General features: G+C 36.5%; 2 protein-coding genes across 5 annotated transcripts; one reads left to right on the forward strand and one right to left on the reverse strand.

Annotated features, from left to right (window-relative positions):
* The first annotated feature begins 54,401 nt into the window (after positions 1 to 54,401).
* Positions 54,402 to 153,555, forward strand: Art7 (arginine methyltransferase 7). Of its 2 annotated transcripts, XM_090383851.1 has the most exons (14): positions 54,403 to 54,694; positions 58,842 to 58,878; positions 91,981 to 92,130; positions 92,743 to 92,851; positions 93,263 to 93,375; positions 99,228 to 99,460; positions 111,417 to 111,600; positions 114,874 to 114,995; positions 129,018 to 129,150; positions 131,345 to 131,428; positions 138,632 to 138,769; positions 148,833 to 149,069; positions 150,628 to 150,785; positions 153,262 to 153,555. In XM_090383851.1, exons 1-14 carry the CDS (start codon positions 54,510 to 54,512, stop codon positions 153,512 to 153,514), a joined length of 2,136 nt encoding a protein of 711 aa, XP_090239977.1. In that variant the 5' UTR covers positions 54,403 to 54,509; the 3' UTR covers positions 153,515 to 153,555. The 2 variants fall into 2 exon arrangements, with proteins under 2 accessions (XP_090239978.1, XP_090239977.1); XM_090383852.1 differs by lacking the exon at positions 150,628 to 150,785 and having other exon boundaries at positions 54,402 to 54,694; positions 153,262 to 153,386.
* A 50-nt stretch (positions 153,556 to 153,605) lies between these two features.
* Mvd (mevalonate diphosphate decarboxylase) lies at positions 153,606 to 227,179 on the reverse strand. Of its 3 annotated transcripts, none has more exons than XM_090383853.1 (12): positions 227,068 to 227,179; positions 208,550 to 208,620; positions 194,182 to 194,249; positions 191,650 to 191,696; positions 189,533 to 189,661; positions 188,101 to 188,155; positions 185,679 to 185,823; positions 174,563 to 174,733; positions 168,131 to 168,253; positions 162,751 to 162,909; positions 159,212 to 159,277; positions 153,606 to 153,774 (listed from the first exon to the last, which is right to left on the reverse strand). In XM_090383853.1, the coding sequence occupies exons 1-12, from the start codon at positions 227,123 to 227,125 to the stop codon at positions 153,703 to 153,705; spliced, it is 1,164 nt and encodes a 387-aa protein (XP_090239979.1). In that variant the 5' UTR covers positions 227,126 to 227,179; the 3' UTR covers positions 153,606 to 153,702. The 3 variants fall into 3 exon arrangements, with proteins under 3 accessions (XP_090239979.1, XP_090239981.1, XP_090239980.1); XM_090383855.1 differs by lacking the exon at positions 227,068 to 227,179 and adding an exon at positions 221,317 to 221,428; XM_090383854.1 differs by lacking the exon at positions 159,212 to 159,277 and having other exon boundaries at positions 153,606 to 153,770; positions 162,747 to 162,909.
* Between the last annotated feature and the right edge of the window lie 61,179 nt (positions 227,180 to 288,358).

A 288,358-nucleotide genomic window follows, 5' to 3' on the forward strand; every position in this document is an offset into this window, starting at 1 on the left:
CATCGTAAAGTGTTTGTTGATGTTTGGACTTCTTTCCAAGTTACACTTGGGCATAGCGGCAGGGAAATTTTTTGACAGAATTGTACGAGGACAGATATATATATTCTCTCTCAGTTCTTTATTATATTTATTGGTATTATTCTACTTTAAGCGAGTCGTTTTCTGTAACCCTCTGTTTATACTTCCATTCCTGGATTAAATCATATATCCCATCGGCATCAAGATAAAGATGGAATGTGGTATTTATTTATTACTATATTTCTTGTGCATACATAGTGACGTTGAACATCTACATAGTGACGTGTCTCATAATATCATAGAAAAATTGGTTAGGCTCCAGTTAGTTCGGATATCTTTGTTTGCATGATGTATTCTGAGCTTCAGCTAGGTTAAATCTGCAACAACAGTCATCACAGAGATCCCGTCACGGCTTATAAGTGAGGAGTTAAACTAGTTAGCCAGTTTATCGAGTTCGTTGGCCATGAGATCGAAGGGGAAAATAAAGTAAAAGTAAGCTATAACTTCCTAATCTGTGATCTCCTTATAGAAAATTATGAAGTTCCTTTTTATTTTCTTAGACAGTTCTGACATTAGAGATGATTGTTTCCTTCTGTTATAATAAACAGCAGTGGGTGTGGCCGCATTCCTGTGCGTAATTCTGAAAAGAAAATGTTCGAGGGGTGGGGGTTACCACAAAATACGATCAAAGTTAAAAAATGATACTTCATTATTATCTCATAGAATAAAGGAAACTCGAATTTGTTGGTAATGTCGAATACGAATGTACAGTATTCGGTAATTGAACGACTGTTGTAGTGCTCCTTATATAGAATGAATTAAGGGAAATTTAGACTAAATCCAAGACAAAAAAAAACACTAGATACTTGATGAAATGCAGACAGTCATCCCACGCTGTGCCCGCCCAGGACTGGAGTTAAGGGCGGGTTAACCGAGAGGTCACTCAGGGCGCCATTACAAGACGACTTTCGGTACCGGCGTTATTAAAAGGAAGCCTTTTGCCCTGGGCGCAGTTCAGATTATTCTCGGCTCTGGAGTTACTGTCTCATCCTTTAAATTCAGTAAATTGTGAAAATGTTCGTCTACTAATTTCAAAATTCTTCTTTACTCAACATTTTTAACTCTTTTTCTTACTAGTTCTACAGCTTAATCTAACCAAATACATATATATATATCTCGCTTCTGCCAATTCTTTTTGATGCACAAAATTTAAAATAGAAAAAAGTTACCAAGTTTAAAATAAAATAATTCAGTAAAAAGTTTTGCCGAACTTGCACTAAACTGTCTGGCTAATCGAAATACAGTACTTTGTGCTTCCATAAACGTTGGTCATGTTGTGGCTTCTTGATAAGATTATTAGTACTTTGGCTTATGATTATTTATTTATTCTTTCTATCTTTTCTATGCTATTAGTTCTAATTCTTTTAACCTCATATTATTACATTAATATTTACTTAAGTCACTGCGCATAATAAAAAAAAGCCATTATTATTTAAAAATTGCTTACTTAACCTGCTATTCTCTAAGTATATTTTATTTTATTAATCCCTCTCGGCTATAGCTACTTAGTGCTAGTCGGAGTGCTGCTCCTAATGTTCTACGTATTCGCCATATTTTCATAACCGTTCTGTGTTAACCATACTTTTGTTTTCTCAGCAAAAAATTTCGTAGAAAGCCCTCCTAGGCCTTTGCCCACCTTACCGCACGGTTCTTTACATTGAGGCAGGTGTTTATTCCCGTTATTTGGCTTGCTCGGTGGGATAGCTACATCTCCAGTACTCAAGATGGCAAGTAATCGTCGTTTAGATGATTCTTTGAGGTGGAGGGCAGTCGGAGACGGAGTGGCACGTTGGCTTAATGTGCCACGCAGTGTAGTCTCGGTACTATGGAAGCAGTTTCAGGAGACGAAAACCATTACAAGAAGAGCTGGCCGAGGTCGCCCGAGGACTACGTCAACCAGAACAAACTGATCTGGCTTTATCTGACCATCGGGCTCTCACAGCAAGATGGAACCCTACAATGTTCTATCATTAACTGTCCACAGTTAATGATAGAACATTGCTGTGGCCACAGGTGAAAACATTTCCAACCGGACTGTGTTAAGAAGGCTCAGTTCAAGTTACATTAACCTCACACTACCGCAGACCTCGTCGAAACTGGTGCCATGAACATGTGACTTTGAGTCCTGACGAATGGAGTACAGTTCTGTTCTCTGATGAGTCCGTTTTAGCCTACAAGAAGATTCTAGACGTTATTTCATGTAAAGACGACGAGGAATGCAGTACTAATTCTCCAACATCAGAGAAAGGGACACTTACGGTGGAGGAGGAGTTCTCGTGTAGGGCGGAATAATGATCAACGAATGCACCTCTCCATGTTTCTGATAGGGTACCACAACTGCGCAGAGGTACCGAGAACAAAGCATTTTATTGTTTTCTGCTGGCTCCAGGGTTCCCCTATCCGCCGCTGAAGAGTAACTGTACATTATTTACAATTTATAGTTTGACAAAATATATTGATCCACCAACTTAACAGCAATGATTACAATCAAATATATTAGAAACCAATTTAGTTTAGACAAGTCATTTATAATCTGAGGAATCCAATGGGTATTAGTGCAATTTTGGTATTTGATACAATGACAAAAATATCAACATTAATACGGTTCATGACAAATATCAACATTAATACGGTTCATGACAAATATCATCAATTAATACAGTACATCCAATAATATGCTCGTTCGGCAATAAATACAAATGAATTTCCAATCCATCAGAAGTCTTATAACAATACGATTAATACCAAGGCAGCTATATACAGTGACAGTATACCAATAAAATAATTATACTCAGTCGTCAAGTCCTTTCCTTCCGCGGAAAGCCATGTCTGCAAAGTTAGCCAGTGCCTGATAATTTTCCTTGCATTCTAAAAACTTGAAGTTATTTACATCATAAACTTCCGTAAATGTCTGAAGTTCAAATTGAATATCTACATAATATTGACATTCAAAGATTACATATTGAACTGTCTCCTCTGAGCCACATTTACATAGAGGAGACGCAGCCAAACCCAAAGTAAATAACTTTTAGGCTGCCATGCCCGGATAGAAGGAAAGACCTGGGTTAAACCAGGGCCAGTGTTTTTTTTCAGATTCAGCAACTTGAGGTATAAAAATGGTAGTAATTCTTACAGTGTTTGCATTAGCCCATTCGTTTTGCCACTCATGGAGGAACTGGTTTCTTAATCTAGTGTTGTCTTCTTTCACTGGCATGTCCAGGTTAGCAGAAAACTGGTTGAACTGTGCTGCAATACCGTTTCTTCTACAATACTGAAAGTAATTGTACAGTACTTCGTATTTAATTGGCAGTTTGCCGTTGATTACCTGTAGTGCCAACGTTGAAATCGTGCGATAAGCTCTTGAAGTTGCAATCAAGAAAAAGTGCTGGGCTTGAGTCAAGATTTTTTCCACCATGGCTCTGCGTATACTGGAGCCCCAAGCGCTCGCAGCATAGCAGATAATAGGAATAAATATTCACTTGTAGTACAGCTTGAGAGTGGAGGGTTTCATACCCCAAGAACCTTTGGTAATTCTAATTATTTTACCTGTCAGAGTCTTGATTTTGCGTAGTACATATTTAGCATAAGTAAAGAATTGGAGTTTGTTATCTAACATAATTCCTAAGTATTTGTATGAGTTAACTAATTTTATTGATTGTTCTTAATCTTAATACCTGGAGGTCTATTTTGGTCTAATTTTCCTTTGAGAAGAATTTTTGTTTTGTTTTGGGAGAACAGGAATCATTAGTTTATGTGTACTAAACCATTCATCTAGGTCTGATAGGACTTCATTAGCACAGGTTTCAAGTTGTAGTCTGGAGTTTCCAGAAACAAGGATAATTAGATCGTCTGCGTAAGCGATCTTAGTAGTGCAATGATGTTCGGTAGCCAGCCACCCATCAAGGACCACGTTCCAACATACTGGTACCGAGAACAGATCGTCGACCCCTATGTGCGACTTTTCAAGGGTGTGGTTAGCGCAGATATTCTTTTCATGTACGACAACGCCACTGCACATAGAGCTGAAGTGGTGGAGGAATATCTTGAAACTGAAGATATCTAACGACTGCCTTGGCCAGCTCGATCACAAACTTAAATCCGATCGAGCATGTGTGGAATGCCCTTGAGAGTCGCATTACCCGCCGACAGCCGACTCCTCAGTCACTTGGTGAGCTAAGGTTTGCGCTGGTAGGAGAATTGCCACAGAATCTTATAGACGCCATTATATCGAGTATGGTTCACTGCTATCAGGCCTGTTTAATTGTTGGAGGGGATCACACGCTGTCCTGATGTCATGTGATCATAATTTCGAGCATCTTGTATCGACTTCTGTAATGTGACCTTTTTGGTAATTCTTATACAACCGCTATAAATGCCCCTTATACTGTGCGAAGTTTCACCCTATCTCCTCATTTCATCTTTATTCTATGGTGCACCACCATACCGAATTCTGTCCCGCTTCATCGTAAGTTGTACGAGTGTTACATCACGTTTTCTACGTGTTATGTTAATTTTGTCAGGCAGTGTACTTATTTTAGCAATAAAGATATTAGTATAAAAGATATGAATCTTTACTCAAGACTGCATTCCAATTCTAAGACAGCTGATGAAGTACATAGGGAAACAAACATAAAATAGCACTAAAATAAAGTACAGTATAGTGAAATGTAGCAGCATTCCTAGGGGCTACATAAAGCTATTATGAAATAGGTGATAAGCTGTCAGTACTGTTTTATTATTAGTGTTTTGTGTGATGTGTTACTGGAGTGATATTTACTGTTCGTAAAGCTATTTTTTTTTATTGTAGAGTGTTATTTTCGGTCATACGCAAATGAAGCGATGACGGAAGAGTTTTTTTTTTAACTGGCCGCAATTTGGTAAACAGGTTGTGTAATCTATTAGCAAAAGCTGACTCTTATGAATGAAGACTGTAGGCCATTAATGAAATAAAGAAATAATCATTTGATCACTGAAAAGATACAGTGAACTTCATCGGGACTAGTGCTAAATTTACCTTAGGTATATATATATATATATACCTTACTGATTCGGGAAAAAAGTATAATTTTATCTCAATCGTGTGAAAACGGTTGGATGAAACGACTTTATGCGTTTTGAAACTAACTTGATGTTTTCGGGCTCCAGTTTATTAGCTGTTCATTACTTTATGTTGTCTTTTATGGATAATGCTTTATTTGATCAGGCACCATAGTATCCATTCTAAAGTGAACTATGAGTTGTATAGTTAAATTAATGAACATTTTGAGCATGGGGTTGGCTCTTAAGAGTAGGTGGTTTCGTGTGTGGTCTTTTGCTCGTATTGAGATGATGATTTTGCTGAAGTCTCATGCGTCGATTGTCTGAAAGACAAACTTGACTACAGAAACGATGATAACCTGTTTGACTAGAGGTTATAGTCGTTGGATTTTGAGATTTTTATTATTTGCTATGGAAAGCTGAGTTTAGATTAGGCCGTCTGAAGATTCAGCGTTCTGTGATGAGGGAGTTTTGTGGTGTGGAAATTAAGTTCATCAAAAGTGGGATTTTAATAACGGTTAAAAATGTTTGCTGAGTCATTAAAAACATGACTGCTAATTTTGTGACGAGGTATTACAAATATGTAATAACATAAAAGTATTATTACTTTATTTTCCAGAAAATGAAACTTTTTTTACTCGTTCTATTTAATCTTTTTGGAAAAATACGTAACCCTCTATTTAATATATCTCAATTTAACGGACTTCGGAACAAAAAAACTTGATTCAGTGAACAGCTGCACTTCTCTCACTTTCTATCAGCTTGCCGAGCTTGTCCGACAAGATGTCATCTGAATCTTCAGCGAGGGAACTCGAGAACCTTTCAGATTCACAATAAGTGTCATTAAGAGTTTCCACCGCCGTATGACACCTCAGAATTCCAAGCTCTTCTGCAGGATGTTCAAGTTGGCTAAATATATGGATAATTCTGGCGGTATCGATTTTATGCCATGATGTTGCAGTCCGGTTGGTACATATGACGGATTTTGAAGTGGTAAAGTTATTCCTAGAAATATGGAATCATCAAAGTGCACAGTAGACCTGTTCCAGGCTGAGAAAGCTGTAGAGTTGTGCGATAGGGGAGCTGAAGACCATATTAACGAGGCTTATACGAGGGATGATCATTTATTTCGCGGACTGGTGCAAGATCTTATCTTAACTGTCATCATCTGAATCTTCTGTGGATTTCTCCTTCTCGAAATACCCTCCCTTGAACTTTACACTTTCGCCACCCACGTACCCATGCATTAAATGCTTCTTGCAAGACATTTTTCGAAAGACTGCGAAGTGCTTCTGTTGTGGCTCTGCGAGCATCGTTGTGTCGGACGCGAAACGCTTGCCTTTCAGAGCTTTCTTCAGACGTGGAAACAGGAAGAAATCACACGGGGCTAAGCTCGGTGAATAAGGGGAATGTGGCAGAACTTGGGCATCTATGGCAGTAATCACTGCCTGCACAATATTAGCCATATGGGGCCTGGTATTGTCCACTTCACACTGGAATATGCCGTCCACCATGACACTCATTACCACACTCTGACAAAATAACGAATCACATATCGCTGTTCAATCTGTATGTCTGACATGATACTTGCTTAAAACGATCGTCAGTGACACGTGGCTAAAAAAAAACTCTCTTCACGCAACACCAGCTCGACAAGTACTTGCATGCGCACACAGAGACTGCTCAGTAGCGATCAGGGAGAGCGCCTCTAGCGGCAGTTATGGAACGTTTGCGCGGTAAACATAAAATCTTGCTCCAGTCCGCGAGTTAAATAATCACCTCTCGTAGATATTATAGATGTAGATATTAATGAGTAATCTATCTGTAAATGTATTCAGTGATATATTTAGACCTATCAAACCCATCCAGCTCTTGCCTGCCACTTCATTTGGATATACTGTATCTCTATTCTTAGTCGTCTTCGAAGTATTTGTGGATCGTTAAATTTTTCACCATGTTAGGCTGAAATCTTATTTAATAATTGATAAAAGTATTGATTTTTCAGCATTAAAACGCTGACTAATACATGGAGTGCTATCAATTCAAACCTCGCAAACATTCTACCAAAAAGAGTAAGATTGAGTTCCTTTATTTGCTTTAATTACTCTCTAAATTTCCTACCTGTCCTAAATTTCCCTCTTCAATGCAGCTTTTTTACCCCTGAAGAAATTGTGAATTTTTTCCTAATTATAGTCTTAATCTCTACCTTTTTAAGTTGTTAGATTTTATAGGAATTCAGGTTTGTTTAGTTGAGAATTTACATTCAGGCTTCATCGTGAAACCAGCTAATGCAGCCTGCATTTCAGTCTTGTTCCGAGATATATAGTTCGATGAAATATTCCAGGATCCACTATGAACATGCACTATAAATTGTACTGCAGAATCCACATGCTTTATAAATTTTGTTTGAAATCTTCATTCCAAATTTAGAACTTTTGAACCTTCAACATTTTGAAAACATAAAAGTTCAAAATAAAAAATTGTAAACATAAAAGTTCTAAATAAAAAATGTAAACATAAAAGTTCAACATCAAAAATAAGCTACAAAGTAGTAATATCAAGATGTATTGTATATTTCCGCTTTTTTATCATAAGAATTTTGAGATGAAGTTCTTTCTTTATAAAGAATGTGCATTTACTCTTTAGATTTATACTTAAGTTTCAGTGGTTCCAAAAGGGTTCAGGTTACGGAATTAAGACATTTTAGCAGATAAACATGCACAATTGCCTCATGGAAATGTATTCAGATCCCAAAATGGGATTTTAAGACAGAACTCTAGGAAGCAATTGTAGTTATTGTTGAATATAAGTTTAATGTATTCTCACTATGCAAAACTGCTCAACCGCTGTACATTCAGACAAAAACGAGAAAATAAGGACAAATAGTGCGAAACTCCCCAGATGACTTCCTGTCTTAGTTTGTCACGTTTGTTTGGGGGCAATTTCAAAGCGCTTCCTGCTTCTTTCCCCTTCCTTGTTCCCAAAAGCTATAAGTACTGTTTAGAATATTAAATTGGAGCTAATTCTATTTTCTTCCGTTTGAATTCACGTGCTGTTCTTTCTTACACGCTGTTAATCATGTCATTCAGTATTTTCGGCAAGTTTTTATGCACGCAAGTTTATTTGCACTTAGTAGAAATACTACATTTCATTGAAAAGAAACAATGATTTAATTCCTCATTAATAGTCGTGAGTGAACACTGGAATAGGGTCATCTGATGTTTAGTATAACCTCGCAAGAGAATATTGACAGCCCCTGTCAACAAAACCGGCCAGCCGAAATATTCCTTCAAATTGACATCACGAGAACCATTGAAGAACATCCGTGTTCTTCGCGGAATTTAAATATCGGTTGGACAACCGCTTGACCCATAATTGGAGGACTGTAATAAATTTATTTGACTAAATTCACTCTTTTGGGCCAGAAACTTTCGTGTACGAAACATCAAATTTGGCCTGTTGAAACAGTGTCCCTCTAGTGTGGTACGCAGCTTCACTTCCTAATTCCGTGTTTATTTAAGACCGCTAAAAGTTTGCGTACTGTGAATGGAACAGACGTTATACTTTTTTAATCATCAGGTAATCTCTAACATGAAAGTAATTTTCTAATAGTACATAGTACTATAAAAATGTATCATTAGTGAAAAGAAATATGTTTCAAAAAATTATTTAAAATTGGTTTTATCATGCTCCCATTGCTGTAACAGAAACAAAAATCTTGGGTTTGGCCATTTGACACTGGCGAAGGTACATAAATTCCAGTTTGGCTTTAAAAAAGAATCATGTTTTCACCTACTTCATTTCGAAACTACTTTTTTTACTTACAAATTACTGCTTGTAGACTGTAGTTAGATCGAGATTTAAAGAACACCTTTTTTGTTTAGGTTTCTCGAATGTTGCTTGCACAAGAGAGTTGTGAAGGTTGGAATAATTAGTAGGTGTTTTATATTTAGGGAAGTTTTGAGGACGCTCGCTACCGCGTGCTGAACGCTTCACCAAATTTAATGATTACAGGCTTGTTTTCATTTGTTTTCAGATATTTGGAGGCCACAAAAATAATAACAATAAATGAAAAATAGAACCTAACAAGTAAACAGTCTTTTTGCTACTCCTCTGTGTTGCATTTGAAATCGAAAGAAATAACGATTGCTTCATGCTGCACTAATTTTTCTTAAAAAAAGGAAAAGAAGAAATAAATATAGTCAGTAGGCCCAAAATGTATAGCACATCGATAGCTATTGAATATAATGATTCATGAGATGGTTTTAACAGAAACAATTTTCCTGATTTTAACTTTACTTTTAGCAGCTAGCGCTGATCTGGTAAAGTTCCTGACCACTGATATGCATGTTGATAATTCAAATTCATACGTATTAAAAAAAAAAAAAAGAAAAAGAAAAAAAAAGCCAGGTCCACTATTAATTGCTTCATTCATTCTGCTGATAACCAGCAGAATCAATGAATCACAGTAAAAATAAAATTATATTTATTTTATTTTAATAATTAAAATAATAATTAATTAGAAATTAATGTCGCTGTTAGAAGGAATCTTATGTCAACTTTCTGTAATATGTAATAAATTGTAAAATCATACACCATTCACATCCCCCCTAGCCTTTGTAACCAGGAGTGTTGTTGTTGTGGGGTTTTAGGAGCATCACCGACTAAGGCCATATTGCTCCGTGTATATTGTCTGTGGTCTGTGGTTGATTTTCTGTCTGCTGGATGAAACCCGATTTTCCGGGAGAAAAAACCATGCTTCCTTCGCCTGAGACCGAGTTTACCACGTTGTGAAAAAGGTCCATAAAAATTCCTCCCGTCATCGATGGGACTCGAACTCGGGCCTTTTCTACCCGATGTGGGGAGGACGACGATCCTATCAACTGTGTTATCCACGAGGGCAACCAGGAGTGAGTTATATAACTAAATTAAATTACTATGATATAGAGTATATATGCGAAAAAAATTCTAAGAATTAATGTAGGCTGTATTAAAGAATTAACATCTACTAATAGATCGAAGTTCGGTACATTTATTAAGTTTAGTAATCGATGAAGGGATTAGCCATCTGTCCTGTTTTATGGTTTGTATTCTAAAAATTCACTTGGAACATGAATGTTAATAAGAGAAAAAACAATCCTCGATCCTTAAGTAATGGTTCATTTCATATAATTTGATTATACGTTTTTAATTGCACTATGAATACAATGTAAGTAACACAACGCGCCAGCTCACACTGCATTATCATTGAGACAGTTTCTGAAAGAAGGACGAATCTTTCAGACGGAACAAACTCCAACTCCTCCAATTTGGCACCATTGAAATTCTTTCTATTCCCAAATATCAAAACTTCGCTCAAGAGTATTTTAAGTTAGGAGAAGGAGGTCCAGTCGAAGCGAAATTATAATTTCTGCACCTCTAAAGTTATATAGCCCAATGGCCCCCCACGTGATCTTTAAAAGCCATATCAAACCAGATCCCCTGACTCCTTGGACTACCGTAGTGAAGGAGCTGGCGATATGGTGATTTCCCTACGGAGTCTAGCAGAATACGAGCGCACTAAAATCGATGACGGCAAACGAGTTTCAGAATGAATACGTGTAGAAGTAGTCAAAGGGTCTATGAAACGGACAAAAACAAATAATTGGTAGACGGTTCAATTTTTGCTTACTTATAAAGTCATTCCTGGAACTTTCTGCACACACCCCTATATTAGCGCTACCTTAGTAGAGCTAATAGGAGGCGTGGTCGATATTTTATGGACGATTACTGAAGTCACTGATTAGTGGTCCACATTTTATGGAAGATTACAGCAATTCTCTAAAGCGCTCTCGGAGAGCACAGTAGATATAATCATCGTTCTCACTCTGGGTGGAAAAGGCATGTGTTCAAATCCTGTCAATGATTTTAATCATTTTAATTGTTTATTTTTTATTTTTTAAAAACTTGGCTGAGTTTGTCGGTCTCAGGCGAGGGTTACATCGTTTTATCTCTTGGATGCTTGGGTTTTTCTCCCAGAAAACAGGCAAACCGACCACAGAACACTTGCTATTTACAGACGGAGTATTAGAAGAAGAAGAAGAACTCTTCATTGCATACAAAAGGCACACGCCATACACAATGCCCTTCACGGCTACAAGCTACAAGTTTCAATGCCCACAAGCTACAAGTTACAATGCCCTACAAGCTACAAGTTACAATGCCCTTCACGGCTACAAGTTTACAGCAAAGGCTAATACAATGTAATAAACAAGGATGAGACAGGAGAAAAAAAACAGTATTATTAATTATACAAGTGTAGAATTAAACATTGGAGAAAAAATGAAAAATTTACATGTGAAAATATATACACAACATGTTATCAAGTTAAATTATTCTCCAGGGAGCAGTCCTTTTACATTGCTGGAGTCATCTGAGCAGGCGCAGAAAGTTGGAACAATAGTGATGGATCCATGGCAGTGATGGACAGTTCCTCGTGAGCAGGTTCTAATGTCCTGTGACGTGGTCCTGAGAAGGAAATCCATGGAGTAAGTTCTGACTATATTTTTTATCGACTGCGAACTTGTAGAGGTCGCCGTACAAGGAGTGTATGAACTGCAGCATTTGCACTGGTAAGAACTGATCGGATAATTTTAACCGGTTTGGGGTGGCCTGGAGGACTGGATTGGCCCTGAAGGCTTGGTAGAGTGTAGAGTGTACAGTGTGTTTAGTGTCAAACGGCACCAGGGGTTTCCCCCATCTCCGCGGGCTATCCATTGTGGGTGTGAAACAGAACACTGTCAATGCCAGAGGTTTAAAAGTGTATGGATTTTGTACATGTGTAGTGTCGTGTACCGTTGTTCCTCTCGTCATTTAGCCGCTGGGCCCCTAATGGGACCCAACGTTGTCCACACTCTGCCTCGTGGAGGCAGACCAGGTACACCAGTATTATAGTTATTTACTCTGGCAGGTCCTGCCACCTAATTTCCTGAGATTTCAGTGGCAAGGACCTTAAAAAAATAAAAATAATAAATAAATAAAAAAATAAAAATAAAATAATAAATAAATATTAAAAAAAATAATAATAAAAAATAAAAAAATAATAAATAAATAATTAAAAAAAACACGTTATACTTATGGGTCAGCCAAAAAGAAGTACTATTTATGCAAATAAATGTTAAGTTTTTGGGTGTAGGGCTCAAGCAATTTAACAATGGTTCAGACACTAGTTATTATAATTAAAAGAGAGAGAGAGAGAGAGAGAGAGAGAGGGGTGGGGAGACTGAAGGCTGGGGGGAAAAGACAGAAATAAGGGGTCCATAGAGAAGATGACCCCCAAATCAGTGGAGCAGGCCCATGCCCCACCAGAGGGAAGAGAGGGGGCGGCGAGGGGAGGAGGAGACCAGAAGTCACCTCCCCTCTCGCCCGGGGAGTGGAGGCAAAGGGCCACGCAAGGGAGCGTGGCTTAAAAAAAAAAAAAAAAAAAAATTCTATAGAGTCCCAAAGGAAGATCTTGTATCTGGGTGAGAGCCAGTTTCGTTGAGTCCAAGGATGGTTAGTTTAGTCGTGGTGCCTGTTCTTGATCCCTGTAGATAGCAATAAGTGTCCTCCTTCGGGTTAACAGTCCCTGGGCGAATTTTGTCAACTCCTTATACTCCTCTTGCGAGTCCAATAGGTTTGATTCCCTGTCGCGAGGGAAGTAAGTCACCTTTGTCATCAGGAGGCAGCGGAGATTCTCATAATTTTCACAGTTGTACATTATGTGAGACCATGTCTCCACTTCCCCACAGACACAGCAGGGATCGTTTACTAATTTAAAACTGTTTAGTTTGGCATTCAGGGCCCCGTGACCTGTTAAAAGATACGTAGTGTACAGTCCAGGGTGAAACCATGATGGTGCTTTTGGGTATAATCTTCCGACATCAGGCAGAAATTTCCTCGTTATTTCCCCTTTTGTGGATTCTGACCACCTATCCTGCCAGACCTGCTGCAGGTGGGTGGCGAGTTTTGTTTTCTCTCTTTTCAGGTTTCCTGTAGGGTCAATGGAGTGGCTCAGGAAGGTGCAGGGAAGCCCTTTTGCGAGATGCTGCACCATGGCACAACGCACCACCTCGAGGTCAAGGGGGAGTGCTCCCGCCAGAACCTGCAGAGCATGTGTACTCACAGTGCAGCAGGCCCGAGTAATAGAGAGTATTGTCCGTTGGATGGAATCGAGTGTCCTTCTGTTAATTGCAGTAGTTGCTTTCTGGAACCAGATGGGTGACGCGTAAGTTATGGCTGGTATAAATGTCGTTTTGTAATACAGTCTCTTGAGTCCCCAATCCCTTTTAGCTATTCTTGAGACGAGGGCAGAATATCTCCTGATTTTCTCTCGATATGTTTCAAGTGTGGGTTGAAAGATTGGTTCTTGTCCAGTATGATTCCTAGATATTTCATCTCACTGAGTAGTTTGATAGTTGTATTTTCTACTTTAATTTGGTTGAAGGCTTTGTACTGGGATTCTCCATCCACAGTTAGCCCAGAAGTCTGGTTTAGAAATGATGCCAACCATCATTTTTACAGCAAAGACGGTGGAAAGCCGAAATTTCCGTATGGCCCACTTCAGTAGACAAAATTCACCCGTGAAATTCCGCCTCAGATGCGTTGTGGCAGTTGAGGTCCAGACTTCTGCGCCATAAAGTATGACCGGATAGACACATGTCTTAATAATATATCTGCACTCAACAGACTGGTCATGGACATACATAAGTTGTTGCTTAAACATCCACCGGAGTCACCAAAACTTTATTTGCAGGTGGTCTATGTGCGGTACAAAGGAGAGCTTCTGGTCAAAAATAACGCCCAGGTCGCTGTGCTGCTGAGCAGCAAAAACAAAACAAACAAAAACAAAATTGATTTAACGAAACAAAATTGATTTAGAAATGAAGATGAAAATGATTAAGAAGTAAGAAGCAGGACAAAGTTTGTCATCTATTGCAAGGGAATTAGATTTCGCTGCTTCAACAGTGAATACTATTTTAAAGGACAGTGCATGTATAAAAGAACATGTCAAAGGATCAACCCTCTTAAGATCAACAGTGATCACAAAACAGCGTTCAGGTGCTATATCGAAGATGGAACAACTATTAATAATGTGGATGGTAAATCAGATTCAGAAGCGAGTGCCCCTGAGTATAATGACCATTCAATCAAAAGCAACAAGTATTTATAAAAATATTAAGGATAAGTACGGCGAACCCCAAGCCAGGTTTGTGGCAAGCAACGGGTGGTTTAATAGGTTCAAGCATCGCGCTGGTTTCCACAACGTAAAGTATGCGGTAAGTCGCCAGTGCCGATTCTGCAGCTGCAGAGAAATTTTGTGATGTGTTGGAAAAAATTATTGATGAAGGCGGATATTCAACGCAGCAAATTTTTACGTTGACGGGACTGCTCTGTATTGGAAAAAAATGCCGGATCGAACATACATTTCCAAAGAGGAAAATACAATGCCAGGTTTAAACGCGTCAAAAGATAGAGCCACGCTCTTGCTTGGAGCTAATGCAGCCGAAGATTACAGATTAAAACCACTGCTTGTGTACCATTCTGGAAATCCTCGGGCATCGGTAAAGCCACCCTACCCGTGCATTTCCGATCGAACCAGAGAGCATGGATAACAATACAGTATCTCTCTTTGAGAATTTGTTTAAATGCTGCTTCATTCCCGAGGTTGAAAAATATTGTAAAGACAACGATTTTCCTTTCAAGATTTTGCTTATAGATAATGCTCTTGGGCATTCTACGCATCTGGGTGATTTCAATTCGAACATGAGAGTTATATTTCTACCACCAAACACGACTTCAATTATCCAACCTATGGATCAGGGTGTTATTTCGAATTTAAAAGCATACTATTTAAGCACAACATTTGCTCAGGCATTGTCGCCATCTTAAACATTAATAAGGCCTGGACAGAAATTACTAAAAGTTGTTTAAATGGCGTATGGAAGAAAATATGCCCACGGCACGTAAAAGGCTTCGATGGATTTGAAAAAGACGAATCATATGAAGAGGTTACAGATAAGATTGTAAAGGTTGCAGAGCTACTTCAGTTTGAGCTTGATGCAAAAGACGTCGAGGAGTTAATAGAGGAAGAAGAGAAGGAATTATCTAACGAAGAACTTATTGACTTGTTGTTGTTGTTGTTGATATGGGGGTTTGATGGCGCATAACCTACTTTGGCTATAATGCGCCTGATTGACTTGTAGGCAGCGATAATGAAAGAAGAAAATGGTGTCGAAGCTCAAGATGAAACAAATGAGAGCCGAGACTCTTCATCACCAGAGAGATGGCAATAGCATTTTGTGAAATTGCATCAGCAATGGCGAGGTTTGAGGAGATGGATCTTAAAAGTTAACAGAGGGTGAATGATATGCTTGCTTGCTACAAAGAAATCTACGATGAAAAGAAAAAAAGCTACCGTACAGTCATTCATGCTCTTTCTTAAGGTTGAGCGGCCGACCCTTTCTTAATCTCCACAGCCCTCAACCTACCCGATGTACTTATCAGCTGAAGACGTTGATTCTGGCAATGATGCTCTAGAGGTAAAACTTACTGACGTTATGCCTGTCTCCTCTCTTTTTTTTGTAATTTTATAATTTTGAAAATTTTTAAATTGCACGCTTTTGTAATTTTTCCTGCGCATGAGATAAAAAATTGAATAAATACAATAAATAATTCTATTTACATGTTCGTCGAACATTTCTTTTTTGATTCAAGAAATTCAGCGAGCACAGTTGCGCGTGCTGCACAAGCATGGGGGGAAATTCCGACTTACGTAGCGTTCCGCGGAACGCAACCGTTACGTAAATCGGGCAGTTACTGTATTTGAAGTATGAGGTTCGCTAACTGTTACTATGACAACAGTCATGAAAATTACTGTTATTGATTTCATGCAAGGAAATAAGCACCTTACAAGAAAGCAAGAGGTCGTGCAACTTTTCGCAGGAACATTTCCTCTTCATAAAAACCTAATGGATATCGCGATGTTCTGCAACTTTTGTTTTAGAGATAAGTTTTGTTCGGTCACTGTCGATACTGGCCTAGAAAGTTTTATCCTAGACGGAATGATTGTTTCCCAGGAAAACGCGTAGCGATCAATGAATTAGGTCACATAAAGGTGATCTGATTCTCACGCCTTGACAAAAGATGCACCAACGTTTGCTTTTACTGCACTTAGACTTAGGTTTTTGTTATATAATGCATGGAACAAAAAAAGATATATAAGAAAGAAAACGAAAGGAAAGGTGTAAACTTTTAACAAACAAATTACTGGAATTTTTCAATATTCGGTGCTTGATTAATCGATTATGTTACTTTTAAGAGAGTACTCCATGAGCACAAAATGTGAATGTGAGCTCCATTCAGTTTCACTTACAAATAATTTGGAAAAGTTGCTGAATGAAATTTAGCCATAACAATCTAACAACTCTACATATTATTATGAATCTTGATAATAATGATGCTTTGGATTGTGTACAGTTTCCACCAAGTGGATTACTTCATCAGTACACCTATAAATTTCGTGTATCCAGTGCTCTGTCTCTTTTTTTCGGGATGAAATTAAAAAATCCCAAGTTTCCGAAAAAAATCAAATGATATTAATAGTGTTCATTAATATTATTCATTAATAGTGTTCATTAATAGTGTTCATTAATATTATTCATTAATAGTGTTCATCAAATGATATTAATAGTGTGATATTAATAAAATCAAATGATACTAATAGCGTTCAACCGGCAGTGTACAGGCAGTTCTCGCTTTACGAGTTCTCGGGATTACTAGTTTTTTTTTCCCCAAGTATCAAGTTTCAACAAAATCGAAAATATGAACATTAATTGCAAAAAAATGAATGTTAAACATTCATAAATACCGCATTTCAAACCACGTGCGTAGCTATACAATACAATGTAACCAGCTTTACGATATTAATTCTTTCCAAAGACACCATCATATCGTTAAAATATCGTAATGTGAATCCAATAACACATTGTTTTTTGGTAATTCGTTTCAAGACCTTGGAAGTTGAAATTTTCGTCGTATAACTAAGCTATTTATCTCTCTAAAATGTCATTTTTAAGGTCACGAGCGTGACCTTAAGGCCATATAAAAGGTCGTGAGCATGGTTTGTAAATTGTATTAGTTACCAATTCAAATCATTAAAATGCATTACACTTTCATCGTTATCATCTGTTCTGTTACAAGAATCAATTTTAAACGCCTTTGTGATATTTTTCTAAAACACATTTCTGGAGGTCACGACCATAAAACAATAAAAACAATTTGCACTTTCCGTTTGTGGGGTTTTTCTGTTAGTGCAAGCAGTTATAAACGGGTAGTAAACTCGATCTTCTCGCATTTGCGAAAATACCGATAGCTGGAATTATGTGGTTTTTTACGTTTTGTGGTTAAATGTATTTCCCCTTTATTGAAATCTTCAATCGTATAAAAAACATAAATAAATTTTCAGAATCTTCTCTTCATTCTTTTTTTTTAAGCTTCGTAAACTTGTTACTCCACGCGAATCGTGTTAGTTGCAATTTGCGTGTGCCGTTAAAAAATGCGTATGCATGCAATCATGAAATTTAAAATTAAAAGAGATTATCTTGGAGACAAATGCCTCTTGAAACATTTCTGAAGAAGACGATTCCTTGTGCAACAAACCCAACGAGGCCGAGCCAATAATGAGTGATATATAGTCGATGATGATGAAGAATAAACATTCTTTAACATTTGTAAATCGTAAATAATTTCTCTATTATTATAATTTGCTTGATTTTACAGGCTACGTCTTTATTTCTTTGGATAAATCAATCATTATTTAAACATAAACTAATTAGCTAACTAATTACATTGTTGAGAACGTAACCCCTATTTTTAACCTTATGTCTATGTGAAATAAATTCCCGCTTTACGAGATTTTACTTTAGGAGCGCGCGCTAGGAACGAATTAACTCGTAAAGTCGAGAACTACCTGTACATACTTATCCCTTCCTGGGAATCGCGAAGCTCTTTCAAGTGGTAAACTGGAATATAAAAGCAGATTTTTTCTTCTGATTGTGTTGCCAAAAGTAGAGTTATCCCTAGAAAAGTATGTTGCCGGGGTGTTTATTGATTTTCAAGGGGCTTTTGATTGTCTCTGATGGGAGAGTGTGCTGAAGCGTCTCAGAGAAATAAATTGTCTAAGAAATTTGTATAGACTTATGAGGGATGTGAAAGGAGAGTCACAGTCAGAACAAGATTTGCAAAAATAGGTAAAGTAACTAAAGGTAACTAAAGGCCCCACAGGGCTCCATTTTGGGGCCGACATTTGGAATTATGTGTTAGATGAGCTTTTAAATAAAGAATATAATGGCTGTGATCTCTTTGCTTACGCAAATGATCTTATGGTGGTTGTGTATGCAGATTCCAAAAAACGTTTGTAACAAAAAGCTCGAGAAGATTTGAATTGTATAAATGACTGGACTGAGACGCATAAGTTAACTGTCTCTCTTACCAAGACTAAGGCACTAATGATGAGAGGTAAGTTTAGTGCAAATAGGTATCCATTGTTTAAAATGAAAGAGGATACTATAGGTTTTGAATCTGTAGTTAGACACCTCGGCACCATGTTGGATTAGCGGCTGGGCTTTGTTCCGCACGCAGAATATGTGAGAAATAAGATAAAAGTTGTATATGGCAAATTAAGAAGGATAATAAGAGTATTATGTTTAATGGGGAGTCAAGGACAGGGCTCTTGACATGTTATACAGATGTATATTTTTGCCTATAGCGACTTATGCGTGTGGATTTTAGGGTTCGGCCGTTTAAACTGTACATGTAAGAAGGAAGTTGTCTGCCCAGAGATTTGCCCTTCTTGGAGTGACGAGGGCATGCAGGACGATATCGAATGATGCGCTGCATGTCATTTCAGGACGTGAGCCTAGAATTGGTAATAGTGGATAGATGCCTGCAATTTGCCACAAAGAGGAACCACTCCAGAGTATTAATGGGGATATGTTCATGCCTAGATATATCTAAAGTATATGATAAAAGGATTTGAAAGTAGAAAAGAAAAGATTTCAAAAAGAAATTATAACGATTTGGCAAGAACGTTGGTGTGGTTCGGAGTTGGGGCGAGTGACTTATAGGTATTTACCCGAAGTTCAGACAATGCAGAGAAATAGGATGTCGCTTGAGATGGGTTATGTGCAGACGGCAATAGTCACCGGTCATGGACTTATAATGAGATTGTATGAGTTAGGTATAGAAGAGAATATGAACTGTCGATGTGGAGAGCCAGAAGATAGTATTCATATTATTTTGCACTGTGAACTGTATGCTGCATTGAGACAGCAGATGATTGATAGAATTGGTAGTGTTTCCTTGGAGTGCCTTTCGAATATCTTCATGGATAAAGAAAGATATAGGGTTTTTATGAAGTTGGCCATCTTTCCTACCACGACTAAGGCACTGATGATGATATATTTATTTAGATGATGTATTTATTTTAGATGATGTATTTAGAGTGAGAAATTAAATGGTTTTATATATACATGTTTTTATACAGGGTGTCCCAAAAATACACGGCATAACTTCAGGAATAAGTTCCTCATATGTAGACAATAAAAATATTTTATATCAACATAGTTCCGGAAATGCTTGGTTCCCGAGTTATTAACCGGAATGTCTTATCTCCCGCAGGTGATTTCCTTCATCACAAGGTACTGACAGAATCTGGTGGTTTACCATTCCGACCCTGTACTCAAATCAGGAGCAAGCGGATATGCACTTTATGTACGGTTTGGCGGACGGCAATGCTCTGGAGGCTCGTCATTTATACCACGAAAGGTTCCCAGAACGAAGATGTCCAGACAGGAAAACGTTTGAAGGTATCTATCGCCGCCTTTGTGAACATGTAACCTTTACACCTCGTGCTACCGACAGAGGACGATCAAGATCTACGACTCCTGAAGTAGAGGAGGAGGAGATTTTGGACGTTGTGCATGCCACTCCTGGAATCAGCACACGGAGAATAGCAATTCAACTGGCTGTTCAACGTTCGACTGTTTAGAGAGTGTTGCGAGAACACTAATTGTATCCTTACCATCTGCAACGGGTACAGGCCTTGTCAACAGCAGATTACCCTGCGCGAGTAATGTTCTGGCAGTGGTTCTTACAGCAGTGTGGTACAACTCCTCACTTTCCTGCCTTAGTGATATTCACAGATGAAGCACAGTTCACACGAAACGGAATCCAAAACTTTTACAATCAGCATGTATGGGCTGAGGAAAACCCACATGCAATTGTGGCAGGTTGTGAGACAATAAGAAACATGCCAGGAATTTGGCATCGTCTTCGCGAGTCCATGAGACGTCGATGTGAGGCCTGTATTCAGGCAGAAGGTGGACATTTTGAACAATTACAATAAGGTAATGTGAACAGTTAAGTGTCATAGACAGACCTTCAAACCTCGGAAACCAAGCATTTTTGGAACTATATTGATATAAAATATTTTTATTGTCTACGTATGAGGAACTCATTCCTGAAGTTATGCCGTGTATTTTTGAGACATCCTGTATGTACAATTTTGTAAATAAGAAGTTTGTATATACAGGGTGTTTCAGTTAAACGTTTCAGAACTTCTAAGAGGGGTAGGGTACATCCTGACAACTCGAAATCATATAGCAATGTGGGGTCGGAAATGCTTTCCTGAAGCGGTGTTGTACACAGAAGCACCATAAAGAAAAGAGACCGTAAGTGAGAAATCGTTTTAATAATACATGAAAAGAAGCAAAAGGTACATGGATTAAAGTAAGTGTTCGAAATTTCTTCCACGGGCTACAATGCACGCCTCACATCTCCGACGCATGGACATCCGAACATTCTGGAATACTCCAGGCGAATTTCGAATTTCTTCGGCAGCTACTGCAATTCTTGCAACCAGCTCCTCAGCATTGTCAACAGGGGTGTCATAAACTAGCGATTTCATATGACCCCAGAAATAAAAATCAAGACATGATAGGTCGGGTGACCGAGCAGGCCAACGCACGGGACCACCACGTCCGATCCACTGTTGACCAAATGTGACATCCAGGTAGTTACGAACATCTCCGCTATAATGGGCAGGGGCTCCATCGTGTTGGAACCACATTGTCTGTTGCGTCGATGCAGAAATCTGTTCAACTCTCAAAAGTTGTGGCAATACTTGCTGCAGAAAGATCAAGTAGATAGGTCCGGTTAGACGACACGGTAACAGGTAAGGTCCGATGAGGTGATCTCCCATAATACCGGCCCATACATTGACCGAAAATCGAATCTGTGCTGCACGACGTCGTATTGCATGCGGGTTCTCGACCGCCCAGATATGGTCGTTATGCGTGTTGAAAATTCCTTCCCTTGTGAAGGATGCCTCATCGGAAAACAACACTTCAGCAGGAAAAAGGGGATTTGTAGCACATTTTCCAAGGTACCACTGTGCGAAAGCAATACGAGGTGCATAATCCTCCGGTTGCTGTGTCTGGACACGCTGCCTGGAGTATTCCAGAATGTTCGGATGTCCATGCGTCGGAGATGTGAGGCGTGCATTGTAGCCCGTGGAAGAAACTTCGAACACTTACTTTAATCCATGTACCTTTTGCTTCTTTTCATGTATTATTAAAACGATTTCTCACTTACGGTCTCTTTTCTTTATGGTGCTTCTGTGTACAACACCGCTTCAGGAAAGCATTTCCGACCCCACATTGCTATATGATTTCGAGTTGTCAGGATGTACCCTACCCCTCTTAGAAGTTCTGAAACGTTTAACTGAAACACCCTGTATATAAATAGAGAGGTGAATGTCGCTAGAAGTGATAAATGTAAAACACTAGACAAACTGGTGCGTAAATAGTTAGTTTAGAAGTTAGACAGTAGCCAATCCGACTCTACGGGCCAGGGATGGTAAACTCTGCTGCAAAGCTTAATTGGATCAGGTGTCAGCGGGGGCTAAGTGGTTGGAAATTGTAGTTTTTTAGCGTTTATGAGCTTAAGCTCATAAACGCTAAAAAACTTAATGATAATATGATGATGATAGTGATGATAGCTTTGAGTTAATATGATGATGTGTTGCCAAAAGTATCCAGGCACCTGCACGATCCAAAGAACTTTTTACTGCTACAATGTTTAATAATGTGTCGGCCTCCCCTTTGGCATTAATTGGACATTGCATCCTCATCGGTAAACTCTGAACCAGTTTCTGATAATTGGAAAGTGGTATTTTGGTCCTTTCCTTAGTCATTACAGCGGTCAATCCAGCTGCGGATTGCAAGTGTAGTGGCCTGGCCCGAGGCCGGCGTTCCAGTTAATCCCAAAGGAGTTCAGTGAGATACAATCTTCCCAGACTGTAACGGCACGCACCTCCGCCAAATATAACACCTGGGACGACACAGTCTGCTAAATAACGTTCTTTGGGAATTACGAATACGTCCATCAAATCGGAAAATCACGTACTGTAATTTATCACAGTTTTACAATATTCGATTGGGCATTTACGATTGGTCACTAGGCAAGTCGTTGTTTAACGTGTGATGTTTTGAATGAGATGATTTCGAATGTAGCTTTTCCTTAAAATTCCAACTGATGCAACTCCCTACGTATCGTCTTTGTAGCTAATATTAGTTCCTATAGCTTTCCTCAACTCTTGGGTGACATTATTGGATGAGGACTAACGGAATCCACATACCTGAGTGGTCAAGCGCAGGGTACAGATGTGCACGTGTAACTTCCAAATACGTCGATGTTCTTGTATTCTCTCTATCCTGTGAATTCCTCTGCCCTTATGTGGGTGGTCGTCCCGTAGTATAAACAGAAAATTTATTTAATTATACCACTCTCTTGAGCCCCTTCTCGTCTCCTTCAGCCAATTTCTGTTGTCTGGCCGTTTCCAGCTGTAGTAACATCATGACGTTTTGCTGATTACGTCACTGGACTGTTACGCTCCCCGTGATCTAGAATGTTACAGTTTGCTACAGTGGCACGAATAGATTAATTGCTAATATGTCTTCCTGTAATGACTCTCCACTGTAAGTCCTTTAGCTCAACGCCTCGACCCATCTCCTGTATTTCTTTGATCTCATTACCTAGCGTGAATGCCTTGCTTATATACCTATTCGTGATACGTCGATGGTGAGCATGATTCATTTTAAGCAAAGCTCAGGGCATTCAGATATATTTCCCAATACAGTGTACTTCATATTTGATATAACTATCATTCCATAGAATAATAAACTGAGATATCTCGACCAGTAAAACAATATGCACTGTGTATTAACTTTTAATGATTTTACTTTAAAGTATTCCAAGTCTATTAGTCTTTTTTTCACAACGTGTTTAACATAGTCAGCCTCAGGGGATGGTTTCCTGGTTTTTCTCCCTGAAACTTGAGCTTTTCGTCTAGCAACCAGCAAACTGGCCGAAGAATACATGTAATTACAGACACATTGTACTAACCCCTTATAGCCTTAGTTGCTTTGTCTAACACACACCTGTACCCAACTGCCTAATGTGTTTGTATATAGCTAGTCCTACTCTAATGAAGAAAATTTGGACAACGGTGTTTCATTGATATTTAAATTATAAAGTAAAAATACATCACTATGTGAAATTTTGCATTCAAATTCCGAATGTTCAATCAGAATTTATCGTATATGCATTAAAATATGAAATTACTGAAATTAAATGAAAAAGCCTCGACTACAAATACTACAAATATTATGAATCATAAGCGTACTATGAATCATAAGCGTACGAATCCCATGATTTTACTTGCAACTTTAACTCCTGCCTTAATACCATTTTATGCAATTTTAACGAACCAGAGTGGTTAAAACGTAGCCTAACGTACCAGAGTGGTTAAAACGTGGCCTAACGTACCAGAGTGGTTAAAATGGCCTAACGTACCAGAGTGGTTAAAAGCCTAACGTACCAGAGTGGTTAAAACGTGGCCTAACGTACCAGAGTGGTTGAAACGTGGCCTAACGTACCAGAGTGGTTAAAAGGTGAGCCAGTACTTCACACGTTTCAGTGAGCTGTTGTTCGAGTCAACATGTGTACTAAATACGTTAGTGTTCTAGTATTCTCTGTCTTATAAACTGTTCCGACCTTATGTATCCGTCCCTGAGTTAAAAATATCTTGGCGTAACATTTCAGATGTTTAATTTTAATTGTCTCTAAATGAAAGCAAGCTGTATTAATAAAAAACAAATAAGGTTCCCCGCTTTTTAAATAGGGTAAGAAATTCAAATGTCTTGTAATGTAATAACGAATTAGAAGAAAAGTTAGAATCAGTCAGAAAAAACAAATGACTTTTAAAAAGTTTTTCTTGAGAAAATTCAAACTCCATGACACGAGATATTTAAATTGTAGTTTATATTTTCATGAAGTAGAAGGTTGAGATCCCACCATCTAGCAACAAGTTTCTAAAATTGGGATGTTGACCACGTTTCTGGATGCGTGCTGAATACTGTCTTCAGGACAAGAAGTGAATAAAATGTCAGCGAAGGAGCAGAACTACTGATTTTTAACCCAATTTCTCATACCGCCCTTTCCCCTTGTGATACATTACCACTTTTAATTATGCTTTCAAACCAAAAACCAGTTTCCATTTTTTTTTTTTTTTTTTTTTTTTTTGTAGGGTTTTTAGGCGCATCGATGATTAAGGCCATATTGCGCAGTATATATTGTCTGTAAATTACACGTGTTCTGTGGTCGATATTCTTTTTGCTGGACGAAAAACCCGAGTTTCCGGGAGGTAAAAAAAATTAAGTTTTATAATATTGCTAATTTCAAGTTAGCATCTACAGCAGCAGACCAGCTAATTTAAGCATACATGACAGTGAAATAAATTATCTTGTGTACTTAAAATAATTCTTTTATCAGAGAAATTAAATTTTGTAAACGGAATGTCTTCGTAGATTTGATTTTGGAAGTATGCGAAGAAGTTTAAATTGATATTTAGAATCGAGGGATGCTCCAAGAAGAGCTGAGACTTTCGTGACAACTGGCTTTGCAACTAAAAAGGAGAACGGAAAAGTGTGATGTTTCTATAAATCTAAAGATGATTTGATTTGGGCAGGTTTAGAAAAGGCACGAAGATAAGTATTGGCAACTGTTTTGATATAGATGTTAATCAGATGGTTACCGGTTGTCTCCTGTAAGGAAAGAAATTGATCAGGATTTCAAATCATCAACATGAGCAATGACTGGCTTGACAAATCGAAATACACGTCTTTTACCATAGTGAATTTGGTCAGATAAGACAATAAAATTTGCGATTAACGCCGAATTCAAAATTTGTGTGTGCTTACTGGCCTACAGAATAAAATGAACTATTGCTGAAGTCGTCTTTTTTAAATCCTCTAATGCAATTTTATACGTACATTCCACTAAAATCACTCCTAAAACTCGTGGTTGTATTAAATCTGTTAAAAGGATGATACTGGAATAGTACTAGTTATTACAATCGACAATACTTGGGGTGCATTTATATGAGAACTGAAATGGAGAGTGATAGGACAAATGGAGACTGACCAGTCTTAGACAGAATTATCTAAATGGCTTCATGCCAACAGAGACGTTCTAGACAGTTTTCGGCAGCATTCTGCAGTACTTAAAACGATTTAGAGTAGCAGGACAAGGACGACCAAGGGTTACAACCCCGGTTAAAGATTGTTATCTGTCGTTTAGATCTGGCTGCAGTAAAAAGAGCGATAGCCCATCATGTGACCATCAATACGGCTACAGGAGTATTCGTATGCTCTGAACACTATGAAAAATGTTTCTGGCTAGAGTTGATATTTTTAATCCCGCTAACTTGTGTGAAGTTTATGGAAAAGTATCCGTTTTGCAGCAGACCTTAACTTTTAGAACAAGCAAGGCTTCCCTCGGAGATTATAGAATGGTATCTTGCTTAACAAGGAGGTGCGCCATGGTAGAGTTCCTTTTGGCAGACACTTTTCGCCGCAGCTCTGGACACACTTCACTGCAGCATCCAAGGAATGTGCAGGGACATTTTTTTTAAATTAAATTATTAAATTAGGGTTACCCGTAATTGATTGCATAAACCCATATTTGTGTGTTCTCTGGTCGATTTGCCTGTTTAGCTGGAAGAAAAAACCCCCAGTTTCTGGTGGAAAAAAAGAGAAATCTTTATTGCAATAATAATAATGATGATAATACAATTCGATACATTGCAATGTTGCCTTTCACGGCCACCAGGCCAGGGGCTAACAGTGATAATACAATATAATAATAAATAGAGAACATTGATATATAAAACATAAGGAAATGTATATGTGGAAGTACAGCTCAAAACTCCAAGTATAATACAGTTATTTACAGTACAATGTATTGGCGGAAACAAATAATTTCATATACATATAGTAATATAAACAGGCACCGTTCTTTGCGCTGAACAGAAGTAGTTAGATCATCATTACTCATTGTCATACTGAAAAGTTAGTATACCATCTTCACATCAGGTGGTATTGTTGGCTTGCGGCATTAAGACAAGCTTCGAGGAGAAGGATCAGGTACAGGGAAGTACAATTCAAGGATGCGACGTCTGTTTTCCCTGTCAGAAGTAAAATTATTAAGGTCAGCATCGAAGGATTGGGCACATGAAAGTAGCTGAAAAGGCAGGAGCCTATCGGATAGATGGAGGCGGCTGAGATGTGGACATAGAGTTGGAGTCGCTCTGAGGGACTCTCCATGAGCACAGATCCCAGAATGATGGTGCCGAAATCTCGCCAACCATCATTTTGATAGTCGTGGTAAGACGTTTCACCCTAATCAGCGTGGGGAGCCTGTGAATTTGAATCAAGCTGGCCATTTCAGTTGTCCTTAGCTGTGGAGGAAATTTGTTTGTTTATGGCACATTTTAAGAGCCAAAACTCAGCAGAAAAAGTGGCGTGATTGTGCTAGTGGCAGCTGATGCCCATAGCTCTGCAGCACATAAAAGCGGAGAGTATACTGTGGTTTTTATATATTTTCTAGTAGTTGTGACTTCATTGATATAATGTAAATGCTGTTTGGCAATCCATCGGAGTCGAGCTGCCTGGATGAGGAGCTTTTCTACGTGGTAACTGAAGCAGTGCTTCGGATCAAACATAACCCCGAGATCAGTATGCTTATTGACGATGGGAATAGGAGAATCACACAGATTTGGCTGAATATAAGAAGGCGTTTTCTTTAAAGAGAATATCATAAATTCAGATTTTTCTGGTTTATTTTAATCCCAACTGGTTGAGGTAGTTTTCAATTTCCGTCAGTGTATTATTAATTGATCCTGTTATCATGAGAAGTTCATCGTATGGAGAAATCGGTGTGAGGAGCTTTATATCATCTGCATAACATAAGGTATCATACCTGGACTCAACAAGTGGAGAGATAATGCTGTAAACAAGAGCGCAGATAAGACACCACCCTGTGGCACGCCTGAAGAGATACTTCGCTCGTATATGTGCCTATAAACGAGCTACAGTAAGCTAGATTATTCTGTTTTGAAGGAGTGACGTGAGGAACTGTAGAGTGTCTCCCTTGATCTGACAGTGGTCTGAAAGTAGCTTCAGCATTGCAGGAACGTTTATAGAGTCGAAAGCTGCTTCAAGGTCTACATAGGTGACTGCAAGCTCTGCTTTGGATTCAAACGCAGAGAGGATAGAGCTGGTAGTGGCTAAGAGGTTAGTAACAGTGGATCTATGCGGAAGGGAGTAATGGATTTGAGGAGGCTGATGTGCAAGAAGTTGTTTAGTTAGAACGGGGAGAAGTACCTTCTCAAGGAGCTTTAGAAGACTTGAGGCATTGGAGATTGGCCGGTAATGCTTAAGATGTGTAGGAGATTGAATTTTGGGAACAAGTTTCACAAGGTAGATGTTCCATTGCTGGGGAAAGAAATCGCTTGACAAAACAGCATTAAAAATAGTTAGAAGGGGATCCAAAACAATCTTGCTATCTACCCTTGAGACCGACAAATTCAGCAACGGAGTGAAAAAATTCCATTAAAGTTCCTCGCGTCATCGACGGGATTCGAACCTGGCCCTTTTCCACCCGGTGTGGGGAGGACGGTGACGATATCAATGTGCAGAGTGTAGAGCAGGCGCACACCCTTCCCCGTCTTTTTTCCTTTTATAGCAGCAGGTAGCTTTATGAGGAAGTTTGAATAATGCTTCGCCGTCACAGTACAGCCCTTTTGAAAGTAATCTGTTAGAATTAACCCACGCCGATCACAAAAAAACTGACAGCATCACCTTTCCATCACTTGGTTGTACCTTTGCCTTTTTTCTTGTAGTGATTGTGCATGCATCCGTTGTTTTGATATTTGTTTAGTTTCGGGATCGAGATTTGACGCTAATACGGCGATCTTCTAGGATAAATGCCTCAATTTTTGTAACACTCTCTTCTGTTAAAGCAGTTGCTTTAACAGAAGGGAATTCTTTATCGTGGAATTTCTTTATCTTGGGAATTCTTTATCGTGCATGGTTCTTCCACATTTGAAGTGTTTATAACAATGTACAATAGCACTGTAACCTGGGCAGTCTTCTCCATAAACAGCGACCATTTCTTCATGGATTTTTTTTGGGCGTTTTCCCTTGCAAAAAGAGGAGCCAGATCACTGATCTGTATTCCGCTTTATCCATTGTGACACTTCACTTAGTACTAGCAATAGTAATAGTAATCGTGGCATGTGATGCAAGAAAGCAAGCGTATGAGCTTATGTAGCATCAGCCAACAAAAAAAAAAAAAAAAAAAAAATTACACAACCATTCCCTCTAAATGTTGTACAGTTCCTCCTTAAATTTATTTAACCTATCAACTTCCACAATGACAGATGGAAGTTTGTTCCGGCAATTAACCACCCGCTGGCTAAAGACAAATTTCCGCACATCTATTCTACATCTGTCTTTCTTCAATTTGAATTTATGCCCCCTTAGGTTCTTAATCTGAACCAGTGGAAGAATTCCATCAGAATTCAGCGTGCTCAACCCATTCAATGCCTTATACACCTTAATCAGATCATCTCGCGTGTACCTAGTCTCCAGCCGCTGCAATTTGCAGAACTTAAGCCTCTCTTGGTAAGAGGACCCCTTCATTCCCCTCACCAATCTTGTTGCCCTTCTTTGTACACGCTCAAGCAAATCTACATCCTTCCTAAAATGAGGCCTCCAGACCTGTACGCAGTACTCAAGGCGTGGCCTGACCATTGCCTTATACAGAGGGAATCACCCCCTTTTCCCTGCCAGCAAAATTCCTGTATATCATTGGCAAAACCCCATGACCTGCTCTGGCAGCCTGTCTGCATTGCTCAGAAAACTTCATATCTGACTGCACAATTACTCCCAGGTCTTTTTCATTTTCTACCACCCTAAGTGTAGTACCACACAGTTGGTACGTTCCTCTTACTACGTTCCTTATGAAGTGTGGTTACTTCTACCCATATGGGTAGAAGTAACCACACTTCATTCAGCTTTTGAAAGAAAAAAAAAGGAATTCTCAGATCGAAACCAAAATTTGTGTGGTTGCTATAGAGATTTCAAGGTATCATACAAAAAAAAAAAAAAAAAATTTCATCTTTCTATCGCAACTACACTGCTCAACAAAATTAACACAACAAAATGATTTACATGAATATTTTATTGTGAACAGTGTCGCCGAAGGCGAATATTTGATATAATAGGCATCCTTGCATGCAAATTCCGAGTATCCAATAGAAATCGATCTACAACTTTACAGAGCCGCACATTATGCAAATTACTCATGCCTATAAGAACTAAAACATCGTTTGTAACCACATCGCTTCATTCCGTTTTTTTTTTTTTTTTTTGGCTTGCTTAGTGAGAGAGCCACATCTCCAGTACTCAGGTTGGCAAGTCATCGTTGTTTAAATGATGCTTTGAGGTGGCGGGCCGTTGGACGACTTGAAGCTAGGCGGTCTCAGACGGAGGTGGCACGTTGGCTTAATGTGTTACGCAGTGTCGTCTCAGCACTATGGAAGCAGTATTAAATCGCATAAACCTCATTTAGCTTTTCTAATTCCAGGGCTCACCCTTACGGAGTTTTTTTTTTTTTTTTAAGGCACTAGTCACTGAAATCTCAGGAAACTAGGTGGCAGGGCTTGCCAGATTAAAAACTTCAAACTATTGTGTACCTGGTCTGCCTCCACGGGGCCAAGTATGGACAACGTTGGGCCTCAGCAGGGGTCCAGCGGCTAAACGGCCAGATGAACAACGATACACAACGCTACACATATACAAAATCCACACACTTTTAAGTCTCTGGCCTTCCCAGTGAACTGGTACACCAACAGTGAAAGCAACGCGGAGATGGGGGAAACCCCCCTGGTGCCGCTAGACATCAATACACTTTACACGTTACACTTATAGAAGTAGTTGTCTGCGCGGTAGCAGAGTGGTATCGTCACCATCCTCTCCACACGGGGTGGAAACGGTTCGAGTTCAAATCCCGTTGATGACGCGAAAAACTTTAATGGGATTTTTCACTCTGTGTTTGAGTTAGTCGGTCTCAGGCGTAGATAGCAAGTTTTTTTTGGTCCAGCGAAACAAGCAAATCGACCAGAGAAACACGCAATTTACGGACACAAAATACGGGTTTATGTAATGAATTACGAGTGACCCTAATATATATATTTTTTATTTTTTTATTATTATTTTTTTTTTTATTGAAGCAGTTTCAGGAACAATTACAAGAATTGCTGGCCAAGGTCACCCGAGGTCTACGTCAACCAGAACAGACCGCTATCTGGCTCTAATAGCAAGACGAAACCCTACGATGTCTTGTCATCTACTGTGTCTTGAGGTTACTGCAGCCAGAGGTGAAAACATTTCCAACCGATCTGTGTTAAGAAGGCTCAATTCGAGTGGACTCTACGCAACGAAGCCAGTGTTTTGTGTCCATTTAAACCCAAACCCCCGCAGAGCTCGTCGAAACTGGTGCCATGAACACATGACTTGGAGCCCCTAACAAATGGGGTACAGTTCTCTTCTCTGATGAGTCCCGCTTTAGCCTACAGACAGATTCTAGACGTTATTTGATCTGGAGACAACGAGGAAATGCAGTACCATCCCTCCAACATCAGATAAAGGGACACTTACGGTGGAGGCGGTGTTTTCGTGTGGAGCGGAGTAAGGATCAACGGCTTCATGTTTTTGATGGGGGTACCGTAACTGCGCAGAGGTACCGAGAACAGATGCTAGAACCCTATGCTACCTTTTAGGGTGCATTTAGTCCAGATTTTCTTTTCATGCACGACAACAGCACTGCACCTCGAGCTGAAGTGTTGGAGAAATATCTTGAAACCGAAGATATCCAACGACTGCTGTGGCCAGCACGATCACAAGACTTAAATCTGATGGAACATGTGTGAGACGCCCTTGAGCATCGCATTGCACGCCGACGGCCAACTCCTCGGTCACTTGGTGAATTAAGGTCTGTGTTAGTGGAAGAATTGGATTTGTTTTCACAGAATCTTATAGACAAACATACCCTTACATCGAGCATGGTTCATTGCTATCAGGCCTGTTTAGCCGTTGGAGGGGGATCACACGCCGTACTGATGTAATGTGACCGTTTTGGTAATTCTTATACAACCCCTATAAATTTTTATACCTGTCCGAAGTTTGTCTCTATCTCCTCATTTCATCGTTATTCTATGGTAGGCCATCATTACAAATTTTGTCCCGCCCCATCACATGCTGCACGAGTTACACCACGTTTTCTACGTCTTCTGTTAATTTTGTCGAGTAGTGTGCTGGGTGACTACAGATCTCTCTTTTTTTTTAACACTGTCGTATGTATTAATGTCCAACATTTACTTTCAGGGTGCGCAGTTCCGTTTTTTCTCTTGACAAATGTAGTAGTAGTAGTAGTAGTAGTAGTTAGTAGTGGCATGTGATGCAAGAAAGCAAATGTATGAGCTTATGCAGCATCAGCCAAAAAAAAAAAAAAAATCACACCATTCCCTCCAAATGCCTGTCCAGTTCCTCCTTAAATTTATTCAACCTATCAACTTCCACAACGACAGATGGAAGTTTGTTCCAGCAATTAACCACCCGCTGGCTAAAGGAAAGTTTCCGCACATCTGTTCTACATCTGTCTTTTCTTAATTTGAATTTATGCCCCCTTAGATTCGTAATCTGAACAAGTGGAAGGATCCCATCAGAATTCAGCTTGCTCAACCCATTCAAGGCCTTATATACCTCAATCAGATCACCGCGCAGGTGCCTAGTCTCCAGCCACTGCAATTTGCAGAACTTAGCCTCTCTTGGTAAGAGGATCCCTTCATTCCCCTCACCAATCTTGTTGCCCTTCTCTGTACACGCTCAAGTAAATCTACATCCTTCCTAAAATGAGGCCTCCAGACCTGTGCGCAGTACTCAAGCCGTGGCCTGACCATTGCCTTATACAGAGGGATAATCACCTCCTTTTCCCTGCTAGCAAAATTCCTATATATCATTGACAAAACCCCATGACCTGCCCTGGCAGCCTGTCTGCATTGCTCAGAAAACTTCATATCTGCCTGCACAATTACTCCCATGTCTTTTTCATTTTCTACCACCTTAAGTGTAGTACCACACAGTTGGTACGTTTCTCTGGGGTTACTTCTACCCATATGTAGTACTTTGCATTTGTCAAGGTTAAACTTCAGTTGCCACTTCTTAGCCCATCTGCCCAAATTATCTAGATCCTGTTGCAGTAGCACACTGCCATTACTGCAATGTGTTTGCGAACGGTTCGAAAAGTATAATAGACTAGTGAAAATCTGATCTGTTCTGATACGTTTCAGATGGTTAAATACATCTGAAATTTTGGCCTACTAGTGTATAATGTCTATTGTGTAAGTCCTCTAATAAAAGTCTATTTCGTTATATTAAATCAATACGTTCAGCTCCATTTTGCTCTGGGTCTCTTGTGATCTGTCCAAAAATCGGATAGCAAAATAATTATTTTTGGCAAATCAGCTACTGTAAGTTGCTGATTTGCTCTAAGATCCATATTCGAATCCAAAAAAAAAAAAAAAGAAAAAAAAAAAAAAGAATATAATATAATTTAAAGAAATTCTATTTTTAAATTATACTCCTATCTCGCTTTATATATCGTAAACCATTCATAGCACGCGAAATAAATTGAGCTACCCGTTCAATATTAGTAATACATGGAAAAATTATTATCTATTAGCGAAAATGTCAATGACATTTTACTGAAAAAAAAAAAAAAAAAAACTAGGAACAACTTGGAAAAAGCAATTAAGCACTCACTAGTTAATTTCTGTTTTACATGCGCCCAACATAGGTATAAAAAATGTATGCCTTCGGGATTTTCCCGACCTGATACTCAGGAAACGTGAAATTAAAAAAAAATATATGTGTATACAAGGAAGGAAGGTAGAAACGAAAGAACACTTCGCAGCTGGGAGTCCAGGTTCGCTTTCTTTGTCTTAGCATAAAATCAGCACGGCTGCAGAAGTGACCTCTTTTGTCTAAGTAGCTCCTGTTATTTCCTTGAGTATAAAGAGACGTGAAGACATTGAGATATGGAGTACTGGTGCGCATGTTTTTTCCTTCGTCCAACTTCATGCTCTGAGTAAGTCTTGTTATGGTAGTTATGGGTGGCACCATACTCAAAAAAGGAGTCTAAAACGAGGAAACTCTTATAAAGTTCCAGTTGGTCACTACGATCGTAGCTGTTCATAAGGAAAATCTAATGGATGTAACTGTATTATAAGCATTTATTGCGAAAAAGTGTTTCAAGAATTCAGCAGAAATAATCAAAATGAAATAAAAATTTTATTAATTAATAAAACTAAGTGTTAGTAATTGAAATAAAAACTTAAAATAAAAATGAAATAAACTTTGTTTATACTCTGAACACATAGAGTCAGAGGAATATACAAGATAGATAAAATACAAGAACGTCAAGGTATTTAACAGTCATGTGGTCTCGAACCACGGTAAACTCAGACCTTGCAAATGTACCCTCGCACTTGATGATCACTTGGCTATTTCTGTCAATGAATAAATAAATGAACGTCAATCTCACTGATGTGATAATTAAAACCTTTGCTTTGCTGTAACTACATAATGTAGAATAATTATGAAGTAAATGTTTTCATGATATAGACTGGAATCGCTGATATGGACGATAAGAATTATTGCACATTATCAGATCACTAACATCTTGCGATGCATCATTTTTTAACTTGAAGAAAGGAAATGAATGAAAATTTCAACTAAAATCACATTGTACTTCTCAAGACTTAAAATTAATCAAAAATTTTCAGATTTAGCTGCTGGTGTGTGGTTCTGATCTTTAAACCTTAAAAAATCAGGTAAATTATAACTGAATTCAAAACATACAAAGTACTGTATATCATAAATGTAGTTTTTCCTTTCAGTACAGTTCAGCTTTAGTGACGAGACTACTGAAGTCACCTAATTCTTGAAAATCTCTTTGCTCCAATAGATTTCAGGTAATCTGAAAGTGCAACTCATTTCCTAGAACAAATGATTCAAATTTCCAAATAGTACACTTCAGTTGTTTCAGATGTCATGGAAGTTTTGATTTTTACTTCAAAATATTAAGCTTGCTTGCTCAGTTTGATGTTTAGACAGATGAAAAGATGGCCTAATTTCACCCTCTGCGATTTTATGTCATAAAACAGGTCGTTTGTCATGCTTAAGAGGGAATCTTCATCTGTACTATTTGTGAACGATTGCATCAGTTCTAACAGTTTGAAAAGCTCCTGTTATTTCTACAGTCACACTCACATACTATGTCAGACCGAAAACAAAATGCAAGAAAATAAAAGTATTTCTTTTTGGATCTACGAATAAGCGTAACGAGGGCCTTAGTAAGGCTTCAGAGGAGGCTGAGACCAGATTTTTCCTAGTGGCGTCTCGGTTCAGTCCGACTCTGCCAAAGACATATAAAAGGTTCCTAGTCTCAGCCTCACTAAATTTTAGGAAATTATAGAAATATTTGTCAATTGAGTGCATTGTCAACTAGGTTACAGTACTTTTTTGCCCAGTTCTTTGATGACATTCTGTGCCAGAGGTAAACCTGCAATTCCAGCTCCTGGTTTAGAACATTTTGTACGTTGAGAAAATAAAATAAATAATAAATAAATAAAATGTTTTCTCTCAATCATTGAAATAATTAAGCACAAAAAACACAGTAAAAGATACTAATTGCCTTCTGTTCTATTTGTCGTGTTTACTTCTTGAATATGTTGCGGCTCTCAAAATTGCCGTTTTTTTTGTTCGTTTTTTTCTGATTTGGCTTTTAGTTCAAAAACAATTCCCAGCCCTTGTTCAATGCCATAGTATAACAACACTAACCCTGATGTGAGCCAAATCAGAAGTTACATTGTAAAGGATGATATGGACTCAATTGCTTATGTTCATCATTCTGCATGATGTGTAAAAACCTAGGTGTTTCTGTGTTGGTGTGAAAACAACATTCCATTGGGCAGTTTATAGAAAGAATTATAAGAAAATAGTCTTTGTTGTTGAATAATACATATTATTAGAAAGCGGAATAGGATAGAATGATGAATGATGAATGACACCATATTTTGATGTGTGATTGAGGAGGGAAAGTTGCTAAGAAAAATCACTTCGTAAGGGCAATAAACCTTACTGTACCTTTTGTAGAGGGAAAACGGTTGATAGGAAACTAAATCCAATGACGAAAGTATAGAAGCTCCGTATAGGTATTCATATCGGTTTTTAATTGCGATAATTATTCGTTGTTTGAAAAAGCTAATGTGCTTTTGTGGTAGCACTCAAGTACGAAGCACCATATCGCAGGTTAAATTCTACACTTTGCCTTAAATTCGCAGTCTACGAACCCACTAAAACATAGTTTGTAAGAAGCTATTCCTGCTACGAAGAGTGCTCAATTTGATGAGACAGGCCACTGATCAACTGTGCTGTTTCTGATAGTTTCAAATTAAAGATGGCAAAATTTGAGCATTTGTAGGTTTATAACGTAGTCCTTTAGCTATTTAAATAGAATAAAATGCTATCAATATTGAAATAATCGCCAAACCAATTAATGTTATCATTACTCATTAATCAACTCCTTGTGTATAAAAATACTGTATTATAATTTTATGGAAGAGTTACAATTTTATGTGGTATTATAAATACTTCTTTTTTAGGAAAATTTTGCATAAAGTTAATGAAGTTTGTCCAATTTTTTATGCAATTTTGCATAATACCATAATTCAACAGAAATACACCTGTTTTAAAAAAAAAGAAGTCAATAATAACATGTCTGTAGGATTGAAGGCTAAAAACCCTCAGACTTCGGGAAGAGTTTACTGTCATATAGTTTAGTGCATTAGCGTCATTTTTATGCACAGTAAACCAACCGAAGTTGTGCAGTGGCATCATTACATAACATGTCATTTTGTGAATTCCTTCACAACGAGTTGTCAGTCTCATTATACTTCAAATAAGTAACGCTTCTCTGGTAGAGAAGACTATTGTTACTTATTCTCTGAGGAAGCCACCCATAGACAGCCGTTTCAGGGCTATTTGGGTCTTCATCGGTGAGTGGGTAGGTACCCCGATGGTGTAACAGCTGACAACTCAGATGTGTTAATTTCACAATATGAGAAATGCCAAGTGGGATGTAGTTTAATACGTGCGAGATTTAGGACTAAAAGCCTCAGACTGGACTTTTTAAGCACGCAGTCTTAAGGTTTTAGGGCTCTAAAGATTTAGCACGCAGGTTTAGGGCTGAAAAGCCTCAGACTGGGCATACTTGTAGGATTTAGAGCTGTTTAATAGCTAAATCCTGCACGTATTAAACTACCCCCACTTGGCATCTCTCATATTGGGAAATTAATTCCTAGCTGTTAGCTGTTATACCGTAGGAGTACCTACCCACTCACTGATGAGAGACCAAATAGCCCTGAAACACGGCCGTCTCTTTACGGTGGTGCCCACAAAGAATAAGTAACAATAGTCTTCTCTATTGGGGAAGCGTTACTTATTCGAGGTATAATGAGATAGGCAGCTCGTTGTGAAGGAATTCACAATATGAGATGTTATGTAATGATGCCACTGCACAAAAGATGTTATGGAACGATGCCACTGCATACCTTCGGTTGGTTTCCTGTGTATAGAAATGATGATAATGCAATAACTTATATAACGTGTCTGTTTAAAAAAATTATCAGTATGATCATGGCAGCCTCGCTGAATGAATAAATGTGGGATTCGTTAAGAAACAGTATCAATTCTTCAATAACAAATAGGTATCTTATAGAAAGGGACAAGCTTGATCTCATGGCAATTCTAAGTAATTCATTTGCCAGGATTTCCATTTTTTTCGCTAATGTATGTTAGCATCTTCTCCATCCCCGTGAGGAATCCATTCTCGGAAGAAATTAACTTCTAATTTGTTTTGTTGCTTGCAGTGCCGAATTCCGCGAGAAATGAATTATGGATCTCGCTATCGGATTGGCCGTTTCCTTCTAGAATGATAAAAAGCTATGAATATGTACTTTGGGACCTCTTTATATGCTTTTGTTTAGAGTTGCATCATGTCTGTATCTGGCCCTGATTGCATGTATAAAAAACTTTAGGGATATCCAGAATTCGGTGGATATCCAGGATTGCATGTCTTGTGGTAACCATTATAACACCACCAACCTTAGAAATACGAGAAAGAACTCTTTCGGACACAGTAAATACAGAAACAGAATAAAGTCTTAACGGTAAGATTAGCAACCCTTATTAATGCAGCTGAATTATGTACGAATAATTAGGTTTAGTTTTTGGTCTAGTTCTAGGAATTTCCTGCCTGCCAGTGGGAACTCCAGTACAAATATCATGAATTTACCCCTAATTTCACACTCTTTCATAGACAGAAAAAAAAAAAAAAAAAACATCGGAGGTGTGCATAAGTGCTGTTTTCGAATTACATTGATCTGCTTTTACTTACATTTTGACCTCTTGAGTTTACCAAGATATTTAAATGGAATTTGAGTTCATCAGACCACGAAAACACATCTATGGTTATTCAGCATCAAGAGGTGCTGCTGCTGCTAAATATCCCAATATAAAAGTGATGCAGGTTCGAATCGGGAAGAACTAGCTGCTTCCAACAGATTCGTACTGCTTCACTGGCTGCACCGTTATTTGTTATCCGTATGCCTGTTATACGCAACAGATACTTTTATTTTAAGTGAAGTGTGTGCGATTTGCAAGATTTCACAGTCATGAAATGTGTCAAATGAGCTAAATCAATCCCTCATCATTATGAAAAGATTAATCTGTATTATTATTTTAGCATAGTGTACCCAGCGTTTTGGCCATATCGTATATTTTAGTTCTTTCCCATTTTCATGAAATGTTATCTAAATCTATCTGCCCAATAAGAATATAAATCAGTAGTGAAACTACCATACCGCCAAATTTGCCACCCTGTGGTGGTGAGGGGAGGAGAAGGGTTAGGAGGCCTAGGCGGTTGGTCTGGATTGCTCGCGGGGGGGGGGGGGGAAGGTATAGAATTTCTAGTTTCGCTATTGATACAAATACTGTTTTTATTTCATTAAAATTTAACCGGATAATATATTTCTATTACATGTTTTATCTTCCTGTACTTTACATAACTTTCATGGTTTACACGCTTTATGATCCCAACATCAAATTTACCTGTTAAAAAAAAAGAAACAAAAAGAAAAAAAAAGTGAGATACCAGAAGTGAAAACAAAAAAATAATAATAATTAAAACAGATAAAAGGAAATGCCCCAGTCACCCACCCATAAAAAAAAAAATGCTTTTATTGAAATAACTATTTCCGCAACCCGTTTCTTTTAAAGCAGTTGAGAATAATAAAGTTGTATATAGACTTTCTGTGAAAGTGGCTAAGGTATGAAAGAAGGTGGTTTTCGACCTACATGAAAGCTATTGAGGAAATACGGTGTTGCTTTAATACATCATAATCTATTCGACTTTGTCACTTCCCTCTTCCTTTAGGCTTACAAAGAAGTTAAATAAAAGCATAAATTTAGACTAATAATCGCTTAGGGCCAAACGTAAAATTCTATCATCCCTTCTGTAAATGTTCAAAACATCACCTACAGAATATCTCTAACTTTGTTCGACTTAATAATCGACTGATAAGAAAAAAGTCCTATCGATAAGGCTCCACTTTCACTGCACCGTTAAACAGTAAAATAGCAATTTCACAGTTCTCTGAAGATGAATTGTGTTCAATTATTGTAATTACATCACAAAGATATAACTTTGTCTATAATGTGTAACGGAGATCTTATTAAGAGAGTGATTATCGTAATGTTAGAAATTTGCTGAAAAACTACCCTTTTTAAAAATTTTCTGCTCCAAATTAAAGAAATAAATGCGAATTGGCTGAGTTAAAAAAAAAATATATATATACACATTTAAGTAGTGTGTCGAAAAAGCATAATTTAATTGCCGGTATATAATATGAATCTGAGAGAATGGATGGCTCGGTTACAATCTTTTAATTGCAAAAAAAAAAAAAAACATAGATTATGGATATAATTTGCTTTAAATCTTTTTTGATACTCTCAATGATGTTCACGCACAAGAAAATCAACAACTTATTACTCGTGTCCATTTTATATGAGAGCTGAGAATGGATTTGCATATTATTTTTCTCGATGTCAGCTCTTCTATTTCTTCATTACACGTTAGCCAATTGGTATTTTAGATTATACTGTATTCTTATTTCGGTATATTTCTAGGAGATAGTTATTTTCCAGGGCACTCAGAGGTCTCACATATTTATAAAGTAAAAACTGGTATTCCTCAAGTGGCTACTTTGGTCTCTATTTTGTTCTCTGCAATTTTAGATTCTTTCTTTTTAATTTAATGAATTTGCGATATATACTGTATATTTTTATTTTTCCTTTAGGACTTCCACAAAAGATTCTAGTGTGATAGCTGATAATCAGTTACTTATTCATCAGAAATTGGAGGCATTTTGTATCTATCTAAGTGCTTTTGCATTACACATAAATTCAAAGGTATAGCAATTTTTTTTAAATTTTTTTATTTTATTAATATTAATAATAAAGAATTTTATTTTATTTATATAATCATTTTAATTATTAAATTACTATATTAATTTTTATCTTGGGAATAATCATGAGCTTTTTATATATTTTTGAATAATAAAGTAACGAAGGCTTTCCCACTTGTAAAATTTCCTGGTGTTGCCGCAGATTTCAGAAAGCACTGTGTAAAAGCCTACGAAATCTATTATGAAGGTAGGCCCGGTTACTCAAGATAGATCTAATTAATGTATGGAGGCCAGATATAATTAGGAAATACTTGTCATATTGTCATATTCAATACTTATTTAAATACAGTATATGCATCGTCAGTGTGAGCTGGTGCCGAATTTTTGCTCTTAAATTGGCTGTCTGAAATCCGCATTTCCCAATCAAGGAAGAATTACTATCCGATTTAGCTATACAAGACTTAAAGTATGGTTAGAGAAGTGAAGAGTGAAATATACCCTTGACATTCCAATTGGAAAAAAAACGATAGCTTAATTTCTTTTAACTTAGTGTCGTGGAGAGTTCCTTACAAGAATTTATGTTCCACTCCACAGATTTGTTCTTCAGTGCACAAATTCAAGAAATTTGATTCCTTCAGTTTTGGATACTGTAGTTCCATAAAGTTAACAAAATTCCAGTGGACATCTGTTTATGAGACAAGGATGCGTTTTCCATGAAAAATATCATCACTGCTCGTTGTAATTGATAACAGTGCAGTTGACACTATTAGCACTGTGTTGCTGTGAACCTTCTGGTAAGGGGTATGCCATTGTTTTATTTTAATTTATATACCATATTTCATTTTTGTATTTTTAATTTGGCAATAACTGATTTCACATATATTTTTACATGGCATAATGGTAGGGTATAGTATACGTGTAGATCATCTTAGGGAAATTTTTTATAATATTTTGATAAAACGTCACAAGTACGAAGTTAACATTAGAAACAAAAATGTTTGAAAACTTCCTCATGAATTTTATTTGGCGATAATCACAAAGACTTGATTACTCATAGTGTTTGGAGTAATGTGAAAAATCTTTTGAAAATTTAAAGAAATTACCAAAAGAAACAAAATGAACAACTAGAGTTGAACCTTCTTGAATTCCTGTGGGATCTGTGGAAAAACTTCTATAAAAGTTAGTAAAAATGCTGACCAAAGTACAATCAACTCTGACTCCTCAAAAGAATGAACTTTTCGTAGCACGAAAAAATCTCCTTATGCATCATCTGCAATAAACAGACTAGTGACAGTTTCCTTACCATGTTCCATGGTTATTTAAAATAATTGTCAACTTAGAACTGCATCATCCGGATTATTACTTAATCCGGATGACCTCCTCCCTCAATTAATTCTGACTAGTGAGGGTTCACTATATGTGGCTAATTTAAGGAACGGGATTTCTTTGCTGCTTTCGCTTCAAATACCAAAAGTCATTAGATTGGTACTGAATATCGAAGAAGTTATAAACGAAGTCTCAATTTCTTATATATATATATATATATTTTTTTTTTTAGGCTTTCCTTTCTGTCAACCCCCAAAAATTTATTTTTCTGTATATGAACTTTAATAAGGCATAATTTACTGCAGAAATCAGAAATAAATACGTACAATTCGCTCACCACTTAGATAATTATCCACCACAAAATCCCGTTTCCCCCCCTCATATTTAATGTCATTATTTAAGATAATTTTCGTTTAACCGTGAAAGAAAAACGCTGGCCTCTTTTTCAAGCATGGCTACTTGGTGCCTTTTGCATTATCTTTATCTTTTTACCTCAAATATCTACAATAATGATATAATCGGTAGGAAAACAGAAAAAAAAAAAAAAAAAAAACAGAGCTGAAAACGATACAACTAAAAGTATCGCGTATTTTTAATATGAATAGGGTTAATGCGAATTTAAGCTTTAAAATGTACAGAAACATCACCTTTATGAGATAAACGTTTTATGCTTGTTAAATAAAACTTCTTAATTTGCTGCTAAATGCGGTGCAAGTACTAGGAACAATAATACTTATCTCTGCTACATGGCCAGGAGTTTTACAAAAGGGCAGAAAATGATACCTGTGATTAAAATTGGGAAAAGGAAAAGTTACACAAAAAAACATATAAAAATAAAATTATAATAAATAGGAAAATATAATGAGAAAAAAATACTTAAATAAAAAATCTTAGAACAAACCAAGAACAATTTAAAAAAATAATTGGCAGGGAAGTTGAAACAAAAGCACGCCATGGGTTTTTATCAAAAGATTCGAAATAATAGTTGTTGCAGCTCAAAAAACACAGCGTGGCAGAGATTGGAGATGTTCAGTAATCTGGCACCGTTTACACTACAAGATTTGGACAGAGTTATTCCAGTTGAATAGCTGCGATTCGTTCTAGGATAATGCGACGGTATTTGTAACAGGTAGTCCTTTTCTGTAGGTCAATTCCAAGACGCTGCAGTGCCTGTATTTTAGGGAGTGCTTGAGCAGGTAGGAAAAACGATTTCAAAAGTTCAGACAGTTATATTTGAGGATTAGTGTGGGGTCTGACCTCAAGGATGGCATAGGGTTGTGCCATTGACAGAAATCCCAGATGTTCAGGTCGTTTATCACTGTGAACGTTTTTACCGTAGTCATTAAACGCCTGATGTCAATTAACCTTGAGAGTCTGAGTACATTTAGCTGCTCAGCTATGTTAGTGGTTCTCAATTGAGGGAATCGACAATGCTTATTTGTGGCCCGTTTCAGGATCCAGTATTCACACGCGAATATTTGTTTTTTGAAGTGAGGGCAAAGCAGATTGCCAAATTTCAATATTCACACGCGAATACTGAAATTCGATAAGCGTATAAGATAACCGGATAAACAGTGGTTAGTAGATATCTGGTAGTGGTTTCTGGATCGTTGGAATGAAGTACGTGTGTTTCGCCCTCCAGCATAAAGCGGTGTGCGCGTGTAGCACAGTGGTATCGTCACCGTCCTCCCCAGACTGAGTGGAAAAGGCCCTGGTTCGAAATCCGTCGATGACGCGAGGAACTTTAACGGGCTTTTTTCACTCCGTGGCTGAGTTAATCGGTATCAGGCGTAGATAGCATGGTTTTCCCCCAGAAACGGTTTTTTGTCGTCCAGCAAAACAGGCAAATCGACCAGAGAACACACGCAGTATACAGACACAAATACGGGTTTATGTAATGAATTACGGGTGACCTTGATATAATAATTTGCTTATATATTTTTTTCTTTCTTAAGCGTAAGGTGATAAATCGCTTCCGTGGGTATTCTGTGTGCATATCAAATCATAGCTTCATTCAAAAAAACCAAATTATGATATTAGGATCACCTGTAAATGTCTACCCACACATTTATTTTGTCTGTAAATTGCGTGTGTTCTCTGGTCGATTTGCCTGTTTTGTTGGATGAAAAAACTCCAGTTTCTGGGGAAAAAACCCTTGCTATCTATGCCTGAGACCAACTAACTCAGCCACAGAGTGAAAAAAAGCCCATTAAAGTTTCTAATGTCATCGACGGGATTCGAACACGGGCCTAATTATGAAATGAGGTATTTTATCTCAGCCTGCTGTACTAGATGGATGCAGGGAGTTAATAGCATTTATCAGTTGCTGTCTGGTGATAAGAACGGTGGAGGGGGCATCAGTAGGAGCAAACTCAGAGTGTTGGAGACGTAGCTCTGCAGAAGGGGAATTGGCTTTGAATCTTGTGATGTGGTCCATCCAGTTATCTGGATCAAGATTTGAATTAATGACTCTGTGTCTGGAAGAGTTTGGTGCTTTTCCTTTAGACAATGTAAATTATTTCATTAAACGCCTGATGTCAATTAACCTTGAGAGTCTGAGTACATTTAGCTGCTCAGCTACGTTAGTGGTTCTCAATTGAGGGAATCAGTGTAACTCTTTATGGCTGATGCCTTGAGTCGGTTGAAAATAGCTCTTCCTTTGGAATAAAGGATCCAATCTTGAGTTGTGCTAGAGATTTTACACTGCCTGCCTGTGACGGTACTGCTTATTCTGAAAACTGCACGCTAAATCTTTGGTCCACCAAGCTCTACTCCATGGCGAAATGCGCACGGTTTTGGTACGCAAAAGTTATTACGACAGGTGAAAAGTTTAGAGATTGGCCACTTCTTGGATGCACCAATACCCTAGTTTCCTCCGGAAAATAGGATTTTTCATCCTGAAAAACAGGCAAATTGACCAGAGAACACAAGCAATTTACGGACATAAATTAGTTTTTGGGTAGCTCTAATATGACATTTTTATACATTAACTTCTCAAAACCCAAATAAACAATACCTCTATTCCTACATACAGCTCACGAGTGGCTGTCAAAATAGTTAACCAGGATGGTTAAACATGGTTTTCTGTTTATAAAGCCCTGATGTGTTTCATTCAGAATTCCATTTTATATTTTCTTTCTATATGAAGTAGCATTATTTCATATTAACCCCAGGGACTCACATCTGGTGAGTATGGGCTTGGCACACCCAGGGGGTCCTGAGCTGGATATCATCATTCTTCTCTTTCTTGGTGATTCCCTTCTACTTCTCTCTCTCTCTCTCTCTCTCTCTCTCTCTCTCTCTCTCTCTCTCTCTCTCTCTCTCTCTCTCTCTCTCTCTCTCTCTCTCTCTCAGGGTAACTCAAAAATTTTTTTTAGCTGGTGCAGCATAAGCCTCAGGCTTCCTTGCACTATAAGGCTAGTAATAATAAATAATAATAATATAGCATTATTTCATTCTATATGAAATGGCATTATTTCATTTTCCATAGCACTGAAATCAGACTGACGGATGGTAGTCTACTTCCCTCTGCGACTCGCCATTTTGTATGGGTGATAAAAACCAAACTATTATATTTAAGCCACCCGAATAATTAAATTCATCTGCCGTGCTGTGTGTCTTATCTGTTAATTGCGTGTGTTCTATGGTCGATTTGTCTGTTTTGCTGGACGAAAATCCCCATGTTTCTGGGGGAAAACCTTGCTATCTACGTCTGAGACCGACTAACTCAGTCACGGAGTGAAAAAAAGCCCATTAATGTATTGGTGATAAAAAAAAAAAAAACAACCAAACTGTTATATTTAGGCCACCCGAATGATTAAATTCATCTGCCGTGCTGTGTCTTATGTCTGTTAATTGTGTGTATTCGATGGTCGATTTGTCAGTTTGCTGGACGAAAAACCCAGTTTCTGGGGGCGGGGGAACCTTGCTATTTACGCTTGAGACCGACTAACTCATCCACGGAGTGAAAAAAGCCCATTGATGTATTGGTGATAAACTAAAACTATTATATTTAGGCCACCCGAATAATTAAATTCATCTGGCGTGCTGCGTCTTATGTCTGTTAACTGCATGTGGTCTATGGTCGATTTGTCTGTTTTGCTGGACGAAAAACTCCAGTTTCTGGGAATAAAAACCTTGCTATCTACGCTTGAGACCGACTAACTCAGCCACGGAGTGAAAAAAGTCCATTAAAATTCCTCGCATCATCGACGGGATTCGAACCCGGGATTCGAACGGGATTCACAGGGTGTAAAAGGCCCGGGATTCGAACCCGGGCCTTTTAATCCCTGTGTGGGAAGGACAGTGACGATATCACTGTGCTACCCGTGCAGACTAATGTATTGGTGTAAAGTAAAGTGTAAAGTGTGTTTCGGGTAAAACGGCACCAGGGGTTTCCCCCATCTCCGCGTAATACACATTGTTGGTGTGAAACAGGACACTGTCAATGCTAGAGGTTTAAAAGTGTATGGATTTTGTACATGTGTAGCTTTGTTCATCTGGTCATTTAGCCGTTGGACCCTTATTGGGGCCCACCTTTGCCCACACTTGGTCCCGTGGAGGCAGACCAGGTACACCAGTATTTTAAATGGTACTCTAGCAGGCTCTGCTACCCAATTTCCTGAGATTTCAGCGGCTAGGGCCTAAAGGAAAAAAAAAAAAAAAAGGGAGAATTACGCTAGAATTTTGCTTGGCCAAAAGGGTCGTGAGCGATTTGAATTTGGATATTTCTAATTTCCACTGTGTGGGACGTACGCTTGTGTGAAGGTAGAGTAGGGGAGAGAGAGAGAGAGAGAGAGAGAGAGAGAGACTGAAGGCTGGGGGAAAAGTCAGAAATATGAGAACAATAGAGAAGGCATTCCCAGAAGTGGCCTGTGGGGCAGCCCATACCCCACGAGGAGGAGAAAGAGGGGCGGCGGCGAGGAGAGGTAGATACTGTCTCTTCCCCCCAACACCACGGATAATGAGTGAAAGTGAGCCAGGCAAAGGCACCCGGTTCAGATCGCCAAGAGGCGTAAAGCAAGCTGCAGAAGTCATCATGGGATGGTGTCCCGTCCAGAATTTGTGCATAGTCATTCATGGGATGATGTCTCCTCCAGGATTTATGTACGTGCATGGGGTTGACTCCTGTCCATGGTGTAAGTCCGTGGGGTTGTTTCTGTTGAGGTGTGAGAGCGGGGACGATTTATTGGTGATAGCACTTCTCCGCTAAGTGGCGTTGTCACTTCTCCAATCCAAAGGAATCTTCTCCAAGTACATGATGTCTCATAATGACTCTCGCTGACCTCAGTATCACTGGGCATATGACATCAATTACAAGCGCCTTACTCACCATTAGGCTCCAAAGGTTTTCTAATAAATAATTTTCTGAAATTTTCAGTATCACTGATTTCATACTTTTCAGCTTTGCTCACACAGTGTCTCACAATGAGTCTTTCATCTGTGAATATTGATGCGAAGTACATTTTCAGTTCATCCGCAACAGCAGATGGGTTACCTATGGTTTTCCTGCCTCCATTTTGCAAAAGTATGATTTGTTTCGTTCTTTTCTTTGAATCCACATACATGTAAAATTCCTTGTTCCGTTCTTTGCTCTTGTCTTCAGCGATTTCGTATAGTCACCCTTTTCCAATTTCATAGGCGTAGCGATGATTGGCAGTGGGGGCATTTTCCACCGGCGCTGATCTACGAAGTAAGAGCGCCAGATAGCATTATTTATTTATTTAGTAGTAGTAGTAGAGGAGGCATGTGGTGCAAGAAAGCAAGCTAATGTAGCATCAGTCAAAAAAAAAAAAAAAAAAAAACCCTAACCATTTCACACAAACAAAAAAAACCCCAACCTCTAAACGTTTGTCCAGTTCATCCTTGAATTTATTTAAGCTACCAATTTCCACAACGACAAATGAAAGTTCGTTCCAGCAATCAACTGGAACAAACTTTGATTTTGATTTTTTACCCGCTGGCTAAAGGTAAATTTCGCACATCTCTTCTATAACTGTCTTTCCTCAATTTGAATTTATACCCCCTCAGGTTCTTAACCTGAACAAGAGGAGGAATCACATCAGAATTGAGCCTGCTCAACCCATTCAAGGCCTTATTTACCTCAGTCAGATCACTTTGCAAGTGCCTAGTCTCCATACGCTGCAATTTGCAGAACTTAAGCCTTACTTGGTAAGACCACCCCTTCGTTGCCCTCACCAATCTTACTGCCCTTCTCTGTACTCGCTCAAGCAGCCCTACATCCTAAAATGAGGCCTCCAGCTCTGTAGGCAGTACTCAAGGCGTGGCCTGGCCATTGGCTTTTACAGGGTGTTTCAACAATGATGGTCAATAATTTAAAGGTGAAAAGTACAAACTAAAATAAGCAAAAAAGTGCCAGTGAACATCGGGCCGCAAATGAACCGTTTTCGAGATAATGCACATTTTCTGTTAAGATCCGTCACTGACTATGGGAGTACTGTAGGAGGGTAGTCTGTATTGTTGAGACCTTGTGCATGCTGGATATGGTAGGGGTACAGTAACTGGCGATGTAAAATTCGCCACACACTGCTATGACTCAGTACACGCTTTGGCAGAGCAACCCTCCTTGTCGAAATTCCTGGATTTTGTTGTCTAACAGTCTGCGGGGGGGGGGGGTAGCACAGCGGTATCGTCACCGTCCTCGCCACACCGGGTGGAAAAGGCCCGGGTTCGAATCCTGTCGATGACGCGAGGAACTTTAGTGGGCTTTTTTCACTCCTTGGCTGAGTTAGTCGGTCTCAGGTGTTTATTTCCAAGGTTTTTTCACCCGGACCTGGGTTTTTTTCGTCCAGCAAACAGGCAGATCGAACAGAGAACACACGCAATTTACAGACAAAAAAATATGGGTAGATGTACTCATCACGGGGGACCCTAATATCATAATTTTGGTAGGTTTTTTTGTAGTACTATTATTGTTGTGCCTGTGATTTCTTGGATCCTTTATTGCATTAGGAAAGAAATATCTCTCATCTTTGATTGGATTCTATAGTTGCAACTGATTAGTATCATTGAGGGCTACACTTTCTGGATTTTATAATAGACTTGTACTTGATTTGAAATTGTTTTCAGCAAAATAGGTATCTACTACATAAGGAATTAAAAAAAAAAATGTTCTTGTTTATACTTCGGCACAACCACCAGGTCAGTGGAGATTACAATAAATCAATCAATACAAATGTTAACCGTATTTAGCAAACACGGGCTTGCTCTATTCATCGAGATACTATTTGATCTAAAGATCAAATAGTATCTCGATGAATTTAGCAAGCCCGTTTTAGAGTTTTTGGAATTAATTTATCTTTGTGAATGAATATCCCTGTAACATTTCATATTAGAGACATTTCCTAGTAACTCTGTTATTAACTATCTTGGATGATAATCTTAGACTTTTTGGACTCTCTTAGAGCTCGAATTTAGGCAAGAACTATTTTAAAACTTCATGGTTTAGAACCTAGCTTAATGTGATCTCATCTAGGATTTGGACCTCTCTTGGACATGTATTCGTCCAAGAGACGAAACATATATCTTTTGCGTTAACCGTGAAACCTTTTATTTATTGGGCCAGGTTATGACCCAATACATTGGACGTATCTGTACATAGTGTATATTCTGCTGTGTTCCTGAAAAAGAGGATATTGTACGTATTGCACATACACTGAGTGATCACTGAATCATGACCGCCCCTATGAAAACTGAATGCGACCCGTTGACCAAATGCAAAGTACTGCATATGGGTAGAAGTAACCCCAGAGAAACGTACCAACTGTGTGGTACTACACTTAAGGTGGTAGAAAATGAAAAAGACCTGGGAGTAATTGTGCAGTCAGATATGAAGTTTTCTGAGCAATGTAGACAGGCTGCTAGGGCAGGTCATGGGGTTTTGTCAATGATATATAGGAATTTTGCTAGCAGGGAAAAGGAGGTGATTGTCCCTCTGTATAAGGCAATGGTCAGGCCACGTCTTGAGTACTGCGTACAGGTCTGGAGGCCTCATTTTAGGAAGGATGTAGATTTGCTTGAGCGTGTACAGAGAAGAGCAACACGATTGGTGAGGGGAATGAAGGGATCCTCTTACCAAGAGAGGCTTAAGTTCTGCAAATTGCAGTGGCTGGAGACTAGGCACCTGCGCGGTGATCTGATTGAGGTCTATAAGGCCTTGAATGGGTTGAGCACGCTGAATTCTGATGGGATCCTCCCACTTGTTCAGAATACGAACCTACGGGGACATAAGTTCAAATTAAGAAAGGATAGATGTAGAATAGATGTGCGGAAATTTGCCTTTAGCCAGCGGGTTGTTAATTGCTGGAACAAACTTCCATCTGTCGTTGTGGAAGTTGATAGGTTAAATAAATTTAAGGAGGAACTGGACAGGCAATTGGAGGGTATGGTGTGATTTTTTTTTTTTTTTTTTTGGCTGATGCTGCATAAGCTCCTACACTGCTTTCTTGCATCAAGTGCCACTACTACTACTACTACTACCACGTGAGGTACGAGAGTGCGCCGTTAGTCGACCTACGTAGCATAGATAAGGTGTCAGTGGTTCAGTAGGTAGTAAAATTCTGAGCGTGATGGGTAAAAGGAAGGATTTATCGGACTTTGATGAAGGACAGATTGTGGGAGCTCAAAGAGCTGGTGCCTTGATTTCCCAAACGGCTGAACTGGTGGGGTGTTCGAGAGCCGCCGTTGTTAAAGTGTACCAGGACTGATGTCAAAATGGTCAAACAACCACCGGACGGCAAAACTGCAAAGGTCAGTGAAATGTTGATGTTAGAGGTGAGCGCCGGGTCCGACGACTCGTACAGGCGAACAGGCGCAGCACTGTTGAAGAGTTTCCTACCCAATACAACATGGGCCAACCCAGAACAATCTGGCATGACCATGCGTCGCACGGTCGCACGTATGGGCTATACCAGCAGACTATGCCTATGGCATACACTCAAAACAAAGGTTAATCGGCGTAAAAGACTCGCCTGGTGCAAAGAGCATGCAAGTTGGACGTTAGAAGACTGGAGGAAGGTGTGCTGGTCGGATGAGTCACGTTATTTACTCCACACCGTGGATGGTTGTGTACGGATGTGGTGTCAACAACATGAGGCTCTTCATCCATTATGCACGATATCAAAAGTGCAGGCCGGTGGAGGCGGTTGTATGGTGTGGGGCATGTTTCACTGGCAGGAACTTAAAACCCGTGGTGCATGTGGAACAACGTATCACTGGTCCCTGCTATTGTCAACTGCATGCTGCCTGTGTACACCCCGCTATGTTACACTTTTTCCCGGATGGCAATGGTGTCTTCCAAGATGACAATGCGCCGCCATCGGGCACTTGATGCACAGGAATGGTTTGAGGAACACAGTTCTGACTTCCAGCATATTGATTGGCCTCCGAACTCCACCGATATCAACCCCATATAGCACTTGTGGGACACTACAGAAAGGCATATCAGGCGTCTGGATACACCAATCACCTCCATACATTGCTAGCCGAATTACACACAGCTTAGTTGGCCATACCTCACCTCCATACATTGCTTACACACAGCTTAGTTGGTCATACCTCCCGAACGTTTCCCACATCTTGTTGAACCAGTGCCACCCTGGATAGCTGCTGTACTGAGGGCAAAAGGAGGACCTACGAAGTATTAGGTAGGTGGTCATAATTCAGTGATCACTCAGTTTAGTGTCTTTCTGTGGTGCTTTTCAGAATTCATGGAACTAGCATTCACTGCGTTTTTGTTAGAAGATCAATTATTTCTTCCACAAGTGAAGAAGTTCTGCCTACAAGGGGTTAAACAAACTGTAAATTAAGAAGCTTTGCTGATTCTGGTTCCTAGGATAGGATTTTCCATGGGATAGGTTCCCATGGTTAGAGAAGTTAGTCCACTTCTTTACTTTATTCTTGCTTTACTTCTCACTTCTAATTATTGGAGGGTCTATCTGTTAATCCTCCTTCATTCTATCCTTTTATCTCCTCTGTTCCCAAACTTCTCCCTCTATATTCCTCCTTTTCCACTTCATTCTTTTTCGGGCACTCTCAGGTCTTATTCCCTGGTCTTTCCCAGCAGGAGATAGTAGATCCTCGCGCGTCCATAGGGATGGGGGTCGGACGTTGTGCCCACGAGTATTTTGCCTTATTTTTCCCCAAGCATTCTTCCTATTAGGATTTGTTATACTATTCACTGTACATATCATATAACAACGCCAATTTTAAGAAATTACCGCACTCGCAGATAGTGAACTTGTTATCACCGTTCTCTCACTTAGGCTGGAAAAGGCTTGAGTTCGAATCCCATTAATCACACAAGGAATTTTTATGGGCTTTTTTTTACACAATGTGGCTCTGTTAGTCGGTCTCGAGCGTGGAGTATATAGTTTTTCTTCTGGAAATTTGGATCTTCTTTCTTCGAGCAAACATCAAGCTGACCGAAGAATACACTCGATTACATCATATAAATCACGGTAATATAAGCAATTATCTTGATTTATGTGTTGTTCATAAGATTTGCTGCCGCTTCTTGTTGCTTCGTTCTGTAAGCAAAGCCTTGCATGCAAATGAACAAAACTCTATCAATCGCTGAACAATGGATGTATCGTATAATTTCAATATATTTTTTTCTGTTTTTGGTTTGCTAGCATTTTGCATAACTTCTTTCAAGATTTTCGTGGGATTTTGAAATTTTATGCACAGGGGTTATATATATTTTATATTCTTTTATGGGATTTTGAAGTTTTATTTTTTTATAAGCTGCCGTAGCCGAGCGGGCAAATGCAAAGGTGCAGTGGTACACGCGTTTGATTTATCATGTCTCAAGTTGTGTGACTGCTAAATATGTTTTTGTTCTTGTATTGTCTCAATCAGTGAGCTCCTCTGATCGTGTAGCCGTCCCACAATATAAATAGAAAGCATATTTATTTAAGTTGACTATAGAAATGCTTTTTGTGAAGAACTTGGACATTGCTACCAGGGCTTTAAAAACTTCTGGATTTGTCAAGAATAACACTTACAGGTTCAAAAAACACAATTTTGCCGTTATTCTGTACAACTCCTTGTTACCTATATACTAAAATTTGATCCTACTTTTTGGAATCCTTTAAAATCACCCTTAATTACAAAATTAAAGACATCCAGAAGAATTTTGTATTACTTAACCTCCAGAATTTCCTCAACTAGCACAGCGTCACTACGAACCCTGTTGCTTCGTTCAAGAAATTAGTGTAGACCTCAAACTCCTAGTGACCACCAGAAATCTCAACTCCTTTCACATCTTGAATGTGGATATTTATGAAATACAGTACTCTCGGCCCACCAAATACGGAGGATGTGGAAAGGTCAGGGAATGACCACCGCATATCCCCGGAGTAATATGGTCTTAGTTGCTAATGCTCCTAAAAACCAAATAACAAAACAAACAGTACTCTCTCCTGAACAGGCCATTCCAACTTGCAAATGAGTGACAGATTGACTTTGCCAACGTCGAATATGTACTGGCCTTCATCAAGAAATACACTTGCCCTCTTTCTCTCTCTCTCTCCGACTGAAAGATATAGGACTTATATCTTTAATAATTTATCGTTTTTGAATTTTATTTATTCTAATTTATTTATATTTTCCAAGTTCTTGCCCCAGCCATTTATTGTAACCCATTTTAATTTTGATTCTCAGTAAAAACACCGTATCTATTTATGATATCATACACTATTATTGGTTTTAGAGAGAGAGAGAGAGAGAGTACTTACGGATATGCACAGAGAAAGAAAGGTGTGATGGCCATCCTTACGTCTCTCAGAGTGTGATACAAGGGGAAGTGCTAAAACTAAAAAAACTAAACTATTATATTAGGGTAACCTAGAAAGTCACTTCAACGGCCCATATGTACTGTGTATTATGTCAACGCCCCATGTGTATTATGTCTCTAAACTGTGTGTGTGTGTGTGTGTGTGTTCTCTCGTCGATTTGCCTGCTTTGCTGGACGAAAACCCCCAGTTTTTTTTCTGGGGAATTCGAACCTTGGACTTTTCCACCCGGTGTGGGGAGAACGGTGACGAAACCACTGTGCTACCCTCTGTAGTCCAAGGAAAAATTCTGGACCACTTACAAATCATGACTTTAGTTGATGGTCCAAATTGGCTATTAGTCCTAGTGGTGATCGCTGCCCCTAACACGAGTTTTTTGAAAAATTATAAAATACATTCTCAGATTTCCAGCTGCTCTTTTCCTCCTTTGGTGACGACACAGTAGATAGTTCAGTGATTGTCATATTTTATCCAAATCCTACAAAAATTATCCTCAATTCAAATCTTCAAGGGACAGAGCTCCAGAGCACACATACAGCAGTTGTAAACTTGAGGGTATACTGTCATTTTGTACAGACTTCACGTTCCTACTTTTAATCCTTAAACCCGTTCCTACTTTTAACTTTTAAAACCAGAGCCTTGACATTTTTAAAGTTGTTGAAGTAAATTTATAACCAGCCTATAGTATAGAAAGAATGGCTTCAGGAATTTTGTGTATTCTATTATGAAGTATATCTTTCCATCCTGTGTCTAATAATTGACTCTACTATTATATAATGATCTTCTACTGTTTAATGATGAACTTAAGACTTCACGAAATATGATTTTAAATTTCCGATTAAATAATGGTACTCCTTAAAATGCTTTAAATGTAAAAGCTTCTGTCATTGGATACCTAACCTATTCTCTCTTGTTAGTTTTTTTTTTCTTCTTTTTTTCTGAAGCTTGCGAAGATACATTAAGTTATCTCTGTGTATGTAATTTCTACATAGTTTTAGGGGAACTTGATTTAGGGAACCAGTTAGAAAACTCAGTAAATTCTCTCCGAACCGGTTTTTGGCATTTCTTTCTAAGCTCTAGAGGACGCAAGTGTACCCTTCAAACAGCGTGTACTCCATATAGCTTAGTAGAGTCCGAGGTAAATAATAGTAAAGGTACTTTGCCGAAGGGTGCATCTTAGTTGTCTTATGACAGCATGCTTTAAAATCACTAAGCATTCATGTTATATTTTACAGAAACGGTATTTACCCGTTTCTTTCCAGTTCCTTGTCATTAAAATGAGTGTGTTTACACAAAAGTTTAATCCAATCACAGGAAAGAATGAATGGACAGTACAGAGTGAGGATTACGATTATCACCAAGAGGTTGCAAGGTGAATAAATACCTATATCCCGATTTTTTTCAAAGTATTTTTAATGTATTTGGTTAATTAAACTTTTAACATTTTTATATTTCTTTAAAATGAATAGGATTCTTTTAAGCCTTCAAAATAATAATTGAGAATTAGTACTGAAATCTCCTCCCCTTCTTTTGATAACTTATAATTGAATACAATCGAAGCCAAATTTAGCAGCGTAGCAATTATAACTGTTACGCTTCTCCGAACAGATTTACTTAGAATACTGCAGATTTCTTTGCAGTATTCGTTCAGAAAGCCTACCTCCACGGAGTTTAACACAAACCAGTTTTAATTTCGGCAATAATCAAGGACTCTGGTTTCAGCATTTCACTGGAATGTTACATACTAAATAGAATGTTCTTTTGTATTTCCTTTGTTGGGAAGGAAATATGTGCTTTAACCTCATTTAATGTCATCAAACTGGAACTTACATACTATGCGATAAGGGCCTTGCAAATGATAGATGCTTATCATTTGTTCTAGTCCTGCACCATTGCTTGAGGTACTGGTTCATTAACAGTCAATAACTGTATGAGAACAAAATTCAAGGTTTTAGATTATTCCACCTCCACCTGCTTCATATTATCTTCCCCCGCCCCTCTGTCATCCTATGTAAGTAGACATTGAATGGTTAAAAAAATAAAAATAAAAGAGGCCATGAAGCTGGTGCAATTAGGGGACTGACTTAGAAACTGGTTTGCAAATATCTTTATCTTCTAAATTTTAGTTATAATGTACATAGTGCTTGGACTCAAAATAAAAATAATTAGTGGAATTTTCAAATTGGAAATAACTTCAGGATAAATATATAATATAATGAGAAATAAGAATTTATAACCAGTCTATAGTATAGAAAGAATGGCTGCTGAAATTTTTTGTATTAGATTGGGCTGAAATGTAGTATCCGGTACCCCTCGTGTTACGCTATGTGATGAACAGAAGGTTGCTTGAAGGATGTGAACTGAGGAAAATAGTTGTAATTAGAAGGAAAAAATACCACTCATAAGAGAGGTCATGTGTTTAATTGACTCATTTTTGTTTAGAGAAATAAAGGTTAGGTTTTCACGTAACTTCTGGGAGGGGTTCAAGCAAAAACCTGTTGTTGGCCATGGCCAGGGGGTACCAGATACTAAAGTTTTACCCAAGATTTCAGCCATAAAGAACAACACATCCATGGAATATATGATTTGTAGACTGACAACAGTAAATAGATTTTAAAACCTTTACTCTGGTGAAAACGCTTTTAGTTCAATTCTTTAGATAACTTCAGAATTACTTATCTAAAACCATGCTGTTTTTAGAATTCAATTAATAGAATGCATAAGTTTTGATGAAAGAATTGTTGAAATGCTATTGTGGTCCAAGCACAGTGTCAAATATATATGTCACAAAACAAATTCAAATGCCAAACCTGGAATTCTAGTTAAAACTAGTACTTCTAGTATTATAAAAATTAATTATAGAAATTATTCTTAATTAATTAGTTTCTAGTACTTAAAAACTAGAACTGTGGTTTTAAGTACCAACAAAAATATCTGGTTTAATTATATTTGATGTAAAGGTTTTCCAGATCAGTATATAATTTCTAATATATAAATAAAGATTGTAATAAAAAATTACGACATTGATTTAATATTAAATGATATTGACATTTATTTCAGTTTTTACCTGGGTTACGCTATGTGATGAATATCATAAGAATCCAAATTGTTCCGTGAAGAATATGTTTCTATTATATTATTAACATCATTTGAATTTCATCACATTTTGATGTTTTTTTTTTTTTTGAAACATATCCTCTCTGTATCGTCATTCAAATTATGAGTTTTCTGTTTATAATGCAAGTAGTAGTCTTGTTTTATTTTATTACTTGATGAATGGTCTCTTTCACAATATAGATGTTATTATATAATGCTTTTTGCATATAAGCAATATTACCGTAGTTAACATTTTGTAAAAAAATGTACCACACAATTTGATGTAAAGTTCATATGGTCAGATGTGAAGGGTAAGAGTATTTGGGATATTTTTATTTCAATCTATCATCTTAAAACAATCTTACTGCCATTCAGAGTGGAAGTATCACCAGTCTTCTAAACAGGTGGTGAGGAATACTTCCAGTCACTGCCTATTTAGAGTTCTTGTGTTTACATTCCTTTGTAAATACAAGAAATACAAAAAGCTACAGTAGGCTTATATATGTGAGGAGGTTCTGGTGGAAATTTTTGTCTGCCACTTTAAAACAAGATCAAAATAGGCTGCATTAGTTTCAAAACTAATTGTAATCCCAAACATGAAAGTTTGTTGCAGCTGGTACTGTACTATGAGTGAATTTGATATTGAATTCAAATTTTTTTGTTTATAATTTTCAGAAAATGCATGTAAACGAAAATTGTTCCAGACATAAGAAGAAATAAATGAAGATGGGATAGGGGGAGACTCCATTTGAAAAGTTTGCAGGAAAATCATAAATAGGTCTGGGAAATATGCTTCAGAGCTAGGCCCGATTACAAAAATATGTACCATGATTGAAGCAAAAATTCAAAGACATGCTAATACGAAAAAAGTATAAATAAAAATAAAACTGTTTTACTGCAGGTAAGCAGACTTTCTCTAATTCAATTTAATTTATTAGAGAACTCTTCTTGGCTTTGGCATAACTTATCAAACATATTTTGATAGGTTAGGCCAAAGTACTAACTCTAATGATTTCTGTTGCATGCATCTTAAGATGAATTGAATTAATTAATCAAAATTCTCAATAATTGACAACGAAAGTGGTTGTTTAGGTTAAAGAACATTACTTTAACCACATTTCAGAAGGATTTGTTAAGATAATTGCAGAAGAATTTAAAAAAAAGAAAATGGATATGCTAAAAGATTAATATTTTTCAGAGATAATGTTATTTGCTATTTAAACTTGTGGAAGTAAGGATGATTTTCTTAAGGCTTTATTACATTAGTAAAATATTAGTAATTGGTGGACCTAGAAACTACCAAAAGGATATTTTCATCTTTGGTTTTTATGTCTATGTAAAGCAATAAAAGTGATGCTGGAAAGTAAGGTTTTAGATGGTAACAGAAAAAAAAAAAAAAAAAAAAACTTAAATTTAACCAGATTGTCAACCTCAACCAAGGGTAGATGAACGATATCATTAAATACATAGGAATAACAACTATGCAATAATCCATATTAATATACAGATATAATTGAACTTATGCAAGTTCCAATAATTATAATTATTAGAACTTTATGTATTAATATTTAATTATAATTGTATATTATTTACTGATATATTTTGTAACTCACTCATCCCTGGCTAAAATTTTCAGATTAATGCAACACAAAAACAGGATAGTTACATTTTCCCAAGTGGAATTAGAGAAGAACGTGGATGTCAGCAGATTACATTAACATTCTTTCTGAAATTTATTTAACATTTTTAGCTACTGATGATGGAGAAAGTTTTTAAATATATGACCTATAACACTGAATATGGTAATTTCTTGTATTCTCTCCCTTGTTAAACTCTGTGACTTTATGTGGTTGTCCTGGAGTATAAAAAATATATTAAATTGATATAAATTAATGCCATGTAGTGTAGTGTATCTTTATTATAAATCTGGGAATTTGTGATCTATGGCTACAGCCCAATTATTGCAAATACAGAATGCTGATCATAACACCAAAATTTTTGATATAGCACACCATTTGGGAAACTATTTGTATGATGGAATATGCTAACAGAATTGGCTGCTGGTTTGTTGGAATAATCAGGTAAAAGAATTAGTATACATTGTTTTAAAATTCTTATATCAGTTAGAATTATAGTGTTTCCAATCATAATGGCTCAGAAATTGTCTGTGTATAGTAGAATGCCTTTCATTATTCTGGTTGATTCTATTGTATATGTCTCTGATTTGCACTGAAGTTGAAAAATGCTTTATTTAAATTATAATTTAAGTTCTGCAGTATTAATATATTGTAGTAGCGTAATGATAACACATTCAATTTATGTGATACCATTGACTTATTCCTAAAATTGTATTAATCCTCAATTAATAATATTGGTTAGTGGTTAGTTTTTTTTTTTGTGACTTTTTTTTGTTGTTATTATAGATCATCCTATGCTGATATGCTGCATGATAAGGAAAGAGTAAGTTTTTTTCAAAAGCAAATAATTTACAGGAAAATCACTTTTGTTTTATTTCATTTTGAAATAAATGTACACCTAGTGTTAGTTAGCACCATAAAGACTTAATCCACATGTAATGAAATTGAACAGTTCAGCTAAACTAACATAATTCCCATAATGTGCATTATTCTAAAGATTATGCTTAATATTATATGTATAACTCTATCACATACATAGGGGGTCACAAAAGTATCTCCATAAGGGAAGTATGGAGCTCACTTTGTAGTACAAAATAAGCCATAATATACAAATACGGGCAGTCTCTGAATTATGTTGTTTCGATCCAGTTATAATTGCAGAAGTGGCAAATGAGGTTAAACGAGAGTAACGTGGAGACACTGGAATTGTGCAAAGCTGAGTTGACCAATAAGGATCTGATTCAGTGTGAATAACATAGGTTACAACTACAGGAGGAAGAAGAAATGCTGCCAGAACCATAAGTGAAACAGCTCATTACAAAAAGAATGTCAGATGCTTTCAGTTTGTTTGAGAAAAAGATTTTTTTTTTGATGAAGATGACCCAAATGTGAAAAAGAGTGACAAATTTAAGTGAGAATCGAGTGATCTTTTATGCTGCTGTAATAAACTGTATCATGAGAAGAAAAAGATGCAAAATTCCGTTCAGTCTTCTATCTTTAAAATGAAATAATTTGATTTGACTAATCCAATATGTAAATAATAGATGTTTTACGTATACAGTACAATACATATGTATGTATTTTTATTACTTTTCTGTTTTATTGATTAATATTAATTTGTTTAAATTTTTTATGTATGTATTAATTAAATTCCAAATACAACTTAGTCTTTCTTTTGCAGATCAGTTACATTTTAAGAAAAGTAATAATTTACATATTACACCTATAATGTATTTCCCCTTCATAGCATGTAAATGTATATACAGTAGACTCCCGATTTTCCGGGATAGATAGTAAAAAACAAATCCCGGATAATCGATTTCCCAGTTAATTCAAAAATACAAAAGTCCCTGATATACATAAGAGATGCATTCCAGGACTTCTTACTTCATCGAGTTTTGCATAACTTGGTAATGACTAATAACATATTGCTACTATATTATTATCGATAAATCTGAATTCTGCGCGATACTTGTTAATGTGTGGCCATTATGATACATCCTTATTATAACGATTCCTTAGGGATTTAACAGATGCACTGTTTTAAAACTTTTGAATAATTTCATGTTTTTGTTTAACTGAAAATGCAACTTTTTTGTGTTTACCCATAATTTCGCGATTTCTAAACAAAAAAAAAATTTTTTTTACCATAAAAAAAATTACGACATTTGTGACATAAATAACGAAACAAAATTTGTCCTTTTGCGCTGCAACAGAACACAACAATCGATGCAACGCACTAAAACGAACTAAACATTTGGGTTTTTTTTTTTTTAGCAGCGGGATTGTAAGATAATAGGTACAGTCTGTCCTCGTATAGCACGATAGTTGCGTTCCTAGAAACCTTCGTGCAATGCAAAATCGTTCAATATAAACAACAGGCCCTATGGGAAAAGTAGGGTTAGGTGCCGACCACCCAAGATTGAACACACATTTGGAACCAAAACATTACCAAACACAATAAATAATCGGGTAATTTTAATCGTTATAAAATACTTACGTATTTTATAATGATTAAAATACGTAATAAAAATAATATTATATTATAATAAAGTATTTTTTAATACTAAAAAAGTATTTTTTACGGATAAAATACGTATTTTATTCGTAAAAAATTTATTATATTAAATAAAATAGTCGTAATAAAATACTTACGTATTTTATAATACGTAAGTATAAATTATGATACGTTAAGTCGTAATAAAATATTGCTAATGCTTTTGCTTCTATCGTAAGCAAACTTGCTTTTTGTTTTGATTTTCTATCCAAACAGATGACAGCCGTTCCATCTCTTCCAATTCTTTGTGTCTTAATCTAATGGATTTTAATTACACTTTGAGTTGTTCCCGCTATGAAAGTTGTTTTTATTTTCTCTGCATTCTTTGTAATTCTCCGCGTTGCCTCATTTAGGTCTGTAAGCACGTGCAATATCACATGGTCTTTCATTTCGCTCAAAGCGTTTCACAATTTCATATTTTTTCTCTATCGACAGAAGCGGACTGGCCATAAGCCTTACGGGGGAAACCACGGTGGGCCGGAGGCCGGTGTGATTTTGGTCATAAACCGTAGTATGAGGCCACTACAAATTTTCCCGGGTAAGAATTTTTGACCCAGTCCGCCTCTGTTTATCGATATTGCTTCTTTTTTTTTCCTCTCTGAATCTGCAGTGTCTTAGCCAGGACGCTTCCTTTTCACACCTTTTAAGTATTTTACTAATTTTTAGGGAATAAAGCACAGTTACAAACGAGGTGGCACGCTTGATACACAGAAACAAAGCTGCGCGCGTGTAGCAACTGAATAAACAACACCGTAAAGGCCGAGATACACTATTAACACCTCACATTTTACTAAAGCACATTTCTGGGGGTTACTACCATAAAACAATAAAAACAATTTGCAGTTGCGTTTCTGCTAGTGGAATCTGTTATAAACTGGTAGTAAACTCCATCTAATTGCATTTGCGATTATATCGATAGCTGGAATTGTTGGTTTTTACGTTATTATGGTGAAATGTGTTTCCCCTTCACTGATATAAAACACATAAATACATTTTCAGAATCTTCTTCGTTCCTATCGTGTTGCGTTCAGTTGGGGTGATTCCGCATTCGACTGCCATTTCTTGTAAACACAAAGGCAAAACGTGTATAAGCGAATTCGGTTCGTGTTATATAAGATAACGTTCCCCTATTTATAAATCGTGTATGATCGAATTCGTGTAATGCAAACACGTGTTATACGAGGACCGACTGTACACTTAATCTCCCAATGACGACTTATAATGCTGCTTGTTGCTTATTTACGACTTGCAAAACATCTGTTTATACCTATTCTGGTTATTACTTGAATTTTTTTGATTTCTGGTTTATTTATTTTTTTTTTTTAATTTAGAGTCGAAGTGGCCCAGTTAATTCGATCTCAGTTAATCAAGAGTCTGCTGTATGTAAAAAACATGTTCCTTGCTATATATTGCCATTCGTAGGAATGGCAATATATAGCATACATCTCCAAAAGTATTTCAGTATAAAATACTGTAAATAATAATAATGCAGTATAAAATAACATTTTTATGCTGTAAACTAGGCTGTGTACTTCTGTAGAAATGACTTTTTTTTTTTACACTTGCTATGTAATATAAACATGACCATAAACATGACAGAGAGTGGTAATCAATGGACACTGCTCATCGTGGACTAATGTTATTAGTGGAGTCCCTCAGGGTTCAGTGTTGGGTCCATTATTGTTTTCTGTATTTATAAATGATATTGGTGATGGTATATCAAGCTTAATGTCCAAGTTTGCAGATGATACAAAGGTTGGCAGGGTTGTTAAGGACACTACTGACGCTATGCTGCTGCAACAGAATCTGGAAAGGTTGAGCAGATGGGCTGAGAGGTGGCAAATGAAGTTTAACATTGACAAATGTAAAGTACTACACATGGGAAACAGCAACCCCAGAGCAACTTATCAACTCTGTGGTACTACACTGACAGTGGTAGAGAATGAAAAGGACCTGGGGGTAATTGTGCAGGCAGATATGAAGTTCTCTGAGCAGTGCAGATGGACTGCAAGAGTAGCTCATGGTGTCTTGTCAATGATATATAGGAATTTTTCTAGCGGGGATAAGGAGGTGATTATTCGCTTGTATAAGGCAATGGTCAGGCCACACCTTGAGTACTGTATACATGTCTGGAGGCCTCATTTCAAGAAGGATGTAGAGCTGCTGGAATGAGTGCAGAGAAGGGCAACAAGATTAGTGAATGGAACAAAGGGTTGCTCTTACGAAGAAAGGCTTAAGTTTTGCAAATTACAGTGTCTGGAGACTAGGCACCGGCGAGGTGATCTGATAGAGGTGTATAAAGCCTTGAATGGTTTGAGCATGGTCAATGCCAATGGGATTCTTCCTCTTGCTCAGAATAATCACCTGAGATGGCATAAATTCAGATTGAAGAAAGACAGATGTAGGATAGATGTGCGGAAATTTGCCTTTAGCCAGCAGATAGTTGGTTGGTGGAACAGACTTCCATCCCTTGTTGTGGAAGTTGATAGCCTAAATAAATTTAAGGCTCAGCTGGACAGGTATTTCGAATGAACAGAGGGGTGAAATGGAAGTGTTTTTTTTTTTTTTTTTTTTTGGCCGATGCAGCATAAGCTTGCTTTCTTGCATCATATGCCTCTACTAATGCTAATAAAGGCAAGAATTCAAAACAAAGTTAATTTTTTAATCATAAATTCATAATTTTGTTTTAATATCTTAGTTTTGCTATAATTATGAGGGCTAAAACTGTGATGCCAGAGGACAAATATATAATTTTGAAGAAATTGCTAATTTAATGTAACGGCTAATTTCAACAGCTGAAACTATAAAGGCTTCAGGTGAAAGCTATAGCTAGTCTTTTTAAAATTAAGTTTTATAAAAAAAAATATTTTTTTAATAATTTATGCTTGTTTTCTTACTTAAATTTCTTATTCTAGCAGTTTCATTTATTGACTTGCTGGTGCCTTAAAATATAAACCATATATTTTCATATTTCCTCTGATTTATTACATAAAAGTTTAAATACTTTCAGATATGCACATTTTAAATTTCATCTGAAAGAGCAGAAATGTAACAAATTACAAATTTGAGAGACAACTCTCCTAGTTATAATATTTCTGTAGATTTGACCTAGAATTTCAGTTGGACAGTCATCCATCTATAATTGCTAACTGAAAAAATAATTAAATTTCCCATAAAATAAAAGGAATCATGATGTGGCATAATTATCAAAACCTATAATGAATTTATAAGCATGGACTGCTTTTTTAAAATTTACTATAGTGTGATTATAATTAGGAAATCAGTAACTGTAATTGGAGCAATAGAGTTCTCCAGGGAACCAGACCAGACCATACTTATCTTTCCATCTGAATGAACACACAATATGTTCCAGATTCAAGACTAAGTTCAATTCTAAATCCCTGTTCAGCATTTTCATAATTCTGCATTAGATTTTCTAAATATAGGACATAATTAATTATCAATTATAGTTAGAACTGTTGCAAGAGGTGGGCAAGACTGATAGCCGAAGGTACCATTTTGAGTATACACATATCTTAAACTGTACCTGTAACTATTTGAACTGTGGTACTATAAAATTTATATAGCTTTATTAGTTAACTAATGAAGTACAGCAAAAAAAAAAAGCCAAGATAAAAGTGTAGCTGCTTACTTAGAAAATAATTGTGTTGAAATGATTGCCATAGAGGAAAATAATTTAAATAAAAATATGCACTAATATTGTGTCTGTGTATTATTGACTGCTGCTGTTGTGAAATGCAGTAGCATTCTGAGGTAGTGCACATCTCTGTCATTGTGTAATTCATTATAATATGCTTGCTGTTGTATACCTGATTCCAGTGCCATTGGTCTTTCATAATGTCACAGTATTTAACAAAATCAAATTAATTGGAATCAAGGGAATTTCCTAGAGGCAATAAAGCTAAGTATATATGTTCTTTCATTTGAGAGATAATAAGTACTGAAAGCCATTCAGCTTTAGTTTATCCTCCATATAAGTCTAACTGCAGAACATCACCAGCCTCAAAAATCAACTGGGTCATCATCATTTAATTGCTTTGACTACACTGGTTCTTAAAGTTATGAGCTCCACAAGAAGTAATATAACTGTTTTGTTGAAAGTCACTATAACTACTGAAAATGGAAGTTTTTAGTTAAGATGAAATTGCTTTGAGCCCACTGTATAGAGAGCAAATTCTTACTTTTATTTTGGAAATTTTAACATGCCACTACCCACAGCTGAATCATATTGGTGCAACTCATATCTTATCTAAAGAATTGTCATGACAATTTTTACTGTAATTTCTCGCTCTACTACTGGATTTGACCGTGTCTTGGATATTTTCATTAATATTAACTATTAGTGTATCGATAGTGGAGGAGTCTTTTTCTTTGGATCATGCTTTATCAGCTTAAATTGAGTGAAATGGAATTTACAGGTGACAAAAATTTGTTAAGAGTAACCTGAAACATATTTCATCACCTTTATTTAAACTTTGAGATACACTCCTGGATTGTTTTAATAATTTGCCAGTGAGTGGTTCTTCTTCTGGCTTGTGCATTAACTCAGGCTATCTACCTAAGAAGCAATATATAAAATGTGTATAATATCAAGTCACTCCAAACTTTGGTAAAGTTCTGAATTTAAGAATGCTTTTTATGTCAAACAACCTACTCAGACATTATAGATTCAAACCTTTTCCCTCTTTTTTCCTCACCATCTGCAAAAATTCAAATTGTAAAAAAAGTTCATATTTTTATGGTCAAATTTCTTCTTCTTTGTCTTTGCCTTTTCCCACGTTATATGGGGTCGGCATTCAATGTTCCCAATTCACACTTTACATCCTCTTCTTCTCCTCTAGTTGGATTAACTTCTTAACCGGAACACATCTATTGGTTTTGGCATAGTTTTTACGACTGGATGCCCTTCCTCCTGACCCTCACCATTTATCCGGGCTTGGGATTTAAGCTGCCGATCTACTAAACCTGCTGCAGCCATATAAATGGAGTAGCTCTTATTCAGTGATGAAGCTTCCTCGTGATGTCACAATTTAATAATTTTACGCAATTTATGCCGAATTTCTAGTCACCACTGAACAAGCAGGTGGCACTACTGTAGTTCTTTTATCTCCTGGAAACATCCAAATGGTTGACTCGGTAGAATTACTGTGACCTTGAAAATACCAATAATGTATAACTCAGCAACACGTGAGTAAATTTAAATACAATTTGGTATCCTGAAAACTTCTACATCAAAGCTATCAGGTAACACAACTATTCTACTAAGAATTCCCAGTGACTAATTATAGTTCCTTAAAAATTTAATGACCTTGAAATTTCCTATGTCTGGACATAATAATGATAGCCATTTTAAAAAAGTTCACAGTCCAAAAAATAAAACCACCTTTAGGTTCCAAATCTTAACCTATCACTCACTAACACTTATTTTATCTAAAATATAACTTCTTTTTGAGCAACACTCCTGAAAACCTTTTATGGTCAAATTTATTGACCATAAAAGATGGTCAATAAATTTATGATTTGTTTCAGACAGCAGTAATAGGTTCAGTGTGACTTCACTGTTATGATGTTATGATAAATTTATAGTTTCATGGTCCAGATGGACTGGTTAATAAAGTAAAAAGTTATGACTGCTATAACAGTATTTTGCTTGATATTTCTACAGTTCAACCAAATCACATACCTTATTAACTATGTGAAAACTGTTTATATATATTATATAATTGAATAATATATTAAATGTATAATTTGTTTAAAACAATATTTGTTTAATTGCCTACTCTCCCGTCACACGTGTACGGTTCACTTTGACCAATTCACACCTTCTTCCTCCTATACTAGAGGTTACTTTAGCTGTTATAAATTTGCTGGGAACTATCATCTTACTTCTTTAGTCTCCATTGCAGCCCTGTTATGTTCGCTTCACTCGGTTCAACAGTAAGTTGTCATATCCTGACTATTTTCTTTCGCCCTGATATTTCGCTTTCTTTGTTAAAATTCAGGTAGGGCTGTTTGCGATTCATTAATTTTTTCTTTAACTGGAATCAATTGGTTTTAATTTTAGCTTAATTTTGCATTTTACTTATTTATTTTAAAAGTAAAATTTTACTTTTATTTTTGGTCTCTGTTGGGTCAGCTATGATGCATATATTTGCTTGCTTTTTCTGTGTGCTACGTATACATCATAACAGAAACAGAGGCCTTGCTTATTGCCTTGTTTCCTTTGGTTTTGGCTGCCAGCCCTTGATGACATAGTTGAAATCTTAGGACCTACAGCATTAAGTACCATTTATATTTTAATTTTATTTGTATAATTTTTTAGGTAATGTCCTTTTATTTTTCTGAAAAATAAAAGCAGATTATTTCCATTGTAGTGTCAGGTCAGCACTCCTACCCATACACTTATCTAATCTATTTACCTATATATGTACCCATAAACAGTTTAAACTTTAACCATTCAAATATAAACCATACAAATTTTAACATTATAATAATCTATTTGGCTTGCAACTTAATTTTGAGAAATCAGAATATCATAACTCTTTTATTATTTAGTAAACTCGGCTTTCTAGAAGTCTCCATATTTGAATATTCAGTGTGTAGTCAATTCCTATGAGTAACTCTAAATGGTAAATTGAGTTTATTAGGAATCTTTATGCTGTTTCTAAAGGATTCTTAAAGAATTGTGCACATATACTACATACTAGCTGTACATATAGTCCTCTCTGTTCTTCATGGTTATGTAGTTAAGCCCTTGCTCTTTGTCATGGTTGTGTTCCTAGAACCACACAATGAACAACAAGGTCAATCATTTCACATGTATTGACTTACGTATGGGATGTATTGCAAGGAAAATAATGTTCCAGAGCCAAAAAAATATTTTATTTACATGAGTAAAAAACACAGATATTCTTTAGGATCACATTTATCATTTTTAATGAACTATAAAAATATTACTAAAGAGATAAACAATTGGCAGCTCAACCCTCTCCTCACCTCATATACATCTTTCCCCCACCCCATAATCCATGATCTTGAGTTGCCAACTGTTTATTTTCATAGTATAAACTGTGTGTAATGCTAGCTGTAAATAAAAAAAAAAAAAAGTTACCAGTTTATTTCTGCTAGTACCTGAATACTGCATGCTCCATTTTTCTTAAAGAAAGAACTGATTTTTGTTTGGTTTTTTTTTTTTTTTTTTACTTGCTTTTCTTTCTCCTTGTTAAGTTATTTGTAACTGAAAATTCCATTTTCAGTTTTCCTTGCCACAGCACTGCTATAATTTCACATTAGGATCATTTTTAGAGGCGATTTTCATAGCTTGATTTATCATATGAAAGCAGTTAGCATGTTGGTGCTTTCTGATGTAGATTCTTTACCTATATTAATTGTATTAATTTCATTAATAAGAATAATTAATAATAGAAATAATGATTAGGAATAATTAATAATAATAAGAATAAGAAGAATAATATTTTATTGATAATAGTAAGAAGCATATTAAAACATCGAAGATATTTTAAAATTATTATTAACAATATTTAAATAATTGAAAGTAACATTAAGACTGCAATGAAATTTATAAGAATTTTGAGAAAGTTTCAATAAATACACAAAGCACAACTGATTTAATGGCAGCATGACTGTAATGTGATCCCTCATGGCCCATCGTGTGCATACAGCGGTGATGAATTAATGAAGCAACAAACAGTGGTAACTTAGTGTGTTTATAATATTCACTTTTATTTATTTCTTTTTGTTTAAATGTTATGTGCTGTAGTCAAAGTCACTTGTGCAGAAATTTTTGCTAACAAGAGGCAAAATTAGGATAGAAATTCCTGCCCTTGGGACCCTAATAGCTCAGAATTTTGAAATATTTAGTAGAAGGAAAGTAAAAAAATATACAATTGAAGACTATGAAGTTTGTACTCAGGTTGGCTGAGAGTGTAATTTCCCATTCACAGTAATGGTAGCCCTAGATCCATATGGCCATCACCAGGGAAATTATGCTCCTGGATAACCCAAGATTAAAATTTATAGCCTTCAGTTCACTTTTTACTTTCCTTCTACTAAATATTTCAATAATCTGAGCTATTAAGATTCTTCCAGTGGTAAGAATCTCTATTTCTTACCTACTCATGCCTTCTGTTAGCAAAAATTGCCATACTTTGACTACAGCACATAACATTTAGACAAAACAGATAAATAAAAAGGGGATATTTACCTACTTCAAGCTCTGTGTAGCACAGTGCAAGATTGGCCAGAAAATATGAAAAAAATAAAATTTTAGTTATATCTATGTAAATAAACTTTAACTAAGTAAGTAATAAAGAAAAGACAGAAAAAAATTAGTATAGCAAACATAAGTGGCTGTAAAACATTGCTTTACCACATGTGGAAACATAATTTGAATATAAATGAAGAATAATTTTTTGTTTATATCTAAATTATATATACACACTCGAACTTGGTTATAATGAGATCATGGCTATAATGAGCAAAAAGCTATAATTATTTTAATTTATTCGTATTCCCATACAATCGCTCACTGTTATAACGAGCATACTACACGTATATACTGTACAAATTTTGGTAGCTATGCAAACGTTCTTAATTGCTAGGGTAGTCGAAAAACCCAATTCTTGGAATAGACAAAAATGAAAAGGGTGACTTAGCTTTTACAACCCCCCCACCCCCGCATCGGATTAGTGGCCAGTTTATGACCTTGTCCTTTTGGGGACAGGAGCTATACAATAGTGGATTGACATTCCGCTTTACACATTACCCTAGTTCCAGATTGTCTTATATTCACTGAACCATAAATTTATTTCGGGACTTCTAAGAATTCTGGAATTGGGACTTCTAAGAACATTTTTTATGCAGATCACTTTCCTGTCATTTTAGAGTAAAATCAGTTAGAAACAAACCCTTACTTCCTTTGCCAACATGTCTATTAACAAAATAAAGTGATTCATGAAAAAGTTGAAATTATTCATGAGTTAGAACAGTGATGGGCAAACTTTTTTAGGAGTGGGCCAAAAAAAAAAAAGAAAAAAATTTTGGCAGGCCAATATAATTTATTATAAAACGCAATAAAGACTCAAAATTCTTTAATACTAATGCGATGAATGAAGTTGTGACTGCATTTCTAAAAGTTCCTCATAATCTGGTTCGAACTGGGATGTACTGATTCTGAGAAGTGAAGTTAAATGCTTATCTGTCAGTCTGTTTCTAATACAACTCTTTCGAAGTTTCATTGTAGAAAACACCTGTTCACATATATAGGATGAAGAAAACATGGCACTAACTTTCTGGGCACGAGATATCAGATTTGGGAAACTTGATTTTGACAAAGACTTGTTGAACTCTAATTTTGGGACATTGAGAAACGACTTTTTGAGGTGATTGTTAGATTGCAATTTAATTAATTCAAGCTGCAAGTCCAGTCTCACTACTTCACAGTCCACATTAAAAGGCATGCTGAAAATATCCAAGTCTTTTTCAATGGCACCAAAGTCTTGAAATCTTCATTCAAATTCAAGATGAAGTTTTCTCAGGCCATCTTTGTAGCTCTTAAGCTTGTCTTTATTTACTGGGGCTATTGAATTTAATCTCGGGAAGTGAGACAGGTTGTTCTTAGCTATCTGATTAGCAAACAGAACAAGTTGTAGTTTAAAACCTCTGAGATGGCCCCAGATATCGTTGATAAATTGATTTTTTCCTTTCATTTTGACATTCAACTTGTTCATGTGACAGAGATAATCTGTGAAAAATGCAAAGTCCGAAAGCCATGCTGTATCTTCCAATATTTCGCACTCCACAGACCACTGTTTCTCATGGAAGAATGACACTATCTTGTCTTTCAGCTGCCAAACTTGCTCGAAGATGTGTCCTGCACTCAGCCACCTAACTTTCGTGTAATACAGCACGTCAGAGTATTCAGATTGCATGGACTCGAGAAAATCTCGAAATTTTCTGTGAGTAAGCCCACGAGATCGAATAGTATTTACAATTACAAGCTTCACGATTACATCAAGCACAGGTTTCATATTTAAGGCAAATTTACACAGGGCATCTTGATGTACAACGCAATGTAGAAAGACAACATTATTCCCGGGGTATTTTTGATTAAAGATCCCAACAAATCCAGATTTTTTACCTGTCATACTTTGTGCTCCATCGGTCGTAATATTACATATGTTTGTTATGGGTACTTTAAATGTTGAAAGCCCTTCCTGAAATTCATGAAAAATATCAGACCCTGTTGTTCCTTTTAATGACTGCATCATGCCAATTCCTCAGTAATAGAAAAGTTTTCATCAACATCTCTTATAAATAATACTAGCTGAGCAGTATCATTTATATCAGTGCTTTCATCCATAGTAATGGAGCAGAATTTAAATTGACCAATCTTTGACTCCAACTGTGATGTCAGATTTTTATTTATGGCTTCGACTCTAGAAGTCAGTTTTTCAGGATAAGCTTACAGTTTCAAAATCTTTTTTCTTGTCAGGACATAAAACATCACAAACTTGGAGCATACAGTGTTTAACAAACTCCTTCCCATCAGAGAGAGCTTTATTACTTTTAGCAATATTGTATGCTACAATATAACCTGTATGTGTAGCTGCTTTCCAAGAACTATTTTTTTTCTTAAAAAAATTTTGGTAACTTGATAATTTTTTGCGAAGATCTTCTACTTTTTGTTTCCTTTCATATTCGGACATTGCTTCGTAATTGGAATTTTTATGCTTAAAAGTGAAGTGGCAGGAAATGTTGTATTCTTTGAAAACTGCTATGGTTTCATTGCAGATGAGACAAAGTGGTTTATCCTTTACAACTGTGAAAAAGTACTTCCAGGTCCATTCATCTTTGAAAACACGGCACTCTGAATCAATTTTATGTTTTTTAGTAGACATTTTTGGGTTGAAATATTTTACTAATATCCACAATAAAACTCACAAGCACCAACAACAATACTATTTTTAATAATTTCACCGTCATGACACTAACATTCAACGTTTATGAAGTTGGAATGCATCGGCCTGTCTGCCATCTTTCCATTCAACGGTAGGTTCCCACTTCGCGCACATTCCCGAGGACAAATATTAACGCCTCTGTTTTCGTTAATATAAACTCGTAAGCTGTATATCTAAATTCTTCTTTCAAAATCTTGTTTATATATTTTTTTAAATTTAAATATAAAAGCAAATAAGTATATTTTAATAATTTTATACATATTTATTAGGACGGGTTCCATTTTTTGCACATGCAAAAGTTTTTAAATCAATTTCTATATAAATTATCACAACTATATTTTGCATATGCAAAAAATATTAAAATTTCTATACTATTGTTTTAAAATCTGTAGCGGGCCGCATCTGGCCTGCGGGCTGTAGTTTACCCATCACTGAGTAGAACGTGGTGCAAAAAATGTTGAAGTGTGTAAAAAGTTTTTTCTGTCCTCTTCAACAGTATTGACATCATGCCCTAGAACAAGTTATCAGCGAACAACCCTACGCTCTGTTAAAATTACAACCGTTGCTCAAGAAACAGCGATCATCTCATTCTCAAATCTGGTCCTAGCCACTGAAATCCCAGGAAAGTAGGTGGCAGGACCCGCCAGAGTACTCTAGCTACAGTGGTACACCCGGTCAGCCTCCCCGTGGCATGGTGTGGTAACGTCGGGTCCCACTAGGGGCTCGGCAGCTAATAGACCGGAGGAACAAAGGGCACAACACAATATACAGCACATGACTCCCACACTCTTCAAATCTCTGGCCCCGATACAATGTACACCCGCGGAGATGGGAGAAATCCCAGGAGCCGTTAGACACTAATATACCTTATACCTTATAGTATTGACATCATGGAAGAATAAACATGTTTACATATCGGCACTGGAAAAGAACATAACCAAAAAAAAATAATAATTTAGAAAGTGCGAGGTTACAAAGGGCAATGAAGCATTGCTTCAATGGTTTACTACACAAAGAAGTTCTGGATTTTCAATAGACGGTCCAGTCTTGAAGGGTCAAATGGAAAAATTTGCTAAACAATTTGGACATGACGATTTTGTATGTAACAACGGTTGGCTGGATCAATTTAAAAACCAAAAACAAGCATATTAATACAAATAATATGTAGGTATATACTAATACTATTTTTTTCACTCTAATATTTCTTTTCTTTTTTGAATCTATCTTTTTATCAAGTTATTGAGAATTAAAAAAGAATAGGAGGTAGATTTAGCTCATCACTGATATAGTGAGTAACGGTCATAATGAGGAAATTGTCAGTCCCTTGATGCTTGTTATAACCAAGTTCGACTGTATTTTATGTATCAATTTTTGAATAATATTTATGTGAATATTTAAGTTAATTTGTACAAAATCAAGCCTGTGGAAAATTCTATTACACAATCATTATAGATGTAGTTACTTGTTTTGCATATGCTACTCCAAAATTGGGAAATGTACCTCCTTTGATTATTGCTTATTAAAATGGGGAGTTAGAAATCCATTCTCCCAAGTATAAGTACCCATTCTGTTCTCAGTGAACAGAATGGGAACTGATACTTGGGAGAATGATATGGAATATATCCAGCCAGTAATTTATTTTCTGTTGTGTTTGTTGCAGAATTCATAATATGGATCTTTAGATCATTAATCCATGACTGTAGTGCGATCTGCCATATTGTTAAATAATCCCTTGGACCTCAGCAGAAATTCACTGCTGAGATATTGGCAGACTAGCCTAGACTCCAGTGGTGAGAGGGGAACTTCATCCTGTTGCAAAGTAATATTGGTTGCATAAAATTTGATCTCAGTATGTCAACAATGAATTTTTGGAAAAATGAATTGGCCGATTTGGGCCAATACCTGGGCCACTCCTCAATGCAAGCAAAGCAGAAATATAACCTCTCTTGACTTCTTCATGTGAAGATATGTTAACACTAGAACTGCCAGCTAACAAAAATACCTGAAACTGCCAGTTGTGTTTTCAATATTTTATTATAAGCATTGATATAAAATAACTGGCAACAGTATGTAGTGCTGTGCTTATGGTAATACACTTAAAAGTATTACCATTAGTATTTCTGATAGCAAAAATTTGAACAAAACTTTTTTGTCTAGGAAATAAACTGAAGTTTAAAAATTAATTTGCACAGTTTTAACAAATAGCAGTTTTTTTCAACAGTTCTTATACACTTTCTACATACATACTTTTTACACACTCACTGCACATTCCTGTAGTTTTGTTTGCCTTGCATTGCCTGATTTGAGAGGTTTGATGGTCAGTATTGTTGCTGGTTTGAGCTGCTACTTTCTCTGAATGTATATTTTCTGAGTTCTTCACCTAGATTCAATATAAAAATCTCTTCTCGTCATAAAATTCCCTGTAACTTATTTATAAATAATCCAAGCATTGATTACAGCAAGGTCTAATATATTATAAAAGATATGAACTGGCCATGTACATGAACCTACTTTTTGTTGAATATTTTTTAGCCATTTGGTTTAAAACATCAACCCCGTACTTTGTTTCGTTGTAATATAATACTGTGTCAAGCTTCTTCTTTTGTACCTTTACTTATTGCAACGCTTGTATGAGGTGTACCCAAGATTGACATTTTTATTTGCTTTGGCCTGATAATTCGTCAGAGTGCAGTCATCAAGTTTGAAAACTGAAGTGGAATATAATTCTGCCTTCTTTTTTATGGATGTTGGAACTTCTTTACAAGCATGATTCACAGATCCCATTGTAGTAGTATTTTTTTTTTTTGGAGTAATTTGTTTGCCAGTTAAAAACTGGTAAAGAAGTAATCAGTCGTTTACATTTCTAACTCGATTGAAAAATAGTTCTGTCAGTTTTAGGATAGCACATTCAGAAAGTGGTTGACTAGTTGGGCACATATTGTCTTTCCGTAATAAGGAAAGCTATTCAGTAGATATCTTGAAGATGTGTCAGCTTCTAACCAAAACTTATACTGAATTTGTCTGGTTTTTTGGCAAGCTTTAGTTGGAAATAGCTGCTCATCTATTAGCATTAGTAGAGGCATATGATGCAAGAAAGCAAACTTATGCAGCATCAGCCAAAAAAAAAAAAAAAAAACCACTCCCATTTCACCCCTCTGTTCATTCAAAATACCTGTACAGCTGAGCCTTAAATTTATTTAGGCTATCAACTTCCACAACAAGGGATGGAAGTCTGTTCCACCAACCAACTACCCGCTGGCTAAAGGTAAATTTCCACACATCTGTCTTTCCTCAATTTGAATTTATGCCCTCTCAGGTGATTATTCTGAGCAAGAGGAAGAATCCCATCAGCATTGAGCATGCTCACACCATTCAAGGCTTTATACACCTCTATCAAATCACCTGCCGGTGCCTAGTCTCCAGACACTGTAATTTGCAAAACTTAAGCCTTTCTTCATAAGAGCAACCCTTTGTTCCATTCACTAATCTTGCCCTTCTCTGTACTCATTCCAGCAGCTCTACATCCTTCTTGAAATGAGGCCTCCAGACCTGTATACAGTACTCAAGGTGTGGCCTGACCATTGCCTTATACAAGCAAATAATCACCTCCTTATCCCTGCTAGAAAAATTCCTGTATATCATTGACAAGACACCATGAGCTACTCTTGCAGTCCGTCTGCACTGCTCAGAGAACTTCATATCTGCCTGCACAACTACCCCCAGGTCCTTTTCATTCTCTACCACTATCAGTGTAGTACCACAGAGTTGATATGTTGCTCTGGGGTTACTGTTTCCCATATGTAGTACTTTACATTTGTCAATGTTAAACTTCATTTGCCACCTCTCAGCCCATCTGCTCAACCTTTGTATTGTCTGCAAACTTGGACATTAAGCTTGATATACCATCATCAATATCATTTATAAATACAGAAAACAATAATGGACCCAACACTGAACCCTGAGGGACTCCACTAATAACATTAGTCCACGATGAGCAGTGTCCATTGATTACCACTCTGTCTTCTCCCCCTCAACCATCCCTTTATCCATAGCAGCAATTTGCCTCCAATGCCACACTGCTCCAATTTGTGCAGTAGTCTTCCATGAGCAACAGTATCAAAAACCTTTCTAAGATCCAAATATATAATATCAAAGTTATTCCCTCCATCCAGTTCTTTTGTGACTGCATCATAGTATCCAGTCAAATTGGTCAGGCAAGTCTTTCCCTTAACAAAACCATGCTGTGTCCGAGCTATAACTGAAGTCTTGCCTAGATGATTCTGCAGTGCTTCTTTAACCAGTGCCTCCATTAATTTTCCTGGAACAGAAGTTAAACTCACAGGTCTATAATTACTTGTGTCAGCCTTTGATCCTTCTTTGTGAATTGGGGTCACATTTGCACATCTCCAGTCTATGGGTACCTCCCCTGAGTCCAAAGAAGCTCTCATAATTATGGCTAAGGGTTTGCTTACTTCCTTTGCTGCCTCCTTTAATATAACTCGATAGATCCCATCCACCCCGGGTGCCTTTGTTATGTTTATTCTCAACAATTTCTCCTCCACTTTCCTCTCAGTTATTACAAAATCATCTAGCTCACTGCCAGAGTTTACTTCAAAATGCAACTCGATGAAAATGAACCAGATCTGATATTACACACAGGTGTGAGGTGGCTGAGTCAGAGTAAGTTTCAACAGAGATTTAGAAATTTGCTGAATGAAATTTAAAAAAAAATTGATTGCTGATCAAAGGGGAGATGATTATCAGCAGCTACAAGATACGGAGTGGTTGTGTAATCTGGCTTTTTTGTCAGATTTTACCAGAAAATTAAAGTGATCATGATTTTGGAAAAAATAAAAATGTGGGTTACATGATTAGTAGTATTTCTGCATATAAATATCAATTTTTGGCAATGGCTAAGGATCTCAAAGAAAAAAAAATTCTATCATTTTGCAAGTATGCAAGATCATTTGCAAAAATATTATTTATTATTAGTAGTATTATTATTATTAGCCGTATGGTGCAAGGAAGCCTGAGGTTTATGCCAAAAACCAGCCAAAAATTTTTTTGAGTTACCCTGAGAGAGAGAGAGAGAGAGAGAGAGAGAGAGAGAGAGAGAGAGAGTGTGAGTGTAGAAGGAAATCGCCAAGAAAGAGAAGAATGATGATATCCAGCTCAGGACCCTGGGTGTGCCAAGAAAATACTTACTAGATTTGAAATCCTGTTTTTGAATTTAATAGTGAGAAATATGTTTCTGAAATTTAGAAAGTTGTGGATGGTTTTGAAACCAGATTCGGTGATTTTAAAACAATTGAAGACATTTTTCAATACATTTTTATCCATTTAATGTTGACTTAGATATGAAACAAATTGCAGAAAAAAATCGCTGAGATTTTTCACGTGGAGAAAATATTGCTTGAAAATGAAATTATTACATTGCAAAAGAATATCTTCCTAAAAGCCAGCTCATCATAAAAAGACATTTGGAAATATGTTTGCTGAGAGAAGTACCCAAATGTAAAAAAATTCAGTGAACTTTTAAATTCCTGTTTTGGTTCCACATATCTATATGAATCGGCTTTTTCGTATTTGAAACAAATAAAGTTGAAGAATCGCTCTAATCTTACGGACTTGCATACAGAAGATTCTTTACTGTCGACCTTCTCACGGTATATCCCCGATTTTGAAAGCTTGGCAGATGACATGAAGACACAAACTTCACATAAATTAAAAATTTAAATATATGTTAATTTAAAATAAGAATTCTGAATTGTATTTAATTTTAAAATTTATAAACAACAATTTTCAATATGTGTTGATTAACTCTTTTAACCATGTGCAATGAAATTCTTGAGATGGTAGATTGCGGCACATTTTGAATAAAAAAAAAGTAGATCGCATCACAAATTAAGTTGGCCACCCTTTATCTACAGTATCACTTGATGTACAAGGTCAGAATTATTATTTTCACTACTATTAGATTCCTCATCTATTTCATTAGGAATCCATTCATCACGTTCTTCTCTAAATTCATCTCCACTCTCCTCTCCAGATTCATTTTCAGATAGCTTTTCTAATTCCTCTAGACATTTTTGAATCTGCTCTTGGATAATACCACAAGATCACCATTTTTTCAGTAACACTGTGGAACAAGCACTCTAAAAATTGTTGAAATACCTTTCCACATATAAAGTTTCACCCTGACTAAACTAAAATAGCATAGCAATATGTAGTAATGACTCCTACGCATGCTCAGACCTGAAATGGCATGCACAAATGTGCAGACTTATGCACCTGGGCATGTATTTGCACAAACCATAAGGTGATTCGAATCACAAAGTAAAAAAATGCAAAAACTTGATTAACAGTATAAAAATTAGCTAATTTTATTGAAATTTTATAAACAATCAAATTGACTTCTTTGGCAGTTTTAGGTATAGAGCTAAAATTTAAAAGAAAAATGTGTGCAAAGTTATTTGCAATTGTTCATGCCGTGAGTTAATGGAAAGTTAGGAAATGTCATGGACTCGTACTTCTGTAGTTAAAAGGGCTGCAAAACTGCAACAAGTTTTAAAGTAGACAAATGGTCAAATCGACTGTTGCAGTAATTCTAGTGTTAAGTGATGGTATATCACGTTACAGTCACCTGGATTGACATAATGAAGACTTGTATCACAATTGCCATTGCAACAGTTGACCTGCTTTGTTACAAGTGTTGTTCACATTGAAGTATACTGAGGTAAGCATGAAATGCTGAATGATTTACTACAAATTATATCAAATTGCATATCTATGATTGCATTTGTTTATCTACAGAATTCAATGAAAACACTGGGAGAACTTTATGAACACTCCATACTATTTCCCGAATTAAATTTTTCATGTGCCTTATATTAATTGGAACTTTCAGCAAAATATTCATTTCACAAATGTGTAGTCTTAGTTCTAATATTTTGATATCACTACACATCTAACACTTGATTTTTTCCTCATCACCAACCTCTTGGAAGTAATACATTGTTAGCTGTACTTCAGTTAATCACTCAGTGATGGTCACTTCTGTCCCATGTCCATTCTCAGCTTCATGCCCTTTGACATTGCAACATTGCCATATGGAATGGATTGCATGATTTCTGTTCCTCGTTTCCTTAAAAGTTCAAGGGTAAGAAATGTGCATCTTGTCCAAATGATAGTTCTCTGGTCTCTTACTGGATCCATTGGCTGAAACTTCTGTCCATCCATTCTGCCACATCTGGAGTTATTATAGATACTAATTCACAACAGTGCTCATAGAAATATCTGTGAAAAAAGGCATGCATCAGAAACTAGGGTCTATATCATTCCACTTCCTGTCAAAGAAAGGTTAATGGAATGAGTTTGTATGAATTATCCAAATAGTTCTCTTTTGGATAGAGCCTAGAACTTTTAGAAAGGACACTACTTTAGATGTGGGAATAATATTCCCTGATAGGACAGATTTATGATTTGTATAAAGTTAGCACTTGCTTAGAAATAAAAGTACAGTAGAATCCGGAGAAGAAATTCCCACATTAGAAGTTTTCCCCTGTACTAGGTTTGGTTTCTTAAGTCCCAATTTCAACTCTGTGTTACAATGTATTATTTTCCCATGTAAGAAGTTTCCTGGATAAAAAAGTTTTCCCGCATAAAGAGTCCATGATAAAGAATACACAGCATATTATTATAATGATGTTTTCCCACTTAATACGTTTTTTTAATATAGAAATCATTTATTTTTAATATTAAACAATATAAACATTTGATAATCGAACAAATGAGTGCCAAGCGTCATTTTAGTTCATAGTAAACCACTGAAGTAAGGTGAAATGGCATAGTTTTTGATATACTCGTATTGTGAATGCCATCACAAGTTGCCCTGATATTAGCATTAGCAAGAAAGTAAGCTTATACAGCATCAAGGAAAAATATTGCACTACAGTAATACCCCGAAGTTACGCGATAGGTGGGTCCGACGAAAATCGCGTAAGTCGGGGTACAACTTTGCATATAAATACATATAAAATTTGCTTAATTGGGACCAAGGACTAACAAAAACACTAGTTTAGAAGAAAAATATTAATAAAATTGCAGTTCTTTATACATATTAATACAAAATATGTATTAAAAAAAAACAAATGACTTACGTAAAAAAGTTATTTCGATGTCGATGGCTTTATAAAATCTAACAAATTCGTCTGACGACACAGCGCGTTCTTTTTTTCACGCAGAATTTCTTCGTAGCAAGCTAATAATTTTTTTATTCCTTGCTTTGTAGCTATAACGCGTTCTTCGTTGGAGTCTATGTTTTCTAAAATTTTTAAGCCCTTTACAAGTGAGATCTTTTCAATTTTCAACCTGTCAAGTTTGCAATTGTCATGTGCTTTTCGCCGTTGCTTCATTTAGGCCTGTAGCACGTGCAATATCACATGGTCTTTCATTTCGCTCAAAGCGTTTCACAATTTCATATTTTTTCTCTATCGACAGAGGTGGACTGGCCATAAGCCTTACCGGGGAAACCCCGGTGGGCCAGTGTGATTTTGGCCATAAACCATAGTATGAGGCCACTATAAATTTTCCCGGGTAAGAATTTTTGACCCAGTCCGCCTCTGTTTATCGATAATTGCTTTTCTTTTTCTCTCTGAATCTGCAGTGTCTTCACCGGGACGCTTCCTTTTCACACCTTTTAATTAAGTATTTTACTATTTTTAGGGAATAAAGCACAATTACAAAATGAGGAGGCACGCTTGATACGCATAAACAAAGCTGCGCGCATGTAGCAACTGAATAAACAACACCATAAAGGCAGAGATACGCTATTAACACCTCACATTTCTAGGGGTTACTACCATAAAATAATAAAAATCCAGTTGCGTTTCTGCTAGTGAAATCTGTTATAAACTGGTAGTAAACTCGATCTAATTGCATTTGCAATTATACTGATAGCTGGAATTGTGTTGGTTTTTACGTTATTATGGTGAAATGTGTTTCCCCTTCACTGATATAAAAAATATAAAAGCAACAAAGTTAAATTTTGTTCATCTTTCGCTCTCATTCTCCGCCGTCGCACCGTATATCGATAACATATGAAAAACGACCTTGAAGATAGTGGGCGGCAGCGTTGCCAAACGAAAAAAAATCAAGACCCGCGTAAGTCGGGGTATTACTGTACCTCCAATAGGCAACTCTTCGCTAATGGCGAAGACTAATGTTACTTATTCTTGGTGGATACCACCACCCAAGGTTGGTGGTATCCGCAGTGAGTTATGATGGTTGTGAACAGTTCTGAATTGCTTAGTAGATTATTGCTCTGTCTTACTGTAATTGTGACCTTTTAAGGTATGAATAAAGATATCTGTTCTTATTTAGAAATCTGAGCATTGCTGAAGAGGAGCACTGTAACAGATGTTTTGTAAAAAAAAAAAAAAAATAAACAAATAAATAAAATAAACAAATACAGGACTGGGTTTGAGGTCAGGAAAGCATCATAAGAAAAAGGACTTCTGAACAAGTGGGCCAGCTTCTAGCTGGCCCACTTGTGAAAGCTTTAAAATTGTCTAAACTTTTCTATGGAATCTTCCACAGATGAGTAATGTAATCCAAGGTATCATCAGTAGCAAAATCCATATTTAATGAAATGGCCAGTTTCAAGATAGTGTAAGAGTTGGAAGTTTATGGATTTATTCATTACCTTGGAAAAAAAAAAATTGAGGTTAAGTTTAGTGGGATAATAATTGAGAGGGAATTATCAACATTTTTTTAAGAATTAAAAATGGTGACAAAAATTGATATAAGCAAATCTCCTAGGATAAAAAAACAACCAGCAGTGGAATGAGAGATTGTAAAATAAAGCCAATACAAAACAAAGGCTTTTTTGCTGATGCTTTATAAGCTTGTTTTCTTGCATCATAATGCCACCACCACTACTACTACCATCACCAGTACTTCTACTATTAATAATAATAAGAGTTAACTGTGGAGCACAGGTTTTAAGAGTAAATAAAGAAATACCATCAGTACCTGGAGACTTCTTGTCATCAAGATCGTTCAGGATGCTTTTAATGTCTTTTGTCAGAAGACCATGGGACGCATTGAATGAAATGTTTGATGTGGTAGGAGGTGATTTACCAAGGTCATCCGTACAAGAGTTAGAGGAAAAGTAGAATGCTAATAAATCAGCTTTATCTCTAGATGAGGATGCAATTGAACCATCAGGGTATAACAGAGGTGGGAGTATGGATTGAAAGAAGTTGCTGCCAATAGTTTTGGTAAGGATCCAAAATGATTGACAACCATTTGGATAAGAAGCAAGTTTCCTACTTGTAATAACAACTGCTATGAACCGTAGTGTAGGCAGGAAATGAAGCTGGAGATTGGATACAAGAAATTACAGTATGCAATATTTTTATTTTGAACATCCATAGCACATGTTTTGGAGAACTAAGGTTTAGATAAAGGATGTGAGTTTGGGGCATAGCGAGGAATGAAAAATTATCTTTGCAAGAATAATTTTTCTGACAATTTGACAAAATATTAGATTTAAAACAGCAATCGAACAATGAAAAGAGGAATAGAAATGGCACAGATCCTCCCATTTCACATAGATTATGAAATGGGAGGATCTGTACAATTTTGGTTCCTGTGTGATTCAAGCCTCCATTAAGACAAACGCAAGACTGCTGAGAATCCACATAAAAGGGGGGGGGCCCACTGGAGAAGAAATCATCAAGTTTTATCTAGCAAATCAGTAACTAATGTTAACTGTGTATTTTGAAGGGTGTTGGTAAGGAAAAAATCAAGGTGTTAGCTGCATGTTACAATTATTTGATATTCTAGGTAATAAATGGACAAGTTGAGTGAATAGTAATATAACCAAAGCTTCAGAATTTCTACCAGCTGGGTCTGCACATCTGAAAGATTGATGGCAGCTGGAGTTGTGAACATTAAAATTTCAAAGAAAAATTTATTTCACTGTTAGGAAAATTAGATTGGAGAAATGTTTCAAAGGAAGAAAAAGAAAGTTCCACATGATTTGCCGAGGTGGGAGGACAATAAAGACAGCAAATGAATTTATATATTTGAGAATGAGGTAAAAAGATTTGAGCCCAAGAAGATCAAAAAGAGGAAAATCCCAGATTAGATAGCCTCTGACAAGAAATATTGGAATGGGCATATGAACAAGTACTTCCCCCAAAGCACAAAAAAAGAATAGTGGTCCAGACAACTAGCATTAGCATTAGTAGAGGCATTTGATGCAAGAAAGCAAGCTTATGCAGCATCAGCCAAAAAAAAAAAACCCCACTTCCACTTCACCCCTCTGTTCGTTCAAAATACCTGTCCAGCTGAGCCTTAAACTTATTTAGGCTATCAACCTCCACCACAAGGGATGGCAGTCTGTTCCACCAACCAACCACCCGCTGGCTAAAGGCAAATTTCCGCACGTCTATCCTACATCTGTCTTTCCTCAATTTGAATTTATACCCTCTCAGGTGATTTTTCTGAGCTAGAGGAAGAATCCCATCAGCATTGAGCATGCTTAAACCATTCAAGGCTTTATACACCTCTATCAGATCACCTCGCTGGTGCCTAGTCTCCAGACACTGTAATTTGCAAAACCTTTCTTCTGTAATTTGCAAAACCTTAAGCCTTTCTTCGTAAGAGCACCCCTTTGTTCCATTCACTAATCTTGTTGCCCTTCTCTGTACTCGTTCCAGCAGCTCTACATCCTTCTTGAAATGAGGCCTCCAGACCTGTATACAGTACTCTAGGTGTGGCCTGACCATTGCCTTATACAATGGAATAATCACCTCCTTATCCCTGCTGGAAAAATTCCTGTATATCATTGACAATACTCCATGAGCTACTCTTGCAGCCCGTCTGCACTGCTCAGAGAACTTCATATCTGCCTGCACAATCACCCCCAAGTCCCTTTCATTCTCTACCACTGTCAGTGTAGTACCACAGAGTTGATACGTTGCTCTGGGGTTGCTTTTTCCCATGTGTAGTACTTTACATTTGTCAATGTTAAACTTCATTTGCCACCTCTCAGCCCATCTGCTCAACCTTTCCAGATCCTGTTGCAGCAGCATAGTGTCAGTAGTGTCCTTGACAACCCTGCCAACCTTTGTATCATCTGCAAACTTGGACATTAAGCTTGATATATCATCATCAATATCATTTATAAATACAGAAAACAATAATGGACCCAACACTGAGCCCTGAGGGACTCCACTAATAACATTAGTCCACGATGAGCAGTGTCCATTGATTACCACTCTCTGTCTTCTCCCCTCAACCACCCCTTTATCCATAGCAGCAATTTGCCTCCAATGTCACACTGCTCCAATTTGTGTAGCAGTCTAACTAACAATTAAGATTTGTCAGAAAACGTAAGTGAGGTCATGTATATATGAAATGAATTAGTTTTTGAGAGGGATAGTTTTTATATATCACATAAGTTTGCTTCATTAGTTTGATTACTCATGATGCTTTGATGTTGATAAGATAAAAGTTGTAGTTGCAATGGGAGGTGCAGCATATATGAATTTACTAAATTTTTAGATATGGCATATACCTCAAGGTATACTCAGCTCCTTAACATAACATAGCCTCTGCATTATGTTAAGCTCCCCACATACACTCTATTTGTGCCGACCAGGCTAGCCGGGTGGGTAAAGTGCCTGCCTGGCAACCTGAAGGTCGTGGGTTCGAATCCCGCCTCGGGCTTGATACTACCAGACAAAAAAAAAAAAAAAACTCTATTTGTGACTTCCTCCAATCACAGCTGGCAGAATAGACAAGATTATCCATTAATTTGGTACTTTTTCAACCATTTCTTTGGCTGCAGAACCCATTTGTCAACCCAATTTTTTACAGAACTCCTGTATATTAAAAAACAGCAATACAGTAAAATCTCATTAATACAAACTCATTTTATACAAAGTACTCATTTATATGAAGCCCTTACCATACTCCTGCAAAAGGATAGGCTTTTATATGTAAATATATTCACTTATTACAAAATTCAGTTAATATGTATTACAAAGTTCTTTTTAAACCCGTGAGAAATAAATATTGTCATTTTGTATGCTTAATACAAATCTTGGTGGAGCTGTCCGATTATTGCCTCTGGCCTCCTGGCTCCATACTTCCCAAAGGATGGCACTGACTTGTTAGAAATTAGTTTTGTGTAAACAAAAGCAGTTTATGGTAGCTATGTCAAGTGCACTCTCAAAAACATCTTTCTGAAGGATGAGTTGTTAAGTTAACAAAAGAATGAAAAGTTTTTCTAAGTTGTTTACATGCACTCCTCTCCCTCCATGGGAATAAGGTCAGTTGCAATTGTTACCCCAGTTCAGAGTCTTTTGCTACCATATACAGCAATCTAATTTTTGTGCCCTATTATCTGAGCTGATGTCTTTTTTTGGAACTTGTCTTTAAATTAATTTAAAATTTGTTTATATTAAATCTTATCTAGCAGTATTATCGTGACAAAAAGTAAACGGACAGAATTAAGCCTGGAAATTAAACTAAAAATTATACAAGAGGCTGATAGGAATGAAAGAAGCAAAACGGACATTGTAAAGGAATACAACATCCCTTTACCTACTTTATCTACAATACAGAAAAACCGAAAAAGACTAAGTGTGTGACACTATAGCAGCGATGAAAACAGGAAACTAATTAGTGGTGCAAAACATGAGGAGCTTGAAATAAAACTTTTTGAGTGGTACCAACAAATGCGTGCATCTAATTTGCCAATAATCAGGTCCGATTTTGCAAGAAAAGGCAAATTATCTAGCTCAGCAACATGGAATTAGCGACTTCAAATCTTATCTAGATTTGAAGCTCCAAAGATTTAAAGACAGGAATAACTTGGTTTTTTGAAATGTTTGTGGTGAGTCTGGATTAGTCGACAAAGAAAAGGCTACAGACTGGTTGTGTTCTGTATAGTCCATTCTTAAAAAAATATGAGGCAAAGGATATTTTTAATCTTGACGAGACAAGTTTATTTTATAATTTGTTGCCAAACAAAACATTTGCTGTTCGAGGAGAGTCTTGTCATGGTGGAAAATTTAGTAAACAATGACTCACTTTTCTGTTATGATGCAATTCAGATTGCAGTACAAAACTACGCCCACTTATGATTGGTAAGTTTTCCAAGCCAAGATGTTTTAAAGCAGTTAACCAACTTCCCTGTGATTATAAGGCCAAAAGAAGTGCTTGGCGTATGGTCAAAATTTTTCAGTCTTAGTTATCAAAAGTGGACAGGAGAATGACTTCAGAAAAAAGGAACATTTTGATGATTCTAGATCGTTGTGCAGCACATTCTGCCAAGACACTTAAATTGACAAATATATGGCTGTCGTTTTTAACCCTTCCCCCCAGTACCACCAGTTTAATGTAACCACTGGATCAAGGCATTATTTATAACCTCAAGAGAGCATACAGAGCCTGCCCGATAAAGTACTTGATCTGCAACATAGAAGGAGGGAACAATTTGCAGCCAAATTGGAATGTCTTGGAAGCAATAACAAGATCCATAATCTTGTTATTGCTTGGGACAGTATTGCATCATATGTAATAATCAACTGCTTTAGAAAGCCACCAAATACGGAGGATGCGGAAAGGTCAGGGAATGACCACCGCATATCCCGGAGCAATATGGCCTTAATTGCTAATGCTCCTAAAAACCAAATAACAAACAAACAAACAAACAAACAAGCTTTAGAAAGAGTGGCTTTGGAGAGAATATCATCGAAAAACATGGTCCAGCAGGTGAATGTGATAGCAACATTGAGGAATGGAGGAATTTGAAGGAGTATATGGATTTCGTTGGCGAATTAGAAGAGTTTTTCGAAGATGGATGATGAAGTTGCTACCACTGCAATGCCAACACCAGAAGAGCTGCTGAGCACCAAACAAAATAATGATCTTTTTGTTACTAGCGAAAGTGAAGAAGCACACACACTGCCATCTAAAAAAGATGCTTAAAATGCATTGAACATAATAAAGAATGTGTTGGCCTGCAGTAACGTTGATAAAGAAACAACTATTGCATTTGATAATGTCTGTGCTGTAGTTAAAAAATGTATATAGGACAAAAACTGTGCAACCAACATTGGATTCTTTCTTTAAATTAAATTAATTTATTAAAAAGTTAATGGTTTGTATGTCTTCTTTTATATTAAGATTGTAATTCTTTTTACCGTGATACTAAAATAATGTATATATCAAAATATACACTGTACAATATTTTCATTTCCGTTAATTGCTTTTTCCTTAGTTCATCTTACAAATAAAATAAAATCTTTAAAATATATGTTATTCCTATACTGTATTGTTAGACAAGGCTTTTATTATTTTATTTTATTAATTTATTTTTGATATTATTATTATTATTTATTATTATTCTTAGATATACAGTATGTACCAAAAAAAAAAAAAAAAAAGGTAAAATTTTGACATTTTTGGGGGACCTCATTATTACAAAACGTGAGAATTTATGCCCCTTGAACTTTGTATTAACAAGATTTGACTGTATATACTTTTACAAATAAAATAAAAATGACGTGGAACCCCTGTGATCCCTTTGGAGAACCCTAGGGTTCTGCAGAACACAGCTTAAATTTCTGCAGTAGATGATCCTGTTGCTTCTTTCAGCATTACCAACAGGCTTATTCCAGTGTTCCATCTAACAGCTGGTTTACAAAAAATAGTTTACATTCCTTTGAAATGTAAGAAACATTGGATCTTGTCATGAAAAGCTCAAAGGTCAATTTGATACAAGAAATGGAGAGAGAGAGAGAGAGAGAGAGAGAGAGAGAGAGAGAGAGAGAGAGAGAGAGAGAGAGAGAGAGAGAGAGAGAGAGAGAGAGAGAGAGAGAGAGAGAGAGAGAGAGAGATGTTAGAGTTTTGTCCTGGAGACCAAAAACAGATTTTACCACTTCAGTCCTCTCCTCCATTATGCAAAGTGGTGATATTGCACCAAGTGCAATATCACCACTTTGCATAATGGAGGTATTGCTATTGCCTAGTATCACAAAGTTTGGCCATTCCTTTGAATATTGTGTATATTATACTCCTTATATTGTTTTGTGCCTGAGTGGTCACCTATAGTACATTTAGACCTTGCATATTAGGGAGATATCTGAGGTTACTAGCAGCCCCACCAGAGTGAAGATGCAGGCAGTGAATTTGGTTTCTGCAGATTGATAAGACTGCAACCTTTGCACAGTCCTGCAGTATACTGCTAACAATGCAGTATATTCTGGTTAATTGCCAACTCTTAGCTAAAACATGGAATGTTATTTTACAGGTTCCAGGAGCACACCTGATCTTTATCCACCAAACTGTGAGGTCGTGAGCAGCTTAGAGGGAAATTTGAAAAATTTTTTAAAATTTTGCCTCAAATTTAAATTTGATTGTTTATTTCCAGTGAAACAGTTTCAAGGTTCTCTATCACTGTTTTATTTGATATACGAGGGTGGTTCAATAAAGAATCGCCCTCACACTTCCACGTATCACAGAGTCATGATATTTTGTGTGTAGCATCATACATATCTCTGTACTAAAGGTGTAAATTTTCAGCCTTGTGTCTTAATTTGTTTTTCTCTTACAGAGCTGAATGTGTGACGAAGTGGCATCATGGACAAAGTTGAAGCCAGAGCTGTAATCCAGTATCTGTTCTTGAAGGGGAAATCTAAAGAAATCCACGAGGAGATGACTGCTGTATATAAGGATGAAGCCCCATCCTATGGCATTGTGAAGCACTGGCATAGACAGTTTAAGTGTGGTCGGACATCGGTAGAATCTGAGCCCATTCCAGGTCATCCCCATTCAGCCATTGATGACAGCACAATCAGAAAAGTGGAGTCGTTAATCATGGAAGATCGCAGGATATCTGTGCGTGAATTATCCCAGGAGGTGAAGATTAGTGTGGGCTCTGTTGAAACAGTCCTTCATGACCAACTCCATTTATGGAAATTGAATGCAAAATGGATTCCCCGATTATTGACTGGTTTCCAGAAGGCTGATCGACAACAGAAATCACAAAAGTTGTTAACCCTGTGCCAAAAAAATGAGGAAGAATATCTAAATCACTTGGGATGAAAGTTGGATACACCATTTCAACCCTGAAAGTAAAAAGCAATCCATGGAATGGCGACATCATGGTTTCCCACCTCCCAAGAAGGCAAGGGTCCAGGCGTCAGCAGGAAAGGTCTTGCTGACGGTGTTTTGGGAGGATGAGAAAGGCGTAATAATGACTGATTACCTGCCAAAAGGTAGAACAATTACAGGTGCCTATTATGCCAACTTACAAAATTACGGGAGAAAATCAAAATATATAGGTGCGGCATGCTGTCCAAAGGTGTGAGAATGCTTCAAGACAGTGCCTCAGTTCACACTTCTGAAATTGCAACAACACAAGCACCCACTTGTGGATATGAAATACTGCCCCATCCGGCCTAGTCACCAGTTCTTGCACCATCGGACTTCTTGTTTCCTTCCCTCAAATCATTTCTTCGGGGGACCCACTTCCCTGACGACGAGACACCCATTTCTGCAACAGAGTCATGGTTCAAAGACCAACCTCACCACTTCTACAAAAATGGTATCCGTAGCCTCATCCATCGATGGGGAAAAATGTGTAAATCTGCACGGTAGCTATGTAGAGGAGGACTAAAACCTGTGCCAAGAATCAACAGACTAGCACTTCTGCAGCTAGGTCAGGGAGATTCTTTATTGAACCACCCTCTTATATTAAGAGTATGTGGTATATTTATTTCTTGCCTAGCTCTAACACAAATGAAGTCATTAGTTTTATTTATGGATGGCCTGCACAAATTCATTTATCATTTTAGGGAGGTCAGGGTATTGCAAAGGTTGAGAACCTCTGTTGTACATTCAACTCTACATCCATCCTTTTAGGAAGGATATAGAATTGCTTGAGCATGTACAGAGAAGGGCAACAAGATTGGTGAGGGGAATGAAGGGGGGTCCTCCTGCCAAGAAAGGCTTAAGTTCTGCAAGTTGCAGCGGCTGGAGACTAGGCACCTGCGAGGTGATCTGATTGAAGTGTATAAGGCCTTGAATGGGTTGAGCACGCTGAATTCCGATGGGATTCTTCTGTTTGCTCAGACTACTAACCTGAGGGGACATAAATTCAAATTGAGGAAAGACAGTTGTAGAATAGATGTGCAGAAATTTGCCTTTAGCCAGCAGGTGGTTAATTACTGGAACAAACTTCCATCTGTCGTTGTGGAAGTCGATAGCATAAATAAATTCAGGGAGGAACTGGACAAACTTTTAGATGGAATGGTTGTGTGAAATTTTTTTTTTTTTTTTTTTAGCTGAGGCTACATAAGCTCATATGCTTGCTTTCTTGCATCACATGCCTCTATTACTACTACAAAGGACCCTTAGCAACAAATGTAGTGTTACCTTTGTTATAAGCATTAAATATTTATAATTCACTTCAGAAAGTTATGCAGTCACTTTACATGTTTGCTGCCATTTATTTGAGAGAATGCTTTGATTTTCAGAATGTTGTAGAGTAATTACTTTAATATCTGCCTAAAAGTATGTTTATGATTGAAAAGTAAAAGTCTGGAATTAATAGCTAAAAGCAAATGCCTACTTTTGGGCTGAGCTGGAAATCAGAACAAACTTCAAGCAGTTAATTTCATGTGCCTTTACTTCTACAGCACTCATTTATTGACCGCTTAAGGTTGACTACATATATGCACCATGGCATGTCACTCAGGTGCATTTGATGCATATATGCATCAACAGACATGTTAACATAAATAACTGCTTGACAAATTCAGTTAACTTTTTCAATCACATGAAACCATGTATATGTATAGAAACGATGATCCCACACATTTCTTTTATTTTTCAGATCATGGTTTGGGGATTTTAATCCCCAAACCATGATCTGAAAAATAATATTCTATTTGAAACTGTTTATGTATTGAAGTATTAGAATACAAAGATGTTTCAAAAAATAAAGTAACCAGCACTCCTGCATGAAGGACTCGATTCTTAAATAGATAAATGTGTGACACACAAGATATGAACATAAACTTTTCTTTTTTTTTGTACTTGTCACCTTTTCCAAATCAGCACCCAATAGCCTTAGATGCTGATGCACCATAAAACTCCTAATAACCAACCTTTTCCAAATCATTGGCATATGGTTAAGTATTTTTTCCTACCATGAAACCCAAATATCTATCCTGGTATTGAAAAATCTTTATCAACACATTTAGCCATAAAGGACAGCATTTCATCATTTTAAAATTGTTTGCCAGCTCATCACAACTTAATGTGAAATTGCAACCATGTAGTGGATGGTCCAGAAATTCTGAATTATAGCACTCTAACAACCTGAAAGTGCAGCTGTTAGTATGGCCTGACATCATTGTGTAGTGTGATAATGCTTTCACATAGTAACCTAAGTAGGGATAAATGCCCATCCGTAACCGATCCAGTGCACAGCAGTAATACCTAAGATTGTTCTGTTACCCTGGTAAAGGAAATCAGTAAGCACACCCTTATGGTAACAAACACTTACCATGACTTTTGATGGCTTGCTTTGAATACCTTTGGAGGAGGGAGATGAGGGGTATTTTCACATCATGAATGCTTTTTATTTTCATTTATGATATTGCGGGATTCTCCCATGTAACATTGCCCCACAGGAATTGTACTCCTTTCCATTAGTAATGCTTTAAATGCTCGGGAGGCAGTCCCATTAAAAACTGCTTCATGATCATCATCATGTTGCTTGATGTGCACAGATTTTTCTGTAGTGCAGAAAGTCATGAATGTTGCTGTGCATGCCACCCAGTGAGATGTTAAACTCTTCAACAGTGTCAATCAGTTGTAACCTCCTGTTTTATTAAGGCATCTGCATGACAAGCATTGTCATGTGTGGTGGGTTCCCAGGTTGCTGATCATTTTAAATATCAGTCCTGCTATTAGCAAAAGCAATGCATTAAACACTATTTCCATAGTGTGACATTTTGTCCCTATAAACAACCACCAGTGGGTAATGATTTAATTGTTGCCAGCATGATCCCTTATCAAGCAGATATGGGATCATGCTTGCAATTCTTAAGTTTGCTATGTTTCCAATAGACCTGCTGTCTTGCAACTTATGATGTGGCAATACTCATGCATTTACTGCAATATTTGTGATGAAACAAATGATGTATGTATTCCCTTTATCTGTTAAAATCTACCCACAATTTCATGTACAACATGCTGCTACCTTACTTTTTGAAACATCTCCATTTGAATTCCATTGAAAAAATGTCAGCTTTTGTAATATACTTTATCCTTTATTTAGAACAGTAAATACCATGCAGCCATAAAGAAAGCCATTAAGAAACAACAGCAACAAGGGAAACCAGCAAAAGTTTTAGATATAGGAACTGGAACAGGATTGCTAGCAATGATGGCTGCACAAGCCGGAGCAGACAAAATAACAGCATGTGAGGTACATTTTCAAAACAAAAAATAAAATAATAAATCATTTGCTAGTTTAGGAATAAATTTTAAAATTTTATTTATCTGTTTACTTGTGTACATTGAACTTAATCATTTTTAAAATAATTTTTATTTTTGGCAGATTTTCTTAAATATCTAAATTGACTGATTTAATAAGTTAGAATAATGACCAATTTTACAGCTGAAAGCTTAAAGCACTGTTTGATTATCTATTAAGATTCTTTTGCAAAGCTCATCTTAGTACTCACCTCTAGATCCGTATTGGTTAGGGTTAAATTTACATAAAAGAAAGTAAAAGTTTTCAATTATATTAATAGATTAATTAACACGGTTTTTAAATTAATTAATCTATTAATATTAATGTTTGAAAACTTTTACTTTCCTTTTATGTAAATTGAATCCTAACCAATACAGATCTAGAGATGAGTACTAAGGTATTAAGATTCTTAGCAAAGCTTATTAAGTTAGAATAATATGGGGCCCACTACTACATATTTTTTTAATAAGCTATAACAATGTAGGACAACTGCTATAATTTTTTAAAGAAAATTAGTGTTATGTACTATTGGGACCAGTTTTTTATTTCATAATTTCTTTTCAGGAGTTTTATCCAGTAGCAAAATGTGCAGAAGCTGTAATAAAAGAAAATGGATTAGAAAACAGAATTCAAGTTATACCAAAAAGATCAACAGACTTTGTTGTCGGTCCAGGTAAAAAAACTATTTATGTAGTGTGTGTTTGTGCCCACCAGTAACTGCAATTTCCTGGTGGAATATTTGTTAAGCAATTGGGCTGATTTTTCAGAATAACAATTAGATAAAGATTAGAAAAATTAGTGTAATATGTTATTGGGACCAGTTTTTTTTTTATTTCATAATTTCTTTTCAGGAGTTTCATCCAGTATCAAAATGTACAGAAGCCATAATAAAAGAAAATGGATTAGAAAACGGGATTCAATTTGATGATATTCAAACTCAGCCCTTTATGGCTCCTTATTAGTTTAATAGAAGTGGTTTATCAATGCCATATTTAATTTTGTTTTTACTTGATTTTAATGTTGTATTGGTAAGTTTGAATCTGTCAGTAACAAACCTTTTTTGTTTTTTTCTGTTCTCTGTAAGAGAAAGATATGGAGGAAAAGGCCAATATCCTTGTGACAGAGGTATTTGATACAGAGTTAATTGGAGAAGGTGCACTGGGAACTTTCTCGCATGCTTTAAAATATTTGCTAGAAGTAAGTGACTTCAAAATATTGAAAATGCTAATTAACTTTTGAAAAAAAAAATTAATGTTTCCAATATGTTGAAATTGAGCTAATGATTTGGTTTTCTTATCTAAGAATGCAAATAATTACACAAAGTTCTTTCATTATGCTTATATAAGGTTGTTATAACTAAATTGCATCTGTACTTGTAAAACCATAAATTGCCACCTGCAGATGACCAAGGAGATAATTTAGAAAATATCCAAACCATCTAGACAAGACTGCAATAATAATTCAGACGTAGCATGGGTTTGTTAAGGGAAAATCTTGTCTGACAAACTTGATTGGATAGTATGATGTGGTTACAAAGAAACTGGATGCAAAAAATAATTTTGATATCATATACTTGGATTTCAGGAAAGCTTTTGATACTGTTGTGCATAGAAGAGTACTGTACAAATTGGAGCAGTATGGTGTTAAGGGCAAGTTGCTACAATGGATAAAAGGGTGGTTGATTGGGAGAAGACAGAGTAGTAATCAATGGACACTGCTCTTCGTGGACTAAGGTTATTAATGGAGTCCCCCAGGGTTTGGTGTTAGGCCCACTGTTGTTTTGTATATTTATCAATGATATTGATGAACGTATATCAGGCTTAATGTCCAAGTTTGCAGATGATACAAAGATTAACAGGGTTATTAATGGCAGTGTGCTACTGCAACAGGATCTAGAAAAGTTGGGCAAATGGGCTGAGAAGCGGCAACTGAAGTTTAACACTGACAAATACAGCAAAGTACTGCATATAGGTTGAAGTAACTCCAGAGAAAAGTACCAACTGTGTGATACTACACCTTGGGTGGTAGAAAATGAAAAAGACCTTGGAGTAATTGTGCAGTCAGATATGAAGTTTTCTGAGCAGTGCAGATGTACTACCAGAGCAGGTTATGTGGTATTGATATGCAGTCAATACCCCATATGCAGGTCAATGATATGCAGGATTTATAGGCTAGTAGGGAAAAGAAAGGTGATTATCCCTTTGTATAAGGCAATGGTGAGGCCATGCCTTCAGTACTGAATACAGGTCTGGAGACCTCATTTTAGGAAGGACATAGTTGCTTGAGCAAGTACAGAGAGGGGCAATAAGATTGGCGAGGGGAATGAAGCGGTCCTCTTACCAAGAAAGGCTTAAGTTCTGCTTATTGCAGCATCTGGAGACTAGGCACCTGCGAGGTAATCTGATTGAGGTGCATAAGGCCTTGAATGGGTTGAGCAGACTAATTCTGATTGGATTCTTCCTCTTGCTCAGATTACGAACCTGAGGGGGCATAAATTCAAATTGAGGAAAGACAGTTGTAGAATGAATGTGTGGAAATTCGTCTTTAGCCAGCAGGTAGTTGATTGCAGGAACAAACTTCCATCTGTTGTTGTGGAAGTTGATAGCTTAAATAAATTCATGGAGAAACTGGACAAACATTTAGAGGGAATGGATGTGTGAAATGTTATTTTATTATTATTTTTTTTGGCTGATACTACGTAAGCTTGCTTTCTTGCATCACATGCCTACTACTACCACATTGAAACAAAAGCTACAAAATATTTAGTTCCAGAAATTGACATCTGGTACATATGGCACTGCATACAGCCACATGACTGACACATAGCACAATTTATTTGATTAAGTTACAATACAGTATGAGGGAGCTAAAAATTGTGAAGGTGAAATTGATTGAACTGTAGCTATTTGTATTGTACTGGAAACAAGTAGTGAAGCAAATGTACTAGTAAAATAATACAAAATGGTTAACTATTCTTCAAACAGGCCTCTGAGGTTGGTTATATTCATATTGTAGTTTTAAATGTTTTTCACCAACCTTATGTAGAAATAAAACAGCGAAAATGAAAACTGGAATCTTGATAACTATGTATTTATAATAACTTATATTTGCCTGTATTTACAATAAATTATATTTAACTTTACAACTAAAATATATGAAATATACGTTAAAATGTAATGGGTTAAGAACAATTAAACACATTAAAATATACTAAATTAAAAGCGATAAAACCATAGCTTTCGAAGGCTCCTGCCTTCTTCTTCAGTGGTATTTTCTTTGTTCTGCGGTGCGTCTTTAAATACCAGCAGGTTCACAGTACTCATCACGTGTTCCGTTCTCTTGTGTTATGGAACCGGAAGTGGCTCGGGAGTGGGTCATATGGAACCGTTCATCCCTTCTGAGGATAGTAGCCTCGAAGAGGGGATGGATCCGCGTTCCTCTATCTCTATTAATGTTCACTGTGGAACAGATCCGCAAACTCTCGAGCCACTTGCGGTCCCAGAACTTATGCGCCCGATCGGTGATGATAGCATCGTCCAGGGAGATCTGGTGCTGCTTCTCCCAAAAATGCTCGGCCACAGCGGACTTACCATACTCCACATTTCTTATTGCCTTAGTGTACTCCCCCAGACGATCTTTGAGACGATGTTTTGTTTCCCCTACATAACGCTCCATGACAATACATAAAGGGAATTATAGGAGTGAAGTTGACACTTGGGCTTTGGTTGTATGGATCACCCTATATTGTGCCCTTTGGCCATTGAGGCAAGGATCAAGAGTGAAATACAGGGTCATCTAGATAGAAATGAAATTCTGAAAGAAACAGCATGATTTTATAAAATGAAAATATTGTTTAACAAATGTGGTAGGTTATTTTGACCAGAGTCACTTATGATGTGGATATGGGAAATAATTTTGACATTGTTTAGTGAATTTTAGCAAAGCATTTGACTTAATTCCATGTGAGAGGTTACTGTAAAACCTGGAATATGTTGAGATAACAGAAATGGATTGCAGGTTCGTTGCAAGAGTTGTGATTAATGGTAACTTTTTAGGCTGGGCTGAGGGTTCTCCAAGGATTAGTACTATCATCACCATTTGGACAACTGTTGTTTCTGATTTTCTTAAATGACATTTACTAATGTCATTTAAGAAAATCAGAAATTAGAAGTATTCTAATGTATTCACCCTCCATGTTATTTAAGAAAATTTATGATACAAACAGAGCATGATGTGAAAATTCGGAACTGTCATGATCAGGGGAGTTAAATGAACAGCACTTTAGGACAACTTAGATAGGCTCCAGGTTTGGTCAGAGAAGTGGTAGCTATGTTTGAATGCAGCAGAATGAAATATCTTACGCAAGGAGATTGGCAATCCCAAAATAACTTATACTCTTGGTGGCAGGATTAAAAATAGACAAAGAAAGGGATTTGGGGGTTTACAGTATTGGCCAAAATTAAGTTCTCCATTCAGATAAGCAGGAGGACCTATGGTGTTGTGTTCATAATTATCAAACATTTGCTTGTAGATGTAGGGAGGTCATAATTCCACTGTGTAAAGCCACACTTGGAATAGTGTCCAAGTATGGAGATCACACCTAAAAAGACATCGAGCTTCTTAAAAGAGTACAGAGATGGGCACCACACTTGCTGGACCTGAAAAGGGTTCCCATATGAGGAAAGACTTTGAATATATTAGGCTACAGATCTTGGTAACTAGGACCTTAAAGGAGACCTAATTGAGGTCTATAAACCTCTGAGAGGAGAAAGTAAAATGAATGAGGGCAAAATTTTTACTGTTATTAATGATTCCAGAACTAGGGGCCATAAATTCAAATTACAGGTGGAGAAGTTTGGATTGAATTATAGGAAGTTTTCTTTTAGCTCACAAGTTGTCAATTACTACAATCAATTGCCTCCATAGGTGGTTGAGACTGACAACTTGAGGAAATTCAAAAATCACCTAGATTGGTACCTATTTAAGGAGGGGAAACCGTGTAAGTAGTTTATTATATATTCTGTTTTGGCTGGTGAAGCAGAAGCTTGGGGATTCCTTATACGGGGGTTCTTGGTATCAGAGTATTCATTATCTGACTCCCCACAGTTGAGGATTTGAAAATTAAAGGAAGCCTTTGAGAAAATTGACCAAGCACTTGAATATTTTTGTGAGAATGACCCTCTTCATGATCGTGCAGCAAAAGTTAAACGTGAAGTTAAAGACAACTGAATTTTTTCCGAAAAAATATGAAAAAAACAAACTCTGGATTCATTTTTTATTTGTAAAACTGAAAAATAGTGAAACTTCAATAAACTTTACTTAACCTTACATTGTTCAACATATTATAATAAAAAATATCTAATAAAATAATTGTTTCATTTTTCAGTTCCTTCAATCCATTTTTACACATTATGAAAATTTGGTCCCCGTTTTAAGTGGAATTTTCTGGAACCAATTATCCTCAGATAACGAGGATCCCCTGTACCATATTGGTTAACACACACACACAGAGTTAGTCAAAATGTTATTGACAACTTTGACAGTTTATATTAAATATAATACAAACGTTTCAGTGACAAAAATGCTATCAAATGAAAGTGCAAATATTAAAGTTGTTTGCCACAACAGAGATGGCACAGACATCTGTGATGTCTGCACCAGATAGCACTGCATTCAAAATGGCATCATCTGTGTAGAAATCATTTTGTGTTCTCTGTTATCATGAAACAGAATCAAGTGTTTCAGTGCAGGGATCATTCCAAACTAAATTTCACAGAAATCCTCCAACTTCAGATTTTGTTGTTAAGTGGTATAGGCAGTTCATGGAGCATGGATGATGTCAGAGCAAAAGCACAGTTCATTCCAGCACAGATGTGACTAGAATGCGTGTGGCAGGCTTATCTCAGTAGTCCCCCCACCCCAAATCAACTAACAAGGGCAGTAGAAAGCTTGGGATTCCATGGAAAAGTGTCTAGCATATTCTCAGAAGGTGACTCTCCATGTGTCCTTATAAAATTCATTTGTTACAAACCCTAAAATCACACGACAAAGTTTCTAGGTATGAATTTTGTTGTAACATCCAAGAACTGAGTGATACTGTTGAAAATGTCATGGACAGATTAGTGTTTACTAATGAAGCCACGTTCCATTTCAGTGGTAAGGTGAATTGAAACAACATTTGTATCTGAGGGAATGAGATTCTACATGAAACTGGAATATGAATGGGACAGTATAAAAGTAAACATTTTTGGTGCAATGACCATAAAAAAAAGATTTATGGGTACTTCGTTTTTGCTGGAGAAATTGTGAATGGCATTTCCTACCTTGACATGCTGATCGAGTGGTTGCTGTTGCAGTTGACACAAAATGGAAAACAATTTCATTTTGCCGCAGGATGAGGCTCCACCACATTTCCATAGGGAAGTGCACAAGTCTTTGAATTACAGTTATCCTTATTGTTGGATTGGTCATGCTTACTCTGATGGCAAACCTTTACTTCGTTGGCCACCAGGCCTCATTCCCCTAGATTTTTATCTGTGGAGTTTGTGAAAGATTTGTTGTGTGTGCACTCCCCTTACCTGTCACTTTGCAAGAGTTGTGAAGATGTATCACTGCAGCTACCTCTCAGATCGACAATAATATGCTGGAGAAAGTGTGGCATGAATTTGATTACTGCATTGACATGTTGAAAGTCACACGTGGGGTCCGCCGACCGGGCTAGCCGGGTAGGTAAAGTGCCTGCCTGGCAACCCAAAGGTCACGGGTTTGAATCCCGCCTCAGGCTTGGATCAAAGTACTGCAAAAACCTTGGGAGGTGCATTATGGCCACAGAAGTCGATGCGCCAACAACTACAAAAAAAAAAAAAACGTGGGGTCCATATTGAAGGAATGTAAGGTACTATCAAAGTTGTTGACAGCATTTTGACTAATCCTGTATATTTAATTTAATATTTGGTATTAATATTATTTAGAATTAATGCTGCTTGGATGTATTTTCATTAAAATATTTTCTAATGGTGGCATGTGCTTTCATTTCCTCCTTAATAAAGCCAGGTAGTACTGTTGTACCATCTTCAGCCACAGTGTATGCTCAAGTTGTTCAATCAGAGCTTGTATTGCAGTGGAACAGATTACAGTCATTGGATGTGGACAAGGGAGTTACAATAGAGCCATCTGTTGATGTTTATCAGTGCCCCGGTGCAGCAGCTGTTCATGATATTCAAATGACTCAGTTGTCAACAAAAGATTTTATTCCAATCACTAAGCCAGTTGCAGTCTTTAGGTAAAAAAAAAAGTTTCTTATGAGATGGTGAATTGCAATAAAATTAATATTATTAATGTTCTTATCTGCTTCTCAGTAGAAAAAAAAATATTGTAATAATTTTAATCATTGTTTGATATTGATATGAATACTTGATCATGTTATTAAGGCCATTTCTGGAATAGTTTAGAGAAGTTTGGGTTTGTTAATGCCTCTTGAATCAGGTTTCTAGTTAAGCTGATTTCATATAGGAGGGAGCAGCATTCCCCCTTTAGTTATTCCAGGCTTTTCAGCCCACAAACACACTTCCACAGACATAATACCTAGTGGTACAATATGGTCCAATTCATGATATGCCTAAAAACCAACAACCAATTTGGAACTGCATCTTAATGTAATGATGTGTTAAGAGACCACATCTTGTAAGCATTACATATTTATTTTGTGTCTACAACAGACCTGAAAATTTACTCACTTCATGTTCTTTCAACTTTGATATACAGAAAAATAAGCAAAATGTGAATGCTCAAAAGTAATAAGTTTTATACTTCAAAACAATGTAGCTTACACATGGGCAAAATTAAACCTATCAAAAACTTTTGTATTCATTTACAGAAGTAATGCAAGGCTTTAGATATCTTAAAATACCGTGTAGATGGACTAATAATAAAATAGCAAATGCTTAAGAAAGCAGTACTCACTTTGAATAAATCTGCATGGTTTAATTAAAAAGGGTTGGTTAATATTTAGGATGAATAGTTGAGTTAAAAAGACTAAGGGAGGGACGAAAAAAATATGTTATTTCGGAAATAAGAATAAGTGCAAGGAAGCAAGTGTGTACACATCTAATCCTTGGTTGTTATTAAAGTAAGGAAAAATAGTTGAAATTAAATAATGTAGTGGGCCAGTAGTCATTACGGGGACTTTCGTTGGATTACAACGTCTTCAGTTGGCAATTGAGTGGGTAGAGAATGCGTGCGATATTTAAGAAATTATTTATACTCTCGTGATGCACTTTTTGACATGCGGTAACCTCAACCGCGAGAGGTTCCAAATCGGTGAAAGGTTGAAGGGAAGTTTAGTGTTTAAGACTTTGAGACTGGAATGGTGTCGATACCACTCAATGGCTAGTGCTTCATATTGAAGAATCCTATAGATGGGTTTGAGTTTAATAATAGAAATGGCAGAATCGGTGAGAGGGGTGTGGTTATGGGTTTGAGCATGAGTTGTGAGTTCTGTTACAGTTTGGTTAGTCTTAAGACTGTAGTGGTGGTAGTATGCACGGGTATTAGAGGTTTTGGATGAGCCATATTTTGTAGTAGTGCTTCCAATGTAGCAGGTGTCGCAGTTTGGCTGGCAATTGATAAGGTATATTATATTATTAAGATCGCTGATAGGATATTTATGTGTGTCTCTGTAAGAGCTGAAGAAAGATCAAAGTTTATTGTAAGCGGAAAAGTCAAGAGGAGGTATCAGTATCATTGAATATACGCCGGAACTGTCCTACTAGTTCACTGTGATAGGAGAGGACTATGCGGATGTTTGTATTATTGTTATGTTATGACTGATGACATCCTTGTAATAGGCAATAGAACTAGCATCGACAATCTCTTTTCAAAACTTAATTCTGTACATGACAGGCTTAAATTTACCCTTGAAATTGGACTAAACAACCAGATCAATTTTCTCAACCTCACCATCTACATAACAGGCACAAAACTAAGTTACAAAAATTTTCAGGAAAAATACACATACTGGCAAATACTTACATTTCGCTTCACATCACCCCCTTAACATTAAAAAAGCCGTCTTATACAACCAAATCTACAACGCTCTAAAATTTAGCTCTTCACAAAATGACCAATACAATGAAATCCAATATCTCATTGATAAATTCATAGCCAGAGGTGTTACCCCCATTAACTTATCTTACAAACAATTGCCATTGCCAAAAATAAAATTAATAACCCGATTACACATAACAATAATACAAACATCCGCATAGTCCTCTCCTATCACAGTGAACTAGTAGGACAGTTCCGGCGTATATATTGAACAATACTGATATCTCTCGTCTTTTCCACTTACAATAAACTCGGATCTTTCTTCAGCTCTTACAAAGACACACATAAATATCATATCAGCGATCTTAATAATATATACCTTATCAATTGCCAGCCAAACTGCGACGCCTGCTACATTGGAAGCACTACTACAAAATATGGCTCATTCAAAACCTCTAATACTCATACTACCACCACTACAGTCTTACGACTAACCAAACCGTTACAGAACTCACAACTCGCACTCAAACCCATAACCACACCCCTCTCATCGATTCTGCCATTTCTATTATTAAACTCAAATCCAGCTATAGGATTCTTCAATATGAAGCACTAGCCATTGAGTGGTATCGACACCATTCCAATCTCAAAGTCTTAAACACTAAACTTCTCTTCAACCTTTCACCGATTTGGAACCTCTCACGGTTGAGGTTACCGCATGTCAAAAAGTGCATCATGAGAGTATATATTTCTTAAATATCGCACGCGTTCTCTACCCACTCAATTGCCAACTGAAGACGTTGTAATCCAACGAAAGTCCCCGTAATGACTATTGGCCCACTACATTATTTATTTAATTTCAACTATTTTTCCCTACTTTAATGACAACCAAGGATTAGATGTGTACACACCTGCTTCCTTGCACTTATTCTTATTTCCGAAATAACACTATTTTTTTCGTCCATCCCTTAATCTTTTTAACTCAACTATTCATCCTAAATATTAACCAACCCTTTTTAATTAAACCATGCAGATTTATTCAAGGTGAGTACCGCTTTCTTAAGCATTTGCTATTTTATTATTTACAGAAGTATAAATGAATTTGGTTTGAACTCCCAAGTAGTTGCATGTAAAAGTTAGACAAATAATCATATGTAGTATTTATAAAATCAATATAATGAAATTTTTTATTTCATTACAAAATAAAGGTATGTGTTTGTCACATTTACAGGTTTTTCTTTCAATTTGCAGATTATCCGGAGTCTGGCTTACCCAGGCAAATTTATATCCAGTTCACCCAGGATAATTGGGTGTCTACTGTATTTCTTATTCCTCCTCAATGTCTTTAAGAACTTGGCATGGCCATTTTTGAACATCTCTCACTAATATTTTATTTATTTATTTTTTTTACTTATCAGCAGCACTATATGGATGCTAAAAAAATAAAATTATTTTTATCCTATAATCAGTTTTTGATAGGGGGTGACTCTGTGGAGTGAATTTCTTCATGAAATTTTGGAGTTTTGTAAACATTTAAAACTTTACATGAATGCTTTTAAATATAAATTTCTTATTTTAATTTGGTTTCATCAACTTCTGGATCTGAATTCCACAGAATTTCTGCTACTTTGGTCTTTTGAAATGCCAAATCGGACATCTTGAGGCCAACAGGCTTGATCTAACATAGATATAAGTATATACTCCTAAAAGGATTCAAGAAATAGATTTATAACTCATTAGGCAAGTAAATGCCATGTATAAGAATAAGTTACCGTACCTCATTAAATAAAAACTAGTTATTTAACGAAGTGGGAATTATCTCTGTAGGCAATGATGTACACTTCCTTTAGGGAATTATTTAGGAAATGAATGAATGATAAAATGGGATCACCATTGAATCAAAAGTGGGATCACTATCATTTAGTTTAAAAGTAGTTCCAATGTTCTGTGTCAGTTAATATTTTAGGAGTTCTTATTTGAATTTTAATCCTCTTAGTTATCTGACTCTGAATGAATAATTGTGCAGAGAAACTGGTCATGCAAGTGTCTTGCACACTAGCCAATAAATACTGAAAGTAATGTATGTGTACACACTCACATTTTTTCTCACTAACAGAGAGGTATGTGCACACACATACCCCTATGTCTTCCAATTGTGAGTTCATCTGTTTGCTGAAAGATTTCTTGCAGTCAACCAAGAACCTGCCTTTGGAAAAATGACAACTGAGGAAATTGTGGAATTAAATACAAAGAAATAACTCTTCATTTGAAAGTGATAATGAAGAAGTTGAGTTGGAAGTTTGTGAAAAAGTGACAGCTAAGGAGTCTAAGTTTGTCTTCGAAAAATTCATTGATTCCTTGAGAACTCGGACGACAGAAAGACCTAATGAAACACATTGTAGCTCTGAACATTTCTATAAGTAAAATTGATGACAAAACAAAAATTCAGACAAAACTGGATAAGTACTTTGAAAAAAATTTGTTTTAATATATTTTTATTTACATTGTAAAATCTTGTAATATATAAATCACATGTTTTCAATATACTAGATAATTATTGTAAATGAAGCAAATTTTATTTCTCATAATTATTATTAACCTTTACTTTGCTAATCCTGTTTAGGGATTACCCAGATATTTCTGTCTAGGTTATATTTCTGTATATCGTTCATATGCACAAATATATTTCAATATTCCCTTTTTCCTCTAGAGAAAATATTATAATTCTTCAATTTCTTAATGCCAAAATAATTAACTATATGTAGTTCTTATTGTTTGAAGTACCTTAATTTAGCACCGCCCCCAATTTAGTGCGTGTCTGGCGAACAAGTTGGTGGTGCTAAATAGAAGTTTAATTGTGTGTGTGTGAGTGTGTTTTTTTTTTTTTTTTTTTTTCTTAAATGGAATAATCTGCTCTCCTTGCAGATTACCAAATATTAAGAATAAAGCAGTGTATAACACTTAATTTTCTTCTTCTTTATTCATCTCTTTTACTCTTCTGGTTTTCAAAGAACTTCAATTCACATGTATTTTTTGAAATTTACAATCTTCAGAAATTCAAACCCATTAGTGGCAGCGAACTTCACAGGTGCCCCTCAAAAATAATATCCCCACATTAACATTTAATCAATCATTAAAATTCTGAAATTTTTTTTACCTCCCTAAATATAGCTAAACTTTTACTGCAATAGATTCTGGAGTGATTTTCTTACAATTTTCTTATAGAAATTGAGTGAGAGTACCTATCAGGTGCCTTGCCACCATTTCTACAACTATTTGAAATTTGCATGAAGAATTGCATGGTATTTGACAAGTACTGATGCTGTTTGTTTTCCGGTTACTTGTTTTTCCTTTCCCACTAGGTCAACAGATATCTACCATTGTATCCTAGTTGAAATATTTATCAATGTTTTCTCAGCATGAAGACAATAATCCAGTATTCTCTGAAAATAGTTGCCACTCAGTGTGAAGCAACATACATGTTGCTGACTTCATGTACTTTTGAGGGTGCCAAATTTGAAATAAATTTTGAAGTAAGCCTGGAAATGGAACTAATAGTGATAAATATACCTAATTTTTTTAAAATAATATTTATATACATAATAAGCAGAAATATATCTGCTTGCACAGTTTGAAATTTCACACACTTAAATGTTTTAAATTAGAAAATGAAAAAAATTGAATAACTGGTGTTTCTATTTTATAGTATGTAATGCATTTTTTATCATTTTCATCCAAATTAATTTTTTTTTTAAAATAAAAGGTGTAAAATAAGCTGCATGTTTTCAAAAATTTGAATAATTTAAAACATTACATACAATAAGTATTGCATTCCATTAAGAAAAGATGAAATATTGGAACTGTTCAAGCAGAATTCAAAAAAATCTCAAATTAATTTTTATTAGTTTTAATCCATTTTCTTTTTAATTTTTTCCAAAATTTTACAAAGAAAATGGACACTTGGCAGAGATGGCCTGCAACCGTTTTTAGATTGTAAAGTGGACCAATCTAATTCATCCCCTTCCTTCTAGAGTTTACTTAAGTAAAGAACTCTTTGCTGTTTTTCTTTGCATCCTTTGCAAATATTTCTCGTAATCTGCCTTTGCCTGCCTGACCTCCTTTGTGACTTGATTACAGACTAGCTTATATCTGCCATAGGCATGCATTTTTCTTCTCTGCCACGAGCCTCATTAATTCATCTGACCACCATTTAGCCCTGAACCTTGAACAGTATTTCTTAGTTGGTATGAAAAGCCTACTAGCATCCAAGATTAAGTACCTGAAGGCTTCCCATTTAGAATTCACCGTTGGTAACATCATCAGTTGATCCCACTGTATAGAATTTAAAAACTGTCTGAGACCACTGTAGTCATCTTTACGAAAACAAAAACCATTCCCTTTATCCTTGATGGTAGTTACATCTTTAAGTTAATCCCACATCAGTACGCTGTGATCACTGTCACCTAGTGGTTCCTTTATCTGCAAATTCTTAATGCAGGAATAATCACTGTTGATAATCAGATCAAGGGTATTACTCCCTCTGGTTGCCCCTCATACATGTTGCTGTAGAAAAAAATCCTCCAATAAATCCACAAAAGTCTTGATGGCTTGCGAGTGACCAATCCACAAGTTCCATTTAACATCTGGAAAGTTACAATCCCTCATTACAAGACATTCTGATTTACTGGCCCATTCTATTTCTCTGTACATTGTACTTATCAGGCCTATAGCATACTCCTCCCGTTTTCCCTTTCCCGGTGTTTGTCACACCAAACAGACTCAACATTGCACCGTTCACCCATGTCAACTGGATGCATTTCCTTAGATTTTGTGTTTCTTAACTGACAGCATAACCCCTCCTTCCTTCCTACCCTGTCTGTACTTTCTGTACACACTGTACTCCCAAAATTCCAATTCTGCACTGCTTATACCTGTGTGACACCATGTCTCTGATATCCCAACAATATCTACCTTTGATGTCTTGATCAGTACTTCAAATTCATCAATTTTATTTACCATACTTCTAGCATTAGTGTACATGCAAGTATGCATGCACTTGTTCTTACTCTTAGTTACTCTAACACAGTCCATGTATTTACTTGTTCCATGATAACTCCCAGCAGCTCTTGAAGTCCCCATCAACTTGCTCTTTAGGCTGCTGTTCATTACAATAGAAGTAGTGCAAGAATCACTTTCGCCTCTGCCTGCTGCTACCGTTAATCTTTTAGTCTGTGAATCCTCCCATTCTAGCAGTTTTGCGCCCCACCTAACAATGCCTCGATAGCATCAGCAAATATTCCTGCATCCTTTATATTTATTAAATTAACAAAAAAGTGAAAATAGTTTTTCTAAGTTGTTTACTCCCTTGTTCTCCACGGGAAAAGGTCAGTTGCAATTGTTATGCCAGTTCAAAGAGTTTTGCTACAGTTTAATCTATTTTGGTGCAATTTTGTCTGAGCTGACGGCTTTTTTTGGAACTTGTCTTTAAATTAATTTAAAGTTTGTTCATATTAAATCTCATCTAGCAGTGTTATGGCAAAAAACATAAAAGGACCTAATCAAGCCTGGAAATTAAACTTAAAATTATACAAGAGGCTGATAGGATGAAATGAAGCAAAACGGATATTGCAGAGGAAAGGTCTATATGCTCTCTTGACAGCATATAGAGCCTGGGACAATTTGAAGGAGCATATGGATTTTATTGGCAAATATGAGTTTGTGAAGGTGGCTGATGAAGTTTCTACCACAGCAACACAACTTGCTGTTGATTACCAAGCAAAACCATGATGTTTTTGTTACCAGTGACAGTGAAAGTGAAGAAACATACACTGCCATCTAAAAAAGATGCCCAAAATGCATTGAGCCTAATCGATGATTGTGTTGGCCTGCAGTAATGTTCATAAAGAAAAAACTATTGCATTTGATAGTCTGTGCTGTAGTTAAAAATGAGTATAGGACAAAAACTGTGCAAAGAACATCGAATTCTTTCTTTAAATTAGATTAATTTATCAAAAAGTTAATGGTTTGTATGTCTCCTTTTATGTTAAGATTGTAATTCTTTTTTACTTTATACTAAAGCATTGTATATATCATAATATATACTATATATTATGATATATACAATTAATGAAATTGTATTAACGAAAATATTTTCATTTTCGTTAATTGCTTTTCTCATAGTTTATCTTAGAAATAAAATAAAATCTTTAAAAAATGTTATTCCTATTACTGTATTGTTAGACAAGGCTTTTGTTTTTATTTTATTTTATTAATCTAAATTAATCTGTTTATTTATTTATTTATTTATTTTTGATATTATTATTGTTTATTATTATTCTTAGATATATAGATATCTAAAATATCCTTAGATGCCAAAAAAAAAAAAAAACCAGTAAAATTTTGACACTTTTGGTGGACCTCGTGACTACAAACCTTGTTATTTTTTTATTTTTTATTTTTTTAGTTGGACAGTAAATGGTTGTTGGCTGGTGGCGGCACGTGTTCAGACTGTTTTGAAAGAGAGAGCGGGAATTATAGAAGCCAATTCAGAAGAACAGTCCCCATGGAAGTATCTGTAGAAGAGGCATGCAGCAGAAACAGTACGTCTATGAGACAGCGAGTGGAGAGACTCTGTTAGAGATGAATCATTAATTAACCTAACTGCCCTCTTCTGAGTGGACTCAAGAAGCCTGAGGATGTGGAAACAGTATTCCATGGCAGGGCGGATTTGCGATTTATACAGAGTGAGCAGCTGTTTGGAAGAAAAGTAATGCAGAGGAAGCAATATTTGTAATATGCTTGTGCCAAGAGAGATTAGAAGTCAGGTTAATCCCCAAAAGAGATATCATTTTGCCTAGAAATCGGAGTGTCACTAAAGATAAGCATAGGAGCAGAAGAATCCTTTTTGTGAGATATAAGACAAGACTGAGTTTTAGAAGGGTTGAAATCAACTAAGTTGTCTTTGCCCCACTGGAGAATTACCTAAAGATCGGCATTTAAGGAATTGGTAGCAGATTTTCGAGAAATTGAAGCTGATTGAACAGGGCAAGGTTTCTCAAAATGGAAAGTGGAATGCAATGTGCTATCATCGGCAAAACTATGGATAGGATTTCAAGTCAATGGAAGAAGGTCATTAATATACAAGAGGAAAAGAGTGGGGGAAAGAACTGAACCTTGGGGGACACCGGCATTAGTGGAGTCGTTAGAAGACAGAGAGCCATCTACCATGACCCTCAGTGAGTGATCCGAGAGAAAACTGGATAACCAATTACTAAAAACAGTTGGCAAACCATAAGATGGAAGCTTGTTTAGAAGGCCTTTATGCCAAACATGATCGAAAGCCTTTGAGATGTTAAGAGCAACTACTTGGGTTTCACCGAACTTTTCCATTGAATTAGTCCATAAATGGGTAACATAAGTCAATATATCACTATTGGATCGACACTGACGGAATCCATACTGGCGATCGTTGATCAGATGGAAGGTTTCTAGGTAGTTTAAGAGTTGGCGGTTAATTGATTTCTCCATTACTTTAGAAAGAGTAGAAGTAATTGCAATGGGAGGATAATTGGATGGTAGGGATTTGTCACCCTTTTTAGGAACTGGCTGGATATGAGCAAATTTCCAAGCAGAAGGAAAAACACCTTTGGAATAAGAAAGTGAAAAAAAGGCGGCAAAGAATAGGAGTAAGTTCAGGAGCACAGGTTTTGAGAACAAGTGGAGAAATACCATCAGGACCTGGAGCTTTCTTAGCATCAAGATTCGTCAAAATCCTTCTGACATCCTTTTGACGGAAGACCACAGGAGGCATTGAATGGAGCGTGTTGGGAATGGTGGGAGGTGTTTTACCAAGATCATTAATACATGAGTTGGAAGAAAAATGGGACGCTAGCAGGTCAGCTTTATTCTTGGCTGAGGTGACAACAGAACCATCTGGTTTGGACAGAGGTGGTAGCAGAGATGGGCAAAAGTTGCGGCCAATAGCTTTGGCAAGGGACCGGAATGCTCGGCTACCATTAGGGCAAGAAGCAAGTTTTCTACTCTTAGCCTGTTCAAACTCTAGTTTGGACTGATTAATAACTGCTTTACAGTTGTTGCGAGCATCAAAATGAAAATGAAAATCAGCAGAAAATGAAACTGAAGAATTAGAAACAAGCCAATTATGATATGCAACATTCTTCTCTTGAACAGCCTTAGCACATTTATTGGAAAACCAGGGTTTAGATAAAGGACGAGATTTTAAAGTGGAGTGTGGGATAAAGGATTCCATTCCTGCAAGAATAATTTCACTGGCATGATCGGAGCAAACGTTGCATCAGAAGTTTTGAAACAGTAATCCGACCAAGGAAAAGAAGAAAAGAAATCTCACAGGTCATCCCATTTTGCATTCTTGTAATGCCAAACAACACAAGTTTGGGAATAGCCATGAGATAAGGGCTCCATTGGAGAAGAAACAATCACCAAGTTGTGATCTGAAGTGCCTAAAGGACCTCTCACTTCGACCGTGTACTTAGAAGGGTTGTTTGTGAGAAAAAGATCAATCGTGTTGGCTGTATGATTAGGATTGTCCGGTATTCTTGTAGGTAAATGAACAATCTGTGCAAGGTCATTAGTAATTGCAAAAACCTCAGCATCTCGACCAGCTGGGTCGGTGTGACTAGAAAACGTAAGCCAGCTGGAGTTGTGAACATTTAAAATCACCAAGGAAAATTACCTCACTGTTAGGAAAGTTGGACTGGAGAAAGTCAAGTTGCAAAGAGAGGAAGTCAAAGAGCTCCAAGTGATTAGTGGAGTTGGGAGAACGGTAGAGACAACAGATGAATTTTATACAATGAGGTAGAGAGATTTTAAGCCAAAGAAGATCAAAGAGAGGAGATTCCAAATTGCCAAGTCTCTGACAGGAAATATCAGAACGGACATATGCACAAGTACCACCTTTGAGGCGAAAGGAATCATACAGTGAATAATTTGGGCATCTGAGATGAGCAGTAGTTGAATCAACTGATAACTGAGATTCTGTCAGAAAAGTACATGGGGTTTGGCAGACTGCAAGTGGAAATGGACATCGTTAAGATTAGAATTGAGATCACATATATTTGTGAAATGAATTAGGAAGTGCTTGGGAGGTTTAGATCTTTTCGCAGATAAGCTTGCTCTATTAATTTGACAATTCATGGTGTATTCAATGGTAAGAAAAAGTGGGTGGGACATGCTGTATGAAGTAATGAAATTTTTGGATATGGCATACATTTGGTAAGAATATACCCAGATCCTTGACATAACATGGCCTCGAAAATGCTCCCCACATACACACTACTCGGACTCCCTCCAGTCACTATCTGGCAGAGTAGAGGTAGCAAGATTATACACTAGTTGATCCGGAAGCCTCCTAGAGAGTTATCAATAGGTTCGGTCTGGTACTAACTAGCGGCCAGCCTGCGAACACCGTTTTAAAGCTGTACCCTCGAAATGTAAGGAATATTGGATCTCACCACGATATTCATCATAACCTTAAAAGTCATCAATCATACTGCATGATGGAAGAGATAGGGAAGGGTTGACCGGAACTTAGCTCTAGAGACTAAACATGGGTTCCACCACTTCAAACCTCCAATAAGCAAAGTGGTGGTATTGTGCCGGTTGATGAGAGTCATCTACCACCTAGTACTGCTTGGTGACATAGAGGGACGGCATTCCTCCATGTGGTGTGGGCGCCACACCTCGACCCCTGCTTACGTTGGTTCACACCTTGGTGGTCACCCACCATGTACTTGTGCATGGAGGTTATACACAGGATTACTAACAGTCCCACCATCATGAAGGTGCAAGCAGAGGATTTGGCTGGCACAGACCGTCCGGACTTCGCCGAAATTGACTTGAGTGTCACCCGAATATCAATTCCATCAGCGTTTTAGACTCCCAGGTAGCAAGTGCAGCTTGTCTGGCATATCTGAGAGAATGTCTGTGACAACCTCAAGGACTACAAAACGTGAAAATTTCGGTCTCCTGAACTTTGTATTAACGAGATTTTGTGTGTGTATGTATATATATATATATATATATATTTTTTTTTTTTTTTTTTCCCTCGATAAATCCATATATGTATTTTGATGAATAGAATTTTTGTAAAATATTACAAATATTTATAACTTCTTGCATATTTGCTACATATAATTGGATACTTTATCTGTTAGCTTTGAATTCGCTGGTAATGAACCTCTTGAAATGGAAGAAGTAAATGTTACTGAGGTGTTAGCACAGAACAGTGGACAATGTCAAGCCATTTTTATGTGGTGGGACCTCAAAATGGATTCTGAAGGAGAAATAATTTTAAGTTGTGCTCCATCTTGGATACATCCTGACCCTCAGAACATGCAGGTAGTAATGAGAATGTTAAGTTTTTATATTAATGTTTGAAAGATTTTTATTTTGTAAAATTATAGATTTATAAATTATTTATTGATGTTTATGTATTTTATGCCATATAACATGAATACTGTTGAAGGTGATATAATTCTAACGATACACCATATATTGTAAAGAAAATGCCTTCATTCTGTGTTGATATTTATCATTCTTGAACACATTTTCTTATCATTCTGTTTAAAATTACTTAGCCATCTACTGAATTTTGAAAGTCTATTTAAATATTTTTAACAAAACATTTTTGTTATAATAATATTACTTTGGTTGTTATTTAAAATTAATTAAGTCCATTATTTTGATTTATAGAGTTATAAATTAGTATCTAGTTTAATCAGTAATAACTACCTTTGTAATAGTTTGAAACATTCCTTGAAATATGGATATTTTTATTGTACTTTTTTGATTTCTGTCACTCAGCAAATTGGAGCACTTAGAACAGTATGTGCACATTGCAGCATTGTAATTATATATGTGTGATTTTTGACATGGTAAAGAATAGAAAAAATAAGAATGAAGGGTATATATGTTGAGATGTTTAATGAATGATAATGAATGTGCTTATTAAATCAGTAGTTCTCTAATATTATTCTTGAAAGTTGATAAAGTATTAAGGTGTGATTCTTTTATTTTTAAATGGCCTAAAATGCATTTGTGATATACTCAGTGTTTATTATTGGAAACTTGAGGCTTATTGTTTTTTGTATAAAATGGGCTGATTAATCTCTTTCTGGAATTTCCAAGTGTTATTTATAAAAATAACATGGAGTGAATACCCTTGCACTATTTTTAAATAGTGCAAGGGTATATTCATGAATTCAAATACCTAAGTGGACAATGAAAATCAATAGCTCTTCAGTTAAACTCTTTGTTACTGATATTAGCATTAGCATTAGCATTAGTAGAGGCATTTGATGCAAGAAAGCAAGCTTATGCAGCATCAGCCAAAAAAAAAAAAAAAAAAAAAAAAAAAAACCCACTTCCACTTCACCCCTCTGTTCGTTCAAAATACCTGTCCAGCTGAGCCTTAAACTTATTTAGGCTATCAACCTCCACCACAAGGGATGGGAGTCTGTTCCACAAACCAACCACCCGCTGGCTAAAGGCAAATTTCCGCACGTCTATCCTACATCTGTCTTTCCTCAATTTGAATTTATGCCCTCTCAGGTGATTTTTCTGAGCTAGAGGACATTTGATCGTAGAAATGTCCAAATGTTTAGCTGAAGAGCTATTGATTTTCACTGCTGTATTTGTTTAACTATTGCAATATATACTTTACATATTGGCATCTCTGATATTGTTTTTATAGTATTTGTAACAGAAAAATTCTTTGCATGCCCAAAAAAAAAAGTTTTTTTTTTGACATATTTTTTTTCTGTCTTTTTTTTTTTTTTTTTTTTTTTGTGTTAATGCTTTTTTGAACAGTAATGCTTTAATTAGTTGTTTTAATGCTTCTTGAGGATATTTTTCCAACCTTGCATGGAATAATCCAAATGTTGCAGCAATAAAATAATGCCTATTGTTTTTGCATAGGCCATGGTAATAAAACCAATATATTTTTTTCATGAAAATCAGGTGTTATTTTGCATATGTGTAGTCTTGCATTAACCACATTTACACCTTTTCCTTTCAGGATTAAAAGAAGGAGAAAAGCAGAGTTTTAAACTTTATTTAAACATTTTAGAAGTTAAATATCAGTTATTTTATGAATTATTTTTAAAAATAGATACATTTTTAAAAAAATCATTTTCAACTAACTGATGACAAACTTGTCCATGTATTTCTGTAATTTGCTGCATAACTAAATAAGTGAATTATCCAGGTTTTTGTAAATGACTCAGTCAGTTTCCTCTTTCATTCACACTGATATGACAGGGGGTATGAAAAGTTTGTGGCCTGAGTATGAGAGTAGTGGTACAGCATTAAAAATTTCTGAACTTAATAACATTATAACATTTCAAACAGTAACCCACCTAATATCATGCAGTCTCAATAATGTCTTCTTTTTTTTTTTTTTTTAATTACAGGTCCTGAAGTCAAGAAAGTTGTGTGGATAAGGAAAGATGGACAAAATCAGTCACCAAATATTTAGGAAAAAGGGATTATGCCAAAAAGCATGATGATATGGTTACAACATTGTGGGAGGATGCTCCTTCCTATTCTATGGTTCAGAAGTGGGCAGCAGAATTTAAACAAAAGAGGATTACCCACACTGTGGAAGACCTGCAACCTCCATCACTCCAGAAGTTGTTGATAGTGTGTGTGATCTGGTGTTGGGTGACAGTTTGGTACATTTCCACCATCTTGGGCATCTTATCTAATTAACAGAGGCTCTTGCTATGAAAAAAGGTGTTAACATGATGGGTCCCAAAGTTATTGACAGCAAATCAAAAATGCACAAGAGTTGTCAAGTAAAGTGAACATTTGCATCATTTTCAAGCAGATCCAGCATATTTCCTTGCAAGGTTTGTGACCATGGATGAGACATGGTTCAATCACTTTCAGTCAGAGACAAAGGTGCAGTCCAAACAGTGGAAACACAACTCTTTTTCCCCCTCCAAAGAAAGCCAAGTTGATTCCTTCTGCTGGAAAGGTGATAGCATTAATTTTTTTTGGGATGCTGATGGAGTAATTACTACTGGATTACCTTCAGAAAGGGCAGACAGGCACATATTATGCAGACCTTGTGAGACATTGCATGAACATCAATGACAAGTGCCATGGGAAAACTCAGCAAAGGAGTCTTGTTCCACCAGGAGAACATACCTGCCAAAAGTGTCATTGCTGTAGCTGCACTACATGAGTACACCTTTTAAATTCTAGACAATCTTCTATATTTACCAGATCTAGCACCATCGGAACTTTCACTTATTTCCTAATTTGAAAAAATACCTGGCTGGCATCCATTTTCCCACTGACAGTGATGTCATTGTTGCAGTATATGCATTTCTGGAGGTCCAAGAGAAAACTCTCCCTTCAGCTGAAATTGATGCATTGCAGCATCAGTAGCAAAAGTGTATTGACTCCAAAGGGAACTATGTTGAAAAAAAAAAAAAACATGTTACCAGATTCCTCAAATAAACCCTTCCTACTCAGGCCACAAACTTTTCAGATGCCCCTTGTATCAGTTATGCCAGTGTCATATTTTATATAGGAATTTGTCTGAATACAGTTTATTGTATAATGAATATTTTTATTATATCATATGAATTTGATGAATTTTCATAGTGGAGGGATCATTGGATGCAAGCAGTCTACTACCCACCTAGAACATTGGAAGTTACTAAAGGAGACACCTTTAAATTGCATTCTTTCCATGATGAATATAGCCTCTGGTTTGCAGTGACAAGGTATGTATTTGAGTTTGTAGTGTTTTAAAATTATTGATATTATGTAGGTGGGTGCAGTTATTAGTCACCATTGTTGCAGCTAAAATGGTGTCAGATTTAGCTGTTTATCATATTGATGGACATTTCCTTTCGATGTAAGGGTCACTATGTCTATTTCCCTAGATGGTGGTATACCAGGTGATTCAGAGTTTGTGCAGCCCCAAATGAAAGAGCTAAATTTCTCTCGTTTTGGTAACCATGTGAAATTTTTATGAAACCACATTATTTGCAACACCATATACCTCCGCATGCAGAACAGTGGTTGGTAAGCTACATTTACACAAATTTGTCCATAATGATTCATAATGAAATCATGGTATATATATCCATTCTTCCCTGTCTAAGCATGATTCTAGTCAAACAATACTCTTGTTCAAAATTGTATATGAACTTGGATGTTCAAGGCTGAATTCTGAAAAAAATATCCTGATTCACCAGTAGAAAATAAATTAAGTTTCACTATTAATAACCCACTTTCATGAAACAGATAATGTTCATGGCAAAAAAATTAACTGGATGATCATCGTTGCTAAACAAAGGAAACCTGCAGATATTAATCAACATCTATTGCTGTAGCCTAAAAAAATCACTGAGAACACTTTCATTTCAAATGAGTTTGTTTTATTCAAGTGTGCACAGGTCTCTTAAAAAGTTAGGCTTTCATCTCCATCTAATTCATGGAATGCATGAACTTAGAAAACTTGATAAAGAAAAAAGATACATTATTGCCACTGGCACATTTGAATAGAATTAGCAATTTGGACTGTGTTTTCTTCAGTGATGAATGGTTGGTTCTACTTGAGTGGTTATGTCAATAGTCAGAACAGTAGAGTATATAGTAATGAAAATTCTTGTGTTTTTTTGTTAACCACTCATACATCCTCAAAAAAATTGGAATGTGGTATGCAGTTTCACTTTTTCAAGTGATTGGACTTTTCTTCAAGACACAGTTAACATAAATGTATTATACTGGGATTTAATACACTAGTTTTATTGTTGGTTTAGCAAGACAGAAATGCTGAGATGCATTTTGGTGGTTGTCTTATTTCTGAAAATTTGTATCCCCAAGATTCCCAGATTTTATGTTGCTGGATTATTATTTTTTTTGGACTTGCTGAAAGCCAAAGCCTATAAAAATAATCCCCACATTGGAGGAACTGAATGAAAATATACAGAAGAAATTGTGAACATTGACATGTACTATCAAATATGGTGGGAAGTGTGTGCCTGTATTCAAGAAGGTGAGCATTTTCAACATTTATTTTAATTTTTTATAATTACTTATCATTATAGTTATTTTACCTGATTATATAATCTGATAGTAAAATAATTGATAAATTTTAATTACTTAAATTTTGGTTGCATAAATTTTGAATTGCCCAGTATAATGAGTGTCATGTAACAAACTTGTAAGGTATAATATTTTGCTTCAGCTATGCATACCTTCCTTCTTACAAAGAAAAAAAAAATAATAATTAAACAGATAGTCTTGTTTAAGTTAATACAAATGAAAGTAATTTTCTTCCTTCCCACATTTCTTGAATTGTATTCCTCACAAAGTTTACAGTTCATACTGATAAACAATGTAATCATAATATTCAAAATGCTGTTTGCCATAAACATTATAAAAAATAAAAAATGCTTCTAGCATATTCTTGCATTGTTAGTAGTTCTATGCTGTTTCAAGTGTTGTGGAGCATGTTTGTTCTGACAGATATTTATATCTTTGCTTCTGATAGATATTATTAATTTTCCATGAATAAATGACTTCTACCTCATTTATCCAAAATAAAAAATAATAAAAAAAAATATATATATATACAGTCTATTCCGGTTATTTGGGACACATCGGGACTTGTGCATTTTGGCCCAATTAAGCAGCTGCCCCAATTATCCGAAGTTTCACGTAAATAGTTAAAAATACAATGTACCCCCCCCCCCCTTTACAATCAGTTCACTGTACAATCAAATCACGTTACGACGAACTCACCATAGTAAAGTACCGTTCATTATACGATGTGTAGTAAGCGCCGGTCATTGTGATCACGTTTGTGAATTGAATTTTAATTCTATTAAACAGCTATCCTAATTAGCGAAAATAGGAGGAATATTATCCACAGGCTATAAAAGTAAAGAGATATTAAGCACAAATTTACCCTTTATTACCTTACCAATTAAAAAATTAAATGATACGTGAAATTCGGAAGAATATACGCGATAATCGGAATAATTAATACGTACTGTAATATGTACATACTAACTAAACTAGTTGACATTTCTGTTCACTGACATTTGTGGGTGGGGGTTAAAATTTAAAACAGTAAAAAGATAAGCAATCAATAACAAAAAACACGGCACACACAAATTGCAAGTAACACAATATGCGCAAGTGAGAACGGAGTAACGAGTTACAAAGCTTTAAAAATAGGAATGAAGAGAAGATCTGAAAATTAATTTTTTTATATGATTGAAGATTCCATGGAAGTGTAAACACATTTTACCATAACAACCCACAGAATTCCAGCTGTCGGTATTATCACAAATTCAATAAGATCGAGTTTACTATTGCGTTTATGATAGATTGCACTAACAGAAAAGCCCAATAAACAGGTGACTGCTAATTGGTTTATGGTTGTGACCTCCAGAAATCCGACCGAACTACGTGGTACGGTCAGAGACAATCGTAGGGTAATCTCCAGTGCTGCGGTCTCCTGCCCCGATTAAACAGCATTTTGTCCCAATTAAGCGAAGTAAACCCTGGCTATTTTCTCAATTGGGTTCTGTTTTTTAAGATTTGTCCCAAATAAACAGCTGCCCTGAATAACCAGTGGCCCAAATAACCGGAATCCACTGTATATATATATATATATAAATATCATAAAGTTCTTTCAAATGAAATTGCTTAAAAAGAAACTAGTCAGAAGGATTATGAGGAATTGTTTCAGAATTGATCTGAGGACAATAATATAATCTTTTATTTTTGTTAGTATGGAGAAGTCTGTTTTTTACAGTGCAGTATCATCTTATATTACTGTGTAAATATTTTTAATTGAGGTTATGTAGTTTTATATATATTAAACATTTTTTATTTAAAAAAATATGTTCTTTTTAAAATTCTAAAATTGAGTTAAATTATAGCATACAGACAAAGGTAGGTAAAATTTAGGAATAAATCTCACTGGGTGTTCTGGTTGCACAGATGAGAGAAAATTCATTGTCCAAAGGGTTAATAATTCATAGTGCACAAATGTATGGGGGGCATCCAGTACTTTCAGAATTATGCTTTAAAAAAAAATTAATTAATTAATCAAATGATTATTATATATACCCATCCATCTGTTTGTATTTTGATTAAGCATAATATCAGTGCTTTCACTTGTGTAGTTACAAAATAGTTAGCAACCATACTAAAATTTTAGTGACTGCTAACCATTCCTTTTTTTTCATTTTATGAATTGTTGCTGAACTTTTGATGTTGTCTTTTGATGTTTTATTCAGCATACCATTTTGGTGTCCTTTTTAAATAAGGTGTGATCAAAAAGTTTGGGGGGCTGACTTTGTTCTCTCAAATTGCAGCATTGTAGCAGGTTGTGACATCACAATTTCAGTGACCCATCTAGATACAGTAACACTTGAATTGCCCATTTGTCTACAGTCACTCTGAATTAGTCACGTTCAATATGTTTTATGTCTTTATTTTATCTTTTTCTTAGCATTTTAAATAAATGCTTTTCACTAACAGCAAATTTACATCAAATTATTTTCAAATTAAGGAAAAGTACATCAAAAATGCATGAAATACAAAAAAAAAAATCGATTTCAGACCTTTTGGTGGTTTACAGAGTTTAAAGGCTGCTCATCTTTCAAAGATAATTTTCACTTTGACTACCCTTCAACATCATAAACAAATAATTCAGTCACTTATGTTCTTAATCCAATCAGAAATGATCAGTGTTTATCATTGTATACAGTTACTAGTGAATTTGGTATTTATTTGAGATGTATCAGTCAATTTTAACACAGAATTTCAGAATGTGACAAGCCAAGTTTGTGCCTTGCATTCTCACTGATGATTACAGAGGGATTCAAGTTCTTGCATGGCAGGATCTTTGTTGGTGTGTTGATGTTGAACCATACTTTTGTCTTCCATCATTACCAGTGATGAATGGTAGGTGTATACTGTGACCTGGAAACAAAGGCTCACTCTTCTCTCAATGGAAGCTCAGTAGAGGGAGGGAAAAAAGACAATCTCGATATGAAGGTCATGCTTATCATGTTTTTTGACTCTTAGAACATTTTTCGTTATGAATTTGTCCCATCTAGTAAAACAGTAAACCAGGAATACTACAAAATGTTTCTATGAAAGGTGTATAGTGCTGTTCACAGAAAACAGCCAGAAAAGTGGACTTCAGGGAATTATTGCTTGCATCATGATGTAAACCTGTCATTACACTGGCAAAAAATTAGAAGCCTTTATTCAGTATGTGGTAGGGCATCTTTTGTCCAAATTACGAGCCTGTATACATTGTGACATGGATTTCACCTTTTTTTGCCTTAAGGGGACTAGCACCAGATTAGTATTAGCCATATAGTGCAACAAAGCCACAGACCTTTGCTCTACTGGCCAAAGAAAATAAAAGAAAAGAAAAAAGTAGATACAAATTAGTGATTCCCTCCTCTTGTAAGTAACTGTCTAGTTAACCTTTGCTTCAAACTGTCAGCTTCAACTATTTGAGAAGGAAACTTGTTCCAGTAATCAACAACTCACTGGCTAAAAGATTTGGCCATTCTTCATCAGGATATTTGTCAGCTATTGTATTGTGGTTTGTAGGGAACTGCAAAGCCAGACTGCCCCTTCCTTCTCAGACATTCTCAATTGGATTCAGATCTAGAGAATTAGGCAGCCAGGGTAGATGTTGGAAATCTTGGAAATATTCCTTGAACCAGTCAGCTACAACTTTTACATGGTAGATAGTTGTGTTATCTTGAAAGAATTCATTGCAATTTGGGTAAAAAAAATTTCACTGCAGGGTGAAGTTGGTCCAGTATGACAGAAAGATGATATTAATTGTGGTAACACAAACTTCTAGTATGAGCAGACCCAGTCCATACGAATAGAACAAATCCCATGCCATGATACTGCTTCCAGCCACTTCAGTGATGGACACAAGACAGTTTGGATGCAGGGCTTCACTGAGGTTCATGCCATGCTTTCATTCTGCCATTGGTGCCAAAATTGTAAATTGAGACTCATCAGACTACAATCTTTTTCCACTATTCCACAATCCAGTCTCAGCATTAGCAGCATTAGTCCAGTCGAATTTTTCAATTTTTTAGAGAAGTGGCATTCATAGGCACAACTAAAAATCCCAGGCTCTTCAACTCCTGCCATGTGATTTATTTGGAAATGGATCTATCTTTGCTCAAGTTAAATTTTTCAGTCATTCACTGCACACTGGACCTTCTATTCTGACAAACAATTCACTTTAAATTCCTGCAATCTTGTTCTTGGAGTATTGACTTTTTGGCATACTTCTGTTCATCCTCCACTCAATATGTACTTTTGAAATGGTTGCTTTCAGTGTATCAGTACCAGTAGTTTCCTTTATTATGTCATTTGTGGCTCCTGTTGAACATGCTCCAACAGTAACACCTTTCTTAAAATTGGAAGGCTCTCCAGTCTTTCCTGTGATGACCAGATCAACAAAGAAGCCCCAGGAAAGTATAGTATTTGTGATCATACCATGTGACAACTTTCATTTGCATATATCATATGTTTAATTGTCTGTTGACATCATTTGAAAAAGTTTTCTAATTTGACCACTGAGTATAGTATTAATAGTGACAAAGTGATACAAGGAAGCATCAGCAAAAAAAAAATTTTTTTTAAATAAATAAATACACAAAATTGTTGGGTACTGGCCCATTCAAGAATTACTTGTAGTGCATCATGGTATGATCTGATTTTAGCACCCTGTGATTTATCACACTTTTATGTTCAAATGGCATTTTATTTTTATATTCCTATTCTCTTTACAACTAAATAATTTTTATTAATCTGTAATGTCACTACTAATATTTTATGGTTTCTGAATGATTTGAATTGAATTTAATAACTATCCAAATTAATCCAAAGTTAATCCAAAAAATTATAGCTAATGAAATTAAGATTGAGAAAATTAAGGTTTTTTTTTTTTTTTGTCTTTATGTATGTTGACATACTATATGCATCACTAAATCATTCAGATAATCTTGAGTTTATGAAAAAGGACTACTGTGCACAAGACAACATATACATACTATCAAAAAAAATTTTAAATCTAACAGAATTGAGTTTAAAGTAATTTCCTTAACTTTTAGCAAAAGTATTTTCACTTTCCAAATAATCCCAAACCTGTCTGGGTGTTCTCATTTTTGTCAGTAAAACAGGAAGAAAATACTGGTCATGATATTTGGTTCTTATTGTTATATTCATTCGGTCATTTATTCTTATTCCTGCAGAGAAGGAATGAGAACAAAACCTTTTTTGGACTGCATTTTCACTGTACAATCCTTTAGCATTAATAGAGGCATATGATGCAAGAAAGCAAGCTTATTCAGCATCAGCCAAAAAAAAAGAAAAAAAAAAAAAAAAAAAAAAAACAACCACTACTCCCATTTCACCCCTCAATTCGTTCGAAATACCTGTCCAGCTGAGCCTTAAATTTGTTTAGGCTATCAACTTCAACAACAAGCGATGGAAGTCTATTCCACAAACCAACTGCCCGCTGGCTAAAGGCGAATTTCCGCACATCTATCCGACATCCGTCCTTCCTCAATTTGAATTTATGCCCTCTCAGGTGATTATTCTGAGCAAGAGGAAGAATTCCATCGGCATTGAGCATGCTCAAGCCATTCAAAGCCTTGTACACCTCTATCAGATCACCTCGGCGATGCCTAGTCTCCAGGCTCTGTAATTTGCAAAACTTAAGCCTTTCTTCGTAAGAGCAACCCTTTGTTCCATTCACTAATCTTGTTGCCCTTCTCTGTACTCGTTCCAGCAGCTCTACATCCTTCTTGAAATGAGGCCTCCAGACCTGTATACAGTACTCAAGGTGTGGCCTGACCAATGCCTTATACAAGGGAATAATCACATCCCTGTCCCTGCTAGAAAAATTCCTGTATATCATTGACAAGACACCATGAGCTACTCTTGCAGCTCGTCTGCACTGCTCAGAGAACTTCATATCTGCCTGCACAATTACCCCCAGGTCCTTTTCATTCTCTACCACTGTCAGCGTAGTACCACAGAGTTGATACGTTGATCTGGGGTTACTGTTTCCCATATGTAGTACTTTACATTTGTCAATGTTAAACTTCATTTGCCACCTCTCAGCCCATCTGCTCAACCTTTCCAGATCCTGTTGCAGCAGCATAGTATCAGTAGTGTCCTTAACAACCCTGCCAACCTTTGTATCGTCTGCAAACTTGGACATTAAGCCTGATACACCATCGTCAATATCATTTATAAATACAGAAAACAACAATGGACCCAACACTGAACCCTGAGGAACTCCACTAATAACATTAGTCCACGTTGAGCAGTGTCCATTGATTACCACTCTCTGTCTTCTGCCACTCAACCATCCCTTTATCCATAGCAGCAATTTGCCTCGAATGCCACACTTCTCCAATTTGTGCAGCAGTCTTCCATGTGCAACAGTATCAAAAGCCTTTCTAAGATCCAAATATATAATATCAAAGTTATTCCCTGCATCCAGTTCTTTTGTGACTACATCATAGTATCCAATCAAATTGGTCAGACAAGACCTGCCCTTAACAAACCCATGCTGTGTCTGAGCTATAACTGAATACCAGATGATCCTGCAGTGCTTCTTTAACCAGTGCCTCCATTAATTTTCCTGGAACCGAAGTTAAACTAACAGGTCTATAATTACTTGTGTCAGCCTTTGATCCTCCTTTGTGAATTGGGGTTACATTTGCACATCTCCAGTCCATGGGTACCTCCCCTGAGTCCAAAGAAGCTCTCATAATTAGGCTAGGGGTTTGCTTACTTCCTTTGCTGCCTCCTTTAATATAACTGGATAGATCCCATCCACCCCGGGTGCCTTTTTTATGTTTATCCTCAACAATTTCTCCTCCACTTTCCTCTCAGTTATTAGAAAATCATCTAGCTCACTGCCAATGTTTACTTCACCTACGACATTCCCCTTCCTGAATAACTCCTCATGTGTGAATGTAGATGCAAAATACTCGTTTAGATTGTTAGCCACCTGAGCTGGATCCTCAACTGTTGAACCATCAACATCCAGTGGACCAATCTGATTCATCCCTTTCCTTCTTGAGTTTAAATAGGTAAAGAACTCTTTTCTGTTTTTCTTTGCATCCTTTGCCAAGGATTTCTCATAATCTGCCTTTGCCTGCCTAATCTCCTTTGTGACTTGGTTACAGACCAACTTATATCTATCATAGGCTTCCACGTCACCCATTAATTTGTATGTATCCCATGCATTTTTCTTCTCTGCCATATGTCTCATTAGTTCATCTGACAACCATTTAGGCCTGAACCTTGAACAATATTTCTTGGTTGGTATGTAAAGCCTGGTAGCTTCCAAGATTAGTTCCTTGAATGCTTCCCATTTTGAATTTGCTGTTGGTAACATCATCAGTTGGTCCCACTGTATAGAATTTAAATACTGTCTCAGACCAGCATAGTCTCCTTTACGAAAGCAAAAACCCTTCCCTTTACCTCTGATGGTAGTTACCTCCTTGAGTAAATCCCACTTCAGCACACTGTGATCACTGCCACCCAGTGGTTCATTTATCTGCAGATTCCTAATGCACGAAGAATCACTACTGATAATCAGATCAAGAGTATTACTCCCTCTAGTTGCCTCCCAAACATGCTGATGTAGAAAACAATCATCCAATAAATCCACAAAAGCCTTGCTAGTGTGTGAGTGACCAACCCACAAATTCCAGTCAATATCTGGGAAATTAAAATCCCCCATTATAAGACTCTCTGATTTACTGGCCCACTCTATTTCCCTGTACAGTATCTTATTATACTCATCAGAGTCATTAGGCCTATAGCACACTCCTACTCTCAATTTTGATTTACCTATGCTTATGTCACACCAAACTGACTCAACACTGCACTGTCCAGCGATGTCAACTGGCTTCACTTCCTTGGATTTTATGTGTTTTTTAACTAATAGCATAACCCCTCCTCCCTTCCTATCCTGTCTATCCTTTCTGTAGACGTTGTACTCCCCAAATTCCAGTTCTGCATTCCTTATATCTGTGTGACACCACGTCTCTGATATCCCAACAATATCTGCCTTTGATGTTTTGAGTAATACCTCAAATTCATCAAATTTATTTACTAAACTCCTAGCATTAGTGTACACGCAAGTATACATGCACCTGTTTCTATTCTTAGCTACCCTAACACAACGCATGTGTTTACTTGTACCGCAATGACTTCCAGCAGTCTCTGAAATATTCTGCATCTTGTTTTTCAGGCTTCTGCTCATTCCAATAGAAGCAGTGCAAGAATCTCTTTCACCTCTGCCCGTGGCTACTGTTAATCCATTAGTCTTTGTCTCCCCCCAAGCTAGCAGTTTTCCGACCCACCTAACACTGCCTCGATAGCATCAGCAAATATTCTTGCACCCTTTCTATTTAAGTGTATCCCATCCCTGTAGAAGCAATCTCTCCTGTTAACAAGTACAGTCCAGGCTGAAAAAAATTCTACCCCTTCAGCCTTGCACAATCTTTCCAGGGCCGAATTGATCGACAAGGCTCTCATCATATACTCCCTCCTATCGTGTCTGGGCAGAATTGCAGACACTTTCAAATTCAACCCTACTTCACGGCTTTTTTTCAACAGTGACCTGTACTTGTTAAGTAATTCCGCTGGTCTCCTACTCTTAATATCATTAGTGCCAACGTGTACAACTATATCACCTTTTGTGCCCTTAAAAGATGATATCTGCTCTACAACGTCATCAACCTTTGCCCCTGGCAGACATACCCTGGTCCTGTTCCACCTATCCTTTTTACAAAGCATGTTCCCCGTTTCCCTGACAATTGAGTCACCAACAACTACTAGTTCCTGTTGGACCAGCGCATTCTGCCTTGGGGGCTGCCTCTGTGTTGCAAGATGACCAAGTCCAAGCTCTGGTGTTGATGTGGGCAGCTGAGAGCTTGATGGGCCCCTCAATTTATTTCCTTCGAGGGCATCCACCCTGTCCTTCAAGGTCTCATATAGGCCCATAACAACGCCGAGTTGTCGCCTAATTTCCTTGCACTCCTTGCATCGTGCACACACAAAGACATCCCCCATGGCAGTATCATGTCCCGTACCCGATTGCTCCGCAAACATCAAGCAAACAGTGCATCTTAAAAGGCCGTGATTCAGGGGGCAACCGCCCCCCTCAGTTCTCCCCTGAGTCACAGCACTCCCATTAGCTTGAGCCTTTTGCTTTGCTGCTCTGGTCAGAGTCATGATTTCGATTTAAATGTCAATAAAATTACAATTTCAGAACAAAATTAAAACCTTAAACTTGTATCTTAACACAGTTATACGCTATATTTATTTTTCGGTATCGAGTGTTATCTACGAGTTCCCTTTATATAACTTCCGTATCAAGTATGTATTAATTATTTGCTACGTTTGTACTCTAAGTCGTTATATATATATAGTTAAAAGTACAATTTAATTGACAATGAAGTTTAACAATATTAATAGATGTACTGATTAATTGACAATATTATATTATGCACTATACTATACAAAGCTAATGCTATCGAATTCCGGATATGCTGTATCGCGCTTCAGTAACGAGTGTTATCTACGAAATCCCTTTATATAACTTCTGTATCAAGTTATGTATTAATTATTTATATTTACTAATTATTTATGTTCCGTAACCTAAGTGGTTATATGTATAGTTAAAATTACAATTTAATTACCAATGAAGTTCGACAAGATTAATAGATTTTACTGATTAATTTTCACGTAGCAATGGCGGCCGTTTATGAACGGTAAACACGTGGATTTGATACCCTTTCCGATACTAAGTAATACCTACAAAATCTCTATCTAAGTTATTTTAACTTTAAGTACCGTAAATAGGAATATAAAGCTACTCTAGAAATAAGTTAATATGTCAATTTAAACTAATAAAGCAGAAAATAAACCAGAAAAAACTTCTCTATTCCAAGAACGGCAGAAAGGCACGTCCGCACAGGAAATCCTCGACCTCAGTCCCTTTAGTGAAAGGTATAGCCCAAATTATATACTGACATCACTGAAGTTTATGAAACTCACCTTTTGAGAATTTGGCCCCAAGATGACAGAGTCCAAGCAGACAGATATAGGAATATTAAATATAACTCCTAGACTCTCTCCAGAAGAGAATAATAAGATTAATTAATGATTCCTCACTTACAGTTCTCCACTCCTATCACATAGAAGTTCATTTCTGCTGCATGCCTGTTGTGTAGATATTTTCATGGGCATAGTTCTTCTGAATTAGCATCTCTAATTTTATCTTTTTCTTTCAGACCAGGCTGAACCAACAACCATTCAACAACATTTCAACTGCTAACTTACTGAACTAACTGTTCTATAGTTCAGTAAGTTTGTTTATCCCTTCTACTTCTGTTCTTTGCAACAACTTTCCTTCATATGTATTTCCTAAAAATTACATTCTGCAGAAATTCAATTCCAGCTCAGTAAGTGTCTTCTATCTTCTCAACCCTACACAGTACTAAAGCACTAGAGGTTCTTATACCGTTCATGTTTGGGTTCATCATTAAAAAAAATAAAAATAAATCAAGTATAGATGGAATGAATACAAGTGGAAGTGCTTGGATATGGACAACAAAAAAAAAAAAAAAAAAAGACTTAATTATACAACTGAATATGATCTGTCATTATATGGAAGAAAACTAGAAGGTGGTAGAGCTGAGATAGGAATATAAAAGTAGGAAAGAACTAAATATCATTAGTGATGTAATACACCGATGAGCCAAAACATTATGACCACCTATCTAATATGATGTTGGTCCTCCACGTGCAGCCAAAACAGCTTGTATCCAGTGAGGTATGGATGCTACAAGATTTCTAAATGTGTCTTGTGGTATTTGGTACCAACACGTAACCAGCAGATCCTTTAACTCCTGTAAGATCTGTGGTTGAGACGCCACAGATTGAAGTTGCAGTTCCAACACAAACCACAAATGCTCGATGAGATTGATGTCTGGGAAATTTGGAGGCCAGGGAAATACCAGGAAGTCTTCCTCACGTTCCGCAAACCAGTCTCAAACAATCCGGGCGGTGTGGCATGGCGCATTATCCTGCTGAAAGACGGCACCACCAGAGGGGAAGACTGTTGCCATGAAAGGGTGTATCTGGTCAGCAATGATGTTTAGAGTGCCCAGCACATGATGACTGGACCCAGGGTATCCCAGCAGAACATCACCCAAAGCATGACACTGCTGCCACTGGCTTGTTTTCGTCCCACGGTGCATCCAGGTGCCAATACTTCCCTAGGTAAATGTCGCACACATACCCAGCCGTCTACATGGTGCAACAGGAAATCTGATTCATCGAACCAGACAACCTTCTTCCAATCACTCAAGGTCCAGTTTCGATGCTTGTGTGCCCATTGTAGGTGCTGTCACCGGCGAACTGTGGTTAGCATGGACACTTGGAACAGCCTGCGGCTATGCAGCCCCATTTTCAGCAGGGTTTGATGTATTGTGTGTTGTGACACATTACTCCCATCACCAGCATTCCAATTACCGGCAAGTTGTGCCACAGTTGCCCTTCTGTTGCCATGTACCATCTGGGAGAGCCTTCGCTCACCTCGAGCATTAATGAGCTGTCCAACACCTTGCCTAGGTACTAACCGCGGCAGACCATGAGCATCTCACCAGCTGTGCCATTTCGGATATGCTCTGACCCAGTCATCTGACCATTACAATTTGGCCTTTGTCAAACTCACTTAAGTCCGCTGCCTTTCCCATCTGAAGAACAAGAGTAACACTGATTAACGGAGCTCAGTATCAGGTGTTTTTTATACCATGTCCTGAACTGCACACGTGCCGTAGTTCACCTGCAGTTGCTTTGATTTGCATACCGACTCGCTGGTCATAATGTTTTGGCTCATCAGTGTATATACAGTTATGTATATATTACATAATGGGATGGGACTACCTGCCTCTGCTATGATAAGGGGATAAGCTTAGCTAAAACTTTTAAAAAACACACACACAATGATCAAAATAAATTTTGATCATTGCTGCATTTTTTTTTTTTTTTTTTTTTTTTTTTTTTGTGACACCTTAGTGTTAATACTTTTAAGTTCAGCTAAACTTTCATTGTTGGTGTATAAACATTTGGCATTTTTTCAATTTATTAGATGCCTATAACGGAAAGGTTTATTAACAGGAATTTTTTTCTCTTGTGGTTGCTGTTTCTTGCATGCAAATGATTGGTGTTTGGTAAAATTTTGCTTGTAGGTATAGAGTGGCTCTCATGATATTCCAAAATAAGCTTGTCTGCATTATCTGGTTATGTTGCTTTTCAATTTCTTTAAATAAATAATTTATATACTGAATATTTAATGAAACAAGAGAATGCTATATTGATAAGCTTAGCTAAATAGCAGCTTACGCATTGTAAAATGTTTGGATGTTTGGGGGTGGGTTGACCTTGTCTGCTATCCATTTAATGCCTAGTTCTGTCATTTCTTTTGGCAGCTAAAAATTTATCAAATAGTGCTCATCATAAAATTATGATAATTATCATGATTTTGTTCCTGCATGTAAAGATGCCCTTTCTAGACCATAAAAAGTTTATTGGATTTCTTCCCTAACTTTTTAATATACATAATAAAAAGTACTTGTAGTATGTAAGGTTACTGTTTTAATGAAAATTTTAAACTAATTGCTTTTTCAATTTCATTGTAGTAAAGATGAGGTTGATGAGATCATACCCCGTCCTATATGTACTTGTGGTGCACATGTTGCTTGTAGTCGTACACGTCTTGGCATGTTAAATGATCCAGTGAGAAATAAAAAGTACCTGGAGGCTTTAAAAAAGGTAATGAAATTTCTGAGTCATGCTGAAACTGCTACATTTAATATATAATTGATTATGCTTATTATTGATTCTCTTTGAGCATGGTTTGAAAAATGTCACATTGTCATGAAGAATAAACTTTGTGCTATCATACTTGCTATTTTTACAGTGTGTACACTGGTTCCAATGCTTCTGCAACTTCTGGAAGCATTCCTGATAGGCTTCTTTAGCAATTGCCAATAGTTCTTGTGTTGCATTCAGAATAATTTCTTCAATCATTGCAAATCTGTGACTTTTCAAGTTAACTTTAAGCTTGGGAGGGAAAAAAAATCAAAAGAGCTAAATCTAGTAGGCATTGCAGATACGGGAGGGGGACCAAAGTGACATAGTTCTTTGCAAGAAATTATAGAATGGACAGCAAGAAGTGTGCAGGAGCATGCTGGAAGCACCAATTCCCTGATGTGGCGATGTGGCCTTACTTTTTGGCCAATTTCTCTGAACAGCATTGCTCAACTACCATAGAACTGTTTCATAATATGGGACGAATTCATCATGAACAAAGCCCTCTGAATTACAAAATACGATAAGCATTTAATAGAAATTGTTGTGCTTTTTTTTTTTTTTTAGGACTTGAGAAGAAACTTTTCCATTGAGAGAACTGGGCCTTTGTTTTTGGATCATAACCATGTACAATTATACATAATAACCCATGATTCATTGCCAATAATGATAGAAGAAACAAAGTATGGGTTATCAGCAACACACTGATGACAATTCTGACATGTGAGAGCTTGCTAGTCTGCAATCAGCAGTGAGGATGCAGGCACAGACTTGGCTGAAACACTTTGCATTCCTAAATCATGTGTTAAAATTGGTTGCATGTCCCATTTGCTAAATTGTTGTTTCTTAAAATACCAATTTCACTAGCAACTTAATGAATAATGAAATGTCAGTCAGCTGTTTAACTATATGTTAAGTTGATCAGATCTATTCACTCCTGATCATATTATGAACACACAAGTGATTGAGTCATTGGTTTTTGAAATTGAACAGTGGCCAGAGCAAGGATCTTCTCTGATGGACAATTCACCCTCTCTAAACTTTGCAAACCACTGAAAAGTTTTTGAACAACTTATCTTTTCCAAAAGCTGTTTTTAACATAATATGAGAACAGATTCTAGCCATATATATCTACTCAAGAAGGATGTCCCACCTCAATGCACTCATTGTGCTTTACCACTTACTGTCAAGCATATACTCTTAGATTGTAAGCAGTATTCCTATTTCCGAAGGAATAGTTTCCCTTCACTCTCACAACTGAAAGAGCCTCTATCACTTGCCCATATTATTGGAAACAATGCAAATTTAAATGAACTATTTACCTTTCTTAAGCAGATACAAATATATGATTTTCTATGATTAAAAACTGGAACGAAATTTTATATAAAAATATGTCATAGGAACAGGCACATCTTGGCCCTAGTTGCCCTTGTACCCAAAAATACCGATACCAATACCAATCCACAATAACTTTTTTATATTGATTAAATGATTGCATTATAGTCTATTCTCAAACATTACCACAACAAAGCTAAAAGATTTTTAACATTTAAATGAGAATTGTGAATATTCTTTACATGTTAACAGTATCAAACTTTACAGATTTCTCTTGATTAAATAAATCAAAATGGACATATTTTGGTCCCTTGAACTTCAAATTAAACAGGTTTACTGTATTAATAACTAATTTAAATAGTGGACACTGCTTGCAAGAAATTGAGCATGTGTTATAATTTCTGTTTATGTACACAGTATTTTTTGCATTGCAAAACCAATCTCAATTGCGTTTTTTAGAGGTACTGTGTTGAAAAGACAGTATGCTTTTCAACACTGATGACAGAATACACAGTGGGTACTACTGACTTTACCACAAGGGATGCATGTATTTGTCAACAAAAGCAGATTCTGCTTTACTTAGCAGAATAATATCTGCTACAAAAAGCACCAGTTCATATCAAGGTTGCATATTAGAAATAAAAAATATAATAATAATAAAATAATATCCCTTGGCTACTATGTGCATATTGTAATAAATAACAACTTTGTAAAAGAATCTTTAATGCATTTCTCTCTCAAACTTTTGACCATCTATAATAGGAATTTAGTATCTTTTACATATCAGCAATTAATTACTGTTATGATTTATTTAAATTAGGTTATCAGTCCTGATTCTGTTTGCCTTTGTTTGGGAGATGGAAACTTTTTATCTTTATTAGCTGCAAAATTGGGAATCAAAGAGGTAATTTTTATTTTTCTATAAACTTTTAACTTGAAAAACAGAGTATTGTATAATCTTGATTATCTGGGTTGTTTTTTTTTTTTTTTTTTTTTCTCTCTGGATTTACTTAATTTTCAAGTGGAAAAACATGAAAATTTGGGTCACAAAAGTGACTAGTCGCCTCTGTTGACTAGTCACTTTTGTGACCACTGCTGCAAGCTGTTAGTATAGCAACTTGTCTCTGTGATAGGTGGCAAAGAAAATCAACGTAATATATGTACCTCCAAGAATCATATAAATCAATACACAGTTTTGAAATTACAGGAAAAAAATTTAATCTAAATATGGAATATTATAGACATGGCAGATCATGAGGATGTCACTACACTGCTTTTGTTGAAATTTTTAAAAGCTTGGAAAGGGCAAAAATGTAGAAAATAAGAATGTAATTAACCATAAATACAAATACAAAAATTAAACTTAAAAATTTTTAGCTGTGCAGTGAAGTGTTATATATACATTGTTTCAGAACAAATGTTCTTCATTTTTTTTTTTTTTTTTCTAAAGACATCTTTCCACATTTGGTATTGTCATCTAATATGGCTGCTTTCATGAATAGGCTATTAATAAATTCTTGGTGCGTGAGTAGACTATTGGAAGTGTCCATAAGTGACTACAGAAGATAAAAGGGAATGTTGCTGTAGACCTATGTTATCCACTGGGCCAAGTGCATTACAAAAGGTTAACGCACTCCAACCAAATACTGGTGAAGCATTGGGTTTATGCAAAGGACAAGATTGTGCCATGCATGCTTACAGCCTTCTCTTATGAGATGGTGCAAGGAATTTGAGCACGATTGTGACTATATAGAAAAGTAAGCATGTTCCTAGACAATATATGTATACAGTATAAAAGTAATAAAACTATAAAATGTAACATTAAAAATATCATGAGACATTACTTTTGTAGTGATTATCATATTTATATTACAAGTTTTCCTGCATGTTTATCCTTTAATAAACATAAGGATATTTAACAGTGGAATAACTATTAAAATGGTGTTGAACTGGTATTGAAATGATAAAGAGATAACATAACTACCTCTAGATCTACAAAACAAACACGCATGCAAGACAACTTCTTATATGTACTAGATATTTAACAGTAGAATAACTATAAAAATGATGTTTAACTAGTATTGAAATGATGAAGAGATAACATAACTACCTCTAGATGTACAAAACACACACACATGCGCATGCGCACTGTGTGCGCACTTTTGTGCATGCAAGGCAACTTCTTATATGTATTAGGTCTTGTCTTGTTACAGTCTCGTGCCATCTGTGCTGACATCTGATAATTTTATAGAGTAAGATTACTACTGTATTCGTAATTTAAAATTAATTACTTTAATTTAAAGTAACAGAAAAATTATACTGATTTCATAACCTTAAAATATTTAAGAAATCATGTAACAAAAAAATATTTTTAATTAAAAAAGTATTTTTTTTTTAAACTGTGTATTGCATTAGATGTAGCATGTACCTTAAATTTATTCAAACTACCCATTTCCAACTTCCACAACACCGAATGAAAATTTGTTCCAACAGTCAACTACCTGCTGGTTGAAAATAAATTTCCTCACATTTAACATCCTTCCTCAGTTTAAATTTATATGCCTCATGTATTGTCTGAGCAAGAGTAAGGATGCCATCAGCTTACTCAATCCATTCAAAGCCTTAAACACCTCAGTCCCTTGCAGGTGGTGCCTTGTTTCCAAATGTCACAGTTTGCGACATTTGGAAATTTTGTTTGTTCTCTTTACTAATGTCATTGCCGTTCTCTACATCCATTCCATCTGATCCACATCCTTCCTAAAATAAGGCTTCCAGACCTCTGTGTAGTACTTAAGGTATGGCCTAAACAACTTCTTATACAATGAGATAATCACCTGCTTATCTCTGCTGGCAAAATAAGTGTTCATTGACAAAACCCATGGGCTGTCCTAGCAACTCATCTGTTTGGAGAACTTCATGTCTGACTGCACAATTATTCCCAGGTCTTCTTCTCTTCTTTTTCTACTACACTGCATATGGTATCACACAGTTGGTAAGATATCCTGGCTGTACTTAGCCAATCTTAGAAGTAAGGTTTCCCTCTGAGTGAGCCAATCACAGGTGGTAGGGTTTTGCTACAGTGTGCAAATTGGTATGTGAGTGCACGCTTTTACAGACATAATATAGTGACACAATATTACATAACACGATATTCCGTGAAACCAAACACATTTTAATGTGAAATTCGTTTAAATTTTTTTATGATCTTTATCTATTTAATATTGCATTAGTACATCAAGTTGGTGATAAATTATTTTCTTTGTGAAGTACCAGGAGAAGAAAACTCCAAATAATAGACCTTATGAAGATTAGAGAAGCAACTACAGATAGGACTTAACTGAAAGTTTGCTAAATGCAGTTTATATCTCCATTTTAATTATGTACAGGTAGACCTTGATTTACGCCTGGGTTAGGTTCATGGGGGGACAGGCACAAATGGAACCCTTCGTATAATGGAGTTAATGGGAAATCAGAGGGTTAGGTTCCGGACACCAAAAATTTTACCTACCCTTGTAATACTGAGGTATTTAAAATTCATAAATAAACTTTTTTAATTAAAAAAAGTGTTTTATTTTTAACCTACATAAATACAGTTACATATATTAAATCAAAAATAAATTACAAAACATTTTGACAGTGAAAAACCAACTAAAAACCATCTTCTGTTGAAGGCGCTGGTTGAGGAGGTTGCCATTTTTGAAGAAAGAAGCAAGTGTTGATTGCCCGGATTTCTTCCTCCTTTCTTGGCGCCTCCGTAGCCAGGTTGGAAGGAGCAGCAGTGCGTAGCACACGCTTCTTGATTAGACTGGGGTTCGAGCCCATCACCACCAAATACGGAGGATGCGGAAAGGTCAGGGAATGACCACTGCATATCCTGGAGCAATATGGCCTTAGTTGCTAATGCTCCTAAAAACCAAATAACAACAACAACTCCTTTCTTTAAGAATTTCAAAATAATGGGTCTGGGTTGATATGACACCCCTTTTAACTGTGGCACTCCTCTCCCAATCGTGATCAATGTCACAGAGCTCATTAATGAGGGACTCTACACTTGCAAGAATCGGTTTTAGATCACTGGTCTTCATAATTTTTAGAGAAGGAACTTCTTTTTCTTCCTCCTGCTGTTAGCTAAGTTCTGCAGCTTCAAGGTGTTCATTTGAAAGAGTCTCTGCATGACTTTTGAAGAGCTCAGTTACATCTTCAACTGTAAATTCTAACTCTGCTTCGTGTGCCAGCCTCCTGATGTTTTCGACAACATTCTGTTGTGGCTCGAATCCTCTGAAGTTATGCATTAAATCTGAGAGAGGTTTACGCCACACTCCATTTAGACAATCGACAGTCACTTCTTGCCAGGCTGTATTAACGTGATTGATGCCCTTTAAGACATCAAACGACCGTCAATATTCTCTGATGCAAATGTTGGACTCGTCTAAAGCTTTTACCATTTCGGTAAATGTTTGCCATAGGTAATAAGCTTTAAAGGTGGCTATTACTCTCTGATCGAAACTTTTTGTTTTTTTATATTTGCGAAACTTTTTTTTTTTTTTTTATATGAAAACCCCAAACACAGAGAGGTATTAGAACAGATAGAACTTAGTACCGTGCTTGGGTTGGAGGTTGAGAAGATGAAAGAAGATATTTATTGACATTAGACTTGAACTTCTGTAGACTGTAATTTTCAGAAAATACATATGGAGGAAAATTGTTCCAGAACACAGCAGTTGAATGAATAAACGAGGAAGATGAAAAGTTGGTTCTGTGAGTTTGAAGTTGGATAGTAAATGGATGTCGGCTGTTGGCGCCACATGTTTGGACTGTTTTGAAAGAGAGAGAGGGGGGGGAATGGAAATTATAGAAACCATTCAGAAGAACAGTGCCCATGGAAGTATCTGTAGAAAAGGCATGCAGCAGAAACAGCACATCTATGAGACAGAGAGTGGAGAGACTCTGTTAGGGATGAGTCATTGATTAACCTAACTGCCCTCTTTGGAATAGAATCTAGAAGCCTGAGAGAGGTTTAGGGGGCACCACACCAGATGTGGGAACAATGTTCCATGGCAGGGCAGATTTGTGATTTGTACAGAATGAACAGCTGTTTGGAAGAAAGGTGAAAGAGAAAACCAAGTTTTTTAGATGCAGAGGATGCAATATTTGTAATGGGCTTGTGCCAAGAGAGATTAGAAGTCAAGGTAATCCCTAAGAGATATATCATTTTGCATAGAAATAGGAGTGTCACGAAAGATAAGTATAGGAGCAGAAGAAGCCTTTTTGCGAGATATGACAGGACTGAGTTTTAAAAGGATTGAAATCAACTAATTTTTCTTTGCCCCATTGGAGAATTACTTGCAGATTGGCATTTAAGGAATTGGTAGTGGACATTCAAGAAGTTGAAGCTGATTGAGCAGGGCAAGGTTTCACAAAGTGGAAAGTGGAATGCAATGTGCTATCATCGGCAAAACTATGTATAGGATTTCCAGTCAGTCGAAGAAGGTCATTAATATACATAAGGAAAAGAGTGGGGGAAAGAACTGAACCTTAGGGGGACACCAGCATTAGTGGGAAGTTAGAAGATAGAGAGCCATCTATCATCACCCTCAGTGAGTGGTCAGAGAGAAAACTGGATAACCAATTACAAAAAACAGTTGGCAAACCATAAGATGGAAGCTTGTTTAGAAGGCCTTTATGCCAAAACACAATCGAAAGCCTTTGCGATGTCAAGAGCAACTGCTTGTGTTTCACCGAACTTTTCCATTGAATTAGTCCATAAATGGGTAACATAAGTCAATATATCACTATTGGATCACGGCGCCTCCGTAGCCAGGTGGGAAGGAGCAGCAGTGCGTAGCACACGATTCTTGATTAGACCGGGGTTCGAGCCCATCACCACCAAATACGGAGGATGTGGAAAGGTCAAGAAATGACCACCGCATATCTCAGAGCAATATGGCCTTAATTGCTAATGCTCCTAAAAACCAAATAACAAACAAACTATTGGATCAACACTGACGGAATCCATATTTGTGATCGTTGATCAGATGGAAGGTTTCTAGGTAGTTTAAGAGTTGACGGTTAATTGATTTCTCCATTACTTTAGAAAGAGTAGAAGTAATTGCAATGGGACGATAATTGGATGGGAGGAATTTGTCACCCTTTTTAGGAACTGGCTGGATATGAGCAAATTTCCAAGCAGAAGGAAAAACACCTTTGGAATAAGAAAGTGAAAAAAAGGCGGCAAAGAATAGGAGTAAGTTCAGGAGCACAGGTTTTGAGAACAAGTGGAGAAATACCATTGGGACCTGGAGCTTTCTTAGCATCAAGATTCGTAAAAATTCCTTCTGACATCCTTTTGACGGAAGACCACAGGAGCATTGAATGGAACGTATTGGGAATGGTGGAAGGTGTTTTACCAAGATCATTAATACATGAGTTGGAAGAAAAATGGGATGCTAGCAGGTCAGCTTTATTCTTGGCTGAAGTGGCAATAGAAATATCTGGTTTTGACAGAGGTGGGAGCAGAGATGGGCAAAAGTTGTGGCCAATAGCTTTGGCAAGAAATCAGAATTCTCGGCTGCCATTAGGGCAAGAAGCAAGTTTTCTACCCTTAGCCTGTTCAAAATCTAATTTGGACTGATTAATAAGTGCTTTACAATTGTTGCGAGCTTTGGTGTAGGCAGAAAATGAAGAATGGAAATAAGCCAATTACAATATGCAACGTTCTTCTCTTGAACAGCCTTAGCACATTTATTGGAAAACCAAGGTTTAGATAAAGAATGAGATTTTAAAGTGAAGTGTGGAATAAAGGATTCCATTCCTGCAAGAATAATTTCACTGACACAATCTGAGCAAACGTTGACATCAGAAGTTTTGAAACAGTAATCCGACCAAGGAAAAGAAATCTTGCAGGTCATCCTATTTTACATTCTTGTAATACCAAACAACACAAGGTTGGGAATAGCCATAAGATAAAGGCTCCACTGGAGAAGAGACGATCACCAAGTTGTGATCTGAGGTGCCTAAAAGACCACCCACTTCGACCGTGTACTTGGAAGGGTTGTTTGTGAGAAAAAGATCAAGCATGTTGGCTGTCTGGTTAGGATTGTCCGGTATTCTGGAAGGTAAATGAACAATCTGTGTGAGGTCATTAGTAATTGCAAAAGCCTCAGGATCTCGATCAGCTGGGTCTGTATAAGTAGAGAATGGAAGCCAGCTGGAGTTGTGAACATTAAAATTACCAAGGAAAATTACCTCACTTTTAGGAAAGTTGGACTGGAGGAAGTCAAAGAGTTCCAAGTGATTAGTGGAGTTGGGAGAGTGGTAGAGACAACAGATGAATTTGACGGAATGAGGTAGAGAGATTTTAAGTCAGAGAAGGTCGAAAAGAGGAGATTCCAAATTACCAAGTCTGACAGGGAATATCGGAATGGACGCCGACCAGGCTAGCCGGGTGGGTAAAGTGCCTGCCTGGCAACCCAAAGGTCGCGGGTTCGAATCCCGCCTCGGGCTTGGATCAAAGTACTGCAAAAACCTTGGGAGGTGCATTATGGCCACAGAAGCCGATGCGCCAACAACTACCAAAAAAAATCGGAATGGACATATTCGCCAATACCACCTTTGAGGCGAAAGGAATCATACAGCAAATAATTTGGGCAACTGAGATGAGCAGTGGTTGAATCCACTGATAACAGATTCTGTCACAAAAAGTACATGGGGTTTGGCAGACTGTAAGTGGAAATGGACATCGTTGAGATTAGAACTGAGACCATGTATATTTGTGAAATGAACTAGGAAAACTGATGCTGTATTATCTGTGATTGGCTCAGATTGTCCTTGATCACATGAACAGTGCATGATACATAGTACAGTACAATGCCGATAAATTTTGTTTGACGATTTAAACTTTCAATTTATAAAAAAATTTCAAAAATAAATATTCATTGCCTTGTGGTTAGTGACCGGTGCTATTGTGAATCAGTGCAAATCAGACCAGTGCAAAACGAGGGCTACCTGTATTTGCCTTAACTTTTATTTTCTGTCATTAAGTATATTTCAGAATTTAATTTGTGTATAATTTGAATAATCTCATTATCATTGCATTAAAATTTAACAGGTATTTACAGTGGAAAACAACCAGTTGAACAAAAGAGTTTTAGATTCCTACATTCATTCAAATTCTCTTGCTGACAGAATAACGGTGATTACGAAAAGGCCAGAAGATCTTATCCTGAGTGACTTAAAAGGACAAAAGGTATTTATTTCTATTTGTTATTCACTTAAAAAAAAAAGAGAAGTATGCAATCTTTCAACCTGTGATTTGTTACATTCATTAAAAAGCATTGTGTATACTGGATCAACTAACAAATCGGCTAACAAAGGAACATTTCATTTCACTGCTGGTTACTGTGAATTATTCATGATGAATAAAAGTGTAGAGGGAAAATAATGGATGATTTTTTTTCCTTTTAGTTTCAGATGCTTGCCGATTTTATCTGAAAAATTCATATAAACAAAATGAGGAACTTTGTGACATATACTTTTTCTTCCCACAGTATTATCATCATTAGGTAAAAAATAAGTATTTTTATTGCTTATTGATATACAAGACATTTTTTTTATATTTGAATTGAACAATTTTTTAATTATCTGGATTCAAATCATTATATTACAAAACTTAATACAAGGGGGGGGGGGGTGTCAAAACAAACATACCAGAGTTGAAAAAGAGCAACTTAACCAGTTGGGTTAAGTTGCTCTTTTAATTTTGTTTGGCATAACCCCAGGTGCTCACATCTGGTGAGTATGGGCTTGGCACACCCAGGGTCCTGAGCCGGATATCACCATGCTTCTCTTTCTTGGTAATTCCCTTCTGTTTCTGACACACTCTCTCTCAGGGGTAACTCGGAAATTTTTTTTTGGCTGGTGGAGCATAAGCCTCAGGCTTCCTTGCACCATATGGGTAATAATAATAATAATAAAGATCTGCATAAGATATCATCTTATGGATTGCCAAGTGCTTTTTGCAATTGGATATCCAGTTTTCTCTCTGAATGCTCACTGTAGGTGATGGTAAGTAGCTCTCTGTCTTCTAAGTAATCCACTAATCAGTGACCTTCTTCCACTCACTGGAAATCCTATCCATAAGTTATGCTGATGACAGCACACTACTAATGGTACTATGATATTAAAAGTAGGCAATCTGAGAATTTACCTAACAGATATGTGGAAATGTTGAGAAAAAACTGTGAGTTAGAATTAAAATGAGCATCTGGAATTATTTTGCCCAGACATGATAGGAGGTATGTGATGAGAGTCTTGTCAATCAGTTCTCAAACTTCTATAAGTAGAAGAGGTGTAAGAATACTTGATAACCAACCTAACACTATCAAGACAGCATTAGGTGGGTTGATAAATTGCTAGTTTGTGGGAGAATGCACAGACTAATAGTTTAACAGCATCCACGAGCAGAGGTGCAATTGATTATTGTGCTGCTTCTATTGGGACAAGTAACAGTCCTGGAAGACAATGTGTTGGAGATTACAAGCCCTGCTAGGGTGTCTTCATGGGACAAGCAAATATATGGGCTGTGTTAGGATTACTAAGAACAAAAACAGCCACATTTATACATGCATTTGTACCCTAATGCTAAAAGTAAAATAAATAAATTTGAGGAATTTAAAGTATATTAACTCATCAAATGTGAATATTGTAGAGATATTGGAAGACAGACATAGTTGATGTGCAATTTTTGAAAAGTTAGGTGCAGTTTGTATGAAAAGGACTATTTTATTTATTCGTGTATTGTGTGAAGTACCATACAGATACACGTCAGTATAGAGTTATGTGTATTGTATCAGATTGTGTTATTCGTGTTAAGTGAATGGCCACTTAGCTCAAAAATTATTCACAGAAATTGCAGCCATTAGGTTACCTTCTTTGGCATGTGGAACTGGATCAGGGTCAAATGTGCTCATTCCGTCTTCCCAAAAAAGACCCCCCCCCCCACTCTTTCCTTCCATTTTGTCCACAGCAGGGTTAAGGGACTTAGGGCTAATCCCATGCACCTAGATAGGGGGTGGATTTATGCTCTTGGTTAAGAAGCACATAGAATCCAAGAGAGTGCACCCAGTTGATATGGGTAGCCGGTGTTATGTTAGTTTGCTGTGACATAACCAGGAAAACAAAAATAAGATAAGTATATGTTATAGGCCAAATGGTGTGATGAGTATGCTATAGAATGAGCCACCAAATCAGAGTGTCTTATAATGGGGAATTTTAACTTTCCAGATATTAACTGGAACATGTGGATTCGTCTCTCACACATCGGCAGAGCTTTTCTATATTTACTGGATGACATGTTTTCTACACCAACATGTTAGAAAGGCAACAAGAGAAAGTAATACTCTTGATATGATTATCAAGCATGACTTTTCATGCATTAAGAATCTCTAAATAAAAGATCCAGTAGTTGGCAGAAATCATAATATATTAATGTGGTATTTAAAGATATAACTACTGTCAAGGGTAAAGGGAGTTACTTTTGTAAAGGTGGCTAAAATGGTCTCTAGACAGCTTTTAAATCCTTTTTTATGATACCATTGTGTTGCTTCTATTGTGAAACCAGTCGAAGATGTTAACAACTGCAGATGGAAATTTAGGGATATAATCATATCCTTAGAAGCCACTAAACTTTTTATACCAACTAAGAAATACCATTCAAGGTTTAGACTTAGATGGGTGTCAGGGGAACTGATGAGACTAGTGGCAGAGAAAAAAGTGCATGGGATAAATATAATTATCAGGGGATGTAAAAACTTACAGTAAGAATAACCTAGACTAATCAAGTTACTAATCGAGCTGGGCAGACTAAGGCACGTTATGGAGAGTTTTTGGCTAGGAATATGAAAAAATGTAACAAAGAATACTTTGCTTATATTAACACCAGAAGGAAAGGAATGAACCACATTGGTTTACTAGATATGAATGACAACTATTTATGATCCTGTTTGGGCTGCCAAGAAGCTGAATAAATATTATGCATCTATATTCATGTGCAAAGAAGTTTTTAGGGATGTAAATACTAGAAGCATGCCAAGTTATAACTGGGAGCTGAATGGTTTTTGATAACTGAAAAGAGGAAGAGAAACTGTTAAAGCTAGAAGTAAATAAGGCACCTGGGACTGATGGAATCTATCCAGTTATATTAGAAGAAGCAGCAAAAGAGATAAGCAAGCCTTTGGCCATAATTATTAGAGCATCCTCGGATTCTGGGGATGTCCCTATAGATTGGAGAGGCACAGATGTCCACCCTATTCACAAAGGGCAAAGTGAGTAATTACAAACCTGTAAGCTTAACTTCTGTTCCAGGGAAAATTATGGAGTTTTGTTAAAGAAGTATTGAGATCACCTTGACAGGAATACAATTATAAAGCAATTACAGCATGGATTTGTTAAGGGAGATCTTATTAGACCAGTGAGATTACTATGATATAATAACTGAGGACATGGTTGCAAAAATTAAATTTGACATCATGTACTTAGATTCCAGTAAAGCTTTTGACATTGTTACACATTAAAGATTGCTGTACAAATTAGAGCAATTAGGGCAATTTATTGCTATGGATATGGTTTAGCGGCAGAAAATAGTGGTTGTTAATGGGTACTGCTCGTGTTGGACCAATATTATTAGTAGAGTCCTAAGGGTTCAGTCCTAGATCCCTTACCATTTTCATTATTTATTAATAATGACGGAGATATATCAAGCTTACTATCTAAGTTTGCAGATGATACAATGGTTGGCAGGGTGGTTAATGGTAGGAATCATGAGTTGCTACTGCAACAAGATATAGGGATATTAGGACGGTCAGTTGACAAGTGGAAATTTAGGTGTAACATTGATAAGCGCAGTGCACTGTATATGAGTAACAGTAATTCCAGAATAATATACTGCTACAATCAAGGTGGTTGAGAGAGACCTAGGGATAGTTTTGCAGTCTGAAGTTCTCCAAGCAATACAGACAGGCTGCTAGGACAGCTCATGGGGGTTCTCTCAACGATATACAGGAATTTTGCTACAATGAGGTGAATTTTGGGACAATGAGGTGATTTTCTTATTGATAAGGCAGTGGTTAGTCTGCTTTTGCTTTATATGATTTTAGAAAGGGTATGGATCTATTGGAACGGTGCAGAGAAGAGCTTAGTTAAGGACACAAATGGGTATTCCTTCTGCGAATTACAGTGCTTGGAAATCAAGCACCTGTGAGTTGGTGACCTGATTGAAGTGTTTAAAGCTATAAATGGACATAAATTTAAATAGGATAGTTGAGGATAAAGGTTTAAAAATTTACTTTAAGGCCAGAGAGTAATTGATTGTTGGACCAAACTTCTTTCTGGTGTTGTGAAAGTGGATAGTTTGAATAAATTTAAGGCAGAATTAGACATTATTAGAGGGATGTACAAATGAGGTTGACTTTTTTTTTTTTTTTTTAAGCAGTGAAACAAACTGCATAAGTTTGATTCCTTGCATAATTTACTAATATTAACACTAATTGATTTGAATAATGCAGATGTATACATATGAATCAGTTTAATGATACTAGTTCAGATTCTAATAATATAAAAATATATTTTGTATTTTAATGAGCAATTAAATATACTTGTACTATTTTTCACTTAACATTAGTAAGAAGTGGGAATGGGGGAGATGTTTCATTCATTTCCAGCAAAATAAATTTATATTGTATTTTTTGCTGGAAATGAATATTTTTATTGCAATGATTTTGCAAAAATCAGAGAACAGCATCGAATTTTTTTTAAGAAAAATGTTATGAGAGACTGTTTTGATTGTGATCAGTATCTAAAGTTCTTCATCTTGAATGTGGAGTATGCCCTTTCAGCCATTGGCAAAAATTTTGAATCCAGTATGTGTGGATTCAAACATTTGCCACATTTGTTTTTTTTATTTTTTGCACTTGGAAATCAGCAAAGGTTTCCCATTGTGGCTTTAAGTGGCCCACGGCTTGAATGACGGGAAGAATTAGTCAATGTAAAAAGCAATCACTGTGGAACATCATGTAGTTTGATGGATATTGAAAGAGTCAATATAAGGTTTTTTTTTTTTTTTTGTGTGTTAAATCCAGTTGAAAATGTAGAAGGTAAATGAGAAAATGTTATGCAAGCAGGCATGTGGTGCACTGAATGAATATTAAAATGCACACTAATTCTCTAACAGAATTTAATTTTTGATGCACATTTACACCTTTTAATTCTACTTCTGTAAATTAGTTTTGATAATTTAGTTTTTTCTTTTCTGTTCTGGTTTTAATTATAGAAATTGGACAACAGTTCCATTCATTAACTAAAGAGTTTAGCTTAAGTTTATATATGTATGTTTTAAAGACAGTTACTGGTTTTGTAATTTTTTCATTTGAAAAAATTTTTACTGCACTGCTAAGTATTACAGAATTTTCTTGAAAAAGGCATCTGTAAAATGTTTATATTTTGTTCCTATTAATAATTTCTCTGTTTTAATAACTTTATTTTACTGATAAATAAATGATTAAACAGTTTACTTCAGTTTTTCAATTATTTAAAAACATCTTTTAATTTATCACATTCTAAAAAAGATTTATTTATTGATCTTGGTGAACAACTACCCTCAAAAAAAGAAATGTGTAGAGAAAAAAGTAACCATGATTTTTTTTTTTCTTGCTGATTGATACACCTTAGAATTTTCTAAAAATCTTGGAGTGGGGAGAATGCATCTCCTGCTTAAGTATTAAAATTCTTACTTTTTAAAAAAAAAAAACTTAACTTCTGAATGGTTTAAAATTATTTTGATTGCCATATTTATTACCAGGACATAATGCTGTGTAATAATAAAACAAGCTGTAGCATTAGATATGAGAAATAATGAACAAATATATGAAAGAAAGGACAAGTCCTTTGATTAGCATTGATCTCATTGTGAGGCATTTCAGCATCTCCCAATTTGAGATAAATAGTCACTGAGTTGTCAGGTCTGCACTGATGAAGCACCTGGCCTCCCACTGAAAAATGCCAATATGCCGAAATGGTTGTTTGGAGGATGATGTCATATTAAATTAGTATTGTGCTTCTTTTTTTGGAAAGTGCTACTTGTAGGGTAGTACTTAGGTAACTGTCTGCAGTAACCTCACAACATGAATGATTAATGTTAGTGAAACAACTTGTTCTGTTTTTCACATTTTGACTGATCTATGAAAAATAGACAACTTTTATTGTAGAAAGATAAACACACTAATTTTTGATATTTTAATGCATGTTATTAATTTGCTGTTAGCATTGATATTTCACACCACTGTATCAATTCCTTAGTTTTGAGTCCTCATGACTGTCTTCTTAAAGTCATGATGGACAGATTTCTTCAAATCCTCATTTGCACTACACTATTTTTCACTATGAAATGTGAAAAATTGTGACTACTATACTTGCTTCTGCCCATGAGATGTATGCCTTCCTCAGACTATTTTCTTTTGCTCTCTTCTGTGCAACTGCATTTGTATGTGGACTTGCTCTTGTGCCACTTCCTTTTGCAAAAGTGGAGCCTTTAATTATCTATATTAATAAACTCTTGTAAACTGGCAGAACAGTCCAGTTCCATTTTCTTCTAGAAAGCTCAGCCTACTTATCTCTTTTTAGGTATCTTATTTCTCATAACATTGAATAGGGTCTCTCTATATTTGTTGGAAATTTCTTGTCCTAATTAGCACAAATTTGTTCTGATATACCTTCTTGACTTGGATACTGACAACTGATTGATAGATGAGATTTGCTGGAAGAAAGATACACATACGGTCAAAAAAAAAAAAAAAGTAGTCTGAAATAGCTTTACTTAGCTGGATATTATAATTACAGTACACTTTACTGTTTATCATAGTCTCTTCAAGGTTTGAGAACATCTTTTAAACAATATCTTCTAGTATGCCATGTAAAAAATCAAACATGTTTTGCCACAGATCTTGCAGAATTCTTAGTATGGAATTATGAAGCACTTTCTCCTTGGAAATTCATTGACTCGAACTGGCATACCATATTGTCACATGTTCACTATGCATGGGCATTGAGTTCATTTGACCGCTGGAATCCTAGGAACATCTCTCGTATTAATATATGATGGTTATATGTGACATTCATTTTGAACAAAGTGCTAATTTTTGTACTGAACTGCTACGATCTGTGAACACTACATTCCTCTGTTTCTTGTCAGGATTGTGTAATTCAAGCCATCTAGATCTGATATGAAAAAAGCACCAGCATTACAACATTTACTGGGATGTTCTTTTCACATTCGTTTCTTCTGCAGTAAGCGTTGCTGAACTTCCTTTGGAGGCTGCAGAATTTTGTGAAACCCAGTCTCGTGGATGTTGTCAGTAATACTTCTTCCCCAATGACCTAGGTGCTATTAGCATACTGACAACTGGACAAAACTTAGTCATTATCATCTGTATTGTATGCTGTGGCTGTTTTCAAAATCCATTTTCATAGCCTAATTACTTTAATGCTTAGTCTACCAAGCCATTCATTTCCTTACAAGAAGAAAAAAATGTACACTAAACACATTTCATAGATATTCATCACTCAATCATGCACTTCAGTATGAATGGTATACACAATGAAATAATGGACTTAGTTTTCCAGCATGGCCCAGCCCTGGTCAAGCACATGATTACCAAGATATGTACTGCCAATTTTCAGACTATTTCATTCTGGACCATATTGTGTTTACACTATCTTCCTAACACATACTGGGACGCCTCACCCCAAGCAAGTAATGGTTACATGAAAAATGGCAGTATCATCTCAAAGTAAGACATAAAAAGCATGCAACTCAGTGACAGGTGCATGGAAAAGAATGGGATTTTTTTACAAGTCCTAGTCCTTTTACAAGTGGCATGATAGTGGGGTGTTGAATAAGAAATGTGCCAGATTACCAAGTAATGGTGCACCTGAAATAAAGCATTGGAAACATCATATGCTAATGGAAGGCAGAAGTTAACTCATCACATCCAAGTAGACCAACATTAATGACTCTCAGAGCATGGCAGCTATTGAAAAGGACAGCAAGAGGATATCACACAGGCATGAGAGACAGATAGTTAACAAAACCATGGTTCTTGAGTATAGAATCATTAGAAAAACACTGCATAGAATGGGATACCATAGTCATACTTGTAAGCTGAAACTGTCTCCCAGCAATGCAGCTGCTGCCTTTGCTGTTGCAGTGGAGGAAGCATTGGGCATTACAACAGTGGTAGAACATGTAGAGTGATGAATCATACTAAACAGTCCTGGGTGTGGCATATACCCAAGGAATTAGGTATATGCCACATCCAGGTGCATATATTACCCAAGGAACAGTTTCACCCAGATTGTACTGCACTAAAAGTTTGTTGGTAGTGATAGTATGAGATCAATCAAACTAGTGACCACATACTCACTGCCATTGACATTTCAGCAGTAATAGAACAGAGTAGTAACTTTTCTTTCTTTGCTCTTCTCATGAAGACACAGTTTGCTATTAATTATCAGTATTGTTTTTGTTGGTATTGGACATGCCTGAAACCAGTAATGGTTTATAATTATTTGTTTATTTTTCCCTATAAACTGTATTTATATTAAGTTATATTTCATGGTACTATAGTCACTGGGGTTACAAATCTCAGCCTTAAAAACTGCATTAACTAATATGCAAAGTGAATGTGTTTTAAATGTTATGATTGTGCAAAAGTTTTAGCTTTGGAAAAATAAACACACATGAATGAATAGTATGTTTTGTATGCAAATTTTCTACTATCTACTGGAAGTTATTTAACTATTTTAAAGAGAATATTCTCCTGAATAGAATCTCTCTTAAAGGCATAGACAAGCATTTCTTAAAGGGGGATGTTCAACAAGTACAATCGTGCAAAACTTTTATTCACTATAAAAATGACACGAAGCCTCCTCCCATCTGTGGCGCCTCCGTAGCCAGGTGGGCAGGAGCCGCAGCACATGCTTCTTGATTAGACTGGGTTTCGAGCCCGTGACCACGAAATATGGAGGATGCGGAAAGGTCAGGGAATGACCACCGCATATCCCCCCAGAGCAATATGGCCTTAGTTGCTAATGCTCCAAAAAACAACATCCTCCCATATGAATTGATCAAAATTTCATGTATATTCTCTTATACCAATTTAACTGCACAGCTTTATATACAGTCCAAACACCTCACTCAAAATATTTCAGTACTACCATATCAGTTTATAAGCATTATTCTAACCTCCACAATATGATGTTTGTTTACATTCAGTTGTTACATCAAGTCACTTTTTGATTTTCATAACATAGTAGAGCATGAAACGAGAACAATGCATATCACAAATAATGATACACTACAGTTACAGAAAAATAAATTTTTCCACAGAAATAATGACTTCTCTTTTAAATATTCACTTATTACAAGAAACAAGATGATGAAACAAAGGCAAACTGTCAGTATTTTATTTAATAATTATTTACATTATTATCATGCTAAACATTAAAATTCTATCATTACATTTTTGAACAAAATACTATTGCAGTGTGATTCTAGTACTAATACATCATTGTTTATCTGTAGCTTACATACAGAGAAGGTTAACAAAAGTATTACTTTATGTTTGTAAACACAAGAAGTATATCAACTATATGGTATATAAAAATGTTAAGCTTATATTTAACTATAAGTTAGAAATATTAAAACTCACTCTCTTTAAATTTGTAATTTATATAAATTAAAATAAATACCCTCTGCCTTTCACATCTTGCAGTACTTCTGTTGTTGAGCTTAATTTCTAGATTACTTCCAGAACTGGAAACTATCATTCTTTGTTATTCTGAATTACAGATTATGTCCAGTCTGAGGCCTGTTTTTTTTTTTTTTTTTTTTAATCTCTAAAACAGTATTTAACTGTTAAATAAATACAAAACCTATATTTTTTGTAGAGCTCTTTAAGTACTGGACCATATTGTGTTCTAAATAAAGCTTTATTTAGAATAATGAGGTAGTTTGTAGTTCAAAATAATGAAGGCTGGTGGTTTTCCAGTCCTAATACTAATCTAGGAGTTAGGCTTAACATTACCAGTGCTGCTTGTGATATTAGAAGACAGAGTATTTGTTTTAATTTATATAAATTATAAATTTAAAGAATCTCTAAAATATCATTAAATTTTTCATAGAATATTATATTAAAATATTTGGCTTGTATGTTTAGGCAAATTTTATTATCCTGTTACATTTAATATCTGCTAACTAGGTTGATGTCTTGTTAGCGGAGCCTTTTTTCAATACTTGTCTCCTACCATGGGATTTGCTACACTTCTGGTATATACGTACTACAATAAGCACTCTGCTTGCATCAAATGCTATTATTCTGCCCCAGAGAGCAGTAGTCAAAGCAGTGGGTGTAGAATTTCGAGATCTTTGGAAGATCAGAGCCCCTGTATGCAGTGCTGAAGGTTTCAATATGTCTTTCTTCGATACAATGGTTCAGGTAAGATAATTTAGTACTTTTGTTGTACTTATTTCAGTTTATTTGTGTATTGTTTCTGTAGAATGACTTCCTGGTTGGGAATCATGGTGAATAGGATTAACATCTTGGATATCACATTAAATATGGAAAAACTATAACTACAAAGGTTTTTATTACTTCTTCAGCATGCATTTAAAGAAATGATAATATTAATTACAGATACTGTAATGAATATAATTTTTCTATGGTTATAGATTGGCACTCTATAACCTTGGTGTGGTAATAACATTTTTTTGTATTTGTTAAGATTGTTAATATGTTTATAGTTTGAGGCTGCAATTGTTGAAAGATAACATTTAAAATACCAAGCATCACATGAAAAGCAATAATAAATAATTAGGCACTTTTCAAGTGAAACTGCATCCCTTCTCATTATAACAAACAAATACTACTCAATAAAATTAACTTGTATTAAAAATAAAATGTCAGCTTTGATACTATTCCACATGAGTGATTGTTGTATAAATTGGAGCGGTATAGCATTAGAAGCAAGTTACTACTATAGATAAAGGGATGGTTAAGTGTTATAAGACAGCATTTATAAATGACCACTGTTCCTCACAGACTAATGTTATGAATTCAGTGTTGAAACTCTTAGTGTTTGCAATATTTGTTAATGATATTTTATTTCAAGGTCTAAGTTTACTGGTGATAAAAAGATAAGAAAGTTAGTAATGACTAATGTGGATGTTCTATTTCAAGCAGATCTAGAAAAACTAGGCAGATAGTTTAAAAATAGCAATTGAAGCTTAACATTGGCAAATGTGGGGTACTGCACTTGAGGAGCATAATCCCAAATAGCATATCATTTGGGTCATACCAAGCTAAAGGTTGTTGATAAAGAAAAAAGGGTGATTGTACAGTTAGACATGAAGTTGCGTGAATAGTGCAGAGAGATTGCTGTAACAACTCCTAGTGTTTTGTCAGTGATATACAGGAACTTTTCTGCCGACCGGGCTAGCCAGGTGGGTCAAGTGCCTGCCTGGCAACCCAAAGGTCGTGGGTTTGAATCCCGCCTCGGGCTTGGATCAAAGTACTGCAAAAAAAAACTTTGGGAGGTGCATTATGGCCACAGAAGCCGATGCGCCAACAACTACCAAAAAAAAAAAAAAAAAAAAACAGGAACTTTTCCAGCAGAAATAGAGGTGATTATCCCACTATATAAAAAAATGGTTAGGCAACATCTTAAATACTGCATACAAGTTTAGAAACCTCATTTTAGGGAGGAGTTAGATCTGTTAGAAAGAGTACACACATGAGCAACAATTAATCAACAATTAATAGGGGCACAAAAGGGTATTCTTATTGAGAAAGCATGGGGTTCTAGAAACTACGCTTCTATGTATTGCTTTCTAAAATAAAATTTATATCATTTCAGCATCTTGGGTTTACCCAGTAACCTTAATATCTTGGAGAAAAAGAAAAAAAGTTAATTTCGTTAATTTTGCAAAAGGATGCTTTAATTAAATCATTTTTACAGAATTCCAACTGTTAATTTGCTATAATTTTTATATTTCAGAGGGCAATTAACATTAGTGATGCAACAGTTGAACCGCAACCACTATGGGAGTACCCATGTAGTGCACTAACCTCACCCTTCAGTATTTTTGATTTTGATCTTACTTCTGTTGTAGAGAATTCTCCCAGTGAGGTTAGAAATACAGTAAAATTTCTCAGGTAAGCAGACAATTTCCTGAAATGGCATATAAAATTAATTTGTTGTTCATAATAGTATGGATGATTTCAGTTCATTTTTTTACCCAAAAAATGAACATAGAATGAATCCTTGCTCACCCCTGGCCTTATGTCACATGGATTTTTCATATAATCAGCTCTTTAGTCCAGACATAATTTTCATAACTTGCCTTGGTTTCAAGCAATCCTTCCCATTTCACATCTAACATGTTTGTTGTTTTTCATGTGGTTCTGAAAATGCTCCTAATGTTGGAGTTTTGTGTGCATGGTTTATAAAGAAATGTTTAACATTTCTGTGCAGACCAGTGGTTTGCAACCTTTTTTTTAATAACAGCACCCCTAAGTAATTTATTTTATTTTGCAGCACCCCTACTCAACTACTCAATTTTCTGCCTGTTAGATCCGATTCTCTCTCTCTCTCTCTCTCTCTCTCTCTCTCTATATATATATATATATATATATATATATATATATATAGAGAGAGAGAGAGAGAGAGTATATAATAATTTTATTCTTTATATAGAGGTACTAGTAAACATCAATTATAGATCACCAGAAAATTAAAAAGATACTGTACACCGTTTTATAATGAAATAAACATATCAACTGATGATATATTAAGGAGTCCTTATGTGCTGTGATGTAATGACTAGATCGTAGATATAGCTTAGCTTAATTAAGAGGTGAGTGCTGAAAATTAAGCTAAGCTATATCTATGATTTAGTCATAAACATATCAATTAAAAAAATAAGTTTAAGTAACTTAAACCCAAATTACGTGTCACCCCATTTGAAAACCACTGGTGTAGACCATAGTTACCATATTAGTCCAAAAATAAGCTGCACCCCTAAAATTGGATAAGCTTTGAAGACATCTTTATTTTTAAATACATTTTAAAATATGATTACTATACTAGCACACAAAGCATATTAATATATGACCATCAACAATAAGAGTTATGTTCTCTGCGTTATGATTCTCTAATTATAAAGGTCAGTAATGTGAGTTGAGGGGTCAAACCATATCAAAGGAATATTTGAAGATTTAAATAAATAAAAATAAAAAAAAAAAATAAGGTGCACTTTAAAACAGTATGCCTGCTCAATCAATATGCAGGTGCATGGAAAATTTAATTTGGCTTAAAAATGTGTTCACTTTTTTCTTTATTTTAACATCATAATGGATAGAAATACATAAGGTGTTTCAATTAAAAGGTACTGAGGTCTATTTTGGTTTAAGCTATTTTTGTTTGGACCTTTTTTTGTCATATTTGGGCTGAAATTTTTTAATTTGATGTTTAAAACTTAGATTAGAAACTAGACATTTAGATTTTACTTAATCAACTTGTTGGCTGTATAAGGGTGCTGCATTGCACATCACAACCATTGCATTATTTTTTTTCTTCAAATACATATGTCCACATTGTCACTGTTGTTTCTTCTCTCAATAGGTGTTGGTGTTTGTTTGTTTATGGGTGGTGCAGAGGTGGATTCGTAGTGTTATTTTTGGTAACAGTTGCATGTTATTCTTTGTGAATCCCATGCCATTGTACTTCTGGGGGATGAGTAGTGGCACTTCCTTATTAATTTGGTTTTCTATTAAACATTTTGTAGTTTCATAGTTTTCTTTTATCCATTTGTTTTAATTGCTTAGCCACAGGTAGCAGTTTGCACCACAAGTATCCTTGCATTTTTCATAAATGGTATAAAAGTGTTCAATTTGAAACGTCAGTAGTTGATTATACCATGTTTTTAATTTATACCTTGACTAGATTAATTCTTTCTTGGACTTTTATTCTATTGGTAACAATGGCTCCTGCCAGCTTAAGCTGTAATCTCACTAATGAGTGGAAGAACTTTTTCTAGTGCATTTAGACAGCTGAGCTAGATGGTCTTTAATTCTTTTTTTTTTAACAGGCAACTTTGAATTTAAGAAATCTTTCTCAGTTGATCACCAGTTGCAAACAGAAGAAAGTGTTATTTTATTTTTACTATTCTTTCCTTGCCTTCAAAACATACATCATAAAGAGAACTCACATGATTCTCATATATGCCTGCTCCACTTAATGTTATTATTGGTGAATTCCAGTTGAAACAGTTAAATTGTGGCATGTGCACTATGTTGAGATAAAATCTCAGATTGTATGAAGTCCAGAGTAGATTCTTTGAATGTGATATGCATGCCAGCTTGCTCTTTAATATGAAATATCTTTTTTTTTTCTTTTTTTTTTTCCTATTCAGGTGTAAGTGTAGATGGAGACAAGCAAACAAATATTAAAAAATTTTTATATATAATATATAAAAATCTGGTGGGATATTTTGCCTCAAAAGGGGGAGGGACAGAAATTCAGGTAATTAAAAAATGTGATAAATTGGAGCATATTAACAAGATTCTACTGTGTATAATTTAATATATATTATTAATGAATAGCCTTAAAATAACTATCCTTTCATTATAGCAAAGGAGTCTGTAATGGAGTGGCAGTGTGGACAGATTTTCATTTGGTTGACAAAATTGTTATAACAACAGGACCAATTTGCCCAGTTGAGCTTGGAAAACAAATCATTTGGGACAGATATAGCAGACAAGGAGTGTATTTCATCAATAAACCATCATCAGTTGAACCAAATATGACACTACAGTTTGCTGCTGGTTTCCAACCACAACATGGAAATTTCAGTTTATCTTTCAGTATAAAGGAAGACAATTAACAAAAGCAGTCTCTTGTAGATAATATTTTTTTAATGCATCAAACTTTGTATACACTCATTTTTATTTGTAAATAAAAAGTACCTTCCCTGTTAATGTAATTATATCACAACACCTGATACGGTTGCATGTTAGGCAGTTGAAATTTTAATCTATCAGTTTCATTTTTTCTTTAATATTGCGATAGCTATCATGATTTGGGCATTCCACTCTCATCCAACAAATGTTGAGATGGATCTTCAATTTCTGGACCTGATCCTACCTGTAATACAAATGCATTACAAGTTGGTAAGGAAAAGAAACTGACTTATTTAATACAACACACATAGGCAACTATGAATTAGTACTTTATATTTAATGTTTTAAAATAAAAAGTTCATAAGGCAAGCTTCAGTGACATCCCTTAAGTTACTCAATTAATGCATTTCTGAAAATCATTTTCTCATATAAAATAATGAAAAAAAGCTGGGTTATTTTCTCCTCCCTGCTTAAGTTTCAACAAGAATGATTAGAACTGTTAGAGCACAAACACAAGAGGGTTAATGTCACAGCTACAAGATCCTGAAAAAGGAATCTGAGGTGTGTATCCAGGTGCTTTTTTTTTTTTTTTTTTTGGAAAATTTCCATAAGAGGATGTCATTATCAATTGACAGATGCCACTAAATAAATCATATTCTTAAATGAAACTGTTTCATTGTGAACCTCTGTTTCATTGCTAGAACATGAGCAAAGCTGGAAACTTCAGCTAGTGCAATAAAAGTTGCAATATAAGGATGAAATTGGCGTATACATGCTACACAATGGCAAAATTCAAGGTGCACAAATAAATTGCAAGAAGCTGCCCTCTCATAGATGGCATCTTTTTAATAATAGTTTTAAAAGCTATTTTGTACAGTTGAAATAATAATGTGTAATAAAATAAAACATTTTTATTTCAATACATACGTCATAGTTTGCACCATTCTAAAAATTTGTTTTAAAAAAAGTGGTGGTAATGTCTACAACAATTGGCAACACTGAAAAAAGCAAAAGTTGGGGCTTCTGCTGGAAAGGATATGGTCATCTCTTTTTTGTTGACATTCAAATAGTTTACTAGCTTGCTGTGCCATGTCATACAACGGTTACAGGACCTTACTACAAAATTGTACTGCCCACTTTGTGGGATTACATTGGAAACGACCACAACTGCACACAGGTGGGTGGATGCTGCATCACGACAATGCAAAACCTCATACTGTCATTGAGTATTCATTCAGCATTAATGTCAGATGTATACCCCATCCATCATCAGCCCCAACCTTGCACCCTGTGATTTCTCCCCCCCCCCCAAAGTTAAAGGAGCTGTGAGGAAAATGTTTCCAGTAGTCAAAATAAGTCGTAAAGACATTACAGGTGATTTTCAAGTGCATGTAAAAAAGGGCTTCCTTTTAATGGCAGAAACAGAGTAAGTGCATTTCATCAAATGGGAATGACTTTGAAAATGGCCATCAGAATACCAATGATTAATAAAAGTATGTTGATTACTTTTTTAAGTAATTGTTATCTACCCAAATCATATCATCAGTCATGATGGAAATGTGTTCATGGGCCTGCAGCATACTCCTTGTGATTTATTGGTTTTGCAATTTATGCTATCAATATATTGCAATTAAAATGCTTCTTCTGCAAAAAATTTATACTTATATAATTTCTATGGCCAGTGATGAATAATGTACTTCTAATTTCTTTGAGCATTATTGATCTTTGCAACTTAAGCTAACTTATTTAGTATGTAGGTTTAGGTAAATGCTACATAAATATATACGGTAGTTCATACACAAAAAATATTGAGGCATTACTTTGTATATACTTTTACAACAGAATTAGTTAGCTTAAGTATCCAAACAAAAAAAAAAAAAAAAATTAGTATACATATTTCATACGATAAAAACCAGTTTTTATGGAATGAGTGAGTACTAGGCTAGTCTGCCATGACCTTCTTAAGCTGTGCATCAATATTATTAGCTGCTGACAGAGCAGGTCATGGGGAATTGTCAATGATATACAGGAATTTTGCTAGTAGGGAAAAGGAAGTGATTATCCCTTTGTATAAGGCAATGGTCAGGCCACACTTTGAGTACTACATACAGGTCTGGAGGCCTCATTTTAGGAAGGATGTAGAGTTGCTAGAATGCATAGAGAGAAGGGGAATGAAGGGGTCCTCTTACCAATAAAGGCTTAAGTTCTCCAAATTGCAGCATCTGGAGACTAGGCACCTGTGAGGTGATCTGATTGAGGTGTATAAGGCCTTCAATGGTTTGAGCAGGCTCAGTGCTGATGGGATTCTTCCTCTTGCACAGATTACAAACCTGAGGAGGGGCATAAATTCAAATTGAGGAAAGATAGTTGTAGAACAGATGTGCAGAAATCTGCCTTTAGTCAGCAGGTAGTTGATTGCTGGAACAAACTTCCATCTGTCATTGTGGAAGTTGATAGCTTAAATAAATTCAAGAAGGAACTGGACAAACTTTTAGAGGGAATAGATTTTTTTTTTTTTTTTTTTTTGGCTAATGCTACATAAGCTTGCTTTCTTGCATCACATGCCTCCACTATTACTAATTCTTCCCCTGTCTGCACCTTGACTAGACCAAGCCTCTGCAAGGATTGCACTTCAAACAGGATCCAGCAAAATCACAAGCTCATGTATCCATGCTATTCCCAAGCTGACTTAATCTGTGTCAATAGACAGCAAAAATCGTAACACCCTGGCTTGCTAATTGCTGCACATCAGAATGAACAGTAGCCTGTAGAACCAAAACTTGGTTTTGGTGGAGATCACTAAGCACAAATCATTGACAGTTCCATGAGCCTTTGGGATGAAAAGTGATTAAAGGTCACCAAGTACAGCCACCAATGTTGTATGTTGGGTGTGGGCAGAAAATGATTAGACCATAGTGGAGATCACAACCTTTTTTGTCATTGAAGCATTTCTCCCTGGTATGCTCTGGCTGGTGTAACACTCAAATCGAGACAGTTGTTGTTGTGTACCGTAGGGAGGAAATACTTGGGTTTTTAAGTGTTCAGCCAGAACTACAACTGAAGCACCTGCAGCTGACTCACAGAATGCCTTCCAAATGGGCAGGCAAGCTTGAACTGTAGACTTGCTATTAGCCTCTGAAGGAAGTATGGTAATTCTTAGCCCATTAAAAAATTCATTCTATAAAAACTGAAATTATATTTACTGTAGCAATTACAGTTAGCAAGAATTTACAAGAAACATACATTATATGAATTAACCCCCTTGTGGGTGAATTTACAGACAAGTATGCATGTCACCTAGATTGAATTTTTTGAGGAATTAGGAAGTTCATAAAAATTGAAAAACTATGGACTAAAAATGTAGATAAAATGCTTTTAAACATATATATGTATAATTTTTTTTTTTCTTTATAAAGAAACTTAAGTGAGAGTAGAAAATTTCATAAAATGAGACTTAAAAATTTATTTTTTTAACGAGTAATATCTCCAATATTTATATTATTTGATTCAATTACATCAACATCTGTACTGATGTTGATGAAACAGATCTTCAGTTTTGTGTTGATTTTTGAAAATTTAAGAGTTGTCTATGGTGTTTTTACTCCATTATTATATAGATAATTATAACTCTTAAAATATATATATGCATACTCACAAAAGAGTAACAAGCAGAATGATTTAATGCAGATCTGAAAAACTTTGAGTGTTAAAATGGAATGAAAATCAAAATTATAAGATCCCCTTTTCCTAAAAGATGACAATAAAAGAGAATAAGTGGCTTTTGGTAGTCTTCAGTTTATTCAAGGGCCAAAAGAAGACTCCCTCTGAATTAGGTAGGAATTTAAAGGAGAAAAATGGAAGGCCTGTAATGCATTAAGAAAACAGAGTGATCAAGGTGGGGTGCTGTCATATCCATTATTTAAACATGACTGGACAACATCAGCTGAAATAGGGTGGTGCTCCTTTAGTTTCTTGATTAATTGCAGCCTAAAACATAAGATAAGGTTACACTTGATTTTTGAGAAAATTTTATGTATCCTTGCTTTCTAACCTTGTGAAAAGTGGGCTGTAGATAAACATTAAGAACATCACAATTATAGATTTACCATCACTGGCCACAACCTCATATACTAATTTATTTGAATTGGAGCTTGGCAACAGACTGTGTGTTGACTCAGCAACAGAACTTTAGTCTATAAATCTGTTCTAAGCAATGTTGCAAAAAAATCCATTAACAAATTTGTGTTAAATGTTATTTTAAATCAGGGCTAATATTTATTTATTTTTATATAAATATATAAAAAAAATACTCTTGTTTATACTCCAACATGACCACCAGGTCAGTGGAGTTTACAATAAATCAGTCAATACAAATGTTAATCGTATTCAGCAGTCACGGGCTTGAACCCCCAATCCACTCAAAGAGCTTGTACTACTGCACTCGTGCTCTTGACTACTCGGCTACGTTGGGCCCAATATATATAAAACATCCTATAGACCACTGATTACTTGCCACTTACAGAGGAGAAGGGGGTAGCAGATATTGCATCCAGTTATACATAATTGTCAAGATATCAGTGAACAAGGAAAGGTGGTAATGGTGTTTGTATAATGCATCAGCATTAAGGCCATGTTGCATATTATGTGGACTGAAAAACCTGGAATAACATATTGTGGGGTACCTGTGCTACGAGGTCAGTTAACTACAATTCTTCCAGTCTCCAAAGGGATTTAACCTTCAAAAAAGGGTAACAAAGTACACTGTTCATCTTCTGTTTGGTGTGTTACTTCTACGCATACCACCTGAGGTCTAAAACTACAATCCTTCTGGTCTCCAAACTTGGACCTCTTCAAAGAAGTACCAAAACCACTATCATGGATTTTACCAATAAGAAAAGGGTCACAAGAAAGTATGCATTTACCTTCTGTCCGGTGTGTGACTTGTATAAATACTGCTGGAGTGATAAAAATGAAAATATAGTAATTAAAAAATATACATAATTTTATGCAGGTATTTTGTTTTATAATAAAATATATAGAAAGGAAAAATATATAGAAATATATATATAGAAATATATAAAATATATAGAAATATATATAAAATATACAATATTATATTTATTTATATAATATTGATATATATTTATTATAGATCCCAATTTCTTTATTATTCTCAGACAAAGGAGCAGTCCTTTCCTAATATTGATATTTGTCTACAAGTCTAGATTAGTGTTTTAGATTTTGCCTAATCTAATCCAAAAACTAACCTTGTTTTTGCTAAAGATAAAGTTGTCCCCTTTGATAAATGAAAATACACAGCACAGGAATGGCATTCTTATCTTCAGCAAGAGGTAAGTTATAGCCATTCAAATATTCTCCTCTTATAGCAACCTCATCAGTAAAGCTTCAAAAGGCTAACATTTTCGTTTTACCTAGATGGGTGCATTAGAAATATTAGGACAATACTGGCTTTCTTCTAGACTGGATTAAATCTCAGGCTCCAAAAGAATAATTATATTTGTTTTTTGTTTTTTTTCTTCCTTTAAATAAGCCCGAACACTTCACATTAATTTTTAAAATTTAACTGCCTGTACTACAAAAATTCAGTTATCACTCTGATATATTTACAAAAAGAATGGGTTTTTTTTACTACCTTTAAAAATATGGAAGGTGCACCATACCTGAGTGTGAATCACATATTGAAGAGATCCTGGTTTAGGAGTAATATAAACCTTCTTCAGGATAGCCTTTAGGAATCAAATAAAACAAAATTAGTTTAAGAGAATTTGTTAAAAATAACAAATAAAAAACATTAAGAAAATGAGAAAGTTAAACCTCACATTTATTGAAGGATATTGTCAGGTAAGAAATAAACATTTCACTGCATAAAGTGGTGTATTAAACTAACATTTTGACCCCTTCCAGCTACAGTGTATAAATAGTACAAACATGGTTATGTGAAAAACATGGCTGAATAAGGATTTTTTTTTTTTAGGTAACAGAAGATGGACAAATGACATGCAGGGAAATATATCTCAAATATAGGAGTGCATAATGTCTCATAATGGTTGATTAAACAAGTTTAGCTGGTGGGAGAGGGATTTTCTATTCTTATGTTTCTGTTGTACTGGTTTAAACTATACAACACACCTTAAATGAAAATCCCTCCTCTTCAGGTTTTTATTTACTGCTAAGATTGGTATGATTGACTGATATGACTTTCATTAGCAGATGAGATCTAAGAAAGAGAGCCCCTATTGTGATGAAGTATCAGGTTTGAGCTCCCTGAAAGATCATGGTGTTATTCCTACTTGAATTTCTCACCAACATCTGGCGAGAAAGGCATTACATGCATGGATGCTGTTGCAAAAGAGAAGGGTTCCTTAGTAACTTCCAAAAGTGAACCTTCCCCTGATGCTAGTCAGGGCTGTAGTAGAGGATATACACTCTTATACCCTATGGATTTTTTTTTTTTTTTAGGTGAATAGCATATACTTTCTGGTTTTTGAAAGATTTGAAAAAACAAATACAGTATTATTAAAATATTTATTAGAATTTGATTCTCAAGGCAATACTTAGTTTTATTATTTTTAATATATATGCCACATATATAAGTAAGTAAATATTCCATCTGTGTATGTATGTATATATATATATACACACACACACGGGTATATGCCATATACCCTCTGGAATTTGATTAATAAGCACAGTATACTCTCTACATACGAAATATTCACAGAGTATACCTTCTGCTAACTTTATGACTATAGCACTTGTGCTAGTAATGATCCTCTTTACAAAGGAGAGGGGGTAGTTGCACCTCTCAAGATTGATCTTCAACTGGGACAGCTTGGCTTACACTTGCTGTGGATCACAGATTTCTGAAGGCCCTTGGGTTGAGACATCTGATGAATCTAGACTGGCACCTCTTATAGTTGGATGGAAGTAATACACAGTGCCAATGGCACCTCCGTAGCCAGCAGTGCATAGCACATGCTTCTTGATTAGACCGGGGTTCGAGCCCGTGACCACCAAATACGGAGGATGCGGAAAGGTCAGGGAATGACCACCGCATATCCCCGGAGCAATATGGCCTTAGTTGATAAAAACCAAATAACAAAAAAACCAGTGCCAATACCATTTGGTTTTTTGTAAATGGTTGTGATGAGTTGGCAATCTTGGGGTTTAATACACAATATCAAAACAAAATGTTTGCTTTTTCCATGCAAAAGTTTTGTTTTGGTGTTGTTTATTGAGGAATGCACAAAAGTTATCCAAATATTCTCTACTGTAGAGCCAGATATCATCAACTACATACTAGACTCACAACTCAGGAATACAAATGAGGCCAAAGAGAGTTGCAGAATCTAAACCAGCCATGAATTCTGCCAAGGGAAGTGGGATGGCATTGCCCATAGTGAATCCTTTCTGGAAGAAAATCTAGCCCTAAACAGAAATAACTTTCCCATATGAAGAGAGTGACCAGCTTCATGCTATCTGTAACAAAGTGACATACCAAGTGGTGTGTATCTGGGGTTGGAATTGGAGAGAGAGGTTGGTTTTAGCAGAGGAATGCTGGTAAACATAGAATCAATATAAAAGAATGGTAGCACACCCCAGTCTAGTAAAAGCAGAGGTCTTAATGCTCACTGCACCACTTTCACTTTTAAATAAATGGCAGATTAACCTTATGGCAAAGATATTTATTTAATATACATATCTATAAAAAAGTCTGACCTCTTGGCTAGGGTATAACTTCTGTTATATCATTGTTTGTATGAGTAAAATCAGTTTTGACTTGGAACTTTTCTGGAATATAACTTACTATATCTATCCAAAAACCACCCATCTATACAATCTGATAAATTTTGTTCATTCAGTTTACTAAATTGAAAAACATACAATCCCCTCTTCATTTAGTGTTTTAATATCTATTCTTTATCCATAACTTGGCCATTATGAATAAAGACAATCCTCAATTTAAATGCCATCAAAAGAAATACCCAATATTAGGAATTTAAAACAAGAAAGTGGAATTATCATATTAATCTAGTCTTTTCTTTTCTTTTTTTTTTTTTTTTTATTTATGAGAATAGCAAGTATCAAAGAAACCAGGAGGATGAATATAGGGGAGATACAGTTGCAAGGAAGGCATAGCCATAGTTTTCCAAACTAGTTTGTTTCTTTAATGTGTTATAAGGAAGAACAGTAATGGTATGAGATTTAAATAGCAGGGTAGGAAATGATGATTTATAACTATGGCAAATATTAAAGAGAATTTGGAGGGAAAGGTAAACCTACAAATAATAGTAAAAAATATATATATTTATCTTAACATATTAAATATATTTATTTTATATATAATGTATAAAATAAAATATGAGTAAAATTCTGTGTAAGCCATGCACTTATAATTAAAAAACTTGCGAAGAGCCAAAAGTTTAGGTGAAGGGTAGTATAACTGTATCATCAACAATCAGTTGAAGATACACAAGTATACAGAAGATTTGAGAATGGAATCTTGTACTGGGCAAATTAAAAATGGCAATTAGTGCCAAAAATAAGAGGCATAAAAAAGTATACAGAAGTCAACTTGTTGAAAGTTAAAATTACATTCCATATGCTAAAATGAGCTTAGGTGATGAATAGTATAAATCAAAGAAAACTTTTGTGGAATTGCAAAAGAGATATGTGAGGAGGTCTGTAAAGATAAAAATCAACACCATAATGTACTCAAGGTATGAGAGATAAAATATGTCAAAGTGGATAAATAAAAATCTTGGGAAGAATAGAAAAGAAATAACAGGAAAGTGAGAAAATGTACTGGCATTTAGTTAAGAATATCATAACTCAAGGGAACTAAGGTAATTAAAACAATATTTTAAAAGTACAGAGTAAATACGCTGAGGAACTGTTACAGAAAGGAACTGAAGGCATCTCTGAAAAAGAGATCAAAGTGGATGAGATACAAATATAATTGTTTAAATTTACAAGTTTTGAAGTTACACTATGTACATATGCTTATCTAATTTTCATGCACATCTAATCAAAGAATGCAATTTACTAAGTTTAGCGTGGAAACTAAAAATTAGAATATAGTTCTTTTAAAATTTAATGAGGTAAACATTTAATAAAGTGCTTTTTGTGTTAATTTAACATGCTATAATTTATTAATTATCACTACCAAAACTTTTTTTGACAAATTTTTCAAACCTACCTCCGAAAGAACAGATAGAGTAACTGGCAATCCAGTGAAGTATTTTTGCCCTTCAGTAATTGGAGAGAAGTAAGTTTTGATGAGTGCTGCAACCTCGGGGATACTGGATTCTTCCAAGTAAAGGCATGCATTAGGTCCAGCATCAAATGTATATGCAACCTGTAAATAAATTGTATAAATTCTGATGTCACAACTAAAGGTAACCCTCATATAATGCGAAACTGTGTTATACGGGACTAAGAACTAGTACAGAACCGAACAAAAATACACCATTTTTTTATAACTATTGGAAACTTAATTTTTATAGTAGTAATAACTGAACAAACGCCTTACCTTACAAACTGTGATACTTATATGTCAGATAATGTATGTTCATTTTTCTTCCTCTTCACAATCTCTTCTGCAGCATCTAGATTTCATGTACTGCACGCTTTGAAGTCACAATTTTTTTATGGTCTCAAACAAGCACAAGTTCAATAGCACAGAACCTAACCCAGGGATCTCCCAACAAAATACGGTGGACCCCCACTTTAAAGATATAAAGCACAAATTTAATTTTATTACCTTACCAATTAACAAAAGTTAAATGATACGTGAAAATTGGAAGAATATTTTCCAGTTATCAAAATACTAATTGATATTTCTGTTCACTGACTTTTTTTTTTTTTTTGCTGTAAAATTTAATACAGTAAAAATTATAATCAATTAATAAATTTATTTGTTTTTTATATGATTGAATATTTCATGGAAAGGGAAACACATTTCACCATAATAACATGTAATAATTAAACTCTATCACAGAATGCAAATGCAAGATAGAGTTTACTACCTGTTTATAATTGATTACACTAAGAGAAAAGCCCAATAAACCGGAAACAGCAAATTGTTTTTATTGTAGTGCCCTCCAGAAATGTGCTTTAGAAAAACATCATAAAGGTGATAACGACTAGCGAGTCAACACTGGGGATTCACAAAAAGGAATGGAAACGTTGAAAACTGCATCTAACCTAATAGCAGGGTTCCCCCCCCGCACAAAAGCTCAAAAATACCATGTTATGTGAGATTTCCTGCAATTCTCAAACCATGTTATATAAGTACCATAGTGTGTGAGGAGTGCTGCAATTTATCAGTTAGAGCAAAACCGTGTTGTAGAAGTACCGTGTTATACGGGGGTTGCCTGTAATTCACTTTTTACTTACTATAAGCAGCGTACTTTTTGGTAAAAAAAAAAAAAAAAACACACACATGTGAACAAAGACATGACTGGGTGCACGTGGGATGAACTTCTGTACTGTTCATAACAGGGGAAGCCATTGAAGACCTGTGCTCGTCCTATAGTTTGAGTAAAATCTTGATATATGTCTAAGCTACTTGGTCTTTATTTCACAATTATACCTACCATGTGCTGTTCAATGCACAGCACATGGAAACTAGATTAATTTTGATTTATCTTGTGTTCTGGTATGTTTGCCTCTTGGCATTTGTGTAAAATATCAAACCTTTTGTAAAGACAAATTGATCAAGGTTAGTATTAGTATTAGTATTAGTAACGGCCGTATGGTGCAAGAAAGCCTATGGCTTATGCTGCACCAGCCAAAAAAAAAAAAAAAAAAAAAAAATCCGAACAAAACAATGATAAAAACAAAAATTAAATAAATAAATAATAATAATTAATAAATAAATAAAAATAATAAAATGAAATTAAAAATTAAATAAAAAGGAAATTAATCCTATCATCCTATTCGCTTCCCTTACCCGAAAGTACTATCCAGATGACCTTTGAATTTCCCCAAACTGTCGGCCTCTACCACCCATGAAGGCAACTTATTCCAGTAATTTATAACTCGCTGGCTAAAATAAAACTTCCTGCAGTCCAATCTAAACATTTCCCCGCGTAACTTGAATTTATGTCCCCTAGTTCTAGCATCATTTATAATCTTGAAAATTTTGTCCTCATTCATTTTACTGATGCCTCTCAGAGCCTTAAACACCTCAATCAAATCTCCTCTAAGGTGTCTAGTTTCCAAACTCTGCAACCCACATATTCGAAGTCTTTCTTCATAAGGACGCCCTTTTGCCGATCTCACCAGGCGAGTTACCCTTCTTTGCACCCTTTCAAGAAGCTCGATGTCTTTCTTTAGGTGCGGTCTCCATACTTGAACACAGTATTCCAAGTGTGGTCTAACATAGGCCTTATATAATGGGATTATCACGTCCCTATCTCTACTTGCAAAAGTTCGATAGATCATCGATAGGACACCATGGGCCTTCCTTGCAACCTGTTTACAATGCTCAGAGAATTTCATGTCTGACCGTATCGTAACACCCAAGTCCCTTTCCTCCAGTACTGGGTTTAGTTGAACTCCACCAAGTGAATAAGTTTTTTTGGGATTACTGTTTCCCAGGTGTAATACCTTACACTTTGTTGGATTAAAGCACAGCTGCCATTTTTCTGACCATTCTTGAAGTCTATCTAGGTCTCTCTGAAGAAGCTCAGCTTGACAGTGATCATTAACTACTCTACCAATTTTAACATCATCTGCAAATTTAGACATCACGCCCTCTATCCCTTCATCAATGTCGTTTATGAAAATTAAAAACAACAGTGGAACTAATACTGATCCTTGGGGAACCCCACTTCTTACATCAACCCAATCTGAGGAATAGCCATTTATCACAACCCTCTGCCTCCTGCCCTGAAGCCATCCTTCTATCCATCTAAGGATTTTCCCAGTGATTCCAACCTGTTCCAGCTTATAAAGCAACCGCTCATGTGGGACTGAGTCAAAAGCTTTGCTGAAATCTAAATAAACAATGTCGAAATTATTCCCTAAATCCAGCTCGTGAGTGACCCTTTCGAAATAGCGAACCAGATTTGTTAAACATGATTTTCCCTTTACAAAACCATGCTGAGTATCCTTGAGAATTTCAATTCGATCCAAATGATCCTGAATTCCACCCTTGATCAATGCCTCCATGATTTTCCCTACTACTGAAGTCAGACTGACAGGTCGATAATTTCCCACTTCACTTTTAGAGCCACCCTTATGTATGGGAGATACATTTGCACTTTTCCAATCCAAGGGAATCTCCCCAGAGTCTAGTGATGCTCGCATAACCAGCCTCAGTGGTTCAATGCACTCGCTTGCCGCCTCTCTCAAGATTATAGGGTATATTCCATCAACTCCAGGAGCCTTACTAGTCTGTAGGCTTGAAAGTTTTTTCATTAAATAATCTTGCGAAATTTCAATATCATTAATTACATATTTTTTAACTTCGCTCCCACAATTTCCCATTGCCACAAAAGGCTTTTCATTTGTAAATATCGATGCAAAATAACTGTTGAGTTCATCTGCAACGGCAGCTGGTGTATTTATTACTATCCCCTTTCCCTTACGTAAAGGTCCGATCTGGTTTGTCCTGCTCTTCTTGGCATTTATATATGTGAAGAATTCTTTATCCCCCCTCTTTGCTCTGTTTGCTAGTGATTTCTCATAAACTGCCTTTGCCTGTCGAACCTTTTCTGTGGCTCTATTACACATCACCTTGTAGCTGTTATAGGCTTCAGTACTTTTTATTGCTCTTTAACGTTTCCATGCCACCTTTTTCTGCTCAAGTAATGTGGCAACTTCACTATTCATCCAACTTGGAACCCTTCTCGTGGAGTATTTTTTTAATGGTATATACGCATTCAAGGCATCGGTGATTAATGTTTTAAAAGCGTACCACAGTTCAAATGTATTCATTCTCTGCGCGATATCTACCCAGTTAATAGAGGCCATGTAGTACCTTAAGGCATCGTAATTTCCTTTTCTGAAATTAAAACCCATTCCTTTGCCTTTTACTTCTGCTACCTCTCTCGTCATCATCCACCGTAGAACTCCGTGATCACTTCCTGCTACTGGTTCCTCTACTGTCAGCCCTGTTATGTCATCTGATTCATGTGTGATGATGAGGTCTAGGATATTCTTTTCTCTAGTACTTTCCCTGACATGTTGATACAAATAACAGTCATCTAGTTGATTTAAAAATTTTGTTCCCCATGTCGAGTTTCCTTCCCATTTACTCCAATCAATTAGAGGCAAATTGAAATCACCCATAATAAGGCATTGACGCTTACTTGCCCATTCCATTTGCATGTAGAGGCTTTTGTCATAGTCTTCACAATCACCTGGTCTGTAGATTACGCCTACTCGCATTGTACCTTTGTTTCCAACTATCTCACACCATACAGACTCTATACTAGCATGTGAAATGTCTGAATCTGGGAAAGCTATAGTCGCACTCAGGCTGCTTCTGATAAGAAGCATTACCCCACCACCCCTTCTATCTACTCTATTCTTCCTAAATACATTATACAAGCCGTACTGAAACTCATCATCCCCAATTTCCGGGTGGCACCACGTCTCCGTAAGCCCTATTATGTCCGCGTTACTTGTTTTAACCAGCAGTTCGAATTCGCTCATTTTATTGACGACACTTCTAACGTTACTGTATAAACAATTAAGATTTACTGTTCTTGTATATTTAACAACCCTAACACAACCCTTGAAGTTTTTTAGGCTCTCTTCTCTGATATTAGCTACCTGCTCACGTGAAACGTCTTTGCCCCCAGAACATCTAGATAATACGTCCAGTTGGGGTAACAGATAAGAACTCTTAAGGTATGTGCAAGAGTTACATTGACCAATATTATCAGATAAACGCGTGTCAGTATTACCCACATCCCCCCTAACTAGCAGTTTCCCTGAGCCTTTAAGGTATCCTCAATAATATTGGCAAAAACTTTTGCACCACTTTCACACGTGACTACGTTCCGTATAGTAATATTCAGCGTGCCCTTGCTTTTAGTGCAAACGGAAATAATTCAGTAATCTTACTTTGTTTTATCCATAATTTGCTACTGATTTAAATAAAACAATTTTTAAGTTTGACCTTCAGAAATGCAAAACGTTTTCTAAACTCACACTGAATTAAAAATTGTGAGATTTAGAAAATTTAATCTTCACAAACTACAGAAAAGAAAAAAAAAAAAAATGCATGTCTGCAACTTTTCCCATTCATAAATCAGTAGCTGCCTCTAGATGACTTAGAAGTGATGACACCTCAAAGTGATGACAGCTCCAACACCTCAAATTCATCAAATTTATTTACCAAACTCCTAGCATTGGTGTACACGCAAGTATACCTGCACCTGTTCCTATTCTTAGCTACCCTAACACAACCCATGTGTTTACTTGTACCACAATGACTCCCAGTAGTCTCTGAAATCACCTGCATCTTGTTTTCAAGAATAACGTCAAGAAGATTTCTGTAATGAAGTAACAAAACTATATATCTAAATTCACTATAATGAAAATACAGATAAAAATATATTTACCTTGTTTTCTCCATAATAGGAGTTGTACTGATGAACAACATCTATAATTGCCCAGGATGTATCATTCATATAGCGTACAGGAGGATACGTATCCAAACACACTGAATGAAACTGATTACTATCCTATTCAAAAATAAAATATCACCAAGTTTATTAGATTATTCAATACTTAATTATACAAAATACTTCTTTTCCAGTCAATTAACTACAGTAGAGTGTTAGTTATCTGGAATAATTAGTGTCAGACCTAGATAGCAAAATTTTCCAGATAATCGAATGTATGTAAAGTAAAATTAAATAAATTCTGTTATAATGTATTAAGGTAAAAGAAAAAGATGAAATAGTATGAAAAAAAAATATTTAATTAAAAAATAACTTATACATACAAATTTACATATGTATGTAAATTTGTATGTATAAGAGAGGGAGTGCAATAGCACACACTCTGAGTTGACTGGGGTTCAAACCCCTGACTGCTAAATATGGTCGATCTGCCAACCCCGCACTGGACCAGTGTGGCAGATTATGGTCCATTTCCCTCAGCATGAATTGTTGAGGAGGCTTCCATCCTGCAGTGGGTTGATAATGGCTGCAGTTTACCTTTTTACCTGGGCAATGGACGAACCCACAGCTTGGCAGGTATACAGGGTGTCTCAAAATTGCACGGCATAACTTCAGGAATGAGTTCCTCATATGTAGACAACAAAAATATTTTATATCAACATAGTTCCTGAAATGCTTGGTTCCCGAGTTATTACCCGGAATGTCTTATCTGCCGCATGTGATTTCCTTCATCACAAGGTACTGACAGAATTTGGTGGTTTTCTATTTCGACCATGTACTCAAATCAGGAGCAAGCGGATATGCATTTTATGTATGGTTTGGTGGATGGCAATGCTTTGGAGGCTCGTCATTTGTACCACGAAAGGTTCCCAGAACGAAGATGTCCAGACAGGAAAATGTTTAAAGGTATCCATTGTCGCCTTGTGAACATGGGACCTTTACACCTCGTGCTGCTCACAGAGGACGACCAAGTTCTACGACTCCTGAAGTAGAGGAGGAGATTTTGGATGTGAATGCCACTCCTGGAATCAGCACACGCATGTTTGTTTTCCTGTCTGGACATCTTCGTTCTGGGAACCTTTCGTGGCACAAACGATGAGCCTCCAAAGCATTGCTGTCTGCCAGACCATACATAAAGTGCATATCCACTTGCTCCTAAAACCACCAGATTCTGTCAGTACCTTGTGAATTAAAGATTTCTTCATAGCAACTTGCTGTTTCAAGTGCCTGCAATATGGTCACACTCTCAAGTATTGTAAGCAATCTACATTTACCTGTGGTCACTGTGGCTTAACTGGGCACCAAACTACAGACTGTCCATCCCTTGAAAGCCCTCCTTCCTGTCCAAATTGCAGGAACAAGAAAAAATATGCCTCTCATTCCTATAAAGATACTAAGTACCCAGAATTTGTCAAAGCACAGTTGACCAACAAACTAAAAACAAATTTCATTCCTTAGAATCTGGTAAGTCTTACTTGATTCTTATTGTTTTGTTTTCTTGTTGGGTTCAATTTTGAATCCTAGATACTGTTAATTGTTAAATTTTCCTGTTATAAAATAACTTAGTGACCTTGTTTAAAATGTAATAATGGGCTTGCTCCTTTGAGTTAACATTGTTATTACTGCAGTTTTAAACTTATTCTTTAGACCGTTTTCAAAATTATATTTTCTGTTTAAAAACAATTTAAAATTATTTAAAAATTTTGATTTATCCAACTAGAATAAATCTTCCTTCTTGGGTCATCAGTCTTTCTGATTTCCCCTTACTTTTCTTTGCTAGTAGTAGTTCCTGGCTGCCTCCTCGTGGCTAGGGATGGGAGCGGGGAGTCGGGCATTGTGGGCACTTTACCTCGGCTCCCTGCTGCTAAATGCCAGCACACACAACAGAAACAACATATCACATACACTAGTAAACACCTTTCTTCTTTCTCTCTCTCCCTTTTTTTTTTTTTTTTTTCCTGCTGGCTTTTGGCGTTTGCCTAATATACGGTGGTGATAGGGGAAACCCTGGGGCCACCAATAACTTTACAAGAATACTTGAAAAAAAAAAAAAAAGTACCTTGTGATGAGGGAAATCATCTGCGGGAGATAAGCCATTCCGGTTAATAACTCGGGAACCAAGCATTTCCAGAACAATGTTGATATAAAATATTTTTGTCTACATATGCGGAACTCGTTCCTGAAGTTATGCCGTATATTTTTGAGACACCCTGTATAGGTACACTGCATTCACATAGAAGGTAATTCGATGTCAGTATCAATAAACGTGAGTTAACAGACTTTGAAAGAGGGATGATATTGGGTACCTGGCACATGGGTCACTCTTGCAGAGGCGGTACAGAAATTGCACTATTTCCATTTGACAGTATCAAGAGTATATTGGGAATATACCATTTGCGGAATAAAATCTCATTGTGGACAGCACTCTGGGCAGAGAAAGGTGGTGGATGAACATGTCCATCGATGTCTGTCTCTCATTGCTTCAGCCAACCGGAGAGCGATAGTGGCACAAACCATTGCTGACTTGAATGACAGAGGTGCCAGAAACATCTCCACCAAGACCATCAGGCGATCATTATCCGCAATAAGTTATGGGAGCCGCCAACCCACCAGAGTCCCATTGCTAACACCTCAACACAGTACTATATGCCTCAACTGGGTGAAAGAACATCAGCACTGGACCTTGGATGATTGTAGATGGGACTCCTGGTCTGATGAGTCCCATTTCCAGTTATTTTGAGTGAACAAGGAGGGTGCATATCCGGCAGGAACTGCACAAAGCTATGCATCTGTCATGTCAACAAGGAACTGTTCAAGCAGGTGAACAGTCAGTAATGGTCTGGGGCATGTTCAACTGGCACACGTTGGGACCTCTGGTATGTCTAAATGCATCTCTGAACGGTCCAGGTTACTTCCCACAGTGTACATCCTTGTAGACCATCTGCATCCCTTCGTGGTCATCGTGCACCCACCATAATGCACCTCCCACAGAGCCGTGAATAGAACGTGGTTCAAAGAGCATTCAGCAAATTTTACCACGATGGAATGGCCTCTCCATTCACTGGACATGAACCCTGTGGAGCATATTTGGGATGCTGTGGAAAGATCCACTCGAGCTTTGGATCCTCTACCCAGGAATGTGATGGAACTATGGACAGCAGTGCAGCAAGAATGGCTGGAAATACCTGTGCAACACTTTCATGAACTAGTGGACTCAATGCCTTGCCGTGCGACTGTCCTTATTCAGGCGAAAGGTGGGCCTACCTGTTACTAAGTAGGTATGCCATGATTTCTGTTCACTCAGTGTATATTCAGATAGGTATTTTACTGCAAATTTTATGTGGAAAAAAATTTAACATAATTTTTTAAAATAATGTTCGATTGTTTTTTTTTTTTAGTTTGTTGTGATCTTTTTTTTTTTTGCTGCTAAATCTCTCAAATTCCTTAATAATACCAATTTTATTATATCGCATTCTTCTGGGTTTTCTGCCCATTTCGGTGCTGTTTATTTTCGTTGACATTTTGCAAAGAAAAATAATAAATTGCACAGTTTTGGGCCGATATTATTCTTACCAAATCTGAAACTAAACTAAACATAATATGAAATGAAGAAAACAAGATATGTCATGGAAAATTGGGTTCACATGGTGAATGACTAAACTATCACTCGTGGTTTCCGAGACAATCCATTAGTCCTAATCCAACATTTCACCAAATATACGATGTAAAAAAAGACAGATGTAGCATAATAAATATTTGTCTCAAATACTGTCATTAATAAAAAGAAGAAAAATCAGCTTTTCAAATTATTCTGGATAACCCACGTTCTACTGTATATAAAATGTGGCAAAAAAAAATCCTTCGTAAATAAAATAATGACAATAATAACTTGTTTGTGATACTATGATATCGAAATGTATACAGAAAACATAAAGTAACTGCTTACTCATAGGAAATTAATCTTCAGAATTACACTCTGGCCTGCATTGTGATGTCCTGGTTATTATACACTGAGTGGCTACATCGTTAGGTACACCTATCCTTTGGCCCTCAGAACAGCTTAGATTCGCTGTGACATAGACAACATGTTAAAAGCATGCCACAGGGATACAGGTCCATGTTGACTCAACTGCTTCCCACAGTTGTAATGGACAGCTGTGGATCTCTTCTCTGAAGAGTTCAAATGGATTGAGATCTGTTCACCAGGGGGATATTCACTGCAGTAAGCTGAATTCACTCTCATATATTCTCATCCAGTTCTGTACAATTCTGGCCTTGTGAAATGGTGCATTATCTTGCTGGAAGAAACCATTTGCTGACAGTTACACTGCAGCAGTGAAGAGATGTATCTAGTCAGAAACAATTTCCAGTTAACCTATAGCATTTAAATGTTGCTCCACTGATATCAAAGGTCCCAATGTGCAATGTGAAAACAATCCCCACACCACCACCACCCTGCATTGTTGACATCTAGCAGGATGGAGGCATGGATTCATGCTGTTTTTGCCATATTCTATTCAGAGAAAACTGCAATTCATAAGAGCAGCCAATGTTTTTCCAATCCACCTCTGACCAGCATTCGTGTTTCTGAACCCACTGTAACCATACCTTCTTGTTTTATGCTAACAGAAATGGAACTCAGTTCAGTTGTCAACTGCTGTACCCTATCCATGACAAGTATGGTGAGTTGTGCAGTCTGAAATGCCTCTTTCATTACCACTGTTGTAATGGGTTGCTATTTGACTGACTGTAGCCTTTCTATGACCCTGAACAAGTCTTGTTGTCCTCTCTCATTGATGAGCACAGCCAACAGTGATCCACAGGACTGCCGTTGGTTGGAAGTTATTTGATTATTGGACCAATCTCAATACACCAGACATTCATATGTGAAATCCTAACAGAGTTGCAGTTTCCAAAAATGTGTGTGTGCGCAATTCATTGCATGAATGAACTGCATACATACATCATCCCATGTATCTGTCCATCTGCTTTATATCACATGGTATAAAACATTCAGTGATGCTGTTACTGAATGAACACACTATTTCATGAAAAGGGTAAGGGTGTTAAGCACCAATAAAGTGTATTAGAGCACAGTATGTACTAAATTTAATATAAGATTGATGCTAAATAAGCCTGTCTTCCTTGCATAATTCTGCCTTTATTAATACTAACACAATACTACTACTAATAATAATAATAAACACATAAGAAACTTAACACATACTAATGCTGTTACATCTAGTAAGGGGGGAATGTAAGAGAAAACAATTCAATAATAAAAATAACGTGGCCAAAAAAAAAATAACAAAATAAATACGATGATAAAAATAAAATAAAGCAAGATGAAGAGGAAGGGGGTAAAGAAACGGGCGGGATTATTATTTGGTTTTTAGGAGCATTAGCAACTAAGGCCATATTGCTCCGGAGATATGCGGTGGTCATTTCCTGACCTTTCTGCATCCTCCGTATTTGGTGGTCACGGGCTCGAACCCCAGTCTAATCAAGAAGTGTGTGCTACACACTGCTGCTCCTGCCCACCTGGCTACGGAGGCACCAAAATGGGTGGGAGCAAGAGGAGCTGAATGTGTGTAAATATATAGCAGTCACGATTGAATAGTCCACAGGAATGAAAAATTCCTGTGCTAGCTTACATTCTGTTTATATTTCTAGAAACAACACAAAAGAAACCTTTAATGATCAACTTTTAGTAACAAGACAAATCTAAGGAATAAACCAAAAAATGACATATATTCTAATTCATTACAAAACAAATTTCCTACTGTACAAACAAAAAACTTCATACAGTAAACTCTTTAAAATCCAACACCATCAGGGATTGAGAGGTACTGGATTTCAGAATTATCCACACCTAGTGGTTAGGCAGTTTTGGAGAAGCAGGTTTCACTGAATGTCATCAACTAACAACTGAACTTATTTATATCTGTATTTTTATATTGACTAAAATATAGTACTACTGGTGAAAATGTAAATAACACTTCACACTTCAATTTGTTAAAATGTTTAAGCACATACATGGAACATTAAGACACAAGGCCATAGTTTAAACTCATTACACACAGGCAAGAAATAAGAGCAATTTATGATTAACAGCAAATATTTAATTCATTATTTTTTTTTCAAATGAAATCAATTTAAAATATATCAAAAATATAGAAACTTGTCAAATACAACCTTCTTGAATTATTTAATATGTGCTTTTCATTAAATTCAGTTTAATGACAGCCAAACTCCTGTGTTTCTTCATAAATGAACCAAACGAGTTAAACAAAGAAATACTATAAGAAAAAAGTAAAATTGCAAATAATTCATGAAATGTAAAGATAAAAATGTAAAGTGAAATCATACCTTCATTGTAATTTCAGCAAAGAGGTGAAAATTTTTATCTTTGATAGCTTTTGTGATGTCTTTTACTCTCTTGGGAACAATCTCTGAAGCTCGATACCTTAAGAATTTACTAGTAAGAACACTCTGTCCCATTCCTAGAGTACTACTAGTATCTTTCTTTTGGTCATTAACCTACAAATATCAAAAAACACAGTGAAGTATGTTACCACTATAATGGTAAAAATAAATAAAATATGCCATAAACAGCAATTCTTTTTTTTTTTTTTATTATACTAATTTTTACACAATTGTAAAAAAAAATTCAGAAAATAGTGTCACAACTCAATGTTCACACATTGAATTGTCACATTAGCATCAAAGCACCTTTCAAATTGCTGGAATGTAGCATTTAATGCAGCTGCACACATTTCTTTGGGAATTTTATTGATAAAGTGTAAATCTGTCAAATTTTGTCAATGGAAAATCAGTGATATCACGAGGTTCTGTTGCATTTAGTCTATCCATGATCATACCCCAAAGCTAAAATCACATGGAATAAGATGAAGGCCAATTCAGACTTTGGACATTGATGGACTGGCACTGCCAGTCCATCAATGTCCAAAGTGGTGTCCAGTATGCACACACAGTGTGGGCAAAATGTGGGAGAACCATCCTCTTGAAAATGTCTCTGCACTAAGATACCAGAGGTAGTTCAGCAGAGTCATATTCTTGCAACATGTTTGGGTAATTATCAGCATTCACTGTTTCTTTTTGGAAGAAGTATGGTCCAATCACTTTCTGGAAAGTAGCAGTACACCAAATGTCCACCTTAGATTAGGCTCTCTCATATTGCCATAAACAATGAGGGTTTTTCTGACTTCCAAATAATACTGTTGTGTCTGTTCACTTTCCCACAGACATGGAACGTTGGCTTATCTGAGAAGAAAATGTTACAGACAATGTTAGTATCAATGTTCTGCAGTTAAATGAAGATTTCATAACATCTTACATTATTCACTTTATCAGCTTCTGATAGTGGATGAAGAATGTATTCATGATGTGGTCACAAGCTGTTTGTTGTTTGTTTGTTATTTGGTTTTTAGGAGCATTAGCAACTAAGGCCATATTGCTCCAGGATATGCGGTGGTCATTCCCTGACCTTTCCGCATCCTCCGTATTTGGTGGTGACGGGCTCGAACCCCGGTCTAATCAAGAAGCGTGTGCTACGCACTGCTGCTCCTTCCCACCTGGCTACGGAGGCGCCCTGGCCACAAGCATAATTCTTGAGTTACAATTCTGCATCTGCTGTTTATACAACAAACCTGTTTCCAGACCAGGCCAGGGCACCACAATAATTTAGAAGGTGACGTTAACATTGCATCTTGGACTTCATAAATGTTTTGATTAATAGCAGCTGTCTTTGGACAACCATTGCACAGAGCATCAACAACAGCACCAATGAACACAAACTTTTTGCTGATTCTCCGAATATTAAGTCAGCTTGGGAGCAGCTTCTCAAAGTAAGTTACAAACACCCTCTGCACTCATGCAGGGAATAAGTAGACTTTCACCCACCAGCCATTTTACAATGTTCCTCTAACATTAGTACATCAGTCATCTTTTCCAACTCAAACAACAATCTGAAACAAAAAAACTCCCATAAGAGTGGTAACATACTAATATCCAATCCATTATAAAAAAATTAATTAAATACTGCCAATTCTTTAAGCATTAACAGCAAGTAATGCAAATTATCCTTCATAATGGTGAGAAAGCAATAATTTATTAGCACTAAAGGTTTCAGAAATAATTATATATTTCAGGCTCATAGTGATTAGAACATATTCAGGGTTGCAAACTGTTAGTTAGTTATTTGGTTTTTAGGAGCATTAGCAACTAAGGCCATATTGCTCCGGGATATGCGGTGGTCATTCCCTGACCTTTCCACATCCTCTGTATTTGGTGGTGACAGGTTCGAACCCCAGTCTAATCAAGAAGCATGTGCTATGCACTGCTGCTCCTTCCCACCTGGCTACGGAGGCGCCTTGGGTTGCAAACTGCATTTATATTGTTACTGAAATGAGGACATCACAGCTCCATCCAAGAAACATGCAACATAGAATGCCCAGAATTCAATTTAAACTAAATCAACAAAATGAGTAAATAAAGTTTTTAGGGTCACAAAAATTACTAAATTAGAAGTTAGAATTACTGCATTAGAGGTGAAAAGTACAAACGTTTAGTTTAATGTTTCATTTGATTTGAGGTTTACTGGTGCAACAGCAACATAGGCTATAATGTGCCAACAATGATAAATGAATAAAGCCATTTATAAAAAGTACAAAACAAAAGTTGTTAAAAGATTACAGTGATTTGCGAAAATTGGTCACTATGTCAGAAAAAGGATTTGTACACAGTATATGTATAAAAGTTGTCAAAAGGTATAAACAATATATAAAAAAGTAATAAAAGTATATGTAACAAAAGAGCATATTTTAAACAGATGTAAATAAGTTTATCAATTTTAAATAGATAAAACAGCTGACATGTGGTAATTGTCAGAGAGCATCTGACTGAGTGTATACGGCTCAGTCGGATGGTTAAAAGGTAAAAGATATACATCGTTCATGTCTAAAACGTGGACATTCAGTTAAAATATGTCTAATGGTTAAAATGGTATCATAGTCCTCACATACAGAAGAGTCATCAGCCCTCAACAGTTTAATATAAGACAGCAGATGGACTTGTAATGTGAAACTCAAAGTGAACAATAGTGCTGGAAAGCATGCATCATTCTGTATGGAGGCATAAATCATTCACAGTTACTACAGAAAATCAACATGTACAAAGAAAAGGCAATTTACATCAAAATATACATAATTCAAAATAATAGTAAAATTACAATAATAATAAAATTAGGTAATAATAAAATAATAAATGGCAAATAAATTGAAATTAAAATTTATAAAGTAAAAAATAAAGATCCCCCCCCCACTTACCACCATCGCCAGAAAAAAATGTCACTAGCCTGAAAACAACGCAATATATATATAAATACCTGTGGGATTTTGGGGGAATTTAACTTTCCAGATGTTGACTGGAATTTGTGGGTTGGTCACACACTAGCAAGACTTTTGTGGATTAATTGGAGGACCGTTTTCTACAGCAGCATGTTAGAGAGGCAACAAGAGGAAGCAATACTCTTGATCTGGTTATCAGCAGTGATTATTCTTGCATTAAGAATTTGCAGGTAAAAGACCCAGTGGGTAGTAGTAGTAGTAGTGGTCATCGTGTACTAATGTGGAATTTAATTAAAGACATAACTACTGTCAAGGGTAAAGTGAAAGGCTTTTGCTTTCATAAGGGTGACAACAGAGGTCTCAGAACATTTTTAAATTGTGTGCAGTGGGACTAGCTGATGATGTTATCAACAGCAAATTCTAAATGATTTTAACTACAAGGCTTTTCATACCAACAAAGAAATACTGTTCACAGCTTAGACCTAAATGGATGCCAGATGAACTATTGAGACAGATGGCAGAGAAGAAATGTGAATGGGATGCATGTAAATTATCAGGTGATACAGAAACCTATGGTAAATATAAATTAGTCTGTAATTAAGTCACAAAGGAGGTTAGGCAAGCTAAGGCAGATTATGAGAAGTCTCTGGCAAAGAATGCAAAGAAAAACAACAGACTTCTATGCTTATATTAACAGTAGAAGGAAGGGATTAAATCACATTGGGCCACTTGTTAATAGGTTAACCATTGATGACTCAGCTCATGTTCCTGACAAATTCAATGGGTATTTTTCATCTCCATTCACACATGAGGAATTCTTTAAGGAAGGGGATGCCAGAAGTTTATCAAACTTGAACAAGGAGCTAAATGACTTTGTGATAACTGAAAGAAAAGTGGAGAAATTGTTGAGGATGGACATAAAATTGGCACCTGGGGCAGATGGATTTTATCCAGTTATATTAAGTGATGCAGCAAAGGAGGTAAGCAAACCCTTAGCCATAATTACGAGAGCATCCTTGGATTCAGGGGAAGTCCTTATTGACTGAAGATGTGCAAATATATCCCCAATTCATAAAGGGGGATCAAAAGGTGACATGAGTAATTACAGACCTATTAACTTAACATCTCTACAAGGGAAAATAATGGAATCACTGGTTAAAGAAGTAATACAGGACCATTTGGACATTCATACAATTATACTGCAATCACAGCATGGATTTGTCAAATGTCAGTCATGTCTAACTAATCTGATAGGTTACTTATAAATAAATAAATAAATTTTCTGTTTATACTCCGGGACAACCAAACGGTCAGAGGAGTTCACATGATGGATTGAATACAAGAAACAGTACCGTATTCAGCAGTCATGGGCTTGAACCCCGGTCACTCAAGGCACGTGTACTTATGCACCCGCGCACCTGACTACTAGGCTACGGCGGCCGTGAGCAAGGAACTGGATTCAAAAAATAATTTTGATATCATATACTTGGATTTCAGGAAGGCTTATGATACTGTTGCACATAAAAGCTGCTGTACAAACTGGAGTAATGTGGCATTAAGGCCAAGTATGGATAAAGGGATGGTTAAGTGAAAGAAGACAGAGAATGGTTATCAATGGGCACTGGTCTTCATGGACTAATGTTATCAGTGGAGTGCCCCAACATTCAGTGCTGAGTCCGTGTTGTTTTCAATATTTATAAATGATACCGATGAAGGTATATCAGGCTTAATGTCTAAGTTTGCAGATGACACAACAGTTGGCAGGATGGTTAACGACAGTCATCAGGGTGAGCTACTGCAACAAGATCTAGAAAAATTGGGCTGAGAAATGGCAGGTGATCTTTAACATTGACAAATGCAAGGTACTACACATGGGTAGCAGTAACCCCAAAGTAACCTATCAACTGTGTGGTACTACATCCAGTGTAGTGGAGAACGAAAAAGACCTGGGATAATTGTGGTCAGATATGAAATTCTCTGAGCAGTGCAGACATCCTGCCAGGACAGATCGTGGGGTTTTGTCAATGATATACAGAAATGTTACTAGCAGGGATAAGGAGGTGATTATCCCTTTGTATCTGGCCATGGTTAGGCCACATCTTGAGTACTGCATACAGGTCTGGAAGCCTGACTTTAGGAAGGATGTAAATCTGCTGGAATGGGTGCAGAGAACAACAACCAGCTTGGTGAAGGGAAGAAAAGGTTGTTCTTATATAGAAAGGCTTCAGTTCTACAAATTGCAGCATCTCAAGACCAGGAACCTGCTGGGAGATCTGACTGCAGTGTTTAAATCCTTGAATGCATTGAGTAAACTGAATTTTAATGGCATTCTTCCACTTGCTGAGACCACACACATGATGGGAAATAAATTCAAGTTGAGGAAGGATGCTTGCAGACTAGATGTGCAGAAGTTTGCCTTCAGCCAGCAGGTGGTTGATTGTTGGAACAGGCTTCCATCTGTTTTTGTGGAAGTGGATAGTTTAATAAATAAATTCGAAGGGAGAACTAGACAAATTCTTGGAAGATAAGAATGAATGAACCGTGTTTTTTTTTTTTGTTGTTGTTGTTGTTTTTTTTGGCTGATGCTATATAAGCTTGCTTTCTTGCATCATTGCCCCATACTACTACTACTACTACCTGCAAATCTAATTCAGTTATTTCTGGGAAAATTCCACATTTTTAAAACAGAGATTTTCACTGAAATTATTTTATAATGACTGATTAAAATGAAATTAATACTGTATATTTTCTCCATTCTGATATATTATGCTACTTCCAAAATGGACTTATAATATTTAAAATAAGATATAGGTTGAAAAGAGACATTATGCTTGCAATAATCATAAAAAAATGATTAACATCGATGTTATTTGTGAGGAATGATTTGAAATGGGAATCAAAAGTACCATCACTACACCATTAAGTCTTGTTAATATAGTACCTGCTGTACTTAATTAAACATACATTGTACTGAACGTTAAAAAAAGTGGAAATTGTATATACCTGATATAAAATTACAGTCCCATATAACATCCTTTTTTATGTAAGCAAAAAGAAATGTTCTTTCCATCAAATAACAGTGTATGATATTTCCATATACCTTAGTAATAATAACATTTGTAAATTTTCAGTTGCAAGTAACTATTTTTTTATCTCACAGCTTTCTGATATGCCACACACACACTGTATATGTGTGAAAATCCAAAGTAGAGTAACATAACCAAGTGATACCACATGCATAATTATTAACCACATGATGTAATAGTGAGAAAAGTTGGTAAAATTATTATACTTTTTTTTTTCTTTTTTTTTTTTTTTTAACAGTAAGGGAGCTGGAATACAAAATTAAAAGAAAAAGATCTATGAGATTATTCATTGAATTTTTTTATTTTGCAGAACAGAAATAACAAAACATAGTTGCTTGCACTTTAAATTAATTTTAGTGAGGCAGCATTATTTTTTGGAAAACAAAAAGACTAGTGTGAAAGTAAAGTTTTACATAGACATAATACACAAACTGAGAGGAAAGAGGATTCATAGTTCTGTTTGATCAGAATTGCTTTTCAAACACAAGGTATGTTGCATTTACTTGAGTTGACTGGAGTGATCAAAAGTGGAGAAAGTTGGATATATATAAAAAAGGAGAAGCTGAATTAATAGGGAAATAAGTCACTGAAATATTTAACTGCTGAATGGAGAACAATCAGCTTTGTTAAAAATAAAGCATTTTAAAAAGAGAAGCATTACACATTGTAAGCCTTTAACAAGGAGTAGAGAGGTTACTCAATAATGAAATAAAAGGATAATTTGAAATTAAAAATTTACTGCATGTGTTACAAGCAGTAAATTGGAATTTCAAAGAGAATAATTTTGGAACTTCAAAGAGAATTTATATACAACTGTTTAAAGTTTTAAAGTGTCTTTTTAAGATTTATGTCAAAATATTACAACAATAATTACAGTAACAAAGAGTGACTGTGACTAAGAATTATCTTGTAGGCAAAGGGAAGAAACTCTAATCTTTGATTATTTAATCCACAACTCAGTTTATAAGTAAAGGAGAAAATACAAGGTAAATTTGATGGAACTGGAATATTTCAACCAGAATGGTAAACTGCTGAGAAGATTCTTGTCTACTGTCTTGTAACAAAATACGGAGGGTTGATTCAGCCTTTTGATAACAATTTTGACATTAATCCTGATTGTGACGTACGGCAACAATGTAAATTTTTTTTTCGCACAGGCGCAGTCCCAAACCTTATGAACAGGTGCATCAGTTGTAAAAGTTGTTTTAATGTCGACATATGCCTCAGAAACTGGACCCGTGGTTGGAAGGTTACATAACTGTGTTTTCCGAAGGGTACAGTTATGCAAAAATTATAGATAGGTGCAAGTCGAAAAATTTTAGTGTATTGAAGTTTGGTATTCATAAGGTTTTGAATGGCAAAGGAAAATTCCGCAAAGCTGCTGAAAGTGGACGAAAAACACCAAAGAAACTGCAACCTGCTCCAACTCAAATGAGGGAGGTAGTACAAAAAGTGCAGTTGCTTGTTGTCAGTGAAAATCTAAAAACCCAAAGAGCTATAGCGTCAAGTGTAGGAACCTCCCAGTCAACCATCTGTCGCATAATCAATAAAAATTTACAACTGGAGAAGAAGCACAAGACCCACTTACACCACCTATGAGCAAGGCACATTGCAGAGCAGCGGGTCAATGCTAGAAAACTCTACGAAAAATATCTGGCAACTGAAATGTGGAAATTCGTAGCAACATTGAACAACTGCAACAAAATTCGGGCAATTTATTACAGTTCACAGGGTGACAAGGCCTTTTCAACATGGGTGCGTAAGTGCAAGGAAAGTTTTGGCTGAGGTTTTATGGTTGTAGCTGGTTTTGTTATAACAGCAAATTTGAGTTGTGTAGAGTTGCTAAAAATGTGAAAGTCAACTCAGTGTATTACCAGACTGAAGTTCTACAGCTGTTGTTTGAACATGAAATACCCACACTGTACGGTTCTGATGCTGAAAAGGTCTGGGTGCCAGGATAATGCGTCCAGCCACATGTCACGTTCCACCCACAATTTTTTTGCGGAGAATGGAAGCAGTGACAGGTATTCATTCAATCCTGTTTGAAGATATACCTGTTAAATCACCTGACGCCACACCCATGGATTTTTGTGCATTCGGACTTTTGAAAGGAGCTCTCAGAAACCGTCGCCCCAGAACTGTTGAAGGTTTGTGGAAAGTCTGCCAGCAGGAATGGGACAAGGTCGACTTGGCAGTTTTGCAGCGCACTTTACTTCAATGGAAACTGCGATGCCCTGCAATAGTCCATGAGCAGGGAAAACAAATAGAACACAACCAGTGGTCGTGGCATGGAATTTCGCAGTTTTAAAGGACTGTCAAAATTGTTATCAAAAGGCTGAATCCACCCTCCATACAAGCAGAATCTTCGATTACAACATCCCTTACTAGTGTCAGAACAAGAAAATTGAAACACTATCAACAGGATACAAATACAAACCAATCTGAAAAAATCTTAGCAATTTTTTTCACAATGAATTCATTTTTTTAATTCCTTCGACGTTTATATACAAAATGTAGACTATACACATATGGCAAAATTTGTGTTTTTAATATAAGGAAAATTCAGCTAAAACTCTTTCTGAGCATTCAAGAATACTGCATCATCCTATGCCATATACCTGTCAGCATAATAGACCAGTGTCGGTCAATGCTATATATGAGACCAGGTGACCAGCTACATGAGCTGTGAGAGATAATTAACACATAGATGCCACTACCATCCAAATGGGGACAGTGTAATGTTATACAGTTTTTGGTTACAGAAGCTGTCAGTTAGTGGGTATTCATCACAGGATGAAAGTAGTATATATGACAAGCCATACATTTCTAAAACAACTGTAGTGGACTGGTGTAAAAGTTCCATGGGGTTTGACAATCAATTGAGGATGTGCCATGACTTGGTCACTATGCCTATCACCACTGTGGAAGCAGCAATATGCTAATACAAGTTCCTATACATCAGTAGAGGTGTAGCACATTTTCCATCATTCAAGAGCATGAGTAGTGTGATCTAAGTGCCACCAGATGCCATGCATAATCTAAATATCAAAAGTAGCTGTGTATGGAGCTATTTCTCAAGTATTTGCAATACAAGAAAAACAAAAAATTATTTCTTGCAAAAGATTGTGGCTGGTAATAAAATGTGGATTTACTATGCTGAGCCAGAATCAAAGGGATCCAGGATGCAATGGGAATATCCATAATTTCTGTCAGCAGAGATAAAAATTCATGTCCAAACTGTCTGCTGATCTTATTCATCAATCATGAGGATCCTGTTTCTGGATTTTAGGAAACTGCAACCAATGTCCAGTGATGTTGTTTGTTTATTTGGTTTTTAGGAGCATTAGCAGCTAAGGCCATATTGCTCCGGAGAAATGCGGTGGTCATTCCCTGACCTTTCTGCATCCTTCGTATTTGGTGGCCACGGGCTCGAACCTCGGTCCAATCAAGAAGCGTGCGCTACGCACTGCTGCTCCTGCCCACCTGGCTACGGAGGCGGCAATGTCCAGTGATATGAAGAAGCACACATGCTCACAGAGCAAACCATCCTCCTTTACAGCAATGCTTGTCAACACATAACGAACCAATCAAGAATACATTCTTAATGTGGAATACATGAAGTGCTACATAAGTCTCCCTTAGGTATTTAATTAGGTTTATTAAATTGGGTTTATAAAAAAACAAGCATTTCCATAAAGAAGGATGGTTTGCCCTGAGGTTACACTCTATGCTATAGATTACCCTTACCCCACACGTGCACACTTCAATTTCAATATCTTTAGACATCTGAAGAAATTACATTAAAAGTATCAGTGTTAAGATGTTAATCAGTCTTAAGCTGCTTAACACTAGCAGCACTATAAAATAACATACCCACTAACAATATACAGTAATTCCTCGCTTAGCACAGCTTCAAACAGCATGGGTTTCACTATAACACAGTTTTCAATTAAGTTAAGTCGAAAATTTATTGTAGATATTAAAACTCATTCAATAGCCTAGACAGGTACTATACATATATGCTGCGGTGCTAACTCTATTGTCTACCATGCACATGTGACAATAGCTCCCTTCAAGCAGTCAGCTGCAATGTGCAACAGTGTTCAGTATTCTTAATTCCATCCTGACTAGACGACATGATAGTTTTTCAAACCTTTCATTTCAAAAGTTATTTTTTACCCCTTTAAATACGATCAAAAATATATCTGCATCTTGGCTAGAAATCACTGCCAACAACATGCATTTGTTTGGCAGCATGTGTTGTCCCATTTGATACATGATTTCACTGGTTTTGAATCGCAAGTTTAGATAATTTCAGAAGACATTGTGAAGGTCGGAAAAGACTTTGGATTCGAAACGTTGGACACTGCCAATGTAAGTGACTGCACTGACTGACATGCAAATGACTTAGATGATGCAACTCTCCTTGAAATTGATGAGCAAACTGCATATGCAGAAGAGGAAAACAATTCTGAAGTGGATAACATTGAAGTGCCACCAAAACAATTTTCAACAGAAGAACTGGAGAAAGTTTTTCAGGGGGGAAGGGGGTTGACATGGCCTGCAAGGCGATTATGAATGGAGATCCGAATGTTGAATGTAGCATCATGATACAGCAAATTTTACAAGATGGGATTCGATGCTACAAACATTTGTACGCCGAGAAAAAGAAGAGACAGCTTCACCAGACTTTATTATTAAAATACCTAAATAAACTGCTTTTTTAAAGCTTTTTTCTCATCTCTCATGATGTTACCTTTTCATTAATAAAATTTTTGCAATATTTTTTTAAATTTCAAATCCTTTTAATTGGCTATCAAGTGCAAATTGTTTATAGATTTATTATAATTTGTTTGTAGACTGTTTCTCTGGTATGCATTAAATTAAAACCCATTATAATTATACCTCAATTAGCATGGTTTGACATAACAGGAATAGTTTCGGTACCAATTATCAGTGTTGTGCAGGGTATTGCTGTAACTAATATTCTTAATTCTCATTTTGCAGAATCTAATAATAAACTTTCTTTACCACCAAAACCAAAATTTTAAGTTCAGGCCAATGCATCTGCGGTGATATCTGTACAGCTATAGAATCTGATCCATCCTCTTTCTCTCCCATTTTCCATTGAACAAAACCTCCATACATACTTCTGCACGCACTGCCAGAACCCTGCCTAAAAATAAGAAAAGAATATATATTTCCAAGGTATAATTCACCAAAATATTATAAATGTAGTCAATATATGTTAAGCACATGCTTCTTTTCATATAAAATGTAATTACACTCTTATCCAAAAATGTATATTATAACTAAATATGCCTCTTGCTCTGGGATCAATAGTATAGGAAGTATGAATATTGTTCTCCACCGGAGGAACGGAAATAGTAAATAATATAATGAAATTGCAGGTACAAACAAAGATAGAAACCTTTAATAGAAACTACAGGTACAAATTAAGTGCTGATCTTTACTAAACTAAAACTTAAACCTAAAACTTTTACTAAACTTAAACTAAATTAATAGAATAAATTAAATTAAACAAAATAAAGCAAAGTAGCTTTTGAATCTGAGGGACTCTTCATCAGCTTGAACATAAATGTTAGTATGAAACAAAGAATGCCAGGGTGTGGCCATGTAAGCCAAACAAGGCGTGACACAAGTGCAAGCAACAGTAGGGACAATCACTGGTTAGAACTAGATGCTTGTAGCTGCAAATGCAGGGCTTGCACATGGGGTACACACCGTTTATCACATTGCAGGATAACCTCCTCCATGATGGATGTATGCTCTGTTGCAGTTAAAAGTACTATGACAACTGGATATATGGAGTGATTCGAGCCATACTCGTTGATGGCAATTGTGTGAGTGGTCAACAATTTCGATATCACAGCGTGGGTCAAGGTCATGTTGAGAAGACCAATAGTGCTCTGCAACTGCAGAGTGCTTGGAATTGGCAGATCAGATGGTCCTCTCATGTTTAGTGATCTGGCCTTGGAGCCTCCTGGCAGATTCCCCGATGTAGCGACTACTGCAGTCACAACAGGCAATGCAATATACTGAGCTGCTATGTAACAAGGAGGAGATGGGCGTTTTTACCCTCGAGAAAAGGGATCACAGTTTTTTGCTGGGAAGCTGTAAATATTTTATCCAGTGAGCACGTAGAATCTTTAGAGAGGCGTTGTTAGATGCCAGGGTAATAAGGGATAAAGGCACTCAAGATCATGTCATCATTGTGGGAGGCTCTGGGGTGTGCGACAAAAAAACATGTTAATATGCTGTAATTCATAAATTATTAACTGCCACATTGAGGTGGAGAAGGGAGACAAAAAAAGAAGAAATAGAACCATTTATAAATTGCTTGTGCTAATGAACAATACCCCCTTCCAAAAAAAAAAAAAAATATATTCTTGCATTTGTCTTAACTGTTAAAATAGTTATTTGTGTTAAAAAAGTGATTTACAATGACACTAATTAGAAACTAAGTATGAGTTAGCAATTTGGGGGGGGAGCATGGGAAAGAATCCTGCCTTCCCTAAAGAATTTTTTTTTTTCCCCCAAAACTTCCAACTCACAAAACAATATTTATTTACTGTAATTATCTAGTTGCTGTTTCTTGAAGTGAAAAACAAACCATGGGACCACATGGTCAAGAGTTCACAAGATAGAGAGAATACAAGAAACAACACCGTTATTAATCATGCAAATCTGAACCACAGTCACTCAAAGCACATGTACTTATGTACCCTTCAGAATCACATTTTGGCAATGTTTCAATAGAAGTCCCAGAGACTTTTCTTCCAAACTAATAACAAATAACTAATGTATATATAATAATATGATTTTCAAAAATTTAAATAAAAATGAATGAAAATCAAAAAGCCCTTGTTTAGAATGAAGAGTAATTCAGTATTCATTGTGCTAATGGTGATGTAACCACTTGCAAATTTGTTATACCATATACAGGTGCAATAAAATTATCACAGATCTGCTAATTTTCCAAATGAAATCACCTCAACAATAAAAATGTTAGAGAACATGGATGATTTGCTATCTCTCTTATAGTGGAGAAATAAAAAATATTTTTTTTATTTCTCCACATAACTCTCACATAAGTTACATTAATTTTTAATTTAAGCATCACAACTGTATTGAAAATAGTGTGCTTTTGAAAGAAATAAATGTGACTCGGTTCTGAACTTCTGCTTATACTTTTACTTCTTTTTAGTTGATAATGAAAGCAAATTATGATTTCCAGAAATTAAGAATTTCTGCCTTGGACAGAACCAAAGATGATGGATGTGTGTGAAAATTTGTTATTAAGTAGATTATCTGACTAGATTAAATTTATTAAGTAAATTATATTTAAGAAACTATACTGACTTAATATTAAAAACTCATATTTTTATGTTGGCAATAAAAGCATTAATATCTACAAAAATAAAATATTTACCTTGCTATGACTGAAAGGTCTCCTTCTAACTCATATAGCTTTCCAAGTGCATATACTATGGGTCAACAAAAAATCAATAAATTAGTAATACAATTAATAATTGTAAAATAATTAAATAGATAAAATGGTATAAGGACAGCCCACTCACAAATATATTAATGAACAGTTTGTTTGCAGCTATTGAGCTCTGTTCAATAGCTGCAAACAAACCATGGGACCACACGGTCAAGGGTTCACAAGGTAGAGAGAATACAAGAAACAGCACCATTATTAATCACACAGATTTGAACCATAGTCACTCAAAGCACATGTACTTATTTATCCTCACACCCTCCAGAACCACATTTTGGCAATGTTTCAATAGTAGTCACAGAGACTTTTCTTCCAAATTAATGATAAATAACTAATGTATATCATACACTGCAGTAGGTAAATTATAAGTGTTGTCGTGAAATGCAATCAAGTGTTTTTAAAGTTCTTTTCTTTGGTTATTTATTAATATTGTGTTATTGTTTTCATTCTGTTCAATTACATTGTATTGGATAATGCAAAATATTTGTTTCATAACTTGATTGAGGTTGACTATAGCACACCATTCCAACTTAAGAGAATCAACTACCGCTGCAGTCACATCAGTCAGCATATTAAAAGTAACTTAATCTCCTTTCACAAACAAATTCTTTTTAAAAAAAAGCACACCTGCATATTTAAACTAACCTAACTTTCTTTTAAAAAGAAACAACCACAATATACAGAAAACTACTCAACAACTTGTAACAACGATGGTGTGCCACCCCATTCATTAATGCTACTTACAAAAAACAAACATTGAAATTAAGATATTTTTCTTTATAAAAAAATAACAGATATGTAAACATATCCCACAAAACATGACAAACCACATTGTAATAAACAAAGTCCAGATATATTTTTTCATTTAATTTTATTATTAGTAGTGGCACATGATGCAAGAAAGGAAGAGCTTATATAGCATCAGCCAAAAAAATTTTAAAAAATAAAACCTCCAACATATCTATTTATTCATCCCCTCCATTGATTTGTTTACTTCTTTGAATTTATTCAAACTGCCCACTTTCGCAACAATAGATGGAAGTTTGTTTCAACAATCAACCACCTGCTGGCTGAAAGCAAATCTCTGCACATCTATCCTGCAACCATCCTCCCTCAATTTAAATTTATGCCCCCTCATACTTGCAGTCTCAGCACGAGGAAGAATGCCATTGGCATAAAATATGAAATCATTTTAACTTGAAAGAAATACTCACTGTGTTTGGTATATGAATAAAGAAATACATTAATAAAAATTACATCAATACATCAAAGAAATACATTAATAAAAGTACTACTGGCCTGAAAGCAAGTAATATATAACACAGCATGCACAAACAAAAACATTAAGAACATTACTCACCTAAACATGCATAACCAGCAGCTGAAGATGCAAGGCCAGCAGCAGTAGGAAAATTGTTATGAGAACAAATATGAATATGCCAGTCCAAGTCTGTTCTCTCTCCATTCTGTTTTCTAGCCTTCTCTTTAACTGTAAAAGTGCAAAGCTTGAATTTAATATATACACACACAAGGTTTCACTTAATGCTATTTCAAAGTAATGTTCTTTAAGAATAACATGCACAGGCTTTGATTAATATTGCTGCTGTTATCAAGTTACATTGTTTCTTTCATAGCAGGGCTCACCAAATTCAAATTTTCATCTGAGGCTCTCAGAAATAATAAACATAAAAAACAAGCAATATAATGAAATAACACAGTTAAAATTTTCTCTGTGATGAAATAAACATTAAATGAGTGTTTATTTAAGTTTTTGCTGTTTTATTACAATTGCAATTTTTGCTGTAACACCCGAACAGTCACACTTGCTGCCCTGCCTGTACATATAATAATACAATTTTTTCCAATCAAAAGATTTATAGGCAGTCCTCAACCTATATCACTAACAAATTGCCACCATTGTTGTGGCAGTGTGACACAGTAGGCAGTTGGACTTGCAGTTATTATTATTATATTTCATTAAACTACAAATATATCACTAATACAGGTAAAATAAGAATAAACTTTACATACATAAAACTCATTTAAAAAATCAACTGTAATGTTATTAAACACAAAAAGAATTAAGTATTTTTAAAAATATACTTATAGCAGTTGAACCGTTATGAAATATTAATGGCTCAATTCTGATTCCAGTTCAACATATAAAGAAACATAATAATATCATATACAAAAAGAACACAAAGAAATATAATGCAGCCAAGTGCCTTCAATGTTTAACATCTGCATATGTATATATTTTTTTAATGATTTTTAAGCATTTTTGATCTATTTCATGCTTAAAAATAGCTGGATATCCCATGTGATAGTATTGTGAATAAATGTGGTAGAAAAGGCTATTAAAAAATAAATGTGAATAAATGTGGTAGAAAAGGCTATTAAAAAATAAATGTGAATAAATGTGGTAGAAAAGGCTATTAGAAAAGGCTTTGTTTTTAAAGACATTAAAAACAAAGGGACCATTAAATACATTAAAAACAAAGAGAAAAGCGATTGTATGGTTAATAAACAAGTTGAAGACACCAAAAGAGTACTGGTAAACCCTGTACAATCAACTTGCAGTTAATAACAAATATTATACAAAGTTTTATTTTCATGTTGCCAAATGGAGTTTAGACACAAGTACATATATCCTTGAGCATGTGTGTGTGTGTGTGTGTGTGTGTGTGTGTGAGAGAGAGAGAGAGAGAGAGAGAGAGAGAGAGAGAGAGAGAGAGAGAGAGAGAGAGAGAGAGATTTATTTAAAATATAAGAGCTTAATTTATTAATAATTAAAATTTTATTCGCTTTAAATATTATAATTTTAACATTTTAATGTTATTCCATAATTTTAGCATTGTATTATTTTAATAATTATAATTTCATTTTAAATTAAATAATTTTATTAGCTATAATTAAAATTTATTAATATGAATTAACCAAGAAAACTCCTGGGACATGAAACAAAGCTTTAGCTATCATGAACTGCAGCAGTGGCACTCATCAGTCAGCCAATTAGAAGCAGTCGGAATGGACTCCCAGGATACCCCCTCCCCACCCAGGTGATCAGCAAGACTGGCAGAAAAGTGTGAGCTTCCTCCCATTAATTCTCACACATCTTACAATACAAGACAACAGAACTAAATTCTAGCCCTCATCACATGACCAGCACAAACTCTCAGGATTCCCTACAGCTCTTATTTCTTTAATTCACTGTGTTCTTTGTGCCTTAACAGGATATAATCATAATGCCTTCATAGTGCAGTATTCTAATGTTTAACTGTTAATTAATTTTATATATTTTACTCCAAATTGTCTGGTCAGTTAAATATATTGCTAAGTATTAAATTAGTGAGTACTGTAAAGAATCAAGGTTATTCCATTCTTAATTATTTGTGAATACTTAGTACTTAAAGTCTAAACTATGAAAAACAACGCAGTGTAGTATGTTTATTTACGAAATTAAAATTTATTACTTACCTTCCCTAAGGCAGTTCTTTAGACGTTGATTATCAAAGTTTTGTTCTCTGTAAAACATTAACCACTGTAATTTTCTAGGTTTAAAGTATAAATTGATATACTATTATTTCACACCATACACTCATTTTACTCACTTTGCATTTACATTATTTTACGCTATAAAAATAGCAGTGAAATCACCATAATATTTCCATAATAAAACTATGAAAGTAACATAAATGACATCAATTTAATTGTATCTCATATTGACTATTCCTTCACAACGAGTTACCATGTATTTCACTACTTCGAATAAGTAACGCTTCACCAATAGAGAAGACTAGTTACTTATTCTCAGGGGATACCACCAACTAAATGGCACTGTTTCAAAACAAGTTGGCCAATCATTGGTGAGTAGGTAGGTACCCCAGTGTTGCAATCATGCCAACCCAGTTGTGAAGTATATATCTCATATAATTACTTATAGAGAATAAGTAACAATAGTCTCTATAGGTGAAGCGTTACTTATTCGAAGTGGTGCAATACATGAAGGAATTGTCACAATACGAGATACAATTAAATTGATGCCATTTATACTACTTTCATAGATTCACCATAAGCTACTTTTAACATTTCATATGCTTTGGCTGATGTCCTGAGATAGAATGTTGTTGTGTTCGGATTTAACGACACAGGCTGTTAGGGCCATATTGTGTCTTTCTACTTGAGATAGAAATAAAATACAGGAGCAGTATACTTTTCCTTGCATGCCACATCCATTGTTATGTAGGCAAAACTGAACAGGCATAAACTTGACCAACTGCCAAGGTCACACCATATGCACAATTCAACTTCCCAGTTGTTATGTGATGCAGCTTGGTTTGGTCTTAAATTATGAAGCTCAGCTAGAAATTAGCATTAGCATGGGGCACATGATGTAAGAAAGCAAGCTTATATAGCATCGGCCAAAAAACACACCCACACCCACCCACCCACCCACCCACACACACACACACACACACACACACCCTTCTCATTTCACTCATCCACCCCCACTCCAAATGTTTGTCCAGTTCTGCCTTGAATCTGTTTAAGCTATCAACTTCTACGACAGATAGAAGTTTGTTCCGGCAATCAACCACCCGCTGGCTAAAGCCAAACTTCCACACATCTATCCTACAGCTGTCTTTCCTCAATTTGAATTTATGCTATCTCGGGTGATTATTCTGAGCAAGAGGAAGAATCCCATCAGCATTGAGCATGCTCAAACCATTCAAGGCTTTATACACCTCAATCAGATCACCTTGCAGGTGCCTAGTCTTGGATAGGAAGCAGTATGGTTGTTTGTGAAAAATTATGACTATTCTTTACTGAACAGTCCTCATAGAAACAGAAACAAATACATCTCATATATTAATCTGATACTGTGTCATAGAATTCACTGCTTCATATAGCAAATTGCAAATTTTAGTGTCAGGCAGTACACCATTCAATTCATTTCAGGAATTCTTTCAGATTAAAAAAAAAACAAAATATCTACAAGTACCATGTTGCATAATTATCAAAATCTTTCAGAACTCTATGCATACATAAAGACCACTACATCAGTGGTCTCGCACCCTTATTTTACTTAAAAGGACTAGTGCGCACCTCGGAATAAAAAATTAAATATATAAGTTTAATACATTTTTTTTATTTATAAATCATTTACATGGAAGGCATTATATCTAAAATCACATATATAAAATCATTTGTTTGATTGTTTGCTTGATCTACATTTGTTCAGTAAGTTAAACAAGAATGGAAGATATACTCTGAGCCCGAAGCAAGCATGTGGCTGCTTTGTTTCAGACATGGGCGAAACCGACTGCATGATTAAATAAAGCTGTGCGATCAAACAAAGCCACATATTGAATTATTAAAAAAACATTTATTTATCATTTTTATTTTCGATTATGTTTAAAAAAACTAAAGTTTTCATAATTAATTAATATTGATTTATTGTGGATTATCTTGCGCAACCAACTTTGGAGACCACTGCACAACATCACTCTAATATATTTGAACAATTCAATAATTCAATTAGGTAATATGAGCAATATTATAACAAAAAAACAACTGATTTTATGTTTAACTTTGCATCAGGTGTGTGTGTAATTATGTCAATAAATGATAACTGACAATTATTTCATAAAAGATGAAAGAGAAAGTACTCCTATAACAAAATCAAATACAAATTTTTTTACACTGACATAAAGATTTATATCATTCAGTTTAAGAAATGTAATCTGAGCTGTAATGTCCTGTAAATGCATCCAAGGATAACTGAAACTCTACTGTTTAAGTTAAAAACATGTTAATGTAGGGGTGGGAATATCTGAAGTTTTAACATCTTGAAATTATAATGATGTATATTCACACACATAAATACTCATAAAATAATAAAACAATTTAATATTGATATGATGTGTATTATCAATATCAAAATTAATATAAATTTTCATCCTAATTAAAACATTTACTTCTTTAGCTTGGCTAAAAGACTTTACTTACTTTCCATTCAACCACATAAGATCTTCTGTATAAGAAGGACTAATAGCAATGGTTGTTTCAGCACACATCTGAAAATCACCATAAATATAATATTCTAATATTACCTAAGAACAATATAAAATATCATATACTATAAATAATAATAAAATGTTTTAGATGGCAAATTATTATCCATAAAACAAAAGATAAATTTATTACAAGCTATTATAAACAATGTCTAGAAGAAATCTAATTGCTACTCATTAGCAACTGTGCAGTGGAATGCACAATTAAAGTTGGCACTGATCTTAGATGTGCAAGGGAGAGGGATGTGCCATGAACATGTTCCATATATTATGCTCCAATATAATGCCAATGATATTTTAGCAGTGAATACAAGTCTGTTTTCAACCAGTTTTGGTAGCCTCCTTAACCCCAGTTCTTGTGCCACTGCTGTTATCCACTGTGGAGGAGGAATATTTAATTTGTGGGTGGCCCATTTTACCAACCAATATTCCATTATATAAAATGTGCCTCACACCCAGATTTCACTATAGAGGAATGTGGTTGTGTATTTGTGAGATAGCAAGCACGGGCTCACAGATGTGGAGGAGTTGGCACTTTGCTAACCAGTACATCCGACAGAATATTTAGTAATGTTTTTTCAATATGATTGTAAAATCTTAACTTGAGGTCGAAGACTTTGGCAAAGTCTGTGTTCATGAGCACATATAATATGGGCTCTTCCAGTAATAGTTACGTCTTGTGTTGGATCATTTTTAAGTGAGAAGATAATCTGGACTGATTTAGATACACTGATGCAGAACCTTTTTTTTTTTTTTTTTATGAAAACCCCAAACACGAAAGGTATCAGAACCTATAGTACTTAGTACCGTGCATGGGTTGAAGGAGAAGTATGGGGGGAGGGGGGGTGCTGGAAACTTTGCTCTAGAGACTAAACATGGGTTTCACCACTTCAAGCCTCCAATAAGTAAAGTGGTGGTATTTCACCAGTTGATGAAAGTCATCTACCACCTAAAAGAACCTGAAGCATTTGAGATAGTTTTAGGTTGCTGAAATCTGCAATGATGTTATCGTTGATATCTGTCACCTTGTCTTCTGTCTTGATTCGGGTTAGTATGTTTAAATTATTGGCATACATATGACATTGGACCTATTTTCAATGAAAGGTACCCCTGTGGTAAAAGTTCTTCAGATCAAACAATCATTAGCCTGGAGGATTACAGCTCTGTTGCAAAGAAGGGCACTGATGAACTACAACACATCCTCATGGATTACAAAATATTGTCCCAAAAGGGTGAAGAGCATTGGGATTTTTTTTTTTTTTTTTTTTTTGATTTGGTAGTTGTTGGCGCATCGGCTTCTGTGGCCATATTGCACCTCCCAAGGTTTTTGCAGTACTTTGATCCAAGCCCGAGGCGGGAATCGAACCCGCGACCTTTGGGTTGCCGGGCAGGTACTTTACCCACTCGGCTAGCCCGGTCGGCCAGCAGCATTGGGATGTGGATGGTATCAAAGGCTGCTTGCTGGTCAAGGTAGAGATGATGGCCATCTCAACATTATCCTCAAAAGCTTGAAGAATGGCAGATGTAGTGGCAGCTAGGTTGATGATGGTAGATCTGCCAGAGACTGCATAATGTATCTGTGGAGGGAGGTGTGGAAGAATTTGGCATGTTAGGATGGAAGCAAGACTTTCTCCAAAGGCTTTAGGAGACTTGAAGAGCAGGCCATTGGTCAGTATTGGCTGCTTAAGATTTTTGGATGAGCTTTACTATGTAGCAATTCCACAGAGGGGGAAAGTAATGCTGGGAGAGGATTTTATTAAATATTGTGGTTATGGTATCAGCAAGATTAGGGTTAGTATATTTAAATTATATTGGCTAAGACATTTTAGCATAAATTGGGGAATCTTATTATCCCCATTGTAGTAGTTGGGCGGTAAAGCATTAATTGCAGTGGTTAGCTGCTGCTTGGCTAACCTCACTGTAGTTAATGGGCCTTCAAATGAACGTTCTCATGAAGTTGTAGCTGATTGGAGGCCTCCAGCTGGCTGGAGAATTCAGCTATGTAGTCCATCCACTAGTCAAGATAAATTTTTAGGGGTGTTGCTAGTGCGTGGGAATTATACATATGTTTACCTTTCTCAAAGATTGCTTCTAGATGCTTCTTTATGGTTGCAGCTTTTGCCTATTGAAGATGGCTCTGACGTGTAAGAAGGCAATTCTATTTTGCATGCTACCAGATTGTTTCCACTTAGTGTGAGAAGTTGTTTGGTATAGAAACTACTGTTAATTGATGGGGTCACCAGACTTTAGAATATGCAGGGAGGTGATTTTCTTGGGGGCAGCATACTTGAAAACTGTTTGGATCCATTTAATCAGGAGATTTATTGCTGGGATGGGATCACAACACTGAATACAGTCCCACAGAATAGCTGAGGCAGCTTCAAAACAGCGTGAAGGTTTCAGGTATTTAGGTCCTGTGATGATTTTTACTACCTTTTGATTGGGCTTATTGAAGCTAGGCACGGGTATGCTGAAACGAATGATCACGTCATGATCAGACTGGAATTGCTCTTCAGCACATTCCTCAACAAAACCTGTAAAGGGAGCAAATACCATATAAAGTAAGTGGGGGTCCTCTTGTTGGTTGATGGTTGACAAGGATCATATTTAGTTTTTAAGAAGGCTTTCAATTTTTTTACTGAGGTGATCAAATGTGGGTGGAAGATTGAACTCCCCATAGCTGATATAGTAGGCTGATGTGTAGAGGCAGTTGGTGAGTCAGCTGATCAGCTCATCTATCACCTCCAGATTTGGGACAGGTAGCACATAGATGGAAGCAATGTCCACTAAGGAATCATGGCATTTTAAGGTAACAAGTAAAACATCAAACCGTTGTGTGCTACAATCAGCATATCAGATAAAGGAGAAGTGCTCAGAGTTGAAGAGGATGGTGGCATTGCCTCCTTTGTGATCTTATGGAGGCACAGTATAACTGGAAACCTGCTAGGACTGCAAGAGGGAAAGATTCTTGGTCTTTCTCTAACCATACCTCTGAGATGCATATAACCTCAAGGGTGTTTAAGAGGAGAAGCTGTTCAGTTGTGTACAGTTCATTGCACATTGGCCTAGCATTCTGAAAGAAGAATCTGTAGGTTTAAGTCATTTTCACTATTGTATACATTGGTGGAGGCATGATTCTTGGTGCAGGCTGAGAAGAGCACAGGTACCCTTTGATAGCTACTGTAGTTCTGACTTTTGTAGTTATTGTACACAATTGGTATTAATGATACTAAGAACAAACTTGTGGGCTGGTCACTTACATAATATCAGATGTTTTTCTAGATTTACAAGATGACTGTTTTCTATAGCAGCATGTTAGAGAGGAAACAAGAGAAAGCATTGCTCTTGATCTGATTATCAGCAGTGATTCCACATGCATTGAGAACCTCCAGGTAAACAAACTACTAAGTGGCAATGATCATAATATATTGTATTAATGCAAGATTTATTTAAAGATGTAACTGATGTCAAATGTAACTGATGTCAGATGGTAAAGGGAAGGGGTTTTGTTCTTATAAAGGTGACTACAATGGTCTTAGCAGTTTTTAAAATTCCTTTCAGTGGGACCAACTCATGATGTTACTAGCAACAAATTCTAATTGGGAGGCATTCAGGGAAGTAATCATAGATGCTACTCAGCAGAGCTGTGCCAACCAGGTGGTGCAAGTGGTGTACTGAACCAGGACAGCAATGACTAAGGGGTGGCAAAGACTAAGAGGTGATAAAGACCAATGTTCTGTAAACACTAAAACAGATTGCAAAGACTAAGGAGACTAAAAGTTCAATGTATCAAAGAATGCGTTTTTTTGTATTTTACATTAATAAATAATGAATTTTAAATTTAAAACTTTTTTTTTTCAATATTTCTCAGATGCCTGATGGAAGGAAATGACGCCCTAGTTATGAATACAGAAAAAAAAAAAATAAGTGACCAAATAAAAAAAGCAAATTTTTTTATTTGGATTTTTTTGGAATTATACAGGAACTTTAATTTTTTTTTCCAGTAGTACTAAATGGTGAGCAATATTAAAAACAAAGTTCCAAATCTTTTGCTGAAATCTTTGTCAGACATGCATTGGGAAAGTCAAATTTATGCTATAAATCTCATATACAATCTACAACATATTGATGATGCTCTTTATGAAATATATTCAGATTGTGATAATAAATTCGATTTAAAAAGAAAACATCAGTCTCAGTCAAATAAAATTAGATCTTTTAAATTTCATGTGCTCTACTATTATTTGGTTTGACCTTTTATCTAATGTAAATTTTGTAAGCAAATTATTACAAAATACACAATCATATATATACACATCACTAATGTATTTAAAAAAATTACAGGAAACGGGTATAAACTTTAGAATAGATGAGCATTTCGTATGTGTACTTGAAAATCCAGCAAAAATTGCTAACTGATTAGACATTGACATGATTTTCCAAAAGATAACTTAAGAATGGGAAGGAAACATAAAAAATTATTTGATTATGAATCTGGAGATGAATGTGTGGCAACACCAAAAGATAATTTTAAAACAAACTTCTTTTTTGCCATTTTAGATACTACAAGAAATGAAATATATGAGTGTTTTGAACAGCTCGAGGTTTATAATAACAATTTTAATTTTTTTACAATATTTTAGCGAGCTAAGTAAAATGCCAAAAGGTGAAATTTTAAAACATTGTTCAGATTTAGAATTACAGTTTTCAGATGCCACCAATGAGGAATGTCCAAAAGATATTGCTGCTGTTGATCTTGCAAATTAAATACAAATTTTTCTAAATTTAATGTCCATGAATCTCCACAAGAAATTTTAAGTTTTGTATTCAAAAATAATTTAACCACTCTGCTTCCTAATCAGAGCCAACCAGTAAACCTCACAATTTTAGTTGCACATGCTCCAACATCAACATCCACAGATGATGATATGGATGTTTATCATGAAAATCTCCAAGAAACGCTGGATCTGGTCCCAAAAAAGGCCATTTTTATACTCTTGGGCAATTTCAATGCAAGACATTCCTTAGTCCGGAATGTGGTAGGCATGACAGTTTCTTCGAGTCTGGAATGTGGTAGGTTTGGTCTTGGCACTAGAAATGAATGTGGAGAAAGTTTAATTGAATTTTGTCATATGTAACACCTGCTTTCAGCACACCTGACAAGACTCTACACATGGAAATCTCCTGATTATAAAACAAGGAATCAGATTGGAAACCTTATTCAGCAAAGGTGGCATTCTAGTATAATCACAGCAAAGAAACTTCCTGGAGCAGATTGTGGCAATGATCATCAGCTACTCCACGTCATTCTCAAACTGAAGCTGATAAAGATCATGAATAGTTTTTCCCTAGACAACTGGATGTAGAAAATATTCCAAACGATTATATACTTGAAACAGGCAATGGTTTTCAAACTCTATTAGAATTGGTTGATGATGATATGCTGCCTGAGGAAATGTGGGAAAATACAAAAAGCATTATTAAGGATTCAGCAAATAGATACATTAGATAGAGGTCAAAGATCAGGAAGCCATGGATTACAGAAGTCACTTTTAAACTTATTGAGCAGAGAAGAATTGCGAAAGCCCAGGGTGTACATGGACACGAAAAGTATCAGGAACTGATGAAATGCTGTTTAAGCCAGGACAAACAAGATTATATCAATCGAAAATGTAAAGAGATTGATTACCATAACAAACAAAACAACACTAAGAAGATGTATGATGTTATTAAGTCCTTGAGACAAACATTCCGTCAAAAACTTAATGTAATTAAGCACTCCAAGGGGGAAATTTTAACAGAGGAGAATGCAATTAAAAGGAAGGTGGAAGGTGTGACCTTCAGAGCACCTGCCGACACTAATGATCTGCCACTCCATTTACAAGAGTGTGATCGTGAACCGAACCAGTTCCATTGAAGGAAGAAGTCGAAAAATTCATCAGAGAACTGATGTGTGGCAAGTCAACTGGAATTGATGAAATCCAAGCAGAATTGATTAGACCTACAGATGTGAAGGGCACCGAGTTTTTTCATAAAATTATTGTAAAGATTTGGAAAATGGGACTGTGACCATCAGATTGGAAGAAATCAATTTTCATTGATTTCTTCCTATACCAGGAACAAGAAGCTATTGTACCAGGAACATGAAGGTACTGTGGTAAACAACATGGGCAACACGGAGACTTTTTAAAAATCGGTAACGGTGTCAGGCAGGGCTGTATTTTGTTACCTCAACTTTTTAATCTTTATGCAAAAGATATCATGTGCGAAGCTTTGGAAGATTTAGAAACTGGCATCAAAATTGGAGGACTGAAGATAAACAATCTTCATTATGCAGATGATACCATGCTATGCAATTCCAAGGATCATTTTAAAGAGACTCTGAAGAGAGTATTTGAAGCAAGTGAGAAAAAAAGGATTGTTTCTGAATGTGTGTAAAACTAAAATTATGGTGATTGGTGATAATCACAGTTCAAGTAAAGTGAAGGTTAATGGGCAAGATGGCAAAGAATTTGATGAATTTGATTACTTAGGGTCAAGAATAAATAAAAATGCTAACTGCTCAAATGATGTAAAAAAACGATTGCTAAAACGTTGGTCACCAATCTGACAAAATTATGGAGAGATCAAGATCTGCCCCTAAAGACGAAACTGAGAATCATTGACTCGTTAATTTTTCCAGTTGCCATTTATGAATGTGAAGTATGGAATTTGAAGTGAGTTAACAGGAAGAAAATTGAGGCATTTGAAATGTGGTGTTAAAGGAGAATACTGCGTATTTCTTACCTTGATCAAAGAACAAATGAGTGGGTATCGAATAAAATTGGAAGCCCTAAAATTCTTCTTCATAGCATCAACAAAAGAAAACTTAAATTTTTTAGACACATAGTAAGGAAGGAAAAATCGAGGGGAAAAGGTGCAGAGGAAGACCTGCAACTAGGTGGAAGGATGGGATTAGCAAACTTTAGGGCGTGACATTTTGCGATCGATGCAGTTAGAGGAATTTGTTGGTGGACACAACAGCTCCTCAGGGAGCTGTGTGACTGGAAGAAGACTTCCTAATATATTTATTTCATTAAGAATAATGTCAGCAATACCAGTATCAGTAGCTAGCGATAAGCACTCTTTTTCGAAATTAAAAATAATAAAAAAGTTACCTTCATTCATCAATGCATCAACAAATATTAAATAAATATTAGGTCCTTAAGTTTGTCTCAGACATTCTCTCAGATATGCGAGACAAACTGTACTTGCTACCTAGGAGTCTAAAACGCTGATGGAACTGATATTTGGGTGACATTCAAGTCCAGACGGTCTGTGACAGCCAAATCCACTGCTTGCACCTTCACAATGGTGGGACTGTCAGTAATCCTGGGTATAACCTCTATGCACAAGTACATGGTGGGTGACCACCCAGGTGTGAACCAACGTAAGCAGGGGTCGAGGTGTGGTGCCCACATCACATGGAGGAATGCCGCCCCTGTATGTTACCAGGCAGTACTAGGTGGTAGATGACTCTCATCAACTGGTGCAATACCACCACTTTGCTTATTGGAGGTTTGAAGTGGTGGAACCTACGTTTAGTCTCTAGAGCTAAGTTCTGGTCAACCCTTCCTCATCTCTTCCATCATGCAGTATGATTGATGACTTTTGAGGTTATGATGAACATCGTGACGAGATCCAATATTCCTTACATTTCGAGGGTACAGCTCTAAAACGGTGTTCGCAGGCCGGCCGCTAGTTAGTATACCGGACCGAACCTATTGGTAACTCTCTAGGAGGCTTCCGGATCAGCTAGTGTATAATCTTGCTACCTCTACTCTGCCAGACAGTGACTGGAGGGAGTCCGAGTAGTGTGTATGTGGTGGGGCATTGTCGAGGCCACGTTATGTCAAGGATCTGGGTATATTCTTACCATGTGTACACCATATCCAAAAATTTCATTACTTCATACAGCATGTCCCACCCACTTTTTCTTACCATTGAATACACCATGAATTGTCAAACCAATAGAGCAAGCTTATCTGCGAAAAGATCTAAACCTCCCAAACACTTCTTAATTTATTTCACAAATATATGTGGTCTCAATTCTAATCTCAATGATGTCCATTTCCACTTGCAGTCTGCCAAACCCCATGTACTTTTTCTGACAGAATCTCAGTTATCGGTTGATTCAACTACTGCTCATCTCAGATGCCCAAATTATTCGGTGTATGATTCCTTTTGCCTCAAAGGTGGTACTTGTGCAAATGTTCATTCTGATATTCCCCGTCAGAGACTTGGAAATTTGGAATCTCCTCTCTTTGGTCTTCTTAAAATCTCTCTACCTCATTGTGTCAAATTCATCTGTTGTCTCCACCGTTCTCCCAACTCCTCTAATCACTTGGAGCTCTGAATTCCACTCTTTGCAACTTGACTTTCTCCAGTCTAACTTTCCTAACAGTGAGGTAATTTTCCTTGGTAATTTTAATGTTCACACCTCCAGCTGGTTTCCGTTTTCTAGTCACACCAACCCAGCTGGTCGAGATGCTGAGGCTTTTCAATTACTAATGACCTTGCACAGATTATTCATTTACCTACAAGAACACCGGACAATATTAATCATACAGCCAATACGCTTGATCTTTTTTTCACAAACAACCCTTCTAAGTACAAGGTCGAAGTGAGAGGTCTTTTAGGCACTTCAGATTACAACTTGGTGATTGTCTCTTCTCCAATGGAGCCTTTATCTCACGGCTATTCCCAACCTTGTGTTGTTTGGCATTACAAGAATGCAAAATGGGATGACCTGCAAGATTTCTTTTCTTCTTTTCCTTGGTTGGAGTACTGTTTAAAAACTTCTGATGTCAACGTTTGCTCAGATCGTGTCAGTAAAAATTATTCTTGCAGGAATGAAATCCTTTATCCCACACTCCACTTTAAAATCTCGTCCTTCATCTAAACCTTGGTTTTCCAATAAATGTGCTAAGGCTGTTCAAAAGAAGAATGTTGCATATTATAATTTGCTTGTTTCTAATTTTTCAGTTTCATTTTCTGCCTACAAAAAAGCTCGCAACAATTGTAAAGCAGTTATTAATCAGCCCAGCATTCTGGTCTCTTGCCAAAGCTATTGGCCGCAACTTTTGCCCATCTCTGCTCCCACCTCTGTCCAAACCAGATGGTTCTGTTGTCACTTCAGCCAAGGATAAACCTGACCTGCTAGCATCCCATTTTTCTTCCAACTCATGCATTAATGATCTTGGTAAAACACCTCCCACCATTACCAACATGCTCCATTCAATCCCTCCTGTGGTCTTCCGTCAAAAGGATGTCAGAAGGATTTTGACGAATCGATGAGAAGAAAGCTCCAGGTCCCAATGGTATTTCTCCACTTGTTCTCAAAACCCGTGCTCCTGAACTTACTCCTCTTCTTTGTCGCCTTTTTTCATTTTCTTATTCCAAAGATGTTTTTCCTTCTGCTTGGTAATTTGCTCATATCCAGCCAGTTCCTAAAAAGGGTGACAAATCCCTACCATCCAATTACTTCTACTCTTTCTAAAGTAATGGAGAAATGAATTAACCGCCAACTCTTAAACTACCTAGAAACCTTCCATCTAATCAATGATCACCAATATGGATTCCGTCAGTGTCGATCCAATAGTGATATATTGACTTATGTTACCCATTTATGGACTAATTCAATGGAAAGGTTCGGTGAAACAATTAGTTGCTCTTGACATCTCAAAGGCTTTCGATTGTGTCTGCCATAAAGGTCTTCTAAACAAGCTTCCACCTTGTGGTTTGCCAATGGTTTTCTCTCTGATCGCTCACTGAGGATGATGGTAGATGGCTCTCTGTCTTCTAACTACTCCACTAATGCCGGTGGTCCCCCAAGGTTCAGTTCTTTCCCCCACTCTTTTCTTGTTGTATATTAATGACCTTCTTCCATTGACTGGAAATTCTATCCATCGTTTTGCCAATGATAGCACATTGCATTCCACTTTCCATTTTTAGAAACCTTGCCATGCTCAATCAGCTTCAACTTCTCGAAAATCTGCTACCAATTCCTTAAATGCCGATCTTCAGGTAATTCTCCAGTGGGGCAAAAGACAACTTAGTTGATTTCAACCCTTCTAAAACTCAGTCTTCTCTTATATCTTGCAAAAAGGATTCTTCTGCTCCTATGCTTATCTTTGGTGACACTCCGATTTCTAGGCAAAATGATATCTCTCTTTTGAGGATTACTTTGACTTCCAATCTCTCTTGGCACAAGCACATTACAAATATTGCTTCCTCTGCATATAAAAAACTTGGTTTTCTCTTTTGCTCTCACCGTTACTTTTCTTCCAAACAGCTGCTCACTCTGTATAAATTGCAAATCCGCCCTACCATGGAATATTGTTCCCACATCTGGGGTGGTGCCTCCAAAACCTCTCTCAGGCTTCTTGATTCCATTCAGAAGAGGGCAGTAAGGTTAATTAATGATTCATCTCTAAGAGAGTCTCTCCACTCACTGTGTCATAGACGTACTATTTCTGCTGCATACCTCTTTTACAGATACTTCCATGGGCACTATTCTTATGAACTGATTTCTATAATTCCCACTCTCTCTTTCAAAACAGTCCAAAAACGTGCAGCCACCAGCCAACATCCATTTACTGTCCAACTTCAAACTCACAGAACCAACTTTTCATCTTCCTCGTTTATTCATTCAACTGCCGTTTTCTGGAACAACCTTCCTTCATACGTATTTCCTGAAAATTACAGTCTACAGAAGTTCAAGTCCAATGTCAACAAATATTTTCTTTCATCTTCTCAACCTCCAACCCAAGCACGGTACTAAGTATTATAGGTTATAATACCTCTTGTGTTTGGTGTTTACATAAAAAAAACAAAATAATAATTTGGTAATAATATCTATAGAAAGTGATATTTGTGATTCTTTAGATATGAAAAATATTATGAGTGAAGTGATTTTGCTACAGCCAAAGCAAGACAATTTAAATTTATATAATGTTTTGTTATTGTTTTATTATTTACATTTTTTTAAGTTTATATATACTTTTATTTTATTGTCTGTAGTCAAAACAAAATAAATGTATTTTCGTTTTTTTATTTTATTTTTAACATATTTACTTCATGTATCATAATATATGTTATTTTGTGTTTAAAAATAAAATTACATATTATTTTGGAAATATTTTTTATTAAATTCCCAAAAAAAAACTGATATAAGAAAAATGATCGTGGGGGAGAGATGGGAAGCAATAAGAAGTTTGCACCAGGGTAGCTATACAGTCTGGTGCAGCCCTGCTACTAAGCTTTTTTTTCTTTTCTTTTTTTTTTTTACCAACTAAGAGATAATGTTCAAGGTTTGGACTTAAATGAATATCAGATGAATTGATGAGACTGGTGGCAAAAAATAAAAATACATGGGATGATTATAAATTATCAAGGGACACAGATATCTATACTAAGTATAAACTAGTCAGCAATCAAATTAGTAAAGTGGTTAGGCAAGCTAAGGCAAATTATGAGAAGTTTGGGTAAGAATGCAAAGAAAAGTAGCAGGGAATTCTTTGCATATGTTAACACTATAAGGAAAGGGATGAACCACACTGGCTCACTAGCTATGAATGGCATAACTAATGATGATCCTATCCAGGTTGCTAACAAACAAAATAAATAAATATTTTTCATATACATTTACCCGAGAAGGTTTTAGTACCAAGTTATAACTAGGAACTAAATGGTTTTGTGATAACTGAGAAGAAAGTGGAAGGAAAATTGTTATCTATACGAATATGTTAAAAATGTAGCAAAAGAGATAAGCAAACCTTTTGCCTTAATTATGAGAGCTCCTTGATTCAGGACAGGCCCCTACAGATTGGAAATGGGCAAATGTCTCTCCTATTCCCAGAAGGAGAACAGAGGATGAAATGAGTAATTACAAACCTGTAAGCTTGACTTCTGTTACAGGAAAAATGATGATGTCACTGGCTAAAGAATCATCGAGTGGATCATAATAACAGGAATGCAGTTATACAGAAATCAGAGCATGAAACTGTTAAAAGATCTTGTCCAACCAATCTGACAGAGTAACAAAAGAACTGGATGCAAAATTAATTTTAGCATCATATACAGTACTTAAATTTCAGTAAGGCTTTTGACACTGTTTCACATGAAAGACTGCTGTATAAATTGGAGGAATGTGCAATTAGGGGCAATTACTGATATGATTAAAGCAATGAGTGGCAGAAGACTGTGTGGTTATAAATGGGCACTGCTCTTTTGAACTAATGGTATTAGTTGAACTGCTTAATATTCAGTGATGGATCATCCTACCTTACTCTTTTCAATATTTATAAATGATACTGATCAAAGCATATCAAGCTTATTGTCCAACTTTGCAGATGACACAAAAGTTGGCAGGGGGTGGTTAATGACAGAAATCAGGGTTTGCTACTGCACACCCTAATTCCTGAATTGATGTTTAACATTGATAAATGCAAGTTGCTGCATATAGGCATGCAGTAATTCCAGAATAACATACCAACTGGATGGCACCATACTCAAGGTAGTCATGACGTTCTGTCAACGATATACAGGAATTTTACAAGCAGGGACAAAAATGTGATTACACTCACATGAGTCAATGGTTAGGCTACACCTTGAATACTGCATACAGGTCTTGAAGACTCATACTAAATGCTGATGGTATCCTTATTCTTTTTTCACACAACTTGCATAAGGGGACAAAATGAAACAGGATAGGTGGCTGCAAAATATAGAAGTGAAATAAAATTTTCAGAAATAGGAAGGATCCAGGCATTTTAGGACTTAAAGTTTTAAAAATTTTAAGTCCTAAAATATCTGAGTAGATGTGTAAAAATTTGATTTCAGCCAGAGAGTAACGATTGTTGGAACAACCTTCCATCTCATGATGTGGAAGAAAGTTGGAATCATTAGAGGGTTGATGAGACGGGTAGGTTTTTTTTTTTTTTTTTTTTTTCCTTTGGCTGTAATGGATATGCTTGCCTCCTTGCATCATTTACTACTACTAATATAACTGTTCACACACTCTAAGGAGTCAGTAATATTCTGTTTATACTTCAGAATGATCACATAGTTCACAGGAGTTTACAACTTATCATTTGATAAGAACATTATTATTAACCATATTTTGCAGTCAAATCAATTAAATCCACAGTAAACTCAAATGCATTAATTACTTCACATTTATCACTGGTTACGTGAGGCTAAATGGTAGTTTACCTGGCTTTGGACAACATTACCCTTCCTTTGGCATATGATTTTTGTCCAACAGTTGATTCTGTGGAATTGATATGGTTGACACCATAGTTTAAATTAAAAATCCACACAAGTAAATATTTAGCAAAAAAGTGCTTTTAGTAATTTTTTTTTCAAATAAAGAACATTCAACAAAATTTTTTTAGTTAAAAAGTAATTTAAAAAAATGTGTATTTTGCTTTCATGATTGCTTTCACTAATTCCCCCCCCCCCACCTCAAAGTGAAAAAAAGTGGCAAACCTTTGGTGGCTCTGTTTACAAAACATTCTCTTGTTCAGAGTCTCTCTTGGTGTGAAGCCTTGTATTACTTTTTCAATATTGTGTGTGTGTGTGTGTGTGTGTGTGCGCACACATCGAGCTTGTAGATATCTGGGAATCTGTAGAATACAAACTAAAAATCACTGCAACACACACACACACACACACACACACACACACACACACACACACACACACACACACACACACACACACAGGGCCTTGTCAAGAACAAACCAGTCAATAGACACACTGCCTTTGGGAGGCAGGATAAATCTGATTTGTGGAAGGTACCAATTCTTTCTTAAGGCCAAACCTCCCATCCTTTTTAAGTACCAATCCAGTTTTCAGTGTAAAAATTAACAACAGGCCTCTCAGGTGCTCAAAACTCAAAAAAATAAAATAAAATAAACTAAATGTTCTTCAATTTGCCTTTAATATATATTTTTTTCAGTAGCTTATATATTTAAATGGAAAAAAAAATTTTTGGATGAGGTCTTCTTATTAATCATGAATCATAAATAACACTGAAGTAGGCACAAAAAGAAAAAATATTAACTAAAATAAAAAAAAGTAATGTACAACATTACTCATTCCTCTCTCTCCCCATGTACTATGCATAAAAGATTGTTTCAAGAAGAGGAATTTTTAGAGGAATGGAGGACCAAAGCATTTTAGAACTTAAAATTTTTAAAATTTATATTGTAATTAAATGTTTCACAAAATACTTAAAAAATATTTCACAACAAATTTACCTGTCTTTTTGATAAGGTGACGCTAAGAGAATCATTTAATGGTAATATGGAGTCTTCATTTCTTTTACCCCCTACAAATAAAATAAGAATGGAATCTGTACGTTGTTTAAAGAGCATGATGTACATTAATAAATAACTCGATACTTGTCGCACTTTTCTATATATATATATATATACATAAATTCATTTTCCAGACAAAACTATTCTACTTTCAATCAAACAGTAATTGATTACACTACAAGTATGTAACAAAAAATTTGATGCTTATATTTAACTGTTTCTTATATGCAATTTGTGTGCTGAATCCAACAGTGTCATTAGTTTTTCTTTAGTGTCAAAATTTTAGAGGCAACTGAAGGTTTCATGTTTTTGCCACATTTATATGTATTACATAAGTGCTTACTAATACCGTGATATATGATAGCCTGCACTATTCATACAAGAAGCTTCTTTTTTTTTTGTTTTTCCCAGTTGGCTATTGCTACCCAGAGCCGGAACTAGAGTGGGCGAGTGGGGTGCCAGCCCCAGGTGCAACATTTTAAGGGCACATCTGACCAGTTATATATTTTAAAATTGCTTCATTTTTGATTAAATTACAGTCGGATCTGTGTCTAACGAACTTCTTTATAGTGAATTTTTTTGAATTCCTTCTTTTGGTAATTGCATTTAAAAGGTTCTGTAGAATAAAGAAAATTTCCATATAATGAATGGATTATGAGAGACTTAACTTTGTATGCTTTTTTTCCATCTCCGGCCTTTAGGCAATTTAAGCAATTATAAAGTGCAAATTAAGGATTAAAGGGATTACCATTCCACAATGAAAGTGGAACATAAAGACGTATGCAACCACCTATCCCACATACCAAGAAGTCATGCTAGTCAACTGCTTTCTATAGCCAGTCAAAAGATTAAGGCATATTCCTGACACGGATAATAGTTTCTGGTCAATTTGTGTTCTTTGTTCAAAATAAAAATTTATTGAAAGGAATACTGCATTATCTTTGTATGTGCAACGTATGATTCCAGAAATTTTTGTGATTTTGTGAGAGTGACAAAAATTATAAATTCGGGATTTATAATCACTTATGGAAAAAAATATCAGGGAGGAACAGTGTTTTACAAATTTCGAAAATAACAAAGAAATCCAATTACAAACTTCTATAAAGTATGGCCCATTTTGTGACATCACATCTGTGAGCTTTTTTGTTTGTCCTCCAGTGGTTAGCACTGGAGGACAAACAAAATTTTTCAAATATCTGTTGAAATATCAACAGATATTTAAAAAATCATGTTTTATCAATTCTTCAGGATATAAAATCTGTAATCCCTTTATAACTGCTCAAATTCGTTCATGAGTATTGTCTAATAGAATCTTATCTAAATATAGAAATAGTGCTATGAATTTTTCTTACCCTGCCTGTAACAGTAGGGTCTTGTGAAAGACTACTGTTCAAAGTGTCATTCAAAGCGAGAAAAATTCAATTAAAATAATACACCTCATTGTATAATTTCAGTTTGTTATATAAGTACTATATTACATAATATTTTGTTTCTATGATTTTATACTATATATATAAACATAAACTGTCTGGTTTTCTAATTTCTTTGTAGTTATATGTACTTTCTTTGTAGTTATATGTACTTTCTTTGTAGTTTATATAGAATTAAATTCTCTGTGGTTATAAACGAATATTTGTAAGTTTCATTTTCTTTGATATTTTTGTTTTGTTATATTCATTGTATTATTTAAATTATTTTATTAATAAATATATGCAAATTGTAAACCGCTGCAATAATAATTTTTATAAATTCATAAAGATTGCAAAGGCGTAGCAAGGGGGGGGGGTGCAGAGGGGAGGGGGGGGGGTGCAGAGGGGGGATTTCCCCCTGGGTGACAAGCTTTGGGGACACAAAATGAAGGAATTATCTATCACGATCAGGGGCGCCAGGAAGACATGTTGCCTCCGGGTGTCGACGATCCTATCTACGCTACTGAAAGATTGATTACCTCTATATAATGGGGCCGTACTTATAGCACTTTTGCCCCAGGCATAGGATTGCCTAGTTCCGGCTCTGCTGCTACCAAATGAAGATGTAGGTTATCTTCAGACTTACTTTATTATTAGTGGTAAATGTTGCAAGGAAGCAAGCATATACATATCAACCTTCAACCTATCTACTTCAACAACACCAGGTGGAAGTTTGTTCCAACAATCAACTACCCACTAGCTGAAAGCAAATTTCCACACATTTATCCTGCAATCATCCTTCCTCAATTTAAATTTATGCTCCCACATTTGTCTGAGCAAGAGTAAAGATGCCATCAGCATTCAGCTTACTCAATCCATTCACAGCCTTAAACACTTCAATTGGATCTTCTCACAGGTGACTAGTTTCCAAACTTCCAATTTGCAGAACTGAAGTTTTTCTTGGTAAGAGTACTCCTTTTGTACTCTTACCAAGGTCTGTATGCAATACTCACAATATGGCTAAACAATTGCCTTATACAACATGATAATCACCTCCTTACTCCTACTGGCAAAATTCTTGTATATCGTTGATATAACCCTATGAGCTTTCCTATATTTGTGATTATTACATAACTCCGAAGCAGAACATCATTGGTGGTACACAGTTTTACAGTGCATGCAAAGTCGATTTTGGAATGCCCGTGGGTGACCAAGACACATTTTGATTACCTTATTTCTGCTGGGGCAGTTTCAGGTCAACATTAGAGAGATGGTTTCGTGGTAGTACTAGGTTTGTGCTTGTGCTATACCTCGAATATGGAGAGCCACAAACCATGATGAAAACTAATTTTGCATGGTGGATATAACAAAGTTTAAAAAGTCTGTTGGTTGAAAAGATGTAGGGTATCCCAACATAACAACCTCTATTGCTCCTTCCTCTTCCCTTCTCTGTGTGCAATCTCCTAATGGAGGTCAGCAAGCAACATGGCAAATGTCTCTCTGTCTCTGGCAGCTCTGAACAGCTGCTTGGTGTTCAGTCCTGTCCAATTCTTAATGTTAATGTTATCAAGCCACAATGTATACAGACACCTCCGTAGCCAGGTGGGCAGGAGCAGCAGTGCGTAGCACATGCTTCTTGATTAGACTGGGATTCGAGTCCGTGACCACCAAATACAGAGGATGCAGAAAGGTCAGGGGATGACCACCGTATATCCCTGGAGCAATATGGCCTTAGTTGCTAATGCTCTTAAAAACCAAATAACAACAACAATGTATACGTAACATCCCAGGCATTCTTTTTCCGTTCATTCTCCCCTCAATAATTAGCTGTGGAATTGCGTATTTGTTGTTCTTGGCAACTCACCAGTAATTGGAATGCTGGTGACAGGAGTAATGTGTCACAACACACAGTACATCGAACCCTGCTGAAAATGGGGCTGCGTAGCCACAGGCCACTCCGAATGCCCATGCTAACCACGGTTCACCGGCAACAGTGCCTACAATGGGCATGTGAGCATAGAAACTGGACCTTGAGTGATTGGAAGAAAGTCGTCTGGTCTGATGAACCACATTTCCTGTTGCACCACGTAGATGGCCGGGTATGTGTGTGTGTGGTTTACCTGGGAAAGTGATGGCACCTAGATGCACCATGGGACGAAAACAAGACGATGGCGGTAGTGTCATGCTTTGGGCAATGTTCTGCTGGGATACCCCGGGTCCAGTCATCCATGTGCGGGGCACTCTGACATCTACAACCTACCTAACAAGCAGGTGGCGGTGGTGTCATGCTTTGGGCGACGTTCTGTTGGGATACCCCGCATCTAATCATCCATGTGCCAGGCACTCTGACATCTACAACCTACCTAAACATCACTGCTGACCAGGTACACCCTTTCATGGCAACATTCTTCCCCTCTGGCGGCACCGTCTTTCAGCAGCATAATGCGCCATGCCCCACTGCCCAGATTGTTCGAGACTGGTTTGTGGAACATGAGGAAGACTTCCAGGTATTGCCCTGGCCTCCAAATTCCCCAGACATCAATCCCATCGAGCATCTGTGGTTTGTGTTGGAACAACAACTCTGATCTGCGGCATCTCAACCATGGACCTGGTGGTGCCGTCTTTCAGCAGGATAATGCGCCATGCCACACTGCCCGGATTGTTCGAGACTGGTTCACGGAACATAAGACTTCCAGGTATTGCACTGGCCTCCAAATTTCCCAGGCATCAATCCCATCTAGCATCTGTGGTTTGTGTTGAAACAACAACTCCAATCTGTGGTGTCTCAACCATGGACCTTACGGGAGTTAAAGGATCTGCTGGTTATGTGTTGGTACCAGATACCACAAGAAACATTTAGAAATCTTGTAGCATCCATGCTTTGCCGGGTACGAGCTGTTTTGGCTGAATATGGAGGATCAACATCATATTAGGTAGGTGGTCATAATGTTTTGGCTCATCGGTGTACAGTGAGTTGTGTTCCAGTTTTTCAATGAGTGGAATTTTCTTACTCCAAAAATAAAAATTTCTCAATTTTAGGCTATTATTGTAAGTATCATATTCACATTTTTCTACTGAAAGAACTGTTAGAAAATCTTCAAGGAAACACTCAGAGGCTTGATATCTCTTCATCACTTAATTAGCATTAGCAGTGGCAAATGATGCAAGAAAATAAGCTTATAAAGCACCAGCAAAAAATAAAAACATGACACCTCTCATTTCACCTATTCATTCCCTCCAATAGCTCGTCCAGTTCTTCCTTGATGAATGAATTCATTAACAAATGAAAAGCAATTGGTTCATGCTCAGATCATCGATGTGACCTGGACTTCTGTATCATAGCAGAGAGAGAGAGTCTTCCTGTGATTGTTTCCAAAGTCTAATGCTTCAAAGATGTGCTTATAAACATTGTTCTGTTTGCACCGAGTCTTTCCAACTGTAATTGATCAGAATAACCAGTTACAAACAGCTCCTTCTCCTAATGTAATAATATATTCTTTGGTAGTGATGAAAGATATCTATAACAAATTTAATACAAAACAAGATCCAGCAATACTGAATCTTGTATTAAACTTGTTATAATAATAAAATTCTTTATTCAGAGAAATGTAGGACACGATTCCTGCTACAGGCAACCAGAAGAATCTAACAATTAACTAGACACATTACATTCAGTACACAAAACTACGTGGGTGCACAGCAAATACATAAAATACATAGAAGATGTTAATGGATTATAAAGAGCTTATATTGCATTATATATATTTTACAGTTATTATATACAAGCTGAAACACATTGAGACAGTCGGGAAACTTTCACTGGGAGTTGACTAGTTCCACTGACAACTGCAGGAATGCTGACTGCACTTGACTTCTCTGTAGGCAGAATCTCTGGACCACACATGCAAATCAATGTTTGCAGAGTTCAGTGTGCCGATGATGCTGTTTGGACAGAAGTGCCGCTTAAAGGTCGAGTGCTTCTGCAGGTTAGAACAGAGCCACTGAACTGTTTCTGAGGGCTCTAAGAGGGTTTTTCCAGCCTACGATTTCCCAGATATTAACAAAGTCGAGAGCAGCAGAGCAAACATTAAGTGCAATTATGAGATCTTTCACGGTTTTACTGATGTGTGTGTGTGGCCTTTCGTAAGCCGTCATGCTCATCACTATTCCTTTCACCAGAGTATAAGTGGACTGGACAGACATTGCTTACATGACTTTATAATACCCAAACAGACAGCCATTACCTTTATGAGGTTGCATGTGTAGTACACATAAGTAAAATCTACCTTTATCACAAATTAGTTTTTGTAGAGTAATGGGGCTTTCTGAATACCCTGTTCTCAGAAACAAAATTTCTCAGCAGCATAAGCAAGCTATCAAGAAGTACTTGGTATTTTATCTATGTGCAGTGGTGCAACTAAGCCAATGCAGTGCATTGGGGCCCACTGCCCTCCTGCCCAAAACAGAAAATTTTTAGTAAAAATGTAAGATTTTAGTTATTTACATTTGTATTATGTACCATATTTACACAATGACCTTTCAGTTTTATAAAGGAAGTTTCTGGACACCCTGTATATTCTTACCTTTTAAGCAGAAGTTTTACTACATTTTATATTGTGATAAAATTTATTGTGTCTACAAACAATAATTTTTTCACACGAAACATGTTTATTGTTAGCTAGCTGCAGAGCACAAGTGAAACTGCAGTGAATAGAGGTGAAATGGTATTAGCATAACTGCTGCTTCCAGGGCAAATTTAAGGATTTGTGACTGCAGGAACCAAAGTCAAATAGGGGCCCACTTATTGGGGGTCATTATTATTGAGTATAGTATTACTCAATATTTTCAGGAGGATCCACACTAAACTTTGCATTGGGGCCCACTTTTTCTAGTTACGACACTCTCTGTGTGTACAAAAATTTAGCTCTTAAGGTGAAAGAGATCATTATTCTACTATATGGAGCAATTAAAAAGTAACTTTATGACTTCATGCATTGATAAGGGCATTATTTTTAACATGAAAGGAAAGCAAATAGCATGGCAGTGAAGAAATACATACCAAGTTCACAACGTTCATTATGCATGCCAGAGGTGAAGTAGCAGACTTGCCAACAAAATAAATTTCAATACTTCTGGGGCATATTAGGAAATAACTGGCCAACAACAATAGTAATCCTGTCTTTCAAGTTCGTTAATAGATTATGATAATAGCAAGTGATAAACTACATCTTTGATTAAACCCACAAGAGGAAATTAAATTAACTTAGGTTTAGAGTATCATCTACAAATATCCAGTTGCTGATTCAGACAATCCTCTCACATGCAGTAGTGTAATAGGAGTCTTGTTAAAAAACTACTCTTCCTTATGGGTTCTCACAATCAATTTGTGGTTACAGAAAGTTCTTGTCTTGTATATTATCACATATAGTAAGTATGTAAAATTAACACAAGGTGTGGCAATAAAGTTCCCACACTGGTGCAATAAAAAGAACACAAAGTGAAGAAGCTCAAAAATGGTTTTATTTTCATTAAAAGTGATCACTGATTGAATGCACTTATTACACAGTTCTAAAAGAGTCAGTTTCTGAAGGCATCCAAAGAGATGATGTTCAGTTTGCCAGTTATATATTTTTTTTTGTCCTCAACATCCTGAAATCTCTTTCCTCTGAGGGAAGTTTTCACCTTGAGAAAGAGGAAGAAGTCCACTGGTGCTAGATTGAGAGAGTAGGTTGGATGGTTGATCTGTGCAATGTCATGTTTCATCAGAAATATCTTCACGAACAAGTGCAGAGGCATGATGTGCAGCAAGGACCAGCTGCCTTTCTCTCAAAATTTTGGTCTCACCCAGGAAATGTCCTTAAATAGTCTTTGAAGCACCTATACACAGAATGCTGCATTGACCCACTCCCCTTCAGGCACAAATTCCTTGTGGATCAAGTCCTGTTTGTTGAAAAACACGATCAGCATTGTTTTGATCCTGGACTTCTGTAAACTTCTTTTTTTATTGGGCCTTTGTGATGATTTTCAAGTTCACTGGGTTGTCTCTGTGTCATACTGAAACACCACCCAACACTCATCTCCAGGGACAATTGAAGAAATCAGGACTGTCTTGACAAGTCTGTATGAAGTCTTTGCATGATGACACTCTTCTTTGTTCTACTCATCTGTGAGGCTGGGCAGCACAAATTTTAGATAGACCTTTCTTTTCTCTAACTTCATGCAGAATTTGATGAATCATCTCCTTATTCACATCCATCATTCTGCCTCAGAATGATGGCTCATCAGCCATCATTCTGAGGGTCAAATAATGATCTTTTGCCATCATTCCCCAAACTTTTGCAACTGTATCTTCATTACAGTTTGATGAGAGGTTGATGGATGCCACCCCCACTTCTTGGGTTATTTCAAACATACACACATCTGTCTTTGAACTGCTTATACAATTCAAACACACTAGTATGACTTAACATTTCCTTACCATAAACAATTTTTATCATTTCATAAATATCTGTTGCAGATTTTCACAGTTTAAAGCAAAATTTGATATCTGTTTGTTGCTTCAATGCAAAATTGTGACACAGAATGTTAATTACTACAAATGAAACTGGTTGTTACTTGCAACTGTCAACCTATTGGACAATTTCTGTAGCACCAACTGTTGGAGGAAGTTTTAACTACAACATACCACTTCCATTTATTTTCGAACCCATTGAACGTGACCACAACAGCACCAGTCTGGGAACTATATCGCCATACCTCATATAGTAGGTATATATGCATTAGTCTGTTGCTCAAGGGATTAGGCACACTTATGAGCAGTCTGGCTGAGAGTGCAGAGAAAAACAGTAATGAATTCTTTGCATATGTTAATAAACTTTGCATATGAGATAAACTAATGCCATTTATTCCTTTCCTTCTAGTATTAACGTATGCAAGAAGGATGGTTGGTTGTTGGGTTTTATTGGCACATTAGCAACTAAGGCTATAATGCAAGAAGGAAGGAAAGGAATATAAACCAATGTGGTTCATCCCTTTCCTTCTTAATTCTGAACTGGATGTTAACAAGCTGAATAAATATTTTGCAACTACATTTGCAAATGAAAAAGTTTTTATTAGTGGGATATCAAAAGTCAACATAATACTAATTGAGAGTTAAATGATTTTATGATAATTGAAAAGACTGAAGGGGTGAAATTTTTGCAGCTAAAAGTAAACAAAAGAACTTGGGACTGATGGAATCTATCCAATTATATTCTATCCAAATAAATGCTGATGGAATCTATCCAAAAACAAAATTTTGCTTCTTTTTTTTTTTTTTTTTTCAATATAATTGGATAGATTCCATCAGCATTTATTTTCATTTATTTATATATCTAAAGGTAATTAGACCTTTAGCTATAAAAATGGGGGTATTATTGGATTCAGGGAAACCCCTTCCCATAAACAATTTTTATACCATAAACAATTTTTATCATTTCATAAATATCTGTTGCAGATTTTCCCAGTTTAAAGCAAAATTTGATATCTGTTTGTTGCTTCAATGCAAAATTGTGACACAGAATGTTATCCTTGATGGTAGTTACTTCTTTAAGTAAATCCTACATCAGTACACTGTGATCACTATCACCTAGTGATTCCTTTATCTTCAAATTCTTAATGCATGAATAATCACTGCTGATAATCAGATCAAGAGTATTACTCCCTCTGGTTGCCCTCAAACATGTAGAAAACAATCTATAGAAAACAATCCTCCAATAAATGTGACTGGAACATGTGAGTGACCAACCCACACGTTCCAGTCAATATCTGGAAAGTTAAAATCCCCCACTACAAGACATTCTGATTTAGTGGCCCACTCTATTTCTCTGCACAACTGTTCGTTGTACTCATCAGAGTCATTAGGCCTATAACACACTCCTACTCTCGTTTTCCCTTTCCCAGGGTTTATGTCACACCAAACAGATTCAACATTGCACTGTCCACCCATGTCAACTGGATGCACTTCCTTAGATTTTGTGTTTCTTAACTAACAGCATAACTCCTCCTTCCTTCCTACCCTGTCTATCCTTTCTGTACACATTGTATTACCCAAATTCCAATTCTGCAATGCTTAAATCTGTGTGACACCGTGTCTCTGATATCCCAACAATATCTGCCTTTGATGACTTGATCAGCACTTCAAATTCATCAAATTTTTTTACTATACTTCTAGCACTGGTGCACATGCAAATATACATGCACCTGTTCTTACTCTTAGTTATCCTAACACAGCCACAGCCCATATATTTACTTGTTCCATGATGACTCCCAGCAGCTCTTGAAATCCCCAGCAACTTGCTCTCTAGGCTGCTGCTCATTACAATAGAGGCAGTGCAAGAATCACTTTCGACTCTGCCTGCGGCTACTGTTAATCTTTTAGTCTGTGAATTCCCCAAACTAGCAGTTTTCCAACCCACCTAACATGCCTCATTAGCATCAGCAAATATTCTTGCACCCTTTCTATTTAAGTGTATCCCATCCCTGTAGAAGCAATCTCTCCTGTTAGCTATGTTGTTATTTGGTTTTTAATAGCATTAGCAACTAAGGCCATATTGCTCCGGGGATATGCGGTGGTCATTCCCTGACCTTTCCGCATCCTCCGTATTTGGTGATCACGGGCTCGAATCCCGGTCTAATCAAGAAGCATGTGACTATGCACTGCTGCTCCTGCCCACCTGGCTATGGAGGCACCCTCCTGTTACAATTAGAACTACTACAATTGAAATTATGAAATGATATCATTGCAGAAATGATATTATTGCAAAATAACACTATTTATTTTTATATTTTAAAACTGGTGAACTTCATTTATTCCAAACCAATTATGAGACAAAGTTTAAAAGAGAGAAAAAAAGAGCTGCATGCATTCATATGTTTTATCAATAACCATTTTTTGTATTTTGTATCTGAATGAAAAAAAAAAAACAATCACTTGATATTACCAAAATAGTGTATATCTGTTTGCATGTATAAAATGAACATGTGGCTGCTGAAATAAATTTTATTCTTCAGCATCTAATAAGATTCCCAGAAAAGTTGTGAAGTCAGACTTTCAAATTGAGAAAATGTTTCTTTTTTTTATTCCACTTTTTCTAACATCAATCATCCATGTGGGCTATCAAAATCAATGTTGTTCATATCATAATATTGTCTAAGAAATTTTGAGTCCCATCGTAGAAAACCTAATGGGTTCCTCCTTTCCTTAATACAATAAATTATGAGCACTATTGGAAGGGAGCCAAATGGGTTTGTTGACCCACCCCTTCAAAAATTTTCATTTTAAGAATACATAAAATACAAAGCCATGAATGAAGGAGATATGATCTGTTTTGATGGAAAGAAAATGCTTTCCTTCATAGCTTTTGGGATTCTTTCTTGCGGGATGTGTTTATTGCTTTAATATTTGTATTGACACAACTAAAGGAATGAAGCATCAGTATGCTGTGTCTGTAAATTGTCTTCTATAGATTATCTGCCTGTTTCACATGACAAAAAAACTAAAATTTAAAGGAGAGAGTACCATGAAATCCTTTCCCAAGATTGGCTAAATTGGTGAAGGCGTGAAAAAGGTCCATTAAAAAAAACAACAATCATGACCATTGTGCTACCTGCAAAAGCTTGGGTGTTATGTCTGACTATGTATGTCTTCTGTGTACTGGAAAAGGGGGGGGGATAAATACATACTGCTTGACAGACACTAAAGAACATTTCAATTGAAATGAAATTAAATAAAAATATTTCTCTTATAGAACAAGGATCTTTAATTAACCTATGTACATTTCAAATGTTAATATCTACTGGAAAGTCACATGGAAACACCTTTTTTAATATAGGTGTGGATACCCTTCAATGTACCTTTCCCCATCAATTCTTTCTCTAAGTGATATAACTATATTTTCTGTTTCAATTTACTATTAATTACAACAAGCAATTCTGTGTTTTGCATCTAATATTAGCCACAGAAAGTGATGAGACAACTTTTTTGGAATAAGTCTCTCATGAGTTTCTCTCATCTAGTATCATAATAGTAGTAGTAGTAGTAGTAGTGGCATGTGATGCAAGAAAGCAAATGTATGAGCTTATGCAGCATCAGCAAAAAAAAAAAAAAAATCACACCATTCCCTCCAAATGCCTGTTCAGTTCCTCCTTAAATTTATTCAACCTATCAACTTCCACAACGACAGATGGAAGTTTGTTCCAGCAATTAACCACCCGCTGGCTAAAGGCAAATTTCCACACATCTATTCTACATCTGTCCTTTCTTAATTTGAATTTATGCCCCCTTAGGTTCGTAATCTGAACAAGTGAAAGGATCCCATCAGAATTCAGCGTGCTGAACCCATTCAAGGCCTTATACAATCAGATCACCGCGCAGGTGCCTAGTCTCCAGCCACTGCAATAGTCTTCCATGCGCAACAGTGTCAAAAGCTTTCCTGAAATCCAAATATATGATATAAAAATTATCTTTTGCATCCGGCTCATTTGTAACCACATCATAATATCCTATCGAATTTGTCAGACAAGACTTTCCCTTAACAAACCCATGCTGTGTCTGAATTATTGCTGCAGTCTTGTCTAGATGATTCTGCAATGCATCTTTAACCAGTGACTCCATTATTTTACCCGGAACAGAAATTAAACTAACTGGTCTGTAATTACTCGTGTCACCCTTCGATCCCCCCTTTGTGAATTGGGGATACATTTGCACATCTCCAGTCCGTGGGAACCTCCCCTGAGTCCAAGGATGCTCTCATAATTATGGCTAACGGTTTGCTTAGTTGCTTTGCCGCCTCCTTTAATATAACTGGATAGATCCCATCCACCCCAGGTGCTTTTCTTACGTTTAACTTCAACAGTTTCTCTTCCACTTTGCTCTCAGTTATTATAAAATCATTAAGTAATAATTCATCTATCTACCTAACTACCTACATAATTTTCATGGAAAGCATATGAATAAATAAGAGAAGCATATTTGCAACTAAAGTATTCTATAACTAGGCTCACTGTATCTAATGTGTATATATTTCTGAAAACAGGAAATTTATCAAGTGTAATTGCCAGATAAAAAAAGTGGAAAATGACTGAAGTGAGATATAACATAAATATTGCCAAAAACCACATATAGTAACAATATATTCCAATGAGAAATTGAATCAATTGTGTAAATCTTAATTAACAGAGATTCATTTACAGTGAGAAAAAAAAAAGCTAAAAAATTAATTATTATAATGTAATCAAAAACTGAATCAAAATATGTACCTTTGTTCCATTTAGGGGCACAAGTATCTCACAGATGATCCTTTAATTTTCTTCTATAACTTAGTTGCTTCTCATATTAATAAAAATCCATTTCCAGTTGAGGGAAAAAAAGTGCCTAACACTTGCCAAACAAGTACTTCAGTTTCATTTTGTTGCTTTTCCACTTTTAAGTCAGGTAGAGATGTACCTAATAATTTGTTTATTGTTGTATGACAGCAACAATTGTTTAAAAAAAGTATTTATCTTGTTCGTTATAAATAAATACTAACCAAAATACATGAAAGACCAGCCCATTTTGCTATAATTTTTTTGAGCAGTAATCCAGGTCAAATCTATTTATTTGAACCTGTTCTGGAAAAAGGCAGGGGGGGGGTCTTAAACTTGGGAAATATTTTTAAGTGGATACAAAAGTATAAAAGTTTGGAAACTTCTGGGCTAAGAGCATTGGGAACTATACAAGAGGAATGGCATTTGATGCAAGAAAGCAAGCTCATAGAGCATCAACCAAAAAAAAAAGCCACTTCCAATTTCACCTATCCATTCCCTCCAAGTCTCTCTAGTTCTTGAATTTATTTAAATAAATGCTATCAACATCTACAATGACTGACTGAAGTTTGTTCCAGCAATAAACACCTAGCTGGCTAAAGGCAAATTTTTGCACATCTATTGTTATTGTTATGTGTGTTATAGGCCTAATGACTCTGATGAGTATAATAAGATATTGTACAGGGAAATAGAGTGGGCCAGTAAATCAGAGAGTCTTATAATGGGGGATTTTAATTTCCCAGATATTGACTGGAATTTGTGGGTTGTGGATTTATTGGATGATTGTTTTCTACATCAGCATGTTCGTGAGGCAACAAGAGGGAGCAATACTCTTGATCTGATTATCAGTAGTGATGCTTCATGCATTAAGAACCTGCAGATAAATGAACCACTAGGTGGCAGTGATCACAGTGTGTTGAAGTGGGATTTACTCAAGGAGGTAACTACCATCAGAGGTAAAGGGAAGGGTTTTTGTTTTCGTAAAGGAGACTATGATGGTCTGAGACAGTATTTAAATTCTGTGCAGTGGGACCAACTGATGATGTTACCAACAGCAAACTCAAAATGGGAAGCATTCAAGGAACTAATCTTGGAGGCTACCAGGCTTTACATACCAACTAAGAAATATTGTTCAAGGTTTAGGCCTAAATGGTTGTCAGATGAACTAATGAGACATGTGGCAGAGAAGAAAAATGCATGGGATACATACAAATTAATGGGTGACATGGAAGCCTATGATAGATATAAGTTGGTCTGTAACCAAGTCACAAAGGAGATTAGGCAGGCAAAGGCAGACTACGAAAAATCATTGGCAAAGGATGCAAAGAAAAACAGAAAAGAGTTCTTTACATACTTGAACTTGAGAAGGAAAGGGATGAATCAGATTGGTCCACTGGATATTGATGGTTCAACAGTTGAGGATCCTGCTCAGGTGGCTAACAATCTAAACGAGTATTTTGCATCTACATTCACGCATGAGGAGTTATTCAGGAAGGAGAATGATGTAGGTAAAGTAAACATTGGCAGTGAGCTGGATGATTTTGTAATAACTGAGAGGAAAGTGGAGGAGAGATTGTTGAGGATAAACATAAAAAAGGCACCTGGGGTGGATGGGATCTATCCAGTTATATTAAAGGAGGCAGCAAAGGAAGTATGCAAACCCCTAGCCATAATTATGAGAGCTTCTTTGGACTCAGGGGAGGTACCCATAGACTAGAGATGTGCAAATGTAACCCCAATTCACAAAGGAGGATCAAAGGCTGACACAAGTAATTATAGACCTGTTAGTTTAACTTCTGTTCCAGGTAAATTAATGGAGGCACTGGTTAAAGAAGCACTGCAGGATCATCTAGACAAGAATTCCGTTATAGCTCAGACGCAGCATGGTTTTGTTAAGGGCAGGTCTTGCCTGACCAATTTGATTGGATACTATGATGTAGTCACAAAAGAACTGGATGCAGGGAATAACTTTGATATTATATATTTGGATCTTAGAAAGGCTTTCGATACTGTTGCACATGGAAGACTTCTGCACAAATTGGAGCAGTGTGGCATTGGAGGCAAATTGCTGCTATGGATAAGGGGATGGTTGAGTGGCAGAAGACAGAGAGTGGTAATCAATGGACACTGCTCAACGTGGACTAATGTTATTAGTGGAGTTCCTCAAGGTTCAGTGTTGGGTCCGTTGTTGTTTTCGGTGTTTATGAATGATATTGATGATGGGATATCAAGTTTAATGTCCAAGTTTGCAGATGATACAAAGGTTGGCAGGGTCGTTAAGGACACTACTGACGCTATGCTGCTGCAACAGGATCTGGAAAGGTTGAACAGATGGGCTGAGAGGTGGCAAATGAAGTTTAACATTGACAAATGTAAAGTACTACATATGGGATACAGTAACCCCAGAGCAACGTATCAACTCTGCGGTACTACACTGACAGTGGTGGAGAATGAAAAGGACCTGGGGGTAATTGTGCAGGCAGATATGAAGTTCTCTGAGCAGTGCAGACGAGCTGCAAGAGTAGCTCATGGTGTCTTGTCAATGATATACAGGAATTTTTCTAGCAGGGATAAGGAGGTGATTATTCCCTTGTATAAGGCAATGGTTAGGCCACATCTTGAGTACTGTATACAGGTCTGGAGGCCTCATTTCAAGAAGGATGTAGAGCTGCTGGAACGGGTACAGAGAAGGGCAACAAGATTAGTAAATGGAACAAAGGGTTGCTCTTACGAAGAAAGGCTTAAGTTTTGCAAATTACAGAGTCTGGAGACTAGGCACCGGCGAGGTGATCTGATAGAGGTGTATAAGGCTTTGAATGGTTTGAGCATGCTCAATGCCAATGGGATTCTTCATCTTGCTCAGAATAATCACCTCAGAGGGCATAAATTCAAATTGAGGAAGGACGGATGTCGGATAGATGTGCGGAAATTTGCCTTTGGCCAGCGGGTGGTTGGTTGGTGGAACCGACTTCCATCACTTGTTGTTGAAGTTGATAGCCTAAACAAATTTAAAGCTCAACTGGACAGGTATTTCGAACGAACGGAGGGGTGAAATGGGAGTGGGTTTTTTTTTTTTTTTTTTTTTTTGGCTGATGCTGAATAAGCTTGCTTTCTTGCATCATATGCCTCTACTAATGCTAATGCTATTCTGCAACCGTCTTTCCTCAATTTCAATTCATGCCACCTCAAGTGTGTAATCTGAGAAAAAGTAAGAATCCCATCAGCAATGCACTTGTTCAAACCATTCAAAGCTGCTTCAATCAGATCAACCTCACAGGTGCCTAGTCTCGAGATGCTGCAATTTGCAGAACTAAAGCCTTTCTTGGTATGAGCACCCCTTTGTTCCCCTCACCAATCTTGTTGCCCTTCTCTGTACTCATTCCAGCAAGACCTGTACCTTTACAAAAGAAAAAAACCCATCCCTTTTACATCTTTAAGTAAATCCCACATCAATACACTGTGGTCAACGACTAGTGGTTCCTTTATCTGCAGTTACTTAATGCATGAATAATCAATGACCACTGATAATCAGATAAAGAGTACTACTCCCTCTGGTTGCCTCTTGAACATTCTGCTGTAGAAAACAGTCATCCAATAAATCCACAAAAGTCTTACTAGTGTGCAAATGACCAATCCACAAATTCCAGTCAATATCTAGAAAGTTAAAATCTGCCATTATAAGACATTCAGATTTACTGGCCCACTATTTCTCTGTACAGTTGTTTGTTGTACTCATCAGAGTCATTAGGTCTATAACACACTCCTACTCTCATTTTTGCTTTCAACTGTGCTTATGTCACACGAAACTGACTCAACATTGCACTGGCCAACCATGTCAACTGGATGCACTGCCTTAGATTCTGTGTTTCTTGACTAACTGCATAACCCCATCCTCCTTTCCTATCCTGTCTGTACACACTATTCATCATATTCAAATTCACCCTTATTCATAAAATGTGGACATTGTTGGAATATCTCTGATGTCCCAACAATGTCCACATTTGATGTGTTGAGCAGCAGGAATTAGAGAAACCGTTCAAAAGAAATAGAGGGAGGAAGTTGTTCCTGTGAGGTTGTTTACACCCAGAGCCCATGCTGGCTCTTAACACTATTGCACATGACAATCTTGGGACCCTTCCCCATACAATTTTCCAAATAAGCAAGGCTGGACCTACGAGATGCAAGTTCACCACACCCTGTAGTAGTAATAGAGGCATGGGATGCAAGAAAGCAAGCACATGAGCTTATGTAGTATCAGCCAAAAAAAAATAATTTCACACAACCATCCCCTCTAAACGTTTGTCCAGTTCCTCCTTGAATTTATTTAAGCTATCAACTTCCACGACAGATGGAAGTTTGTTCCAGCAATTAACCACTCGCTAACTAACACAAATTTCTGCACATCTATTCTACAAATGTCTTTCCTCAATTTGAATTTATGCCCCTTCAGATTCATAATCTGAGCAAGCAGAAAAATCCCATCAGAATTCAGCGTGCTCAACCCATTCAAGGCCTTATACAACTCAATCAGATCACTTCGCAGGTGCCTAGTCTCCAGCTGCTGAAATTTGCAGAACTTAAGCCTTCCTTGGTAAGAGAACCCCTTTGTTCCCGCTCACCAATCTTGTTGCCTTACTCTGTACATGCTCAAGCAACTCTACATCCTTCCTAAAATTAGGCCTCCTGCTCTTTGGCCCAGCCTCACACTTATTATTATTATTAGCCATATGGTGCAAGGAAGCCTGAGGCCTATGCTGCACCAGCCAAAAAAAAAATTCCCGAGTTACCTTGAGAGAGAGAGAGAAGTACAAAGGAATCACCAAGAAAGAGAAGAATAATGATATCCAGCTCAGGACCCTGGGTTTGCCAAGCCCATACTCACCAGATGTGAGCCCCAGGGGTTATAATTAAAGAATACGGAATCTGAGTTTTTAGGGTTTTTTGTCCACAAAGCATTTTTCGTATTCGTTATCTATACTTTATTGATTCGTATACGTATATATACTAAAATAACTGACTTTATGCTTAAAAATCCAGTGTTCAGGTAAATATACAGTAACGCTAAACCAGCGGAATAACAACATTGTACTTAATGTTCTCGTTCCTCTAATGATCGAAAATATTTTATTTTATTTTAAATTAATCATCAAATACTAAACGCCAACCCTGCTAGCTATTTAGTACCTGATCCCACAGTTACTTCGAAACCAGGCCTGAAAACCTTAAGCCGCGTCTGCAGAAAGTACATACATTTCATCCTACCCTTGAGGTTTTTTTTTTTTTTTTTAATTTCTTTTCTGCTTGAGGATGTTTTTTCGATAGTAATACTTGGGCAGAGCTTCGATTCAAACGAAAATTGTATCATCGATTTTGAAATGCAACCAGTATCGTTCTGAACGATTCTAAATATTTTCATCTCATTTAAAATTAGATTAATCAATAAGAAAAAAATTACTTAAAAAAAATCAAAGAAAAATAAGCCCACGAAGTAGAAATAATTGTTAGGAAAAATAAGTCATGAAAACAATCGCAGCACGTGTAATAGCTTACTAGTGACACCTGTCATTATAGCATGTAATTCCACTGTTTATTTACGAAAGAGGGAGTTAACGAAAGTAAATAGACAAACTTTCACAGAAATAATCTAGTAATATACATAAATATGCAAAACAGATTACTTCTTAATATGTACAACATTTAACTTACAGTACTTAATAACAGCAATATTAACAGGAGCTCTTGCAGTAACCATTCGGCTCGTCATTATTATGTAGCGTATTTTTCATTCACACAGAAGTCAAACGAAAGTAAAGTACATGCAAACTTTAATAATCGTAAGAAAGCATATTACGTGCTCGATAGATTTTTTTTTCTTTTTCAAATTTATTCTAGGAAGAATTTTCCGGGTGTGATTATGAAATGTGTTTCCTACTTCCTCATAGCGAAAATAAGAAATAAACTAATACACAGAACTTGTTTACTCAAAACTTGTCACTTTATCAAAAATCTACAACAAATGAGATTACTACTCTGTGATTAGAATAAGCGCCTTATTATTATAGGAAAGCAGGCGTAAGTATATTATCCCTAAATTTGGCGTGTTTTTGATGGTTGGAATTAGTCCATGAAAAGCAGTGTTCATTGATTACCACTCTCTGTCTTCTCCCGCTCAACCAGCCTTTTATGCATTGTAACAACTTGCCCTTAATGCCATACTGCTCCAATTTGTACAGTAGTCTCTCATGTGCAACAGTATCAAAAGCTTTCCTGAAATCCAAATATATGATATAAAAATTATCTTTTGCATCCGGCTCATTTGTGACCACATCATAGTATCCAATCAAATTGGTCAGACAAGACTTCCCCTTAACAAACTCATGCTGTGTCTAAATTATTACGGGTGCCATGTCTAGATGAATTTGCAATGGTTCCTTAACCTGTAACTCCATTATTTTCCCAGGAACAGAAGTCAAACTAACAGGTCTGTAATTACTCGTGTCACCCTTTGATCCCCCTTTGTGAATTGGAGATACATTTGCACATCTCCAGTCCGTGGGGACTTCCCCTGAGTCCAAGGATGCTCTCATAATTATGGCTAAGGGTTTGATTACTTCCTTTTCCAACCCTATTAATATAACTGGATAAATCCCATCCAACCCAGATGCCTTTCTTACGCTTTCCTTCAATAATTTCTCCACCACTTTACTATCAGTTATTACAAAATTATTTAACTCCCTGTTAGAATTTGATAAACATTTGGTCCTCTCCTCCTTGAATAAATCTTCATGTGTGAATGTAGATGCAAAACACTCATTTAATTTGTCAGATATCTGAGAATTATCATGTATAGTCAAACCATTGATATCAATTGGACCAATCTGATTCAATCCCTTCCTTTTAGAATTTACATAAGCAAAGAAATCTTTGCTGTTTTTCTTTGCATCCTTTGCCAAAGATTTCTCATAATTTGCCGTCGCTAGCCTACCTCCTTTGTGACTTTATTGCAGACTAGGTTATATCTACCATTGGCTTCTGTGTCTCCTGATAATTTATATGCATCCCATGCATTTTTCTTCTCTTCCACAGTCACATTAGTTGAGTTGACATCCATTTGGGCTTTAACCTAGAACAGTATTTTTTAGTTGAAACAAAAAACCTATTAGCTTCGAAGAATACTTCCTTCAATGCTTCCCATTTAGAATTTTCTGTTGGTAACGTTATCAGTTCCTCCCATTGTATAGAACTGAAATATCTCTGAGACCACTGTAATCACCTTTGCGAAAGCAAAAACTGTTCCCTTTTTTACTCCTGATGGTAGTTACATCTTTAAGTAAATCTCAGATCAATACCAACTGATCACTGCCACCCAGTGGTTCCTTTATCTGTAAATTCTTGATGCATAAATAATCACTGCTTATAATCAGATCAAGGGTGTTACTCCCTTTTGTCTTGAAGTTTTCTAAGCAATGCAGAAAAGGCAGACACACTGGCAGAACAGGCCATGGGACATTGTCAATGATATACAGGAATTTTGCTAGCAGGGAAAAGGAAGTGCTTATCGCTTTGTATAAGGCAATGGTCAGGCCACGCCTTGGGTACTGCGTACACGTCTGGCGGTCTCATTTTTAGAAGAATATGCTGAATTTTGATGGGATGCTTCCACTTGTTCAGATTACGAACCTGAGGGGCCATAAATTCAAATTGAAGAAAGTCAGTTGTAAAATAGACGTGAGGAAATTGGCTTTATTGAGCGGGCGGTGAATTACCGAAACAAACTTTCATCTGTCATTGTGGAAGTATATAGCTTAAATAAATTCAAGGAGGAAGTGGACACACGTTTAGAGGGAATGGTTGTGTGAAATTTGCCTAATGCTACATAAGCTCATACGCTTGCTTTCTTGCAGCGCATGCCTTTACTACTACTACTACTACTACTACCTGAGTACGAATCTTATTAATGACCGGCCTGTTTGACAACGTTGCTAGGTTCCTCGGGCTTAAGGAAGGATAGCATGGTTTTGGATACCGAAACTCGGGTTTTTCGAGAAAGAAATAGCAAATTTCCCACAGAACATATGCAATTTATAAACATAATATATATTATGTTTATAAATTGGGGCGCAGTATGGCCTAAACTGCTGATGCGACTAAAATGTTACAACCACAACACCACCAACGACAACTAAACCCCTTACCATAGTAATAGTCCAAAACCTGTGCATGCCAGCAAATGAGTGCTAATTGGACACCGACCAAGTGTAGTAGCAGCAGCAGCAGAAGAAAAAAAAATTGATATCCTTAGTAGCCAAATCTGGAGACATTTACAATCGTGCCTTCGAAACCAAAAGCCAGTAAAGCTATACCAAATAGTTCTGGAAGGAAAAAAAAAAAAAAAAATAATAATAATAATAATAATAAAAAAAGAAAAAAAAGTCCTATGCCCAGTAGCCCAATCTGGAGAGCCCAGTAAATCCAGCTTACAGAAAGCGACTAGAAAATCCTACTGCAAAAGGGAAATTTTTTTTTTAATCCTATATGCTCGAAAGCCCACTCTGGAGATACCAGCAAATCCTGTCTGCGAAGAGGTAAAAAAAAAAGAAAAAGGTAGTAATGTAGTGTAACAAAAAAAAAAGATACAAGTGGATGATCCTTGTATTTTTTTTTTTAATATGAATAGTTACCACGCAACAAATTAATATAATAAAACACACAAAATTCAAATTATTATATTAGGGCCACCCGTAATTTCTTACATATACCCGTATATACAGGGTGTTTCAGTTAAACGTTTCAGAACTTCTAAGAGGGGTAGGGTACATCCTGACAACTCGAAATCATATAGCAATGTGCGGTCGGAAATGCTTTCCTGAAGCGGTGTTGTACACAGAAGCACCATAAAGAAAAGAGACCCTAAGTGAGAAATCGTTTTAATAATACATGAAAAGAAGCAAAAGGTACATGGATTAAAGTAAGTGTTCGAAGTTTCTTCCACGGGCTACAATGCACGCCTCACATCTCCGACGCATGGACATCCGAACATTCTGGAATACTCCAGGCGAATTTCGAATTTCTTCGGCAGCTACTGCGATTCTTGCAACCAGCTCCTCAGTATTGTCAACAGGGTGTCATAAACTAGCGATTTCATATGACCCCAGAAATAAAAATCAAGACATGATAGGTCGGGTGACCGAGCAGGCCAACGCACGGGACCACCACGTCCGATCCACTGTTGACCAAATGTGACATCCAGGTAGTTACGAACATCTCCGCTATAATGGGCAGGGGCTCCATCGTGTTGGAACCATATTGTCTGTTCCGTCGATGCAGAAATCTGTTCATCTCTCAAAAGTTGTCACCCGACCTATCATGTCTTGATTTTTTTTGGCTATCCAAAGAATAATTCTTGTCAGAGTGTCCTCGCGAATAGCACAGTGGCTGTAGCCTCCGTCTGTCCCACACCATGTGGAAAAGGCTAGTAGTTCGAATCCCTTTAATGACGCAACGAACTTTTATGCGCTTTTACATACAGTGACTGAGTAACTGTGTTTCAGTTGAGAGTTCCCCCAAATCGTGGGTCATTTTTATCCAGCAGAACAGGAAAAATAAATAACCAGAAAACACTCGCATCTTATAGACGCTATACACATGAGTGGAGGAAGTTTGTTTTCTAGGTCAACCATAATATGAAATACCTTAATTTTTCTGTCGGAGTGTATCGTTTCAACCATGAAGTTTAGCGGAGGCACCCTGATGATATAGTAGTAGTGGCAAATGATGCAAGAAAGCAAGCTTATATCATCAGACAAAAAAAAACCACAGTTCACCCATTCATGCCCACCAAGAATTTGTCTAGTTCTTCATTGAATTTATTGAAACCACAACAACAGATGGAAGCCTGTTCCAGCAATAGACCACCACCTGGCCGAAGGCAAACTTCCGCACATCTATCCTGCAATCATCCTTTCTCAAATTAAATGTATGGCCCCTCATGTGTGTAGTCTCAGCAAGAGGAAGAATGCCATTCATATTCAGCTCACCCAATCCATTCAAGACTTTAATCACCTCAATCGGATCTCCTCACAGGTGCCTAGTCTGGAGATTCTGCAATTTGCAGAAATGAAGCCTTTCTAGGTAAGAGAACCCTTTTGTTCTTTTCACCAATCTGGTTGCCGTTCTCTGCACCCGTTCCAGCAAATTTACATCCTTTCTAATGTCATACCTCCAGACCTGTACACAATACTCAAGATGCGTCCTAAACATGGTGCAGCACAAAGGGACAATCACCGCCTTATCCCTGCTAGCAAAGTGATTCAGTGATTCAAACTTGGTTCATTGGTTTTTCTGCTTGAAACCATGAAGTTCACGACCTACCCGAACATCTAGACAAATACGCTACGGCAACACTACGGAAACGAGACATGTCAGCATTAGCACGACAGGTGCCAAATGACCGTATTAGTCAGTCTATAAAGAAAATCTAATGGAAATCCATTCACCCTAATCCACTGTTCTACCATGCATGATCCATTATTATAGTTCAATCAAATGGTGTTCGATTTGATTCGGGTTTTCTTCACCATATTTCCATTTCCACAGAACTATATTAGTATTACAATGACTAAATGATGCCACAAGCAAACGTTTTCTGCATCTCTCAAAAAAAAAAAGGGAAAAAATGGGAAAAATTTTCAGACACATAACTTCCCATTTAGCAAAAGGTGGCTGCCCAATTCTTGTCTGAACTACATCAAACACTCCGCCTTGAATACCGTGGCAGGCAATTTTTTCCTATAATTTGCAACACACTGACGAAGGTAAACTTTGCGAGATTCAGCTTTCCCTTACTCTACAAAATTTTATACAGTATTTGTGACGCTCAGTTCTTGCTTCTCCTACTAGTGAGAATATATCACCCTCATTAATTTTACTGATTCCCTTTAGGGTCTCATAAACCTCAATAAAAAGTATTGCAATATTAGGGTTTCTTGCAAAACCTCATCCTTCCATCTTTATTATGTTTGCGTGCGTTCTCTGGTCAGTTTGCCTGTTTTTGTGTTCAAAAAAACTCGAGTTTCCAGGAGAAAAAAAGTCTCTGTTCTTGCCTGAGACCGACTAACTGAGCAATTGAAAAAAAAAAGCCCATAAAAATTCTTCAGTAGCCGTGCTGCCATGAAAACTCATGCCATCCATGCAGGTTCCTATAAACACTGGATGCACTTATCGGTACACATCTGAACACTTTGGGCTCAACGTAATTTTTTCAAGAAATTCCATCCTTTCGCTTTCACCACGTTTTTTCACTGATCTATGATTCCTATTCTATAATTTTATTCTATTTTTCGGTTTGATCACATGAACACATCGGTTACGATTCAGAAACTTTTTAAGGTTCAAACGTGTTGTTCAAGCATATTGACACCGCCAAGCATATTACCAAACTATCATACACTGATGAGCCAAAACATTATGACCAGCGAGTCGTTATGCAAATCAAAGCAACTGCAGGTGAACTACGGCGCTTTCGCGGGTTGGGACACGGTATAAAAAACACCTGATACTGAGCTCCGTTAATCAGTGTTACTCTTGATCTTCGGATGGGAAAGGCAGCGGATTTAAGCGAGTTTGACAAAGGCCAAATTGTAATGACCAGACGACTATGTCAGAGCAATAACCGAAATGGCACGGCTGGTGGGATGCTCACAGTCAGCCGTGGTCAGTACCTACCGAAAGTGGTTCGAGGAGGGAAAACCCACGAACCGCCGGCGAGGTGTTTGACGACCACGGCTCATCGATGCTCAAGGTGAGCGAAGGCTCTCTCGGATGGTACGTGGCAACAGAAGAGCGACTTTGGCACAATCGGCGGTAATTGGAATGTTGGTGAGGGGGAGTAATATGTCACAACACACTGTATACCAAACCCTGTTGAAAATAGGGCTGCGTAGCCGCAGGCTGATCCGAGTACCCATGCTAACCACGGTTCACTGGCGACAGTACCTACAATGGGACCATCGAAACTGGACCTTGAGTAATTGAAAGAAGGTCGTCTGGGTCGATGAATCACGGTTTCTGTTGCACCATATGGGTCTGCGCGGGTAGCACAGTGGTATCGTCACCGTCCTCCCCACACCGGGTGGAAAAGGCCTGGGTTCGAATCCCGTCGATGACGCGAGGAACTTTAATGGGCTTTTTTCACTCCGTGGCTGAGTTAGTCGGTCTCAGACGTAGATAGCAAGGTTTTTCTCCCCAGTAACTGGGGTTTTTTCGTCCAGCAAAACAGGCAAATCGACCATAGAACATACGCAATTTACAGACACAAATAGAGGTTAATGTATTTAATTACGGGCAACCCTAAAATAATAATTTAATTTTTTTTTTTTTTTTTTTTTTGCACCATGTGGACCGCCGGGTATGCATGCGTCGTTTGCCTTTGGAAGTGATGGCGCCTGGACCCACCGTGGGACGAAATCAAGCCGGTGATGGTGGTGCATTGCTTTGGGAGATGTTCTACTGGGATACCCTGGGTCCAGTCATCCACGCGCCAGGTACTCTGCGTCTACTACCTACTTAAACATCATCATTTTGCGGAAATGGGAGAAACCCCTGGTGCCGTTAGACATGAAAACACTTACCTAAATATCATTGCTGACCAGGTACACCCTTTCATGGCAACGGCCTTCCCCTCTGGCGGTGCCGTCTTTCAGCAGGATTTCACCAGTCTCGAACGGGTGGTGTGCCATGCCACACCACCCGTTCGAGACTGGTTCGCAGAACATGAGGAAGACTTCCAGGTATTGTCCTGGCCTCCAAATTCCTAAATTGATTAGCACTCTCTTTCTTCTCCATAATCCAAATTGATTAGCACTCTCTTTCTTCTCCATAATCCAAATTGATTAGTACTCTCTTTCTTCTCCATAATCCAAACTGATTAGCACTCTCTTTCTTCTCCCACTCAACCATCCCTTTATCCATAGCAGCAACTTGCCCTTTTTGCCAAAATACTCCAACTTGTACAGTAGTCTTTCATGTGCAACAGGATGAAAAGCTTTCCTAAAATCCAAGTTTATGATATCAAAATTATTTTTTGCATCCAATTCCCCAACGCATTTTGTTTTTTTATTATATAATTGCACTCTGATGTGTTGACACTTGTAAAAGCTAACAACTTAGGCTTATGAGTCCTTCCCCATAAAAAAACGTTTTGGGTGCATCACTGTTCCTTGTAACTTAAAAGAATGCTAGAATACAGACAATTTTAAAAGTAAACCATCAATTAATACAACTTACATCAATTCATATAAATCTAGGTTACTCAACTTCAAACCACTGAAGCATTAAACTTTTGTTACCTGCTAGCGGGCAACTTTTTTAAAAATGTATTACTTTTTTTCCCAATATATGTAACATTACGATAAATCATATACTATATATCGTAATGTTACCTATCAAAATTTTAAAAAAAATTAATGAAGTTGCTTCTGAAAAAAAAAGTCCTTGACTAATGTCATGTGAAATCCGTTGAAAATGTGTTTTCGACCATGATTCGAAATGAAAATTTTACGAAATGTTACTCTCGTTAACAGATTATCTGTTTTTTTTTAATAATCAAGTCTGTACATGACATGACAGATCCGAATAGGTTCATCCAGGTTCTTTCCAAGTTCTGACATTGACCTTTGAAAAGGAGCAGAGAGCAGCGGTATTCTTTAAATTAGAGCTTTCAAAGCTAATGGAAATTACCATAAATTGATACTTTAGTTGAAATGGGATGAGAAAGAATTTTGTAATCGTCAATTTGTGTTGTGAAATAATTCTTTAAAAATATATTAAATTTTGAATTAAACATCTGCTTGCAAAATAACATCATTTATTTATGGAGTTTTTTATTTTTTTATTTTTTTTAACACGAGAGTTTTATGATAAACTTTTCTTTTGTTACGAACGTTTTCTTTTCTTTTCTTACTTTTTTCTTCTTATGCACATTCCTCTCACACCATGTGGGAAAGGCGTTGGTTCCAATCCTGCCACAACGAGAGGAACTCTTGCTGTAGGAACTTTTTTCAATAATATATATTTTTAAGTTTTATAACTTTTTTTAAACATTATATTAACGCCTCATGGCTTGTGTTGCCATGCTTCACACACACCAACTTGTCCTATTTAAGCTGCTTGATATGTATACTAACTTCAGCGAAGGCTGGTTCATCAAGACATTGCAAATTTCGTGCATTACTGTTACAAAATGTCAATTATGTGATGAAGTAAAAAAAAAAAAAAAAAAATATATATATATATATATATATATATATATATAAATACAAACATCAGGTCTCAAAGCTCTGAGGGCGCTGTAACTCAAAATATTGATATTCCAACATTCACACTGTTGGAACTTCATATCAATTAATAATTAGACCTAAGTTCGTGCTCTGTTATTTTGGTACACTTTCGTACATGGTGCAAGTTAGAGGGCGTTTCTGGGTGAGCGTATCTTAGCAACAACCACAGTATAGTCGTAAGTTGCGGACGTCACATGCCTTCACAGAAGCGACAAAAGAAAGAAAATAGTTAGTCTGCCCGAAAGCATTCAGTAGATGGAGGCTGAGAACAATCAAAGGTAAAAAAATATGGCAGAAAATTGGAGACGCGTTCATTACGTCACATATTTCAGAAACAGTCTGGAATTGTGTAACTAGTTCAAAGAAAAAATTAGCGAGAATATGCTACTGAAAAATTTTTGTTTGCGAAAAGAACATTCTGAAAATGAACACCAATGTTACATCATCATTTCTTTGAACTCATTGTATTTCCCTTCATATCTATCCGGAGATGATAATATACATTTTGGCTTTGACTTGTTTACAGAATCCCAACGTGGATTCAGAAACTTCGTCTGTAACTAAAAGTAATCAGTTTAGTATATTTGAAAGTAGAGTTTCTCAAGACGAAAAGTCAATAAATAAACAAATTGTTGCCTTTAAAACGTGGAGTGTTTAAAACAATTTAATCTAAATGTAAAGAAAAGCTCCTACGCCATCCTTGCACCCGGCAAATAATAAAAAAAAAAAAAAAAAATTCCAAATGAAATAATGAATCATTTATTATATAAAATCCCAAATTGAGTACCAAGATGACAATTTTAAATATAGTTTCTGGAAAACTCTATCTCCATCACTGGAGATCTCAATGTCACATAAAAACATGAGTCTATTTCTGTCAAAGTTTGTTTAAAGATTGTTTAAAGCAAATTTTCGCTTAATATTTTCTTCTCAGAAATAAAAATTTGCAATGCCTTATCCATACAAAGTAATATTTAGTGAGGGTGTGTCCTGATAAACCTAAAATGATCACAGTGATAAAGAAGGTGTGGTCCATATTGATTTAGAAATGAAGCGTGATGTACTCCATTAACTATGCTTCACCTATTTGACACTAAGATGATTAAAATTCAATAGCTGAGATTCATAGTCAAGCAAATTATTCTCCTTCAATAGCGAACATTGCCAGACATTTTTCTACACCGGGGGTGGAAGGGGGAGGTTGTATGAAATGAAGTTCCGGTGTCTGTCCTTCAACAGATAGCAAAAGGTATGAAGTAATGTAAAATGTCTAAAATGTCATGTTGTGTAATATCCACAGGGCAGGAAGTTCTCCTCCTTCGTAACGCCCATGTTTCCGAAATAACATGTACGCTCGCTTCAGCATATGCATACAGATACATTTTCTATGTGCTGTATTAATAAATAATGTATTTCTTTAATGACACTCTATTTTAAGCCAAATGACATTACTTAATTGTAAAGACAAATATGACATCATTTTATACATAAACATTATAATGAAAGTGATTAATGATAGCAATTAAATTCCAAGAATAGAAAGTTTCCAATAATATTTCCGTCCTTTGCTAAGTGGAAAACAGGGTTTAGTTGTGTGGTCATAATTAAAACAGCATACCATCGTTTATTTGTTAGGTTTTTGTTATTTATTATTATTATTTTCAGTAAGAATACATTATAAGCAACAAGCCTGGCTAAATAATGTATGTTAATACAGAGAATATCACGAAAAATTCAGCTGAAAATGATAACAAGAAGTTCTTCGTATAACTAATAGAACCTGCTTTCGAGTTCTTTCGACACGGTGAGCAATGGAAGTTATTTCAGTTCGAAATAAAAACTTAATAATATCCTAGGATCCCATCCTCCGTATGCTGTAGGTATTGCTTCCGTTGGACTTTAAGTACAGAGTTCGAACAGGTGAATGGTGTTTACATGTTTAGTGGTGGCTGCTTCAAACCAAAAAATCGGAGCGCAATAAAAATGTTTCTATCAAAATGCCTTATAACTGCCTCACAGCTACCCTTGTGCAGTGGTTATGAGGCATCTTGACGGAGGTATCGACATTTAGAGCGCATGCATTAACTGACTGCATTCAAGCCAAAGTTGCAGAAATCTGGGGACGGGGTCTCCAAGAGTATTCTAGTAGTGGTATTCGATCTCATACTGATCCAAGTATGAGATCGAATCCAAGTATGATATCTCAAGGAAAGGTAGAGAAGAAATTGGAGGAAAGCGTTGGAAGAGAGAGGCATGAGGATAAGTAGAACAAAGACAGAATATATGGTATTAAATGGAGAAGATGAGAGCTCTATAAAACTGCAGGAGGAAAAGCTACCATCAGTTTCGAAATTTAAGTATCTGGGATCGAACGTTGAGAGGGATGGAGGACTGAGTGCAGAAATACAGCATAGAGTGCAATGTGGATGGTTGAACTGGAGAAAGATGAGTGGGGTGCTCTCTGATAAGAAAGTAAATTGTAAAATGAAGGGAAGAGTGTATAAAACTGTGGTTAGACCCGCATTGATGTACGGTGCTGAGACATGGGCGATTACAAGGGCCCAGGAAAAAAAGATGGAAGTGGCGGAGATGAGGATGCTAAGATGGATGTGTGATGTGTCGAGGAAGGACAGGATAAGAAACGACTACATCAGAGGTACGGTTAAGGTGGGGCCTCTGAGTAAAAAAATGCAGGAATCTAGGTTGAGGTGGATTGGACATGTGGAACGAAGAAGTAAGGAGTATGTGGGGAAGAAGTGCGAAAAGTTGGAGGTGATAGGGAAGAGGAAGAGGGGGAGACCTAAGCTGAGATGGGAGGACAAGGTGACAGAGGATTTAAAAGAGAAAGGATGGAGGAGAGAGGAAGCCCAGGATAGGGAGGAATGGAGGAAAAGAATTAAGGACGGAAATGCTGACCCCATACAAACGTGGGAAGAAGGCGAAGATAAAGAAGAAGAAGACTGATCCAAGTCATATTTACCGCAATTTCTGGGGAGTGAGGTATTCTCATGAAGTTATTTTCATTTCAATCTTCCACCCTGAAACAAAATAATCATGATTCACATTTATGCACTACCCAGCCATGACAACTTCTCCATGTTGAACTAATCAAGAAGTAGGCTCCGTTAATTTAAATTATTACTTTATGTTAAAATTCTATATCCTTTGAAACTTTAAATAAACTGTATTACGGTTGAGCAACCTTTCCAAAGTAAAATGCTGGATTCACTGTAATATGGAGTCCCTGGTATTGATAACTTACCGGGTAATGATGAATTCTTTTGACCTGCAGTTCTACAGTGTATATAGAAAAACATCTGCTGTTGTGTTTCTGGAACGTCTCATTATAATGAATTATAAAAGGAAAACATGCGCGAACAGCATTTTTCGAGTGGCAGTGTAGAAGGCATGCCTAAAATATTTAATCAAAATTGTTTGGATGCCAGTTTAAAAACATGGGAGAATGGTTGTGTATCTTTCACCAAACTTTGAGATTCTACAGCATTAACTTGAACGGTCTATGATAAAGTCATCTCTTTTGGGAAATGATGTTTAATTTCTTTGAACCTTCCCAAGAATTAATAATGAATGTGATATAATTTCCAGTCCCACAGGAAGACAGAAGAAGAACGACTGCTCAGCGCGTAGACATTGCAAAAAACTATTATGAGAATTAACTATATAAGCACGATATATAGTGATTTTGACGATGCGATAAATCTGACGAAAGGCACGAAAAGGTTAAAAAAAAAGGGAAAAAAAAGAGAGAAACATGAATAAACAACGTCCATTTCTGCAAGGCCAGTGCGTAGAATACATTCGAAAGAACGTCTAAATTTCACTAAACTTTATACAGCAGACTCTCGATTTACCGGGATCGGATTAACCGGGAAGAGGATTAACCGGGACAGTTCAAGACTCCAAAAAAAAAAAAAAAAAAAAAAGAAAAAAATCAACCAGAAATCATAAAATTCAAGTAATAACTAGAAGGGAAGCTATTAGATTTAATATCGACATCGTATTGGACACGCGAGTAGTACGTGGTAAGTTTTTTTGTTTTTTATCTATCGCCATATTTTTTACGTAGGTTGCTGAACATTTTTCGATACAGTTAGTCCCCGACTTAAGCAACTTCCGACTAACGTAATTTTTTTTTCACAAATTTATTTTTATTTTTTTTTTATTGTAAAATTTAAAACAAAAAAATAATAAGTAATCAATAACGACGATCACGGCACGCACAAATTGCACAAGTGAGATACGGAGTAAAAAGCAAAAAAATAGGAAAGAAGAGAAGTTTCTTACAATTTTTTTATGTTTTTTTTTAATATGACTGAAGATTTCAGTGAAGGGGACACACACTTTACCATAATAACGTAAAAACCAACAGAATTCCATCTATCGGTATCATCGAAAATGCAAGAAGATCGAGTTTACTACACGTTTATAATAGACTGAGCTAACAGAAAAGCCCAATAAAACGGAAAGTGTAAATTGTTTTTTTTATTGTTTTTTGTTGACCTCCAGAAATGTGCTTTAGTAAAATGTGCGCTCGCGCGTGATGATAATAGTAAGTTTTTGCCTTAACCCTGTGAAATTGTCCGGGAACGTATCTCTTACGTATGTCGGGGACTTCTGTATTTTTGGATTAACCGTGAAATCGATTATCCGGGATTTGTTTTTTACCATCTATCATGGAAAATCGAGAGTTCATAACTCCAGGGGCTCACTAGATGTGAGCCCCTGGAGTTATGAATGTTATATCAAAATATGAATCAATGTTAACGTAAATTCATACTAATATTTCGGGTGTTAACAGTGGATCAAGATTATAAATCCAAATCAGTTTAGCGGTATATTTGCATGTATATCGTACATTTACAAAACATATACTTTGATTAATTGAAAACAACGTACGTATATCTCTATCGATATAAATATTAAAGGTAATATGAACTTTGCATAAACTAAATTAAAAGGTATTTAATTAGAGGCATAACTGCATATTCTAAGACCCCGCAAGATTTCGAAATATTTCCACATGATCTCCACAAAATACAATCGTTTTGATTTTATTTATAAGGAAAGAGTAGAAAGTTGAGAAATGAATTTATTTAATTTTAAAACAAGATTTTATTAAATAATTTAAAGCGCCACCGCTTTGTCTGACTCATGACGTGATCAGCTTCATGATTTGATATTAGAAGTCGCTTTCACTGTTGTTTATAGAAGGAGAAGCAACAAAGGTCATAAGGCGTGGATTTTCATGTCTGCAAATTGAATTTATTCCCTGGTACTCAAGAGAACAAGAATGGAACGAATGATGAATAAAATGAATAGGAACTACAGCGAAAGTATTTCATTGCTACGTTGTAATAAGGAAAAGTGGAATAAATTACATCAATCAGTTTATCCCGCTGTTTATAAACTAGTTCATGTAGTGCCAGTAGAAAGATTTTTGGCAGCTGCAGTTCCGTGACCATACCATCCCATTGAAACCCAGAGTCCTTAAGTTTTATTTCAAGTCCTCCCATAACTTGGAAATCACAAGACAGCAGATTAAAACTGTGTGGTGAATGATCCACTATGGCCATAGATCAACGTCAACTAGATTTTCAAGCCACCAATGCAGACTTCATCTACTTCCCTGGTGAAGAATCAAAACGCCTTCGCTTACAAATTTGGACGTGCAATTTTTTTCGTAATAGCGAAATCATGATGTGTCACCCGTGGCTATTCCTAACAACCAACCTCTGACACATAACTGAACACAATGTGCCAACACCGACTAGCGATGTTTCAATTTCTATTCATCAAATAGAAGTTTGGAATCCATGAGATTCCATGCATTATGAAGTCATTAATTTGCCCAATAATTTTCGATAATTTTATTATTTAATTGCACCAGACCTGTATTCTTAAAATTTTTAAACATATATTTTTACAACAGGGTTCTTAACTTGAAATTAAAATAAGTTTAAAAAAAGTTAAAATAATTCTTCAGTTCATATGGAATAAAGAATAATAATTTATAAACTATAAATGCCCGATAAACAAGCTCTGTTTACTAAAAGTACATCGTAACCAGGCTCATATTAGGCTTTAAGATCAGTTGTTCAGTGTTCAGTGGATAAATATTGAGTGGCGCAAGCAAGAAATCTTTCCTTTTCAAATTTTTAGACAATCAGAAGTCTTTAAGTCATAACTGCTTCTAAAAGGACACTCTTATTTTCCTTTTCTTTACCCAGATATATGCATGTACTTAGGACACGCTCTCAGGGGGACTGAAAATGAACTTAATGTTATCTCTATATACGTCAACCAAAATCTGTGGATCACATTAAGATATCACGTGATTTCCTAGCTATATTATATTGCCCAAATGGTACTGATTGCAATAAAAGGTTCATGATAGCAGCATATCCCGTTATCAGCTATATTCGCCATGCAGCCATCATTTTTTCCCGTACATCGACGGTCCTTAATAAGTTAAAGTAATCCTGTGATTTGGGTTGCCATAGTGACCCAACAGTCTAACAGAAGCAATTGGATTTTACTTTTCTTGACAACGCCCATATACTGAGAAACTTGTTTTATCCTTTTATGTCTAGCAACATCGGTAGAGACGACTTTCCGGGAAAACTATGCGCACAATGAACACCATCAATTGGTTTGATCTTTCGAGTCTTCAAAATTTAAGGCATCTTGGCTATATGACAACGACACGACTATTCAGTCTGGTAATACTGGAAGCCAGACAATCCATATATTCCATATGGCTACGTCTTTCCTCATAAAAATAAATAAATAAAATAAGAAGTAATAATCATAAATAAAAAGGGCATTAAAATTGGTTGTTAGCTCTTTGCCAAAAAACACTAGAAAGATTATGATTGTTGTATATTTTACGCAAGTTAGTTTCGCATTGCAAAGAACATTATGTAGAAAGTTTTCAAAAAGGTTATTTTTATCTGCAACTTTTTTTTTATTATTTTTTTTTATGAAAACCCCAAACACGAAAGGTATCAAAACCTATAGTACTTAGTACCGTACATGGGTTGAAGGAGAAGTATGAGGAGAGGGGGATACCGGAAACTTTGCTCTAGAGACTAAACATGGGTTTCACCACTTCAAGCCTCCAATAAGCAAAGTGGTGGTATTTCACCGGTTGATGAAAGTCATCTACCACCTGATGTGTTTCTTTATGAATTCTGGTATGCTGATTCCTAATATGATTATAGTATCAACGGTTTGTCCATAAATGAGAGAAACGTAAATACGTAATAACACCATGTCAGTTTTCTTAACAATGTTAACTTCTGTGTAGAATACAGTATTGATCTTTGTTACAAGTAAACAACGAGCTAAAAAAATTACAAATTAGAAGGTAAAGGCCTCTTCGAGTTAATCAAAAAAAATTCCTTAAAAATATATATTTGAACATATTTTTCGTTTGCGGTCGGTGTGATCATTCTAAACGGAGAACCAGATATAGTTGCCTATTTTGTAGCGTCATACCACTTTGCTTAGTATCTCTTCTGCATTAATTGTATTTCCTGGTGGAATCTTTTCCCAAGCACTTCGCTATTTTGGTCTGAAAACGTCCAAGATCAATCAGTTTGTTTTCCAGTTCTTGTAAAGCCAACATCTGCTCAACTTATAAACCAATAAATATTCCACCTTTCACTTTTGCATCAGATAATTTCGGAAATGTAGATCGCATATGGTTGAAGATGTCACCTTGAGGATGATCTAATAAGCTAAAATTGTTCGACCTGTTCCAACTTGATAAGTAGTAGTAGAGGCAAGATTTTTTTTTTTTTTTTTTTTGAGCCACGGGATTGTTTACTACATTGTATGCGACAGGTCACAACTCGATTCTGGCAGACAATTATCTTCTCCTTTAGTTCTGATTTTCTACCCTGTTGTCTCCTAGAAGTAGAGAAGGCAAGGGAACTTGTGAAACCACCTTGCAAATGCAAACGGAACGACAGCACCTTGAAGTTCCCCACAGACATCCCCTTTATACTGATCACTATACTAGGCCTAGTATCCCATTTATACTAGACCTAATGTAACAGGCCTAGTATCCCATTTATACTAGGCCTGTTACATTTCTGTAGTCCTTTTTAATATGAAGGGAGCGCGCAATAGGAATCGTTGGTGTATATTTCCATCGTGAGGCAACACAGCTTTCGAACTTTTACTTGAACTATCCACGAAAACACTCCACTCTTCTAAATTGTGCCTAATACCAATTTCTTCATAAAAACCAATCAAATGAAAACAATGGCACAGCTATTCTGCAATAGTTTAAAAACGTGCATAAGTGATTTTTTTTTTTTTTTTTTTTGTATGTGAAACCAGTGCTGTAGTTATTAGCAGAATGTATACTCTATGAATGTTATGAAAAGCAGGGAGTACAATATGTGTGAATATCAGGCTTACTAATCGAATTCGCTTCGGTCGCATAGAATAAAAAAAGCAATTTTTAACCAATTTTCTGTATTTTGGTAATCAGAATATGAAAAATCTCTGATATATAAAATAAAATTTTTATAATATTTGTTTTTTCAAGCCTTTCAAAAACCAGAAAGTATACGCTGTTCACCTAAAAAAATCCAGGGGTATACGCCGTATACCCTCCACTACAGCCCTGTGTGAAAGTCTTGTAGCTGAGATCCAGTCGAGTCCGCTCTTTTAAGATCATAAAAAAACTGGGATATTAGAACCAAGAACCAACTAATCCGCCCATTTGTAATATGTACATAAATTGTGTCTGGTCGATTTGCTTTCTGGACGAAAAGCCCTAGTTTCTCGGGTTCTTATCCATGCTTGAGACTGACTAGTTCAGCCACGAAGTGAAAAAAGACCAACCATAAAATTTCCTCTCGTCATTGACAGGATTCGAACCTAGGCCTTTTTCATTTGGTGTGGATTATATGTTTCCATCAGTATAAATACAGTAAGAAATCTGCTAACTTTTTTAAATTGAGAACTGGAAAAAATTTAATATAGTTTTTCTTTCAGCTGGAAAGAAATCGAAAAGCGCATGTTAACATGCTCTACATGAAGTACGGTATAAACTTTAATGTCCGGCTTCGTTAATTAAATTGTCCGGCTTCATTAATTAAATTATATCGATAGAGAAATTTGCGAAAAATAGGAAATATAGATAATTGATTAGAAGTTAAATAAAATAAAGAATACTGATAACACGCGGGAATTTTTTGTTTTGCTTTGTTTTCAAGGTTCTGCTGAACTCCAGCAGTCCACGAAGAGCAGTGTCCCTTGATTACCACTCACTGTCTTCTCTCACTCAACCATCCCTTTATCCATAGCAGCAACTTGCCCTTAATGTGACACTGCTCCAATTTATACAGCAGTATAAGTCTTTTATGTGCAACAGTATCAAAAGTTTTCATGAAATCCAAGTATAATGAGAAATAAAAAAAATCACTTGATTCTCGAACCCGAAGTGCGAATTTTTAGGGATGCGGTTGGCCGAGATTTTCTTTTCATGCACGACAACGCCACTGCAATAGAGCTCAAGTGGCGGAGAAATATCTTGAAACTGAAGATATCCAACGACTGTCGTGGCGAGCACGATCAGCAGACTTATATCCAATCGAACATGTGTGTGACTCCCTTGGGAGTCGCATTGTGTACCAACCGCAAACTCCTAGGTCACTTGGTGAGCTGAGGTCTGCGCTGGTGGAAGAATGGGATTTGTTGCCACAAAATCTTATAGACACGCTTATATCGAGCATAATTCACCGCTAACAGGCTTGTTTAACCATTGGAGGGGATCATACGCCATACTGATGTCATGTGACCATATTTTTGAGTATCTTGCATCGACTTCTGTAATGTGACCTTTTTGGTAATTCTTATACAATCCCTATAAATGTCCCTTATACCTGTCCGAAGTTTCTCGCTGTCTCCTCATTTCATCGTTATTCTATGGTAAGCCACCACCATGCCAAATTTTGTTCCACTTCATCGCAAATTGCACAAGTTACACCAGTTTTCTACGTGTTCTGTTAATTTTGTCGAGCATTGCATTTACGCTGCTATATGCTTCTAAATATTTACCGTACTGTTAAGGCGAATGTTTGAAAACGGCTCTGAGCCTAACGACAAATTTCCTATAGATGAAGTCATATCTTGACAGTTGATGCTTTGTCAACTACAAAATGAATTAGGTGGGAAATAACAGTAACACACAGCAAGTGTGGTATATTTTTCTCACTTTGAATTTTTGAAAACATTACTTTCACTTACTTTCATATATTTGGCACTGTTTATTACTATGATGGGACAATTTTTTGCCAGTTGTTTTTTTTTTTACTGTTGTACTTCCTAAAACTGAGACAGTAGTTATTATGCTATTGACACAATTGTGAATAAAAGTCTTGTAAAATTTTAACGTTTTTCTATGGCTATCATAGAAATACGCTACCAAATATTCACAGTTGATCACCAAACTACACTGCTATTTTAATCAGTAATGAAACTAATTTGAAGTACTTTACTAACTTTTTCATTTAATAAAAATCCTTAGAGTACTTCAGGTAAATATTTTAAAAGTCCATCATACTTAGGCAAAGTTTTTGTTGTAAGACAATATTGTTTTACAGAGCAAAAAATAGTGGGCTATCACATCTCCAGGCTATCATATCACACAACACGAAAGAAGTTGTGTACCATATCTTCTCGTTTCTTTGCTTTTCCTTTGTCTTGCTTGCATCACCATCAGCATTGGCCTTTCTTTCGCGTGATGTTGAGATCCCAAATTTAAAGTGGGTCTCATAATTTTTCATACCTTGACACAGCAAGATGTTTCTTTATTCGATGGTAGGGCTTTTTACCTGGTTTTACTCAAACTTAAGCAGTGATATTTATACATCGCTGCACCTCGGTCAAATTTTGTCTCGTGTCAGAAGTAAGTATGTTTGTTTTAATGTTCTGTTTCAAAAAAAACATTTAATAGTCCTCGCTGGTTGCACAGTTAGCTCTGGTTTCGAATGGTGTCATCGATGCGAGGAAATTTTACAGACCTTTTTCCCACAGTGGTTCAGTTAGTCGGTCTCAGCGGGGTTGGCATGGTTTTTTCTCTCGGAATTCCAAATTTTTTCGTCCAGCAAAAGATGCAAACCGACTAGAGAACATATGCAGTTTACGGACATAATACACAAGAATGGATGCGTTTTCTTTTCTCCGGTAACTCTAATATGAAATAAATATTATGATCTTAACAAAGTGTAAAAGCCTTTTATTACCAGATCCCTCTACTGTGGAGATACTTGGAGTTAAAAACATAAAATTTTAAATTTAATTATTTATTATTAATATATTTATGAAGTTTCTTGTATAATGTTATCATTATATATGTAAATACTAGATTAATTTACCTCTATATTGTTCTATATTTTCTTTTTTATGACGCAAAATTGTTAAAAAAGTAAATTAAAATATCTTAAAATTTATTAAACAGAAAATTACAAAATTACAGAAAAATCCTTGGGACCTAAAAAGAAGTTTAGAATTGCAGGAATTAATAATCCAAAAATTATTTTAGGAACTTTGCCCTGCTGCAAAATTCGGGAATTGCTGGGACAAATCTGAGTTATTTTGGCATACACATGACAATAAAGCATTAATAATACAAAACAGCACGAGTGGCTTCGACTGATTACACAGTAAGTGAAACAGTGTAGTTATGGATATAAGTTGGAAAAAGAAAGAAAAAAAAAAAAACAGAAAATATCACTGTCCCCGCTTATCAGTCCACAGTTCATCAGCGTTCTGATGTTGCACGAAAAGTCTTCAGTAGCCACAAACGTTGCCATATACGAGAAGAAAGCTTCATCATGTTTCACATTAGCTCCACCTTATGTATACAGACCTGGAGCTTGTCACCTGGTAAGTCATTAAGAAAGTAAACACGACACGGAACATTATTATCTCAGCACTCTACAGATAATAAGCAACAGGGTTGTATCTCGACGCTATTAAAAACAAAAATAATTAAAGGATATTTTTAGAAATACCTAACTCTCTTGTGGGTAGCAAGCAGGAGAAAATGAACTTTTCTTGTAAGCACTTATATACAACAATTTCCAGAGACTGACTACGGAAATAGGTTAGAATTTTTGGAAATAAAACTGAATTAAAACAAACTCCTATTTTTAGCAAATTTCTTCATAGTTTACAATGTTTACAAAAAATATTCTTCGTATTCTTCCGATTTTTAAACTGGTTGGTTTTAGTAATTATTTATAAACGTCAGATTTTTATTATTTCAGTCAAAACTGATCCCATTTTGTCAGTGATTTTCAATGATTTTGAATTAACAGGTGCAATGCGTGGTACTGCAAATTTGATAGGTGGGATTAATAAGCACCAATCAAAAATGTTGTATACGTTCTGTCTATTATGTAGTGTGTCGTAATGTGTATTTTATTTATTTAATTTTTTTTTTTTGATACAGCTCTGACAAAAGATTTTTTTTTTACCTTTAAGGTCTTGCATAGTAGTAACAGTAGTAGTAATAGTAGGGTTTTAGGCGCATCAGCAACTTAGGCCATATTGCACCGTATATAAAATTGCGGGTCTTCTGTGGCCGATTTCCTGTTTGCTCAACGGAAAACCTGAGTTTCCGGGAGAAAAACCATGCTAACCTCGCCTGAGACCAACTAACTCACCACGCTGTGAAAGAGACCCATAAAAATTCCTCGCGTCATTGACAGGATTCGAAGGTCTTTTCTACTCGGTGTAGGAGAATCATACCAAATGTGTTATTAACCAACTGCGCTTCCCACAATGCCGTCTTGCATATGAGAAACGGAAACCTAGGAGCAGGGCCATGTCAGGACTTCTAAATGCTTGGATGCAAACAAGAAAATGGCACACCTTCCTGCTACTTGTAAAGTTCCCGTTGATACTACTATTTGTTTTCAGGAAGGTTGAGGTTACGATAAAAACAAGTATAAAATTTTCTATGCTATGTAAAAAGGTAACCTAGAAAAGATGATTTATTCTCGTAACGGCCAAGTCCAGAATCATATTAATGATGTATATGACCTTTGTAAGCAGGGAGATTGAAGCTATTATTCCTCTATATAAGACGATCCGAGACTACACTTGGATTATATTCAGGTCTGGAGACCGCATCTTAAAAAAAATTAGTGAGGGTTCGAAGAAGAGAACCAGATAGGTAAAAAATGCTAAATGTTGTACCTACAAGAAAGCTTGATAACTAGAAACTTTGGTAAGGATCGACCTAATTAAGATGTATAAGTCTTTGAAAGTAATTAGTATTAGAATTATAGAGGCAAAAGATGCAAGAAAACGAGCATCAGCCAAAAAATAAAATAAAATAAAATAAATAAATACCCATCTCACCCGTCCTTCGCCTCCAAAAAATTCACTGGTTTTTTCTTAAATTTATTGAAGCTACCGACTCCCACAACAACAGACGGAAGTTTTTTCCAGAAATCAACCTTCTGCACATCTATTCTGAAACCATCCTTTAGCAATTTTAATTTTATGCTCCCTCATTTGTGTAGTCTCAGCAAGTTCGATGATGAAGAGAAAAGTAGCCTATATCCTAGTTGGTGAGTGAAACAAAAAACCAGTAAAAAAATAAATAAAATAGATGTCCATTTATACCCTGGATGGCCGAGAACAGAAGAGCTTGTAACTTCACCGTAACTGCCTTATTGCAGCTGACATAACAGCGCAGCAGCTAACAATAGGCTTTTTGTGGTAGCGTAGAGATCTCTATCTCACAATATGCGAATTTGTGTCCGCGCACTGCTGGGGACTGGCTCAAGTTTTGTAATAAAAGAAGTAGCACTGCTTCTAAAAGAAGTAGCATTAGCGAGAGTGAGAATGACTTAATCGTCTTACACCACCTGTTCTTAGTAAATGGGGGAGAACCTAATAAACATCTTGCTACACACGACGTACGGTACATCAATTATTGGTCGATTATTCAAGCTATTTGACTGTTCTCTCAAGTACTTTCCAATGATGCGAGTTTCGCAAACATCACATTTCTTTAAAAATTATGCAAATATGAATGAACTCTTTCTCTATCTGAATAGTATTGGCCCATACCAAAGTACATATATAATGCAGGATTTATAACGATCTCTTTCTGAATGAACTGTGGATAGACGCGATTGGCTTCAGTAACCCTTCTGACTTATACTAACAACAACAATAATTCAACAAAATCTGGACAGGGAGCTGTCACGGGCCCTGATAAATAAAAAATAAATAAAATAAAATAAAAAGAGACAATTATCTAACCTGTCTAGGTATGAATTGGATCATGTTCAATTAAACAGCAGTCATCACTTATCAGGTCTCAAAATATATTAGTACCGGGGGGAGGTTACAAAACCCATCTGCACATCTATCCTGGAACCATTACTGGAACCAGTAACCATATCCTGCAACTAGTACTGAAACTCTCTCCCTGGATTTTAAACATTATTTTTAACGCTCTTCATATTTTTATTAGACAAATCAGTGCCACATTTATACGCAATGGACCCAGGCACCATTGTATAAATACGGCACTTGGTAGTTACTACTTTTTGAAGTCCTTACCATCTGTAGTCCTCCGAACCCCAGCATGTGCCAAGCCGATTTATACGAACAAATAGCCTCGAGAGACAATGGTTGTGAAAGCGTGTTTCTGACTTTTTATCTGTCGTTACTTTTATACAGTTATTCTAAACAGTCTATATACGTGCATTCCTATTTTTTACTCAATCCGCGTGCAATATTTCAGACTTGAAATTCTGAGAAGCACTGGAAAAAGTCTTTCAGATTTGAATTTCAGAGTTTGAGGATGAGTGTGTAAAAACCAAAGCATATACCTTAGGCACAATCCCGTAGTAACCTAAGCCATTTTCGGGGTAGGGAAATACCTCGAAGTGGTTTTAAAATAATAATAATAATACATAAATAAAAATGTTAGAAGGGACGCAAGATTTAAGGAATCTAATAAACCATAGACTTTTAAAAAACTCAAGTAAATTTAGGGCAAAACTCTGATGCTACGAGATCTACAAAACATTTTGCATCTTCGGAGTAGCAGTTTTGATTCGACGCAAACATTCCTGCTGTATTATAATTACTTGGGATGCAGGAAAGGGTACACTTCTGAATAACTACCTTAGAGAGGAAAGACCTGGTCTCATCCTTGAATTCAAATAAAGCAACATGAAGGATTGGTTTCTAGCCATAATGTTTTTGTTCTTTTCCAATTTTTCACACCTTTAATTATGTTAAAACGGGAAGAGTGATCGAACACTGATATCATCATTCTTAATTTTCTTGGTGATTCCCTTCTACTTTTTGACTCTCTCTCTCTCTCTCTCTCTCTCTCTCTCTCTCTCTCTCTCAGGGTAACTTGGGAATTTTTTTTTTTTTTTCCTGGTGCAGCATAAGCCTCGGGCTTCCTTGCACCATATGGCTATTAATAATAATAATAATACAATACAATTTTATTTTACAATACAATAATAATAATAATAATATATGCGTAATTTTTGATTTGATAGTCCGTATACTTTAGCACAATTATATTTACTCGGTGAATTTTTGTAGTGAAACAAAAACACGAGATTAGTGTCATCATAAAGATTTTTGCCTTTTATTTTGCTAGTAGCCTATTGCTCTTTAAACTTTTTTTTTTTGACTCCGACAAGCTTGCTAAAATAATTTAAAATAAATAAAAATAATTATGTACTTGCTAAAAATAATTTGCTACTCCACCAAGAATTTCATAATCATTCGACGCCTCACGCTTTTTGTTCAGTATTTTTAAGTTGCCTAAGTGCAGCGGTATCCATCTTCCCTTGTTTCTGTCCAAAACCATGAAAACAAAAGTAATATAGACAGAAGATGTTCAAGCACAAGCTTAACCAAGGTCAACTGAAATCGACGTCAGTTATTAACTTTCCAAAAGAAAGAAGAAATACAGGGTTCACCTGCCGCAGAATATGAAGCATGTGAAAATATAAATGACGTCGTAAAGTTTTACTTATTACACAAAATTGTATTTTAATTAATCGGTTACATCAATATAAGTAGTTAAAAGAAATCAGAACGAAAAAAAATGCTGATATGATGCCAAAATTTGGAGAGCCCTTTGGGACGCGACACGATACCCACTTTGAAAAGTCTGTTCTACGAAGTCTGTTCTAATTAAGTGCTATGAATTTAATTATTTCTGCTTTGCATTAGCTAATTTCATACCCAAACGAAGGAGTTACCTGAATGGGAAATACAGTATATATATTGTATATGTCAAGAGTATGTCATATTTTCTCATGAGATGGCGCTCTTATTATCTCTGTTTTATTAGTTTGAATATGAAATCTCTTTCATAAAAGGAGGGCGCTGTAGTCTTAGATATTTGTCGACCATTTAAAAGGAAGTTCACAAGGTAAACAAAAACAGTGTGCTATTATTATAGTTTAGGCAAAGGGGGAAAGCAGCAGAGTTATATTTTTTCTATCGTTTTGAATATTAACTTAGCACTGAAATTTATAGCAATCATTAATTATCTTTCGATGTTTTTAAATAATTTATAACTATTTTTGAATACTGCACATTGGTAAACGATGATTGTTATTAAACAAGATTATTTGAGTCGTTTGGTTGTCGCTGTAGGAAAATGTTAAAACATCATTGAAAATACTCCGACATATCCGTTTTTTTTTTTTATACCAAACTTTTATTTTAAAGGTAGTCAACATTATTATTATTATTATTATTATTATTATTATTATTAATGGTGCAAGGAAGCCTGAGGCTTATGCTGCACCGGGCAAAAAAAAAAAAAAAAAAAAAAAAATTCTAAATTACCCTGAGAGAGAGAGAGAGAGAAAGTAGAAGGGAATCATCAAAAAAGAGAAAAATGATGATATCCAGCTCAGGACCCATACTCACTAGATGTGAGTCCCTGGGGGGGGGGGGGTATTTATTCATAAAATATTATTTTATACAATGTTTGCATATATTATTATTCTATTTATAATATTACTATAAACTTAATACACTAAGTATTCACACTGTAACACAAGTGAAATGGTAATTATGTTCCTCAGTGATGATAGAGTGTTTATTTTTGTTTATTTTGCACAGTCAGTGGCAGTGGTGTAGTGAAAACTCAGGCCCCCTGAGTTTTCACACCACTGCCACTGATGTGAAAACTCAGGCCCCCTGGAAAAGTGATCAGTGGCACCCTTGTTGTGGAGGTGGTGTGGGGGGGGGAACTATTGAATTTTATAATCAGTACAATTAATTACATGAACACTTTTTTTAAAGATATTTCATTTTCTATGATATTTACGAAACGTGACATGATATTTATTTATTCAGCGGTTTAAGGTTAATGCCATGTACATTATTATTATTATTATTATTATTATTATTATTAGCCATATGGTGCAAGGAAGCCTGAGGCTTATGCTGCACCAGCCAAAAAAAAAAAAAAAAAAAAAAATTCCCGAGTTACAACGAGAGAGAGAGTTGGAAGTAGAAAGGAATCATCAAGAAAGAGAAGAATGATTGATTATTAAAAATAAGGTATTTTATTAATTTTATGTTTGCTTATGTGTTCAAATAGTACTTAACCCGAATGGATTGGGTTTCGATTCATTATTACAAATATAATCTATTAAAAATAAACAATACACTGTGATGAATAACCGAATAAAAAACTTCTCTTGATGATGTCACTGTTTATAAATGTTGTATGTATATAGGTAAATAACTACTGAGGTGCTCATTTTCTGCTGTTAGCACACTGTATTATTATTTATTTAACAGCGCTTAGGGGGCCAAATAAATAAATAAATAAACTCTAATTTTATTTATTTAGCAATATCTTAGAACCCGAAAATGTGCGAACATGTATTGGTGGACGCACTCGATCGAGTCAATGTAGTAGAATACGTAGGTATTCAAAACATACACAACGGGTTTGCGTTTGCATGACTTGGCTCTTTCGTGTGGCTTTTTTGTTTCGTGTAGGTGTGTAGCGTGGTAACTTGGAAACTACGTGTGCACAGTCAATAACGCTTTGGAATCCTCCTTTGGCCAATCGATAAAAGTGCATTTGCAATGCCGAGCTGCAAATATAAACACTGGTCATTACAACATTTGTATTGTACCGACTGGCTGGTATACAGTCCTCTGAAAGCTGCTGAGAATAATTTGTCAAAAGGCTGATTTTCCTGAAGAGAAAAATGGCGCATAACCCATAGAGCAGCTAGGAGAAAGGAAAACACGTGATTCATAAGCAGAAAGGATGCACAGTGAGAAAAATGACAATTTATTAAACCATAAACTTTTAAAAACTCAAGTAAATTTAGGGCAAAAATCTCATGCTACGAGACCTACAAAACATTTTGCATCTTCGAGGTAGCAGATTTGATTCGACGCAAAAATTCCTGCTGTATGGACGTCAAACTTTTAACTTTGACGACCATTTTTATCTGAGTTTTAGACCACTCATTTGTATTTTGTATATGCAGAAAAGTTCAAAATTATTGCTGAAAGGATTCCAGTATTGCTGTATTTATAACTTCTCTAAATTTTTCAATATTTGAAATTGGTTGAAATCTCTGAAGGTACGTCACAGTTGAACTTTAATATAGCCAAAAGTGCGTGTTGCAAATTAGTGAATAATATATGAGCTGCGCAGTGATCCGATTTCATAACAAACGAAGCTGACGCATTCGTTTATATTCCAGCTTCTGTGGTTGTTGCATCATTTGCCAAATTTCTAATCCGAACGAGGACGTTTAATCTAGAAACGATCGCTAGTGCAAAAGAATTACTGAGCTTTGATAACTGGGCTTTGGTGGTGGAAATAACCATTCTTTGGATTTTCTCTTTTTTTTTTTTTTTTTTTTTTTTCTCTTAAAAACATAAAAACCAGGCGCAGAACTCCCGTAATTTATACATACAGTATACTGATGCTTCAATAGCATAAGTTATCCCACACGGAAAAAATTCTTCGGGAATCGAAGACTGTTTTTAGGATTGAGGAACCCAGTGTCCGTTATAACTTTGCAAACTTTACATAAATTCTGCCAAACTCTGCGTGTCGTTATGTAATTCAGTACTAAATCACCATCTGCTTATTGATCTCCGATTATTTTCACGAACGCATGGAGGAATTCCATAACTTATGCAATAATTCAGAATGTTTTGCCTGAATTGTTTGCTTTCTTCAAAAGGAAAATATGTGCTTTATGGATGGTTGATTTTATTTATATAACAGCTACACTGGGTTTCATGTTCTGTGGCAGTTGGCCAATGTAATAAGTTATGTATTGATCTGTATCTTTTATATCCTGACTACGGGTATTTTAAGCGGCCGATGGCAATATAATGTGATAAATAAATGTAAGCCGTTCTGGCATCAGTCGTTTGGACATTTCGACAGAACGTATTAATATTTTAGAAGTTCTGATTTCTTCATTCTTGTGTTATTTATACTGCAATTCGTTCTCCAAATACGCAGACCAGGAAAGTTTGAACAGGTATTTGTACATATCAGAACATGTGTAACTGTTTTGTTTTCCTTCTAAAATACAAATAGTAGTAGAAGCACGTGATGCAAGAAAGCAAACGTATGAGCTTATGTAGCATCAGCCAAAAACAAAAAAACAACAACAATTTCACATACCCATTCTCTCTAAAAGTTTGTCCAGTTCCTCCTTGAATTTATTTAAGCTATCAATTTCCACAGCGACAGATGGAAGTTTGTTCCTGCAATCAACTACCCTCTGGCTAAAGGCAAATTTTCGCACATCTATTCTACAACTGTCTTTCCTCAATTTGAATTTATGCCCCCTTAGGTTCGTAATCTGAGCAAGCGGAAGAATCCCATCAGAATTCAACGTGCTCAACTCATTCAAGGCCTTATACACCTCAATCAGATCACTTCGCAGGTGCCTAGTCTCCAGCCGCTGCAATTTGCTGAACTCGACCCTTTCTTGGTATGAGGATCCCATCGTTTCCCTTACCAATCTTGTTGCCCTTCTCTGTATACGCTCAAGAAACTCTACATCCTTCCTAAAATGAGGCCTCCAGACCTGTACGCAGTACCCAAGGCGTGGCTTGACCATTGCCTTATACACAAGAGATAATCACCTTTTCCCTACTAGCAAAAATCCTTTTTATCATAGACAATACCCCATGACCTGCTCTGGTAGCCTGTCTGCATTGCTCAGTAAACTTCATATTATTATTTATTTTGACTTATTCTGAAAACTTATTTTATTATTATTTTTATTATTTTTTTGGAATTCTGCTAAGTTACAAAATACAAATGAGCCTTCATTTCTACCTACTTACTTCAGATTGAAATCCATTTAAACTTTGGGGAAGGGGTAGTGAAAAAAAATTGAGTGAATGAAAATTAAGTTATTACATAGACAAAGATAGATAAGCCAGGAGCATTAATCGATAATAATGATGATGGCAGAGAAGACGGATGAAAAATCAATCCTCACTATCTAATATTGCTGAAAGGTTTTTGGAAAAATGTGTCGTTCATTAACGCTAAAAATAGTTCTCGAAAGAATAATCGTTGTCCTCAGACATCTTGTGAATTACATAAGCTAATTTGTGACTTTCCTTGACGTTAAGAAAAGGGTCAGCGTAAAAATTTCTTATGATTTTAAAGAATACCGCCATATTTTCAGCATCAAGATCAGTGGTGCTCTATAGTCTATATGTTGTTTTGTTTTTTCGCCAAAGCGATTTATGCTATGAGGAATTAGTATATTGTGAACGTCTTGTATGCTATGGGCAGTTTGTCTGTTTGCTGCTGCTTCTCCGTGACAGTATAGTGATTTCGCCACTTTTCGCTCTTTTAGAGAGGTCTGTCTAGGTTGGAGTCCCTTTGATAAGCGGACAAAAATTCTAAAGGCTTATTCAATCAGGGCTATAGTAAACCGATCCCAGGTGGGAGTAGGGGGATATTCTGCCCGCACAACATGGCAAGATCGGCCCCTGAACATATACTTTCTACAAACATAATACACAATGACACAATATAGTGTCGCTGATGCGTCTGAAACCCAAGAATAAGCAACAGGAAAGCAAGCCTATTTGCTGTTAAAACCTTTTTCTCCTTTATGGTATTTTTTCCACCCCCGTGACAGGTACTGGTACCAGGTGCATGGGGTGGTTAGTTGTGTCCGGTTACTATTATTATTGTTATTATTGCTCCCCCTTCGCGATGGGATTCGAGCCCGGATTCATGAATATCGGTAGTCCGGCGTGGTAACCACTGGGCTAATTGCATCCCAATTATTATTATTATTATTGTTGTTGTTATATTATTTCTCCGTGATGGGAGTTCCACCGCGTGACGGGTACTGGTACCAAATGCACAGAGTGGTTGTTATGTCTGGTGTTACTGTTGGTCGAGAAATTCGCTGACTATCATACAGGTGTTCAGAATTGCCACTTTCTGGAGTTCGTTGTACGTTCTCTGGAAGACCTATTGCTGTTAGGTTGTTATGTAGGATCTTTGGCACTGTACTGGTAGTTGACGCGGAGATCGGGATGATCGTTACTTGTTGCATATGCCACATCTCTTTGATCTCCTGTCTTAGATCCGGGTACTTCCTGATCATTTCCGTATGGGTTTTCTGGAGGTTGCCAGCGTTGGGCACCGCTATATCAATCAGATAGGTAGCCTTTTTCTGCCTGTCGACAAGGGTTATGTCCGATCGGTTGATTTGTTGTGCGGGACTGCCTTGTTCGTTATTATGGCACAGTCCCAGTACAGCTTGTGGATTGGGGTCTCTGGTACGGCCTGGGGTTCGTACTTGTAATAAGAACGTTAATCTTTGATCAACTGGTGTTTCCTCGCTAGCTTTAGATGTATTATTATTATTATGAGGCAGTTTATTTCAGGTTCACCCCACCCCAAAATTCTATGCACACAATACTGTAATTTCACAAAGAGATACAGTCGAACCTCTTAAATCCGGCAATCCATTATCTGGAACCGCCCATTTTCAGGCTGTCTATGGGCAAATTTTGCAAACCACCCGAAAATCCTCAAATTTATTTCTCGGATCGAGATTTCTGCCCGATGGGATTGTCTATTTGCTATTCGTAAACAGTTATTCGTAAGCAACACACTGGATAGATATTTGTTCTGCTTAAGCCATTATGTTTTAAAGACAAGAATACTACTAGTATATTTAAATATTGATACCACCCGTTTCCAAATTTCCAGTAGAAAATCATGTTTCACTGTCTATATGAGCGACATAAAAGTCACTTCTTTTATATCGTTCATATTTGACTGCAGTAAGAGGCTATCAAGGTGTGATATGAAAATTAAAAAGCCTAGATTTTGAGTATTTATTTTATTTATCGAATTATGTTATTATTTTTATAGTTTTATTTTTAATGAAAATGGTATTACCTGATGAAAATGGTGTTAAATGTCCGTAACTGTGTGTTGATTTATTTTATCTGGGAAGATTTATTTTTATTTACTTACGTTGTTATGTGCGAAGTAAATTAAGTATTTTAATTATAAACAAAATATTCACATTATGTCAGGGAAATCGATTGTTTACTAAATTCTTTTACTAGATTCTTTACTAAATACGAACAAAAAGAGAAAAAAGTTACATCATATGAAATCAATAAAAAAAAAGAAAAACATTGCTATCATATTAAATTTAGAAATAACTTTTAAAATATTCAAATGAAATTCCCATGTCTGATTTTTATCAGCTATAAAAATATTTTAAATCATTCTACTAAAAAAATATAAAAGAACTGATATATTTTCTTTTTAAATGCCAAATGTGTAGTTAACGATTCGGAACAAATTCATACTTCTTTAAATTTAAATTATCTTTTTTATGTGCACCGTTTCATATTTAAACTTATTGCACTGTCACATTTTTCTTTTTTCATTCTGCCTTTTTGTCTTTTCAAACGTCATGATTCGCATGACCTACTGTGCCACTGGGAAGATTTCGTGTCCGCGTGACACTCTAATGACTGCTCATAATTGCTTCAAATTCACATATTCACCATATGAGATCTGTTCATTGCAATCTGCAGATGCACGCTAGACCTTATCTACAGAGCCTTCTATTCTATATTTTCCGAAGAGAAAAACGAGGTCCTTATCAGTTCATATTGGGATAGTAGTGATTGAGATGAAATGGAACCATCTCCAGTGACAGTGATATTGTAATAAAAAATTACTGCGAAATCCAAATGCCGGAAGGAAATAACTTTTTCATTCCTCTTTAAATTCTTATACTATAGAAGCCATTAGATACAGCGCTGAATGCTTTAAATACTAATACAGGATATAACCTGTGTACTGTGCTAATATATGTGTTTGCTTTAAGCCAACCTTTCTGAACTGAAAAGTTTGGGTTTAAGCAGTGCCAGTGAGGGCCCTGCTAGCCCGTACCTTAATCCGGCAATGGTTTAAGCAAAGCCTTTTGAAATCTAAACTTAGCTGCCTTTCCCCCACTGTGTGGAAAAGGGCTAGGTTCATTCCCTAGATCAGCGTTTCTCAAACTGGGGTCCGCGAAATGATGTCGACAATATATATATAACATGCATATGTTATTTATAGGGGTTCGCAAACTTTTTTTGATTTTTGAAAGGGTCCGTAGATCTCAGTAGTTTGGGAACCACCGCCCTAGATGAATTTTTGTTTAAGTGTACTGCAAAGAATGAAATGCAAGATTATGTGGAAAACAGTGAATTCGATCTTTGAAGATAACAAAAAATATTGAAATTTTGTTAGTGCTGTGCTTTGGTAGGAACTTTGAATGGAAAGACTGAGAAATCTCTTATCCACAATTTATTTATCAAAATTCTATTGAGAAATCACAGCGTCGTTTTTTATAATTGTTTGTTTATATCATAAATTCTGTGAATATTTTTTGTTATAATTTTTTTCGCTTGTTCGAGTTAGCATCGGTGAGGCAAAATGTCGATGAATTTTGAAGAATTCGTGTTTCCGTTTTAAAAATAGTGCTGTTTTAGGGTGAGCGTGAAGTTATAACTCATTTCCATTGTATCGCTTGCGATTAGCAGGAATTAACATAGCAGCTCGTATCACAAAGTGCATGCATTTTGCTGCTGTCTGTTTTTAGTGACTGGACACTATAAATATAGAAAATATAGCCCGTAATTCACATTCCAGGTTTTCCAGGTAAAGCGAATGGAAATTCTGTGCATACGTATTCAAATTTAATTGATTTTCTGACAGAAAGAGAGAGAGAGAGCTCTTTTAGTAACGTGCCCTTTGGTGCATTCATTAGAATCTAATGAGTTTCATGTTTTCAATTAATTAATTAATTTAACATAAAACTTTATAGCTACGCTTACGTGTGCTTAACTAGCTAAGGTGTTCAGCTTCACACGGGTTGTAGTAATAAAACTTAAAACCCTGACATATTCAAACGCGAAGTGACATTTATGGCACCCCTTTCATTTATAACATTAGGAAATTAGTACAAGACTATAAATTAACGTGAGGCATGTGAAAACAACGGTAAAGTTCGACACCTTGCTAACTCAGCTGAAGGAAAGTTAGATACAGCGCTCGCTAATTTTGACTAACAGTCATAAAAGTTAATCCCATAAATAAATCTAGAACTCTTTACTTTTATTAACTTTCATGACAACAGTCAACAAATAATGGTGCCCTCTTTCGGAAGGCACCATTAACACTAATCATACATTTTTATAACTAAGATAATTGCGTTCATTCAATACATTTTTATAACTAAGGAATTGCGTTCTCTGCTTGATGGCTTGCATATGCTATTCCAATCAGGTGGAAGGATCAGGGGTTGGTGATAGTCAGAAGAAGGCTTCCGTCGTCCCACTTGGTGAAGTACAGTGGTGAAAGTGTGATGTAGTAGTAGTGGTAGTGGTGGCATGTGATGCAAGAAAGCAAGTGTATGAGCTTATGCAGCATCAGCCAAAAAAAAAAAAAAAAAAAAATCACACCATTCCCTCCAAATGCCTGTCCAGTTCCTCCTTAAATTTATTCAACCTATCAACTTCCACAACGACAGATGGAAGTTTGTTCCAGCAATTAACCACCCGCTGGCTAAAGGCAAATTTCCGCACATCTATTCTACATCTGTCCTTTCTTAATTTGAATTTATGCCCCCTTAGGTTCGTAATCTGAACAAGTGGAAGGATTCCACCAGAATTCAGTGCTCAACCCATTCAAGGCCTTATACACCTCAATCAGATCACCGCGCATGTGCCTAGTCTCCAGCCACTGCAATTTGCAGAACTTAAGCCTCTCTTGGTAAAAGGATCCCTTCATTCCCCTCACCAATCTTGTTGCCCTTCTCTGTACACGCTCAAGTAAATCTACATCCTTCCTAAAATGAGGCCTCCAGACCTGTACGCAGTACTCAAGGCGTGGCCTGACCATTGCCTTATACATGGGGATGCTTTTCATGGTATGGCGTTGGACTGCTGTTTTTATAGACGGTAGAATGAATGAATGGATTACCTGTCGCGATGCTATGAACAATGCTGACCTCTTTGCCTCTTCGCCCCACCTGAAAGAATTGCATGCATCGAGTTAAAAATAAGTGGAATGACTGGTACGGACAAGAAATGTCTAAGGAGATTAATGATACTGTATATATCCAATAATAAATTTATAAATTTATTACTGGATATATATAGTATCATTAATCTCCTTACACAATGGAATCCAGTACAACCGGCCCATTTGTATATATAAGAAATGTCTATATCTGTCGTTCCACTTATATAAGTAAATACTGTTGAAATGATTACACAGACAGCTCTTTATATCACTTCAGCCGTATTTACTTATGAAAATGAGGTGCACGTCAGTATGAATTATGGCCCTCCATAAACAACGATACAGGAGGCCAAAAATGTTTGTTAGGGAGCCGAAGAGATGGCAAAAATATCACCTTAGTGGATATTAAGCTATGTTTCTTGCACTTGCTGTGAGTGAAACTACAGTGGTAGAGGGCCATGAGGGTCAAAGAACATCATCCCATCATAACCAGAATGTGTTCAATGGGTGACAGATCAGTGAGGCCAAGAAAGCATGTCCACCTCACTAAGGCATCGGCGGTATATGAGAACCGCACGTGGGTGAACATTTGTAATTCTGGAAAATAGCGTTTGGGACAGAGCGTGGAAAGGGCAGAACTAGTCTTAGAAAGGTTTCAACATAATACCTTGCTCTCAAGAGGCCGTTAAAAAAAAATAAATAATCTGTTTATACTCCGGCACGAAAACCAAATCAGTAGAGTTTACAATAAATCGCCAATACAAATATTTATCGTATTTAGTAGTCACGGGCTTGAATCCCCGTCCACTCAAGGAACGCGTGCTGTGCACTCTCGCTCCTGACCACTGGGCTACGTCAGGCTTATGACCAAAAGTGTTGGCTGGGTATACCGCTCACTGATGCAAACTAGAGGCACACGATGCAACAGACTAACAGACTGCCAGAATGCAACTCTACTTCTTGCACTCGTTTGCTAATACCCGCACGAGTGGGCATAGTGGTTATAATCAACCCCCCTTCCCCCACACACCGGGGGGTAAAGGCCCGGGCTGGAATCCCGGAAATGGCGAGAGGGAATTTTATGGACTTTTTTCATTACGTGGCTGAGTTAGTCATTCTCAGGCATTGATAGCAAGGTTCCCTTCTCCTGGGAACTCAGTTTTTTTTGTCCAGCAAAACAGGCAGATCGACCAGAGAACACACGTAATTTATGGACATACTACACATGATTCTCAGGTATCCCTAATATGACAGTTTTTTTTTTAGTTTTTTGCTAATTGTGCTCTTCAACACAGAGGCAGATAGTGATTGCGTTACGATGTTGAAAATCTGGTGGACTGCGGAAAATCTGTTTCCTGGCGCAGTTAGCGGGTCTGTCAATTCTCCTGTTTTGATATTCTTCTGATGCCATCAGTGCCCTAGCGGTGTGTGCGATGCTGAACTTATTGTTATCAACAATGTCCAATTCTGGCATAACGACCCACACGAATTTGTCGTGTTAATCATCCATTTCCTCACAGCCAAAATGACCCAACCCCTTTTCAAAGTCCGTCAGCTGTACAATATACTGTATATGCTGAATATACACTAGTCCACCAAAAGTATTCGTACACGATTACATTCAGAAAAATCACCAGTTTTAATGAACAAATTTAGGTGCATGTTCCAATGTCAGACAGCGTCAATCCATCTTGGGGCATTTTAGACTAGTTCAGCTGTAGAAGAAAGGTGTATAGGCCAACTTCCGATCCAGTTGTGTCCAGACCTGAATTTGAGCGAACCCAAAAGTGTTTACTCACATTGAGGTCTGGACTCTACGACTTACGGACTCCAGGGGAACATCTAGAGCTTCATCATAATGTTCTTCTATGATGTCACTAGGTTCATTTTCACCGCCTTCTTAAGGGATCATCCCTTTTTTGCGAGGCTTCCCATTCCCCCGACAGAGATGAAAGAAGACAATAAATAGTCCATTTTTTTCCAACAGTGTGCCCTATTTTTATCAGAAATAACATGAAAATTTTATATTATACAAGCGTTTCTTCTGTGGTGCTTTTTTCGCTTTTGTTAGATTCTGGTATTTACGCAACAAGAAATAATTACGTCTGTGGTATTCAGTTTTATAAGTAAGAGGGTTCAGATTTAAAGAAAACAATCATCATAAAAAAAAAAAAGTTTACTTACTCACCATCTATTACCAATAGGCACCCTTATTCTATTTTAAAAATTTGTAAACGAAATATGATCGGAAAATTCAATTTCAGGAAGTCTTCTCACCTTCCCTGGATCTATGTCTCACTCCTCTAGGAAAGCTATCCTCTCTAGTTTGGAATTTTTGAATTAGTGTGTCGAGTAGACCACTGTGGGGGAGGTTCAAAAATCTGGCGGATCACTACAATTTCTAAATTGTTATATACTTAACGGGTCACTCTGGCCTAACACCACAATAAAATTGTTTTTAGTCACTTTATGAGTGTACCTTGCTGTCCCAATACTTTTGATAACGAAGTGTATTATGTCATAGATAATCTAGATGACCTAAAAGCTAGTCTGATAAAGACAAGAGTGTATTTTTAGCATTATTAAATAATGCTTTCATACGTGTAGCATAAAGTTTAATTGCTGGATTCTTTAATTGACATGAAATGCCACAATTCCCTAAACTATTTAAATGAATTAAATTACCATAATTTCGATTACCATTAATAAAATTAACAAACCTACCTGATTTATATGGAAATAAGTTCGCAAGCATCGTAAGATATTAAATCACGCAATTTTTGCGAAGTTCTCGAATTATAAATAAATTTTCTGTTTATATTCCGGTACGACCACACGGTCAGAGGAGTTCACAAGATAGAGAGAATACAAGAAACAGCACCGTATTTAGTAATATTTAGTAGTCAAACGTTGAAAATGCAGGTCGTGCGAGAGAGACTTTTATTATATTCTGTTTTCCAGTTCAACACCAGAAGCCAAAGAAACTCGAGAAGCCTGAAACAATAAGAAAGAGAATTTTTCGAAATAATAAAATATGTTAACTGTAAGTACATTTTATTACAGAATTAATTTGTCATATTCATTCCATAAACGAATCAGTGAAAACTCATTAATTCGGATCCTCTATAATTCGGATTGCCTTCTTTTTATGTTCGTATTTTATTTATGCAAAATTAGATTTTTCCTAAAGAAGAATTTAACGATGCATTTCCAAAATATTTTCAGAATGGTTTCAGAATCACTTTGCAAAAGAAGTAAAATCAATTTAAAGGAAAAATATTAAAGGCAAATAAAACCATGAAGGCATTTTTATCGATTAGATAATGAACCACCTTCACAACCACCACCTTTGCGCTGGTCCCAAAGGAACTAGTAGTTGTTGGTGACTCTATTGTCAGGGAAACGGGAAACATCCTTTGTAGAAAGGATTGATGGAACAGGACCAGGGTATGTCTGCCAGGGGCAAAGGTTGATGACGTTGTAGAGCAGATATCATCTTTTAAGGGCACAAAAGGTGATATAGTTGTACACGTTGGCACTAATGATATTAAGAGTAGGAGACCGGCAGAATTACTTAACAAGTACAGGTCACTGATGAAAAAAAGCCGTGAATTAGGGTTGAATTTGAAAGTGTCTGCAATTCTGCCCAGACACGATAGGAGGGAATATATGAAGAGAGCCTTGTCGATCAATTCGGCCCTGGAAAGATTGTGCAAGCGCAAGGGGTAGAATTTTTTTCAGCCTGGACTGTACTTGTTAACAGGAGAGATTGCTTCTACAGGGATGGGATACACTTAAATAGAAAGAGTGCAAGAATATTTGCTGATGCTATCGAGGCAGTGTTAGGTGGGTCGGAAAACTGATAGCTTGGGGGATACAAGGACTAATAGTTTAACAGTAGCCGTAGGCAGAGGTGAAGGTGATTCTTGCACAACTTCTATTAGAATAAGCAGCGACCTGGAGCGAGGGGTGTTGGGGGTTTCAGGGACGGATGTCAGTCATCGTGAAACAGGTGGGTATATGGTATGTGTTAGAGTGGCTGGGAATAGGAATAGGTGCATGTATACTTGCATGTATACCAATGCTAGAAGTATAGTAAATAAATTTGATGAATTTGAAGTGTTGGTCAAGACATCAAAGGCGGATATTGTTGGAATATCAGAGACGTGGTGTCACACAGATATAAGGAATGCCGAACTGGAATTTGGGGAGTACAATGTGTACAGAAAGGATAGACAGGATAGGAAGGGAGGAGGTGTTATGCTGTTAATAAAGAAAAACATAAAATCAAAAGAAGTGCATCCAGTTGATATAGATGAACAGTGCACTGCTGAGTCAGTTTGGTGTGACATAAGCACTGCGAAAGCAAAAATTAGAGTAGGAGTGTGTTATAGGCCTAATGACTCGAATGAGTACAATGAACAATTGTACAGAGAAATAGAGTGGGCTAGTAAATCGGAATGTCTTATAATGGGGGATTTTAACTTCCCAGATATTGACTGGAACTTGTGGGTTGGGCACTCACACACTAGTCAGACTTTTGTGGATTTATTGGATGATTGTTTTCTGCAGCAGCATGTTCGAGAGGCAACCAGAGAAAGTAATACTCTTGATCTGGTTATCAGCAGTGATCATTCATGTATTAGGAATTTGCAGATAAAAGAACCACTAGGTGGCAGTGATCACAGTGTACTGACGTGGGATTTACTTAAAGATTTAATTACCATCAGGGGTAAAGGAAAGGGTTTTTGCTTCCGTAAAGGCGAGTACAGTGGTCTCCGACAGTTTTTAAATTCTGTACAGTGGGATCAACTGACGATGTTACCAACAGTAAATTCTAAGTGGGAAGCATTCAAGGAATTAATCGTGGAAGCTACTAAAAGTTTCATACCTATTAAGAAATATTGTTCAAGGTTTAGGCCTAAATGGTTGTCAAATGAACTAATGAGACTCGTAACAGAGAAGAAAAATGCATGGGATGCATATAAATTATCAAGCGACTCAGAAGCCTATGGCAGATATAAGTTAATCTGTAATCAGGTCACAAAGGAGGTTCGGCAGGCGAAGGCAGATTACGAGAAATCCTTGGCAAAAGATGCTAAGAAAAACAGCAAGGATTTCTTTACTTATATAAACTCTAAAAGGAAGGGGATGAATCTGATTGGTCCACTTGAAATCGATGGTTCGACTGTTGATGATCCTGCTCAGATAGCAAACAAACTGAATGAGTATTTTGCATCTACATTCACACGTGAGGAATTATTAAGGTTTGAAAATGGCAGAAGGTTATCAAATTGTAGCAGGGTGCTTAATGATCTTGTAATAACTGAGAGCAAAGTGGAAGAGAAATTGTTGAAGTTAAACGTAAGAAAAGCACCTGGGGTGGATGGGATCTATCCAGTTATATTAAAGGAGGCGGCAAAGCAACTAAGCAAACCCTTAGCCATAATTATGAGAGCATCCTTGGACTCAGGGGAGGTTTCCACGGACTGGAGATGTGCAAATGTATCCCCAATTCACAAAGGGGGATCGAAGGGTGACACGAGTAATTACAGACCAGTTAGTTTAACTTCTGTTCCGGGTAAAATAATGGAGTCGCTGGTTAAAGATGCATTGCAGGATCATCTAGACAAGACTGCAGCAATAATTCAGACACAGCATGGGTTTGTAAAGGGAAAGTCTTGTCTGACAAATTTGATAGGATATTATGATGTGGTTACAAAGGAACTGGATGCAAAAAACAATTTTGATATCGTATATTTGGATTTCAGGAAAGCTTTTGACACTGTTGCGCATGGAAGACTATTGTACAAATTGGAGCAGAATGGTATTAAGGGTAAGTTGCTACAATGGATAAAAGGATGGTTAAGTGGGAGAAGACAGAGGGTGGTAATCAATGGGTGCTGCTCTTCTTGGACTAATGTTATTAGTGGAGTCCCACAGGGTTCGGTGTTAGGTCCACTGTTGTTTTGTATATTTATCAATGATATTGATGAAGGTATATCAGGCTTAATGTCGAAGTTTGCAGATTATACAAAGGTTGGCAAGGTTGTTAATGACAGTAATGGCAGTGTGCTACTGCAACAGGATCTAGATAATTTGGGCAGATGGGCTAAGAAGTGGCAACTGAAGTTTAACCTTGACAAATGCAAAGTACTGCATATGGGTAGAAGTAACCCCAGAGAAACGTACCAACTGTGTGGTACTACACTTAAGGTGGTAGAAAATGAAAAAGACCTGGGAGTAATTGTGCAGTCAGATATGAAGTTCTCTGAGCAATGCAGACAGGCTGCCAGGGCAGGTCATGGGGTTTTGTCAATAATATATAGGAATTTTGCTAGCAGGGAAAAGGAGGTGATTATCCCTCTGTATAAGGCAATGGTCAGGCCACGCCTTGAGTACTGCGTACAGGTCTGGAGGCCTCATTTTAGGAAGGATGTAGATTTACTTGAGCGTGTACAGAGGAGGGCAACAAGATTGGTGAGGGGAATGAAGGGATCCTCTTACCAAGAGAGGCTTAAGTTCTGCAAATTGCAGTGGCTGGAGACTAGGCACCTGCGCGGTGATCTGATTGAGGTATATAAGGCCTTGAATGGGTTGAGCACGCTGAATTCTGATGGGATCCTTCCACTTGTTCAGATTACGAACCTAAGGGGACATAAATTCAAATTAAGAAAAGACAGATGTAGAATAGATGTGCGGAAATTTGCCTTTAGCCAGCGGGTGGTTAATTGCTGGAACAAACTTCCATTTGTCGTTGTGGAAGTTGATAGGTTGAATAAATTTAAGGAGGAACTGGACAGGCATTTGGAGGGAATGGTGTGATTTTTTTTTTTTTTGTTTTTTTGGCTGATGCTGCATAAGCTCATACATTTGCTTTCTTGCATCACATGCCACTACTACTACTACTACTACTACTACTACTACATTCTTTTGATGAATGTGAAGATGGTTATTATTATTATAGCATAATAATTTGCTATAATATTATTAGTATTATTATTATAACATACGAGGACTTTTTTTCTGAGTTTCTAGCTTCTCGTAGAAGATATATTTTTGATGCATTTTTTTTTCAAGAATTTGAACCTTTTTATGAGCGCATACAAAGTTATAGTTCATAACTGACAACACTTAAAAAAAAAGTTTATAAATTTTTGGCCAGTAAGTGTATTTTGCTGGATTATGAATAAATTTACTTCATTTTATGAACTACGACTTTAAAATATTTACATATAATTTATTGCATAATTCGGACTAACCCCTTTATAACGAATTAGTGAGGTTCTGTAAGATATTAATAAATATATGCATAATAAAAATGTATGGCATAATTAAATATACAGTAGGGGTTTCGGTTAACCATCCTAGGTGATATAATTTATACATACGGTAGGATTTCAGTTACTCGAAAAAAAGACAAAGTCTATGCATAGTAAAATAAAATGTCAGCGTAACGGACGTTTGATTTTACTATGCAGACACTTTCCCTTTTCTTCTGCATATTTTACATTTATTTATTATTTATATGTGATCTTGCATAACAAAGTAAACCCATTTACAAATCAGACGTTATGACTGTATAGAAAGAGTTTCTAAAATGAATGAAAGAAATCTGAATAAACGAAAATATAACGAATGGTCGAGTGAAAATTGACGTTTTTAATGCTGATAATGGTGTAAATACTCTCCAGAACTCAGTGGCGCGTTATACTTTCATGGGGGCCCAAGTCAAATTCCATTTTCAATTCCAAATTTCATTCCAAGGCAGTCTTTATTTTTTTAAATTAACTCAACTATTTAAGGAAGAACTAAATATAAAATTTCTTAAAAATCGGTAAAACCATTCAAATTAAGCTTCAAGTAAAGTTCACTGACCTTGGCAGATAGAAATTCAGTTTCCGATAAATCACTTAAAAATATTAGTAAAAAACAGCAATGAGTTTTTGAAACAGTGATTTTGGGGCCCCCTCTGATCGGGACTCTAGGCAGAGATGTCTTTTTTTGCTTATAGGATAACGTGCCACTACCAAAACTATTTCCAACTCAATTTATAAGCGCCACCTCTTGTATTTATTGCCCAATCTAAACCAAATACTGTATTTAAAATGAAGAATCCTAGTATATTCAGAGCGGGATGCTTCCATTCTGAAACAACATGGGGGGGGGAGTTCAAATTATAAAAGAACTGCTTTACACCTTTGAATGTAGCACACCCTTCTAGCCAATGGCTGTTCCAGGGGTGATTCCTCAACCGAGAAATAAAGTGATAATAATAATAACTCGTTTGTAATTCACTTATTTACAGTCCAGTACGAACGAAATTTAAAATTCATGGGAGCAAATACGAAAGGACTCCGAGAAGAATATATTCATCCGACCATTCATCTTCAAACAAGAATAAAATAGACTCCGTTATTTACTTTATCGAAAAACGTGAAGAGTTATGGTTACCTCAAACAAGAAAGGTTAAGAGAAGCAGAAGGATTGGCTGTTCTGGGACACTATACACGGTGCATAACAGGATATTATGCACACTGCAAGATCCACCCAGTATCCCCCCATAAAAAATGCACAACCCAGCATTAAATTTCTTTTACAGCGGCTACAGTAAAGCAGTTAGGTGGAATTTAGAATTCGTTTGGTCTTCTGGGGTCATAATAGAGGACAAATTGTTTTTTTTTTTTAGTACCTTGTATGGATTGAGAAGACAGATGTTTACTTTGCATATAAAGTTCTGTAAATTGGAGCTGTATGGTAAATATACTTTTTCTTAAACCTAAGATTTTCTTCAGTTTCTTAATCCTTTTTTAAATTTCTTTAATCCTATAATTTTCTTTAAGGAAAATATAATTCTATACAATAAGTAAAGTTTCCAAAGACCGGAAGTAGAACCGATAAATGAGGAAGAGAAAAAGGTAGTTCGAACTTCGATGAGTTAGTTTGGAGCTGAACTCTGAATGGATGTTGGCTACTCGAGGCACGTGTTCGAACTTAGAAGAAGGGACGTTGAATAACATTATCAGAAGAGCAGAAAGGAATTATAACCACTGTGCTCCCTCGCTGGAAGCACAGTGGTTATAATCACCATCCTCCGCACTAAGTGGAAAGGACTGAATCCGAATCCTATCAGTGACCCGAGTAATTTTAAGGCGCTTTTTCTCAATAGCTGAGTTAGTCAGTCTCGGGGAAGATTGCATGGTTTTTTGTCAACAAACAGCAAATAGATCGAAGAATGCATGCATTTACAGACACAATATACTGACGCCTTACTGTCTTAGTTGCTTTGGCACTTAACATACATCCACCCAGAAGAAAATCAATACCCACGGAAATAGCTGTAGAAAAGGACTGATGGTTAGTTGATTGATTGATTTTGTGAAAAGGAAACTAAGGTCAGGAATCGTCGTTGTTAGTGTCTATAAATTACATGTATTCAATTATCTGTTTTCTCGTTTTGTGAAAAGAAAAAACTGATTTTACAGGAGGAAAATACCATGCACTACTCAGCTGGAATGTGAGTAAGTCTATAAAAGTGATCAAGTTTCGATGGAAAGTTTCCCAACTTCGACCGGAATCAAACCCAAGCCTTTTGCCACACAATGTGAGGGACAGTGGCGGCCCTGCCCTTTTACCGCGAGGATTAGAGCCCTCCTAGCACAGTTGGTAGAATCGCCGTCCTGCCCACACTGGGTGGAAAATACCCGAGCTCGAATCCCGTCAGTGATGCGAGGAATTTTTACGGGCCTTTTTCACAACGTTACGCGGTCTCAGGCGAGAGTAGTATATTTTTTTATCCGGGAAACTCAGGTTTTATCCAGCAAACAGCAAATCGACCACAGAACACACGCAGTTTACACACATTTATATCCGGTGCAATATGGCCTAAAAAAAAAAAAAAAACTACAACAACAGAGGCCATATTTGCGCCGTATATATTACGTGTATTCTGTGGTCGATTTGCTGTTTTTTGGACGAAAAACCCACGCACCCTCTTAGACCGACTAACTCAGCCACTGAAAAACCCATTAAAAACCCTAACTCAGTTGTGAAAAAACCCATAAAAACCCTAACTCAGTTGTGAAGAAACCCATAAAAATTCCTCCTCACGTCACTTATGGGATTCGAACTCGGGTCTCTTCACCCGGTGTGGTGAGGACGGTGATACCAGTTGTATTTCCCACGAAGGTGGCCAAGAGTCAAGAGGCTAAGAGTTGATATGGTATGGTTGTTTTAGATCATGTACAGGCCGCTCGGAATTCTCGCGGGGGAGGGGAATGCAGAATTTATAGTTTCGCCATTGGTCTGTGTGTAGCAAGGTACTTTATTCCAGTTTCCCCCACATTTTCTTGTAATTTTTTCGGGTTTCTTCCGAACGCCTCTTTAATTGCGTGAACATTTTATCTAGATACAGATGTGGATGGGCTTCCTCTGCTTTTAGCCACAATGACTGATCCTGTTGCCATTAATTTTCTGTGACATCCGTTAATGATTTTAGGTTCGATGCTGTATGTCGTCCGTATTTTGTAAGCCGCCATTTCTTTCGTAGAGGTAGAGGAGAATTTTCGCGGCTTTCACAGAACCTTATACTTCATACCTTTCAACAATACGAGTTCTATCGCTTATGATCAGTTTATTCGCCATTCTTTTCCGAAATGAAAGAGAAAAAGAAAATTTATATTGTGCTAAACAGTATAAAATTGCTGCCTAATGCTCATTGAGTGGCGACTCCTCTATCTTACTTACTAATGAAGTTTGTAAGGTAGAGGAGTAAATTTCTAAATAAGGAGTGAAGTTCTGGTCACGTTATAGACCAATGAGATGCAATAATTGAAGATGGACTGTTCTTTCCTCCTGTATGATCAATAGCTGGTATCATACAGGAGGAAAGATGCGATGCAATGACATGACTTAAATACAACTAGTGAATAGTACATTCCTTACCAGGAATGTACATATCAGAACATGAACACTTCTCTATTTCTTTTTGGGTATTATCAGTACGCAGATAGCAGATCCCTGGTCCGAATCCATGTGCCAGGGATTTTAACCAATTAGCGGCAGTATGTATTATTTTATATGTATTACATAAATTATTTGTACGATATTTCATTTAGGTGGCGGGGTTGCCAGGAAAGTTGGCTGGACCGCCAAGGTAATAAAAAAAAAAAAAAAAAAGGACCAGGGATATGGTCATTATTCCATACAACCCGTTGATTGAGAAGTGTTGCACGCTCAAATGGAATGTAAATGCTCCATCGGTTTCTTCCTGTTTGCATGCCACGAATATTAAAGATTCTACTTTACGTGAGCGACGCGTCTTTTATTGCAATCAGCCGATTTGTGAAGAGTGGTTCCGTTGCTTGCTGCCGAAGAGAACATTGGAAGAAATTTGCGCTAGGTTATATTCATGTAAAACCATATCTGTTGCGTATGATAGTGGTACACAAGATACGGAAAGCTTAACACAGAGGAGCAAATGGTAACTGAACGGGAGCAGAGCAGAATATCATTTGAACGGCAGTTACAGGATCTGTTTTCGACTAAATTCATATTCTTTTCAACATGATCTTATCTAACATTTTGGGTTCTTTCTCGCCAATCGACGTAGCCGAGTGAAGAGCAAGGGTGCATAAGTACAACGTTTGACGTGATTTAGTTTCTTGTGACTATTAAATACGGCGTTGTTCTTCTGTTCTCTCTACCTTGTGAACTCCTCTGACATTGTGTGGTCATCCCGGAGCAAAAACAGGAAATTTATTTATATTCAGACGTTGGAAGTCCATCATATAATTTCTTTCAGTTGTTACTGAATAATAGGCATACATAAAAATCGGAACATCTCACAGCAAACAATAGTATACGCATCCACCTGGAACTGGTCGACTACAGAAACCACTGTATATCGTTTGTAAATCTCACAGCTAGTAGAGTGGTCGCGATTGGTTTCCTTCTCCATCACGTGGACGAGTCCTTGGTTCAAATCCCATTGAGACGAAGAAATGTTTTGCACATTTTTCACACTATAGCTGAGTTAGTCGATTTCAGACGAGGGTTGCACATTTTTTTCCCTGTAAAGTGGATTTTCATCCAGAGAAACAGGCAAGCCAACTATAGGATAAATCTAATTTACAAACACTATCTACCGACGCCTCATCCCCTTAGCTGTCTTGGCAATAATTCTAAACTTGACTTTATTTTTTTCATAAGGCTTGACTTTATTTTGACATTTTACACGTTATGCTGAAGATCTGATATAAAATGCAGAAAATCTAACTAATGATATCTTCTCATATGCCCCAAGTTTTTTCTAGTATTATTCACAGAAGAGATTAATAAAGGCTCAATGTGATATTTACTAAAGTTTGAACACACCTAAGAATAATCGACCAGTGCTGATAGATTATTTTAAAACGGAGACACTAAATTTTACATTCGAAGTGATACTGAGAACTTTTTTTACTCGAGTAGAACTTCATATGGTCCATACTCACAAATGCCTATATCGTTTATTTCAATATTTAGTATTAAATACAATAATTATTTATTTATCCACATTATCTTTTAGCATTAGTACAGGCATATGATGCAAGAAAGCAAGCTTATACAGCATCAGCCAAAAAAACCCTTCCCATTTCACTGATCCATTCGTTCCAAATGTTTGTCTAGTTCTGCCTTGAATTTATTTAAGCTATCACCTTCCACAACAACAGATGGAAGCTTGTTCCAGCAATCACCCACCCGTTGGCCAAAGGAAAATTTCCGTACATCATTCTACAACTGTCTTTCCCCAGTTTGAATCTATACCTCTTCAGGTTTGTAATCTGAGCAAGACGAAGAATCCATCAGCATTGAGTCTGCTAAATCCATTCAAGGCCTTATACACCTCAATCAGATCACCTCGCAGGTGCCCAGTCTCCAGAATCTGCAATTTGCAGAACTTAAGCCTTTCTTCGTAAGAGCGCCCTTTGGTTCCCCTCGCCAGTCTTGTTGCCCTTCTCTGTACTCGTTCTAGCAACTCTACATCCTTCCTAAAATGAGGCTTCCAGATCTGTACGCAGTACTCAAGGTGTTGCATGACCATTGCCTTATACAAGAGGATAATCACGTCATTATCCCTACTCGCAAAATTCCTGTATATCATTGACGAGACCCCATGTAATAATTATTTATTCCTCTTGCAGCTTGTCTGCACTGCTCCAAAAATTTATATCTGACTGCACAATTACCCCCAGGTCTCTTTCATTCTCCACTACCCTGAGTGTAACACCACCCAGTTGGTACATTTCTCTGGGGTTACTGCTACCCATATGCTGTACTTTGCATTTGTCAATGTTAAACTTCAGTTGCCACTTATTAGCCCATCTACCCAACTTTCCAGATCCAGTTGCAGCAGCATACTGTCATTACTGTTATTAACAACCCTGCCAACCTTTGTATCATCTGCAAACTTTGACATTAAGCTTGATATACCTCCATCAATATTATTGATAAATATACAAAACAATAATGGGCTCAACACCGAACACTGAGGAGCACCACTAATCCACGCAGAGCAGTATCCATTGATTACCACTCTGTGTCTTTTCCTGCTCAACCATCCTTTTATCCATCGTAGCAACTTATCTTTATGCTAAACTGCTCCAATTTGTACAGTAGTCTTCCATGTGCAACAGTATCAAAAGCTTTCCTGAAATTCAAGTATATGATATCAAAATTATTTTTTGTATACAGTTCCTCTGTGACCAAGTCATAGTATCCAATCAAATTGATCAGACAAGTCTTCCCTTAAAAAACCCATGCTGTGTCTGAATTATTACTGCTGTCTTGTCTAGATGATCCTGCAATGCTTCTTTAACCAGTGACTCCATTATTTCTGGAACAGAAGTCAAACTAACAGGTCTGTAATTACTCGTGTCATTTGCACCCCCTTTGTGAATTGGAGATACATTTGCACATCTCCAGTCCGTGGGGACTTCCCCTGAGTCCAATGATGTTCTCATAATTATGGCTAAGGGTTTTCTTACTTCCATTGCCACCCCCTTTACCATAACTGGATAGATCCCATCTACCATAGGTGCCTTTCTTATGTTTAACTTCAACAATTTCTCCACCACTTTGCTCTCAGTTATTACAAAATCATTTAACTCCCTGTTAGGGCTTGATAAACTTCTAGCCCACTCCTCCTTCAATAACTCCCCATATGTGAATGTAGATGCAAAATACTCATTTAGTTTGGCAGCTATCTGAGAATGATTATCTACAGTCAAACCATTGATATCAAGTGGACCAATCTAATTCATCTCCTTCCTTTTAGAGTTTATATAAGTAAAAAAGTCTTTGCTGGTTTTTCTTTGCATCCTTTGTCAAAGATTTATCATAATCTGCCTTCGCTTGCCTTAACCTCCTTTGTGACTTGATTAAGTCTAGCTTGTATCTACCTTAGACTTCTGTGTCGTCTGACAATTTAGGTGCATCCCATGCATTTTCCTTCTCTGCCACGAGTCTCCTTAAATCATCTGACTTCCATTTGGGCCTAAACCTAGAACAGTATTTCTTAGTTGGAACAAAAAGCCTAGTAGCTTCCAAGATTACTTCCTTGAATGCTTACCATTTAAAATTTGTTTTTGGTAACATCATCATCAGTTGGTTTTTTAAGTTCTATACAGCTCACTGTATAGAACTTAAAAAATCTCCGAGGCCACTGTAGTCACCTTTACGAAAGCAAAAACGTCTTCCCTTTACCCTTGTTGGTAGTTACATCTTTAAGTAAATCCTACATCAGTACACTGTGATCACTGCTACCTAGTGGTTCCTTTATCTCTAAATTCTTAATGCATGAATAATCACTGCTAATAATCAGATCAAGAGTGTTACTCCCTCTTGTTGCCTCTCTAACACTCTCTAACATTATTGCTGTAGGAAACAATCATCCAGTAAATCCGCAAAAAGCCTTGCTAGTGTGTGAGTGACCAACACACAAGTTTCAATCTATATCTGGGAAGTTGAAACCTTCATTATAAGATACTCTGATTTACTAGCCCACTCTATTTCTCTGTATAATTGTTCATTGTAGCCATCAGAGTCATTAGGCCTATAACAAACTGCTACCCTCATTTTTGCTTTCCCAGTGCTTATTTCACACCAAACATACTTAACACTGTCCATCTATGTCAACTGCATGCACTTCCTTATATTTTATGTGTTTTTTAACTAATAGCATAACCCCCTCCTCCCTTCCTATCATGTCTATTCTTCCTCTACACATTGTACTCCCCAAATTCCAATTCAGCATTCCTTATATCTGTGTGACACTACGTCTTCAAATTCATCAAAATTTATTTACTCTACTCCTAGCATTGGTATACATGCAAGTATACATGCACCCGTTTTTACTCTTAGTTACTCTAACACAGCCCATGTACAGTATTTACTTGTTTCCTGACTCCTAGCAGTTCCTGTAATCGCCAGCAACTTGCTTTCCCGGCTGCTGCTCATTCCAATAGAAGCAGTGCATGAATCATTTCCACCTCTGCCTGCGGCTATTGTTAATCTAGTAGTCTGTCTATGTCTATACTATATAGTTGAATTGAAGGAAAAAGTTGGTTAATATACGCAAAGTGACATAGTATTAATTATCTAGTGGCACCGACGGTCTCCCACAGGTCACAAGATACTGTACTCCTCATAGTGTCTCTGTAATACATACTAGTTCACTGTAAAGGCCAAATTGTGTATGTATAAGTGTAGGGTTTATGCAGTGTAGTGTTTAGTTGTGTTCATTTGGTCTCTTAACCGTAGGGCGCTTGGAAAACCAAGGTACCCCCCCTTTGCCCGTAACTACTCGGGGAGGTGGGCCAGAGTAGTAAGTAAGTAGACGGTTGAGTACTCTGGTGGGGGCGAACCCTGGACGTCGCCTGAGCTTGCCAAGGAGGGCTCTGATAGTTACCCACCACCTGACTACTCAGTGAGTTTTCATTTCAGGGGAGTTAGCATGATTTATTCATGATTTATGATTTATAGTAAAAAAAGGAACGACTTTTATGAATGAACCGAGAACACTTTATTTCTGCGCATCCTTCACGTTGTCCATTCATTCTTCCATAACGCATGGAACAAACATAATATCCAGTTCTTCAGCTACAATATACGGTGTATGGATAGCATATATGATAATAATTTTCCCGATTTCTATTGGTCAGATTTTAATGAAGTTTGGGAAGACTCGACAAATCATTCTACCAGTACAAAATTTAAAATTTCCTGAAAATCCATCAATTAGGAACTGAGTTATTACCTGCGAAAAGACGGATGTCTATGGGGAAGACAATAGGTGTAGTACGCACATGTATACTAAAGCGCGTAAAAATAGAATAGAATTAGAATCAGTAGAGGTAAATGATCAGAGGTAAATCATCAGCTAAAGAAAAGAAAAAGACACCACTTTTCCACATCACCTGTCCAATCCCCCCTTAAAAATTTATCCGAATCTTACTTTCACAACATCAAATGGAAGTTTTTCCCACGTTCAACTATCCGCTGACTGAAGGCATATTTCCACACATCAATCCTGCAACCATCCTTCCTCGATTTGAATTTATGCCCCCTCATTGTGTATAGTTTAAGCAAGAAGAAGGATGTTATCAGCATTGAGCTTACTCGGTCTATCCAAGGTCTTAAACACCTCAATCCGATACCCTCGCAGGCGCCTAGGCTCCAGATGCTGCAGTTTGCAGAACTGATGGTTTTCTCGGTAAGAGTACCCCTTTGTTTCTCTCACTAATCCCTTTGTCCTCTGCAGCCGTTCCAACAGATTGGCATCCTTCCTAAGATAATTTCAAGGTAAATATAAAACAAATCTCGCGGCAAAACCATAATCTAAAACTATCATCATTTAAACAGAATGAAAGGAAAGAAACTGTAAAATAAAATAAATAAACTAAAACAACAGATTTTTCTCATTAAACAGATTTGTAATAAAATAAAGATTGTCTGTATTGGTATAAACAAAAGTATACTTTTCGGTTAACTTCTAAAAGTTCAGTTCCCTTTTGAAATCGTTACAGATTAGAGTCAAAGCTGTTGTAATGAAATGTTATGGGATGAGTGTTCAAAAAGTTAAAAGATCACGTTACGTAATTTATGAATGGCCCCTTATATATGTTTGCTCTTCGGGAAAGTAGTAATTGATTGTGATTCTTGAAATCCTTGAAATTAAAACCAAAAATAGCTTTGTAATTGCGATTAACTGGTAGAGCGTTAGCCTGTCAAGGCTTCAAGTATTTATTTCTGACCATCTTCCGTCTGTATTTCTTTTAATCTTTTGCGTTCATGATAAGTGTTCTCTTCATAAGTGCTCTTCAGTAGCTGGATCACGTGACCCTTGGCTTTTTTGTAGCTCGGACTCAGTTCACTATTGCTATGTTCATTATTTACTTTCCGACCTCTGACCTTTAGATGCCCCAGTAACAGAGCAAAAAGTAGCACGAAACGTCATATTTCCGACATTTCTGTGAAGAAAGATGAAATGGCATGCATGAATGACATACGCTTCATTCTTTCTCTTATCGAAGCGCATACCCGCATTTGGCTGGCTCACGAAAGCTTACCATTAAGTTTCGCGTTTCGCCTCCCGTATGTCCAGTGTGTTAACTGAGTCCAAATTAAGCAAATAGACTACTGTGGTTTTCAATAATGGTTATTTAAAACTGGGTTAATCGAATCAATGTGAAAAAAAGCAAAAAAATTCCGCGAATGTGTTGTACCATGCAGGATTTTCTAAGTTTCACAAATAACAACAATAATATTCGTTCTTCTTCCGACTCATGGCCTCTCTCTCGGAATTTATCTCTTAGAAAGGTGAATAATAGAATATCATTAGAACACTCGCCTCCAGTTTACCATGTTAACTAGAATTAAATAAAATAATTTTAATTTATTCAGAAACGCTCCTATTTTCCCGTCACTTAAAGATAGTTTTGAAAATCGGGCCCATCACCTTGTGGTGTGGTAGTAGACAGATGGATAGAATTGTGCTACTGCAAACATCCATCATGTCATAGGATGAGAATGATGATAACAATGGGAATTCCTTGAGTTATGCATCCCAAATTAAGATAAAGATGAAAAAAAAGATGGCACTGGCAGATTTTAAGTATAATTTATGTAAATAAATAATAAATGAATTATAAATAGTTTACACAACATTTCTAGACTAAGAAAAGTACTTTTTTTTATTATTATTTTATTTTGAAATAATGCTTGCAATCTAGTAATCAGCCTTCCAGGCAGAAAGAATCAGTGGCATGTTTACTCATTTGAGTGCCCGTCTAGGACCCCAATGTTTGGAGACCCCAAAAGTCGAAATATACATAACACAATTTTGTAGCAGTCAGGGTCCGAACCGATATAAACGTGCTCAAATTTTATTGCATTTTTAGTGTCATTTGCTATTGTAATTCATCTAAGAGCATTAGAAAAAGAAAAAAAAAATGTATAACTTAACTCAAGTTCCTGTTCGTTATAACAAGTAACATATACGCAAATTACTATTCTTTATAGTTCTTTAATAAATACATAGGGCTATCTAGTTTTGATGGGGGGGAATCATTTCTTATACCATAACGCTGAAGTCATTTGCAACAGCATTATTGTTTAGTGTTTAAAAATGCCTGGTTTGTGATATATTTGATTGCAACAGGGAATTACTAGCATGCTATGGGGAAAGTTAAGGGTGTGTACATATTTTTTCCCTTCTGTTTTTCTCTGAACCTATCACCGTGGCAGACGGGGTGAGATTTTTATATCTGTAATTGAAGTAACTACGATAATAATAAATTACCTGCCTCCACAGGGTAAGGACGGTAACCAGTATGGTGAACATTTTGAACCCTGCTGGGCTAAGAGGCCGATCACTCAAAACGACCAACATAACCCTACACTACACCGCACAAACATATTCACCATTACATTGATCGGCTCGCTCGGTACAGTATCTTCACAAATACACAGTAAGTTGTGAAGGTATGTACGTCCGCAGCCCCACAAAAAAAAAAAAAAAAAAAAATATATATATATATATATATATATATATACCAACGTTTATACACCGATGAGCCAAAACATTATGACCATCTACCTAATATGATGTTGGTCCTCCACGTGCAGCCAAAACAACTCGTACCCGGCGAGGCATGGACGTTACAAGATTTCTAAATGTGTCTTGTGGTATTTGGTACCAGCACGTAACCAGCAGATCCTTTAACTCCTGTAAGGTCCGTGGTTGAGACGCCGCAGATCGGAGTTGCTGTTCCAACAAAAATCACAGATGCTCGATGGGATTGATGTCTGGAGAATTTGAAGGCCAGGGCAATACCTGGAAGGCTTCCTCATGTTCCGCAAACAAGTCTCGAACAATCCGGGTGGTGTGGCATGGCGCATTATCCTGCTGAATGACAGCACCGCCAGAGGGAAAGATCATTGCCGTGCCATGAAAGGGTGTACCTGGTCAGCAATGATGTTTAGAGTGCCCGGCACATGGATGAATGGACCCAGGGTATCCCAGCAGAACATCGCCCAAAGCATGACACTGCCGCCACTGACTTGTTTCGTCCCACGGTGCATCCAGACTTCCCTAGGTAAACGACGCACACATACGCGGCCGTCTACATGATGCAACAGGAAACGTGATTCGGACCAGACGACCTTCTTCCAATCACTCAAGGTCCAGTTTCGATGCTCGCGTGCCCATTGTAGGCGCTGTCGCCAGTGAACGAACCGTGGTTAGCATGGGCACTCGGAGCGGCCTGCAGCTACGCAGCTCCTGTTCAGCAGGGTTCGATGTACTGTGTGTTGTGACACATTACTCCCGTCATCAGCATTCCAATTACCGGCGGGTTGTGCCACAGTGGCCCTTCTGTTGCCACGTACCATCCGGGAGAGCCTTCGCTTACCTCGAGCATCGATGAGCCGTGGTCGTCCAACACTTGCTTCAGCATACTGCAATCCCCGTGAAGCCTTTCAACCTGCACAATAATTGTGCCTTTACAATGCAGTCTCAACATCACCTTCATCTACCATGACTGCCGCTCCGGCTTGGCCTCCCACCAAGTTGACTCACCACTGAAATGACTCCACTATCTGGACGGGACTTCATTGTCCCAGGATTGACACTACTCGGATTTGACCCTCTTTGATTGACTCTACCAAACCTATCTTCATGCAGCTCACTACTGAAATGGCTTCACCACCTGGACGGGACCTGTCTGTCCCAGGACTGCACTACTCGAATCTTACCTTCTCGGACTGGACTCTGCCAATTATGACTTCACGCAGCATTGCTGCCAATGCCACGTGGCGATCCTGAACCCGTGCTCCCTTGCACGGCCCTGTTTCTCCCCTGTCCTGGCTGGGAGGAGGTGAAGGTCCCCTTGTCTCCTCCCCGCCACCCCCTCTTTCCTTCTGGTGTGGCATGGGCCTGCCTCACTGATTTTGGGGTCATCTACTCTATCGACCCTATACTTCTGTCTCTCACCCCCCAGCCTTTAGTCTCCCCTCCCCCTCTAGCTTTCCAACTAGCGTTCATCCCATGTCAAAATTATCCTAGCCCTACACCCAAAATTCTAAATTCCACACTGTATAACTTAAAACTCCTTGGCCTGACCCAACCTCTAGCGCACCCCCCACTTTTTTTTTTTTTTTTTTTTTTTGGTCCTAGCCACTGAAATCCCAGGAAATTAGGTGGCAGGACCTGCCAGAGTACTTATTTAAAAATACTGGTGTACCTGGCTTGCCTCCACGGGGCTAAGTGTGGGCAACGTTGGGCCTCAGTAGGGGTCCAGCGGCTAAATAGCCAGATGAACAACGGTACACGACACTACATCCAACAATATCCATACACTTTTAAATCTCTGGCCTTTACAGTGTTCTGTAACACGTGACAATGTAGACTACACGGAGATGGGGGTAACCCCTGGTGCCGTTAGACCCTAAACACACTTTACTCTTTACACTTTTACACCAACACCTCGCCGGCGGTTCGTGGGTTTTCCCTCCTCAGACCACTTTCGGCAGGTACTAACCACGGCTGATCGCGAACATCCTACCAGCCGTGCCGTTTTGGATATGCTCTGACCCAGTCGTCTGGCCATTACAATTTGGCCTTTGTCAAACTCGTTTAAGTCCACTTCCTTTCCCATCTGAAGAACAAGAGTAACACTGATTAACGGAGCGCAGTATAAGGTGTTTTTAATACCGCGTCCCGAACTGTTGCGCAAGCGCCGTAGTTCACCTGCAGTTGCTTCGATTTGCATAACGACTCGCTCTCGTTGGTGTATTTTTACTGTAAAATTAATTGTGTGATGGTATTGATGCTTGTACAGTATATCAACATTTCTATCCACTTTAAATATAATTCGTTGATTATATTTGCAAGTCCAGATGGAATTTTATCAATTAATTAGTTTCTATAGTGATAAAGTTTTAGATATATAGTCTACCTTCCTAGCGATGATATCGACTTACAGGCTGACAAACGGTTGCGACATTCAAACATTAAAAGCTTGTTTCACTTCACTGATTTATCTTCACAAGATTTGTTCCGAGTGAACTGGTCTTAGTACGTATAGTGAACCCTTCTCTGTTTCCTCACGTTTCCAGAAATTGTCGTTTTTTGCTTAAAAGACAAGGAACTGATCTGAAAATATCCACTCTTATTCAACGATATTGACAGTTCAACAAGTTCAACCAGTCCAACAAGTTCACGGAAGGAAAGGAAAAAAAGGCCGTGGTGCTCTCCTACAACGCTGGGAGTTACTTAAATATTGACCCTCATACATGAAATTGCTTAAAAGCTGAAGATTAATTAAACAACGTGTTGCACTTATTTCAACAAGTTGAAATAAGTGCAACACGTTCACAAGAATATTCATTTTAGTTCCTTGGTATTCTGGAGCGCACTACTTTTAGCTTGAGAATTGGCTTTCTCCCTTTAGAACGTGATTTAACCATAAGGTCCTGAGTTTTGAGGAGCATCTTTCCTCCAGTCAAAAGTGGAACAACGGTGAGAATATTGCGTTTGGTGATCAGTTGCATCCAAGAGATAACATTCAGATTCGAACACAATATGGCTCTGGGGAGCTCCCAACAGTTGTTAATGTCCTCCGTGAAGAAACTTATTGTTGGTGGACATGTAAGCACCAAAGCATATAAGACTATGAGGCATCAGTATATTGTGTCTATAACAGCGTGTATTTTTCGGTCGGTTTGCCCGTCTGCTGGACAAAAACCTGAGTTTCTAGGAGTAAAACGACGCAACCCTCTCCCGAGACCGACTGATTCAGCCATGCTGTGAAAATAGCTCTGAGTAACACTGATTAACGGAGCTCAGTATAAGGTGTTTTTTATACCGCGTCCCGATCTGTTGCGCAAGCGCCGTAGTTCACCTGCAGTTGCTTCGATTTGCATAACGACTAGTTCTCATCGGTGTATTTTTACTGAAAATAGCCGTGAAAATGGAATTCGAAGCCAGGGGTTTTCCACACTGCGTGGAAAGACTGCACCATCTGAACCATCCAACGTGGTTGAGAATTTTGTTAGCACTGCAACGGGGGCGCTTGAATTCTCTCATTATGCCAATTCACTTTTGAATATACCTCCTCGTGGGAGTTTCTTGATAGGTGGCTGCAGGTAATCTGTGTTACTGGCTAAAATAAAATGTGTGGTATTGGGCTACATAACTTGCAAGACGTGGAGAGGAATTATTTCTACAAGTATGTTATTAAAATGTTTGTTTCATAATATGTAATGGGAAAACGTTAAACCAATTTGTATTTAAACAATCCACCAGAATTCATGCCCTCGTGGGTAGCACAGCTGGTAGTCCTCCCCACACTGGGTGGAAAAGACGTGAGGGCAAGGATATGGTTTTGTTTTTTCCTCCGGAAACTCGGGTTTTTCATCCAGCAAACAGAAAATCGACTTCAGAATACATGCAATGGCCTTAGTCGCTGATGCTCCTAAAACCCAACAGCAACCAGAATTCATAAATGGTCTTTATTTTTATTTTACAGTTATCAACACTTTATAGGGTAAGAGGGCGAAGTATTTCTGCATCCGAAGCAGGTAATTAGAAGTGCATCCCCTCTTCTTCAACTATCGAGGATGTCGAGGGCCAGCACGAGCTTCGGGGAAAACAGACCCGACCAAGGCCCGCTTTCTCCTACAGTTATTTTTTTCTTTAGTTTCTACGATCCAGTCCTCCATACGTGTCCGAGCCAAGGGAAGCTGAACTGCCCTACCCTTCTCATCGCCCTTGCTAACTGTATCATATGAACTTCAATTAAATCGCTTAACTCTTGCATCTCTTCTAATGTTACATAAGAGTTGTTACCCACTGTTCCCTATTCTGTAAAAGGATTCGATGGAGAAATGCCGTTCTGACGTCATAGTATATCTTTCTACTTTAAAATGACTTTTACTTCATTGCAATTCAGTTGTTATTCAGTTTTACGCAGAGCTCTATGTTTTCGCCTGTTTTTTTTTTTTTTTTAATCCTGCAAAAAGCCAGAAGGGCTTTATACCACAAAGTTCGCCGACACGATATATAGACCTGACGATTTGATTTGCGTGATGCTAGTTTGTACATACATCTCAAAAATATTTTAGAACAGGTCGAAATATTTTTCTCCTATTATTCTGAGTCGCTCCTAGCATTCACGACCCCAGTTTACAATTTTTTTAACGTGAATTTACTAGTCCTTGGTAAGAATTTGTACAGTTAAATCCACTGTTTGCGTAAAAGTTGTCTTCTTTCCTAAACGTAAATTTGGTCAATGGTGTACAGTCTTCTTGAACATTTGCGATATCAAATATTATACTTTACAGGTATCTATTGAAGAAGATGATAAAGTTTCGTGTTTGTATGAATACAGCTAACAGAATAATTCTGATTGCTTGGCCAGGCAGTTACTCTCCTATTCCTCTCACGCTAAAATGTAATATTTCGTGATTATGTTCTTTATAGGTACATAAACATTACGATCAAATCTTTGAAACATCAAAAAATTCATCTCGTACTATAATCATTAGCCAAGGAAGTTTGAGGTTGATGTATATTGATTCTGAATAAGCGCATGATGTACTGTACTCATTGTCAAGGGCATTTAACGTAATGGTAAATGTATTTTGCTTAGGAAATACTACATTTCATATATTTTATATGAAATTTAGTAGTCACCCGAATTACTTCTCTAATTTATAATATATAGAAAGTCCACTGTAGTGATTTCATTGCTGTGCATCTAATGACGCACTTATGAGCACAGTATTTATTTATAAAATAACCGGACTAGGGACTGAAAAATCAACAGTATTAGAATACCGACAAAGAATATACATGTATTCTCAAAAAAGATCAGCTTTGATAAAACAGGCTTTAAGATGGAGGTGAACTGATAAATTAATAAGTATGCACATAACGGATTACACAGCATGGGCGTTTGTCCAACGACTACGCAAAATTGAAAATATACATAATTAATTAAAGTATGTATAGAAAATGAAATATAATAAAAAGCTTTATATGACGTAGTTATTGGTTTTACGTCTCATCAGCACCTTATGATATATTGCGCCAGTGCATTTTCTCGGTCATCACATCATCATCATCATCAGCCATTTTCAATCCACTGCAGGATGAAAGCCTCTCCAGCAACTTTCCAGTTCCTTCTGTTTTGAGCACTGGCCATCCATTTACTACTGGCCATCCAGAAATTCATGAATTTCATCTATCCATCTCCCCCTTTGTCTTCCAGGTTTTCTTCTAGCTCCTCTTGGGTACCATTCTGTTATTTTCTTAGTCCATCTGTCATCATGTCTTCGAGCTATGTGTCCTGCCCAAGACCATTTTAGTTCTTTAGTTTTGATAAGAATGTCCTTTACTTGAGTTTGCTGCCTAATCCATGTGTTTCTCTTCTTATCTAACAGTCTGATTCCCAATATAACTTGTTCCATTCTACGCTGTGTAGTTCTCTTCCATTCTTTTGGTGAGTGCCCAAGTTTCACTTCCATAAGTCATGGTGGGGAGTATACATTGGTTCATTATTTTACGTTTCAGACAAACTGGGATATTGCTCTTCAGTATGTGACTATATTTACTGAATGCTATCCATCCAAAATTTATTCTTCTCTTGACTTCCAGCCATTTATCATTATTACAGCTAATAACTTGTGCCAGATAAGTATATGACTCCACCTTTTCAATTACTGCTCCTCCAATCATTATTTTCCTTTCTGTGGCATACTTTCATTATTTCCCTTTCTGCGGCATACTTTTAGCCATATTCATCTTTAGTCCAAAATCCTTACTAACTGTGCATAACTGATAAACATTTTCCTCTAATTCTTTGGGATCGTGGCTTATGACCACAATGTCATCTGCAAATCGTAAATGGTTTAGGTACTCTCCATTCACATTGACTCCTTTCTGCGACCAGTCTAATCTTCTGAAAGCTTCCTCAAGGGCAGCAGTAAACAGCTTCGGAGATATTGTGTCTCCTTGTCGAACTCCTTTCTCGATTTTAAATTTGCCGCTCTCTTTATCTAGTCTAATAAAAGAGATAGTGTTCTCATATATTTTCTTAAAATTCATAAGATGTGGGGTATCTATGCCTTGTCTTTCCAGCCCGAAACATTGCCTTATGCCGTATGGAGTCAAATGCCTTTTCATAATCCACAAATGCCAGGCATAATGGTGTTTTATATTCATTTGCTTTCTCCATTAGCTGTGATATTACATGAAGGTGATCCATAGTTGAGAATCCTGTCCTAAAGCCAGCTTGCTCTTTCGGTTGATTCTCATTTTCTCGGTAAAAATGATTTTCACAAGCCGATTTACATGTTGTGCAGACAGAAAAACCAGGAATAATTCACGAGACGGAACTTTCTATTTAGTGCATAAATTTATATATTATTATTATAGAAGTTGTCTCGAAATTAATCTTTTGTTTGTGGGAAAGGTTAATATCCGTATTAATAGTAGTAAGGTCGAATGTTGCAAGGAAGCTAACTTTTTCTGCATCAGCAAAAAAAAAAAAAAAAAAAAAGGAAAGAAAAAAGTAGCCCCCCCCCCAAATATTCATACTATTCCCAATCAGTCAGTTTGCCTTTTAACTTAGTCAGGTTCACTGCCTCCACCACACTGAGATGCAACTTATTCTAATGTTTGACAACCCGCTGCCAATAGGTGATTCATTGGATTCTATGAAGTTCACTTCATGAGAATTTGAATTCTTCGTGAGATTAGATCCCGTAACGTGAACTTCAAGTGATCTCGGGGAATAACAGAAGATTGGATTGGATTTCAACTGATCCGGTCTTCTGTTATTAGATGAGATTTTATATTTGTGCTCTTTGGTTCATATCTCACCCACGAGTGAGAACAGACCTTCCTCATTAATTTTACTCAATCCCTTCCGTTCCTTATATACCTCAGTTAATCTCTCGTTAGATGTCTGGTTGTCAAACTTTGTTGAAAATTTTGTCAGAATAAATCAAAACACCTAAGTCTTTTTCATCTTTAACCACTTTTAGCTCCTCTTCCCATAGCTTATATGTGAGCTCAGTATGCCTGTTCCCTAAATGCATAACCTTGCATTTAGAAGCATTAAACTTTAGTTGCCATTTTTCGGACCATATATGAAACCGATTCAAGTATTTTTTTAAAGCAACACCTCGCTCGAATTGTTAACCATCCTTCTCACCTTCAAATCACCAGCAAACTTTGCCTTGGATACCCTCATTAATGTCACTTATGAAAATTATAAATAAGAGGGAACCCACCACCGATTCCTCAGGTACCCCGGTTAATACGTTTGTTCACCCTAAAGACTAACGATTTATGACAACCTTCTCTCGCTCTCCTATCTTTTAGCCAGACTGAAATCCAGTGTAGGATTTTACCAGTTTTTCCAACTTTTTCCAGTTTATATAGCAGCCTTCCATGAGGTAAAGTTTTCCAAAAGCTTTAATAAGTATAGATATACAA

This window comes from Mastigoproctus giganteus, chromosome 10, assembly GCF_048544385.1.
Source record: "Mastigoproctus giganteus isolate SK-2022 chromosome 10, ASM4854438v1, whole genome shotgun sequence".
Taxonomy (NCBI): domain Eukaryota; kingdom Metazoa; phylum Arthropoda; class Arachnida; order Uropygi; family Thelyphonidae; genus Mastigoproctus; species Mastigoproctus giganteus.

What these genes read in the sequence shown, in the direction of transcription:
- Art7 (XM_090383851.1), top strand. Translation starts at nt 54,510, where the DNA reads ATGACAGCATGCTTTAAAATCACTAAGCATTCATGTTATATTTTACAG. An exon ending in TATCACCAAGAGGTTGCAAG is followed by an intron (nt 54,695 to 58,841) that starts GTGAATAAATAC and finishes TTGTTATTATAG; the next exon opens with ATCATCCTATGCTGATATGC. An exon ending in CTTTAAAATATTTGCTAGAA is followed by an intron (nt 93,376 to 99,227) that starts GTAAGTGACTTC and finishes TCCTTAATAAAG; the next exon opens with CCAGGTAGTACTGTTGTACC.
- Mvd (XM_090383853.1), bottom strand. Translation starts at nt 227,125, where the DNA reads ATGACGAGCCGAATGGTTACTGCAAGAGCTCCTGTTAATATTGCTGTT. An exon ending in TGCTGGTTATGCATGTTTAG is followed by an intron (nt 188,156 to 189,532) that starts GTGAGTAATGTT and finishes GTTGACCCATAG; the next exon opens with TATATGCACTTGGAAAGCTA. An exon ending in TTGCTGAAATTACAATGAAG is followed by an intron (nt 168,254 to 174,562) that starts GTATGATTTCAC and finishes ATTTTTGAATAG; the next exon opens with GATAGTAATCAGTTTCATTC.